The sequence below is a fragment of the Somniosus microcephalus genome, unplaced genomic scaffold, assembly GCF_052327205.1.
Source record: "Somniosus microcephalus isolate GS21.2 unplaced genomic scaffold, FLI_Smic_1.0 scaffold368, whole genome shotgun sequence".
In the NCBI taxonomy this organism is placed as follows: Eukaryota; Metazoa; Chordata; class Chondrichthyes; order Squaliformes; family Somniosidae; genus Somniosus; species Somniosus microcephalus.
In genome coordinates, this window is record NW_028225555.1 from 4,570 (window position 1) to 292,927 (window position 288,358).

General features: G+C 51.6%; 1 protein-coding gene and 1 pseudogene across 4 annotated transcripts; both read right to left on the reverse strand.

Moving 5' to 3' along the window:
• Positions 1-40,176: 40,176 nt before the first annotated feature.
• Positions 40,177-192,117, reverse strand: LOC147081794 (NACHT, LRR and PYD domains-containing protein 3-like). 4 transcript variants are annotated; one of them, XM_085980667.1, is made up of 12 exons: positions 180,662-184,265; positions 171,392-171,550; positions 143,997-144,092; positions 119,338-119,504; positions 83,534-83,705; positions 83,369-83,434; positions 58,853-60,590; positions 51,381-51,467; positions 51,069-51,239; positions 50,757-50,927; positions 50,448-50,615; positions 40,177-50,275 (listed from the first exon to the last, which is right to left on the reverse strand). In XM_085980667.1, the coding sequence occupies exons 1-12, from the start codon at positions 180,708-180,710 to the stop codon at positions 50,188-50,190; spliced, it is 3,132 nt and encodes a 1,043-aa protein (XP_085836793.1). In that variant the 5' UTR covers positions 180,711-184,265; the 3' UTR covers positions 40,177-50,187. The 4 variants fall into 4 exon arrangements, with proteins under 4 accessions (XP_085836793.1, XP_085836792.1, XP_085836790.1 ...); XM_085980666.1 differs by lacking the exons at positions 40,177-50,275; positions 50,448-50,615; positions 50,757-50,927; ... (1 more) ...; positions 51,381-51,467; positions 180,662-184,265 and adding an exon at positions 192,026-192,117 and having other exon boundaries at positions 58,733-60,590; XM_085980664.1 differs by lacking the exons at positions 40,177-50,275; positions 50,448-50,615; positions 50,757-50,927; ... (1 more) ...; positions 51,381-51,467; positions 180,662-184,265 and adding an exon at positions 174,191-174,489 and having other exon boundaries at positions 58,733-60,590.
• A 14,406-nt stretch (positions 192,118-206,523) lies between these two features.
• LOC147081795 (uncharacterized) lies at positions 206,524-234,679 on the reverse strand (annotated as a pseudogene).
• Positions 234,680-288,358: the final 53,679 nt, after the last annotated feature.

Genomic DNA, 288,358 nt, shown 5'->3' on the forward strand with positions numbered 1-288,358 from the left:
CAGTCTCGCCATCAGGACTGGTCGGGTCGGGGGAGGGGCGGGGACAGTCTCGGCCATCAGGACTGGTCGGGACGGGGACAGTCTCGCCATCAGGACTGGATGGGTCGGGTCGGGGGAGGGGCGGAGACAGTCTCGCCATCAGGACTGGTTGGGACGGGGACAGTCTCGCCATCAGGACTGGTTGGGTCGGGTCGGGGGCGGGGCGGGGACAGTCTCGGCCATCAGGTCTGGTCGGGTCGGGGGAGGGGCGGGGACAGTCTCGGCCATCAGGACTGGTCGGGACGGGGACAGTCTCGCCATCAGGACTGGTTGGGTCGGGTCGGGGGAGGGGCGGGGACAGTCTCGCCATCAGGACTGGTTGGGACGGGGACAGTCTCGCCATCAAGACTGGTTGGGTCGGGTCGGGGGAGGGGCGGGGACAGTCTCGCCATCAGGACTGGTTGGGTCGGGGGAGGGGCGGGGACAGTCTCGGCCATCAGGTCTGGTCGGGTCGGGGACAGTCTCGCCATCAGGACTGGTCGGGTCGGGGACAGTCTCGCCATCAGGACTGGTTGGGTCGGGGACAGTCTCGCCATCAGGACTGGTTGGGTCGGGTCGGGGGAGGGGCGGGGACAGTCTCGGCCATCAGGACTGGTCGGGACGGAGACAGTCTCGCCATCAAGACTGGTTGGGTCGGGTCGGGGGAGGGGCGGGGACAGTCTCGGCCATCAGGTCTTATCGGGTCGGGGACAGTCTCGCCATCAGGACTGGTCGGGTCGGGTCGGGGGAGGGGCGGGGACAGTCTCGGCCATCAGGTCTGGTCGGGGACAGTCTCGCCATCAAGACTGGTTGGGTCGGGTCGGGGGAGGGGCGGGGACAGTCTCGGCCATCAGGTCTGGTCGGGTCGGGGGAGGGGCGGGGACAGTCTCGGCCATCAGGTCTGGTCGGGTCGGGGACAGTCTCGCCATCAGGACTGGTTGGGTCGGGGACAGTCTCGCCATCAAGACTGGTTGGGTCGGGTCGGGGGAGGGGCGGGGACAGTCTCGGCCATCAGGTCTGGTTGGGTCGGGGACAGTCTCGCCATCAAGACTGGTTGGGTCGGGTCGGGGAGGGGCGGGGACAGTCTCGGCCATCAGGACTGGTTGGGTCGGGGACAGTCTCGCCATCAAGACTGGTTGGGTCGGGGACAGTCTCGCCATCAAGACTGGTTGGGTCGGGTCGGGTCGGGAGAGGGGCGGGGACAGTCTCGCCATCAGGACTGGTTGGGTCGGGGGAGGGGCGGGGACAGTCTCGCCATCAGGACTGGTTGGGTCGGGGACAGTCTCGCCATCAAGACTGGTTGGGTCGGGTCGGGGGAGGGGCGGGGACAGTCTCGGCCATCAGGTCTGGTTGGGTCGGGGACAGTCTCGCCATCAAGACTGGTTGGGTCGGGTCGGGGAGGGGCGGGGACAGTCTCGGCCATCAGGACTGGTTGGGTCGGGGACAGTCTCGCCATCAAGACTGGTTGGGTCGGGGACAGTCTCGCCATCAAGACTGGTTGGGTCGGGTCGGGAGAGGGGCGGGGACAGTCTCGCCATCAGGACTGGTTGGGTCGGGGGAGGGGCGGGGACAGTCTCGGCCATCAGGTCTGGTCGGGTCGGGGGATGGGCGGGTACAGTCTCGGCCATCAGGACTGGTCGGGTCGGGGGAGGGGCGGGGACAGTCTCGGCCATCAGGTCTGGTCGGGTCGGGGACAGTCTCGCCATCAGGACTGGTTGGGTCGGGTCGGGGGAGGGGCGGGGACAGTCTCGGCCATCAGGACTGGTCGGGACGGGGACAGTCTCGCCATCAGGACTGGTTGGGTCGGGTCGGGGGAGGGGCGGGGACAGTCTCGGCCATCAGGTCTGGTCGGGTCGGGGACAGTCTCGCCATCAGGACTGGTCGGGTCGGGGGAGGGGCGGGGACAGTCTCGGCCATCAGGTCTGGTCGGGTCGGGGACAGTCTCGCCATCAAGACTGGTTGGGTCGGGTCGGGGGAGGGGCGGGGACAGTCTCGGCCATCAGGTCTGGTCGGGTCGGGGACAGTCTCGCCATCAGGACTGGTTGGGTCGGGGGAGGGGCGGGGACAGTCTCGGCCATCAGGACTGGTCGGGACGGGGACAGTCTCGCCATCAGGACTGGTTGGGTCGGGTCGGGGGCGGGGCGGGGACAGTCTCGGCCATCAGGTCTGGTCGGGTCGGGGGAGGGGCGGGGACAGTCTCGGCCATCAGGACTGGTCGGGACGGGGACAGTCTCGCCATCAGGACTGGTTGGGTCGGGTCGGGGGAGGGGCGGGGACAGTCTCGGCCATCAGGTCTGGTCGGGGACAGTCTCGCCATCAAGACTGGTTGGGTCGGGTCGGGGGAGGGGCGGGGACAGTCTCGGCCATCAGGTCTGGTCGGGTCGGGGGAGTGGCAGGGACAGTCTCGGCCATCAGGTCTGGTCGGGTCGGGGACAGTCTCGCCATCAGGACTGGTTGGGTCGGGGACAGTCTCGCCATCAAGACTGGTTGGGTCGGGGACAGTCTCGCCATCAAGACTGGTTGGGTCGGGTCGGGGGAGGGGCGGGGACAGTCTCGGCCATCAGGTCTGGTTGGGTCGGGGACAGTCTCGCCATCAAGACTGGTTGGGTCGGGTCGGGGAGGGGCGGGGACAGTCTCGGCCATCAGGTCTGGTCGGGTCGGGGACAATCTCACCATCAAGACTGGTTGGGTCGGGTCGGGGGAGGGGCGGGGACAGTCTCGGCCATCAGGTCTGGTCGGGTCGGGGACAGTCTCGCCATCAGGACTGGATGGGTCGGGTCGGGGGAGGGGCGGGGACAGTCTCGCCATCAGGACTGGTCGGGTCGGGGGAGGGGCGGGGACAGTCTCGGCCATCAGGACTGGTCGGGACGGGGACAGTCTCGCCATCAGGACTGGATGGGTCGGGTCGGGGGAGGGGCGGAGACAGTCTCGCCATCAGGACTGGTTGGGACGGGGACAGTCTCGCCATCAGGACTGGTTGGGTCGGGTCGGGGGAGGGGCGGGGACAGTCTCGGCCATCAGGACTGGTCGGGACGGGGACAGTCTCGCCATCAGGACTGGTTGGGTCGGGTCGGGGGCGGGGCGGGGACAGTCTCGGCCATCAGGTCTGGTCGGGTCGGGGGAGGGGCGGGGACAGTCTCGGCCATCAGGACTGGTCGGGACGGGGACAGTCTCGCCATCAGGACTGGTTGGGTCGGGTCGGGGGAGGGGCGGGGACAGTCTCGCCATCAGGACTGGTTGGGACGGGGACAGTCTCGCCATCAAGACTGGTTGGGTCGGGTCGGGGGAGGGGCGGGGACAGTCTCGCCATCAGGACTGGTTGGGTCGGGGGAGGGGCGGGGACAGTCTCGGCCATCAGGTCTGGTCGGGTCGGGGACAGTCTCGCCATCAGGACTGGTCGGGTCGGGGACAGTCTCGCCATCAGGACTGGTTGGGTCGGGGACAGTCTCGCCATCAGGACTGGTTGGGTCGGGTCGGGGGAGGGGCGGGGACAGTCTCGGCCATCAGGACTGGTCGGGACGGAGACAGTCTCGCCATCAAGACTGGTTGGGTCGGGTCGGGGGAGGGGCGGGGACAGTCTCGGCCATCAGGTCTTATCGGGTCGGGGACAGTCTCGCCATCAGGACTGGTCGGGTCGGGTCGGGGGAGGGGCGGGGACAGTCTCGGCCATCAGGTCTGGTCGGGGACAGTCTCGCCATCAAGACTGGTTGGGTCGGGTCGGGGGAGGGGCGGGGACAGTCTCGGCCATCAGGTCTGGTCGGGTCGGGGGAGGGGCGGGGACAGTCTCGGCCATCAGGTCTGGTCGGGTCGGGGACAGTCTCGCCATCAGGACTGGTTGGGTCGGGGACAGTCTCGCCATCAAGACTGGTTGGGTCGGGTCGGGGGAGGGGCGGGGACAGTCTCGGCCATCAGGTCTGGTTGGGTCGGGGACAGTCTCGCCATCAAGACTGGTTGGGTCGGGTCGGGGAGGGGCGGGGACAGTCTCGGCCATCAGGACTGGTTGGGTCGGGGACAGTCTCGCCATCAAGACTGGTTGGGTCGGGGACAGTCTCGCCATCAAGACTGGTTGGGTCGGGTCGGGAGAGGGGCGGGGACAATCTCGCCATCAGGACTGGTTGGGTCGGGGGAGGGGCGGGGACAGTCTCGGCCATCAGGTCTGGTCGGGTCGGGGGATGGGCGGGTACAGTCTCGGCCATCAGGACTGGTCGGGTCGGGGGAGGGGCGGGGACAGTCTCGGCCATCAGGTCTGGTCGGGTCGGGGACAGTCTCGCCATCAGGACTGGTTGGGTCGGGTCGGGGGAGGGGCGGGGACAATCTCGGCCATCAGGACTGGTCGGGACGGGGACAGTCTCGCCATCAGGACTGGTTGGGTCGGGTCGGGGGAGGGGCGGGGACAGTCTCGGCCATCAGGTCTGGTCGGGTCGGGGACAGTCTCGCCATCAGGACTGGTCGGGTCGGGGGAGGGGCGGGGACAGTCTCGGCCATCAGGTCTGGTCGGGTCGGGGACAGTCTCGCCATCAAGACTGGTTGGGTCGGGTCGGGGGAGGGGCGGGGACAGTCTCGGCCATCAGGTCTGGTCGGGTCGGGGACAGTCTCGCCATCAGGACTGGTTGGGTCGGGGGAGGGGCGGGGACAGTCTCGGCCATCAGGACTGGTCGGGACGGGGACAGTCTCGCCATCAGGACTGGTTGGGTCGGGTCGGGGAGGGGCGGGGACAGTCTCGCCATCAGGACTGGTCGGGTCGGGGGAGGTTCGGGGACAGTCTCGGCCATCAGGTCTAGTCGGGTCGGGGACAGTCTCGCCATCAGGACTGGTCGGGTCGGGGGAGGGGCGGGGACAGTCTCGGCCATCAGGTCTGGTCGGGTCGGGGACAGTCTCGGCCATCAGGTCTGGTCGGGACGGGGACAGTCTCGCCATCAGGACTGGTCGGGTCGGGGACAGTCTCGGCCATCAGGACTGGTCGGGACGGGGACAGTCTCGCCATCAGGACTGGATGGGTCGGGTCGGGGGAGGGGCGGAGACAGTCTCGCCATCAGGACTGGTTGGGACGGGGACAGTCTCGCCATCAGGACTGGTTGGGTCGGGTCGGGGGAGGGGCGGGGACAGTCTCGGCCATCAGGACTGGTCGGGACGGGGACAGTCTCGGCCATCAGGTCTGGTCGGGTCGGGGACAGTCTCGCCATCAGGACTGGTTGGGTCGGGGACAGTCTCGCCATCAGGACTGGTCGGGTCGGGTCGGGGGAGGGGCGGGGACAGTCTCGGCCATCAGGACTGGTCGGGACGGGGACAGCCTCGGCCATCAGGACTGGTTGGGTCGGGTCGGGGGAGGGCGGGGGGGGACAGTCTCGGCCATCAGGACTGGTCGGGTCGGGGGAGGGGCGGGGCCAGTCTCGGCCATCAGGACTGGTCGGTTCGGGGGAGGGGTGTGGACAGTCTCGGCCATCAGGACTGGTCGGGTCGGGGCGGGGGAGGGGTGGGGACAGTCTCGGCCATCAGGACTGGTCGGGTCGGGGGAGGGGTGGGGACAGTCTCGGCCATCAGGATTGGTCGGGTCGGGGGAGGGGTGGGGACAGTCTCGCCCATCAGGACTGGTCGGGTCGGGGGATGGGCGGGGACAGTCTCGGCCATCAGGACTGGTTGGGTCGGGGGAGTGGCGGGGCCAGTCTCGGACATCAGGACTGGTCTGGTCGGTTCGGGGGAGGGGTGTGGACAGTCTCGGCCATCAGGACTGGTCGGGTCGGGGCGGGGGAGGGGTGGGGACAGTCTCGGCCATCAGGACTGGTCGGGTCGGGGGAGGGGTGGGGACAGTCTCGGCCATCAGGATTGGTCGGGTCGGGGGAGGGGTGGGGACAGTCTCGGCCATCAGGACTGGTCGGGTCGGGGGATGGGCGGGGACAGTCTCGGCCATCAGGACTGGTTGGGTCGGGGGAGGAGCGGGGACAGTCTCGGCCATCAGGACTGGTCGGGGGAGGGGCGGGGAAAGTCTCAGCCATCAGGACTGGTCGGGTCGGGGGAGGGGCGGGGACAGTCTCGGCCATCAGGACTGGTCTGGTCGGGTCGGGGGAGGGGCGTGGACAGTCTCGGCCATCAGGACTGGTTGGGTTGGGTCGGGGGAGGGGCAGGGACAGTCTCGGCCATCAGGACTGGTTGGGTTGGGTCGGGGGAGGGGCAGGGACAGTCTCGGCCACCAGGACTGGTCGGGTCGGGTCGGGGGAGGGTTGGGGACAGTCTCGGCCATCAGGACTGGTTGGGTTGGGTCGGGGGAGGGGCAGGGACAGTCTCGGCCATCAGGACTGGTTGGGTTTGGTCGGGGGAGGGGCAGGGACAGTCTCGGCCATCAGGACTGGTCGGGTCGGTTCGGGGGAGGGGTGGGGACAGTCTCGCCATCAGGACTAGTCGGGTCGGTCGGGGGAGGGGTGGGGACAGTCTCGCCATCAGGACTGGTCGGGTCGGGTCGGGGGGAGGGGCGGGGACAGTCTCCGCCATCAGGACTGGTCGGGTCGGGTCGGGGGAGGGGTGGGGGACAGTCTCGGACATCAGGACTGGTCGGCTCGGGTTGGGGGAGGGGTGGGGACAGTCTCGCCATCAGGACTGGTCGGGTCGGTTCGGGGGAGGGGTGGGGACAGTCTCGCCATCAGGACTGGTCGGGTCGGGTCGGGGGAGGGGCATGGACAGTCTCGGCCATCAGGACTGGTTGGGTCGGGTCGGGGGACGGGTGGGGACAGTCTTGGCCATCAGGACTGGTCGGGTCGGGGGGAGGGGGTGGGGACAGTCTCGGCCATCAGTACTGGTCGGGTCGAGTCGGGGTAGGGGTGGGGACAGTCTCGGACATCAGGACTGATCGGGTCGATTCGGGGGGAGGGGCCGGGACAGTCTCGGCCATCAGGACTGGTTGGGTCGGGTCGGGGGAGGGGCGGGGACAGTCTCGGCCATCAGGACTTGTCGGGTCGGGTCGGGGGAGGGGTGGGGACAGGCTCGGCCATCAGGACTGGTCGGGTCGGGTCGGGGGAGGGGTGGGGTCAGTCTCGGACATCAGGACTGGTTGGGTCGGTTCGGGGGAGGGGCCGGGACAGTCTCGGCCATCAGGACTGGTCGGGTCGGGTCGGGGGAGGGGTGGGGACAGTCTCGGACATCAGGACTGGTCGGGTCGGTTCGGGGGAGGGGCCCGGACAGTCTCGGCCATCAGGACTGGTTGGGTCGGGTCGGGGGAGGGGTGGGGACAGTCTCGGACATCAGGAGTGGTCAGGTCAGGGGAGGGGCGGGGACAGTCTCGGACATCAGGTCTGGTTGGGTCGGGTCGGGGGAGGGGTGGGGACAGTCTCGGACATCAGGCCTGGTTGGGTCGGGTCGGGGGAGGGGTGGGGACAGTCTCGGACATCAGGTCTGGTCGGGTCGGGTCGGGGGAGGGGCGGGGACAGTCTCGGACATCAGGACTGGTCGGGTCGGTTCGGGGGAGGGGTGGGGACAGTCTCGGACATCAGGAGTGGTCTGGTCGGGGGAGGGGCGGGGACAGTCTCGGACATCAGGACTGGTTGGGTCGGGTCGGGGGAGGGGCCGGGACAGTCTCGGCCATCAGGACTGGTCGGGTCGGGTCGGGGGAGGGGTGGGGACAGTCTCGGACATCAGGAGTGGTCGGGTCGGGGGAGGGGCGGGGACAGTCTCGGACATCAGGACTGGTCGGGTCGGTTCGGTGGAGGGGCGGGGACAGTCTCGGACATCAGGACTGGTCGGGTCGGTTCGGGGGAGGGGCGGGGACAGTCTCGGACATCTGGACTGGTCGGGTCGGGTCGGGGGAGGGGCGGGGACAGTCTCGGACATCAGGACTGGTCGGGACGGGGACAGTCTCGCCATCAGGACTGGTCGGGTCGGGGACAGTCTCGGCCATCAGGTCTGGTCGGGTCGGGGACAGTCTCAGCCATCAGGACTGGTCGGGTCGGGGGAGGAGCGGGGACAGTCTCGGCCATCAGGACTGGTCGGGGGAGGGGCGGGGACAGTCTCAGCCATCAGGACTGGTCGGGTCGGGGGAGGGGCGGGGACAGTCTCGGCCATCAGGACTGGTCTGGTCGGGTCGGGGGAGGGGCGTGGACAGTCTCGGCCATCAGGACTGGTTGGGTTGGGTCCGGGGAGGGGCAGGGACAGTCTCGGCCATCAGGACTGGTTGGGTTGGGTCGGGGGAGGGGCAGGGACAGTCTCGGCCATCAGGACTGGTCGGGTCGGGTCGGGGGATGGGTGGGGACAGTCTCGGCCATCAGGACTGGTTGGGTTGGGTCGGGGGAGGGGCAGGGACAGTCTCGGCCATCAGGACTGGTCGGGTTGGGTCGGGGGAGGGGCAGGGACAGTCTCGGCCATCAGGACTGGTCGGGTCGGTTCGGGGGAGGGGTGGGGACAGTCTCGCCATCAGGACTGGTCGGGTCGGTTCGGGGGAGGGGTGGGGACAGTCTCGCCATCAGGACTGGTCGGGTCGGGGGAGGGGTGGGGACAGTCTCCGCCATCAGGACTGGTCGGGTCGGGTCGGGGGAGGGGTGGGGACAGTCTCGGACATCAGGACTGGTCGGCTTGGGTTGGGGGAGGGGGTGGGGACAGTCTCGCCATCAGGACTGGTCGGGTCGGTTCGGGGGAGGGGTGGGGACAGTCTCGCCATCAGGACTGGTCGGGTCGGGTCGGGGGAGGGGCGTGGACAGTCTCGGCCATCAGGACTGGTTGGGTCGGGTCGGGGGACGGGTGGGGACAGTCTTGGCCATCAGGACTGGTCGGGTCGGGTCGGGGGAGGGGTGGGGACAGTCTCGGCCATCAGTACTGGTCGGGTCGAGTCGGGGTAGCGGTGGGGACAGTCTCGGACATCAGGACTGGTCGGGTCGGTTCGGGGGAGGGGCCGGGACAGTCTCGGCCATCAGGACTGGTTGGGTTGGGTCGGGGGAGGGGCGGGGACAGTCTCGGCCATCAGGACTTGTCGGGTCGCGTCGGGGGAGGGGTGGGGACAGTCTCGGTCATCAGGACTGGTCGGGTCGGGTCGGGGGAGGGGTGGGGACAGTCTCGGACATCAGGACTGGTTGGGTCGGTTCGGGGGAGGGGCCGGGACAGTCTCGGCCATCAGGACTGGTCGGGTCGGGTCGGGGGAGGGGTGGGGACAGTCTCGGACATCAGGACTGGTCGGGTCGGTTCGGGGGAGGGGCCCGGACAGTCTCGGCCATCAGGACTGGTTGGGTCGGGTCGGGGGAGGGGTGGGGACAGTCTCGGACATCAGGAGTGGTCAGGTCGGGGGAGGGGCGGGGACAGTCTCGGACATCAGGTCTGGTTGGGTCGGGTCGGGGGAGGGGTGGGGACAGTCTCGGACATCAGGCCTGGTTGGGTCGGGTCGGGGGAGGGGTGGGGACAGTCTCGGACATCAGGTCTGGTCGGGTCGGGTCGGGGGAGGGGCGGGGACAGTCTCGGACATCAGGACTGGTCGGGTCGGTTCGGGGGAGGGGTGGGGACAGACTCGGACATCAGGAGTGGTCTGGTCGGGGGAGGGGCGGGGACAGTCTCGGACATCAGGACTGGTTGGGTCGGGTCGGGGGAGGGGCCGGGACAGTCTCGGCCATCAGGACTGGTCGGGTCGGGTCGGGGGAGGGGTGGGGACAGTCTCGGACATCAGGAGTGGTCGGGTCGGGGGAGGGGCGGGGACAGTCTCGGACATCAGGTCTGGTTGGGTCGGGTCGGGGGAGGGGTGGGGACAGTCTCGGACATCAGGCCTGGTTGGGTCGGGTCGGGGGAGGGGTGGGGACAGTCTCGGACATCAGGTCTGGTCGGGTCGGGTCGGGGGAGGGGCGGGGACAGTCTCGGACATCAGGACTGGTCGGGTCGGTTCGGGGGAGGGTTGGGGACAGTCTCGGACATCAGGAGTGGTCTGGTCGGGGGAGGGGCGGGGACAGTCTCGGACATCAGGACTGGTCGGGTCGGTTCGGGGGAGGGTTGGGGACAGTCTCGGACATCAGGAGTGGTCTGGTCGGGGGAGGGGCGGGGACAGTCTTGGACATCAGGACTGGTTGGGTCGGGTCGGGGGAGGGGCCGGGACAGTCTCGGCCATCAGGACTGGTCGGGTCGGGTCGGGGGAGGGGTGGGGACAGTCTCGGACATCAGGAGTGGTCGGGTCGGGGGAGGGGCGGGGACAGTCTCGGACATCAGGACTGGTCGGGTCGGTTCGGGGGAGGGGCGGGGACAGTCTCGGACATCTGGACTGGTCGGGTCGGTTCGGGGGAGGGGCGGGGACAGTCTCGGACATCAGGACTGGTCGGGTCGGTTCGGGGGAGGGGCGGGGACAGTCTCGGACATCAGGACTGGTCGGGTCGGGTCGGGGGAGGGGTGTGGACAGTCTCGGCCATCAGGAGTGGTCGGGTCGGGTCGGGGGAGGGGTGGGGGACAGTCTCGGCCATCAGGACTGGTCGGTTCGGGGGAGGGTCGGGGACAGTCTCGGCCATCAGGACTGGTCGGGTCGGGGAAGGGGCGGGGACAGTCTCGGCCATCAGGACTGTTCGGGTCGGGGAAGGGGCGGGGACAGTCTCGGCCATCAGGACTGGTCGGGTCGGGGGAGGGGCGTGGACAGTCTCGGCCATCAGGACTGGTCGGGTCGGGGGCGGGGCGTGGACAGTCTCGGCCATCAGGACTGGTCGGGTCGGTTCGTGGGCGGGGCGTGGACAGTCTCGGCCATCAGGACTGGTTGGGTCGGGTCGGGGGAGGGGTGGGGACTGTCTCGGCCATCAGGACTGGTCGGGTCGGGTCGGGGGAGGGGTGGGGACAGTCTCGGCCATCAGGACTGGTCGGGTCGGGTCGGGGGAGAGGCAGGGACAGTCTCGGCCATCAGGACTGGTCGGGTCGGTTCGGGGGCGGGGTGTGGACAGTCTCGGCCATCAGGACTGGTTGGGTCGGGTCGGGGGAGGGGTGGGAACAGTCTCGGCCATCAGGACTGGTCGGGTTGGGTCGGGGGAGGGGTGGGGACAGTCTCGGCCATCAGGACTGGTTGGGTCGGTTCGGGGGAGGGGTGGGGACAGTCTCGCCATCAGGACTGGTCGGGTCGGGGGAGGGGCGGGGACAGTCTCGGCCATCAGGACTGGTTGGGTCGGGTCGGGGGAGGGGCGGGGACAGTCTCGGCCATCAGGACTGGTCGGGTCGGTTCGGGGGAGGGGCGGGGACAGTCTCGGCCATCAGGACTGGTTGGGTCGGGGGAGGGGCGGGGACAGTCTCGGCCATCAGGACTGGTCGGGTCGGTTCGGGGGAGGGGCGGGGACAGTCTCGGCCATCAGGACTGGTCGGGTCGGGGGAGGGTCGGGGACAGTCTCGGCCATCAGGACTGGTTGGGTCGGGGACAGTCTCGGCCATCAGGACTGGTCGGGTCGGGGGAGTGGGTGGGGCGGGACCAGTCTCGGCCATCAGGACTGGTTGGGTCGGGTCGGGGGAGGGGTGGGGACAGTCTCGGCCATCAGGACTGGTCGGGTCGTGGGAGGGGTGGGGACAGTCTCGGCCATCAGGACTGGTCGGGTCGGGGACAGTCTCGCCATCAGGACTGGTTGGGTCGGGGGAGGGGCGGGGACAGTCTCGGCCATCAGGACTGGTCGGGACGGGGACAGTCTCGCCATCAGGACTGGTTGGGTCGGGTCGGGGGAGGGGCGGGGACAGTCTCGGCCATCAGGACTGGTCGGGACGGGGACAGTCTCGCCATCAAGACTGGTTGGGTCGGGTCGGGGGCGGGGCGGGGACAGTCTCGGCCATCAGGTCTGGTCGGGTCGGGGGAGGGGCGGGGACAGTCTCGGCCATCAGGACTGGTCGGGACGGGGACAGTCTCGCCATCAGGACTGGTTGGGTCGGGGACAGTCTCGGCCATCAGGTCTGGTCGGGTCGGGGACAGTCTCGCCATCAGGACTGGTCGGGTCGGGGACAGTCTCGCCATCAGGACTGGTTGGGTCGGGGACAGTCTCGCCATCAGGACTGGTTGGGTCGGGTCGGGGGAGGGGCGGGGACAGTCTCGGCCATCAGGACTGGTCGGGACGGAGACAGTCTCGCCATCAGGACTGGTTGGGTCGGGGACGGTCTCGCCATCAGGACTGGTTGGGTCGGGTCGGGGGAGGGGCGGGGACAGTCTCGCCATCAGGACTGGTTGGGTCGGGGGAGGGGCGGGGACAGTCTCGGCCATCAGGTCTGGTCGGGTCGGGGACAGTCTCGCCATCAGGACTGGTCGGGTCGGGGACAGTCTCGCCATCAGGACTGGTTGGGTCGGGGACGGTCTCGCCATCAGGACTGGTTGGGTCGGGTCGGGGGAGGGGCGGGGACAGTCTCGGCCATCAGGACTGGTCGGGACGGAGACAGTCTCGCCATCAAGACTGGTTGGGTCGGGTCGGGGGAGGGGCGGGGACAGTCTCGGCCATCAGGTCTGGTCGGGTCGGGGACAGTCTCGCCATCAGGACTGGTCGGGTCGGGTCGGGGGAGGGGCGGGGACAGTCTCGGCCATCAGGTCTGGTCGGGGACAGTCTCGCCATCAAGACTGGTTGGGTCGGGTCGGGGGAGGGGCGGGGACATTCTCAGCCATCAGGTCTGGTCGGGTCGGGGGAGGGGCGGGGACAGTCTCGGCCATCAGGTCTGGTCGGGTCGGGGACAGGCTCGCCATCAGGACTGGTTGGGTCGGGTCGGGGGAGGGACGGGGACAGTCTCGGCCATCAGGTCTGGTCGGGTCGGGGACAGTCTCGCCATCAGGACTGGTTGGGTCGGGGACAGTCTCGCCATCAAGACTGGTTGGGTCGGGGACAGTCTCGCCATCAAGACTGGTTGGGTCGGGGACAGTCTCGCCATCAAGACTGGTTGGGTCGGGTCGGGGGAGGGGCGGGGACAGTCTCGGCCATCAGGACTGGTTGGGTCGGGGACAGTCTCGCCATCAAGACTGGTTGGGTCGGGGACAGTCTCGCCATCAAGACTGGTTGGGTCGGGTCGGGGGAGGGGCGGGGACAGTCTCGCCATCAGGACTGGTTGGGTCGGGGGAGGGGCGGGGACAGTCTCGGCCATCAGGTCTGGTCGGGTCGGGGACAATCTCACCATCAAGACTGGTTGGGTCGGGTCGGGGGAGGGGCGGGGACAGTCTCGGCCATCAGGACTGGTCGGGACGGGGACAGTCTCGCCATCAGGACTGGATGGGTCGGGTCGGGGGAGGGGCGGAGACAGTCTCGCCATCAGGACTGGTTGGGACGGGGACAGTCTCGCCATCAGGACTGGTTGGGTCGGGTCGGGGGAGGGGCGGGGACAGTCTCGGCCATCAGGACTGGTCGGGACGGGGACAGTCTCGCCATCAGGACTGGTTGGGTCGGGTCGGGGGCGGGGCGGGGACAGTCTCGGCCATCAGGTCTGGTCGGGTCGGGGGAGGGGCGGGGACAGTCTCGGCCATCAGGACTGGTCGGGACGGGGACAGTCTCGCCATCAAGACTGGTTGGGTCGGGTCGGGGGAGGGGCGGGGACAGTCTCGCCATCAGGACTGGTTGGGTCGGGGGAGGGGCGGGGACAGTCTCGGCCATCAGGTCTGGTCGGGTCGGGGACAGTCTCGCCATCAGGACTGGTCGGGTCGGGGACAGTCTCGCCATCAGGACTGGTTGGGTCGGGGACAGTCTCGCCATCAGGACTGGTTGGGTCGGGTCGGGGGAGGGGCGGGGACAGTCTCGGCCATCAGGACTGGTCGGGACGGAGACAGTCTCGCCATCAAGACTGGTTGGGTCGGGTCGGGGGAGGGGCGGGGACAGTCTCGGCCATCAGGTCTTATCGGGTCGGGGACAGTCTCGGCCATCAGGACTGGTCGGGTCGGGTCGGGGGAGAGGCAGGGACAGTCTCGGCCATCAGGACTGGTCGGGTCGGTTCGGGGGCGGGGTGTGGACAGTCTCGGCCATCAGGACTGGTTGGGTCGGGTCGGGGGAGGGGTGGGAACAGTCTCGGCCATCAGGACTGGTCGGGTTGGGTCGGGGGAGGGGTGGGGACAGTCTCGGCCATCAGGACTGGTTGGGTCGGTTCGGGGGAGGGGTGGGGACAGTCTCGCCATCAGGACTGGTCGGGTCGGGGGAGGGGCGGGGACAGTCTCGGCCATCAGGACTGGTTGGGTCGGGTCGGGGGAGGGGCGGGGACAGTCTCGGCCATCAGGACTGGTTGGGTCGGGTCGGGGGAGGGGCGGGGACAGTCTCGGCCATCAGGACTGGTCGGGTCGGTTCGGGGGAGGGGCGGGGACAGTCTCGGCCATCAGGACTGGTCGGGTCGGGGGAGGGGCGGGGACAGTCTCGGCCATCAGGACTGGTCGGGTCGGTTCGGGGGAGGGGCGGGGACAGTCTCGGCCATCAGGACTGGTCGGGTCGGGGGAGGGGCGGGGACAGTCTCGGCCATCAGGACTGGTTGGGTCGGGGACAGTCTCGGCCATCAGGACTGGTCGGGTCGGGGGAGTGGGTGGGGCGGGACCAGTCTCGGCCATCAGGACTGGTTGGGTCGGGTCGGGGGAGGGGTGGGGACAGTCTCGGCCATCAGGACTGGTCGGGTCGTGGGAGGGGTGGGGACAGTCTCGGCCATCAGGACTGGTCGGGTCGGGGACAGTCTCGCCATCAGGACTGGTTGGGTCGGGGGAGGGGCGGGGACAGTCTCGGCCATCAGGACTGGTCGGGACGGGGACAGTCTCGCCATCAGGACTGGTTGGGTCGGGTCGGGGGAGGGGCGGGGACAGTCTCGGCCATCAGGACTGGTCGGGACGGGGACAGTCTCGCCATCAGGACTGGTTGGGTCGGGTCGGGGGCGGGGCGGGGACAGTCTCGGCCATCAGGTCTGGTCGGGTCGGGGGAGGGGCGGGGACAGTCTCGGCCATCAGGACTGGTCGGGACGGGGACAGTCTCGCCATCAGGACTGGTTGGGTCGGGTCGGGGGAGGGGCGGGGACAGTCTCGCCATCAGGACTGGTTGGGACGGGGACAGTCTCGCCATCAAGACTGGTTGGGTCGGGTCGGGGGAGGGGCGGGGACAGTCTCGCCATCAGGACTGGTTGGGTCGGGGGAGGGGCGGGGACAGTCTCGGCCATCAGGACTGGTCGGGTCGGGGACAGTCTCGCCATCAGGACTGGTTGGGTCGGGGACAGTCTCGCCATCAGGACTGGTTGGGTCGGGTCGGGGGAGGGGCGGGGACAGTCTCGGCCATCAGGACTGGTCGGGACGGAGACAGTCTCGCCATCAAGACTGGTTGGGTCGGGGACGGTCTCGCCATCAGGACTGGTTGGGTCGGGTCGGGGGAGGGGCGGGGACAGTCTCGCCATCAGGACTGGTTGGGTCGGGGGAGGGGCGGGGACAGTCTCGGCCATCAGGTCTGGTCGGGTCGGGGACAGTCTCGCCATCAGGACTGGTCGGGTCGGGGACAGTCTCGCCATCAGGACTGGTTGGGTCGGGGACGGTCTCGCCATCAGGACTGGTTGGGTCGGGTCGGGGGAGGGGCGGGGACAGTCTCGGCCATCAGGACTGGTCGGGACGGAGACAGTCTCGCCATCAAGACTGGTTGGGTCGGGTCGGGGGAGGGGCGGGGACAGTCTCGGCCATCAGGTCTGGTCGGGTCGGGGACAGTCTCGCCATCAGGACTGGTCGGGTCGGGTCGGGGGAGGGGCGGGGACAGTCTCGGCCATCAGGTCTGGTCGGGGACAGTCTCGCCATCAAGACTGGTTGGGTCGGGTCGGGGGAGGGGCGGGGACATTCTCAGCCATCAGGTCTGGTCGGGTCGGGGGAGGGGCGGGGACAGTCTCGGCCATCAGGTCTGGTCGGGTCGGGGACAGGCTCGCCATCAGGACTGGTTGGGTCGGGTCGGGGGAGGGACGGGGACAGTCTCGGCCATCAGGTCTGGTCGGGTCGGGGACAGTCTCGCCATCAGGACTGGTTGGGTCGGGGACAGTCTCGCCATCAAGACTGGTTGGGTCGGGGACAGTCTCGCCATCAAGACTGGTTGGGTCGGGGACAGTCTCGCCATCAAGACTGGTTGGGTCGGGTCGGGGGAGGGGCGGGGACAGTCTCGGCCATCAGGACTGGTTGGGTCGGGGACAGTCTCGCCATCAAGACTGGTTGGGTCGGGGACAGTCTCGCCATCAGGACTGGTTGGGTCGGGGGAGGGGCGGGGACAGTCTCGGCCATCAGGTCTGGTCGGGTCGGGGACAATCTCACCATCAAGACTGGTTGGGTCGGGTCGGGGGAGGGGCGGGGACAGTCTCGCCATCAGGACTGGATGGGTCGGGTCGGGGGAGGGGCGGAGACAGTCTCGCCATCAGGACTGGTTGGGACGGGGACAGTCTCGCCATCAGGACTGGTTGGGTCGGGTCGGGGGAGGGGCGGGGACAGTCTCGGCCATCAGGACTGGTCGGGACGGGGACAGTCTCGCCATCAGGACTGGTTGGGTCGGGTCGGGGGCGGGGCGGGGACAGTCTCGGCCATCAGGTCTGGTCGGGTCGGGGGAGGGGCGGGGACAGTCTCGGCCATCAGGACTGGTCGGGACGGGGACAGTCTCGCCATCAGGACTGGTTGGGTCGGGTCGGGGGAGGGGCGGGGACAGTCTCGCCATCAGGACTGGTTGGGACGGGGACAGTCTCGCCATCAAGACTGGTTGGGTCGGGTCGGGGGAGGGGCGGGGACAGTCTCGCCATCAGGACTGGTTGGGTCGGGGGAGGGGCGGGGACAGTCTCGGCCATCAGGTCTGGTCGGGTCGGGGACAGTCTCGCCATCAGGACTGGTCGGGTCGGGGACAGTCTCGCCATCAGGACTGGTTGGGTCGGGGACAGTCTCGCCATCAGGACTGGTTGGGTCGGGTCGGGGGAGGGGCGGGGACAGTCTCGGCCATCAGGACTGGTCGGGACGGAGACAGTCTCGCCATCAAGACTGGTTGGGTCGGGTCGGGGGAGGGGCGGGGACAGTCTCGGCCATCAGGTCTTATCGGGTCGGGGACAGTCTCGCCATCAGGACTGGTCGGGTCGGGTCGGGGGAGGGGCGGGGACAGTCTCGGCCATCAGGTCTGGTCGGGGACAGTCTCGCCATCAAGACTGGTTGGGTCAGGTCGGGGGAGGGGCGGGGACAGTCTCGGCCATCAGGTCTGGTCGGGTCGGGGGAGGGGCGGGGACAGTCTCGGCCATCAGGTCTGGTCGGGTCGGGGACAGTCTCGCCATCAGGACTGGTTGGGTCGGGTCGGGGGAGGGGCGGGGACAGTCTCGGCCATCAGGTCTGGTCGGGTCGGGGGAGGGGCGGGGACAGTCTCGGCCATCAGGTCTGGTCGGGTCGGGGACAGTCTCGCCATCAGGACTGGTTGGGTCGGGGACAGTCTCGCCATCAAGACTGGTTGGGTCGGGGACAGTCTCGCCATCAAGACTGGTTGGGTCGGGTCGGGGGAGGGGCGGGGACAGTCTCGGCCATCAGGTCTGGTTGGGTCGGGGACAGTCTCGCCATCAAGACTGGTTGGGTCGGGTCGGGGAGGGGCGGGGACAGTCTCGGCCATCAGGTCTGGTCGGGTCGGGGACAATCTCACCATCAAGACTGGTTGGGTCGGGTCGGGGGAGGGTCGGGGACAGTCTCGGCCATCAGGTCTGGTCGGGTCGGGGACAGTCTCGCCATCAGGACTGGATGGGTCGGGTCGGGGGAGGGGCGGGGACAGTCTCGCCATCAGGACTGGTCGGGTCGGGGGAGGGGCGGGGACAGTCTCGGCCATCAGGACTGGTCGGGACGGGGACAGTCTCGCCATCAGGACTGGATGGGTCGGGTCGGGGGAGGGGCGGAGACAGTCTCGCCATCAGGACTGGTTGGGACGGGGACAGTCTCGCCATCAGGACTGGTTGGGTCGGGTCGGGGGCGGGGCGGGGACAGTCTCGGCCATCAGGACTGGTCGGGACGGGGACAGTCTCGCCATCAGGACTGGTTGGGTCGGGTCGGGGGCGGGGCGGGGACAGTCTCGGCCATCAGGTCTGGTCGGGTCGGGGGAGGGGCGGGGACAGTCTCGGCCATCAGGACTGGTCGGGACGGGGACAGTCTCGCCATCAGGACTGGTTGGGTCGGGTCGGGGGAGGGGCGGGGACAGTCTCGCCATCAGGACTGGTTGGGACGGGGACAGTCTCGCCATCAAGACTGGTTGGGTCGGGTCGGGGGAGGGGCGGGGACAGTCTCGCCATCAGGACTGGTTGGGTCGGGGGAGGGGCGGGGACAGTCTCGGCCATCAGGTCTGGTCGGGTCGGGGACAGTCTCGCCATCAGGACTGGTCGGGTCGGGGACAGTCTCGCCATCAGGACTGGTTGGGTCGGGGACAGTCTCGCCATCAGGACTGGTTGGGTCGGGTCGGGGGAGGGGCGGGGACAGTCTCGGCCATCAGGACTGGTCGGGACGGAGACAGTCTCGCCATCAAGACTGGTTGGGTCGGGTCGGGGGAGGGGCGGGGACAGTCTCGGCCATCAGGTCTTATCGGGTCGGGGACAGTCTCGCCATCAGGACTGGTCGGGTCGGGTCGGGGGAGGGGCGGGGACAGTCTCGGCCATCAGGTCTGGTCGGGGACAGTCTCGCCATCAAGACTGGTTGGGTCAGGTCGGGGGAGGGGCGGGGACAGTCTCGGCCATCAGGTCTGGTCGGGTCGGGGGAGGGGCGGGGACAGTCTCGGCCATCAGGTCTGGTCGGGTCGGGGACAGTCTCGCCATCAGGACTGGTCGGGTCGGGTCGGGGGAGGGGCGGGGACAGTCTCGGCCATCAGGTCTGGTCGGGGACAGTCTCGCCATCAAGACTGGTTGGGTCGGGTCGGGGGAGGGGCGGGGACAGTCTCGGCCATCAGGTCTGGTCGGGTCGGGGGAGGGGCGGGGACAGTCTCGGCCATCAGGTCTGGTCGGGTCGGGGACAGTCTCGCCATCAGGACTGGTTGGGTCGGGGACAGTCTCGCCATCAAGACTGGTTGGGTCGGGGACAGTCTCGCCATCAAGACTGGTTGGGTCGGGTCGGGGGAGGGGCGGGGACAGTCTCGGCCATCAGGTCTGGTTGGGTCGGGGACAGTCTCGCCATCAAGACTGGTTGGGTCGGGTCGGGGAGGGGCGGGGACAGTCTCGGCCATCAGGTCTGGTCGGGTCGGGGACAATCTCACCATCAAGACTGGTTGGGTCGGGTCGGGGGAGGGGCGGGGACAGTCTCGGCCATCAGGTCTGGTCGGGTCGGGGACAGTCTCGCCATCAGGACTGGATGGGTCGGGTCGGGGGAGGGGCGGGGACAGTCTCGCCATCAGGACTGGTCGGGTCGGGGGAGGGGCGGGGACAGTCTCGGCCATCAGGACTGGTCGGGACGGGGACAGTCTCGCCATCAGGACTGGATGGGTCGGGTCGGGGGAGGGGCGGAGACAGTCTCGCCATCAGGACTGGTTGGGACGGGGACAGTCTCGCCATCAGGACTGGTTGGGTCGGGTCGGGGGAGGGGCGGGGACAGTCTCGGCCATCAGGACTGGTCGGGACGGGGACAGTCTCGCCATCAGGACTGGTTGGGTCGGGTCGGGGGCGGGGCGGGGACAGTCTCGGCCATCAGGTCTGGTCGGGTCGGGGGAGGGGCGGGGACAGTCTCGGCCATCAGGACTGGTCGGGACGGGGACAGTCTCGCCATCAGGACTGGTTGGGTCGGGTCGGGGGAGGGGCGGGGACAGTCTCGCCATCAGGACTGGTTGGGACGGGGACAGTCTCGCCATCAAGACTGGTTGGGTCGGGTCGGGGGAGGGGCGGGGACAGTCTCGCCATCAGGACTGGTTGGGTCGGGGGAGGGGCGGGGACAGTCTCGGCCATCAGGTCTGGTCGGGTCGGGGACAGTCTCGCCATCAGGACTGGTCGGGTCGGGGACAGTCTCGCCATCAGGACTGGTTGGGTCGGGTCGGGGGAGGGGCGGAGACAGTCTCGCCATCAGGACTGGTTGGGACGGGGACAGTCTCGCCATCAGGACTGGTTGGGTCGGGTCGGGGGAGGGGCGGGGACAGTCTCGGCCATCAGGACTGGTCGGGACGGGGACAGTCTCGCCATCAGGACTGGTTGGGTCGGGTCGGGGGCGGGGCGGGGACAGTCTCGGCCATCAGGTCTGGTCGGGTCGGGGGAGGGGCGGGGACAGTCTCGGCCATCAGGACTGGTCGGGACGGGGACAGTCTCGCCATCAGGACTGGTTGGGTCGGGTCGGGGGAGGGGCGGGGACAGTCTCGCCATCAGGACTGGTTGGGACGGGGACAGTCTCGCCATCAAGACTGGTTGGGTCGGGTCGGGGGAGGGGCGGGGACAGTCTCGCCATCAGGACTGGTTGGGTCGGGGGAGGGGCGGGGACAGTCTCGGCCATCAGGTCTGGTCGGGTCGGGGACAGTCTCGCCATCAGGACTGGTCGGGTCGGGGACAGTCTCGCCATCAGGACTGGTTGGGTCGGGGACAGTCTCGCCATCAGGACTGGTTGGGTCGGGTCGGGGGAGGGGCGGGGACAGTCTCGGCCATCAGGACTGGTCGGGACGGAGACAGTCTCGCCATCAAGACTGGTTGGGTCGGGTCGGGGGAGGGGCGGGGACAGTCTCGGCCATCAGGTCTTATCGGGTCGGGGACAGTCTCGCCATCAGGACTGGTCGGGTCGGGTCGGGGGAGGGGCGGGGACAGTCTCGGCCATCAGGTCTGGTCGGGGACAGTCTCGCCATCAAGACTGGTTGGGTCGGGTCGGGGGAGGGGCGGGGACAGTCTCGGCCATCAGGTCTGGTCGGGTCGGGGGAGGGGCGGGGACAGTCTCGGCCATCAGGTCTGGTCGGGTCGGGGACAGTCTCGCCATCAGGACTGGTTGGGTCGGGGACAGTCTCGCCATCAAGACTGGTTGGGTCGGGTCGGGGGAGGGGCGGGGACAGTCTCGGCCATCAGGTCTGGTTGGGTCGGGGACAGTCTCGCCATCAAGACTGGTTGGGTCGGGTCGGGGAGGGGCGGGGACAGTCTCGGCCATCAGGACTGGTTGGGTCGGGGACAGTCTCGCCATCAAGACTGGTTGGGTCGGGGACAGTCTCGCCATCAAGACTGGTTGGGTCGGGTCGGGAGAGGGGCGGGGACAGTCTCGCCATCAGGACTGGTTGGGTCGGGGGAGGGGCGGGGACAGTCTCGGCCATCAGGTCTGGTCGGGTCGGGGGATGGGCGGGTACAGTCTCGGCCATCAGGACTGGTCGGGTCGGGGGAGGGGCGGGGACAGTCTCGGCCATCAGGTCTGGTCGGGTCGGGGACAGTCTCGCCATCAGGACTGGTTGGGTCGGGTCGGGGGAGGGGCGGGGACAGTCTCGGCCATCAGGACTGGTCGGGACGGGGACAGTCTCGCCATCAGGACTGGTTGGGTCGGGTCGGGGGAGGGGCGGGGACAGTCTCGGCCATCAGGTCTGGTCGGGTCGGGGACAGTCTCGCCATCAGGACTGGTCGGGTCGGGGGAGGGGCGGGGACAGTCTCGGCCATCAGGTCTGGTCGGGTCGGGGACAGTCTCGCCATCAAGACTGGTTGGGTCGGGTCGGGGGAGGGGCGGGGACAGTCTCGGCCATCAGGTCTGGTCGGGTCGGGGACAGTCTCGCCATCAGGACTGGTTGGGTCGGGGGAGGGGCGGGGACAGTCTCGGCCATCAGGACTGGTCGGGACGGGGACAGTCTCGCCATCAGGACTGGTTGGGTCGGGTCGGGGGAGGGGCGGGGACAGTCTCGCCATCAGGACTGGTCGGGTCGGGGGAGGTTCGGGGACAGTCTCGGCCATCAGGTCTGGTCGGGTCGGGGACAGTCTCGCCATCAGGACTGGTCGGGTCGGGGGAGGGGCGGGGACAGTCTCGGCCATCAGGTCTGGTCGGGTCGGGGACAGTCTCGGCCATCAGGTCTGGTCGGGACGGGGACAGTCTCGCCATCAGGACTGGTCGGGTCGGGGACAGTCTCGGCCATCAGGACTGGTCGGGACGGGGACAGTCTCGCCATCAGGACTGGATGGGTCGGGTCGGGGGAGGGGCGGAGACAGTCTCGCCATCAGGACTGGTTGGGACGGGGACAGTCTCGCCATCAGGACTGGTTGGGTCGGGTCGGGGGAGGGGCGGGGACAGTCTCGGCCATCAGGACTGGTCGGGACGGGGACAGTCTCGGCCATCAGGTCTGGTCGGGTCGGGGACAGTCTCGCCATCAGGACTGGTTGGGTCGGGGACAGTCTCGCCATCAGGACTGGTCGGGTCGGGTCGGGGGAGGGGCGGGGACAGTCTCGGCCATCAGGACTGGTCGGGACGGGGACAGCCTCGGCCATCAGGACTGGTTGGGTCGGGTCGGGGGAGGGCGGGGGGGACAGTCTCGGCCATCAGGACTGGTCGGGTCGGGGGAGGGGCGGGGCCAGTCTCGGCCATCAGGACTGGTCGGTTCGGGGGAGGGGTGTGGACAGTCTCGGCCATCAGGACTGGTCGGGTCGGGGCGGGGGAGGGGTGGGGACAGTCTCGGCCATCAGGACTGGTCGGGTCGGGGGAGGGGTGGGGACAGTCTCGGCCATCAGGATTGGTCGGGTCGGGGGAGGGGTGGGGACAGTCTCGCCCATCAGGACTGGTCGGGTCGGGGGATGGGCGGGGACAGTCTCGGCCATCAGGACTGGTTGGGTCGGGGGAGTGGCGGGGCCAGTCTCGGACATCAGGACTGGTCTGGTCGGTTCGGGGGAGGGGTGTGGACAGTCTCGGCCATCAGGACTGGTCGGGTCGGGGCGGGGGAGGGGACAGTCTCGGCCATCAGGACTGGTCGGGTCGGGGGATGGGCGGGGACAGTCTCGGCCATCAGGACTGGTTGGGTCGGGGGAGGAGCGGGGACAGTCTCAGCCATCAGGACTGGTCGGGGGAGGGGCGGGGACAGTCTCAGCCATCAGGACTGGTCGGGTCGGGGGAGGGGCGGGGACAGTCTCGGCCATCAGGACTGGTCTGGTCGGGTCGGGGGAGGGGCGTGGACAGTCTCGGCCATCAGGACTGGTTGGGTTGGGTCGGGGGAGGGGCAGGGACAGTCTCGGCCATCAGGACTGGTTGGGTTGGGTCGGGGGAGGGGCAGGGACAGTCTCGGCCACCAGGACTGGTCGGGTCGGGTCGGGGGAGGGTTGGGGACAGTCTCGGCCATCAGGACTGGTTGGGTTGGGTCGGGGGAGGGGCAGGGACAGTCTCGGCCATCAGGACTGGTTGGGTTTGGTCGGGGGAGGGGCAGGGACAGTCTCGGCCATCAGGACTGGTCGGGTCGGTTCGGGGGAGGGGTGGGGACAGTCTCGCCATCAGGACTAGTCGGGTCGGTTCGGGGGAGGGGTGGGGACAGTCTCGCCATCAGGACTGGTCGGGTCGGGTCGGGGGAGGGGCGGGGACAGTCTCCGCCATCAGGACTGGTCGGGTCGGGTCGGGGGAGGGGTGGGGACAGTCTCGGACATCAGGACTGGTCGGCTCGGGTTGGGGGAGGGGTGGGGACAGTCTCGCCATCAGGACTGGTCGGGTCGGTTCGGGGGAGGGGTGGGGACAGTCTCGCCATCAGGACTGGTCGGGTCGGGTCGGGGGAGGGGCGTGGACAGTCTCGGCCATCAGGACTGGTTGGGTCGGGTCGGGGGACGGGTGGGGACAGTCTTGGCCATCAGGACTGGTCGGGTCGGGGGAGGGGTGGGGACAGTCTCGGCCATCAGTACTGGTCGGGTCGAGTCGGGGTAGGGGTGGGGACAGTCTCGGACATCAGGACTGGTCGGGTCGATTCGGGGGAGGGGCCGGGACAGTCTCGGCCATCAGGACTGGTTGGGTCGGGTCGGGGGAGGGGCGGGGACAGTCTCGGCCATCAGGACTTGTCGGGTCGGGTCGGGGGAGGGGTGGGGACAGTCTCGGCCATCAGGACTGGTCGGGTCGGGTCGGGGGAGGGGTGGGGAAAGTCTCGGACATCAGGACTGGTTGGGTCGGTTCGGGGGAGGGGCCGGGACAGTCTCGGCCATCAGGACTGGTCGGGTCGGGTCGGGGGAGGGGTGGGGACAGTCTCGGACATCAGGACTGGTCGGGTCGGTTCGGGGGAGGGGCCCGGACAGTCTCGGCCATCAGGACTGGTTGGGTCGGGTCGGGGGAGGGGTGGGGACAGTCTCGGACATCAGGAGTGGTCAGGTCGGGGGAGGGGCGGGGACAGTCTCGGACATCAGGTCTGGTTGGGTCGGGTCGGGGGAGGGGTGGGGACAGTCTCGGACATCAGGCCTGGTTGGGTCGGGTCGGGGGAGGGGTGGGGACAGTCTCGGACATCAGGTCTGGTCGGGTCGGGTCGGGGGAGGGGCGGGGACAGTCTCGGACATCAGGACTGGTCGGGTCGGTTCGGGGGAGGGGTGGGGACAGTCTCGGACATCAGGAGTGGTCTGGTCGGGGGAGGGGCGGGGACAGTCTCGGCCATCAGGACTGGTCGGGTCGGGTCGGGGGAGGGGTGGGGACAGTCTCGGACATCAGGAGTGGTCGGGTCGGGGGAGGGGCGGGGACAGTCTCGGACATCAGGACTGGTCGGGTCGGTTCGGGGGAGGGGCGGGGACAGTCTCGGACATCAGGACTGGTCGGGTCGGTTCGGGGGAGGGGCGGGGACAGTCTCGGACATCTGGACTGGTCGGGTCGGGTCGGGGGAGGGGCGGGGACAGTCTCGGACATCAGGACTGGTCGGGACGGGGACAGTCTCGCCATCAGGACTGGTTGGGTCGGGTCGGGGGAGGGGCGGGGACAGTCTCGCCATCAGGACTGGTCGGGTCGGGGGAGGGGCGGGGACAGTCTCGGCCATCAGGTCTGGTCGGGTCGGGGACAGTCTCAGCCATCAGGACTGGTCGGGTCGGGGGAGGAGCGGGGACAGTCTCGGCCATCAGGACTGGTCGGGGGAGGGGCGGGGACAGTCTCAGCCATCAGGACTGGTCGGGTCGGGGGAGGGGCGGGGACAGTCTCGGCCATCAGGACTGGTCTGGTCGGGTCGGGGGAGGGGCAGGGACAGTCTCGGCCATCAGGACTGGTTGGGTTGGGTCGGGGGAGGGGCAGGGACAGTCTCGGCCATCAGGACTGGTCGGGTCGGGTCGGGGGATGGGTGGGGACAGTCTCGGCCATCAGGACTGGTTGGGTTGGGTCGGGGGAGGGGCAGGGACAGTCTCGGCCATCAGGACTGGTCGGGTTGGGTCGGGGGAGGGGCAGGGACAGTCTCGGCCATCAGGACTGGTCGGGTCGGTTCGGGGGAGGGGTGGGGACAGTCTCGCCATCAGGACTGGTCGGGTCGGTTCGGGGGAGGGGTGGGGACAGTCTCGCCATCAGGACTGGTCGGGTCGGGGGAGGGGTGGGGACAGTCTCCGCCATCAGGACTGGTCGGGTCGGGGGAGGGGTGGGGACAGTCTCGGACATCAGGACTGGTCGGCTCGGGTTGGGGGAGGGGTGGGGACAGTCTCGCCATCAGGACTGGTCGGGTCGGTTCGGGGGAGGGGTGGGGACAGTCTCGCCATCAGGACTGGTCGGGTCGGGTCGGGGGAGGGGCGTGGACAGTCTCGGCCATCAGGACTGGTTGGGTCGGGTCGGGGGACGGGTGGGGACAGTCTTGGCCATCAGGACTGGTCGGGTCGGGTCGGGGGAGGGGTGGGGACAGTCTCGGCCATCAGTACTGGTCGGGTCGAGTCGGGGTAGGGGTGGGGACAGTCTCGGACATCAGGACTGGTCGGGTCGGTTCGGGGGAGGGGCCGGGACAGTCTCGGCCATCAGGACTGGTTGGGTTGGGTCGGGGGAGGGGCGGGGACAGTCTCGGCCATCAGGACTTGTCGGGTCGCGTCGGGGGAGGGGTGGGGACAGTCTCGGCCATCAGGACTGGTCGGGTCGGGTCGGGGGAGGGGTGGGGACAGTCTCGGACATCAGGACTGGTTGGGTCGGTTCGGGGGAGGGGCCGGGACAGTCTCGGCCATCAGGACTGGTCGGGTCGGGTCGGGGGAGGGGTGGGGACAGTCTCGGACATCAGGACTGGTCGGGTCGGTTCGGGGGAGGGGCCCGGACAGTCTCGGCCATCAGGACTGGTTGGGTCGGGTCGGGGGAGGGGTGGGGACAGTCTCGGACATCAGGAGTGGTCAGGTCGGGGGAGGGGCGGGGACAGTCTCGGACATCAGGTCTGGTTGGGTCGGGTCGGGGGAGGGGTGGGGACAGTCTCGGACATCAGGCCTGGTTGGGTCGGGTCGGTGGAGGGGTGGGGACAGTCTCGGACATCAGGCCTGGTCGGGTCGGGTCGGGGGAGGGGCGGGGACAGTCTCGGACATCAGGACTGGTCGGGTCGGTTCGGGGGAGGGGTGGGGACAGACTCGGACATCAGGAGTGGTCTGGTCGGGGGAGGGGCGGGGACAGTCTCGGACATCAGGACTGGTTGGGTCGGGTCGGGGGAGGGGCCGGGAGAGTCTCGGCCATCAGGACTGGTCGGGTCGGGTCGGGGGAGGGGTGGGGACAGTCTCGGACATCAGGAGTGGTCGGGTCGGCGGAGGGGCGGGGACAGTCTCGGACATCAGGTCTGGTTGGGTCGGGTCGGGGGAGGGGTGGGGACAGTCTCGGACATCAGGCCTGGTTGGGTCGGGTCGGGGGAGGGGTGGGGACAGTCTCGGACATCAGGTCTGGTCGGGTCGGGTCGGGGGAGGGGCGGGGACAGTCTCGGACATCAGGACTGGTCGGGTCGGTTCGGGGGAGGGTTGGGGACAGTCTCGGACATCAGGAGTGGTCTGGTCGGGGGAGGGGCGGGGACAGTCTCGGACATCAGGACTGGTCGGGTCGGTTCGGGGGAGGGTTGGGGACAGTCTCGGACATCAGGAGTGGTCTGGTCGGGGGAGGGGCGGGGACAGTCTCGGACATCAGGACTGGTTGGGTCGGGTCGGGGGAGGGGCCGGGACAGTCTCGGCCATCAGGACTGGTCGGGTCGGGTCGGGGGAGGGGTGGGGACAGTCTCGGACATCAGGAGTGGTCGGGTCGGGGGAGGGGCGGGGACAGTCTCGGACATCAGGACTGGTCGGGTCGGTTCGGGGGAGGGGCGGGGACAGTCTCGGACATCTGGACTGGTCGGGTCGGTTCGGGGGAGGGGCGGGGACAGTCTCGGACATCAGGACTGGTCGGGTCGGTTCGGGGGAGGGGCGGGGACAGTCTCGGACATCAGGACTGGTCGGGTCGGGTCGGGGGAGGGGTGTGGACAGTCTCGGCCATCAGGAGTGGTCGGGTCGGGTCGGGGGAGGGGTGGGGGACAGTCTCGGCCATCAGGACTGGTCGGTTCGGGGGAGGGTCGGGGACAGTCTCGGCCATCAGGACTGGTCGGGTCGGGGAAGGGGCGGGGACAGTCTCGGCCATCAGGACTGTTCGGGTCGGGGAAGGGGCGGGGACAGTCTCGGCCATCAGGACTGGTCGGGTCGGGGGAGGGGCGTGGACAGTCTCGGCCATCAGGACTGGTCGGGTCGGGGGCGGGGCGTGGACAGTCTCGGCCATCAGGACTGGTCGGGTCGGTTCGTGGGCGGGGCGTGGACAGTCTCGGCCATCAGGACTGGTTGGGTCGGGTCGGGGGAGGGGTGGGGACAGTCTCGGCCATCAGGACTGGTCGGGTCGGGTCGGGGGAGGGGTGGGGACAGTCTCGGCCATCAGGACTGGTCGGGTCGGGTCGGGGGAGAGGCAGGGACAGTCTCGGCCATCAGGACTGGTCGGGTCGGTTCGGGGGCGGGGTGTGGACAGTCTCGGCCATCAGGACTGGTTGGGTCGGGTCGGGGGAGGGGTGGGAACAGTCTCGGCCATCAGGACTGGTCGGGTTGGGTCGGGGGAGGGGTGGGGACAGTCTCGGCCATCAGGACTGGTTGGGTCGGTTCGGGGGAGGGGTGGGGACAGTCTCGCCATCAGGACTGGTCGGGTCGGGGGAGGGGCGGGGACAGTCTCGGCCATCAGGACTGGTTGGGTCGGGTCGGGGGAGGGGCGGGGACAGTCTCGGCCATCAGGACTGGTCGGGTCGGTTCGGGGGAGGGGCGGGGACAGTCTCGGCCATCAGGACTGGTTGGGTCGGGGGAGGGGCGGGGACAGTCTCGGCCATCAGGACTGGTCGGGTCGGTTCGGGGGAGGGGCGGGGACAGTCTCGGCCATCAGGACTGGTCGGGTCGGGGGAGGGGCGGGGACAGTCTCGGCCATCAGGACTGGTTGGGTCGGGGACAGTCTCGGCCATCAGGACTGGTCGGGTCGGGGGAGTGGGTGGGGCGGGACCAGTCTCGGCCATCAGGACTGGTTGGGTCGGGTCGGGGGAGGGGTGGGGACAGTCTCGGCCATCAGGACTGGTCGGGTCGTGGGAGGGGTGGGGACAGTCTCGGCCAGCAGGACTGGTCGGTTCGGGGGAGGGGCGGGGACAGTCTCGGCCATCAGGACTGGTCGGTTCGGGGGAGGGGTGGGGACAGTCTCGGCCAGCAGGACTGGTCGGTTCGGGGGAGGGGCGGGGACAGTCTCGGCCATCAGGACTGGTCGGTTCGGGGGAGGGGTGGGGACAGTCTCGGCCATCAGGACTGGTCGGTTCGGGGGAGGGGTGGGGACAGTCTCGGCCATCAGGACTGGTCGGTTCGGGGGAGGGGCGGGGACAGTCTCGGCCATCAGGACTGGTCGGTTCGGGGGAGGGGTGGGGACAGTCTCGCCATCAGGACTGGTCGGGTCGGTTCGGGGGAGGGGCGTGGACAGTCTCGGCCATCAGGACTGGTTGGGTCAGGTCTGGTCGGGTCGGGTCGGGTCGGGTCGGGGGAGGGGCCGGGACAGTCTCGGCCATCAGGACTGGTCGGGACGGGTCGGGTTGGGCCGGGACGGCCGCGAGCAGGGCCGGAGCTGGAGGAGCGGAGTGGGGACAGTCTCTAATAATAATTTTGAATACCATGCTCTCAAATTCTCCCAACAGTTTGGGGATAGTTTAGTCAGTGTCTGGTGAAATGAGATTAACCTCGCCACGGGACTAATAGGTACTTTGACGCCATTGGTTCAATGACAGTCACCTTATGCTGATTTCTGATTGGTTGTGGCCGGGCAGTTATTTTCATTCCGCTTAAGCAAATGAGGCTCCTGTTGCATCACATTACTGTTGGGAGATTTTAATTTTATCATGGGGAGATTTTTGCAGTGAGTTTGTTCCCAGTGTTGTTGCATTCAATCGAAATTAAATTCATTTTTAATAGATTAAGTAAATATACTTGCTTCCCAAGAATGATTCGTTTTTCTCCCATGTAATTGAAGGTTACTTGAAATAACTTATAATTCAACAGAAATGATTTTTTTGTTTTAATTAATTCATAAATTAATTGCAGAAACAACATATAAGCACAAAGGAACATGTTTCCCTTTTTCCTCCCCAGTTTTGCCTTGTAGGAATGTTCGGATTCCTAACTAAAGGACTGAGGTCGAGTCAGTCTATCAAAGAAACGATGTTTAATACTATTCAACAGAGTTTAATATGCAAGTGCAGGAGAACTTAGGTTACAGGTCTGTACAGTTCGATGGCTCCACGAGGACTGACTGGGGCGGCTTCCCAGGTCACGTTTTCCCGCCGGAGGATCACGTGATCAACGTGATGACGTCATCGCATTTGGTCTCGCTCTTAAAGGGACCGCGCTATGTACATGCAACAATATAAACAAAGATACAGATTCAGCCTGTAGCTAACAAATTGTTAAAGGGAATTATGTACAGTTGATCAAAGTCCCTTAGTGGCTCTGCCACATGCACCCCCCCAGAATTATCTTTAACAGAAAAAGTCAATCGACTAGGAGGTCTGACAAGCCTGTCGGAGCGACTTCTATATTCCTGGAGTGGAAGCTGTTGGACGGTGGGCGGGCTGGCGGGTGGAAGCATTTGGTTTGGCACGGCTGCAGCAGGCGGTCGACCACGTCGTGGCGGCTGTGCGGTCTCGACAGGACGGCCGAGGTCCGGGTGTGCCGGCTTGAGACGGTCAATGGAAACGTGGTCGGGTTTACCACCGATGTCAACGGAGAAACTTCTGTCACCTGCCTCCAGTACAAATGAAAAGGGCCTGTGTAAGGGGCCTTGAGCGGATCCCGATGGGTGTCATGTCGGATGAACACAAATTCGGCATTCTTTAGCTCTGCTGGGACGTGCGAGGTTGGGAGGCCATGATGCGACGTTGGGATTGGCGCAAAAGACTTGGTTGTTTCGCAGTGGCTGCTGAGTTGGTCGGATGCAGACCATGGCGCTGTTGGAATCGGAAGGAAGTCTCCTGGTACGCGGAATGGCTGACCGTACATGAGCTCAGCAGAAGACGATTGAAGATCTTCTTTGGGTGCCGTGCGAAGACCCAACATGACCCACGGAAGCTTATCTACCCATCCGGCGCCTTGGCGGCTGGCCCTCAGCGATGCTTTTAGCGACCTGTGAAAACGCTCGCACAAGCCGTTTGCCTGTGGATGGTAGGCCATGGTGCGGTGTAGCTTGGTGCCGAGACCCTGGGCCACAGCGTTCCAAAGCTCAGAAGAAAACTGTGGACCGCAGTCTGAAGAAATGTCTGCCGGAATGCCCAAACGGGCGACATTAGCGGAAGTGGTAGATGACAAAGGAACCGCCTCTGGCCATCTAGCAGTGCGGTCTACTATGGTGAGGAGGTGTGTGAACCTGTGATGGTGGAAGCGGCCCAACGAGATCCACGTTTACATGGTCAAACCGACGCTCTGGTACTGTAAAAGTGGCCAATGGAGCCTTGACATGAGGCTGTACCGTAGATTTTTGGCAGACAATGCAGGTGTTAGCCCAGTCGCGGATATCCTTATGCATACATTTCCAGACAAATTTAGACATTAATTTTTGGGAGGCCTTCATTCCAGGATGCGAAAGCCCGTGTATGGCATCAAAAACTTTGCCGTGCCAGGCAACCGGAACGATTGGGCGAGGGTCTCCCATGGAGACGTCACAGAGTAGTGTGGTGCCTGCTGCATGGAATTCAACATCAGCCGGTTGGAGGCTGGAGATGTCGGTGCGGTATGCCTGTGTTTCAGGATTGGATACTTGGTCGGCAGCCATGAGGGCATAGTCGATGCCCAGCTGGAGTGCTTGGACAGTCGCACGAGAGAGGCAATCTGCTACCAAGTTGTCCTTGCCAGCTACGTGTTGGATATTTGTCGTGAATTCTGATATGAACGTTAACTGACGTTGTTGTCGAGCTGACCACAGTTCGGCGGTCTTGGCCATGGCGAAGGTTAGTGGTTTGTGGTCCACAAACGCAGTAAAGGGACGTCCCTCTAACAAGAAGTGGAAATGGCGGATAGCCAGAATGAGTGCCAGCAACTCCCGGTCGAAAGTGCTGTATTTTCGTTCGTTGCGCCGTAGTTGATGGCTGAAAAACGCCAGTGGTTGCCACGTCCCATTGACCCACTGTTCCTGTACGGCGCCGATGGCGTAGTCGGAAGCGTCAGTGGTAAGTGCGATGGTGGCACCTGGCAGTGGGTGCGCCAGCATGGTCGCGTTGGCCAAAGCGGTTTTTGTGTTGTCGAAGGCGTTGTGCATTTCGACTGTCCAGGTTACCGAATCCTTGCCAGACTTGCCTTTGAGGGCCTTGTAGAGGAGCTGCATTAGCCGTGCTGCCTTAGGTACAAAGCGGTGGTAAAAATTTACCATGCTGAGGAATTCCTGCAGGGCCTTGATGGTCTGCGGCCGTGGGAACGCCGTGACTGCCTCTACCTTCGTCTGCAACAGAATTGCACCTTCCGAAGTAATGCGGTGGCCCAAGAAATCAATCTGCTGCAGGCCGAACTGACACTTGGCTGGGTTGATGATCAGGCCGTGTTGGCTGAGGCGTCGAAAGAGGGTGCGTAAATGGCAGATGTGCTCCTCTTTGTTAGGGCTGGCGATAAGGATATCGTCGAGGTAGACGAATATAAATTTAAGGTCCCGCAGTACCGAGTCCATCAGGTGCTGGAAAGCCTGTGCAGCATTCTTCAGCCCAAATGGCATCCGTAGGAACTTGAACAGGCCAAAGGGGGTAATGACTGCAGTTTTCTGGACGTCTTACGGGTGTACGGGGACCTGGTGGTAGCCATGGACGAGGTCGACCTTGGAGAATATAGAATTTCCCGCCAAGTGGGCAGAGAAATCTTGAATATGAGGGATCGGGTACCGATCGGGAGTAGTGGCGTCATTAAGGCATCGGTAGTCGCCGCATGGCCGCCATCCGCCGCTGGGTTTTGGGACAATGTGGAGAGGTGAAGACCAGGGACTATTCGACTGGCGAATAATCCCTAGCCGCTCCATCGTGGTGAACTCCGCCTTCACAGCCGCGAGCTTGCCAGGTTCCAGACGCCAAGCCCGTGCGTAGACCGGGAAGCCAGTCATAGTGATGTGATGTTCGACACCATGTTTAGTGGCCGAGGAGAAGGTGGGCCTGGTCAAGTACGGGAATTCGCCTAGCAGGCGAGTGAAATCGTCCGGAGAGGGCAATGTGCAGGAGACAGTGCGCGACATGGCGGTACTGCGGAAGCAAGGGATGGAGTGGAAAGTGGCCGCATTAATTAACCGTCAGTTCCTTACATCAACCAAGAGGCTGTTGGCACATAAGAAATCCGCACCGAGGATGGCTTGCGAGACCTTGGCTGTGATGAATTCCCAATGAAACCGTTGCCCGCCGAAGCACACCTGGACCCGCCATTTGCCAAAGGTACGAATAGCCCCGCCATTAGCTGCTTCGAGGGAGAGGCCATGCCTCCCAGCCTGTATATCCAGTGCTGATGCGGGAAGGATGCTACACTGCGCCCCGGTGTCGCATAAAAACCGCCGACCAGAGAAGTAATCTGTGACATAGAGGAGCTTCCCTGAAATTCCCAATCGCCATCGCGGCCGCAGGACATCCCTCAGATTCGGTCCTCCTTTGCCAGGGGTGAAGGAGCCCCACCGCTACCGGCCCCGGGCGGGGTGAAGAAGCCCCACCGCTACCGGCCCCGGGCGGGGTGAAGAAGCCCCACCGCTACCGGCCCCGGGCGGGGTGAAGAAGACCCACCGCTACCGGCCCCGGGCGGGGTGAAGGAGCCCCACCGCTACCGGCCCCGGGCGGGGTGAAGAAGCCCCACCGCTACCGGCCCCGGGCGGGGTGAAGAAGCCCCACCGCTACCGGCCCCGGGCGGGGTGAAGAAGCCCCACCGCTACCGGCCCCGGGCGGGGTGAAGAAGTCCCACCGCTACCGGCCCCGGGCGGGGTGAAGAAGCCCCACCGCTACCGGCCCCGGGCGGGGTGAAGAAGCCCCACCGCTACCGGCCCCGGGCGGGGTGAAGGAGCCCCACCGCTACCGGCCCCGGGTGGGGTGAAGAAGTCCCACCGCTACCGGCCCCGGGTGGGGTGAAGGAGCCGCACCGCTACCGGTCCCAGGCGGGGTGAAGAAGCCCCACCGCTACCGGCCCCGGGCGGGGTGAAGAAGTCCCACCGCTACCGGCCCCGGGCGGGGTGAAGAAGTCCCACCGCTACCGGCCCCGGGCGGGGTGAAGAAGCCCCACCGCTACCGGCCCCGGGCGGGGTGAAGAAGCCCCACCGCTACCGGCTCCGGGCGGGGTGAAGAAGCCCCACCGCTACCGGCCCCGGGCGGGGTGAAGAAGCCCCACCGCTACCGGCTCCGGGCGGGGTGAAGAAGCCCCACCGCTACCGGCCCCGGGCGGGGTGAAGAAGCCCCACCGCTACCGGCCCTGGGCGGGGTGACGAAGCCCCACCGCTACCGGCTCGGGGCGGGGTGAAGAAGCCCCACCGCTACCGGCCCCGGGCGGGGTGAAGAAGTCCCACCGCTACCGGCCCCGGGCGGGGTGAAGGAGCCCCACCGCTACCGGCCCCGGGCGGGGTGAAGAAGCCCCACCGCTACCGGCCCCGGGCGGGGTGAAGAAGCCCCACCGCTACCGGCCCCGGGCGGGGTGAAGAAGTCCCACCGCTACCGGCCCCGGGCGGGGTGAAGAAGTCCCACCGCTACCGGCCCCGGGCGGGGTGAAGAAGTCCCACCGCTACCGGCCCCGGGCAGGGTGAAGAAGCCCCACTGCTACCGGCCCCGGGCGGGATGAAGAAGTCCCACCGCTACCGGCCCCGGGCAGGGTGAAGAATTCCTACCGCTACCGGCCCCGGGCGGGGTGAAGAAGCCCCACCGCTACCGGCCCCGGGCGGGGTGAAGAAGCCGCACCGCTACCGGCCCCGGGCAGGGTGCAGTCCCACCACTACCGGCCCCGGGCGGGGTGAAGAAGCCCCACCGCTACCGGCCCCGGGCGGGGTGAAGAAGCCCCACCGCTACCGGCCCCGGGTGGGGTGAAGTCCCACCGCTACCGGCCCCGGGCGGGGTGAAGAAGCCCCACCGCTACCGGCCCCGGGCGGGGTGAAGAAGTCCCACTGCTACCGGCCCCGGGCAGGGTGAAGAAGCCCCACTGCTACCGGCCCCGGGCGGGGTGAAGAAGCCCCACCGCTACCGGCCCCGGGCGGGGTGAAGAAGCCCCACCGCTACCGGCCCCGGGTGGGGTGAAGTCCCACCGCTACCGGCCCTGGGCGGGGTGAAGAAGTCCCATGGCTACCGGCTCTGGGCGGCGTGAAGAAGTCCCACCGCTAGCGGCTCCGGGCGGGGTGAAGAAGCCCCACCGCTACCGGCCCCGGGCGGGGTGAAGAAGCCCCACCGCTACCGGCCCCGGGCGGGGTGAAGAAACCCCACCGCTACCGGCCCCGGGCGGGGTGAAGAAGCCCCACCGCTACCGGCCCCGGGCGGGGTGAAGACGTCCCACCGCTACCGGCCCCGGGCGGGGTGAAGACGTCCCACCGCTACCGGCCCCGGGTGGGGTGAAGTTCCACCGCTACCGGCCCCGGGCGGGGTGAAGAAGTCCCATGGCTATTAGCCCCTGGCGGGGTGAAGAAGGGTTTGCTGCCCACGTCATCGTCAGGAGCCTGCACATCAGCTGTGATAAAAGTGCAATCTGACGGAGGGCGCAAGTTTAAAGCAGAGCTTGAATTCCTCACGGAGAAGGAACAGGGGTCAGATTCCCAGAGAGCACGCTCACCAATAACAATAAAAAAATCACCAACATACTGTGGTAAACCACTGTTACCGTTCCCAACCGTTCACTATTGTTACACTGTTGTTATCACTGTTTACACTGTTGTTATCACTACACAAGGTTACCTCTTGCCACGCACGCTGTTATACCTAGGCATACCTCAGCTGACTCCGCCCATGGCTCCACCTGCTTGCCCAGGTATAAAGGTGACCGCTTGGCTAGTATTCTTCCTTGTTGGAACCGATCACCCACGAGTGTGGGCTCTGTTATTTAGCCAATAAAAACCTATAGTTACTACCTTAACTCGTCGCTTTTCATGGACTGAATTGATAGGTATATCAATTTTATTGGCTAAATTTTGAAATGTATGGACCGGAGCAGCCAACCAACCAGCCAAATGGTCAGCTACAACAGCCCCAGCCAAGCGGCCAGCTACAACAGCCCCAGCAGCCGACCTGGCTGCGAGCCCTCCGACCGCCGTACCTGGATCTAAACCCACAGGCAGCGAATTCAGCCCTCGACTTCGAACACTGGCTTAGCTGTTTCGAATCCTACCTGGGAGCCTCCGGCGTGCCTCCGGAATCCAAACTAAGAGTTCTGACCGCCCAGGTGAGCCCTAAAGTATTTGCACTCATCCGGGACCTTGCTACATACGAGGACGCCCTCAACCTGCTAAAAGAGCAGTACCGGAGCCCAGTAAATTCAATGTATGCCAGACATCTCCTAAGATCCCGCTCGCAACAGCCAGGAGAGTCTGTAGATGAATTTTTACGGGCGCTACAAACACTCGGCAGGGACTGTGACTTTAAAGCTGTAACGGCTGCAGAACATACTGAAGGAAATATCCGCGATGCCTTCGTGAAAGGCCTTCGGTCCAACTACTCACGGCAAAGACTGCTCGAATCAAAGGACCTCGACTTGAAAACAGCTGCAGCCCTCGCTCGCTCCCTGGAAGTGGCCCATCGGGACCTCGAGGCGTACTCCAGGTACAGTGCTGCGCGACCCTGGGACTCGGGCCCGACTCCGGCCGCTATACCCCTCGCACCGCCGCCCCTGGGACCTACTACGGCGTCGGTGTCCCGGAATCGATCGGGACCGCCACCCCCGGGACCTGTTGCGGCAGCGGACCTCCGCGATCGGGCCGCCAGCTGCTTCTTCTGTGGCCAGGCGAGACGTCAAAGGGCGCGCTGCCCTGCAAGGAACGTGACCTGCTCTGGCTGCAAAAAGAAAGGCCACTTCATAAACGCCTGCAGGGGGAAAGCCACAGACGCCAGCAGTGCCTCGTGAGTTGTGGGGGCGGCCATCTTTGATCAAGGCCACATGTGTCGTGGGGCGGCCATCTTTGATCAAGGCCACAGACGCCAGCAGTGCCTCATGTGAGTTGTGGGGGCGGCCATCTTCTCCGCCATTTTGTCCAACTTCGTGGGGATCCGCGTCATGGGCGCCGCCATTTTGTTCGCCGCACTCGGCCGCCGTTTTGTCTCCAGACCCGACCACCGCCTCACCTGCAGACTACAGCAGCTCACTCAGCCATACACTGGCCTCCGTCACGCTTGACCAAGCTCTCCCGCATCATCTGTCCAAGTCCATGATGGACATCGAAGTAAACGGCCACGCCACGACCTGCCTGTTCGACAGCGGAAGCACGGAGAGTTTTATTCACCCAGACACGGTGAGCTGCTACTCCCTCACTGTCCGGCCAACGCGCCATCGGATCTCGATGGCGGCGAAGTCCCATTCAACAGACATCAGCGGCTACTGTGTGGTGACCCTGTCGGTTGGGGGCACGGAATATAAAAACTTTAAACTTCTCGTCCTGCCCCAGCTCTGCGCTGCCGTCCTACTAGGGCTGGATTTCCAATGCCACCTTCAAAGTGTCACTTTGGCTTACGGTGGACCCCTCCCCCCACTCACAGTCTGCAACCAGCAAAATTTAAACCGCCCGCCGCGTACCACCTGCGGCCTCTCCACCCTCAAAGTCCCGCCCCCCTCCTTGTTCGCTAACCTCACCCGTGACTGTAAACCCGTTGCTACCAAGAGCAGGCGGTACAGCGCCGGGGACAGAGCTTTTATTAGCTCTGAGGTGCAGCGACTCCTGAAGGAGGGCATCATCGAGGGGAGCACCAGCCCCTGGCGTGCTCAGGTCGTAGTCGTTAAGACTGGCGATAAACACCGCCTGGTCATCGACTACAGCCAAACCATAAACCGGTACACCCAGCTGGATGCATACCCCCTCCCCCGCATATCTGATATGGTCAACCAGATTGCACAGTACCGGGTATTCTCCACCATCGACCTCAAGTCGGCCTATCACCAACTCCCTATCCGCCCTGAGGACCGCCAGTATACCGCCTTCGAGGCGAATGGCCGCCTCTACCACTTCCTTAGGGTTCCCTTCGGCGTCACCAACGGGGTTTCGGTCTTCCAAAGGGAGATGGACCGGATGGTCGACCAGAACACGCTGCAGGCCACGTTCCCTTATCTAGATAACGTCACCATCTGCGGCCACGGCCAGCAGGACCATGATGTTAATCTGGAGAAATTCCTCCGTACGGCCCAACGGCTGAACCTCACTTACAATAAGGAGAAATGTGTGTTTAACACCTCGCGCCTTGCCATCCTCGGCTGCGTAGTAGAGAACGGAGTCATCGGCCCCGACCCCGAAAGAATGCGCCCCCTCATGGAGCTTCCCCTCCCCCACTGTCCAAAGGCGCTGAAGAGAACCCTGGGGCTCTTCGCTTACTATGCCCAATGGGTGCCCAATTATGCGGACAAAGCCAGACCCCTCATGAAGTCCACCTCCTTCCCCCTGACAGCAGAAGCAGGCGCAGCCTTCTCCCTCATAAAAGGAGACATTGCGAAGGCCACAATGCACGCAGTGGATGAGTCCATCCCTTTCCAAGTGGAAAGCGATGCATCCGACTTCGCCCAAGCTGCAACCCTTAACCAGGCGGGGAGACCTGTGGCCTTCTTCTCAAGGACCCGCCAGGGCCCTGAGATCCAACACTCTTCTGTCGAGAAGGAGGCCCAGGCGATTGTGGAGGCGGTACGACGCTGGAGGCATTACCTGGCAGGCAAACGATTTACCCTCCTCACCGACCAGCGTTCGGTTGCTTTTATGTTTAATAACAAGCTGAAGGGCAAAATCAAGAACGACAAGATCTTGAGGTGGAGAATTGAGCTCTCCACCTACGATTACGATATCTTGTACCGGCCTGGTAAACTCAACGACCCCCCAGATGCTCTATCGCGAAGTACATGCGCCAACACGCAAGTTGATAGACTGCGGACCCTCCACAACGACCTCTGCCACCCCAGGGTCACCAGACTTTACCACTTCATTAAGGCCCGCAACCTGCCCTACTCCATCGAGGAGGTCAGGACCATGACCAGGAACTGCCAAACCTGTGCCGAATGCAAACTGCATTTCTATAGGCCGGACAGAGCAAGCCTGATCAAGGCCACCCGCCCCTTCGAGCGCTTGAGCATCGATTTTAAGGGGCCCCTCCCGTCCTCTGACCGTAATGTGTACTTCCTCAACATTGTTGACGAGTACTCCCGTTTCCCCTTTGCCATCCACTGCCCAGACATGACCAGTACCACGGTCATCAAATGCCTGAACGACCTCTTCGCCTTGTTCGGGTTCCCGAAGTATATACATAGCGACCGGGGCGCATCCTTCATGAGCGAGGAACTTCGCCAGTTCCTGCTCGCGAGAGGTATTGCTACGAGCAGGACCACCAGCTACAACCCCCGGGGGAACGGCCAGGTGGAAAGAGAAAATGCGACAGTTGGAAGGCCGTCCTCTTAGCCCTAAAGTCTAAGGGCCTCCCAACCTCTCGCTGGCAGGAAGTCCTCCCGGCAGCGCTCCACTCCATCCGGTCACTGCTTTGCACTGCCATTAACGCCACCCCCCATGAACAAATGTTTGTTTTCCCCAGGAAGTCAACTACGGGAACCTCGCTACCAACATGGCTGACTTCTCTGGGGCCCGTCCTGCTGCGGAAGCACGTGAGGACCCATAAAGCGGACCCCCTGGTCGAGAGGGTGGACCTCCTGCACGCCAACCCCCAGTACGCCTATGTGGCATACCCAGACGGGCGGGAGGACACTGTCTCCTTGCGAGACCTCGCACCCTCGGGCACCCCTGAGATACCACCGTTACCCCCCACCACTCCCCCAAATCCAGCTCCTGTAGACGGCATGCCGGAACCCCAGGAACCTTCGTCGACCACGCAGACACCAGCATTAACATCGGATACTGCACCACCGCTGCTGCGCCGATCAGAAAGGCTTACGAGGCCTCCTGAGAGATTGACATACACGAACTGGTAGTACACTTCACCCTGCCGGACTCAATTTTAAACAAGGGGTGAATGTGGTAAACCACTGTTACCGTTCACAACCGTTCACTATTGTTACACTGTTGTTATCACGACACAAGGTTACCTCTTGCCACGCACGCTGTTATACCTAGGCATACCTCAGCTGACTCCGCCCATGGCTCCGCCTGCTTGCCCAGGTATAAAGGTGACCGCTTGGCTAGTATTCTTCCTTGTTGGAACCGATCACCCACGAGGGTGGGCTCTGTTATTTAGCCAATAAAAACCTATAGTTACTACCTTAACTCGTCGCTTTTCATGGACTGAATTGATAGGTATATCACATACCATTTGCCTTCTTAACCGCCTGCTGCACCTGCATGCTTAACTTCAGCGACTGGTGCACAAGGACACCCAGGTCTCGTTGCACTTCCCCCTTCTCCCAATCTATTGCCGTTCAGATAATAATCTGCCTTCCTGTTTTTGACACCAAAGTGGATAACCTCGTGAAGGAATAAATTACAGTCCTAGCCCTTTTGGGCTATTCCAGATCAGGCGTATTCCCCAGACGTTCACCCTCAACTTAAGTTAGAGATAGCCGAATTCCATAAGATGCTTAAATGGGTCTAAAGATTCAGGCTATCTCTCCCTAAAGGAAAGGAACGACTAAAGATGTTACCGTCCACCAGATAGTATTTTTAATAAGTTGAACTAGACTGTAACCTTCCGGATATTATGAGGGTCCGGAATACCCCCCAGAATTCTGCACCTCATTACAAGAGTATACAGAATTTGTGTGTTCGCAAATCTATACAGAATTACTCTGAGACAATTCTAAAAATATATAGTTTAATTTAAGAGCCGACATTCAGTTAACATCTGTTGAATCAGTCGCAACATTAACAATTCAAAATACAATTAGCTTACATTTCTGAGATCCTTATTCTCAAATCTTTACTTTCGTTACATTTATTTCTCACTTATTTCTAAATCCAGAACATCCACCAAAATCAATCACTTTGATTTACCCGAGACTCAAAGTTAAAAACTTAGAGATGCCTCCGTAGAGTTGAGAAACATTTTGCCCGTTCAGCATGTTCTTATTTTTATACCCTTTTGGCAGTGGTTTCTTCTTTGATGTTCTCTGCTGATGTCAGCTAATTGTCTTTATTGATACCTCTTTTGAATGCTTTCTATTCTTACTATCAATTCAACTATTGCATGAATAATTATTTCTCTACTTTTAGGTGTTAAAAAAACCATCATAAAAACAATGACAGCAATGGTTTCTGTTTAATGCCATTCTTATCAAAGATTCTTCATTCAATTCTTAATATTGGCTTTACTGGTTCTTAGCAGCCATTTTGACTCTCATTCTCCAAGTTCAATACAAACACAATGCAATTGCTTGGTGTCTCTATTGAAGTCATATCTTCAAAGCCTTCTTTTTGGTATTATATTTATAATATGTAAATCAAAACCACTTTAACTGTGTGTTTACTTGTTTTCTAGCTATCTCAATTGGTTGCATATTTAATCTTATGGTTCCTGTTTTCCAAGTTTAACATAAAACTATTTGACCAGATGTTTCTTTTACTTGATGTCACGTTTTCAAAGGCACGTGCCTCTTTCAATGTTTGTGTTTCTGTTTTACGTGTTAGCTCTTCACACTTTAAACTGGGTCTTTTCATTGTGTTCATTGCAAACCGTCGACCTTTTGGAAGCACCAATGGTTTGCTTCAATCTTTCATTGTTTTAGAATATTTAACTAATTCCCATTTCAAAGCTTGTTTACAACTTTGTTATCAACTGATTCTTTCTCAGAAGCCTGTATTTCTGTTTACAGCCTGTGTCTGCTGAGACGTGTGTCTTTTAAACCCAGTATGTTCTGTAATAATATTAGAAATCTGTTCATGGTATCGTGTATTTCTCTGAATCAAGGCTATTCCTTCACACTCGCATTTATCCACATTTTGCTGCATCTGCCCAATCACCCAACCCAGGATAGTGCTTTATGTGGTCCAGCCAGATCTGGCGATGAATGGCTAAACCAGTTGTCCACAATATACATTCAAGTCTGCGTCCCTTGGACTTAAGTTGGTGGAGATGAGGGCCGAACCAGGGGGAATGATGGGGTGAGAGAGAGCAATGGTTTTAATAGGGACTAGGGCATCGAAGGTGGAGGTGAGGGTGTGGTTGAGCAGATCAGTAGCTGCAGAAATGTTCAGGTGAATGGAGGGCCAAAGGCTAGGCAGTTGGAATTTTGAAAGTGAATTGGGAGAGAATATTTTCCAGGGGCGGAAACAGAAGGAAGGAGGTTTGGGAAGGAGTGTTTGGGTGGAGAGTGATACAAGGAAGTGACCAGAGATGGCCTTATCTGTGATTGACACGATGGGAGTAGCAAGGACACGCGAGATGGCGAGGTCAAGGGGGTGGTTGTGAATATGGGTAGGGTAGTTAATATGGAGGGAGAGATTAAGGGAGGATGAAACGTTGAAGCACCGACTATCCTTGAGGAAACATGTGTGATTGGCAATTGTGGCAAGTTGTGTCAAAGAGATTGAAGGAGCCGCACCGCTACCGGCCCCGGGCGGGGTGAAGGAGCGCCACCGCTACCGGCCCCAGGCGGGGTGAAGTCCCACCGCTACCGGCCCCGGGCGGGGTGGAGGAGCCCCACCGCTACCGGCCCCGGGCGGGGTGAAGGAGCGCCACCGCTACCGGCCCCGGGCGGGGTGAAGGAGCGCCACCGCTACCGGCCCCGGGCGGGGTGAAGGAGCGCCACCGCAACCGGCCCCAGGCGGGGTGAAGTCCCACCGCTACCGGCCCCGGGCGGGGTGAAGTCCCACCGCTACCGGCCCCAGGCGGGGTGAAGTCCCACCGCTACCGGCCCCGGGCGGGGTGAAGTCCCACCGCTACCGGCCCCGGGCGGGGTGAAGGAGCGCCACCGCTACCGGCCCCGGGCGGGGTGAAGTCCCACCACTACCGGCCCCGGGCGGGGTGAAGAAGTCCCACCACTACCGGCCCCGGGCGGGGTGAAGGAGCCCCACCGCTAATGGCCCCGGGCGGGGTGAAGAAGTCCCACCGCTACCGGCCCCGGGCGGGGTGAAGGAGCCCCACCGCGACCGGCCCCGGGCGGGATGAAGTCCCACCGCTACCGGCCCCGGGCGAGGTGAAGAAGTCCCACCGCTACCGGCCCCGGGCGGGGTGAAGGAGCCCCACCGCGACCGGCCCCGGGCGGGGTGAAGTCCCACCGCTACCGGCCCCGGGCGGGGTGAAGAAGTCCCACCGCTACCGGCCCCGGGCGGGGTGAAGAAGTCCCACCGCTACCGGCCCCGGGTGGGGTGAAGGAGCCCCACCGCTACCGGCCCCGGGCGAGGTGAAGAAGTCCCACCGCTACCGGCCCCGGGCGGGGTGAAGGAGCCCCACCGCTACCGGCCCTGGGCGGGGTGAAGAAGTCCCACCGCTACCGGCTCAGGGTGGGTGAAGGAGCCCCACCGCTACCGGCCCCGGGCGGGGTGAAGGAGCCCCACCGCTACCGGCCCCGGGCGGGGTGAAGAAGCCCCACTGCTACCGGCCCCGGGCGGGGTGAAGAAGTCCCACCGCTACCGGCCCCGGGCGGGGTGAAGAAGCCCCACCGCTACCGGCCCCGGGCGGGGTGAAGAAGCCCCACCGCTACCGGCCCCGGGCGGGGTGAAGAAGCCCCACCGCTACCGGCCCCGGGCGGGGTGAAGAAGTCCCACCGCTACCGGCCCCGGGCGGGGTGAAGGAGCCCCACCGCTACCGGCCCCAGGCGGGGTGAAGGAGCCCCACCGCTACCGGCCCCGGGCGGGGTGAAGAAGCCCCACTGCTACCGGCCCTGGGCGGGGTGAAGAAGTCCCACCGCTACCGGCCCCGGGCGGGGTGAAGAAGCCCCACCGCTACCGGCCCCGGGCGGGGTGAAGAAGCCCCACCGCTACCGGCCCCGGGCGGGATGAAGAAGCCCCACCGCTACCGGCCCCAGGCGGGGTGAAGGAGCTCCACCGCTACCGGCCCCGGGCGGGGTGAAGGAGCTCCACCGCTACCGGCCCCGGGCGGGGTGAAGAAGCCCCACCGCTACCGGCCCCGGGCGGGGTGAAGAAGTCCCACCACTACCGGCCACGGGTGGGGTGAAGGAGCCCCACCGCTACCGGCCCCGGGCGGGGTGAAGAAGCCCCACCGCTACCGGCCCCGGGCGGGGTGAAGTCCCACCCCGGGTGGGGTGAAGAAGTCCCACCGCTACCGGCCCCAGGTGGGGTGAAGGAGCCCCACCGCTACCGGCCCCAGGCGGGGTGAAGGAGCAGTGATATCATCAATTGGAAATGGTCACACAATGGGAGCAGTGACGTCATCACTTGGAAATGGTCACACAATGGGAGCAGTGACGTCATCACTTGGAATGGTCACACAATGACAGCAGTGACGTCATCACTTGGAATGTTCACACAAGGAGCAGTGAGGTCATCACTTGGAATGGTCACACAATGGGAACAGTGACATCATCACTTGGAAAGGTCACACAATGGGAGCAGTGACATCATCACTTGGAATGGTCACACAATGGGAGCAGTGACATCATCACTTGGAATGGTCACACAATGGGAGCAGTGAGGTCATCACTTGGAATGGTCACACAATGGGAGCAGTGAGGTCATCACTTGGAATGGTCACACAATGGGAGCAGTGAGGTCATCACTTGGAATGGTCACACAATGGGAGCAGTGACATCATCACTTGGAATGGTCACACAATGGGAGCAGTGAGGTCATCACTTGGACTGTTCACACAATGGGAGCAGTGACGTCATCACTTGGAATGGTCACACAATGGGAGCAGTGAGGTCATCACTTGGAATGGTCACATAATGGGAGCAGTGAGGTCATCACTTGGAATGATCACACAATGGGAGCAGTGAGGTCATCACTTGGAATGGTCACACAATGGGAGCAGTGACGTCATCACTTGGAATGGTCACACAATGGGAGCAGTGAGGTCATCACTTGGAATGGTCACACAATGGGAGCAGTGAGGTCATCACTTGGAATGGTCACACAATGGGAGCAGTGACGTCATCACTTGGAATGGTCATCACTTGGAATGGTCACACAATGGGAGCAGTGACATCATCACTTGGACTGTTCACACAATGGGAGCAGTGAGGTCATCACTTGGAATGGTGACACAATGGGAGCAGTGAGGTCATCACTTGGAATGGTCACACAATGGGAGCAGTGAGGTCATCACTTGGAATAGTCACACAATGGGAGCAGTGACATCATCACTTGGAATGGTCACACAATGGGAGCAGTGAGGTCATCACTTGGAATGGTCACACAATGGGAGCAGTGAGGTCATCACTTGGAATGGTCACACAATGGGAGCAGTGACATCATCACTTGGAATGGTCACACAATGGGAGCAGTGAGGTCATCACTTGGAATGGTCACACAATGGGAGCAGTGAGGTCATCACTTGGAATGGTCACACAATGGGAGCAGTGAGGACATCACTTGGAATGGTCACACAATGGGAGCAGTGAGGTCATCACTTGGACTGTTCACACAATGGGAGCAGTGACATCATCACTTGGAATGGTCACACAATGGGAGCAGTGAGGTCATCCTTGGAATGTTCACACAATGGGAGCAGTGAGGTCATCACTTAGACTGGTCACACAATGGGAGCAGTGAGGTCATCACTTGGAATGGTCACACAATGGGAGCAGTGAGGTCATCACTTGGAATGGTCACACAATGGGAGCAGTGAAGTCATCACTTGGAATGGTCACACAATGGGAGCAGTGAGGTCATCACTTGGAATGGTCACACAATGGGAGCAGTGAGGTCATCACTTGGAATGGTCACACAATGGGAGCAGTGAGGTCATCACTTGGAATGGTCACACAATGGGAGCAGTGAGGTCATCACTTGGAATGGTCACACAATGGGAGCAGTGACGTCATCACTTGGAATGGTCACACAATTGGAGCAGTGAGGTCATCACTTGGAATGGTCACACAATGGGAGCAGTGAGGTCATCACTTGGAATGGTCACACAATGGGAGCAGTGAGGTCATCACGTGGAATGGTCACACAATGGGAGCAGCGAGGTCATCACTTGGAATGGTTACACAATGGGAGCAGTGAGGTCATCACTTGGAATGGTCACACAATGGGAGCAGTGACATCATCACTTGGAATGGTCACACAATGGGAGCAGTGAGGTCATCACTTGGAATGGTCACACAATGGGAGCAGTGAGGTCATCACTTGGAATGATCACACAATGGGAGCAGTGAGGTCATCACTTGGAATGGTCACACAATGGGAGCAGTGAGGTCATCACTTGGAATGGTCACACAATGGGAGCAGTGAGGTCATCACTTGGACTGTTCACACAATGGGAGCAGTGAGGTCATCACTTGGAATGGTCACACAATGGGAGCAGTGATGTCATCACTTGGAATGGTCACACAATTGGAGCAGTGAGGTCATCACTTGGAATGGTCACACAATGGGAGCAGTGACGTCATCACTTGGAATGGTCACACAATTGGAGCAGCGAGGTCATCACTTGGAATGGTCACACAATGGGAGCAGTGAGGTCATCACTTGGAATGGTCACACAATGGGAGCAGTGACATCATCACTTGGACTGTTCACACAATGGGAGCAGTGAGGTCATCACTTGGAATGGTGACACAATGGGAGCAGTGAGGTCATCACTTGGAATGGTCACACAATGGGAGCAGTGAGGTCATCACTTGGAATAGTCACACAATGGGAGCAGTGAGGTCATCACTTGGAATGGTCACACAATGGGAGCAGTGAGGTCATCACTTGGACTGTTCACACAATGGGAGCAGTGACATCATCACTTGGAATGGTCACACAATGGGAGCAGTGAGGTCATCACTTGGACTGTTCACACAATGGGAGCAGTGACATCATCTCTTGGAATGGTCACACAATGGGAGCAGTGAGGTCATCCTTGGAATGTTCACACAATGGGAGCAGTGAGGTCATCACTTAGACTGGTCACACAATGGGAGCAGTGAGGTCATCACTTGGAATGGTCACACAATGGGAGCAGTGAGGTCATCACTTGGAATGATCACACAATGGGAGCAGTGAGGTCATCACTTGGAATGGTCACACAATGGGAGCAGTGAGGTCATCACTTGGAATGGTCACACAATGGGAGCAGTGAGGTCATCACTTGGACTGTTCACACAATTGGAGCAGTGAGGTCATCACTTGGAATGGTCACACAATGGGAGCAGTGACGTCATCACTTGGAATGGTCACACAATGGGAGCAGTGAGGTCATCACTTGGAATGGTCACACAATGGGAGCAGTGAGGTCATCACTTGGAATGGTCACACAATGGGAGCAGTGACGTCATCACTTGGAATGGTCATCACTTGGAATGGTCACACAATGGGAGCAGTGACATCATCACTTGGACTGTTCACACAATGGGAGCAGTGAGGTCATCACTTGGAATGGTGACACAATGGGAGCAGTGAGGTCATCACTTGGAATGGTCACACAATGGGAGCAGTGAGGTCATCACTTGGAATAGTCACACAATGGGAGCAGTGACATCATCACTTGGAATGGTCACACAATGGGAGCAGTGAGGTCATCACTTGGAATGGTCACACAATGGGAGCAGTGAGGTCATCACTTGGAATGGTCACACAATGGGAGCAGTGACATCATCACTTGGAATGGTCACACAATGGGAGCAGTGAGGTCATCACTTGGAATGGTCACACAATGGGAGCAGTGAGGTCATCACTTGGAATGGTCACACAATGGGAGCAGTGAGGACATCACTTGGAATGGTCACACAATGGGAGCAGTGAGGTCATCACTTGGACTGTTCACACAATGGGAGCAGTGACATCATCACTTGGAATGGTCACACAATGGGAGCAGTGAGGTCATCCTTGGAATGTTCACACAATGGGAGCAGTGAGGTCATCACTTAGACTGGTCACACAATGGGAGCAGTGAGGTCATCACTTGGAATGGTCACACAATGGGAGCAGTGAGGTCATCACTTGGAATGGTCACACAATGGGAGCAGTGAAGTCATCACTTGGAATGGTCACACAATGGGAGCAGTGAGGTCATCACTTGGAATGGTCACACAATGGGAGCAGTGAGGTCATCACTTGGAATGGTCACACAATGGGAGCAGTGAGGTCATCACGTGGAATGGTCACACAATGGGAGCAGTGAGGTCATCACTTGGAATGGTCACACAATGGGAGCAGTGAGGTCATCACTTGGAATGGTCACACAATGGGAGCAGTGACATCATCACTTGGAATGGTCACACAATGGGAGCAGTGAGGTCATCACTTGGACTGTTCACACAATGGGAGCAGTGACGTCATCACTTGGAATGGTCACACAATGGGAGCAGTGAGGTCATCACTTGGAATGGTCACACAATGGGAGCAGTGAGGTCATCACTTGGAATGATCACACAATGGGAGCAGTGAGGTCATCACTTGGAATGGTCACATAATGGGAGCAGTGAGGTCATCACTTGGAATGGTCACACAATGGGAGCAGTGAGGTCATCACTTGGAATGGTCACACAATGGGAGCAGTGACATCATCACTTGGAATGGTCACACAATGGGAGCAGTGAGGTCATCACTTGGAATGGTCACACAATGGGAGCAGTGAGGTCATCACTTGGAATGGTCACACAATGGGAGCAGTGAGGACATCACTTGGAATGGTCACACAATGGGAGCAGTGAGGTCATCACTTGGACTGTTCACACAATGGGAGCAGTGACATCATCACTTGGAATGGTCACACAATGGGAGCAGTGAGGTCATCCTTGGAATGTTCACACAATGGGAGCAGTGAGGTCATCACTTAGACTGGTCACACAATGGGAGCAGTGAGGTCATCACTTGGAATGGTCACACAATGGGAGCAGTGAGGTCATCACTTGGAATGGTCACACAATGGGAGCAGTGAAGTCATCACTTGGAATGGTCACACAATGGGAGCAGTGAGGTCATCACTTGGAATGGTCACACAATGGGAGCAGTGAGGTCATCACTTGGAATGGTCACACAATGGGAGCAGTGAGGTCATCACGTGGAATGGTCACACAATGGGAGCAGTGAGGTCATCACTTGGAATGGTCACACAATGGGAGCAGTGAGGTCATCACTTGGAATGGTCACACAATGGGAGCAGTGACATCATCACTTGGAATGGTCACACAATGGGAGCAGTGAGGTCATCACTTGGACTGTTCACACAATGGGAGCAGTGACGTCATCACTTGGAATGGTCACACAATGGGAGCAGTGAGGTCATCACTTGGAATGGTCACACAATGGGAGCAGTGAGGTCATCACTTGGAATGATCACACAATGGGAGCAGTGAGGTCATCACTTGGAATGGTCACATAATGGGAGCAGTGAGGTCATCACTTGGAATGGTCACACAATGGGAGCAGTGAGGTCATCACTTGGAATGGTCACACAATGGGAGCAGTGACGTCATCACTTGGAATGGTCACACAATTGGAGCAGTGAGGTCATCACTTGGAATGGTCACACAATGGGAGCAGTGACGTCATCACTTGGAATGGTCACACAATTGGAGCAGTGAGGTCATCACTTGGAATGGTCACACAATGGGAGCAGTGAGGTCATCACTTGGAATGGTCACACAATGGGAGCAGTGAGGTCATCACTTGGAATGGTCATCACTTGGAATGGTCACACAATGGGAGCAGTGACATCATCACTTGGACTGTTCACACAATGGGAGCAGTGAGGTCATCACTTGGAATGGTGACACAATGGGAGCAGTGAGGTCATCACTTGGAATGGTCACACAATGGGAGCAGTGAGGTCATCACTTGGAATAGTCACACAATGGGAGCAGTGACATCATCACTTGGAATGGTCACACAATGGGAGCAGTGAGGTCATCACTTGGACTGTTCACACAATGGGAGCAGTGACATCATCACTTGGAATGGTCACACAATGGGAGCAGTGAGGTCATCCTTGGAATGTTCACACAATGGGAGCAGTGAGGTCATCACTTAGACTGGTCACACAATGGGAGCAGTGAGGTCATCACTTGGAATGGTCACACAATGGGAGCAGTGAGGTCATCACTTGGAATGGTCACACAATGGGAGCAGTGAAGTCATCACTTGGAATGGTCACACAATGGGAGCAGTGAGGTCATCACTTGGAATGGTCACACAATGGGAGCAGTGAAGTCATCACTTGGAATGGTCACACAATGGGAGCAGTGAGGTCATCACTTGCAATGATCACACAATGGGAGCAGTGAGGTCATCACTTGGAATGGTCACACAATGGGCGCAGTGAGGTCATCACTTGGAATGGTCACACAATGGGAGCAGTGAGGTCATCACTTGGACTGTTCACACAATGGGAGCAGTGAGGTCATCACTTGGAATGGTCACACAATGGGAGCAGTGAGGTCATCACTTGGACTGTTCACACAATGGGAGCAGTGAGGTCATCACTTGGAATGGTCACACAATGGGAGCAGTGAGGTCATCACTTGGAATGGTCACACAATGGGAGCAGTGATGTCATCACTTCGAATGGTCACACAATGGGAGCAGTGAGGTCATCACTTGGAATGGTCACACAATGGGAGCAGTGAGGTCATCACTTGGAATGGTCACACAATGGGAGCAGTGACGTCACCACTTGGAATGGTCACACAATGGGAGCAGTGAGGTCATCACTTGGAATGTTCACACAATGGGAGCAGTGAGGTCATCACTTGGACTGTTCACACTTCCACACTCAGTCCGCGTCTTGTTCCCCGCAGTAACTCCAGCTGTTTTTCTCCGGATGAACTGAACCGATTCCACCCCAGCCTGAAACAGATTAAAGATTAAACAGGAAATAAACAGATTGAACAACAGTGTAAATAACCGCGAGACAGGGGTTAATATTTCAATAATAATTACAGACAAATATTACCCAAAACAGTGACTGAATCCCACTGATATTTTATTTATTACATTAAACATTAACACAAACACTCACCTGATGTACTCCAGACTCCTGCAGGTCAGTATGAGGCGGCGGATAGCGGGGACAGATCGGTCTGTGAAGGAGTTTCCTCCCAGGTCCAGATCCCTCAGTGAGCGCATTGTACTGAGAGCGGAGGCGAGATCCTCGACACAAGAATCTGTGAGACCGACAGACCATAGCCTGGGGATGAGAGAGAGAAATAACAGGAATCAGAGTCAATCCCCAGAGTTTATTAATAACACTATTACTGATACTAATAATAATGTTCAGTGTCAGACATCCAGTTATTATAAACACAATCTCACACAGTCTGGTACTTACCCCAGTGTCTGTATTTTACAGTCCGGGTTCCTCAGAGCCACAGACACAAGTTTCACTCCTAAATCTCCCAGTTTATTATTACTCAGGTTCAGATCCGTCAGTGAGCGGTTTGTACTGAGAGCGGAGGCGAGATCCTCGGCACAAGAATCTGTGAGACCGACTCTCCATAGACTGGGGATCAGAGAGAGAAATAACAGGAATCAGAGTCAATCCCCAGAGTTTATTAATAACACTATTACTGATACTAATAATAATGTTCAGTGTCAGACATCCAGTTATTATAAACACTATCTCACACAGTCTGGTACTTACCCCAGTGTCTGTATTTTACAGTCCGGGTTCCTCAGAGCCACAGACAGTAGTTTCACTCCTGAATCTCCCAGTTTATTATTACCCAGGTTCAGATCCGTCAGTGAGCGGTTTGTACTGAGAGCGGAGGCGAGATCCTCGACACAAGAATCTGTGAGACTGTTAGCATCCAGCCTGGGGATCAGAGAGAGAAATAACAGGAATCAGAGTCAATCCCCAGAGTTTATTAATAACACTATTACTGATACTAATAATAATGTTCAGTGTCAGACATCCAGTTATTATAAACACAATCTCACACAGTCTGGTACTTACCCCAGTTTCTGTAATTTACAGTCCGGGTTCCTCAGAGCCACAGACACTAGTTTCATTCCTGAATCTCCCAATTGAATGCCATTCAGCCTAAAAACAGAGAGAGAGAAACAAACTGAATCAAAGTCCGGATCTGATATACTTTTCTCTCTGGGATATTACAACAATCACTGAAAGTACTTCAGGAAATTAATCACCCGGTTTTCCCCATCGGCGACGGTCGGGCGGGGTCCGGTGGAGGGCCGGGAGAGGGTCGGTGGAGGGTCGGGCGGGGGTCGGGGTCGGTGGAGAGTTGGTGGCGGGTCGGGTGGGGTCGGTGTTGGGTGCGGCCGGGGTCGGGGAGGGTCAGGCGGGGCCGGGGTCGGCAGAGGGTCGGGCGGGGCCGGGGCCGGGAGAGGGTCGGTGCGAGGGTCGGGCGGGGCTGGGAGAGGGTCGGGCGGGGCCGGGAGAGGGTCGGGGCGAGGCCGGGGGCGGCGGTTGGGCGGGGGCAGCTGGAGGGTTGGGCGGGGCCGGGCCGGGTTTGGCGGAGGGTTGGGCGGGGCCGGTGGAGGGTCGGTGCGAGGGTCGGGCGGGGCCGGGCCGGGTTTGGCGGAGGGTCGGGCGGGGCCGGTGGAGGGTCGGTGCGAGGGTCGGGCGGGGCCGGGTTCGGGAGAGGGTCGGGGCGAGGCCGGGGGCGGCGGTTGGGCGGGGGCAGCCGGAGGGTTGGGCGGGGCCGGGGGCGGCGGAGGGCGGGGCCGGGCCGGGTTTGGCGGAGGGTTGGGCGGGGCCGGTGGAGGGTCAGGCGGGGCCGGGGTTGGCGGAGGGTCGGGCGGGGCCGGGGACGGCGGAGGGTCGGGCCGGGGTCGGGTCGGGTGTGTCCGGGGTCGGGGACGGCGGGGGGGTCGGGTGTGTCCGGGGTCGGGGGTCGCGGCCTCACTCTGGGGAATTGGGGGAAGCGGGTTTGATGACACACATTGACTTTGCCCATTGTGCTCTGTGTTCGACAGTATTGAGGTTCTACAAACACTGACATCAGCACAGGGGAGCTCGGCTGCACCCAGGCTCTCCCAGAACTCCCTCTAGATGATTATGGAGGGAGCCACAGCCCGCAGGGAGGTTCTCGTCTCTTCCAAGGGGCGGAAGAGACCAACACAGCCTGGGTGCACATTGCACCGTGGGGCTCAAGCAGGGATGTCATCGGGAGGACCAGCCTGCAGTGACACAAACCTTTCAATGATCTCAGTAGATCACAAAACGTTACTGCAAAGCCTCACTTAACCTCATCAGGCTGTGCCTCTCATCACATCCCCATCACTCTGCCTTCCCCACCCTACTCCTGAACATCCTTACTCTCACCAACTTACCCTGCACCTCCACCCATCTCTCTCTATATTATCACATCCCCATCACTCTGCCTTCCCCACCCTACTCCTGAACATCCTTACTCTCACCAACTTACCCTGCACCTCCACCCATCTCTCTCTATATTATCACATCCCCATCACTCTGCCTTCCCCACCCTACTCCTGAACATCCTTACTCTCACCAACTTACCCTGCACCTCCACCCATCTCTCTCTATATTATCACATCCCCATCACTCTGCCTTCCCCACCCTACTCCTGAACATCCTTACTCTCACCAACTTACCCTGCACCTCCACCCATCTCTCTCTATATTATCACATCCCCATCACTCTGCCTTCCCCACCCTACTCCTGAACATCCTTACTCTCACCAACTTACCCTGCACCTCCCCCCATCTCTCTCTATATTATCACATCCCCATCACTCTGCCTTCCCCACCCTACTCCTGAACATGCTTACTCTCACCAACTTACCCTGCACCTCCCCCATCTCTCTCTATATTATCACATCCCCATCACTCTGCCTTCCCCACCCTACTCCTGAACATCCTTACTCTCACCAACTTACCCTGCACCTCCCCCCATCTCTCTCTATATTATCACATCCCCATCACTCTGCCTTCCCCACCCTACTCCTGAACATGCTTACTCTCACCAACTTACCCTGCACCTCCCCCATCTCTCTCTATATTATCACATCCCCATCACTCTGCCTTCCCCACCCTACTCCTGAACATCCTTACTCTCACCAACTTACCCTGCACCTCCACCCATCTCTCTCTATATTATCACATCCCCATCACTCTGCCTTCCCCACCCTACTCCTGAACATCCTTACTCTCACCAACTTATCTTGCACCTCCACCCATCTCTCTCTATATTGTCACATCCCCATCACTCTGCCTTCCCCACCCTACTCCTGAACATCCTTACTCTCACCAACTTACCCTGCACCTCCACCCATCTCTCTCTATATTATCACATCCCCATCACTCTGCCTTCCCCACCCTACTCCTGAACATCCTTACTCTCACCAACTTACCCTGCACCTCCACCCATTCCTCTCTATCTATATTATCACATCCCCATCTCACGAGCCACCCCTCACACTCACCCTCATCCTAGTCCAATCATACCAACTAACAACACACAAGGATAGGCAATTGTGTGTTTTAGCCAATGTTCATGTGAAGTTTCTGTTAATGTGGTGTCAAACATTGAAATCTTTATTTTCAACACTTTCCGTTCTTCGAAAGATTTGTGTACATGTTTGGAAGTGGCTTAGTGAGTTGCAGTGAATGGTGAGACATAACGGTAGCCCCCGCAATGCTGATGAGTGTGACAGGAATGGTTTGGGCATTGTCGGGATGCTTTGTGTTGTTGGTGTGGGCTGGTGTTAACCTGGCACATCATGTGTCATCCAGGGCATGCAGTGCCAAGTGAAGAAATTCTGGCCATGGTGAGGCCATCTCTGGTGACCCGGTCAGCAATGTGGCCGGGTGTTGATGCCCTCTGTGCGGTGCAGCATCAGGAGTTGTGAAGAAGGTTGGTGTTGCTGTTGGTGCTGCTGGTGTCCCTGGTGCTGCTGGTGTTGGGGCTGATCGTGGTGAGACTCTGAGGCCCAAGGTGAGACAGTATAAACCAGACCCATGCTGGTGTAATAGATGGCAGGTGAACTTGAGATGTCAGAAGCAATCTGTTAATGGTGAGAGAGGTTGTTCCAATGAGGTGACACTGGATAGAGAGTTTGCTCCAAACACTTGCAACCTGCATAAAGCTCAATCTGTCTTCCAAATGCAGTAAGCAACAGCTTCTGAGCTTGGAAAGTGAACAGCTGTGAGATGGGAGCTTTTATAGCACATTTCCAGCTGTCAAGTAATGAAATGATTCCATGGCCTTTCAACTCCCGCCCTGGTTACCTGACGTGATCCCCGAGCAGCGTGGACCACAGGAACATAGGGTCTGATGAAAGGGAGGAACTGAAAGAAATCAGTATTTGTAGGGAAATGGATGGGATTGAAGGCCGATAAATCCCCAGGGCCTGATAATCTACATCCTAGGGTACTTAAGGAAGTGGCCCCAGAAATAGTAGATGCATTGCTGATCATCTGCCAACATTTGATGGAATCTGGAACAGTACCCATGGATTGGAGGGTAGCTAATGTTACCCCACTGTTCAAAAAAGGTGGTAGAGAGAAAACAGGGAATTACATCGGTAAGCCTGACATCGGTAGTGAGGAAAATGCTAGAGTCCATCATAAAAGATGTAATAGCAGAGCACTTGGAAAATAGTGACAGGATCGGACAAAGTCAACATGGATTTACAAAAGGTAAATCGTGCTTGAATAATCTACTGGAATTTTTTGAGGAAGTAACTAGTAAAATAGATAAGGGAGAACCAGTGGATGTGGTGTATTTGGACTTTCAGAAGGCTTTCGATAAGGTCCCACATAAGAGATTAGTGTGTAAAGTTAAGGCACATGGGATTGGGGGGCAAGGTATTGACTTGGATAGAGAACTGGTTGGTAGATAGAAAGCAAAGAGTTGGAATAAACGGGTCTTTTTCTGAGAGGCAGGCAGTGACTAGTGGGGTACCGCAGGGATCGGTCCTTGGACCCCAGCTATTCACAATATATATTAATGATCTAGACAAGGGAACTAGATGTAATATCTCCAAATTTGCAGGTGAAACAAAGCATGGGTGGGCGTGTGTGTTGTGAGGAGGATGCCGAGAAACTACAGGATGATTTGGACAGGTTGGGTGATTGGGCAGAAGCATGGCAGATGCAATACAACGTGGATAAATGTGAGGTTATCCACTTTGGTGTCAAAAACAGGAAGGCAGATTATTATCTGAATGGCAATAGATTGGGAGAAGGGGAAGTGCAATGAGACCTGGGTGTCCTTGTGCACCAGTCGCTGAAGGTAAGCATGCAGGTACAGCAGGCGGTTAAGGCGGCAAATGGTATGTTGGCCTTCGTAGCGAGAGGGTTTGAGTACAGGAACAAGGAGGTCTTGCTGCAGTTGTACAGGGCCTTGGTGAGGCCGCACCTTGAGTATTGTGTGCAGTTTTGGTCGCCTTATCTGAGGAAGGATTTTCTTGCCATGGAAGGAGTGCAGCGAAGATTCACCAGGCTGATACCTGGGATGGCAGGAATGACGTATGAAGAGAGATTGGGTCGATTGGGCTTGTACTCGCTGGAGTTTAGAAGAATGAGAGGGGATCTCATTGAAACTTATAAAATTCTAATAGGACTGGACAGACTGGATGCAGGGAGGATGTTCCCGATGGCGGGGGAGTCCAGAACCAGGGGTCACAGTCTAAAGGATAAGGGGTAGACCTTTTAGGACAGAAATGAGGAGGAATTTCTTCACCCAGAGAGTGGTGAACCTGTGGAATTCTCCACCACAGAGGGCAGCAGAGGCCAATAAACGGTGGCATAGTGGTTAGCACTGTTGCCTCACAGCGCCAGGGACCCGGGTTCGAATCCGGCCTCGGGCGACTGTCTGTGTGGAGTTTGCACATTCTCCCCGTGTTTGCGTGGGTTTCCTCCGGGTGCTCCGGTTTCCTCCCACAGTCCAAAGATGCGCGAGTTAGGTTGATTGGCTATGATAAATTGACCCTTAGTGTTAGGGGGATTAAATACGTGGGGTTACAGGGATAGGGTGGGATATGTGTTGGTGTAGGGATTACGGGGATCGGGTGGGATATGTGTCGGTGCAGGCTCGATGGGCCGAAATGGCCTCTATCTGCACTGTGGGGTTTCTGTGATTTCTGTGATATTCAAGGAGGAGTTGGATATATTTCTTAAGGCTAAAGGGATCAAGGGGTATGGGGAGAAAGCAGGGACCGGGTACTGAATTTGGATGATCAGCCATGATCGCATTGAATGGCGGAGCAGGCTCGAGGGGCCGATTGGCCTACTCCTGCTCCTATCTTCCATGTTTCTATGTAAACTCTGAAGGCGAGCTGAAAATAGTTGTTACTGTAATCCTCTGTTAACAAGGTTATAATGACCTGAATTGCCTCCCCCGCCGCTACGTGTCGGGTCTGCTCTGCTCTGACAGACCCGACATTTGGGAAAGGCACGTGGTGGCGGGTTGACAGCGAGGTCCCGACCCACTGGGGAAAAATCCATTTTCCCACCCGACCCGCCACTGATCGCGCCCGCTGACCCCTGCGAAATTCCCCCCTCACTGGGAATGTATCTCACTCTGTCCAACTGCCCATATATTCAGGGACTGTCCGTTAATGTATTTATTAAATAAAGTGCTGTCTGTGTGGAGCCTTTAAATGTCCCTCAGTCCGGTCTCATTCCCTGATGATGAGAATTACCCTCCTGGAGCTCAGTGACCGGCCTTGTCATGTTTGGAGAAACTTGTCTCAGTTCTGCTGCTCCTTAAATCCCGGATTTTATGGGAATCGGTCGAATTTCCCAGAATTAAATGATAAAGCGGTGATTCCCTGTGCTTTCTACTCTGTGCATTATATTAATCTGTATAATATCTCGGGGTGAGTTATATTGTGAAACGCTCACTGCTGCTGTAAAATCCGTCCCCCAGGATTTTATATAACAAGGAGAATTTATTCTGAAATAAAAACAGGAAATGCTGGAAATACCCAGCAGGTCAGGCAGCATCTAGAGAGAGAGAAACAGAGTTAATGTTTCAGGACAAGGACCCCTCGTCAGAACTGGAACAAGTTACAGATGTAACAGATGTTTAAGCAAGTGTCGGGGCCGGGAAAGGTGGGGGGAGCGGAGGACAGAACAAAAGGGAAGGTCTGTGATAGGGTGGAAGACAGGAGAGATTAAATGTGGAGGCTGGTGGGGTGAAAGGTGAAGACAAGGGGAACCTATCGTGGTTCTGGGAGGGAGGGGAAGGGGTGAGAGCAGAAGTGTGGGAAACAGAACAGACACGGTCAAGAGCCGCGTCAACCACGGTAGAGGGGAATCCTCGGTTGAGGGAAAAGGAAGACATGTCGGAAGCACTGGATGGAACGTGGCATCATCAGAAAAACTGGGAGAATGGGCCAGCGTCCTTACAGGAAGCGAGGTGGGAGGAAGTGTATTCCAGGTAGCTGTGGGAGTCAGAGGGCTTATAGTGAATGTTTGTCAATAGCAGCAAGAGAGTTTATTCTGTCCCGTTACAAGTTTTAAATGTCCCTGTGCTCCTAGTTTATAGGGGAGGGGAGTCTCTCACTTTATTCCCATTATTAAACTGGCTCTACATTTATTTCGGGGTAACTGGCCCGGCAGTTTTTGGGGAATTTTTGAAGTTCCCTCCCCGAGCGGGGCCTCACACACAGGGGGTGGATTATGGGGAATTCCCGGGTTCACTGCCCCCGGTTTACCCAGGAGCCGCCCGCTGTGTGCGAGGCCCCACCGCTGGCCGGTGTGTGTCTGTACTCCGGTTAGATTGGAACCTTTTCACCGGCAGGTTTAAGATCCTGAATATCAATCTTTACTCAATGTTCAGGACTGTGAATAATTGTAAACATTTACAGCTGAAAGAATTCCCGATTCCCCAATATTCCCAATCCAGGAAACTACCCCCTCGACAGGACACACCCTGCACGGTATTGGAGTAAATATCGAACTGTTAGTGATTTAAACTCGGGTTTCTCTCCTGTTTCTAGTTGAAATGGTGGATGTGGAAAACATTTTAAATTAATTTTATCTTTACTGCCGGATTATATTTTATATGTTTACCTGTCCAGCCTTATTAAACGTGATTTATTGTAATTAAATTATCAGACTCTCAGTGACCTGTATCTGCTGATCCGATAAAGACTGTAAAATCCCTACTTGGTCACAAGGATCCATTTTAGATTCTCCAGTCCTGAGGGAATTACTGACCGATCATATTATTATTGGTCATATTTGTGTTGAATCCGCTTCTCCCTGGTTTAACTGAACTGTTTGTTTCCCTACATTACGGAGCAACAACACAATCCGTGACTGTTCTACAATTCGCCCAACAGTTAGAGACAAATAAACAGTTACCTCAACACCCGGCATTTGTGCAGTACGGGTCCCAGCCGCTGGAGTCCTTCACACTGAATGGAGCAACAACACAATCCGTGACTGTTCTACAATTCACCCAACAGTTAGAGACAAATAAACAGTTACCTCAACACCCGGCATTTGTGCAGTACGGGTCCCAGCCGCTGGAGTCCTTCACACTGAATGGAGCAGCCTCCTAGATCGAGGTCTTTTATTGAATCACAGAGTCCAATGACGTGAGACAGGACCGCACAGTCAATCGGGGTCAATGTCAATTCACGAAATGTAAGTGTTTCCACAGATCCCACTGTGGTCTGAGCCAGTCCTTTATTCTGAGACTCAAACAGGTAGTGGAATGTGTTCAGGAGGTCCCTTTTACCAGTTTCACTCCCTGTGTTTCCAATCTGTCCTTCAATCTTCTCCTTCACCCAGTCAATCACTCGGCAGGTGGTTTGATGAAGAAATGGACCCAGAAACTCCTCCAGGGGCCGAGCTGCCCGTGGGGAGGAGAGACCAGCAACAAAACGGAGAAATATCTCAAATCGCCCATCTTCCTTGCTGTGGGATTCTCCGAGGAGTTTCAGGATGTCCCCAGAATCTGGAGTCAGGAATTGTGCGAGTGCGGCTACAAACTCTTGGATGGTGAGGTGCGGGAATGTGTACACCACGCTCTGGACAGAATCATCTCTCTCCAAAAGTTCCATCATGAACCCAGACAGGAACTGGGAAGGTTGTAGATTGTACTTGATCAAATCTCCATTTCCAAACACAATCTTCTTCTCGGAGACTCCTGTGAAGGCCATCTCACCAAGCTTCAGTAACACGTCACGGGGGCTTGCAATCTCTCGGCCATGGTTTTTCAGAATGTTGTAAATATAGTAGGAATATAGTTGGGTGATGGTCTTGGGAACTCGCAGCTGATTCCTGTCTCTTTGTGTAAAGAAGGGGCCCAGTGACAGACCGAGGATCCAGCAGTAGGAAGGGTTGTAGCACATTGTGTACAGGATCTCGTTCTCCTCCACGTGTTTGAAAACAGCTGCTGCCACCGTCTGATCTTCAAAAAACTTGTTGAAATATTCCTTCCGTTCTTCACCAACAAATCCCAGGATTTCAGCCCAGACACTGATCTCAGCCTTTTCCAATAAATGTAATGCAGTGGGGCGGCTGGTCACTAGCACTGAACATCCTGGGAGCAGCTTGTGCTGTATTAAACTGTACACAATGTCAGACACTTCACACCAGTCTTCAGGATCTGTGCACCTGTGCTGAGGTTCTGTATTTCTCCGATTGTCAGCAAAATCGATCCTGTCCTTGAATTCATCCAAACCATCGAATATAAACAACAATCTCTCTGGGTTCTTCCAGAGCTCCCTAAGAATATTCCCAAAGTAAGGATACTGATCCAGTATCAGATTCCTCAGGTTTATTCTACAATTAATAGTGTTCAAATCCCGGAATTTAAAGCTGAAAACAAATTGAAAGTTTGGGTATATTTTCCCAGTGGCCCAGTCATGAACAATCTTTTGTATCATTGTTGTTTTTCCAATCCCCGGGACTCCGCTCACTGCTCCTGAACTCCCAGATTTGGATTCTCTCTGGGAAAAACTGCTGTGGAACAATTGATCAGTTCGTATTTTTTCCAGCACTCCCCGGAGATGTTGTTTTCTCCACTCTTCATGGTCTCGGCCTCTTGCCAGCAGTTCATGTTCTACAAGTGTCCGATCTCGAACAGTCGAAATGATCGTTAGCTCAGCGTATCGATCAACCAGCTGGAAAATCTTAACCTTCTCCTTTATTAGGATCGTGTTCAGTCTCAGTGTTTCAGTTTGTACCCGGAGTGTTTCCTTGTGTTTCTGCTGAACATCTTCAATTAGAACAGACAGAAAGTGGTTTCAATGTTAGTTGTATTGACAAAAACAACTTCTCAATAACATTGAATGTTCAGTAAAATATTGCACGGTTTAATTCACAGCTTCAATAGACGTGCGTGTAGAAATTAAATCTCAGTTAATGGAAACCTCGCTTGAAAGCGAACAATGGTCGAGAAAAGTTTCAAATCCTCACTTGATTCTAATATTCACTGAACATGGAGATTTCAATGAAGGTGATATTTTCCCTCTGATGGTTAATACTCTCCGGCCTGCACTGTGCTTTAGAAATCACATTACAAATCCACACATGATCCTGTTTATATGACAGTAGAAGTTCTAGTGGATCAAACTCTGAAACCGTCAGTGGTGATTCCCTTCTGAAGCAATGGAAAACGGGATTGATCGCACACCGAGAGGGACAATGTGCAGAAGATCCTCCGTTAGTGTATCAGACCGTGGGCAGGTTATCTGGGTTAGTGTGTACACTGGGAGAGGGACAGACTGTGAATGGACAGAACTTGCACTGTTACTGTATCAGACCGTGGGCAGGTTATCTGGGTTAGTGTGTACACTGGGAGAGGGACAGACTGTGAATGGACAGAACTTGCACTGTTACTGTATCAGACCGTGGGCAGGTTATCTGGGTTAGTGTGTACACTGGGAGAGGGACAGACTGTGAATGGACAGAACTTGCACTGTTACTGTATCAGACCGTGGGCAGGTTATCTGGGTTAGTGTGTACACTGGGAGAGGGACAGACTGTGAATGGACAGAACTTGCACTGTTACTGTATCAGACCGTGGGCAGGTTATCTGGGTTAGTGTGTACACTGGGAGAGGGACAGACTGTGAATGGACAGAACTTGCACTGTTACTGTATCACACCATGGGCAGGTTATCTGGGTTAGTGTACACACTGGGAGAGGGACAGACTGTGAATGGACAGATCTTGCACTGTTACTGTATCAGACCGTGGGCAGGTTATCTGGGTTAGTGTGTACAGTGGGAGAGGGACAGACTGTGAATGGACAGAACTTGCACTGTTACTGTATCAGACCGTGGGCAGGTTATCTGGGTTAGTGTACACACTGGGAGAGGGACAGACTGTGAATGGACAGAACTTGCACTGTTACTGTATCAGACCGTGGGCAGGTTATCTGGGTTAGTGTGTACACTGGGAGAGGGGCAGACTGTGAATGGACAGAACTTGCACTGTTACTGTATCAGACCGTGGGCAGGTTATCTGGGTTAGTGTGTACACTGGGAGAGGGACAGACTGTGAATGGACAGAACTTGCACTGTTTCTGTATCACACCGTGGGCAGGTTATCTGGGTTAGTGTGTACACTGGGAGAGGGACAGACTGTGAATGGACAGAACTTGCACTGTTACTGTATCAGACCGTGGGCAGGTTATCTGGGTTAGTGTGTACACTGGGAGAGGGACAGACTGTGAATGGACAGAACTTGCACTGTTTCTGTATCACACCATGGGCAGGTTATCTGGGTTAGTGTGTACACTGGGAGAGGGACAGACTGTGAATGGACAGAACTTGCACTGTTACTGTATCAGACCATGGGCTGGTTATCTGGGTTAGTGTGTACACTGGGAGAGGGACAGACTGTGAATGGACAGAACTTGCACTGTTACTGTATCAGACCATGGGCTGGTTATCTGGGTTAGTGTGTACACTGGGAGAGGGACAGACTGTGAATGGACAGAACTTGCACTGTTACTGTATCAGACCGTGGGCAGGTTATCTGGGTTAGTGTGTGCACTGGGAGAGGGACAGACTGTGAATGGACAGAACTTGCACGGTTACTGTATCAGACCGTGGGCAGGTTATCTGTGTTAGTGTACACACTGGGAGAGGGACAGACTGTGAATGGACAGAACTTGCACTGTTACTGTATCAGACCGTGGGCAGGTTATCTGGGTTACTGTGTACACTGGGAGAGGGACAGACTGTGAATGGACAGAACTTGCACTGTTACTGTATCAGACCGTGGGCAGGTTATCTGGGTTACTGTGTACACTGGGAGAGGGACAGACTGTGAATGGACAGAACTTGCACTGTTACTGTATCAGACCGTGGGCAGATTATCTGGGTTAGTGTGTACACTGGGAGAGGGACAGACTGTGAATGGACAGAACTTGCACTGTTTCTGTATCACACCGTGGGCAGGTTATCTGGGTTAGTGTGTACACTGGGAGAGGGACAGACTGTGAATGGACAGAACTTGCACTGTTTCTGTATCACACCATGGGCAGGTTATCTGGGTTAGTGTGTACACTGGGAGAGGGACAGACTGTGAATGGACAGAACTTGCACTGTTACTGTATCAGACCATGGGCTGGTTATCTGGGTTAGTGTGTACACTGGGAGAGGGACAGACTGTGAATGGACAGAACTTGCACTGTTACTGTATCAGACCATGGGCTGGTTATCTGGGTTAGTGTGTACACTGGGAGAGGGACAGACTGTGAATGGACAGAACTTGCACTGTTACTGTATCAGACCGTGGGCAGGTTATCTGGGTTAGTGTGTGCACTGGGAGAGGGACAGACTGTGAATGGACAGAACTTGCACGGTTACTGTATCAGACCGTGGGCAGGTTATCTGTGTTAGTGTACACACTGGGAGAGGGACAGACTGTGAATGGACAGAACTTGCACTGTTACTGTATCAGACCGTGGGCAGGTTATCTGGGTTACTGTGTACACTGGGAGAGGGACAGACTGTGAATGGACAGAACTTGCACTGTTACTGTATCAGACCGTGGGCAGGTTATCTGGGTTACTGTGTACACTGGGAGAGGGACAGACTGTGAATGGACAGAACTTGCACTGTTACTGTATCAGACCGTGGGCAGATTATCTGGGTTAGTGTGTACACTGGGAGAGGGACAGACTGTGAATGGACAGAACTTGCACTGTTACTGTATCAGACCGTGGGCAGGTTATCTGGGTTAGTGTGTACACTGGGAGAGGGACAGACTGTGAATGGACAGAACTTGCACTGTTACTGTATCAGACCGTGGGCAGGTTATCTGGGTTAGTGTGTACACTGGCAGAGGGATAGACTCTGAATGGACAGAACTTGCACTGTTACTGTATTCGACCGTCGCAGGTTATCTGGGTTAGTGTGTACACTGGGAGAGGGACAGACAGTGAATGGACAGAACTTGCACTGTTACTGTATCAGACCATGGGCAGGTTATCTGTGTTAGTGTGTACACTGGGAGAGGGACAGACTGTGAATGGACAGAACTTGCACTGTTACTGTATCAGACCATGGGCAGGTTACCTGGGTTAGTGTGTACACTGGGAGAGGGACAGACTGTGAATGGACAGAACTTGCACTGTTACTGTATCAGACCGTGGGCAGGTTATCTGTGTTAGTGTGTACACTGGGAGAGGGACAGACTGTGAATGGACAGAACTTGCACTGTTACTGTATCAGACCGTGGGCAGGTTATCTGTGTTAGTGTGTACACTGGGAGAGGGACAGACTGTGAATGGACAGAACTTGCACTGTTACTGTATCAGACTGTGGGCAGGTTATCTGGGTTAGTGTGTACACTGGGAGAGGGACAGACTGTGAATGGACAGAACTTGCACTGTTACTGTATCAGACCGTGGGCAGGTTATCTGTGTTAGTGTGTACACTGGGAGAGGGACAGACTGTGAATGGACAGAACTTGCACTGTTACTGTATCAGACCGTGGGCAGGTTATGTGTGTTAGTGTGTACACTGGGAGAGGGACAGACTGTGAATGGACAGAACTTGCACTGTCACTGTATCAGACCGTGGGCAGGTTATCTGGGTTAGTGTGTACACTGGGAGAGGGACAGACTGTGAATGGACAGAACTTGCACTGTTACTGTATCAGACCGTGGGCAGGTTATCTGGGGTAGTGTGTACACTGGGAGAGGGACAGACTGTGAATGGACAGAACTTGCAGTGTTACTGTATCAGACCGTGGGCAGGTTATCTGTGTTAGTGTGTACACTGGGAGAGGGACAGACTGTGAATGGACAGAACTTGCACTGTTACTGTATCAGACCAGTGGCAGGTTATCTGGGTTAGTGTGTACACTGGGAGAGGGACAGATTGTGAATGGACAGAACTTGCACTGTTACTGTATCAGACCGTGGGCAGGTTATCTGGGGTAGTGTGTACACTGGGAGAGGGACAGACTGTGAATGGACAGAAGTTGCACTGTTACTGTATCAGACCAGGGGCAGGTTATCTGGGTTAGAGTGTACACTGGGAGAGGGACAGACTGTGAATGGACAGAACTTGCACTGTTACTGTATCAGACCATGGGCAGGTTATCTGGGTTAGTGTGTACACTGGGAGAGGGACAGACTGTGAATGGACAGAACTTGCACTGTTACTGTATCAGACCGTGGGCAGGTTATCTGGGTTAGTGTGTACACTGGGAGAGGGACAGACTGTGAATGGACAGAACTTGCACTGTTAGTGTATCAGACCGTGGGCAGGTTATCTGGGTTAGTGTGTACACTGGGAGAGGGACAGACTGTGAATGGACAGAACTTGCACTGTTACTGTATCAGACCATGGCCAGGTTATCTGGGTTAGTGTGTACACTGGGAGAGGGACAGACTGTGAATGGACAGAACTTGCACTGTTACTGTATCAGACCGTGGGCAGGTTATCTGGGTTAGTGCGTACACTGGGAGAGGGACAGACTGTGAATGGACAGAACTTGCACTGTTACTGTATCAGACCGTGGGCAGGTTATCTGGGTTAGTGCGTACACTGGGAGAGGGACAGACTGTGAATGGACAGAATTTGCACTGTTACTGTATCAGACCGTGGGCAGGTTATCTGGGTTAGTGTGTACACTGGGAGAGGGACAGACTGTGAATGGACAGAACATGCACTGTTACTGTATCAGACCATGGGCAGGTTATCTGGGTTAGTGTGTATACTGGGAGAGGGACAGACTGTGAATGGACAGTACTTGCACTGTTACTGTGTCAGACCAGGGGCACGTTATCTGGGTTAGTGTGTACACTGGGAGAGGGACAGACTGTGAATGGACAGAACTTGCACTGTTACTGTATCAGACCCTGGGCAGGTTATCTGGGTCAGTGTGTACACTGGGAGAGGGACAGACTGTGAATGGAGAGAACTTGCACTGTTACTGTATCAGACCGTGGGCAGGTTATCTGGGTTAGTGTGTACACTGGGAGAGGGACAGACTGTGAATGGACAGAAGTTGCACTGTTACTGTATCAGACGGTGGGCAGGTTATCTGGGTTAGTGTGTACACTGGGAGAGGGACAGACTGTGAATGGACAGAACTTGCACTGTTACTGTATCAGACCGTGGGCAGGTTATCTGGGGTAGTGTGTACACTGGGAGAGGGACAGACTGTGAATGGACAGAAGTTGCACTGTTACTGTATCAGACCGTGGGCAGGTTATCTGGGTTAGTGTGTACACTGGGAGAGGGACAGACTGTGAATGGACAGGCGTTGCACTGTTACTGTATCAGACCGTGGGCAGGTTATCTGGGTTGGTGTGTACACTGGGAGAGGGACAGACTGTGAATGGACAGAACTTGCACTGTTACTGTATCAGACCGTGGGCAGGTTATCTGGGTTAGTGTGTACACTGGGAGAGGGACAGACTGTGAATGGACAGAACTTGCACTGTTACTGTATCAGACCGTGGGCAGGTTATCGGGGTTAGTGTGTACACTGGGAGAGGGACAGACTGTGAATGGACAGATCTTGCACTGTTACTGTATCAGACCGTGGGCAGGTTATCTGGGTTATTGTGTACACTGGGAGAGGGACAGACTGTGAATGGACGGAACTTGCACTGTTACTGTATCAGACCGTGGGCAGGTTATCTGGGTTAGTGTGTACACTGGGAGAGGGACAGACTGTGAATGGACAGAACTTGCACTGTTACTGTATCAGACCGTGGGCAGGTTATCTGGGTTAGTGTGTACACTGGGAGAGGGACAGACTGTCAATGGACAGAACTTGCACTGTTACTGTATCAGACCGTGGGCAGGTTATCTGGGTTAGTGTGCACACTGGGAGAGGGACAGACTGTGAATGGACAGAACTTGCACTGTTACTGTATCAGACCGTGGGCAGGTTATCTGGGTTAGTGTGTACACTGGGAGAGGGACAGACTGTGAATGGACAGAACTTGCACTGTTACTGTATCAGACCGTGGGCAGGTTATCTGGGTTAGTGTGTACACTGGGAGAAGGACAGACTGTGAATGGACAGAACTTGCACTGTTACTGTATCAGACCGTGGGCAGGTTATCTGGGTTAGTGTGTACACTGGGAGAGGGACAGACTGTGAATGGACAGAACTTGCACTGTTACTGTATCAGACCGTGGGCTGGTTATCTGGGTTAGTGTGTACACTGGGAGAGGGACAGACTGTGAATGGACAGAACTTGCACTGTTACTGTATCAGACCGCGGGCAGGTTATCTGGGTTAGTGTGTACACTGGGAGAGGGACAGACTGTGAATGGACAGAACTTGCACTGTTACTGTATCAGACCGTGGGCTGGTTATCTGGGTTAGTGTGTACACTGGGAGAGGGACAGACTGTGAATGGACAGAACTTGCACTGTTACTGTATCAGACCGTGGGCTGGTTATCTGGGTTAGTGTGTACACTGGGAGAGGGACAGACTGTGAATGGACAGAACTTGCACTGTTACTGTATCAGACCGTGGGCAGGTTATCTGGGTTAGTGTGTACACTGGGAGAGGGACAGACTGTGAATGGACAGAACTTGCACTGTTACTGTATCAGACCGTGGGCAGGTTATCTGGGTTATTGTGTACACTGGGAGAGGGACAGACTGTGAATGGACGGAACTTGCACTGTTACTGTATCAGACCGTGGGCAGGTTATCTGGGTTAGTGTGTACACTGGGAGAGGGACAGACTGTGAATGGACAGAACTTGCACTGTTACTGTATCAGACCGTGGGCAGGTTATCTGGGTTAGTGTGTACACTGGGAGAGGGACAGACTGTCAATGGACAGAACTTGCACTGTTACTGTATCAGACCGTGGGCAGGTTATCTGGGTTAGTGTGCACACTGGGAGAGGGACAGACTGTGAATGGACAGAACTTGCACTGTTACTGTATCAGACCGTGGGCAGGTTATCTGGGTTAGTGTGTACACTGGGAGAGGGACAGACTGTGAATGGACAGAACTTGCACTGTTACTGTATCAGACCGTGGGCAGGTTATCTGGGTTAGTGTGTACACTGGGAGAAGGACAGACTGTGAATGGACAGAACTTGCACTGTTACTGTATCAGACCGTGGGCTGGTTATCTGGGTTAGTGTGTACACTGGGAGAGGGACAGACTGTGAATGGACAGAACTTGCACTGTTACTGTATCAGACCGTGGGCTGGTTATCTGGGTTAGTGTGTACACTGGGAGAGGGACAGACTGTGAATGGACAGAACTTGCACTGTTACTGTATCAGACCGCGGGCAGGTTATCTGGGTTAGTGTGTACACTGGGAGAGGGACAGACTGTGAATGGACAGAACTTGCACTGTTACTGTATCAGACCGTGGGCTGGTTATCTGCGTTAGTGTGTACACTGGGAGAGGGACAGACTGTGAATGGACAGAACTTGCACTCTTACTGTATCAGACCGTGGGCTGGTTATCTGGGTTAGTGTGTACACTGGGAGAGGGACAGACTGTGAATGGACAGAACTTGCACTGTTACTGTATCAGACCGTGGGCAGGTTATCTGGGTTAGTGTGTACACTGGGAGAGGGACAGACTGTGAATGGACAGAACTTGCACTGTTACTGTATCAGACCGTGGGCAGGTTATCTGGGTTAGTGTGTACACTGGGAGAGGGACAGACTGTGAATGGACAGAACTTGCACTGTTACTGTATCAGACCGTGGGCAGGTTATCTGGGTTAGTGTGTACACTGGCAGAGGGATAGACTCTGAATGGACAGAACTTGCACTGTTACTGTATTCGACCGTCGCAGGTTATCTGGGTTAGTGTGTACACTGGGAGAGGGACAGACAGTGAATGGACAGAACTTGCACTGTTACTGTATCAGACCATGGGCAGGTTATCTGTGTTAGTGTGTACACTGGGAGAGGGACAGACTGTGAATGGACAGAACTTGCACTGTTACTGTATCAGACCATGGGCAGGTTACCTGGGTTAGTGTGTACACTGGGAGAGGGACAGACTGTGAATGGACAGAACTTGCACTGTTACTGTATCAGACCGTGGGCAGGTTATCTGTGTTAGTGTGTACACTGGGAGAGGGACAGACTGTGAATGGACAGAACTTGCACTGTTACTGTATCAGACCGTGGGCAGGTTATCTGTGTTAGTGTGTACACTGGGAGAGGGACAGACTGTGAATGGACAGAACTTGCACTGTTACTGTATCAGACTGTGGGCAGGTTATCTGGGTTAGTGTGTACACTGGGAGAGGGACAGACTGTGAATGGACAGAACTTGCACTGTTACTGTATCAGACCGTGGGCAGGTTATCTGTGTTAGTGTGTACACTGGGAGAGGGACAGACTGTGAATGGACAGAACTTGCACTGTTACTGTATCAGACCGTGGGCAGGTTATGTGTGTTAGTGTGTACACTGGGAGAGGGACAGACTGTGAATGGACAGAACTTGCACTGTCACTGTATCAGACCGTGGGCAGGTTATCTGGGTTAGTGTGTACACTGGGAGAGGGACAGACTGTGAATGGACAGAACTTGCACTGTTACTGTATCAGACCGTGGGCAGGTTATCTGGGGTAGTGTGTACACTGGGAGAGGGACAGACTGTGAATGGACAGAACTTGCAGTGTTACTGTATCAGACCGTGGGCAGGTTATCTGTGTTAGTGTGTACACTGGGAGAGGGACAGACTGTGAATGGACAGAACTTGCACTGTTACTGTATCAGACCAGTGGCAGGTTATCTGGGTTAGTGTGTACACTGGGAGAGGGACAGATTGTGAATGGACAGAACTTGCACTGTTACTGTATCAGACCGTGGGCAGGTTATCTGGGGTAGTGTGTACACTGGGAGAGGGACAGACTGTGAATGGACAGAAGTTGCACTGTTACTGTATCAGACCAGGGGCAGGTTATCTGGGTTAGAGTGTACACTGGGAGAGGGACAGACTGTGAATGGACAGAACTTGCACTGTTACTGTATCAGACCATGGGCAGGTTATCTGGGTTAGTGTGTACACTGGGAGAGGGACAGACTGTGAATGGACAGAACTTGCACTGTTACTGTATCAGACCGTGGGCAGGTTATCTGGGTTAGTGTGTACACTGGGAGAGGGACAGACTGTGAATGGACAGAACTTGCACTGTTAGTGTATCAGACCGTGGGCAGGTTATCTGGGTTAGTGTGTACACTGGGAGAGGGACAGACTGTGAATGGACAGAACTTGCACTGTTACTGTATCAGACCATGGGCAGGTTATCTGGGTTAGTGTGTACACTGGGAGAGGGACAGACTGTGAATGGACAGAACTTGCACTGTTACTGTATCAGACCGTGGGCAGGTTATCTGGGTTAGTGCGTACACTGGGAGAGGGACAGACTGTGAATGGACAGAACTTGCACTGTTACTGTATCAGACCGTGGGCAGGTTATCTGGGTTAGTGTGTATACTGGGAGAGGGACAGACTGTGAATGGACAGTACTTGCACTGTTACTGTGTCAGACCAGGGGCACGTTATCTGGGTTAGTGTGTACACTGGGAGAGGGACAGACTGTGAATGGACAGAACTTGCACTGTTACTGTATCAGACCCTGGGCAGGTTATCTGGGTCAGTGTGTACACTGGGAGAGGGACAGACTGTGAATGGAGAGAACTTGCACTGTTACTGTATCAGACCGTGGGCAGGTTATCTGGGTTAGTGTGTACACTGTGAGAGGGACAGACTGTGAATGGACAGAAGTTGCACTGTTACTGTATCAGACGGTGGGCAGGTTATCTGGGTTAGTGTGTACACTGGGAGAGGGACAGACTGTGAATGGACAGAACTTGCACTGTTACTGTATCAGACCGTGGGCAGGTTATCTGGGGTAGTGTGTACACTGGGAGAGGGACAGACTGTGAATGGACAGAAGTTGCACTGTTACTGTATCAGACCGTGGGCAGGTTATCTGGGTTAGTGTGTACACTGGGAGAGGGACAGACTGTGAATGGACAGGCGTTGCACTGTTACTGTATCAGACCGTGGGCAGGTTATCTGGGTTGGTGTGTACACTGGGAGAGGGACAGACTGTGAATGGACAGAACTTGCACTGTTACTGTATCAGACCGTGGGCAGGTTATCTGGGTTAGTGTGTACACTGGGAGAGGGACAGACTGTGAATGGACAGAACTTGCACTGTTACTGTATCAGACCGTGGGCAGGTTATCGGGGTTAGTGTGTACACTGGGAGAGGGACAGACTGTGAATGGACAGATCTTGCACTGTTACTGTATCAGACCGTGGGCAGGTTATCTGGGTTATTGTGTACACTGGGAGAGGGACAGACTGTGAATGGACGGAACTTGCACTGTTACTGTATCAGACCGTGGGCAGGTTATCTGGGTTAGTGTGTACACTGGGAGAGGGACAGACTGTGAATGGACAGAACTTGCACTGTTACTGTATCAGACCGTGGGCAGGTTATCTGGGTTAGTGTGTACACTGGGAGAGGGACAGACTGTCAATGGACAGAACTTGCACTGTTACTGTATCAGACCGTGGGCAGGTTATCTGGGTTAGTGTGCACACTGGGAGAGGGACAGACTGTGAATGGACAGAACTTGCACTGTTACTGTATCAGACCGTGGGCAGGTTATCTGGGTTAGTGTGTACACTGGGAGAGGGACAGACTGTGAATGGACAGAACTTGCACTGTTACTGTATCAGACCGTGGGCAGGTTATCTGGGTTAGTGTGTACACTGGGAGAAGGACAGACTGTGAATGGACAGAACTTGCACTGTTACTGTATCAGACCGTGGGCAGGTTATCTGGGTTAGTGTGTACACTGGGAGAGGGACAGACTGTGAATGGACAGAACTTGCACTGTTACTGTATCAGACCGTGGGCTGGTTATCTGGGTTAGTGTGTACACTGGGAGAGGGACAGACTGTGAATGGACAGAACTTGCACTGTTACTGTATCAGACCGCAGGCAGGTTATCTGGGTTAGTGTGTACACTGGGAGAGGGACAGACTGTGAATGGACAGAACTTGCACTGTTACTGTATCAGACCGTGGGCTGGTTATCTGGGTTAGTGTGTACACTGGGAGAGGGACAGACTGTGAATGGACAGAACTTGCACTGTTACTGTATCAGACCGTGGGCTGGTTATCTGGGTTAGTGTGTACACTGGGAGAGGGACAGACTGTGAATGGACAGAACTTGCACTGTTACTGTATCAGACCGTGGGCAGGTTATCTGGGTTAGTGTGTACACTGGGAGAGGGACAGACTGTGAATGGACAGAACTTGCACTGTTACTGTATCAGACCGTGGGCAGGTTATCTGGGTTAGTGTGTACACTGGGAGAGGGACAGACTGTGAATGGACAGAACTTGCACTGTTACTGTATCAGACCATGGGCAGGTTATCTGGGTTAGTGTGTACACTGGGAGAGGAACAGACTGTGAATGGACAGAACGTGCACTGTTACTGTATCAGACCGTGGGCAGGTTATCTGGGTTAGTGTGTACACTGGGAGAGGGACAGACTGTGAATGGACAGAACTTGCACTGTTACTGTATCAGACCGTGGGCAGGTTATCTGGGGTAGTGTGTACACTGGGAGAGGGACAGACTGTGAATGGACAGAACTTGCACTGTTACTGTATCAGACCGTGGGCAGGTTATCTGTGTTAGTGTGTACACTGGGAGAGGGACAGACTGTGAATGGACAGAACTTGCACTGTTACTGTATCAGACCGTGGGCAGGTTATCTGGGTTAGTGTGTACACTGGGAGAGGGACAGACTGTGAATGGACAGAACTTGCACTGTTACTGTATCAGACCGTGGGCAGGTTATCTGGGTTAGTGTGTACACTAGGAGAGGGACAGACTGTGAATGGACAGAACTTGCACTGTTACTGTATCATACCGTGGGCAGGTTATCTGGGTTGGTGTGTACACTGGGAGAGGGACAGACTGTGAATGGACAGAACTTGCACTGTTACTGTATCAGACCGTGGGCAGGTTATCTGGGTTAGTGTGTACACTGGGAGAGGGACAGACTGTGAATGGACAGAACTTGCACTGTTACTGTATCAGACCGTGGGCAGGTTATCTGGGTTATTGTGTACACTGGGAGAGGGACAGACTGTGAATGGACAGAACTTGCACTGTTACTGTATCAGACCGTGGGCAGGTTATCTGGGTTAGTGTGTACACTGGGAGAGGGACAGACTGTGAATGGACAGAACTTGCACTGTTACTGTATCAGACCGTGGGCAGGTTATCTGGGTTAGTGTGTACACTGGGAGAGGGACAGACTGTGAATGGACAGAACTTGCACTGTTACTGTATCAGACCGTGGGCAGGTTATCTGGGTTAGTGTGTACACTGGGAGAGGGACAGACTGTGAATGGACAGAACTTGCACTGTTACTGTATCAGACCGTGGGCAGGTTATCTGGGTTAGTGTGTGCACTGGGAGAGGGACAGACTGTGAATGGACAGAACTTGCACTGTTACTGTATCAGACCGTGGGCAGGTTATCTGGATTAGTGTGTACACTGGGGGAGGGGCAGACTGTGAATGGACAGAACTTGCACTGTTACTGTATCAGACCGTGGGCAGGTTATCTGGGTTAGTGTGTACACTGGGAGAGGGACAGACTTTGAATGGACAGAACTTGCAGTGTTACTGTATCAGACCGTGGGCAGGTTATCTGGGTTAGTGTGTACACTGGGAGAGGGACAGACTGTGAATGGACAGAACTTGCACTGTTACTGTATCAGACCGTGGGCAGGTTATCTGGGTTAGTGTGCACACTGGGAGAGGGACAGACTGTGAATGGACAGAACTTGCACTGTTACTGTATCAGACCGTGGGCAGGTTATCTGGGTTAGTGTGTACACTGGGGGAGGGGCAGACTGTGAATGGACAGAACTTGCACTGTCACTGTATCAGACCGTCGGCAGGTTATCCGGGTTAGTGTGTACACTGGGAGAGGGACAGACTGTGAATGGACAGAACTTGCACTGTTACTGTATCAGACCGTGGGCAGGTTATCCGGGTTAGTGTGTACACTGGGAGAGGGACAGACTGTGAATGGACTGAACTTGCACTGTTACTGTATCAGACCGTGGGCAGGTTATCTGGGTTAGTGTGTACACTGGGAGAGGGACAGACTGTGAATGGACAGAACTTGCACTGTTACTGTATCAGACCGTGGGCAGGTTATCTGGGTTAGTGTGTACACTGGGAGAGGGACAGACTGTGAATGGACAGAACTTGCACTGTTACTGTATCAGACCATGGGCAGGTTATCTGGGTTAGTGTGTACACTGGGAGAGGGACAGACTGTGAATGGACAGAACTTGCACTGTTACTGTATCAGACCATGGGCAGGTTATCTGGGTTGGTGTGTACACTGGGAGAGGGACAGACTGTGAATGGAGAGAAGTTCCACCGTTTGTCTATCAGACCCTGGGCAGGTATTGTGTGCCCTTCTAATCAATGGAATATTATTATTGAAATGGTGAAAGTGCAAAGGGAAATAAGATGACTGTGTGTCAGGAATTGATCAGAATTTCTAATCAAAGTCACAAACTTAATGCCGGAATGAGATTCATAAAGAACACAATTAATTAAGGGAAAACTGAGTAACTCGCCAGGAGTAAGAAGGGAAATCAGGGTAATATTTTTCACTGAAGGGTAGTAGAGTGGGAGACCAGTTACCAGGGAGGACACTAAGGGGCAGTGTGATTGGGGACAAGAGACAATTGGTTGTGTTTCTGTGTGAAATCAGGGTAATATTTTTCACTGAAGGGTAGTAGAGTGGGAGACCAGTTACCAGGGAGGACACTAAGGGGCAGTGTGATTGGGGACAAGAGACAATTGGTTGTGTTTCTGTGTGAAATCAGGGTAATATTTTTCACTGAAGGGTAGTAGAGTGGGAGACCAGTTACCAGGGAGGACACTAAGGGGCAGTGTGATTGGGGACAAGAGACAATTGGTTGTATTTCTGTGTGAAATCAGGGTAATATTTTTCACTGAAGGGTAGTAGAGTGGGAGACCAGTTACCAGGGAGGACACTAAGAGGCAGTGTGATTGGGGACAAGAGACAATTGGTTGTGTTTCTGTGTGAAATCAGGGTAATATTTTTCACTGAAGGGTAGTAGAGTGGGAGACCAGTTACCAGGGAGGACACTAAGGGGCAGTGTGATTGGGGACAAGAGACAATTGGTTGTGTTTGTGTGTGAAATCAGGGTAATATTTTTCACTGAAGGGTAGTAGAGTGGGAGACCAGTTACCAGGGAGGACACTAAGGGGCAGTGTGATTGGGGACATAGATACATAGATACATAGAAGATAGGAGCAGGAGTAGGCCATTCGGCCCTTCGTGCCTGCTCCGCCATTCGATGAGATCATGGCTGATCCTTTAATTCAGTATCCCGTCCCCGCCTTCTCTCCGTAACCCTTAACCCCTTTTGCCCGTAGAAATATATCTAATTCCCTCTTAAATATATTTAATGAGCTGGCGTACACTGCCCTCTGTGGCAATGAGTTCCACAGGTTCACCACTCTCTGAGTGAAGAAATTCCCCCTCATCTCTGTCCTAAATGGTTTAGCCCTTATCCTTAAATTATGTCCTCTAGTTCTGTTCTCACCCGCCAAGGGAAACATTCCTTCTGCATCCAGTCTGTCTAGACCTGTCAGAATTTTATACACTTCTATGAGGTCCCCTCTCAATCTTCTAAACTCCAGTGTGTACATCCCTAAACTACATAGTCTCTCCTCATAGGTCATTCCCGCCATTCCTGGTATCAGCCTGGTGAATCGCCGCTGCACCCCCTCCATGGCAAGAACATCCTTCCTCAGATGAGGCGACCAAAACTGTACACAGTACTCGAGGTGTGGTCTCACCAGTGCCCTGTACAGCTGCAGCAAGGTATCCCTGTTCCTGTATTCTAACCCTTTTGCTATGAAGGCCAGCATACCGTTTGCCTTCTTGACCGCCTGTTGCACCTGCATGCTCGCCTTCAGTGACTGGTGTACAAGAACACCCAGGTCTCTCTGTACTTCCCCCTCTCCCAATCTATTGCCATTTAAATAATAATTTGCCCTCCCGTTCCTGCACCCAAGGTGGATAACTTCGCACTTGTCCACATTATAGTGCATCTGCCATTTATCCGCCCAATCGCCCAGTCTGTCCAAATCGCTCTGGAGCTTCCTGGTCTCTTCCTCTGAGCCCACCCCCCCTCCTAGTTTAGTGTCGTCTGCAAATTTGGAAATGCTGCATCCGACTCCCTGATCCAGGTCATTAATGTAAATTGTGAACAGCTGGGGGCCCAGGACAGATCCCTGTGGTACCCCACTTGTTACTGCCTGCCATTCAGAAAATGAGCCGTTTATTCCAACTCTCTGTTTTCTATCTGACAGCCAGTTCCCTATCCACGCCAAAACTTTCCCCTTTATCCCATGAGCCTCAATTTTCCATGCTAATCTTTTATGTGGGACCTTATCGAAGGCCTTTTGGAAGTCCAGGTACACCACATCTACTGGCTCTCCCCCATCTATTCTACCAGTTACTCCCTCAAAAAATTCCAATAGATTAGTCAAGCACGATTTACCCTTTGTAAATCCATGTTGACTCTGTCCTATCCTGTCCCCATTTGCTAAGTGCTCCGCTATTTCATCCTTAATGATGGACTCCAGCATTTTGCCCACAACTGATGTAAGGCTTACAGGTCTGTAATTACCTGCTTTTTCCCTACCCCCCTTTTTGAATAGTGGGGTAACGTTAGCTACCCTCCAATCCATCGGCACTGTTCCCGAGTCTAATGAATTCTGAAAAATCATCCTTAGTGCATCCGCTATCTCTAGGGCCACCTCCTTCAGTACCCTAGGATGCATGTTATCAGGCCCTGGGGATTTGTCCACCTTCAATCCCTTTAGCTTCCTTAACACCATATCCTTAGAGATATTGATTTGCGTCAGTTCCTCCTTTGCCAATGTCCCTATTTTTCCCGATATCCCAGGGAGGTTTTTTGTGTCTTCCTTCGTAAAGACTGACCCAAAGTATGCATTTAGTTGATCTGCCATTTCCTTATTTCCCATTATATATTCCCCCGTATCTGACTGCAATGGACCAACTTTGGTTTTCACCAGTCTTTTCCTTTTGATATACTTATAAAAGCTTTTGGAGTTAGTTTTTATATTTTCCGCCAGCTTGTTTTCGTAAGCTATTTTGCCCCTCTTGATTATGCCCTTTGCCCTCCTTTGCTCTATCTTAAACTGTTCCCAATCTTCCGCTCTGGCGCTTTTTTTGGCTATTTTATACGCCCTATCTTTGGATTTTATGCTGTCTCTAATTTCCCCTGTTATCCACGGTTGAGTCACCTTTTTAGATTTCCTTTTATGCCAGATTGGTATAAACAATTTTTGCAATTTTGTCATTCTATCTTTAAATGTTTGCCATTGTTTATCTACCTCCAGTCCTCCCAGGAACGTTGTCCAATCAGACCTACTCAGTTCCCGTCTCATGGCATCATAATTCCCCTTGTTTAAATTCAGGACCTTAGTCTCTGAGTCAATTTCTTCGCTCTCCATTTCGAGTGAGAAATCGATCATGTTATGATCGCTCTGACCCAAGGGTCCCCGTACAACAAGATTACTGATTAGTCCCTTCTCATTGCACAGTACCCAGTCCAATATAGCCTGTTCCCGAGTTGGTTCCTCGACATATTGATCCAGATAACCATCCCTCAAACACTCAAGGAATTCCTCCTCCTCATTATTTTTACTGATTAGGCTAGTCCAATCTATATGTAAGTTAAAGTCACCTATGATGACAGCTGTGCTCTTATTGCACGCTTCTCTAATTTCCCTCGTGATGCCCTCCCTAACCTCTATTTTACTATTTGGAGGCCTATATACCACTCCTATTAATGTTTTTCGCCCCTCGCTATTTCTTAGCTCCACCCATATAGATTCTGTATTAACTGAGTTAATATCCTTCCTTTCAATTGCATTTATCCCCTCTTTTACTAGCAATGCTACCCCTCCTCCCTTTCTTTTTTGTCGATCCTTCCTAAATACTGAATACCCCTGTATGTTAAGCTCCCAGCCCTGCTCACCCTGCAACCATGTTTCCGTAATCCCAATTAGGTCATAATTATTAACCTCTATTTCCACAGCTAATTCATCTACCTTGTTCCTGATGCTTCTCGCATCAGGGTTTCTAAATCAGGGTAATATTTTTCACTGAAGGGTAGTAGAGTGGGAGACCAGTTACCAGGGAGGACACTAAGGGGCAGTGTGATTGGGGACAAGAGACAATTGGTTGTGTTTCTGTGTGAAATCAGGGTAATATTTTTCACTGAAGGGTAGTAGAGTGGGAGACCAGTTACCACGGAGGACACTAAGGGGCAGTGTGATTGGGGACAAGAGACAATTGGTTGTGTTTGTGTGTGAAATCAGGGTAATATTTTTCACTGAAGGGTAGTAGAGTGGGAGACCAGTTACCAGGGAGGACACTAAGGGGCAGTGTGATTGGGGACAAGAGACAATTGGTTGTGTTTCTGTGTGAAATCAGGGTAATATTTCTCACTGAAGGATAGTAGAGTGGGAGACCAGTTACCAGGGAGGACACTAAGGGGCAGTGTGATTGGGGACAAGAGACAATTGGTTGTGTTTCTGTGTGAAATCAGGGTAATATTTTTCACTGAAGGGTAGTAGAGTGGGAGACCAGTTACCAGGGAGGACACTAAGGGGCAGTGTGATTGGGGACAAGAGACAATTGGTTGTGTTTCTGTGTGAAATCAGGGTAATATTTCTCACTGAAGGGTAGTAGAGTGGGAGACCAGTTACCAGGGAGGACACTAAGGGGCAGTGTGATTGGGGACAAGAGACAATTGGTTGTGTTTGTGTGTGAAATCAGGGTAATATTTTTCACTGAAGGGTAGTAGAGTGGGAGACCAGTTACCAGGGAGGACACTAAGGGGCAGTGTGATTGGGGACAAGAGACAATTGGTTGTATTTCTGTGTGAAATCAGGGTAATATTTCTCACTGAAGGGTAGTAGAGTGGGAGACCAGTTACCAGGGAGGACACTAAGGGGCAGTGTGATTGGGGACAAGAGACAATTGGTTGTGTTTCTGTGTGAAATCAGGGTAATATTTCTCACTGAAGGGTAGTAGAGTGGGAGACCAGTTACCAGGGAGGACACTAAGGGGCAGTGTGATTGGGGACAAGAGACAATTGGTTGTGTTTCTGTGTGAAATCAGGGTAATATTTTTCACTGAAGGGTAGTAGAGTGGGAGACCAGTTACCAGGGAGGACACTAAGGGGCAGTGTGATTGGGGACAAGAGACAATTGGTTGTGTTTCTGTGTGAAATCAGGGTAATATTTTTCACTGAAGGGTAGTAGAGTGGGAGACCAGTTACCAGGGAGGACACTAAGGGGCAGTGTGATTGGGGACAAGAGACAATTGGTTGTGTTTCTGTGTGAAATCAGGGTAATATTTCTCACTGAAGGGTAGTAGAGTGGGAGACCAGTTACCAGGGAGGACACTAAGGGGCAGTGTGATTGGGGACAAGAGACAATTGGTTGTATTTCTGTGTGAAATCAGGGTAATATTTCTCACTGAAGGGTAGTAGAGTGGGAGACCAGTTACCAGGGAGGACACTAAGAGGCAGTGTGATTGGGGACAAGAGACAATTGGTTGTGTTTCTGTGTGAAATCAGGGTAATATTTCTCACTGAAGGGTAGTAGAGTGGGAGACCAGTTACCAGGGAGGACACTAAGGGGCAGTGTGATTGGGGACAAGAGACAATTGGTTGTATTTCTGTGTGAAATCAGGGTAATATTTCTCACTGAAGGGTAGTAGAGTGGGAGACCAGTTACCAGGGAGGACACTAAGGGGCAGTGTGATTGGGGACAAGAGACAATTGGTTGTGTTTCTGTGTGAAATCAGGGTAATATTTCTCACTGAAGGGTAGTAGAGTGGGAGACCAGTTACCAGGGAGGACACTAAGGGGCAGTGTGATTGGGGACAAGAGACAATTGGTTGTGTTTCTGTGTGAAATCAGGGTAATATTTCTCACTGAAGGGTAGTAGAGTGGGAGACCAGTTACCAGGGAGGACACTAAGGGGCAGTGTGATTGGGGACAAGAGACAATTGGTTGTGTTTGTGTGTGAAATCAGGGTAATATTTTTCACTGAAGGGTAGTAGAGCGGGAGACCAGTTACCAGGGAGGACACTAAGGGGCAGTGTGATTGGGGACAAGAGACAATTGGTTGTGTTTCTGTGTGAAATCAGGGTAATATTTTTCACTGAAGGGTAGTAGAGTGGGAGACCAGTTACCAGGGAGGACACTAAGGGGCAGTGTGATTGGGGACAAGAGACAATTGGTTGTGTTTCTGTGGATAAACTGAAGAGAGGAAGGTGAGTTCACCTCGAACAGGGACAGACTGGTTTGGACCAAAGTAGCCTTGTGTTCCCCTAAACATCCTCCTGTTGTGTTTCAGAAAATGCGATCAGCTTTCAGTAATTTTACATTTATATTATTTTTAGATAACAGTCTCATCAGATAACCGATCAGAATCAGAACTAGAACTACGGCCCACTTCACTCCGTATTACGTTAGGGAAGAGAGACTTCATTTCAACAGTTACTATTATTAAACTCCATCGTTTCATTTGGATACGAGTTGCCGATAATGTAGTTTTGAAAATTATAAATATGTTTGTGATAATAATTAAATTGGGATTCAAAATCCCCCTGAATGAAATGACGGTTCTTTCAGTACAACAAGATTCTCTGTGCCTAGTTTGTCTGTTTTACTGCCAGAGGTAATCGGCACAGTCAATTTCAAATCACCCAGAACATGGCCTATTGCTGATGTTCCTCCTCAGTTAATGTTTGATTGTGAAACTCTGAACATCTTCTCAGATTAGAGCGAACACTATCGGATGTTCATGAGGTGATGTACAATGGTAATGCTTCACCTTTTCCCAATTCTCCACCACTGACCACAGTTTGTGCTGAATAGCTGCCCAGGGGCAGAGATAACATCCACATCAGGCACTCGTTTCACACGGTATAATGGTCTGGCCTGGTGTGTGTGGGGTTTCACAGTGTATCAGGATCCTGCCAGGTGTGTATGGGGTTTCACAGTGTATCAGGATCCTGCCAGGTGTGTATGGGGTTTCACAGTGTATCAGGATCCTGCCAGGTGTGTATGGGGTTTCACAGTGTATCAGGATCCTGCCAGGTGTGTATGGGGTTTCACAGTGTATCAGGATCCTGCCAGGTGTGTATGGGGTTTCACAGTGTATCAGGATCCTGCCAGGTGTGTATGGGGTTTCACAGTGTATCGGGATCCTGCCAGGTGTGTATGGGGTTTCAGAGTGTATCAGGATCCTGCCAGGTGTGTATGGGGTTTCACAGTGTATCGGGATCCTGCCAGGTGTGTATGGGGTTTCAGTGTATCGGGATCCTGCCAGGTGTGTATGGGGTTTCACCGTGTATCAGGATCCTGCCAGGTGTGTGTGGGGTTTCACAGTGTATCAGGATCCTGCCAGGTGTGTATGGGGTTTCACAGTGTATCAGGATCCTGCCAGGTGTGTGTGGGGTTTCACAGTGTATCAGGATCCTGCCAGGTGTGTATGGGGTTTCACAGTGTATCAGGATCCTGCCAGGTGTGTATGGGGTTTCGCAGTGTATCAGGATCCTGCCAGGTGTGTATGGGGTTTCACAGTGTATCAGGATCCTGCCAGGTGTGTATGGGGTTTCACAGTGTATCAGGATCCTGCCAGGTGTGTATGGGGTTTCACAGTGTATCAGGATCCTGCCTGGTGTGTATGGGGTTTCACAGTGTATCAGGATCCTGCCTGGTGTGTATGGGGTTTCGCAGTGTATCAGGATCCTGCCAGGTGTGTATGGGGTTTCGCAGTGTATCAGGATCCTGCCAGGTGTGTATGGGGATTCGCAGTGTATCAGGATCCTGCCAGGTGTGTATGGGGTTTCACAGTGTATCGGGATCCTGCCAGGTGTGTATGGGGTTTCGCAGTGTATCGGGATCCTGCCAGGTGTGTATGGGGTTTCGCAGTGTATCAGGATCCTGCCAGGTGTGTATGGGGTTTCACAGTGTATCAGGATCCTGCCAGGTGTGTATGGGGTTTCACAGTGTATCAGGATCCTGCCAGGTGTGTATGGGGTTTCACAGTGTATCAGGATCCTGCCAGGTGTGTATGGGGTTTCACAGTGTATCAGGATCCTGCCAGGTGTGTATGGGGTTTCACAGTGTATCAGGATCCTGCCAGGTGTGTATGGGGTTTCACAGTGTATCAGGATCCTGCCAGGTGTGTATGGGGTTTCACAGTGTATCGGGATCCTGCCAGGTGTGTATGGGGTTTCACCGTGTATCAGGATCCTGCCAGGTGTGTATGGGGTTTCACAGTGTATCAGGATCCTGCCAGGTGTGTATGGGGTTTCACACGGTATAATGATCTGGCCAGGTGTGTATGGGGTTTCACAGTGTATCAGGATCCTGCCAAGTGTGCATGGGGTTTCAGTGTATCAGGATCCTGCCAGGTGTGTATGGGGTTACACAGTGTATCAGGATCCTGCCTGGTGTGCATGGGGTTTCAGTGTATCAGGCTCCTGCCAGGTGTGTATGTGGTTTCAGTGTATCAGGATCCTGCCAGGTGTGTATGGGGTTTCACAGTGTATCAGGATCCTTCCAGGTGTGTATGGGGTTTCACAGTGTATCAGGATCCTGCCCGGTGTGTATGGGGTTTCACAGTGTATCAGGATCCTGCCAGGTGTGTATGGGGTTTCACAGTGCATCAGGATCCTGCCAGGTGTGTATGGGGTTTCACAGTGTATCAGGATCCTGCCAAGTGTGTATGGGGATTCACAGTGTATCAGGATCCTGCCAGGTGTGCATGGGGTTTCACAGTGTATCAGGGTCCTGCCAGGTGTGTATGGGGTTTCACACTGTATCAGGATCCTGCCAGGTGTGTATGGGGTTTCAGTGTATCAGGATCCTGCCAGGTGTGTCTGGGGTTTCACAGTGTATCAGGATCCTGCCAGGTGTGTATGGGGTTTCACAGTGTATCAGGATCCTGCCAGGTGTGTATGGGGTTTCACAGTGTATCAGGATCCTGCCAGGTGTGTATGGGGTTTCACAGTGTATCGGGATCCTGCCAGGTGTTTATGGGGTTTCACAGTGTATCAGGATCCTGCCAGGTGTGTATGGGGTTTCACAGTGAATCAGGATCCTGCCAGGTGTAGGCAATGTGCAGTTGGATTAACTGGAGCATACAAGACCAGCAAATTTACCAATAATTCAAAAATCGGCTTTATTTGTAAATTGAATCTATGCAGAACTTTTGTGGATTAATCACGAATCCAAATAATGTTCAATCCTATTCCCTGAGCCTTGGACCTTCTCATTCACAGATTCTGACAACATTTAAACAAATCAGCCCCAGTCAAATATTTGGATTCTATCGTGAGATAAACGGTTTGAAATCTCCATTTCATCACTTACCTCTCAGGTGACTGGGTACTTCGGATAAACCTCGTGCGATGTTCATGTAATCAAATGGTTCAGAACCTGTTTAAATCAATTAGTGTTCATGAAATCAGATCTGTGTAATATTATAGTGAAATCCTGTTTGAATGTGAAATTGAATTCAGCGTGATTTTACCGTACCAAGTTCCTGTATTTCTTTCAGTATTTTGTCCAGCTTTGGTACCCCATGGCGCATTTTCACAAAGGATTCCCACATCACCCTTCGGGCCCGAGAGCCTTTCTCCATCACCAGAGTTAGGAGAAGTTTGGAACTGTCCGCCCGGTTTCCCTTCTCTGCGAGCTCAGTGACTTTCTGTAAAGAATAATAATGAATGAATTGAGGAGCTGAGTGAAATATAAACACCGAGAATGGGAAGGAAAGGATCTGCTCAGTGATGGGATCTCCCAGTTGTTGAGCACAGGAAGCAGTCACTGTGTCGGGTTCTGATCCATTCTGAACATTGGCTGAATATTCTGTAAACATCTTGATTCAGTCGTTAATGGCAAAGAAATTTAATGAATTATAGTTCTCGGAGAGTGAGGAATCACTGAGAATCTGCAGCAGTTTTAACGTGATTATTTGTCTCTGTCCCTCAGTGTCCAACATGACATCAGATTACTGACTGATAGAATTTCTCTCAGTTTTTCCTGCTGCTGCACTTTGCGATTTCCCGAGAAATAAAAAAGCGAGTCAGAACTGTAGTGGCAGGGAAGGAACGAATCTGAAGTGAGAAACAGCTAGAAAACTGCCTGAGAAATTACACTGACTAATCGAAACAATCACTGTTGGTGTAGGGCTGGAGAATCGACCAATAAAAGTAATGAAAAATCTAATCGCTTTCCCCCCCGGGTAATTGAAATGTCCGACACCCGTTATTTTACACATCCGCTGCCGGTATGAAACCTCGGTAACCGGGAACAGATATCCAGCAATGGGGTTGGTGTAGTCAGGACTTTCATCATCAAAGATTACATTTATATAACACCTTTAATGCAGAAAAGAAAGCGTCGAAAGGCACTTCAGAGGTGCAATCAGACAATGGACAGAGAGATGGCGAGGTGTGGAGAACGATAGCCTGTTGGTTATGTTACTGGACAAGTAATCCTGAGATAACGGTCCAAATATCATCGTGGACGTTTCATGAATTTGAATTCAAATTTGAAACATTTCAAAACAAAAAGCTGATTAGTAAAGATTGTTGTAAAACCCAATGCCCTTTATACCTGGTCTATACGTGACTCCAGTCCTTCACCAATGTGATGGCCTCTGAAATGGCCTAGAAAGCCTCTCGAAAGAAGGATACAGAAGAATAAAACTGGGCGGACCGCTCAGCTTCGGCATTGGATTCGGACACCACAAAGGAACACCCAGCCCAGTCAACCCTGCAAAGCCCTCCTCATTAACTCCTGGGGACTGGTGCCAAAGTAGGGAGAAGTGGACCACACATTAGTCAAGCAACTGTGTGACGTAGTGATACATTTAAAATCATAGTTATTAGGCAAAGTCCCAGGTACCTCCATCAGCAGTCATCGGACAGGACAGACCCACCAGTGGTGGGGCGCAGTGATGTACCCTCAGATGCAAGTGTCCTTCGTGCCATTAACATTGACTCCAGAGCCAAGGAAATCTCATGCCTTCAGGTCAAACATGGGCAAGGAAACCTCCTGCTGATTACCGCCCTCCCTCAGCCGATGAATCAGTGCTCCTCCATTTTGAGCACAACTTGGAGGAAGCACTAAAGGTGACAAAAGTTCCAGAATGTACAGTAGGTGTGAGATTTAGTGCAGAGTTCCCCCGCATTTCAGTATCAAGAAACAAATGAACGAACTGGGCACAGCAAATGCTAAAGGTCCTGATATACCTATCAATTCATCCAATGAAAAGCGACGAGTTAAGAAAGTAACTATAGGTTTTTATTGGCTAAATAACAGAGCCCACCCTCGTGGGTGATCGGATCCAACAAGGAGGAATACCAGCCAGTCGACCACCTTTATACCTGGGCTGGTAGGTGGAGCCATGGGCGGAGTCAGCAGTGGTCAGCCCAGGTATAACAGTGTGACAAGAGGCGACCTCGTACAATGATAACAATGTGAACAGTGATAACTATAGGGAAACGATCTAACAGTGATAACTATAGTGTAACGATAGTGAACGATAAAAGTGGTTTACCACATTCACCCCTTGTTTAGATTGGAGTCCGGCGGGGTGAAGTGTACTACCAGTTCTGGTATGTCAGTCTGTCCGGAGGCCTCGTAAGCCTTTCTGATCGTCGCAGCGGCGGTGTTGCGGTATCCGGTGTTAATGCTGGCGTCTGCGAGGTAGGCGAAGGCTCTTGGGGTTCCGGCGTACCGTCTACCTGGGCTAGAATTGGGGGGGTGGTGGGGGGGGTAAAGGTGGTGTCTCCGGAGTGCCCGAGGGTGCGAGGTCTCGTAAGGAGACTGTATCCTCCCGCCCGTCTGGGTATGCCACGTAGGCGTACTGGGGGTTGGCGTGCAGGAGGTTCACCCTCTCGACCAAGGGGTCCGTTTTATGGGCCCTCACGTGCTTTCGCAGCAAGACAGGCCCCGGAGAGGTCAGCCAGGTTGGTAGCGTGGTTCCTGTAGTCGACTTCCTGGGGAAAACAAACATTCGTTCATGGGGGGTGGCGTTGATGGCAGTGCAAAGTAGTGACCGGGTGGAATGCAGCGCCGCCGGGAGGACCTCCTGCCAGCGAGAGGTTGGGAGGCCCTTAGACTTTAAGGCTAAGAGGACGGCCTTCCATACCGTCGCGTTCTCTCTTTCCACCTGGCCGTTCCCTCGGGGATTGTAGCTGGTGGTCCTGCTTGCAGCAATACCTCTCGCTAGTAGGAACTGGCGGAGTTCCTCGCTCATGAAGGAGGAGCCCCGGTCACTATGTATATAGTTTGGGAACCCGAACAAGGCGAAGAGGTCGTTCAGGCATTTAATGACCGTGGTACTGGTCATGTCTGGGCAGGGGAAGGCAAAGGGGAAACGGGAGTACTCATCAACAATGTTGAGGAAGTACACATTACGGTCAGAGGACGGGAGGGGCCCCTTAAAATCGATGCTCAAGCGCTCGAAGGGGCGGGTGGCCTTGATCAGGCTTGCTCTGTCCGGCCTAAAGAAGTGCGGTTTGCACTCGGCACAGGTCTGGCAGTTCCTGGTCATGGTCCTGACCTCCTCGATGGAGTAGGGCAGGTTGCGGGCCTTAATGAAGTGGTAAAGTCTGGTGACCCCAGGGTGGCAGAGGTCGTTGTGGAGGGTCTGAAGTCTATCAGTTTGCGCGTTGGCGCATGTAATTCGCGATAGAGCGTCAGGGGGTTCGTTCAGCTTACCAGGCCGGTACAAGATATCATAATCGTAGGTGGATAGCTCGATTCTCCACCTCAAGATCTTGTCGTTCTTGATTTTACCCCTCAGCTTGTTATTAAACATAAAAGCGACCGAACGCTGGTCGGTGAGGAGGGTAAATCGCTTGCCTGCGAGGTAATGCCTCCAGTGGCGTACCGCCTCCACAATCGCCTGGGCCTCCTTCTCGACCGAAGAGTGTCGGATCTCAGGGCCCTGTAGGGTCCTTGAGAAGGCGGCCACCGGTCTCCCCTCCTTGTTGAGGGTAGCGGCTAGGGCGAAGTCGGATGCATCGCTCTCCACTTGGAAGGGGATGGACTCATCCACCGCGTGCGTAGTGGCCTTAGCAATGTCTCCCTTGATGAGGGAGAAGGCCGCGCACGCTTCTTCCGTAAGGGGGAAGGAGGTGGACTTCATGAGGAGTCTGGCTTTGTCCGCATAATTCGGCACCCATTGGGCATAGTAGGCGAAGAGCCCCAGGGTTCTCTTCAGCGCCTTTGGACAGTGGGGGAGGGGTAGCTCCATGAGGGGGCGCATTCTTTCGGGATCAGGGCCGATGACTCCGTTCTCTACTACGCAGCCGAGGATGGCAAGGCGCGAGGTGTTAAAAACACATTTCTCCTTATTGTAGGTGAGGTTCAGCCATTGGGCCGTACGGAGGAATCTTTCCAGATTAACGTCATGGTCTTGCCGGTCGCGGCCGCAGATGGTGACGTTATCTAGATAGGGGAACGTGGCTTGCAGCCTGTTCTGGTCAACCATCCGGTCCATCTCCCTTTGGAAGACCGAAACCCCGTTGGTGACGCCGAAGGGGACCCTAAGGAAGTGGTAGAGGCAGCCATTCGCCTCGAAGGCGGTATACTGGCGGTCCTCGGGGTGGAAAGGGAGTTGGTGGTAGGCCGACTTGAGGTCGATGGTAGAGAATACCCGGTATTGTGCAATCTGATTGACCATATCAGATATGCAGGGAAGGGGGTATGCGTCCAACTGGGTGTACCGGTTTATGGTTTGGCTGTAGTCGATGACCAAGCGGTTTTTATTGCCGGTCTTAACGACTAAGACCTGGGCACGCCAGGGGCTGATGCTCCCCTCGATGATGCCCTCCTTCAGGAGGCGCTGCACCTCAGAGCTAATAAAAGCTCTGTCCCCGGCGCTGTACCGCCTGCTCTTGGTAGCGACGGGTTTGCAGTCAGGGGTGAGGTTAGCGAACAGGGAAGGTGGCGGGACCTTGAGGGTGGATAGGCCGCAGGTGTTACGCGGTGGGCGATTTAAAGGCTGCTGGTTGTCGAATGTTAGCGGGGGGAGGGGTCCACCGTATGCTAGAGTGACGCTTTGGAGGTGGGATTGAAAGTCCAGCCCTAGTAGGACGGCAGCGCATAGCTGGGGCAGGACGAGGAGTTTAAAGTTTTTATACTCCGTGCCCTTAACCGACAGGGTCACAACACAGTAGCCGCTGATGTCTGTGGCGTGGGACCTCGATGCCATCGAGATCCGGTTGCGCGTTGGCTGGACAGTGAGGGAGTAGTGGCTCACCGTGTCTGGATGGATGGATGAAACTCTCCGTGCTTCCGCTGTCGAACAGGCAGGTCGTGGCGTGGCCGTCTACTTTGATGTCCATCATTGATTTGGACAGATGATGCGGGCGAGCTTGGTCTAGTGTGACGGAGGCTAGTGTGTGGCCGAGCGAGTCGCTGTAGTCTGTGGGTGAAGCGGTCGTCAGGTCTGGAGGTAAGGTGGCGGTCGAGTGCGGTGGGTAAAATGGCGGCGAAGATGGCTGCCCCCACAACCCACATGAGGCACTGCTGGTGTCGGTTGCCTGGATCAAAGATGGCCGCCCCCACTGCTCACACGAGAGAATGCTGGCATCTGTGGCCTTGATAAAAGATGGCCGCCCCCACAACTCGCATGAGGCACTGCTGGCCTCTGCTGCTCTCCCTCTGCAGGCCTTAGCGAAATGGCCTTTTTTCTGGCAGCTGGAACACGTCGTGTTTCTGGCTGGGCAGCGCGACCTCGGGTGTTTCGCCTGCCCACAGAAGAAGCAGCCGGCGGCCCGATCGCGGGGGTCTGAAGTCGCAGCCGGTACCGGGGGTGGCGGTCCCGGTCGGGTCCGGGACGCCGACGCTGAGGTAGGTCCCGGGGGCGGCGCTGCGGGGGGTATTGCGGTCGGGGTCGGGCCCGAGTCCCAGAGTCGCGAACAGTACCTGGAATACACCGAGGTCCCGCTGGGTCACTTCTCGGGAGTAGGCCAGGGCTGCAGCTGTGTTCAGGTCGAGGTCCTTTGATTCCAGCAGTCTCTGCCATGAGTAGTCGGACCGAAGGCCTTTCACGAAGGCATCGCGGATGTTATCTTCAGTGTTTTCTGCAGCCGATACTGCTTTAAAGTCACAGTCCCTGCCGAGTGTTCGTAGCGCCCGTAAAAATTCAGCTGCAGACTCTCCTGGCTGTTGCGGGCGGGATCTTAGGAGGTGTCTGGCATACATGGAATTTACCGGGCTCCGGTACTGTTGTTTCTGTAGGTTGATAGCGGCCTCGTATGTAGTAATGTCCTGGATGAGTGCGTATACTTTAGGGCTCGCTTGGGCGGTCAGAACTCTTAGTTTGGATCTCTGAGGGACGCCGGATTCTTCCAGGTAGGATTCGAAGCAGCACAGCCAGTGTTCGAAGTCGAGGGCTGAGTTTGCTGCCTGTGGGTTTAGATCCAGGTACGGTGGTCTGAGGGCTCGCAGCCAAGCCGGCTGCTGTGGCTGTTGTAGCTCAGCGTGTGGCTGCTGTAGCTGGGCGTCTGACTGGTCTGGCACGTTAGACATTTTAAAATTTAGCCAATAAAATTGATATACCTATCAATTCATCCAATGAAAAGCGACGAGTTAAGAAAGTAACTATAGGTTTTTATTGGCTAAATAACAGAGCCCACCCTCGTGGGTGATCGGATCCAACAAGGAGGAATACCAGCCAGTCGACCACCTTTATACCTGGGCAGGTAGGTGGAGCCATGGGCGGAGTCGGCAGTGGTCAGCCCAGGTATAACAGTGTGACAAGAGGCGACCTCGTACAGTGATACACTATAGTTATCACTGTTCACATTGTTGTAACGATAGTGAACGATAAAAGTGGTTTACCACAGGTCCCGTCAATATTCTGGCTGTGGTGCTGAAGATCTGTGCTCTGGAACTAACCGCACATCTAGTGAAGTTGTTCCAGATATCCAGAATTGTCCAGGTATGTCCTGTCCACAAAGAGCAGGACAAATCCAACCCGATCAATTACTGCCCTATCAGCCTGTTTGCAATCATCAAAGTGTTGGAAGGAGTTATAAACACTGCGATCAAGCAGCACTTCGTCACAAATAAGCTGCTCACCGAGGCTCAATTTGAGTTCCACCAGGACCAATCGACTCCAAACAAAGGACCAAAGAACTGAATTCCAGCTGTGAGGTGACAGTGACTGTGCTTGGCATCAAGGCAGTGTTCGACATGTGTGGCACCATGGGGTGTGGTTATTGGAGGAGAATCGTCTCAGCACCAGGACATCACTGCAGGAGATCCTCGGGGCAGTGTTCGACGTGTGTGGCACCATGGAGTGTGGTTATTGGAGAATCGTCTCAGCACCAGGACATCACTGCAGGAGATCCTCGGGACAGTGTTCCACATGTGTGGCACCATGGAGTGTGGTTATTGGAGAAACGTCTCAGCACCAGGACATCACTGCAGGAGATCCTCGGGGCAGTGTTCGACGTGTGTGACACCATGGAGTGTGGTTATTGGAGGCGAATCGTCTCAGCACCAGGACATCACTGCAGGAGATCCTCGGGACAGTGTTCGACGTGTGTGACACCATGGAGTGTGGTTATTGGGGGAGAATCGTCTCAGCACCAGGACATCACTGCAGGAGATCCTCGGGACAGTGTTCGACGTGTGTGACACCATGGAGTGTGGTTATTGGAGGAGAATCGTCTCAGCACCAGGACATCACTGCAGGAGATCCTCGGGACAGTGTTCGACGTGTGTGGCACCATGGAGTGTGGTTATTGGAGAATCATCTCAGCACCAGGACATCACTGCAGGAGATCCTCGGGACAGTGTTCGACATGTGTGGCACCATGGAGTGTGGTTATTGGAGAATCGTCTCAGCACCAGGACATCACTGCAGGAGATCCTCGGGACAGTGTTCGACGTGTGTGGCACCATGGAGTGTGGTTATTGGAGAATCGTCTCAGCACCAGGACATCACTGCAGGAGATCCTCGGGGCAGTGTTCGACGTGTGTGACACCATGGAGTGTGGTTATTGGAGAATCGTCTCAGCACCAGGACATCACTGCAGGAGATCCTCGGGACAGTGTTCTACATGTGTGGCACCATGGAGTGTGGTTATTGGAGAATCATCTCAGCACCAGGACATCACTGCAGGAGATCCTCGGGGCAGTGTTCGTCGTGTGTGACACCATGGAGTGTGGTTATTGGAGGAGAATCGTCTCAGCACCAGGACATCACTGCAGGAGATCCTCGGGACAGTGTTCGACGTGTGTGGCACCATGGAGTGTGGTTATTGGAGGAGAATCGTCTCAGCACCAGGACATCACTGCAGGAGATCCTCGGGACAGTGTTTGACATGTGTGGCACCATGGAGTGTGGTTATTGGAGAATCGTCTCAGCACCAGGACATCACTGCAGGAGATCCTCGGGACAGTGTTCGACGTGTGTGACACCATGGAGTGTGGTTATTGGAGAATCGTCTCAGCACCAGGACATCACTGCAGGAGATCCTCGGGACAGTGTTCGACGTGTGTGGCACCATGGAGTGTGGTTATTGGAGAATCGTCTCAGCACCAGGACATCACTGCAGGAGATCCTCGGGGCAGTGTTCGTCGTGTGTGACACCATGGAGTGTGGTTATTGGAGAATCGTCTCAGCACCAGGACATCACTGCAGGAGTTCCTCGGGACAGTGTTCGACGTGTGTGACACCATGGAGTGTGGTTATTGGAGGAGAATCGTCTCAGCACCAGGACATCACTGCAGGAGTTCCTCGGGACAGTGTTCGACGTGTGTGGCACCATGGAGTGTGGTTATTGGAGAATCGTCTCAGCACCAGGACATCACTGCAGGAGTTCCTCGGGACAGTGTTCGACGTGTATGACACCATGGAGTGTGGTTATTGGAGGAGAATCATCTCAACAGCAGGACATGACTGCAGGAGATCCTCGGGACAGTGTTCGACGTGTGTGACACCATGGAGTGTGGTTATTGGAGAATCGTCTCAGCACCAGGACATCACTGCAGGAGATCCTCGGGACAGTGTTCGACGTGTGTGACACCATGGAGTGTGGTTATTGGAGAATCGTCTCAGCACCAGGACATCACTGCAGGAGATCCTCGGGGCAGTGTTCGTCGTGTGTGGCACCATGGAGTGTGGTTATTGGAGGAGAATCGTCTCAGCACCAGGACATCACTGCAGGAGATCCTCGGGACAGTGTTCGACGTGTGTGACACCATGGAGTGTGGTTATTGGAGAATCGTCTCAGCACCAGGACATCACTGCAGGAGTTCCTCGGGACAGTGTTCGACGTGTGTGACACCATGGAGTGTGGTTATTGGAGGAGAATCGTCTCAGCACCAGGACATCACTGCAGGAGATCCTCGGGACAGTGTTCGACGTGTGTGACACCATGGAGTGTGGTTATTGGAGAATCGTCTCAGCACCAGGACATCACTGCAGGAGATCCTCGGGACAGTGTTCGACGTATGTGACACCATGGAGTGTGGTTATTGGAGAATCGTCTCAGCACCAGGACATCACTGCAGGAGATCCTCGGGACAGTGTTCGACGTGTGTGGCACCATGGGGTGTGGTTATTGGAGGAGAATCGTCTCAGCACCAGGACATCACTGTAGGAGATCCTCGGGACAGTGTTCGACGTGTGTGGCACCATGGAGTGTGGTTATTGGAGAATCGTCTCAGCACCAGGACATCACTGCAGGAGATCCTCGGGACAGTGTTCGACGTGTGTGACACCATGGAGTGTGGTTATTGGAGAATCGTCTCAGCACCAGGACATCACTGCAGGAGATCCTCGGGACAGTGTTCGACGTGTGTGGCACCATGGAGTGTGGTTATTGGAGAATCGTCTCAGCACCAGGACATCACTGCAGGAGATCCTCGGGACAGTGTTCGATGTGTGTGACACCATGGAGTGTGGTTATTGGAGGAGAATCGTCTCAGCACCAGGACATCACTGCAGGAGATCCTCGGGACAGTGTTCGACGTGTGTGGCACCATGGAGTGTGGTTATTGGAGAATCGTCTCAGCACCAGGACATCACTGCAGGAGATCCTCGGGACAGTGTTCGACGTGTGTGACACCATGGAGTGTGGTTATTGGAGAATCGTCTCAGCACCAGGACATCACTGCAGGAGTTCCTCGGGACAGTGTTCGACGTGTGTGGCACCATGGAGTGTGGTTATTGGAGGAGAATCGTCTCAGCACCAGGACATCACTGCAGGAGATCCTCGGGACAGTGTTCGACGTGTGTGACACCATGGAGTGTGGTTATTGGAGAATCGTCTCAGCACCAGGACATCACTGCAGGAGATCCTCGGGACAATGTTCGACGTGTGTGGCACCATGGAGTGTGGTTATTGGAGAATCGTCTCAGCACCAGGACATCACTGCAGGAGATCCTCGGGACAGTGTTCGACGTGTGTGGCACCATGGAGTGTGGTTATTGGAGAATCGTCTCAGCACCAGGACATCACTGCAGGAGATCCTCGGGACAGTGTTCGACGTGTGTGGCACCATGGAGTGTGGTTATTGGAGAATCGTCTCAGCACCAGGACATCACTGCAGGAGATCCTCGGGACAGTGTTCGACGTGTGTGGCACCATGGAGTGTGGTTATTGGAGAATCGTCTCAGCACCAGGACATCACTGCAGGAGATCCTCGGGACAGTGTTCGACGTGTGTGACACCATGGAGTGTGGTTATTGGAGGAGAATCGTCTCAGCACCAGGACATCACTGCAGGAGATCCTCGGGACAGTGTTCGACGTGTGTGACACCATGGAGTGTGGTTATTGGAGAATCGTCTCAGCACCAGGACATCACTGCAGGAGATCCTCGGGACAATGTTCGACGTGTGTGGCACCATGGAGTGTGGTTATTGGAGAATCGTCTCAGCACCAGGACATCACTGCAAGAGATCCTCGGGACAGTGTTCGACGTGTGTGGCACCATGGAGTGTGGTTATTGGAGAATCGTCTCAGCACCAGGACATCACTGCAGGAGATCCTCGGGACAGTGTTCGACGTGTGTGGCACCATGGAGTGTGGTTATTGGAGAATCGTCTCAGCACCAGGACATCACTGCAGGAGATCCTCGGGACAGTGTTCGACGTGTGTGACACCATGGAGTGTGGTTATTGGAGAATCGTCTCAGCACCAGGACATCACTGCAGGAGATCCTCGGGACAGTGTTCGACGTGTGTGGCACCATGGAGTGTGGTTATTGGAGAATCGTCTCAGCACCAGGACATCACTGCAGGAGTTCCTCGGGACAGTGTTCGTCGTGTGTGACACCATGGAGTGTGGTTATTGGAGAATCGTCTCAGCACCAGGACATCACTGCAGGAGATCCCCGGGACAGTGTTCGACGTGTGTGACACCATGGAGTGTGGTTATTGGAGAATCGTCTCAGCACCAGGACATCACTGCAGGAGATCCTCGGGACAGTGTTCGGCGTGTGTGGCACCATGGAGTGTGGTTATTGGAGAATCATCTCAGCACCAGGACAACACTGCAGGAGATTCTCGGGACAGTGTTTGTCGTGTGTGACACCATGGAGTGTGGTTGTTGGAGGAGAACCGTCTCAGCACCAGGACATCACTGCAGGAGTTCCTCGGGACAGTGTTCGACGTGTGTGACACCATGGAGTGTGGTTATTGGAGAATCGTCTCAGCACCAGGACATCACTGCAGGAGTTCCTCGGGACAGTGTTCGACGTGTGTGGCACCATGGAGTGTGGTTATTGGAGAATCGTCTCAGCACCAGGACATCACTGCAGGAGTTCCTCGGGACAGTGTTCGACGTGTGTGGCACCATGGAGTGTGGTTATTGGAGAATCGTCTCAGCACCAGGACATCACTGCAGGAGATCCTCGGGACAGTGTTCGATGTGTGTGGCACCATGGAGTGTGGTTATTGGAGAATCGTCTCAGCACCAGGACATCACTGCAGGAGATCCTCAGGACAGTGTTCGACGTGTGTGACACCATGGAGTGTGGTTATTGGAGAATCGTCTCAGCACCAGGACATCACTGCAGGAGATCCTCGGGACAGTGTTCGACGTGTGTGGCACCATGGAGTGTGGTTATTGGAGGTGGATCATCTCAGCACCAGGACATGACTGCAGGAGATCCTCGGGACAGTGTTCGTCGTGTGTGACACCATGGAGTGTGGTTATTGGAGAATCGTCTCAGCACCAGGACATCACTGCAGGAGATCCTCGGGACAGTGTTCGACGTGTGTGACACCATGGAGTGTGGTTATTGGAGAATCGTCTCAGCACCAGGACATCACTGCAGGAGATCCTCGGGACAGTGTTCATCGTGTGTGACACCATGGAGTGTGGTTATTGGAGAATCGTCTCAGCACCAGGACATCACTGCAGGAGATCCTCGGGACAGTGTTCGACGTGTGTGACACCATGGAGTGTGGTTATTGGAGAATCGTCTCAGCACCAGGACATCACTGCAGGAGATCCTCGGGACAGTGTTCGACGTGTGTGGCACCATGGAGTGTGGTTATTGGAGAATCGTCTCAGCACCAGGACATCACTGCAGGAGATCCTCGGGACAGTGTTCGACGTGTGTGACACCATGGAGTGTGGTTATTGGAGGAGAATCGTCTCAGCACCAGGACATCACTGCAGGAGATCCTCGGGACAGTGTTCGACGTGTGTGACACCATGGAGTGTGGTTATTGGAGAATCGTCTCAGCACCAGGACATCACTGCAGGAGTTCCTCGGGGCAGTGTTCGTCGTGTGTGACACCATGGAGTGTGGTTATTGGAGAATCGTCTCAGCACCAGGACATCACTGCAGGAGATCCTCGGGACAGTGTTCGACGTGTGTGACACCATGGAGTGTGGTTATTGGAGAATCGTCTCAGCACCAGGACATTACTGCAGGAGTTCCTCGGGACAGTGTTCGACGTGTGTGACACCATGGAGTGTGGTTATTGGAGAATCGTCTCAGCACCAGGACATCACTGCAGGAGATCCCCGGGACAGTGTTCGACGTGTGTGACACCATGGAGTGTGGTTATTGGAGAATCGTCTCAGCACCAGGACATCAGTACAGGAGATCCTCGGGACAGTGTTCGACGTGTGTGACACCATGGAGTGTGGTTATTGGAGAATCGTCTCAGCACCAGGACATCACTGCAGGAGATCCTCGGGACAGTGTTCGACGTGTGTGGCACCATGGAGTGTGGTTATTGGAGGAGAATCGTCTCAGCACCAGGACATCACTGCAGGAGATCCTCGGGACAGTGTTCGACGTGTGTGGCACCATGGAGTGTGGTTATTGGAGGAGAATCGTCTCAGCACCAGGACATCACTGCAGGAGATCCTCGGGACAGTGTTCGACGTGTGTGACACCATGGAGTGTGGTTATTGGAGGAGAATCGTCTCAGCACCAGGACATCACTGCAGGAGATCCTCGGGACAGTGTTCGACGTGTGTGGCACCATGGAGTGTGGTTATTGGAGAATCGTCTCAGCACCAGGACATCACTGCAGGAGATCCTCGGGACAGTGTTCGACATGTGTGACACCATGGAGTGTGGTTATTGGAGAATCGTCTCAGCACCAGGACATCACTGCAGGAGATCCTCGGGACAGTGTTCGACGTGTGTGACACCATGGAGTGTGGTTATTGGAGAATCGTCTCAGCACCAGGACATCACTGCAGGAGTTCCTCGGGACAGTGTTCGACGTGTGTGACACCATGGGGTGTGGTTATTGGAGAATCGTCTCAGCACCAGGACATCACTGTAGGAGATCCTCGGGACAGTGTTCGACGTGTGTGGCACCATGGAGTGTGGTTATTGGAGAATCGTCTCAGCACCAGGACATCACTGCAGGAGATCCTCGGGACAGTGTTCGATGTGTGTGGCACCATGGAGTGTGGTTATTGGAGAATCGTCTCAGCACCAGGACATTACTGCAGGAGTTCCTCGGGACAGTGTTCGACGTGTGTGGCACCATGGAGTGTGGTTATTGGAGGAGAATCATCTCAGCACCAGGACATCACTGCAGGAGATCCTCGGGACAGTGTTCGACGTGTGTGGCACCATGGAGTGTGGTTATTGGAGAATCGTCTCAGCACCAGGACATCACTGCAGGAGATCCTCGGGACAGTGTTCGACGTGTGTGGCACCATGGAGTGTGGTTATTGGAGAATCGTCTCAGCACCAGGACATCACTGCAGGAGATCCTCGGGACAGTGTTCGACGTGTGTGGCACCATGGAGTGTGGTTATTGGAGAATCGTCTCAGCACCAGGACATCACTGCAGGAGATCCTCGGGAGTGTTCGACGTGTGTGGCACCATGGGGTGTGGTTATTGGAGAATCGTCTCAGCATCAGGACATCACTGCAGGAGATCCTCGGGACAGTGTTCGACGTGTGTGGCACCATGGAGTGTGGTTATTGGAGAATCGTCTCAGCACCAGAACATCACTGCAGGAGATCCTCGGGACAGTGTTCGACGTGTGTGACACCATGGAGTGTGGTTATTGGAGAATCGTCTCAGCACCAGGACATCACTGCAGGAGATCCTCGGGACAGTGTTCGACGTGTGTGGCACCATGGAGTGTGGTTATTGGAGGAGAATCGTCTCAGCACCAGGACATCACTGCAGGAGATCCTCGGGACAGTGTTCGACGTGTGTGGCACCATGGAGTGTGGTTATTGGAGAATCGTCTCAGCACCAGGACATCACTGCAGGAGATCCTCGGGACAGTGTTCGACGTGTGTGACACCATGGAGTGTGGTTATTGGAGAATCGTCTCAGCACCAGGACATCACTGCAGGAGTTCCTCGGGACAGTGTTCGACGTGTGTGACACCATGGAGTGTGGTTATTGGAGAATCGTCTCAGCACCAGGACATCACTGCAGGAGATCCTCGGGACAGTGTTCGATGTGTGTGACACCATGGAGTGTGGTTATTGGAGAATCGTCTCAGCACCAGGACATCACTGCAGGAGATCCTCGGGACAGTGTTCGACGTGTGTGGCACCATGGAGTGTGGTTATTGGAGAATCGTCTCAGCACCAGGACATCACTGCAGGAGATCCTCGGGACAGTGTTCGACGTGTGTGACACCATGGAGTGTGGTTATTGGAGAATCGTCTCAGCACCAGGACATCACTGCAGGAGTTCCTCGGGGCAGTGTTCGTCGTGTGTGACGCCATGGAGTGTGGTTATTGGAGAATCGTCTCAGCACCAGGACATCACTGCAGGAGATCCTCGGGAGTGTTCGACGTGTGTGGCACCATGGAGTGTGGTTATTGGAGAATCGTCTCAGCACCAGGACATCACTGCAGGAGATCCTCGGGACAGTGTTCGACGTGTGTGACACCATGGAGTGTGGTTATTGGAGAATCGTCTCAGCACCAGGACATTACTGCAGGAGTTCCTCGGGACAGTGTTCGACGTGTGTGACACCATGGAGTGTGGTTATTGGAGAATCGTCTCAGCACCAGGACATCACTGCAGGAGATCCCCGGGACAGTGTTCGACGTGTGTGACACCATGGAGTGTGGTTATTGGAGAATCGTCTCAGCACCAGGACATCAGTACAGGAGATCCTCGGGACAGTGTTCGACGTGTGTGGCACCATGGAGTGTGGTTATTGGAGGAGAATCGTCTCAGCACCAGGACATCACTGCAGGAGATCCTCGGGACAGTGTTCGACGTGTGTGACACCATGGAGTGTGGTTATTGGAGGAGAATCGTCTCAGCACCAGGACATCACTGCAGGAGTTCCTCGGGACAGTGTTCGACGTGTGTGACACCATGGAGTGTGGTTATTGGAGAATCGTCTCAGCACCAGGACATCACTGCAGGAGTTCCTCGGGACAGTGTTCGACGTGTGTGACACCATGGAGTGTGGTTATTGGAGAATCGTCTCAGCACCAGGACATCACTGCAGGAGTTCCTCGGGACAGTGTTCGACGTGTGTGGCACCATGGAGTGTGGTTATTGGAGGAGAATCGTCTCAGCACCAGGACATCACTGCAGGAGATCCTCGGGACAGTGTTCGACATGTGTGACACCATGGAGTGTGGTTATTGGAGAATCGTCTCAGCACCAGGACATCACTGCAGGAGATCCTCGGGACAGTGTTCGACGTGTGTGACACCATGGAGTGTGGTTATTGGAGAATCGTCTCAGCACCAGGACATCACTGCAGGAGATCCTCGGGACAGTGTTCGACGTGTGTGGCACCATGGAGTGTGGTTATTGGAGGAGAATCGTCTCAGCACCAGGACATCACTGCAGGAGATCCTCGGGACAGTGTTCGACGTGTGTGACACCATGGAGTGTGGTTATTGGAGAATCGTCTCAGCACCAGGACATCACTGCAGGAGATCCTCGGGACAGTGTTCGACGTGTGTGGCACCATGGAGTGTGGTTATTGGAGGAGAATCGTCTCAGCACCAGGACATCACTGCAGGAGATCCTCGGGACAGTGTTCGACGTGTGTGGCACCATGGAGTGTGGTTATTGGAGAATCGTCTCAGCACCAGGACATCACTGCAGGAGATCCTCGGGACAGTGTTCGACATGTGTGACACCACGGAGTGTGGTTATTGGAGAATCGTCTCAGCACCAGGACATCACTGCAGGAGTTCCTCGGGGCAGTGTTCGACGTGTGTGGCACCATGGAGTGTGGTTATTGGAGAATCGTCTCAGCACCAGGACATCACTGCAGGAGATCCTCGGGACAGTGTTCGACATGTGTGACACCATGGAGTGTGGTTATTGGAGAATCGTCTCAGCATCAGGACATCACTGCAGGAGTTCCTCGGGGCAGAGTCTTCGGACTAACCACTTCAGCTTCTTTGCCAATGACCTTCCCTCCATCATAAAGCCAGGAGTGGGGATGTTCTCTGATGATTGCAGTGTTCAGCTCCATTTTCAATTAGTCAGATAATGAAGCAGCCCGTGCTCGAATGCAGCAAGTCCTGGACAAAATCTAGACTTGGGCAGACAAGTGGCAAGTAACATTCGCACCCCACAAGTGTCAGGCAATGCCCATCTCTCACAGGAGTGTCCAACCATGTCCGTTTGTCATTCACTGGCATTGCCATCGTCAAATCCCTACCATTGACTAGCCACAAAAAACTCATGGCTGCTAGAGCAGGTAAGAGGCTGTGTATTCTGTGGTGAGTGGCTCAACTCCTGGCCACCTAGGAGCCTCTCCTGCACCTATAGGTACAACTGCGGTGTGATGGAAAACTCTCCACTTGCCTGGATAGGTGCAGCTGCAACAACACTCGAAGCTCCCCGCAATCCAGGACAGAGAAATACACATCATCAGTCCACCCACCCACCACCTTAAACATCCAATCCCTCCACCAACAGTGCACCATCACTGCAGTGTGTGCTATTTACAGAAAGAACTGCAGCAGTTCACCAAGGCTTCTTTGACAGCACCTCTCAAACCCGCGCCCTCTGCCACCTAGAAGGACAAGAGCATCATCCGCATGGAAACACCACCACCTCCAAGTTCCACTTCAAGTAACATACGATCCTGACTTCAACATGTATCGCCGTTCCTTCATCGTCAGTGTAAATTAGAGCCAAAACACCCAGCGCCCTCTACAGATGGAACAGGAGAAGCGACTGTATGTTTCTGTAGTGTCCGTGTGTTGATAGAGACACTGAAGACAGGAGTTGGTTCATAGGTGTTTACTAAGCAAAGTCTGGAGGGGTACTAACGGATATAACACAATATACAGGCTTATATAGCCCGAGTGGCCATTACCGGCATTACAGCACATATGGGGCTCTTAAAGGCACATACACTACAGTTTCCTTAACCAATCAGCTTGAAAAATCCTTATGCAAAGTCTGAACCAGGAAGTCTTAGTTAGAATATAGAATGCAATGTCAAATCACATGCAGGAAGTGAAATGAAGAGAGGGAAAGAAAGATTGGATTCAGAATGGTTCTCACTGAAACATACAGCGTTCTTACAGGGCTTGACAGGGTAGATGCAGGGAGGATGTTTCCCCTGGCTGGGGAGTCTGTAACCAGGGGTCACAGTCTCAGAAAAAGGGGTCGGCCATTTAGGGCTGAGATAAGGAGAAATTTCTTCACTCACAGGGTGGTGAATCTTTGGAATTCTCTGCCCCAGAGGGCTGTGGAGACTCAGTCATTGGGTATATTCAGGACAGAGATCGACAGAGATCAACAATCCTGTTGTGCGAGGCCCCTTGGGGAGGAGCGATCATAATATGATCGAAATCTTCATTAAGATTGAGAGTGAAGTAGTTGACTCAGAGGCTAAGGTCCTGAATTTTAATAAAGGAAACTACGATGGTATGAGGCGTCAGTTGGCTAGGATGGATTGGGGAACGTTACTTAAAGGGTTGATGGTGGATAGGCAATAGCAAACATTTAAAGATCGCATGGATGAACTACAGAATTTGTTCATCCCTTTTTGGCATAAAAATAAAACAAAAAAGGTGACTCAACCGTGGCTAACAAGGGAAATTAGGGATAGCATAAGATCCAAGGAGAGGACATATAAATTGGCCAGAAAGAGCTGCAAACCTGAGGATTGGGAGCAGTTTAGGATTCAGCAAAGGAGGACAAAGGGATTAATTAAGAGGGGGAAGACAGAATATGAAAGTAAGCTTGCAGGGAACATAAAAACTGACTGTAAAAGCTTCTATAGATATGTGAAGAGAAAACGATTGGTGAAGTCAAGTGTAGGTCCCTTGCAGTCAGAATCAGGGGAATTTATAATGGGGAACAAAGACATGGCAGACCAATTAAATACATACTTTGGTTCTGTCTTCACAAAGGAGGACACAAATAAACTCCCAGATATGTCGGGGAACATAGGGTCTAATGAGAGGGAGGAATTGAATTAAATCAGTATTTGTAGGGAAATGGTGTTAGGGAAATTGATGGGATTGAAGGCCGATAAATCTACATCCTAGGGTACTTAAGGAAGTGGCCCTAGAAATAGTAGATGCATTGCTGGTCATCTTCCAAAATTCAATAGACTCTGGAACAGTTCCCATGGATTGGAGGGTAGCTAATGTAACCCCACTATTCAAAAAAGGTGGTAGAGAGAAAATGGGGACTTACAGACCGGTAAGCCTGACATCGGTAGTGGGGAAAATGCTAGAGTCCATTATAAAAGATGTAATAGCAGAGCACTTAGAAAACAGTGACGGGATCGGATAAAGTCAACATGGATTTACAAACGGTAAAATCATGCTTGACTAATCTACTGGAATTTTTTGAGGATGTAACTGGCAGAATAGATAAGGGAGAACCAGTGGACACAGTATATTTGGACTTTCAGAAGGTTTTCGATAAGGTCCTGCATAAGAGATTAGCGTGCAAAGTTAAGGCACTTGGGATTGGGGGTAAGGTACTGACTTGTATAGAGAACTGGTTGGCAGACAGGAACAAAGTGTTAGAATAAACGCGCCTTTTTCCGAGTGGCAGGCAGTGACTAGTGGGGTACCACAGGGATCGGTGCTAGGATCTCAGCTATTCACAATATATGTTAATGATCTGGACGAGGGAACTAGATGTAATATCTCCAAGTTTGCAGATAACACAAAGCTGGGTGGGCGTGTGTGCTGTGAGGAAGATGCAGATTATCTGAACGGCAATAGATTGAGAAAAGGGGAAGTGCAACATGATCTGGGTGTCCTTGTGCACCAGTCGCGGAAAGTAAGCATGCAGGTGAGTCATAGAGTCATAGAGTTTTACAGCACAGAAAGAGGCCCTTCGGCCCATCGTGTCTGCGCCGTCCATCAATCCCTGTCCAGTCTAATCCCATTTTCCAGCATTTGGTCCATAGCCTTGTATGCAATGGCATTTCAAGTGCTCATCCAAATGCTTCTTGAATGTTGTGAGGGTTCCTGCCTCTACCACCCTTTCAGGCAGTGAGTTCCAGATTACAACCACCCTCTGGGTGAAAAAGTTCCTCCTCAAATCCCCTCTAAATCTCCTGCCCCTTACCCTGAATCTATGCCCCCTTGTTATTGACCCCCCTACTAAGGGGAAAAGTTCCTCTTTATCTACCCTATCTATGCCCCTCATCATTTTGTACACCTCAATCAGGTCCCCCCTCAGCCTTCTTTGCTCCAAGGAAAACAACCCCAGCCTGTTTAGTCTTTCTTCATAGCTGAGGCGCTCCATCCCAGGTAACATCCTGGTGAATCTTCTCTGCACCCTCTCCAAAGCAATCACATCCTTCCTATAGTGAGGCGACCAGAACTGCACACAGTACTCCAGCTGTGGCCTTACCAGCGTTTTGTACAGCTCCATCATAACCTCCCTGCTCTTATATTCTATGCCTCGGCTAATGAAGGCAAGTATCCCATATGCCTTTTTAACCACCTTGTCTACCTGTTCCGCTGCCTTCAGGGATCTATGTACATGTACACCAAGGTCCCTCTGAACTTCCTAGGGTCCTACCACTCATTTTGTATTCTCTTGCCTTATTTGTCCGTCCAAAATGCATCACCTCGCACTTTTCAGGGTTAAATTCCATTTGCCACTTTTCCGCCCATCTGACCAACCCGTTTATATCGTCCTGTAGCCTGAGGCTTTCTTCCTCGCAATTTACCACCCCACCAATTTTCGTGTCATCTGCGAACTTACTGATCATACCTTTTACATTCTCATCCAAATCATTTATGTAGATCACAAACAGCAAGGGACCCAGCACCGATCCCGGAGGTACCCCACTGGACACAGGTTTCCAGTCACAAAAGCAACCTTCGACCATCACCCTCTGCCTCCTGCCACTCAGCCAGTTTAGGCTCCAACGCGCCAAGGCACCCTGGATCCCATGGGCTCTTACCTTCTTGACCAGTCTCCTATGCGGGACTTTGTCAAAAGCTTTACTGAAGTCCATGTAAACCACATCCACAGCATTTCCCTCATCCACACACCTAGTCACCCCCTCGAAAAATTCAATCAGATTTGTCAGACATGGTTTACCCTTGACAAAGCTATGCTGACTATCCCCGATTAATTCTTGCCTCTCCAATTGGAGACTAATTTTGCCCTCAGAATTTTTTCCAATAATTTCCCTACCACAGATGTTAGGCTCACTGGCCTGTAATTCCCTGGTTTATCCCTGCTACCCTTCTTGTATAATGGTACGACGTTAGCTGTTCTCCAGTCCTCTGGTACATCCCCTGTGGCCAGAGGGGCTCTGAAAATTTGTGTCAGAGCCCCTGCAATCTCCTCCTTTGCCTCCCACAACAGCCTGGGATACATCTCGTCCGGGCCTGGGGATTTATCCACTTTTTGGCCTGCTAAAACCGCTAGTACCTCCTCCCTCTCGATGCTAATATGTTCAAGTATGTCACAGTCCCGTTGCCCGATTTCTATGTCTACATCGTCCTTCTCCATAGTGAACACAGATGCAAAAAATTCATTTAAAACCCCGCCTACATCATCTGGCTCTACACACAGATTGCCACTTTCGTCCCTACCCTTTCCCTGGTTATCCTCTTGCCCTTAATATACTTATAAAACATCTTAGGATTTTCCTTTATTTTGCTCGCCAGTGTTTAAGAAGGCAAGTGGTATGTTGGCCTTCGTAGGGAGAGGATTAGAGTACAGGAGTAAGAATGTCTTGCAGCATTTGTACAGGGCCTTGGTGAGACCACACCTTCAGTATTGTGTGCAGTGTGCAGTTTTGGTCACCTTATCTGAGGAAGGGTGCTCTTGTCATGGAGGGAGTGCAGCGAAGATTCACCAGACTGATACTTGGGATGGCAGGAATGATGTATGAAGAGAGATTGGTTCAATTAGACTTATACTCGCTGGAGTTTAGAAGAATGAGAGGGGATCTCATTGAAACTTATAAAATTCTGACAGGACCGGACAGACTAGATGCAGGAAGGATGTTCCCGATGGCCGGGGAGTCCAGAACCAGGGTTCACAGTCTAAGGATAAGGGGTAAGCCATTTAGGACAGAGATGAGGAGGAATTTCTTCACCCAGAGAGTGGTGAACCTGTGGAATTCTCTGCCACAGAAGGCAGTTGAGGCCAATTCATTAAATATATTCAAGAAGGAGTTGGATATATTTCTTAAGGCTAAAGGGATCAAGGGATATGGGGAGAAGGCAGGGACAGGGTACTGAATTTGGATGATCAGCCATGATCTCATCAAATGGCGGAGCAGGCTCGAAGGGATAAATGGGCTCCTGCTATTATTTCTTATCTTATGTTCAGAGGGAACGAAAAAAGTGACAAAGAAAAGGTACCAACATTATTGAATTTTTGTTTGTACAGCTCCAATGATTAAAATCTGAAGGAATGAGACTCCACAGGTGTAAAGGTTAATTTTCAGTGCAAGAGAGGTTGTCTGGCATCAGTTAAGACTGATCACGCTGTTAAACAAATAATTACACTGGAATAGGCAAGCCCTGACGTTTCCTGGCGAGTTTCCTGTGTATCTATCAGGTAAGTACAGTAATTTTACGCCGTTCCATTTCAATGGCGAGTCTCTCGGCGAGACACCATTCTCGCGCAGCTGTGTGAGCAGCAGGGCAACTCGGACAGGACATTCCCGATTTTCCTGTTTAACTCCACATGTGCGGTCACTGGAAGTTACTGTCCAATTTACACTTTAATAACAGTGAGCGCTGCTAGCCCCACCGTTAATTCTACCGCAAAATCTGGCCTATTACGAAAATATGAAACCGTGGGGGACTACGGTCTCCCGCGTAAAGAAATAGGCAACACAGCGAGCTACAAGAAATAGGTCTTTACTCCAACTCTCACAATACAGTACTGAATTCGTGAAGCCTGCGAGCCTGTGATGACTCACGGATTGGTCACCTGCTGGAACCTGATTGGTTTTCCTTCTCAGCAGCAGGCAAGTCTGAACATGCCTTATTCCTCTCAGCTTGCAACTGTCTTGCGGGGGGGTGGGGGGGCGGAGGGGAATACAGCAGTTAAAAAGGGGATTATACAGGGTTATCTACATACACAGTGTTTCCCCAATGTGGCAACGCCCCCCCCAGAATCCTCGTTAACTGTAAAAGTCAGTCTCTGCGGAGGTTTGACCAAGCGGCCGTAGCGGCTGTAGTAGCCATCTGGCGTGTGAGGAGGGCTGTCTGGGAGGTCGGCCGGTTGGTTCGTCGGCTGGTCTGCCGGTGGGCGGGCTGCCGGCGAAGGTGGAGCGGCGGCCGGGAAGTAAGGTTCTGGCGTGTCTTGGTCCTCTTGTGGGGCCGCCGCCAACGCGGGAGGTCTGCCCCGCCGTGGGGGGAAGAGCCGGCCGAAACGGGAAGCTGAGGTCCAGGTGCGCCGGTTTGAGGCGGTCTACTGAAATAAGGTCCGGCTTCCCGCCGACGTCGATAAGAAAAGCTTTGTCCCCCATCTCCAATACTGGGAAGGGGCCAGTGTATGGTGCCTGCAGCAGGCCTCTGTGCGCGTCCCGGTGCACGAAGACAAACTCCGCATGTCGTAAGTCTTGAGGCACGTAGGACTGCTGCGGGCCGTGTTGCAAAGTGGGCACTGGACGGAATTGCTGGGCCGCGTCCTGGTGCAGGGCAAACTGTCTGGCGGCTGACCACGGCTCCGTTGTCAGGGGGAGGAAGTCGCCTGGTACTCTGAGCGGTTGGCCATGGACCATCTCGGCCGCGGAGGCGCGGAGGTCCTCTTTGGGCGTGGTGCGCAATCCCAGGAGGACCCAGGGTCGTTTGTCGATCCAGCTGGTGTCAGCCAGGCTGGCACGGAGAGAGGCTTTCAAAGAACGATGAAAGCGCTCGCAGAGCCCGTTGGCCTGCGGGTGGTAGGCTGTTGTCCTGTGCAACTTGGTGCCGAGGCCGGCGGTGATGGCATTCCACAAGTGGGAGGTGAACTGGGGGCCTCTGTCCGAGGATATGTCGGTCGGCATGCTGAACCGGGCCACCCATGTCGAGGCGAATGCTCTCGCGACGTCGGTCGTGGGGGTGGAGGCGAGGGGAACCACCTCGGGCCATCTGGTGGTGCGGTCGACGATCATGAGGTGTGTAAAACCGTGCGACGGCGGCAAGGGGCCTACCAGATCGACGTGGACGTGGTCGAAACGCCTCTCTGGCACCGGGAAACACTCCAATGGCGCCTTGGTGTGCTGCTGGACCTTAGCGCGCTGACACGCCACGCATGTGTTGGTCCAGTCTCACATCCTTGTGGAGTCCAGGCCAGACGAACTTGGCGGACATAAGTTTCTGAGACGCACGCATCCCTGGATATGAGAGGCCGTGGATGATGTCGAAAACTCGCTTGCGCCAGGCGGATGGGACGACCGGCCTAGACAAGGGGACTGAGACGTCGCACAGGAGGGTTGTGCCGACTGTGTGGAAGTGGATGTCGGCCAGGGTGAGGCTGGTAGTTGACGTCCTGAGGGCCTGGATCTCCGCGTCAGCGGCCTGGTCTCTCGCCATGCTGGCATAGTCGACGCCCAGGTGCACTGCGTGGAACGAGGGTCTTGATAGGCAGTCGGCCACCAAATTGTCCTTGCCGGCGACATGGCGGATGTCCATGGTGAACTCCGAGATGAAGTTGAGTTGGCGCGCGGACCAGTGTTCGGTTACTTTGGCCATGGCGAAAGTGAGCGGCTTGTGGTCCACGAATGCGGTGAACGGCCGGCCTTCCAGAAGGAAATGGAAGTGCTGGATTGCCAGGAACAGGGGCTCTCTGTCGAACGTGTAGGCCTGCTCGTTCTTCCGCAGCTGTCGGCTGAAAAATGCCAGTGGCTGCCACGCGCCTTCGACCCACTGTTGCTGGACGGCGCAAACCGAGGCGTCCGTGGTGAGGGCGGTCTTGGCACCTGGGATGGGGTGGGCCAGTAGTGTGGCGTTGGCCAAGGCGCTTTTGGTCTGGTGGAAGGCTGTCGCCATCTCGCTGGACCAGGTGAGTTGCTCTTTGCCCGTTTTGCCCCTGGTGGCTTTGTAGAGGGGGCGCATGAGTGCGGCAGCCTTGGGCACGAACCGGTGATAGAAATTGACCATCCCCAAAAATTTCTGCAGCGCCTTGACCGAGGTGGGCTAGGGAAAGTCCGCCACCGCCTGCACCTTGGAAGGTAGGGGAATGGCTCCCCTTGGCGAGATTCTGTGGCCGAGAGTGTCAATTTGGGCTGCTCCGAACTGGCATTTGGTCGGGTTGACGATTAGCCCGTGTTGGCTGAGGCGCTGGAAAAGGGAGCGCAAATGCGCGATGTGCTCGGCCTTGCTGGTGCTGGCCACGAGGATATCGTCCAGATAGACGAACAGGAAGCTCAGGTCCTGTAGGACGGAATCCATGAGCCGTTGGAAGGCCTGTGTGGCGTTCTTGAGCCCGAAGGGCATGCGCAGGAACTCAAACAGTCTGAAGGGGGTGATGACCGCCGTCTTCTGGACGTCTGCGTGGCGGACGGGGACCTGATGGTAGCCGCGAATCAAGTCGGCCTTGGAAAAGACGGACTTTCCTGCTAGGTGTGCCGAGAAGTCTTGGATGTGTGGAATGGGGTATCTATCGGGTGTGGTGGCGTCGTTGAGCCGTCTGTAGTCGCCGCAGGGGCGCCAGCCACCGCCCGGCTTGGGCACAATGTGGAGGGGGGACGACCAAGGGCTGTTCGAGCGGCGGATGATGCCCAGTTTTTCCATCGTGGCGAATTCTTCCTTGGCCGCCATCTTGGCTGGGTCCAGGCGTCTGGCTCGAGCGAACACTGGTGGTCCCGTAGTGGCGATGTGGTGCTCGACCCCATGCTTGGCTGCCGCGGCTGAGAAGGTAGGTTGTGTGAGCCTCGGGAAATCTGCGAGTAGGCGGGCGTAGTCGTCATGCGCCGGGGCGGAGCAGGACCCGATGAGGGCCGGGCTGTTGCTCTGCTGGCAGGCCAGTGAAGCGAAAGTTGCTGCGTTGATCAGGCACTTGTCGCGGACGTCGATCAGGAGTCCGTGGGCGCAAAGAAAATCGGCGCCCAGCAAGGGATGTGCCACCGAGGCCGTCACAAAATCCCATGTAAAATCGCTGGCCGTTGAAACAAACCTCGGCCAGTCGCTTTCCGAAAGTAGCGATGGCTGCGCCATTTGCCGCCACGAGGGGTGGGCCGCTGCGGCCTGCCTGGATGTCGAGCTGGGAGGCAGGAATTACGCTGCATTGGGCTCCGGTGTCGTAAAGGAATCTGCGCCCTGAAAGAGAGTCGGTTATGTACAGCAGTTTACCTGCGGTGCCGATGGCCATCGCGGCGGCGGGGGTGCGGTCGAGCGGGCCTAGGCGGTGGCGTGGGGCTGGTGCGTTGGGCCGGGTGGCCATCTTGGTTTGATCGAAAGAGCAGGGTGCTCTGCAGCGTTGGGCCTTGTGGCCGAAACGCGCGTGGTAATAGCATAGTTCTGCGGCCTGGCGTGGCGGCACGCGCTCGGTGGTGTCGGGGAGCCTCGCGGCTGCACAGCCGAGTTGGGCGACGGCGAAGACATTGTCCGCGGCGGCTGCCAGTTGTACGCAGTCCGTGATCGGGGACCCCGCGAGGGCAGTCTGTACCTGCTGAGGAAGCAGGCTGAGGAAAAGGGCCCGAAACAAGCAGTGCGGTTCAGAGCCCAGGAGCGCAAGCATCCGGCTCATCAACTGGGTCGGGGTAGAATCGCCAAGGCCTGGTAGTGAGAGAAGCTTGTGGGCCCTCTCCTCCCTGGACAGGCCGTAAGCCTGCAGCAAGCAGCCCTTAATGGTTGAGTACTTGCCGGTCTGTGGTGGGTTCCCCAGCAGGTCGAGAACTTCGGCGGCGGTAGAGCTTGCTAGTGCTGAGACTACGTGGAGGTACCTTTCTTCATCGTCTTGAACCCTGCGAAGGGTGAATTGGGCCTCCGAGTGCGCGAACCAAGCTGATGCTTGGTGTTCCCAGAAGGTGGGGAGCTTCAAGGACGCGGCGCCGGCCGACATCAGGCTGCTGCTGGTTGCCATCGGGTCATTGCTGGCCTCTGTAGGGCTGCGTGAGTCGGGGGCTTCGGCCGCCGACATTCGGGGTCACCAATGTGGGGGACTACGGTCTCCCGCGTAAAGAAATAGGCAACACAGCGAGCTACAAGAAATAGGTCTTTACTCCAACTCTCACAATACAGTACTGAATTCGTGAAGCCTGCGAGCCTGTGATGACTCACGGATTGGTCACCTGCTGGAACCTGATTGCTGCTGAGAGAAGGAAAACCAGGCAAGTCTGAACGTGCCTTATTCCTCTCAGCTTGCAACTGTCTTGCGGGGGGAGGGGAATACAGCAGTTAAAAGGGGATTATTCAGGTTTATCGACATACACACAGTGTTTCCCCAATGTGGCAACGCCACAAAACTATCACTAATTTATCCCCCAGTCACTCAGTCCGTGAACAAAATGGTGCAGAAACCAAACCATTAAAGTGAGCGGATGGAAAATCCCGACTGAGAAATCTCAATTTCCTCATGTTCCCCCTGGGGAGTGACGTCCCACACCAAGAGCACAGGGGCCGGTAATTACAGACTGAGAAATCTGAATTTCCTCATGTTCCCCCTGGGGAGTGACGTCCCACACCAAGAGCACAGGGGCAGGTAATTACAGACTGAGAAATCTCAATTTCCTCATGTTCCCCCCTGGGGAGTGACGTCCCACACCAAGAGCACAGGGGCAGGTAATTACAGACTGAGAAATCTCAATTTCCCCATGTTCCCCTTGGGGAGTGATGTCCCATACCAAGAGCACAGGGGCAGGTAATTACAGACTGAGTAATCTCAATTTCCTCATGTTCCCCCTAGGGAGTGACGTCCCACACCAAGAGCACAGGGGCAGGTAATCACAGACTGAGTAATCTCAATTTCCCCATGTTCCCCCTGGGAGTGACGTCCCACACCAGGAGCACAGGAGCAGGTAATTACAGACTGAGAAATCTCAATTTCCTCATGTTACCCCTGGGGAGTGACGTCCCACACCGAGAGCACAGGGGCTGGTAATTACAGACTGAGTAATCTCAATTTCCTCATGTTCCCCCCTGGGGAGTGACGTCCCACACCAGGAGCACAGGGGCAGGTAATTACAGACTGAGTAATCTCAATTTCCTCATGTTCCCCCCTGGGGAGTGACGTCCCACACCGAGAGCACAGGGGCAGGTAATTACAGACTGAGAAATCTCAATTTCCTCATGTTCCCCCTGGGGAGTGACGTCCCACACCAAGAGCACAGGGGCAGGTAATTACAGACTGAGAAATCTCAATTTCCCCATGTTCCCCCTGGGGAGTGACGTCCCACACCAAGAGCACAGGGGCAGGTAATTACAGACTGAGAAATCTCAATTTCCTCATGTTCCCCCTGGGGAGTGACGTCCCACACCAAGAGCACAGGGGCAGGTAATTACAGACAGAATAATCTCAATTTCCTCATGTTCCCCCTGGGGAGTGACGTCCCACACCAAGAGCACAGGGGCAGGTAATTACAGACTGAGTAATCTCAATTTCCTCATGTTCCCCCCTGGGGAGTGACGTCCCACACCGAGAGCACAGGGGCAGGTAATTACAGACTGAGAAATCTCAATTTCCTCATGTTCCCCCTGGGGAGTGACGTTCCACACCAAGAGCACAGGGGCAGATAATTACAGACTGAGAAATCTCAATTTCCTCATGTACCCCCCTGGGGAGTGACGTCCCACACCAAGAGCACAGGGGCAGGTAATTACAGACTGAGTAATCTCAATTTCCTCATGTTCCCCCTGGGGAGTGACGTCCCACACCGAGAGCACAGGGGCCGGTAATTACAGACTGAGTAATCTCAATTTCCTCATGTTCCCCCTGGGGAGTGACGTCCCACACCAGGAGCACAGGGGCAGGTAATTACAGACTGAGAAATCTCAATTTCCTCATGTTCCCCCTGGGGAGTGACATCCCACACCAAGAGCACAGGGGCAGGTAATTACAGACTAAGAAATATCAATTTCCTCATGTTCCCCCCTGGGGAGTGACGTCCCACACCAAGAGCACAGGGGCAGGTAATTACAGACTGAGAAATCTCAATTTCCTCATGTTCCCCCTGGGGAGTGACGTTCCACACCAAGAGCACAGGGGCAGATAATTACAGACTGAGAAATCTCAATTTCCTCATGTACCCCCCTGGGGAGTGACGTCCCACACCAAGAGCACAGGGGCAGGTAATTACAGACTGAGTAATCTCAATTTCCTCATGTTCCCCCTGGGGAGTGACGTCCCACACCGAGAGCACAGGGGCCGGTAATTACAGACTGAGAAATCTCAATTTCCTCATGTTCCCCCTGGGGAGTGACATCCCACACCAAGAGCACAGGGGCAGGTAATTACAGACTAAGAAATATCAATTTCCTCATGTTCCCCCCTGGGGAGTGACGTCCCACACCAAGAGCACAGGGGCCGGTAATTACAGACTGAGAAATCTCAATTTCCCCATGTTCCCCCCTGGGGAGTGACGTCCCACACCAAGAGCACAGGGGCCGGTAATTACAGACTGAGAAATCTCAATTTCCTCATGTTCCCCCCTGGGGAGTGACGTCCCACACCAAGAGCACAGGGGCAGGTAATTACAGACTGAGTAATCTCAATTTCCTCATGTTCCCCCTGGGGAGTGACGTCCCACACCAAGAGCACAGGGGCAGGTAATTACAGACAGAATAATCTCAATTTCCTCATGTTCCCCCTGGGGAGTGACGTCCCACACCAAGAGCACAGGGGCAGGTAATTACAGACTGAGAAATCTCAATTTCCCCATGTTCCCCCTGGGGAGTGACGTCCCACACCAAGAGCACAGGGGCAGGTAATTACAGACTGAGAAATCTCAATTTCCTCATGTTCCCCCCTGGGGAGTGACATCCCACACCAAGAGCACAGGGGCAGGTAATTACAGACTGAGAAATCTCAATTTCCTCATCTTCCCCCTGGGGAGTGACGTCCCACACCAAGCACACAGGGGCAGGTAATTACAGACTGAGAAATCTCAATTTCCTCATGTTCCCCCTGGGGAGTGACGTCCCACACCAGGAGCACAGGGGCCGGTAATTACAGACTGAGAAATCACAATTTCCCCATGTTCCCCCCTGGGGAGTGACGTCCCACACCAAGAGCACAGGGGCAGGTAATTACAGACTGAGAAATCTCGATTTCCTCATGTTCCCCCCTGGGGAGTGACGTCCCACACCAAGAGTACAGGGGCAGGTAATTACAGACTGAGAAATCTCGATTTCCTCATGTTCCCCCCTGGGGAGTGACGTCCCACACGAAGAGCACAGGGGCAGGTAATTACAGACTGAGTAATCTCAATTTCCTCATGTTCCCCCCTGGGGAGTGACGTCCCACACCGAGAGCACAGGGGCCGGTAATTACAGACTGAGAAATCTCAATTTCCTCATGTTCCCCCTGGGGAGTGACGTCCCACACCAGGAGCACAACAGACTGAGAAATCTCAATTTCCTCATGTTCCCCCTGGGGAGTGACGTCCCACACCAAGAGCACAGGGGCAGGTAATTACAGACTGAGAAATCTCAATTTCCCCATGTTCCCCCTGGGGAGTGACGTCCCACACCAAGAGCACAGGGGCAGGTAATTACAGACTGAGAAATCTCAATTTCCTCATGTTCCCCCTGGGGAGTGACGTCCCACACCAAGAACACGGGGCAGGTAATTGCAGACTGAGTAATATGAATTTCCTCATGTTCCCCCCTGGGGAGTGACGTCCCACACCAGGAGCACAGGGGCAGGTAATTACAGACTGAGAAATCTCAATTTCCTCATGTTCCCCCTGGGGAGTGACGTCCCACACCAGGAGCACAACAGACTGAGAAATCCCAATTTCCTCATGTTCCCCCCTGGGGAGTGACGTCCTACACCAAGAGCACAGGGGCAGGTAATTACAGACTGAGTAATCTCAATTTCCTCATGTTCCCCCTGGGGAGTGACGTCCCACACCAAGAGCACAGGGGCCGGTAATTACAGACTGAGAAATCTCAATTTCCTCATGTTCCCCCCTGGGGAGCGACGTCCCACACCAGGAGCACAGGGGCAGGTAATGACAGACTGAGAAATCTCAATTTCCTCATGTTCCCCCCTGGGGAGTGACGTCCCACACCAAGAGCACAGGGGCAGGTAATTACAGACTGAGTAATCTCAATTTCCCCATGTTCCCCCCTGGGGAGTGACGTCCCACACCAAGAGCACAGGGGCTGGTAATTACAGGCTGAGTAATCTCAATTTCCTCATGTTCCCCCTGGGGAGTGACGTCCCACACCGAGAGCACAGGGGCAGGTAATTACAGACTGAGAAATCTCAATTTCCTCATGTTCCCCCCTGGGGAGTGACGTCCCACACCGAGAGCACAGGGGCAGGTAATTACAGACTGAGAAATCTCAATTTCCTCATGTTCCCCCCTGGGGAGTGATGTCCCACACCGAGAGCACAGGGGCTGGTAATTACAGACTGAGAAATCTCAATTTCGTCATGTTCCCCCTGGGGAGTGACGTCCCACACCGAGAGCACAGGGGCAGGTAATTACAGACTGAGAAATCTCAATTTCCTCATGTTCCCCCCTGGGGAGTGACGTCCCACACCAAGAGCACAGGGGCAGGTAATTACAGACTGAGAAATCTCAATTTCCCCATGTTCCCCCCGGGGAGTGACGTCCCACACCAAGAGCACAGGGGCAGCTAATTACAGACTCAGAAATCTCAATTTCCTCATGTTCCCCCCGGGGAGTGACGTCCCACACCAAGAGCACAGGGGCAGCTAATTACAGACTCAGAAATCTCAATTTCCTCATGTTCCCCCTGGGGAGTGACGTCCCACACCAAGAGCACAGGGGCTGGTAATTTACCCAGTTGTGTACAGGTTTGGACACTCCATTTATAGGATGTAAAAGCAGTGGAAAAAACTGGCGTGCAATTGCACGAGGATGTTACCAGGGATGTGGAGTTACCGTTAGAGAGTGCGATTTGAGAACGTTGGGCTCATTCCACGAGAGGTGAGCAGGTTAAGTGAGGAGTTCTGATCAAATAAATATTTACTGATATTTCCACTGATTGCCCAGAGGGCACATATTTAGGCTAATTCAAAGAATTGGGGTGAAGGTTGATAAATGTAATTACACATGCGGTGGTTAGAAAGCAGAATTCAATCCCACTAGCTATGGTGGAAGCAAGTGGACATTTATTTGCTAAAATCTATTTCTATTGCTGCGTGGATAGAAAGGAATGTTGGAGTGTGGGGAGTGAACAGAAGATTGCACCTGGACTGACTGGGATACTAACCTTAATGTGGTCAACAGGTGGTGGGATTAGACTACGTGGGATATTAACAGTAATGGGCAGTGAGCAGGAGGTTGGGATTAGACTACGTGGGATATTAACAGTAGTGGGCAGTGAGCAGGAGGTTGGGATTAGACTACGTGGGATATTAACAGTAATGGGCAGTGAGCAGGAGGTTGGGATTAGACTACGTGGGATATTAACAGTAGTGGGCAGTGAGCAGGAGGTTGGGATTAGACTACGTGGGATATTAACAGTAATGGGCAGTGAGCAGGAGGTTGGGATTAGACTAGGTGGGATATTAACGGTAATGGGCAGTGAGCAGGAGGTTGGGATTAGACTAGGTGGGATATTAACAGTAATGGGCAGTGAGCAGGAGGTTGGGATTAGACTAGGTGGGATATTAACAGTAATGGGCAGTGAGCAGGAGGTTGCGATTAGACTAGGTGAGATATTAACAGTAATGGGTAGTGAGCAGGAGGTTGGGATTAGACTAGGTGGGATATTAACAGTAATGGGCAGTGAGCAGGAGGTGGGATTAGACTAGGTGGGATATTAACGGAAATGGGTAGTGAGCAGGAGGTTGGGATTAGACTAGGTGAGATATTAACAGTAATGGGCAGTGAGCAGGAGGTTGGGATTAGACTAGGTGGGATATTAACGGAAATGGGTAGTGAGCAGGAGGTTGGGATTAGACTAGGTGAGATATTAACAGTAATGGGCAGTGAGCAGGAGGTTGGGATTAGACTAGGTGGGATATTAACAGTAATGGGCAGTGAGCAGGAGGTTGGGATTAGACTACGTGGGATATTAACAGTAGTGGGCAGTGAGCAGGAGGTTGGGATTAGACTACGTGGGATATTAACAGTAATGGGCAGTGAGCAGGAGGTTGGGATTAGACTAGGTGGGATATTAACGGTAATGGGCAGTGAGCAGGAGGTTGGGATTAGACTAGGTGGGATATTAACAGTAATGGGCAGTGAGCAGGAGGTTGGGATTAGACTAGGTGGGATATTAACAGTAATGGGCAGTGAGCAGGAGGTTGCGATTAGACTAGGTGAGATATTAACAGTAATGGGTAGTGAGCAGGAGGTTGGGATTAGACTAGGTGGGATATTAACAGTAATGGGCAGTGAGCAGGAGGTGGGATTAGACTAGGTGGGATATTAACGGAAATGGGTAGTGAGCAGGAGGTTGGGATTAGACTAGGTGAGATATTAACAGTAATGGGCAGTGAGCAGGAGGTTGGGATTAGACTAGGTGGGATATTAACGGAAATGGGTAGTGAGCAGGAGGTTGGGATTAGACTAGGTGAGATATTAACAGTAATGGGCAGTGAGCAGGAGGTTGGGATTAGACTAGGTGGGATATTAACGGAAATGGGTAGTGAGCAGGAGGTTGGGATTAGACTAGGTGGGATATTAACAGTAATGGGCAGTGAGCAGGAGGTTGGGATTAGACTAGGTGGGATATTAACGGAAATGGGTAGTGAGCAGGAGGTTGGGATTAGACTAGGTGGGATATTAACAGTAATGGGCAGTGAGCAGGAGGTTGGGATTAGACTAGGTGGGATATTAACAGTAATGGGCAGTGAGCAGGAGGTTGGGATTAGACTAGGTGGGATATTAACAGTAATGGGCAGTGAGCAGGAGGTTGGGATTAGACTAGGTGGGATATTAACGGAAATGGGTAGTGAGCAGGAGGTTGGGATTAGACTAGGTGGGATATTAACAGTAATGGGTAGTGAGCAGGAGGTTGGGATTAGACTAGGTGGGATATTAACAGTAATGGGCAGTGAGCAGGAGGTTGGGATTAGACTAGGTGGGATATTAACGGTAATGGGCAGTGAGCAGGAGGTTGGGATTAGACTAGGTGGGATATTAACAGTAATGGGCAGTGAGCAGGAGGTTGGGATTAGACTAGGTGGGATATTAACAGTAATGTGTAGTGAGCAGGAGGTTGGGATTAGACTAGGTGGGATATTAACAGTAATGTGTAGTGAGCAGGAGGTTGGGATTAGACTAGGTGGGATATTAACAGTAATGGGTAGTGAGCAGGAGGTTGGGATTAGACTAGGTGGGATATTAACAGTAATGGGCAGTGAGCAGGAGGTTGGGATTAGACTAGGTGGGATATTAACAGTAATGGGCAGTGAGCAGGAGGTTGGGATTAGACTAGGTGGGATATTAACAGTAATGGGTAGTGAGCAGGAGGTTGGGATTAGACTAGGTGGGATATTAACAGTAATGGGCAGTGAGCAGGAGGTTGGGATTAGACTAGGTGGGATATTAACAGTAATGGGCAGTGAGCAGGAGGTTGGGATTAGACTAGGTGGGATATTAACGGTAATGGGCAGTGAGCAGGAGGTTGGGATTAGACTAGGTGGGATATTAACAGTAATGGGCAGTGAGCAGGAGGTTGGGATTAGACTAGGTGGGATATTAACAGTAATGGGCAGTGAGCAGGAGGTTGGGATTAGACTAGGTGGGATAGTAACAGTAATGGGCAGTGAGCAGGAGGTTGGGATTAGACTAGGTGGGATATTAACAGTAATGGGCAGTGAGCAGGAGGTTGGGATTAGACTAGAGGGGATATTAACAGTAATGGGCAGTGAGCAGGAGGTTGGGATTAGACTAGGTGGGATATTAACAGTAATGGGCAGTGAGCAGGAGGTTGGGATTAGACTAGAGGGGATATTAACAGTAATGGGCAGTGAGCAGGAGGTTGGGATTAGACTAGGTGGGATATTAACAGTAATGGGCAGTGAGCAGGAGGTTGGGATTAGACTAGAGGGGATATTAACAGTAATGGGCAGTGAGCAGGAGGTTGGGATTAGACTACGTGGGATATTAACAGTAATGGGCAGTGAGCAGGAGGTTGGGATTAGACTACGTGGGATATTAACAGTAGTGGGCAGTGAGCAGGAGGTTGGGATTAGACTAGGTGGGATATTAACAGTAATGGGCAGTGAGCAGGAGGTTGGGATTAGACTAGGGGGGATATTAAGGGTAATGGGCAGTGAGCAGGGGGTTGGGATTAGACTAGGTGGGATATTAACGGTAATGGGTAGTGAGCAGGAGGTTGGGATTAGACTAGGTGGGATATTAACAGTAATGGGCAGTGAGCAGGAGGTTGGGATTAGACTAGGTGGGATATTAACAGTAATGGGCAGTGAGCAGGAGGTTGGGATTAGACTAGGTGGGATATTAACAGTAATGGGCAGTGAGCAGGAGGTTGGGATTAGACTAGGTGGGATATTAACGGTAATGGGCAGTGAGCAGGAGGTTGGGATTAAACTAGGTGGGATATTAACAGTAATGGGCAGTGAGCAGGAGGTTGGGATGAGAGTAAATTTCCTAGATTATCGACTGGGAAAGTTGGTAGCAGGTCGACCGTCCATTATACACCCTGCCCGATTATCATTTCCATTTAGCTCTGTTCCATTACAGGTAACTGACAGAACAGTGCAGGCTGCTTGCTGTAATTTCCTGAAGTGCTGTCCCGGGGAGTGACGCTCCAGGACAGGTTCTACCGCCAGTATTGAGTCTCTGTCAAAGTTCGAATTGACTCCCGGTGATGCAGGGGGAGGAAAAACCTGCACAGCGTCGGGTTTTCAATCCTCATTCTTTGGGGGGTTAGTTTTCCTGTTTGTGTCTCAGACATTTTAACCATTGTGTTTCTGTTCTTGAAAAGCCTCTCATTTACTCCACAGATGATTTTTGTCATGTCTCATTTCCTTCATTTACTTTCATTAGTTTCCAGGTCAGTAAACTCACGACGTTCCCTGTAATTCCTCTCTGTTGCCTCTGGCCTCTCCTTTTCCCAGTCCCACTAAAACTGTTCCCTTTGTTTTCAGTCCACAATGAGTTATACCCGAACCGTTCCCCGGTCCTTTGTACAGATACTGACGGATCCGCTGGGTATTTTCACCTCTTCATATCATTGTTTCAGATTCACAATATTTTCCGTTTTATCTATTTAGTTCCTATTTGACGAGTTTCTCTTCGGTAACATTCTGTGATTCTAAGATCTGATATCCTGTCAGTTCTGATGTTTGGATAATCCAGACTCATTCTGTGTCCCTCCCACTTACCCGATGTTCTTGTTCACTGAAATGCCTCTCGTTTGTTAACAACGAGCTCAGTCCATCCACCCCTCCTTCAATCGCCTGTTCCAGTCTGTCCCGGTAGAATTTCGTGAACCGGAACAGCTGGTAATCGTCACACTTTGTCAAGAACTCAGTGATTGTAGAGTTCGGATCTGTGAACACAAATGGAGAAAACTAAACACATTATCCACTTTCTACCCAGGCAGCTACATGTCATCGTATACCAAACGGCTACAGCTTCCTGTGAGCCACATTATCAAACACCTTCCGGTGAGCCATATTATCAAACACCTTCTGATAACCCACATACACCGCATGTACAACATTCCATCAACCTGTATAGTCACGGCTCCACAAAACTACATCTTAATGTGTTGGGAGATTGGGCACATGACTGGCAAATGGTGTTTAGCTTGGATAAGTGCCGTGTTATGCCTGTGGGCAGTGCGAGTGCTCAACATTCATACACCCTTCATGGCATTAAATAAGGGGGAGAAAGGAAGATCCGGGTATTCTGGTGGATACATCTCTAAAGGTACAGGAGCAATGTCGTGAAGTGATAGCTAGAACAAAGGGGATATTGGGGTGTATTCATAGGACAGTAGGGTATAAGACGACCTATTCTGTCCTAGTACAAGACTTTGGTAAAGGCTTCACTTGGAATACTGTGTCCAGTTACGGTCCCCACATAAGGTGGGTGATATTGAGGCTTTGAAACTGATGCAGAGGGACATTACACTAATTCCCAGTATAAAGCAGCTTAGTTATCAAGATAGGCTAAGAATTTGGACTCTACACTTTAGAGAAGCAAAAACTAAGCGGTGATCTGATTGAGGTTTATAAGATGATGGAGGGAATCGATTGTGTTCCATTTGACACTTTGTTCCAATGACATAGCTTACGGAGGGCCAGGGGTCACCATTTTAAGTTGTGAAAGGCCAGATTTACGTTAGATGTCAGGAGGTGGTTCTTTTCCCAGAGAATAGTCGACCTCTGGAACAGGATCCCTTCTCTGGCGGTGGACACTGACTCGGTGAATTCCTTCAGGCGAGAACGGGACCGGTTCCTGTTTGGTGCGGACATCACCTCTTACAACAGGAAGACACTTCCGGGAATTCAGTGCAAGATTGATCTGCTGGACTAGTTTCAATCGCCTAGATGGGTCGGAGAGGAATTTCCCCTATTTTAATCCTCCAAATTGGCCTGTGTTTTTCACCTCGCCCATGGTTTGGTTTGGGATAGCTGGAACAAATTATGACAAAGCATCGCAATTGCCTCGGAAAGTCTGGATGGACCAAAAGGTCAAATTGTCAAAGACAACTTTTCTACAGCTAATCCGTTCCAGCCACCCCGCATCATCATCTTCATCGCTAAATGCTCGCTAATTCGACCTGGATTAACAGATTTGAGGAGTTTCTACACAATGGTCTCTGGTTACCAGGTTAATCCTCTCTCCACATTAGAACAGAATCACTTGGGCTCCTTCAGCCCACCTGTATATTTTTGATATTAAACCTGGGTTGAAATGCTGTGCTCAGTCCCTCCTATCACCTCTCTGACTCCCTCTAACAGTCTGATATTAAACCTGGGTTGAAATGCTGTGCTCAGTCCCTCCTATCACCTCTCTGACTTCCTCTAACAGTCTGATATTAAACCTGGGTTGAAATGCTGTGCTCAGTCCCTCCTATCTCCTCTCTGACTTCCTCTAACAGTCTGATATTAAACCTGGGTTGAAATGCTGTGCTCAGTCCCTCCTATCTCCTCTCTGACTTCCTCTAACAGTCTGATATTAAACCTGGGTTGAAATGCTGTGCTCAGTCCCTCCTATCTCCTCTCTGACTTCCTCTAACAGTCTGATATTAAACCTGGGTTGAAATGCTGTGCTCAGTCCCTCCTATCTCCTCTCTGACTTCCTCTAACAGTCTGATATTAAACCTGGGTTGAAATGCTGTGGTCAGTCCCTCCTATCACCTCTCTGACTCCCTCTAACAGTCTGATATTAAACCTGGGTTGAAATGCTGTGCTCAGTCCCTCCTATCACCTCTCTGACTTCCTCTAACAGTCTGATATTAAACCTGGGTTGAAATGCTGTGCTCAGTCCCTCCTATCTCCTCTCTGACTTCCTCTAACAGTCTGATATTAAACCTGGGTTGAAATGCTGTGCTCAGTCCCTCCTATCTCCTCTCTGACTTCCTCTAACAGTCTGATATTAAACCTGGGTTGAAATGCTGTGCTCAGTCCCTCCTATCTCCTCTCTGACTTCCTCTAACAGTCTGATATTAAACCTGGGTTGAAATGCTGTGCTCAGTCCCTCCTATCTCCTCTCTGACTTCCTCTAACAGTCTGATATTAAACCTGGGTTGAAATGCTGTGGTCAGTCCCTCCTATCACCTCTCTGACTTCCTCTAACAGTCTGATATTAAACCTGGGTTGAAATGCTGTGGTCAGTCCCTCCTATCTCCTCTCTGACTTCCTCTAACAGTCTGATATTAAACCTGGGTTGAAATGCTGTGCTCAGTCCCTCCTATCTCCGCTCTGACTCCCTCTAACAGTCTGATATTAAACCCGGGTTGAAATGCTGTGCTCAGTCCCTCCTATCTCCTCTCTGACTTCCTCTAACAGTCTGATATTAAACCTGGGTTGAAATGCTGTGCTCAGTCCCTCCTATCACCTCTCTGACTTCCTCTAACAGTCTGATATTAAACCTGGGTAGAAATGCTGTGCTCAGTCCCTCCTATCTCCTCTCTGACTTCCTCTAACAGTCTGATATTAAACCTGGGTTGAAATGCTGTGCTCAGTCCCTCCTATCTCCTCTCTGACTTCCTCTAACAGTCTGATATTAAACCTGGGTTGAAATGCTGTGCTCAGTCCCTCCTATCTCCTCTCTGACTTCCTCTAACAGTCTGATATTAAACCTGGGTTGAAATGCTGTGCTCAGTCCCTCCTATCTCCTCTCTGACTCCCTCTAACAGTCTGATATTAAACCTGGGTTGAAATGCTGTGCTCAGTCCCTCCTATCACCTCTCTGACTCCCTCTAACAGTCTGATATTAAACCTGGGTTGAAATGCTGTGCTCAGTCCCTCCTATCTCCTCTCTGACTTCCTCTAACAGTCTGATATTAAACCTGGGTTGAAATGCTGTGCTCAGTCCCTCCTATCACCTCTCTGACTTCCTCTAACAGTCTGATATTAAACCTGGGTTGAAATGCTGTGGTCAGTCCCTCCTATCTCCGCTCTGACTTCCTCTAACAGTCTGATATTAAACCTGGGTTGAAATGCTGTGCTCAGTCCCTCCTATCTCCTCTCTGACTTCCTCTAACAGTCTGATATTAAACCTGGGTTGAAATGCTGTGCTCAGTCCCTCCTATCACCTCTCTGACTTCCTCTAACAGTCTGATATTAAACCTGGGTTGAAATGCTGTGGTCAGTCCCTCCTATCTCCGCTCTGACTTCCTCTAACAGTCTGGTGTGCATTATCTCTGAGCCCAGTGACTTCTCCACCTCGGCTATTTTACTCAGATCCTAATACTTCTCTACAGTGATCTCTAACTGTGCCCCACATCCTCCTCTAGTACATCAAAACTTCACTTCCACCATCATTTTTAGAAAGTTTAGGAAATATTTTGTATCTCCCCAAAATTGCATCCGTCAGAACTGGTTTCCCCAGTCCCACCTCTATCTCACCTCCACAGCTCGCTGACCTGTAAAATCCACTGAGAATTGGGCTATCTCCCTTCCTATTGCTGAACTGTGTACATACGGATTCCATCTTAGCATTGCTCCCTGGAACACATTACCTTCTAAACCTCTCCGCCTCTCTCTCTCGCTCTCCTCCTTTCAGATGTTCCTTAAACTTTACCTGTCCTAATATCACCTTGTGACTCGGTTTCAAATTCTGATTGGTAACCCTCCTGTGAAGCACCTAGAGAGGTTTTTCAACATTAAAGGCGTTATATAAACGCCAGTTTGTTCTTGTTGTTCTTGCATTGCCATAGAATTCTTTATTGATACTGGCGTCCACAAATTTGTTGCTCTTCCCTCAAAATGTTACCACCAGAAACATCTCCCTCGGAGTCCTGTGAAAAACAAGGCCCCGTCTTATAGATACTAGATCACATCTCTCATGTTTCTGAATGTTTGGAATGATTTGTTCACTCATACACACAACACTCAACACTAGCTCCAACACTTGAAATGTTGACTTGTCACCGTTTCTTCTTTTTATAAACACAACTTTAACTCCACCTACTTCAAATTCTCTTTCCTCTAGTCTCAGATCCCGATATTTCCCAATCTCCAGTCACATCCCCCGATACCCCCCAACTGCTCCATTCACCTTTTCTGTAGAACCATTATTGTTGGTCGGTAAAGGTCACAGCCGTCCCGGCCCTTCCAACTGAACACACTCTAGTGCCCCAAGAACGTGAACACTTCCCTCCTGCTCCAGCCCTCAGCCGCAAATTGACCAGCCTCATATTTCCCGCCTTAAGAAGCCCAGTGGTAAACAATCCGGAGATCAACAGCTTGAGGCCTGGTTTCTTTAGTTTTGTGCCTCAGTCTTAATAGTCCCTCTATAGAGGTATTTCTATCCGTGTTACTGGCTCCAACCATGGCAATTGTCTGCTTTCCTTTCCTTCCCAGAGGTGGTCACACGGGTCAAGGATGTTCTTCCCACTGACAACAGGGAGGTAACTATCCATTCAGGTCCTGCTCAGGTGGATAGTTCCAGTACTCAGGGGCTTCCTCCACATGAGACTGTGATCCTCTGAGTCACTGTCTCTCTCCACCTTACAGTCCCCAATACCAGGTATCTATTGGACAGTTCCAGTACTCAGGGGCTCCCTCCACCTGTGACTGTGAGCCTCTGAGTCACTGTCTCTCTCCACCTTACAGTCTCCAATACCAGGTATCTATTGGACAATTCCAGTACTCAGGGGCTTCCTCCACCTGTGACTGTGATCCTCTGAGTCACTGTCTCTCTCCACCTTACAGCCCCCAATACCAGGTATCTATTGGACAGTTCCAGTACTCAGGGGCTCCCTCCACCTGTGACTGTGATCCTCAGTCACTGTCTCTCTCCACCTTACAGCCCCCAATACCAGGTATCTATTGGACAGTTCCAGTACTCAGGGGCTCCCTCCACCTGTGACTGTGATCCTGAGTCACTGTCTCTCTCCACCTTACAGACCCCAATACCAGGTATCTATTGGACAGTTCCAGTACTCAGGGGCTCCCTCCACCTGTGACTGTGATCCTCAGTCACTGTCTCTCTCCACCTTACAGTCTCCAATACCAGGTATCTATTGGACAGTTCCAGTACTCAGGGGCTCCCTCCACCTGTGACTGTGATCCTGAGTCACTGTCTCTCTCCACCTTACAGACCCCAATACCAGGTATCTATTGGACAGTTCCAGTACTCAGGGGCTTCCTCCACCTGTGACTGTGATCCTCTGAGTCACTGTCTCTCTCCACCTTACAGTCCCCAATACCAGGTATCTATTGGACAGTTCCAGTACTCAGGGGCTCCCTCCACCTGTGACTGTGATCCTCAGTCACTGTCTCTCTCCACCTTACAGTCCCCAATACCAGGTATCTATTGGACAGTTCCAGTACTCAGGGGCTCCCTCCACCTGTGACTGTGATCCTGAGTCACTGTCTCTCTCCACCTTACAGACCCCAATACCAGGTATCTATTGGACAGTTCCAGTACTCAGGGGCTTCCTCCACCTGTGACTGTGATCCTCTGAGTCACTGTCTCTCTCCACCTTACAGTCCCCAATACCAGGTATCTATTGGACAGTTCCAGTACTCAGGGGCTCCCTCCACCTGTGACTGTGATCCTCAGTCACTGTCTCTCTCCACCTTACAGTCTCCAATACCAGGTATCTATTGGACAGTTCCAGTACTCAGGGGCTCCCTCCACCTGTGACTGTGATCCTCTGAGTCACTGTCTCTCTCCACCTTACAGTCCCCAATACCAGGTATCTATTGGACAGTTCCAGTACTCAGGGGCTCCCTCCACCTGTGACTGTGATCCTCTGAGTCACTGTCTCTCTCCACCTTACAGTCCCCAATACCAGGTATCTATTGGACAGTTCCAGTACTCAGGGGCTCCCTCCACCTGTGACTGTGATCCTCAGTCACTGTCTCTCTCCACCTTACAGTCCCCAATACCAGGTATCTATTGGACAGTTCCAGTACTCAGGGGCTCCCTCCACCTGTGACTGTGATCCTCTGAGTCACTGTCTCTCTCCACCTTACAGTCCCCAATACCAGGTATCTATTGGACAGTTCCAGTACTCAGGGGCTCCCTCCACCTGTGACTGTGATCCTCAGTCACTGTCTCTCTCCACCTTACAGTCCCCAATACCAGGTATCTATTGGACAGTTCCAGTACTCAGGGCCTCCCTCCACCTGTGACTGTGATCCTGAGTCACTGTCTCTCTCCACCTTACAGTCCCCAATACCAGGTATCTATTGGACAGTTCCAGTACTCAGGGGCTCCCTCCACCTGTGACTGTGATCCTCTGAGTCACTGTCTCTCTTCACCTTACAGTCCCCAATACCAGGTATCTATTGGACAGTTCCAGTACTCAGGGGCTCCCTCCACCTGTGACTGTGATCCTCAGTCACTGTCTCTCTCCACCTTACAGTCCCCAATACCAGGTATCTATTGGACAGTTCCAGTACTCAGGGGCTCCCTCCACCTGTGACTGTGATCCTGAGTCACTGTCTCTTTCCACCTTACAGTCCCCAATACCAGGTATCTATTGGACAGTTCCAGTACTCAGGGCCTCCCTCCACCTGTGACTGTGATCCTGAGTCACTGTCTCTCTCCACCTTACAGTCTCCAATACCAGGTATCTATTGGACAGTTCCAGTACTCAGGGGCTTCCTCCACCTGTGACTGTGATCCTCTGAGTCACTGTCTCTCTCCACCTTACAGTCTCCAATACCAGGTATCTATTGGACAGTTCCAGTACTCAGGGGCTCCCTCCACCTGTGACTGTGATCCTCTGAGTCACTGTCTCTCTCCACCTTACAGTCTCCAATACCAGGTATCTATTGGACAGTTCCAGTACTCAGGGGCTCCCTCCACCTGTGACTGTGATCCTCAGTCACTGTCTCTCTCCACCTTACAGACCCCAATACCAGGTATCTATTGGACAGTTCCAGTACTCAGGGGCTTCCTCCACCTGTGACTGTGATCCTCTGAGTCACTGTCTCTCTCCACCTTACAGTCCCCAATACCAGGTATCTATTGGACAGTTCCAGTACTCAGGGGCTCCCTCCACCTGTGACTGCGATCCTCAGTCACTGTCTCTCTCCACCTTACAGACCCCAATACCAGGTATCTATTGGACAGTTCCAGGACTCAGGGGCTCCCTCCCCCTGTGACTGTGATCCTCAGTCACTGTCTCTCTCCACCTTACAGTCCCCAATACCAGGTATCTATTGGACAGTTCCAGTACTCAGGGGCCCCCTCCACCTGTGACTGTGATCCTCTGAGTCACTGTCTCTCTCCACCTTACAGTCCCCAATACCAGGTATCTATTGGACAGTTCCAGTACTCAGGGGCTCCCTCCACCTGTGACTGTGATCCTCAGTCACTGTCTCTCTCCACCTTACAGTCCCCAATACCAGGTATCTATTGGACAGTTCCAGTACTCAGGGGCTCCCTCCACCTGTGACTGTGATCCTCAGTCACTGTCTCTCTCCACCTTACAGACCCCAATACCAGGTATCTATTGGACAGTTCCAGTACTCAGGGGCTCCCTCCACCTGTGACTGTGATCCTCAGTCACTGTCTCTCTCCACCTTACAATCCCCAATACCAGGTATCTATTGGATAGTTCCAGTACTCAGGGGCTCCCTCCACCTGTGACTGTAATCCTCAGTCACTGTCTCTCTCCACCTTACAATCCCCAATACCAGGTATCTATTGGACAGTTCCAGTACTCAGGGGCTCCCTCCACCTGTGACTGTGATCCTCAGTCCCTGTCTCTCTGCACCTTACAGACCCCAATACCAGGTATCTATTGGACAGTTCCAGTACTCAGGGGCTCCCTCCACCTGTGAATGTGATCCTCTGAGTCACTGTCTCTCTCCACCTTACAGTCCCCAATACCAGGTATCTATTGGACAGTTCCAGTACTCAGGGGCTCCCTCCACCTGTGACTGTGATCCTCAGTCACTGTCTCTCTCCACCTTACAGTCTCCAATACCAGGTATCTATTGGACAGTTCCAGTACTCAGGGGCTCCCTCCACCTGTGACTGTGATCCTCTGAGTCACTGTCTCTCTCCACCTTACAGTCCCCAATACCAGGTATCTATTGGACAGTTCCAGTACTCAGGGGCTCCCTCCACCTGTGACTGTGATCCTCAGTCACTGTCTCTCTCCACCTTACAGACCCCAATACCAGGTATCTATTGGACAGTTCCAGTACTCAGGGGCTCCCTCCACCTGTGACTGTGATCCTCAGTCACTGTCTCTCTCCACCTTACAGCCCCCAATACCAGGTATCTATTGGACAGTTCCAGTACTCAGGGGCTCCCTCCACCTGTGACTGTGATCCTCAGTCACTGTCTCTCTCCACCTTACAGACCCCAATACCAGGTATCTATTGGACAGTTCCAGTACTCAGGGGCTCCCTCCACCTGTGACTGTGATCCTCAGTCACTGTCTCTCTCCACCTTACAGTCCCCAATACCAGGTATCTATTGGACAGTTCCAGTACTCAGGGGCTCCCTCCACCTGTGACTGCGATCCTCAGTCACTGTCTCTCTCCACCTTACAGTCCCCAATACCAGGTATCTATTGGACAGTTCCAGTACTCAGGGGCTCCCTCCACCTGTGACTGTGATCCTGAGTCACTGTCTCTCTCCACCTTACAGTCCCCAATACCAGGTATCTATTGGACAGTTCCAGTACTCAGGGGCTCCCTCCACCTGTGACTGTGATCCTCAGTCACTGTCTCTCTCCACCTTACAGTCCCCAATACCAGGTATCTATTGGACAGTTCCAGTACTCAGGGGCCCCTCCACCTGTAATTGTGATCCTCTGAGTCACTGTCTCTCTCCACCTTACAGTCCCCAATACCAGGTATCTATTGGACAGTTCCAGTACTCAGGGGCTCCCTCCACCTGTGACTGTGATCCTCAGTCACTGTCTCTCTCCACCTTACAGCCCCCAATACCAGGTATCTATTGGACAGTTCCAGTACTCAGGGGCTCCCTCCACCTGTGACTGTGATCCTCTGAGTCACTGTCTCTCTCCACCTTACAGACCCCAATACCAGGTATCTATTGGACAGTTCCAGTACACAGGGGCCCCTCCACCTGTGACTGTGATCCTCTGAGTCACTGTCTCTCTCCACCTTACAGTCTCCAATACCAGGTATCTATTGGACAGTTCCAGTACTCAGGGGCTTCCTCCACCTGTGACTGTGATCCTCTGAGTCACTGTCTCTATCCACCTTACAGTCCCCAATACCAGGTATCTATTGGACAGTTCCAGTACTCAGGGGCTCCCTCCACCTGTGACTGTGATCCTCAGTCACTGTCTCTCTCCACCTTACAGACCCCAATACCAGGTATCTATTGGACAGTTCCAGTACTCAGGGGCTCCCTCCACCTGTGACTGTGATCCTCTGAGTCACTGTCTCTCTCCACCTTACAGTCCCCAATACCAGGTATCTATTGGACAGTTCCAGTACTCAGGGGCTCCTCCACCTGTGACTGTGATCCTCTGAGTCACTGTCTCTCTCCACCTTACAGTCTCCAATACCAGGTATCTATTGGACAGTTCCAGTACTCAGGGGCTCCCTCCACCTGTGACTGTGATCCTCAGTCACTGTCTCTCTCCACCTTACAGTCTCCAATACCAGGTATCTATTGGACAGTTCCAGTACTCAGGGGCTCCCTCCACCTGTGACTGCGATCCTCAGTCACTGTCTCTCTCCACCTTACAGTCCCCAATACCAGGTATCTATTGGACAGTTCCAGTACTCAGGGGCCCCCTCCACCTGTGGCTGTGATCCTCAGTCACTGTCTCTCTCCACCTTACAGTCTCCAATACCAGGTATCTATTGGACAGTTCCAGTACTCAGGGGCTCCCTCCACCTGTGACTGTGATCCTCAGTCACTGTCTCTCTCCACCTTACAGTCCCCAATACCAGGTATCTATTGGACAGTTCCAGTACTCAGGGGCTTCCTCCACCTGTGACTGTGATCCTCTGAGTCACTGTCTCCATCCACCTTACAGTCCCCAATACCAGGTATCTATTGGACAGTTCCAGTACTCAGGGGCTCCCTCCACCTGTGACTGTGATCCTCTGAGTCACTGTCTCTCTCCACCTTACAGTCCCCAATACCAGGTATCTATTGGACAGTTCCAGTACTCAGGGGCTCCCTCCACCTGTGACTGTGATCCTCAGTCACTGTCTCTCTCCACCTTACAGTCCCCAATACCAGGTATCTATTGGACAGTTCCAGTACTCAGGGGCTTCCTCCACCTGTGACTGTGATCCTCAGTCACTGTCTCTCTCCACCTTACAGACCCCAATACCAGGTATCTATTGGACAGTTCCAGTACTCAGGGGCTCCCTCCACCTGTGACTGTGATCCTCAGTCACTGTCTCTCTCCACCTTACAATCCCCAATACCAGGTATCTATTGGATAGTTCCAGTACTCAGGGGCTCCCTCCACCTGTGACTGTAATCCTCAGTCACTGTCTCTCTCCACCTTACAATCCCCAATACCAGGTATCTATTGGACAGTTCCAGTACTCAGGGGCTCCCTCCACCTGTGACTGTGATCCTCAGTCCCTGTCTCTCTGCACCTTACAGACCCCAATACCAGGTATCTATTGGACAGTTCCAGTACTCAGGGGCTCCCTCCACCTGTGAATGTGATCCTCTGAGTCACTGTCTCTCTCCACCTTACAGTCCCCAATACCAGGTATCTATTGGACAGTTCCAGTACTCAGGGGCTCCCTCCACCTGTGACTGTGATCCTCAGTCACTGTCTCTCTCCACCTTACAGTCTCCAATACCAGGTATCTATTGGACAGTTCCAGTACTCAGGGGCTCCCTCCACCTGTGACTGTGATCCTCTGAGTCACTGTCTCTCTCCACCTTACAGTCCCCAATACCAGGTATCTATTGGACAGTTCCAGTACTCAGGGGCTCCCTCCACCTGTGACTGTGATCCTCAGTCACTGTCTCTCTCCACCTTACAGACCCCAATACCAGGTATCTATTGGACAGTTCCAGTACTCAGGGGCTCCCTCCACCTGTGACTGTGATCCTCAGTCACTGTCTCTCTCCACCTTACAGCCCCCAATACCAGGTATCTATTGGACAGTTCCAGTACTCAGGGGCTCCCTCCACCTGTGACTGTGATCCTCAGTCACTGTCTCTCTCCACCTTACAGACCCCAATACCAGGTATCTATTGGACAGTTCCAGTACTCAGGGGCTCCCTCCACCTGTGACTGTGATCCTCAGTCACTGTCTCTCTCCACCTTACAGTCCCCAATACCAGGTATCTATTGGACAGTTCCAGTACTCAGGGGCTCCCTCCACCTGTGACTGCGATCCTCAGTCACTGTCTCTCTCCACCTTACAGTCCCCAATACCAGGTATCTATTGGACAGTTCCAGTACTCAGGGGCTCCCTCCACCTGTGACTGTGATCCTGAGTCACTGTCTCTCTCCACCTTACAGTCCCCAATACCAGGTATCTATTGGACAGTTCCAGTACTCAGGGGCTCCCTCCACCTGTGACTGTGATCCTCAGTCACTGTCTCTCTCCACCTTACAGTCCCCAATACCAGGTATCTATTGGACAGTTCCAGTACTCAGGGGCCCCTCCACCTGTAATTGTGATCCTCTGAGTCACTGTCTCTCTCCACCTTACAGTCCCCAATACCAGGTATCTATTGGACAGTTCCAGTACTCAGGGGCTCCCTCCACCTGTGACTGTGATCCTCAGTCACTGTCTCTCTCCACCTTACAGCCCCCAATACCAGGTATCTATTGGACAGTTCCAGTACTCAGGGGCTCCCTCCACCTGTGACTGTGATCCTCTGAGTCACTGTCTCTCTCCACCTTACAGACCCCAATACCAGGTATCTATTGGACAGTTCCAGTACACAGGGGCCCCTCCACCTGTGACTGTGATCCTCTGAGTCACTGTCTCTCTCCACCTTACAGTCTCCAATACCAGGTATCTATTGGACAGTTCCAGTACTCAGGGGCTTCCTCCACCTGTGACTGTGATCCTCTGAGTCACTGTCTCTATCCACCTTACAGTCCCCAATACCAGGTATCTATTGGACAGTTCCAGTACTCAGGGGCTCCCTCCACCTGTGACTGTGATCCTCAGTCACTGTCTCTCTCCACCTTACAGACCCCAATACCAGGTATCTATTGGACAGTTCCAGTACTCAGGGGCTCCCTCCACCTGTGACTGTGATCCTCTGAGTCACTGTCTCTCTCCACCTTACAGTCCCCAATACCAGGTATCTATTGGACAGTTCCAGTACTCAGGGGCTCCTCCACCTGTGACTGTGATCCTCTGAGTCACTGTCTCTCTCCACCTTACAGTCTCCAATACCAGGTATCTATTGGACAGTTCCAGTACTCAGGGGCTCCCTCCACCTGTGACTGTGATCCTCAGTCACTGTCTCTCTCCACCTTACAGTCTCCAATACCAGGTATCTATTGGACAGTTCCAGTACTCAGGGGCTCCCTCCACCTGTGACTGCGATCCTCAGTCACTGTCTCTCTCCACCTTACAGTCCCCAATACCAGGTATCTATTGGACAGTTCCAGTACTCAGGGGCCCCCTCCACCTGTGGCTGTGATCCTCAGTCACTGTCTCTCTCCACCTTACAGTCTCCAATACCAGGTATCTATTGGACAGTTCCAGTACTCAGGGGCTCCCTCCACCTGTGACTGTGATCCTCAGTCACTGTCTCTCTCCACCTTACAGTCCCCAATACCAGGTATCTATTGGACAGTTCCAGTACTCAGGGGCTTCCTCCACCTGTGACTGTGATCCTCTGAGTCACTGTCTCCATCCACCTTACAGTCCCCAATACCAGGTATCTATTGGACAGTTCCAGTACTCAGGGGCTCCCTCCACCTGTGACTGTGATCCTCTGAGTCACTGTCTCTCTCCACCTTACAGTCCCCAATACCAGGTATCTATTGGACAGTTCCAGTACTCAGGGGCTCCCTCCACCTGTGACTGTGATCCTCAGTCACTGTCTCTCTCCACCTTACAGTCCCCAATACCAGGTATCTATTGGACAGTTCCAGTACTCAGGGGCTTCCTCCACCTGTGACTGTGATCCTCAGTCACTGTCTCTCTCCACCTTACAGACCCCAATACCAGGTATCTATTGGACAGTTCCAGTACTCAGGGGCTTCCTCCACCTGTGACTGTGATCCTCAATCACTGTCTCTCTCCACCTTACAGCCCCCAATACCAGGTATCTATTGGACAGTTCCAGTACTCAGGGGCTTCCTCCACCTGTGACTGTGATCCTCTGAGTCACTGTCTCTCTCCACCTTACAGTCCCCAATACCAGGTATCTATTGGACAATTCCAGTACTCAGGGGCTTCCTCCACATGAGACTGTGATCCTCTGAGTCACTGTCTCTCTCCACCTTACAGCCCCCAATACCAGGTATCTATTGGACAGTTCCAGTACTCAGGGGCTCCCTCCACCTGTGACTGTGATCCTCAGTCACTGTCTCTCTCCACCTTACAGTCCCCAATACCAGGTATCTATTGGACAGTTCCAGTACAGGGGCTCCCTCCACCTGTGACTGTGATCCTCTGAGTCACTGTCTCTCTCCACCTTACAGTCCCCAATACCAGGTATCTATTGGACAGTTCCAGTACTCAGGGGCTTCCTCCACCTGTGACTGTGATCCTCAGTCACTGTCTCTCTCCACCTTACAGTCCCCAATACCAGGTATCTATTGGACAGTTCCAGTACTCAGGGGCTCCCTCCACCTGTGACTGTGATCCTGAGTCACTGTCTCTCTCCACCTTACAGACCCCAATACCAGGTATCTATTGGACAGTTCCAGTACTCAGGGGCTCCCTCCACCTGTGACTGTGATCCTCAGTCACTGTCTCTCTCCACCTTACAGTCCCCAATACCAGGTATCTATTGGACAGTTCCAGTACTCAGGGGCCCCTCCACCTGTGACTGTGATCCTCTGAGTCACTGTCTCTCTCCACCTTACAGTCCCCAATACCAGGTATCTATTGGACAATTCCAGTACTCAGGGGCTTCCTCCACATGAGACTGTGATCCTCTGAGTCACTGTCTCTCTCCACCTTACAGCCCCCAATACCAGGTATCTATTGGACAGTTCCAGTACTCAGGGGCTCCCTCCACCTGTGACTGTGATCCTCAGTCACTGTCTCTCTCCACCTTACAGTCCCCAATACCAGGTATCTATTGGACAGTTCCAGTACAGGGGCTCCCTCCACCTGTGACTGTGATCCTCTGAGTCACTGTCTCTCTCCACCTTACAGTCCCCAATACCAGGTATCTATTGGACAGTTCCAGTACTCAGGGGCTCCCTCCACCTGTGACTGTGATCCTCTGAGTCACTGTCTCTCTCCACCTTACAGTCTCCAATACCAGGTATCTATTGGACAGTTCCAGTACTCAGGGGCTCCCTCCACCTGTGACTGTGAGCCTCTGAGTCACTGTCTCTCTCCACCTTACAGTCTCCAATACCAGGTATCTATTGGACAATTCCAGTACTCAGGGGCTTCCTCCACCTGTGACTGTGATCCTCTGAGTCACTGTCTCTCTCCACCTTACAGCCCCCAATACCAGGTATCTATTGGACAGTTCCAGTACTCAGGGGCTCCCTCCACCTGTGACTGTGATCCTCTGAGTCACTGTCTCTCTCCACCTTACAGCCCCCAATACCAGGTATCTATTGGACAGTTCCAGTACTCAGGGGCTTCCTCCACCTGTGACTGTGATCCTCTGAGTCACTGTCTCTCTCCACCTTACAGCCCCCAATACCAGGTATCTATTGGACAATTCCAGTACTCAGGGGCTTCCTCCACCTGTGACTGTGATCCTCTGAGTCACTGTCTCTCTCCACCTTACAGTCCCCAATACCAGGTATCTATTGGACAATTCCAGTACTCAGGGGCTTCCTCCACCTGTGACTGTGATCCTCTGAGTCACTGTCTCTCTCCACCTTACAGCCCCCAATACCAGGTATCTATTGGACAGTTCCAGTACTCAGGGGCTCCCTCCACCTGTGACTGTGATCCTCAGTCACTGTCTCTCTCCACCTTACAGCCCCCAATACCAGGTATCTATTGGACAGTTCCAGTACTCAGGGGCTCCCTCCACCTGTGACTGTGATCCTGAGTCACTGTCTCTCTCCACCTTACAGTCCCCAATACCAGGTATCTATTGGACAGTTCCAGTACTCAGGGGCTCCCTCCACCTGTGACTGTGATCCTCTGAGTCACTGTCTCTCTCCACCTTACAGACCCCAATACCAGGTATCTATTGGACAGTTCCAGTACTCAGGGGCTTCCTCCACCTGTGACTGTGATCCTCTGAGTCACTGTCTCTCTCCACCTTACAGTCCCCAATACCAGGTATCTATTGGACAGTTCCAGTACTCAGGGGCTCCCTCCACCTGTGACTGTGATCCTCAGTCACTGTCTCTCTCCACCTTACAGTCCCCAATACCAGGTATCTATTGGACAGTTCCAGTACTCAGGGGCTCCCTCCACCTGTGACTGTGATCCTCAGTCACTGTCTCTCTCCACCTTACAGCCCCCAATACCAGGTATCTATTGGACAGTTCCAGTACTCAGGGGCTCCCTCCACCTGTGACTGTGATCCTGAGTCACTGTCTCTCTCCACCTTACAGACCCCAATACCAGGTATCTATTGGACAGTTCCAGTACTCAGGGGCTTCCTCCACCTGTGACTGTGATCCTCTGAGTCACTGTCTCTCTCCACCTTACAGTCCCCAATACCAGGTATCTATTGGACAGTTCCAGTACTCAGGGGCTCCCTCCACCTGTGACTGTGATCCTCAGTCACTGTCTCTCTCCACCTTACAGTCTCCAATACCAGGTATCTATTGGACAGTTCCAGTACTCAGGGGCTCCCTCCACCTGTGACTGTGATCCTCTGAGTCACTGTCTCTCTCCACCTTACAGTCCCCAATACCAGGTATCTATTGGACAGTTCCAGTACTCAGGGGCTCCCTCCACCTGTGACTGTGATCCTCTGAGTCACTGTCTCTCTCCACCTTACAGTCCCCAATACCAGGTATCTATTGGACAGTTCCAGTACTCAGGGGCTCCCTCCACCTGTGACTGTGATCCTCAGTCACTGTCTCTCTCCACCTTACAGTCCCCAATACCAGGTATCTATTGGACAGTTCCAGTACTCAGGGGCTCCCTCCACCTGTGACTGTGATCCTCTGAGTCACTGTCTCTCTCCACCTTACAGTCCCCAATACCAGGTATCTATTGGACAGTTCCAGTACTCAGGGGCTCCCTCCACCTGTGACTGTGATCCTCAGTCACTGTCTCTCTCCACCTTACAGTCCCCAATACCAGGTATCTATTGGACAGTTCCAGTACTCAGGGGCTCCCTCCACCTGTGACTGTGATCCTGAGTCACTGTCTCTTTCCACCTTACAGTCCCCAATACCAGGTATCTATTGGACAGTTCCAGTACTCAGGGCCTCCCTCCACCTGTGACTGTGATCCTGAGTCACTGTCTCTCTCCACCTTACAGTCTCCAATACCAGGTATCTATTGGACAGTTCCAGTACTCAGGGGCTTCCTCCACCTGTGACTGTGATCCTCTGAGTCACTGTCTCTCTCCACCTTACAGTCTCCAATACCAGGTATCTATTGGACAGTTCCAGTACTCAGGGGCTCCCTCCACCTGTGACTGTGATCCTCTGAGTCACTGTCTCTCTCCACCTTACAGTCTCCAATACCAGGTATCTATTGGACAGTTCCAGTACTCAGGGGCTCCCTCCACCTGTGACTGTGATCCTCAGTCACTGTCTCTCTCCACCTTACAGACCCCAATACCAGGTATCTATTGGACAGTTCCAGTACTCAGGGGCTTCCTCCACCTGTGACTGTGATCCTCTGAGTCACTGTCTCTCTCCACCTTACAGTCCCCAATACCAGGTATCTATTGGACAGTTCCAGTACTCAGGGGCTCCCTCCACCTGTGACTGTGATCCTCAGTCACTGTCTCTCTCCACCTTACAGACCCCAATACCAGGTATCTATTGGACAGTTCCAGTACTCAGGGGCTCCCTCCACCTGTGACTGTGATCCTCAGTCACTGTCTCTCTCCACCTTACAATCCCCAATACCAGGTATCTATTGGATAGTTCCAGTACTCAGGGGCTCCCTCCACCTGTGACTGTAATCCTCAGTCACTGTCTCTCTCCACCTTACAATCCCCAATACCAGGTATCTATTGGACAGTTCCAGTACTCAGGGGCTCCCTCCACCTGTGACTGTGATCCTCAGTCCCTGTCTCTCTGCACCTTACAGACCCCAATACCAGGTATCTATTGGACAGTTCCAGTACTCAGGGGCTCCCTCCACCTGTGAATGTGATCCTCTGAGTCACTGTCTCTCTCCACCTTACAGTCCCCAATACCAGGTATCTATTGGACAGTTCCAGTACTCAGGGGCTCCCTCCACCTGTGACTGTGATCCTCAGTCACTGTCTCTCTCCACCTTACAGTCTCCAATACCAGGTATCTATTGGACAGTTCCAGTACTCAGGGGCTCCCTCCACCTGTGACTGTGATCCTCTGAGTCACTGTCTCTCTCCACCTTACAGTCCCCAATACCAGGTATCTATTGGACAGTTCCAGTACTCAGGGGCTCCCTCCACCTGTGACTGTGATCCTCAGTCACTGTCTCTCTCCACCTTACAGACCCCAATACCAGGTATCTATTGGACAGTTCCAGTACTCAGGGGCTCCCTCCACCTGTGACTGTGATCCTCAGTCACTGTCTCTCTCCACCTTACAGCCCCCAATACCAGGTATCTATTGGACAGTTCCAGTACTCAGGGGCTCCCTCCACCTGTGACTGTGATCCTCAGTCACTGTCTCTCTCCACCTTACAGACCCCAATACCAGGTATCTATTGGACAGTTCCAGTACTCAGGGGCTCCCTCCACCTGTGACTGTGATCCTCAGTCACTGTCTCTCTCCACCTTACAGTCCCCAATACCAGGTATCTATTGGACAGTTCCAGTACTCAGGGGCTCCCTCCACCTGTGACTGCGATCCTCAGTCACTGTCTCTCTCCACCTTACAGTCCCCAATACCAGGTATCTATTGGACAGTTCCAGTACTCAGGGGCTCCCTCCACCTGTGACTGTGATCCTGAGTCACTGTCTCTCTCCACCTTACAGTCCCCAATACCAGGTATCTATTGGACAGTTCCAGTACTCAGGGGCTCCCTCCACCTGTGACTGTGATCCTCAGTCACTGTCTCTCTCCACCTTACAGTCCCCAATACCAGGTATCTATTGGACAGTTCCAGTACTCAGGGGCCCCTCCACCTGTAATTGTGATCCTCTGAGTCACTGTCTCTCTCCACCTTACAGCCCCCAATACCAGGTATCTATTGGACAGTTCCAGTACTCAGGGGCTCCCTCCACCTGTGACTGTGATCCTCTGAGTCACTGTCTCTCTCCACCTTACAGACCCCAATACCAGGTATCTATTGGACAGTTCCAGTACACAGGGGCCCCTCCACCTGTGACTGTGATCCTCTGAGTCACTGTCTCTATCCACCTTACAGTCCCCAATACCAGGTATCTATTGGACAGTTCCAGTACTCAGGGGCTCCCTCCACCTGTGACTGTGATCCTCAGTCACTGTCTCTCTCCACCTTACAGACCCCAATACCAGGTATCTATTGGACAGTTCCAGTACTCAGGGGCTCCCTCCACCTGTGACTGTGATCCTCTGAGTCACTGTCTCTCTCCACCTTACAGTCCCCAATACCAGGTATCTATTGGACAGTTCCAGTACTCAGGGGCTCCTCCACCTGTGACTGTGATCCTCTGAGTCACTGTCTCTCTCCACCTTACAGTCTCCAATACCAGGTATCTATTGGACAGTTCCAGTACTCAGGGGCTCCCTCCACCTGTGACTGTGATCCTCAGTCACTGTCTCTCTCCACCTTACAGTCTCCAATACCAGGTATCTATTGGACAGTTCCAGTACTCAGGGGCTCCCTCCACCTGTGACTGCGATCCTCAGTCACTGTCTCTCTCCACCTTACAGTCCCCAATACCAGGTATCTATTGGACAGTTCCAGTACTCAGGGGCCCCCTCCACCTGTGGCTGTGATCCTCAGTCACTGTCTCTCTCCACCTTACAGTCTCCAATACCAGGTATCTATTGGACAGTTCCAGTACTCAGGGGCTCCCTCCACCTGTGACTGTGATCCTCAGTCACTGTCTCTCTCCACCTTACAGTCCCCAATACCAGGTATCTATTGGACAGTTCCAGTACTCAGGGGCTTCCTCCACCTGTGACTGTGATCCTCTGAGTCACTGTCTCCATCCACCTTACAGTCCCCAATACCAGGTATCTATTGGACAGTTCCAGTACTCAGGGGCTCCCTCCACCTGTGACTGTGATCCTCTGAGTCACTGTCTCTCTCCACCTTACAGTCTCCAATACCAGGTATCTATTGGACAGTTCCAGTACTCAGGGGCTCCCTCCACCTGTGACTGTGATCCTCTGAGTCACTGTCTCTCTCCACCTTACAGTCCCCAATACCAGGTATCTATTGGACAGTTCCAGTACTCAGGGGCTCCCTCCACCTGTGACTGTGATCCTCAGTCACTGTCTCTCTCCACCTTACAGTCCCCAATACCAGGTATCTATTGGACAGTTCCAGTACTCAGGGGCTTCCTCCACCTGTGACTGTGATCCTCAGTCACTGTCTCTCTCCACCTTACAGACCCCAATACCAGGTATCTATTGGACAGTTCCAGTACTCAGGGGCTTCCTCCACCTGTGACTGTGATCCTCAATCACTGTCTCTCTCCACCTTACAGCCCCCAATACCAGGTATCTATTGGACAGTTCCAGTACTCAGGGGCTTCCTCCACCTGTGACTGTGATCCTCTGAGTCACTGTCTCTCTCCACCTTACAGTCCCCAATACCAGGTATCTATTGGACAATTCCAGTACTCAGGGGCTTCCTCCACATGAGACTGTGATCCTCTGAGTCACTGTCTCTCTCCACCTTACAGCCCCCAATACCAGGTATCTATTGGACAGTTCCAGTACTCAGGGGCTCCCTCCACCTGTGACTGTGATCCTCAGTCACTGTCTCTCTCCACCTTACAGTCCCCAATACCAGGTATCTATTGGACAGTTCCAGTACAGGGGCTCCCTCCACCTGTGACTGTGATCCTCTGAGTCACTGTCTCTCTCCACCTTACAGTCCCCAATACCAGGTATCTATTGGACAGTTCCAGTACTCAGGGGCTTCCTCCACCTGTGACTGTGATCCTCAGTCACTGTCTCTCTCCACCTTACAGTCCCCAATACCAGGTATCTATTGGACAGTTCCAGTACTCAGGGGCTCCCTCCACCTGTGACTGTGATCCTCTGAGTCACTGTCTCTCTCCACCTTACAGTCTCCAATACCAGGTATCTATTGGACAGTTCCAGTACTCAGGGGCTCCCTCCACCTGTGACTGTGATCCTCAGTCACTGTCTCTCTCCACCTTACAGTCCCCAATACCAGGTATCTATTGGACAGTTCCAGTACTCAGGGGCTCCCTCCACCTGTGACTGCGATCATCTGAGTCACTGTCTCTCTCCACCTTACAGCCCCCAATACCAGGTATCTATTGGACAGTTCCAGTACTCAGGGGCTCCCTCCTCCTGTGACTGTGATCCTGAGTCACTGTCTCTCTCCACCTTACAGTCCCCAATACCAGGTATCTATTGGACAGTTCCAGTACTCAGGGGCTTCCTCCACCTGTGACTGTGATCCTCAGTCACTGTCTCTCTCCACCTTACAGTCTCCAATACCAGGTATCTATTGGACAGTTCCAGTACTCAGGGCCTCCCTCCACCTGTGACTGTGATCCTGAGTCACTGTCTCTCTCCACCTTACAGTCCCCAATACCAGGTATCTATTGGACAGTTCCAGTACTCAGGGCCTCCCTCCACCTGTGACTGTGATCCTGAGTCACTGTCTCTCTCCACCTTACAGTCCCCAATACCAGGTATCTATTGGACAGTTCCAGTACTCAGGGCCTCCCTCCACCTGTGACTGTGATCCTCAGTCACTGTCTCTCTCCACCTTACAGTCCCCAATACCAGGTATCTATTGGACAGTTCCAGTACTCAGGGCCTCCCTCCACCTGTGACTGTGATCCTGAGTCACTGTCTCTCTCCACCTTACAGTCCCCAATACCAGGTATCTATTGGACAGTTCCAGTACTCAGGGGCTCCCTCCACCTGTGACTGTGATCCTCTGAGTCACTGTCTCTCTCCACCTTACAGTCCCCAATACCAGGTATCTATTGGACAGTTCCAGTACTCAGGGGCTCCCTCCACCTGTGACTGTGATCCTCAGTCACTGTCTCTCTTCACCTTACAGTCCCCAATACCAGGTATCTATTGGACAGTTCCAGTACTCAGGGGCTCCCTCCACCTGTGACTGTGATCCTCAGTCACTGTCTCTCTCCACCTTACAGTCCCCAATACCAGGTATCTATTGGACAGTTCCAGTACTCAGGGGCTCCCTCCACCTGTGACTGTGATCCTGAGTCACTGTCTCTCTCCACCTTACAGTCCCCAATACCAGGTATCTATTGGACAGTTCCAGTACTCAGGGGCTCCCTCCACCTGTGACTGTGATCCTCAGTCACTGTCTCTCTCCACCTTACAGTCCCCAATACCAGGTATCTATTGGACAGTTCCAGTACTCAGGGGCTCCCTCCACCTGTGACTGTGATCCTCTGAGTCACTGTCTCTCTCCACCTTACAGTCCCCAATACCAGGTATCTATTGGACAGTTCCAGTACTCAGGGGCTCCCTCCACCTGTGACTGCGATCCTCAGTCACTGTCTCTCTCCACCTTACAGTCCCCAATACCAGGTATCTATTGGACAGTTCCAGTACTCAGGGGCTCCCTCCACCTGTGACTGTGATCCTCTGAGTCACTGTCTCTCTGCACCTTACAGACCCCAATACCAGGTATCTATTGGACAGTTCCAGGACTCAGGGGCTCCCTCCCCCTGTGACTGTAATCCTCAGTCACTGTCTCTCTCCACCTTACAGTCCCCAATACCAGGTATCTATTGGACAGTTCCAGTACTCAGGGGCTCCCTCCACCTGTGACTGTGATCCTCAGTCACTGTCTCTCTCCACCTTACAATCCCCAATACCAGGTATCTATTGGATAGTTCCAGTACTCAGGGGCTCCCTCCACCTGTGACTGTGATCCTCAGTCACTGTCTCTCTCCACCTTACAATCCCCAATACCAGGTATCTATTGGACAGTTCCAGTACTCAGGGGCTCCCTCCACCTGTGACTGTGATCCTCAGTCCCTGTCTCTCTGCACCTTACAGACCCCAATACCAGGTATCTATTGGACAGTTCCAGTACTCAGGGGCTCCCTCCACCTGTGAATGTGATCCTCTGAGTCACTGTCTCTCTCCACCTTACAGTCCCCAATACCAGGTATCTATTGGACAGTTCCAGTACTCAGGGGCTCCCTCCACCTGTGACTGTGATCCTCAGTCACTGTCTCTCTCCACCTTACAGTCTCCAATACCAGGTATCTATTGGACAGTTCCAGTACTCAGGGGCTCCCTCCACCTGTGACTGTGATCCTCTGAGTCACTGTCTCTCTCCACCTTACAGTCCCCAATACCAGGTATCTATTGGACAGTTCCAGTACTCAGGGGCTCCCTCCACCTGTGACTGTGATCCTCAGTCACTGTCTCTCTCCACCTTACAGCCCCCAATACCAGGTATCTATTGGACAGTTCCAGTACTCAGGGGCTCCCTCCACCTGTGACTGTGATCCTCAGTCACTGTCTCTCTCCACCTTACAGACCCCAATACCAGGTATCTATTGGACAGTTCCAGTACTCAGGGGCTCCCTCCACCTGTGACTGTGATCCTCAGTCACTGTCTCTCTCCACCTTACAGTCCCCAATACCAGGTATCTATTGGACAGTTCCAGTACTCAGGGGCTCCCTCCACCTGTGACTGCGATCCTCAGTCACTGTCTCTCTCCACCTTACAGTCCCCAATACCAGGTATCTATTGGACAGTTCCAGTACTCAGGGGCTCCCTCCACCTGTGACTGTGATCCTCAGTCACTGTCTCTCTCCACCTTACAGTCCCCAATACCAGGTATCTATTGGACAGTTCCAGTACTCAGGGGCCCCTCCACCTGTAATTGTGATCCTCTGAGTCACTGTCTCTCTCCACCTTACAGTCCCCAATACCAGGTATCTATTGGACAGTTCCAGTACTCAGGGGCTCCCTCCACCTGTGACTGTGATCCTCAGTCACTGTCTCTCTCCACCTTACAGCCCCCAATACCAGGTATCTATTGGACAGTTCCAGTACTCAGGGGCTCCCTCCACCTGTGACTGCGATCCTCTGAGTCACTGTCTCTCTCCACCTTACAGTCTCCAATACCAGGTATCTATTGGGCAGTTCCAGTACTCAGGGGCTCCCTCCACCTGTGACTGTGATCCTCAGTCACTGTCTCTCTCCACCTTACAGTCCCCAATACCAGGTATCTATTGGACAGTTCCAGTACTCAGGGGCTCCCTCCACCTGTGACTGTGATCCTCTGAGTCACTGTCTCTCTCCACCTTACAGACCCCAATACCAGGTATCTATTGGACAGTTCCAGTACTCAGGGGCCCCTCCACCTGTGACTGTGATCCTCTGAGTCACTGTCTCTCTCCACCTTACAGTCTCCAATACCAGGTATCTATTGGACAGTTCCAGTACTCAGGGGCTTCCTCCACCTGTGACTGTGATCCTCTGAGTCACTGTCTCTATCCACCTTACAGTCCCCAATACCAGGTATCTATTGGACAGTTCCAGTACTCAGGGGCTCCCTCCACCTGTGACTGTGATCCTCAGTCACTGTCTCTCTCCACCTTACAGACCCCAATACCAGGTATCTATTGGACAGTTCCAGTACTCAGGGGCTCCCTCCACCTGTGACTGTGATCCTCTGAGTCACTGTCTCTCTCCACCTTACAGTCCCCAATACCAGGTATCTATTGGACAGTTCCAGTACTCAGGGGCTCCCTCCACCTGTGACTGTGATCCTGAGTCACTGTCTCTCTCCACCTTACAGTCCCCAATACCAGGTATCTATTGGACAGTTCCAGTACTCAGGGCCTCCCTCCACCTGTGACTGCGGTGTCCCTCTAGATGGTCACTCACTTCCCTCTTTGCACTCAGCCCCTGTCCTGTTCCCTCGACCTGTGCGAGCTGCAGGTTCAGGCAATAGGTCTGGACCTTTTGTCGGGGCAGAAATTGTATTTTAAAGAGCTTTGTGAGCCTACCTGTGTCCATTCTCATTCTTGTTGAAGATGTTGGATCTTCTCCCCTGTCTGGACCTTCAGCCATGGTGGTGACAGGCGTTCCCAGGCTCTGATGCTCTGTAACAAATATAATAATAGGTGGGTTTGAGGGAAATATTAAAATGAGAAGGAGAACGTTGCCTTGTTGCCATGATATCAAGTCCCTCCTCCCCCATCAGTACAGCAGCTGGCAGCTCTGGGATCTCAGAAAACACCACGAATATACAACTGGTGGATGTGACTGCTGTTTTACAATCATAATTCTCCATTTGTGTGTGAGCCCGCGCACGTGCGGCCATTGAAACTATCAATCAGCAGCCTTTCCTTTCCCCACTGTGGAAATGTAAAAGCGATTCAGTTAATTCAGTACCAGTTTGAGACTTAGTGAAACAGCAAAGTACTGAATTTTACAAATGCTGCCACTATTCCAATAAACACACAAAAGCAACAGAGGGGCAGGGAGAATGTGTGAGAAATGATTGGTGGTAACATAATAGGGAACACTAACACCTTTGATAAATATAAATAGTGAAAGAATAGTCCAAGGAAAGGTGGGGCCGATTACTGACCAAAAAGGCAATCTTGTGGAAGCAGAGGACATGGCTGAGGTACTAAATTAACACTTTGTGTCCGTATTCACTAAAGGAGAGGATGCTGCCAATCGTACAGTAAAGGAGGAGGTGTTAGAGAAATTGGACAGGATATAAATTGATTAGGACGATGTACTAAATTGGTTGGCAGGGCTCAAAGTAGAAATGTCACCCACTCTGCCACAATCTTCCAATCCTTAGATATGGGAAAGGTGCCAGAGGACGGGAGGGCTGCAAACGTTACTTCACTGTTCAAAAAAGGAGAGCGCGATGAACCAAATAACTACAGGCGACTCAGCTTAACATCGGTGTTATTTCCGAAACACAATTAACCGTCACTTGGAAGAACATGGGTTTATTAGCGACAGACAAAATGGATTTTATTTAAAGGCAAATCTAACCTGGCTGACTTGAATGAGCCAATGGATGAAATAGGAGAGGGTTGATGAAGGTAGTGCAGTTGATGTTCTGTTTCTGGACTTTCAGAAGGCCTTTGATAAAGTACCTCATAATAGACTGGTGAACAAAATTGGAGCCAATGATATTAAAGGAGCAGTGGCAGCGTGGATACTAAATTGGGGAAGGGACAGAAAACAGACAGTCGTTGTGAACCGATATTGTTCACACTGGAGGGAAGTTTACAGTGTCCCCAGGGGGCGGGATTAGGACCACTGCTCTTTGATTTATTTCAGTGACATGGACTTAGGTATACAGGGCATAGTTTAAAAGTTTGTCGATGACACGAATCTCGGAAAAGTCGTAAACCGTGAGGAGGACAGCAGAAGACTTCAGGAGGAAATAGAGACACTGGTGAAATGGGCAGACACATGGCCGGTGAAATTTAATGCAGAGAAGTGTGAAATGCTGCATTTTGGAAGGAAGAATGAGGCGATGCAATTTAAACCAACTGGTACAATTTAAAGGGGTTGCAGGAACAGTAAAACTTGGGGGTATAGACACAGAAATCTTTGACAGTGGCAGGACAGGACGATAAGGCTTTTAGAAACGTATATGGGAGCATTGGCTTTATAAATAGAGGCACAGGAACATCGGAACAGGAGTAGGCCGCTCATTCACTCCAGCTTGTTCCTCCATTCAATTCGATCATGACTGAGCTGTATCTTAACTCCATCTCCCCGCCTTGGTTCCATAACCCTAAATACCATTGCCTAACACAAATCTATCAATGGCAGTTTTGTCATTTTCAATTGACCGAACCTCAACAGCTTCTTGAGGGCGAGTGTTCCAGATTTCCACTACACGGTGTCTGAAGAAATGCTTTGTAACATCACCCCTGAACGGCCTCGCTCTGCGGTTAAGGTTACGTGGACCCCTCGTTCTCTCTGCCCATCCACAGTTCCTAACTTCTAACATCACCCCTGAACGGCCTCGCTCTGCGGTTAAGGTTACGTGGACCCCTCGTTCTCTCTGCCCATCCACAGTTCCTAACTTCTAACATCACCCCTGAGCGGCCTCGCTCTGCGGTTAAGGTTACGTGGACCCCTAGTTCTCTCTGCCCATCCACAGTTCCTAACTTCCAACATCACCCCTGAACGGCCTCGCTCTGCGGTTAAGGTTACGTGGACCCCTCGTTCTCTCTGCCCAGCCACAGTTCCTAACTTCTAACATCACCCCTGAACGGCCTCGCTCTGCGGTTAAGGTTACGTGGACCCCTCGTTCTCTCTGCCCATCCACAGTTCCTAACTTCTAACATCACCCCTGAACGGCCTCGCTCTGCGGTTAAGGTTACGTGGACCCCTCGTTCTCTCTGCCCATCCACAGTTCCTAACTTCTAACATCACCCCTGAACGGCCTCGCTCTGCGGTTAAGGTTACGTGGACCCCTAGTTCTCTCTGTCCATCCACAGTTCCTAACTTCTAACATCACCCCTGAACGGCCTCGCTCTGCGGTTAAGGTTACGTGGACCCCTCGTTCTCTCTGCCCATCCACAGTTCCTAACTTCTAACATCACCCCTGAGCGGCCTCGCTCTGCGGTTAAGGTTACGTGGACCCCTAGTTCTCTCTGCCCATCCACAGTTCCTAACTTCTAACATCACCCCTGAACGGCCTCGCTCTGCGGTTAAGGTTACGTGGACCCCTCGTTCTCTCTGCCCATCCACAGTTCCTAACTTCTAACATCACCCCTGAACGGCCTCGCTCTGCGGTTAAGGTTACGTGGACCCCTCGTTCTCTCTGCCCATCCACAGTTCCTAACTTCTAACATCACCCCTGAACGGCCTCGCTCTGCGGTTAAGGTTATGCCCCTTTTTCTGGACTAGTCCACCGAAGGACATAGTTTAACTCACTGCCCTAACAATTCCGTTGATCATCTTAAACACCTCAATTAGTTCACCCAGTAACTTTGTATAATCAAGGGAATAAAAGCTTCGTCTGTGTAATCTATCCTCATACAGGAAACTTTCGTTTAACCGGAAGTCCGGAAAGCTCTATCTACTGGCAAAATTCAGGAGCCGTTTCCAATAAGTTTTTTTACTTCTCATTGCTTTTTTTTTTCCCCCCAGTCAGGCTCTGCAAGGTCTGTAGCTAAGCAACAGCTTCAGCTAGAGACGCTTTTAAGCTGCAGCCGACTGTTTTGAAGCTGTTGCTAAACAACAGGGTTTGTTGATTCACACGGAGCTGAAAAGCTCGATGTTTTAACATTAGCGCTGGTTTGTCCGGCAGTTTTGAGGGGACGGCACCAACTCGGTCCAGTCAGTGCCGGATACCAGACAGTTTCCAGTAATTTAAAGCTTTTAGCCCCGGGATCATTCTGGTGAATCTGAGCTGCACCACCTCCAAAGCCAAGATATTGTTGCCGAGGTGCGGTTCTCTAAATGGGTCTAACCCGAGCTCTGTACAGCTGGAGCAGAACTTCTACCCCTTTGTAATCCAGCCCGCCAGATAAAGCCCAACATTCCATTAGACTTTTGCTTATTTTTGGTCCCTATCCACTAGCTTCTAGTGATTTCTGTACCCGGACCCAGAGTTCTCTCTGCCCATCCAGTTCCTAACTTCTAACATCACCCCTGAACGGCCTCGCTCTGCGGTTAAGGTTACGTGGACCCCTCGTTCTCTCTGCCCATCCACAGTTCCTAACTTCTAACATCACCCCTGAACGGCCTCGCTCTGCGGTTAAGGTTATGTGGACCCCTCGTTCTCTCTGCCCATCCACAGTTCCTAACTTCTAACATCACCCCTGAACGGCCTCGCTCTGCGGTTAAGGTTACGTGGACCCCTCGTTCTCTCTGCTCATCCACAGTTCCTAACTTCTAACATCACCCCTGAACGGCCTCGCTCTGCGGTTAAGGTTACGTGGACCCCTCGTTCTCTCTGCCCATCCAGTTCCTAACTTCTAACATCACCCCTGAACGGCCTCGCTCTGCGGTTAAGGTTACGTGGACCCCTCGTTCTCTCTGCCCATCCACAGTTCCTAACTTCTAACATCACCCCTGAACGGCCTCGCTCTGCGGTTAAGGTTACGTGGACCCCTCGTTCTCTCTGCTCATCCACAGTTCCTAACTTCTAACATCACCCCTGAACGGCCTCGCTCTGCGGTTAAGGTTACGTGGACCCCTCGTTCTCTCTGCCCATCCACAGTTCCTAACTTCTAACATCACCCCTGAACGGCCTCGCTCTGTGGTTAAGGTTACGTGGGCCCCTAGTTCTCTCTGCTCATCCACAGTTCCTAACTTCTAACCATTTAGAACATTCTCTGATCGATCCTTTTTAGGTCCAACGTGAATGAGCTCATTTCTTTCTGAAGTGAGGGGAGTGCGACAAACTTGCTCAATCCACTCCAGGAGGGTGGGTTCTCCAGCGTTCTGAATGTTATTTAATATTGGTGTCACGAGTCTAACACCCTGGAACGTCTATGTGGACACAGTGTCAAGATGTAATGAGAGTGGGAGGAGGCTCCCGTGGAGTATAAACACAGCATAGACCACTTGAGCCGAATGGACTGTTTCTCTGCTGCAGTTTCGATGTAAATCTAATCTGCCCCGAACTGTCACAAACTCCAATCTCTGTGACGGTGACCATGGTGTGTAACCCTTCCTTGTCCATCATTCACCTTCCCACAGCATTCGATATAGTCTCATCTGGCATCCTTTTCCATGTCATGGCCTCCATTGTCCATCCCATAAAACTGATCCTTGTGTGCTTCCTGTCCTAGCTCCCTGATCACAGATCGCAAATCTCCAGCAATGGGTTAACTTTTGTCTTTCTATCCACACCTATATTGTTGGCCAATATTGAACCGATGCTGCTTCTGGTGCATAGTAACCGATTACTGTAGCGCCGGAGGCAGATTGGATTGTTTCAATATCTGCTTCTTGGGATTTGCCGGGGCATTGAAATCTCGGTGCAGAGATCGCCTCATCAGGCACCTCCATTGACTAGGCGAGGCTGCATCATAGACCCATAAAATGATACAGCACTGAAGGTCATTCAGCCCATCAGGCACCTCCATTGACTGGGCGAGGCTGCATCATAGACCCATAATATGATACAGCACATGTCGTGTATGTATCCGTCTACCTTTAAGAAAACCATTGTATGTAACCGTTCACCTTTAAGAGAACTATTTTAGGTGTGGCACTACTTTGTTGGCTTCTGTATACTGTAATACCGACGGTGACCACACCAGTATATAAGTGCTGTGTCAGGATTTATTTGGCAGATTCGCCCTGACCTTCGAATAGTAAAGTCCTGTTTTAAGTTACTCTGGTAGTCTGTGTATTAATTAACTAAACAACTCACAGACTTTACAGTGGCGACGAGTCCGATCGTACCCTGCGGCAACAATACTTCCGAAGCAGTTAACGAGCGTCGAGAAGAGGCAACCGCCCTCGTCGTTCTGCTGGGAGAAAACTCGAGGCTGCAGAACTAGAAAGGAAGAAGAAGTTAGAGACAAAGACTTCCATCAGCAACAGGCACTGACTGTCCCTTCTGCCACGGTGAGGAGTGAGCCGATCAGCACGAGAAGCAAGGCGGCCACGGTGACTGTGAGTAAGGGAAAGTAAAAAGAATAACCGGAGGATAAGGGCGGTGCACTCGACCACGGTCGAGGGGGAAAGGAGCCGGACAGAAGTCGGGCCCAGAGGCGCTGAGACTGGGGCAGCGTGGAGCAAGGAAGCCGCGGTACAGACAGGCTGGGGACGCAACGGCGTCGTGAGACAGCTAGACCGCGACCGGCGAAAAAGGCCGGGCAGCGACCGAAGCCACGAAGCGCTGCGACCGGGAGCGTAGGCGCGGGAAGAGATAAACTCAGCCGCAGCCGGGGAGGGAAGCACCGGACTGCGAGAGGGCTGGGAGGCGCGATTGGGAGCCGAGTGAGCGGGAGAGGCAGAGCCGACCAAGGGGGAACTGAGCGAGAGCCAGTCCAGCGGCTGAAACTGTTCTCCGTCAACGGGGTGTACCCAGCGCCGGTAGAGCCGAGCGAGCGGGAGAGAGACAGAGCCCGAGCAAGGGGAACCGAGCGAGAGCCAGCCCAGCGGCTGAAACTGTTCGCCGTCAACGGGGTGTACCCAGCGCCGGTTGCCCTGCCGAGAAAAGGGAAAGCACTGAAGCAGACGCGCAGGCTGTGAACCTGAAAGCCAGCGGCCGTCGCCCGTGGGGAAAGTGTACCCCTCCCGCTAGGGAAGAAACGCGGGAAGCCGCCATTAGGCGGGGAAGAAGACAGAAGCGGGAAACCGCCATTGAAGTGGGCGGGGAGAGAAGATAAGCGCGGGAAACCGCCATTTTCGCGGGAACCGCCATCTTGGAAAAAAAAAAGAAAAGAAAATTTAAAGAAATAATTCGTGGTGTTATCAGGAAGAGAGGAAGATGCCTAAGCGTGGTAACATCAACGATTTTAATTCCGAGGTAGAAGACTGGGCCACGTATGTGGAACGCATTGAGATCTATTGTGAGGCCAATAAAATAGAAGATGACAAAGCTATAACCTTGCTAAACTCGATGGGCGCGAAGACATACGGGCTCTTGAAGCATCTACGAGCACCAGCTAAACCGGCGGATCAGACTTTCGATGATATTGTGACTGTTCTGAAGGATCACTTGAACCCCACACCGTTGATGTTGGCGGAACGATTCAAATTCTATGCGAGAACGCAAAGGAAAGACGAAAGCAACGCAGAATACTTGGTCGAACTGCGTAGACTAGCGAAACACTGCCAGTTTGGAGGGAATCTGACAGAGGCATTGTGAGACATGTTCGTGTGCGGGTTGTCAAAGGAAGGAACGCAAAAGCGACTACTCGAAGAGAACGACCTTACACTTGACAGGGCTGTCCTTATTGCAGCATCGCACGAAGCCGCAGCGAAGGGAACTGCGGAAATGCAGCTAAAGGCAACGGCACTCAGTGTGGATCAAATTACCTCGAGTACAACAAAATGCTATCGTTGTGGGAAGACAACACACGACCAGAACCAATGCTGGTTTAAGAACCAGGAATGTAGGAAATGTGGCAAACTGGGTCACATAGCTAAGGTATGCCGGTCAGGGAAGAAGACCAACAACCAAAGGAAGCCATCACAGGAAAAGTACAACAAGGTACACAAGGTGGCCGAGAAGAGTTCAGACGAACAGAATTCGGACTCAGACCCAAACGGCCAGGAGCTGGGCAGTTTGAGAATTCACAATGTGAGTAAGGAAGCTGACCTACAAACTATCTGGGTCATGCTAAAAATAGCTGGAGTCCAAGTGAAAATGGAGTTGGACACTGGATCAGCTCTATCAGTCATAAATCGAAGGGATTACCACCGGCTATTCTCACATATACCCTTAAGAGATACCAAGTTCGTATTGCAGACATACACGGGGCATAAAGTATACCCCATGGGGAAGATAAGAGTCAAGGTGAGAGATGGGGGTAAAGAACACCCAAGAATGAACTTATACGTACTACCTGAGGGAGGACCACCACTTCTGGGACGGGAGTGGATCAAGAAAATAGACATGGAATGGCACTACCTAAAAGCCATAACGAGTGAGGACTCAGTGCAGACAATCAGCTCAGATTCTGAAACGGATGACGATAAGACCAACCCAAATATGAAAGACAAGGCTAAAATGGACTTGCCGACTAAGGTTGGAAGAACGAAGGCATGCATAAAGGCTTATGCTCCAGAGAAGAACAAAGTTTCAGAACAGAACTCCACCGAACAACGACAACATAGTTTGACAGAGAATTCTGAGTCTGTTCAGTTTACGGACATATCCATGACTGACGAACACCGAGCTCGGACTCAACTTTATTTCAAATTACGACAGCAAGTAGAACAAGTGAGTTACCGTCTCGAACAAGAGATGAAAACAATGAAAAAGTTCTATGACACCGAATGGGAGAATCTGGAAAGACAACAGAAGCAGCTAGCTCAAGCAGAGAGCGACCATAGAGCCATCGTGACCAATTACCGATCACATCTCCCTTATGCTGTTCAGGAGTTAGAATATTTGCAGGAAGGAGCAAATGAAGAGGAATCTTCAGGAAGCCAGGATTTTATTCCCGTTCTTCTCTACGACTCCTTACAAGCAGAGTTTGAGAAGTTGAAGGAACAGTATGAACAGGCCCAGGCTACAATCCTGGAGGGGATTAACTCGGCAACCTCCGAAAAGCTAGTTTCAGTAGAAGCATATGAGCAACTAAAGGTTGAACATGAGCAAGAAGTCCAAAGGCTGCAGGAAATTCTTGATGAGCTCAAGGCCAAGACAGACTCATCGATAGAAGCTCCATCCATAGATGAGAAATTAGAGGTGAAAGACATGGCAGAACATGAAAGACAAGATGTCCAAGAACTCAAAAATATTGAAGGAAACCCAAGACAAATATGAGGCGGCAATGACCGAGGTTCAACAACTTGAAGAACAGATTCAACTGGGAATCCTCTCAGTGGAAGAAAAGGAAACTGTAAGAAACACAGAGACTGTAAGAATGGCCCCTGAACATGAGCTAGAGAGCATCAAGGCGCAACTTCTCCGAGCGCTGAAAGCCAAAGTACAAGAGGAAAAGAAGGTGAAAGCATTGGAGGAAAAGGTGGATGAAATGGAGAAGACTCTGATCCACAGTGTTCCCGTGGAAGAGTTAACGGTCAGCCAACTCCTTCATATGCTGAGGGACAAGACTCTGCAATGGGAACAATCTGAACACGAGCTTCAATCTTCAAAGGGAAGGAGTTCGGAGCTCTCAAAAGTTATGGAAATAGCTGAGGTTGCAACACAGATTTTACTGGGATGCCAAAAGTACACTGAATCACGTCTATGTGAACAACAGAATGTTGAAACAGCTGCTCCAGTAGAAGGATTGAATAGCCCGATCAATCAATCCCCGATGGAAGGGGAAGTGTTGAAATCACAAATGAGGTCATTAGTGAAGGATTTGCAGGAAACCCAGGAAGAGCGGGATGAATATGAACGCATGAAGAAGTCTCTTCAGGAAAGATGTCTAGGGAGGGAACAACAGTCGGCTAACGTCCAGTTGGGTAAGGAAGAAGTAGCAGGGGCCCTCTCGCTAGACTAGTTCAGGACGACACCGAATATTACCATGACCTGTTGAGTGACACGGAATATTACGAGGACTTGGTCTGCCCAGCTTGTGATGAAAACTCCCAAAGTGCAGAAATCAGGATGAAGCACTTAAAGTCTAAGGAACATAGGGAGATGGTGGCGCTACAGCTGGCAGCTGATAAGGGAGCCCCGAGAGTCTCCAAGAAGCAGAAAAGAAAAAGACGAAGCAGAAGGTGATAACCATCTAAATCATTATCACTTCTACCAGATCATGTACGTGGGCCCTACGAAGGGAGCCAAATCAGTTGGCAAGTAGGAAAAATTACCAAGGCAGTCCAGCTGTTTGTAAAAGTCAGCACTGCTGGTTCAGCAGGACGGAAGTTCAAGCTGTTAAGTCAAGGGAAAGACTATTGGATGAGTCACGCTAGCAATGTGAACCGGCTACACCACAGAGATGTTGTTCGGACCGAGTCAAGACCAGAGACTGAATCTGTGAACTGTTCCCGCAGAGACTGAATCTATAAACTGTTTCCCGCATAGATTATACCTGTGAATTGTTTTACATGAAGTTGAATATATGTTATGTTTAATGGGGGACTAAGTATGTTGTAAGCTAAAAAGGGAGGATTGTAGTGTATGTATCCGTCTACCTTTAAGAAAACCATTGTATGTAACCGTTCACCTTTAAGAGAACTATTTTAGGTGTGGCACTACTTTGTTGGCTTCTGTATACTGTAATACCGACGGTGACCACACCGGTATATAAGTGCTGTGTCAGGATTTATTTGGCAGATTCGCCCTGACCTTCGAATAGTAAAGTCCTGTTTTAAGTTACTCTGGTAGTCTGTGTATTAATTAACTAAACAACTCACAGACTTTACAGCACAGGAGGTCATTCAGCCCATCAGGCACCTCCATTGACTGGGCGAGGCTGCATCATAGACCCATAATATGATACAGCACAGAAGGAGGTCATTCAGCCCATCACACCGGTGCTGACTCTTTGGAAGAGCGATCCCATTATTACCACTGTCCCTCTCTTTCCCCATAGCCCTGTAAATGTTTTCCCTTCAAGTATTTATCCAATTCCCTTTTCAATGTTACAACAGAATCTGCTTCCTCCACCCTTTCGGGCAATGCATTCCAGATCTCACTAACTCGCTGTGTAACACAATGTTACCTCACCACCCTTTCGGACAATGCATTCCAGATCACACTAACTCACTGTGTAACACAATGTTACCTCACCACCCTTTCGGGCAATGCATTCCAGATCTCACTAACTCGCTGTGTAACACAATGTTACCTCACCACCCTTTCGGACAATGCATTCCAGATCACACTTGTAAGAGCCATAAAAGCTTAAGAAAATACTTTAAAATAGTGGCTAAATGGCATAATACAGTTAATTTACCTGAACGACTTATTGTATTAAGAAACCCCCTATTTTCTTGCTCCAGTAGTATAGTCCGACACCCCCTTCATTCTTGCCACAATGGAACAGTCCCTAAGCCACACATGGGTGCAGCCATTTTACAGTTTTAAACTGCACGTGGTGAAAGAGGCAGAAGCTGTGAGGTTTGGAGCAGTACAGTTTTTGACCGTGTTCGTTTATACGTGTTTGCTTTGTAATTCTGTTTGTTAAGTGTTATAGTAAACCATTTAAAAGACAAAGCTATGTTTGGGAACGTTTTATTTCGACACGCGCCTACTCGATGTTAAAAGCCCCACAGCTCAGTGGCCTGCCTGTTTGGAAAGTAAGAAGCGCCACTACATTAGTCAAAAACTTGCTCCCTAAGAAGGAAGGGGCGGAATCGTCGGCGAACGTATACATGAATGGTCACGGAGCCAGACGACAATTTAAGAAAGCGAAGGTACAGTGACTGTTACTTGCTTTGTTCATTCTGTTGAGAAGCTAAATAAGAGCTGCGGGTAAAATGGCCGAGGCCTTACGGAGCCAGGAGCTTCCCCCAGCCAGAAGGATTGCTGGCCAAGAGGGAAATAAAGCTCACCCCAAAGGCAAGGGAAGAGAAGTTACATAGAAACATAGGTGCAAGGAAGGCTAAATTAGTTCAGATAACTGGAAAAATGAAGATAATTGATCGTCTCATGGAAGATAATGCTAATATTAAGAAAGCTGAAGACATGATGTATTACGATTTCTCCAAGCTGCATGAAGAATTTAATATACTCAATGAAGATGTATTAGCACTTCTGTCTGAAGAAGAGGGAAACACTGATCAGCACGACTGGTTTGATCTTAAATCAACCAGCATTAAGGACTATATCAAGGCCACGGAGCAGTGGATGTTAAAAATTCGTCAAGATGCTGATACAACAGAGAAAGATAAGGTTGACGATGAAGTCGGACCAGACGATAGCATTTCAGAGACTTCCGCCAGACCGAGCAAAAATCGAAAAGAAGGTAGCTCTGTTTCTGGACGCAGGTCAGTCGCTTCTACCACAAGCTCGGCGCGACGCATGAGAGCGGAGGCTGAACAGGCGGCGTTGATGGCGCGCGCAGCATCTTTAGATGAGAAGCAAGCTCTTGAACAGGAAGAGGCCCAACTGCAGGTCCAAGAGGCCCAACTGCAGGCCCAACAGGCCCAACTGCAGGCCCAAGTGCAGGCCCAGGTGCAGGCAAAGAAAGAACGGCTGGAGATGAAAACAGCTATCGAGGTCTCAGATGCCAGGTTGAGTGCGTACGAAGATTATGAAGGCTCACGGGACGGCGGGAGCCACTGCCAGTCAACGTTGCCACATAGAGTTGGATCCAGGGCACCTTCAAGAGTTACAACAGAGCCCGAAAGCAATTCCCCGGCATTACAGCGTGGAAGAGTGGCCTCTCCACTAACAGGAGCACGTGATGCTACCCCAGACGTCAGACGGTCTAGACTAGACCCTGCTGATGACCACCAGAGGCCTGAAGACACAGGGAGAAGCCTATACCGAGTGATGCAACGTCAGAACAAAATTACAGAGATGCTTGTAAAACAGAATCTGTTTTGACTCCCTCAAAGAGACATACCAGTGTTCCAAGGCGACCCACTCAAGTATAAGCCCTTCATCAGATCCTTTGAACAAGCCATTGACTCCAAGACAGAGAGCAGCAGTGATAAGTTGTACTACCTGGGACAGTACACCAGTGGTAAACCACAAGACCTGGTCAGAAGCTGTGAACACATGAGACCGGACTGGGGATACATAGAAGCCAGGAAGTTGCTGCAGGAGCACTATGGTAACGAGCTGAAGATAGCCACTGCATATATCGAAAAGGCTACCAAGTGGCCACAGATCAGATCGGAAGACGGAGAGGCATTGAACGCATATGTTCTCTTCCTCATAGGATGTCGCAACACCATGGAGGATGTTGAATTCATGGAAGAGATGGACAATCCTACGACTATGAGAATCGTCATCTCTAAGCTTCCTTACAGGATGAGAGAACAATGGAGAAGAACAGCCTTTGAGATAATGGAGAGACGGAAAAGTAGAGCCAGGTTTGCAGACTTAGTGAATTTCATAGACAAACAGGCTAAAATTGCTAGGGACCCATTGTTTGGAAACATCCAGGATGTCAGCCCGACCACCGATGGAAGAGTGAAAGCCAAGCCTGCTGAATCAAAGACTCTCAGGAAAGGTGGTTCCAGGGGAAGCAGCTTTGCAACTATCGTCACTCAGGCCGAGGAAGAAAGGCCCCAGAACTCATCTCCCAAAAAGAGCAGCACAGTGACGCCTGCTAATGCCTTTCAGAAGCCATGCTTATTCTGCCAGAAGAATCATACATTGGATTTCTGCAGCGACATCAAAGCACAGCCACATAAGGACAGAATCGAATTCCTGAAGTACAACGGCCTATGTTTTGGATGTCTCTCTCAGGGGTACCTGAGTAGAAACTGTAAGCAAAGAACAACATGCAGAGAGTGCACTCGGAAACATCCCAGTCTGCTGCATATCCATAAAGAAGAACAAGTCTCTAAGAAGAGTGAAGAAAACAATACCGACGAGAAGGTTGTTTCAAGTGCTCTGGTGTCGCTAGAACCAGAGACTTGTGGACTCACTGGGGCCGGTGATAGTGACTGTATTCTTGCCATCGTACCAGTAAGGATCAAGTCTAAGAGGAGTGAGAAGGTTGTGGAGACTTACGCCTTCATGGATCCAGGTAGTTCAGCAACGTTCTGCACAGAATCACTCATGCGACAGCTGAACGTTAGAGGCAGAAGAACAGAAATCCTATTACGCACCATGGGTCATGAGAAGTCAATGCAAAGCTATATCCTGTCAGACCTAGAAGTGTGTGGACTTGAAGAGAAGGACTTCATAGACCTGCCTAATGTTTTCACACAGAGGGAGATTCCTGTTAGAATAGGGAACCTAGCCCTGCAGAAGGATGTGGATAGATGGCCCTACCTAGAAAAGGTGCGTCTCCCATACATTGAAGCAGAAATTGGCCTATTAATTGGAACCAATGCCTACAAAACTATGGAGCCATGGCAGGTGATAAACAGCAAGGATGACGGACCCTACGCCGTCAGGACAGCCCTTGGATGGGTAATCAATGGACCGGTAAGGAGAGATGATGGCCACAAGTCGAACAAGGAGGAACGACAAAACGTCACAGTTAATCGCATCTCTATCGCAAGCATTGAAGAGCTGTTGATACAGCAGTTCAACGCAGACTTCTCAGAACGCAGCTGTGAGGAAAAGACAGAGATGTCACAAGAAGACCATCAGTTCATGGGTTTGATGACAAGGTCTACACAGTTCATTGATGGCCACTATCACATTGGTTTGCCACGGAGAAGACACACCGCGAAGATGCCGAACAATCGCTGCATAGCAGAGCAACGCGCCATCAGTCTAAAGAGAAAGCTGAACAAGAACCCCGACTTTCACGAAGACTACAAAGACTTCATGAGAAACATCATAGCGAAAGGCTATGCTGTAAAAGTGCCCGAAGAACAGTTGAACAGAGACGATGGAAGGGTCCGGTACATTCCTCATCACGGGGTGTATCACCCAAAGAAGAAAAAGATCCGTGTAGTGTTTGACTGCGCCGCCTCATTCAGAGGAACTTCATTGAATGACCAGCTGCTTCAAGGTCCTGATCTTACTAATACCCTCATTGGCGTCTTGACTAGGTTTAGACAAGAGCTCGTTGCCACGATGGCAGACATAGAATCAATGTTCTACCAAGTCAGAATCCCTGACGAAGATGCTGATCTTCTGCGTTTCCTTTGGTGGCCAGATGGTGACGTTAGTCAAGCTATGGTGGAATGTAGAATGGCCGTACACCTGCTTGGAGCCACATCATCTCCCAGCTGTGCAAGCTACGCTCTCAGAAAAACTGCAGAAGATGGCAAGGGCAAAGCACCATCCGAGGCTGTGGAGACAATCTTCAGAAACTTTTATGTCGATGACTGTCTGAAGTCCGTGTCAACAGAAGACGATGCCATCGCACTGTCAAGAGACCTTAGAACTCTGTGTTCGAATGGAGGATTCCATCTGACTAAGTGGATAAGCAACAGCAGAGCAGTTCTAGCTTCTATCCCAGAAAAGGAAAGAGCCACTGAAGTCAAAGATCTGGACCTGAGCCACGATGTCCTTCCTATCGAGAGAGCTCTTGGTGTACAATGGTGCATCGAGTCAGACACGTTCAACTTCAGGATAATGGTGAACGAAAGACCATCCACAAGACGAGGGATTCTCTCCGTGGTCAGTTCCATCTACGACCCTCTCGGATTCCTGGCACCACTCATTCTGCCGGTGAAGCTGATGCTACGAGAGCTGTGTAGAGACAAGAGAGGATGGGATGAAGATATCCCAGAAGGTCAAGCTCAGAGATGGCACAGATGGCTGACAGATTTGCAACAACTTTCTAGCTTCAACGTCAGTAGATGCATCAAGCCCGCGAGTTTTGGAGTTACAAAGACGGCTCAACTACATCATTTCTCGGACGCCAGTGAGGACGGCTATGGCACGGCTACCTACCTCTTGCTGACAAATCAACAGGGCCAGAAACATTGTGCCTTCCTCATGGGAAAATCCAGGGTGGCTCCGCTGAAGCAGGTCACCATCCCGAGACTGGAATTGACGGCAGCAGTTGTTGCAGTTAAAGTTGACCAGGTGATGCGTAAAGAGTTACAGCTCCCATTAGAAGAATCTGTCTTCTGGACGGATAGCACGACGGTGCTGAAGTATATAGAGAATGAGAAGATACGCTTCAAGACCTTCGTAGCAAACAGAATCTCATCCATTCGAGAAGCTACACAACCATCTCAATGGAGGTATGTAAACACCTCATTAAACCCAGCAGATCAAGCCTCACGGGGATTGAAGGCTGAAAACTTCATGAGGAGTGAAACTTGGATACAAGGCCCAAGTTATCTGCTGGAAACAGAGAGATCATGGCCAGAAAGACCAGATATGCCAAGTCAGATTACTGAAGACGACGTCGAAGTCAAGAGATCAGTCACAGTAAATTTCATAACTACGAAAGAGAACTTTGACACAGTGAACAAGCTTGTTAACCATTTCTCAGGATGGCACCAGTTGAGGAAAGCAGTTGCATGGTTTCTAAGGTTGAAAGAGTTGCTGCTACACCTGAGCGGTAAGAGAAAAGAGTACCGAGCCACTATCAGTCAGTCTGAAAGTAACCCTGATAAGCAGAGAATGCTTCTACAGCAGTATATGCATCAGCACAAGACCACATTGAGCAAGAATTCATTGACCGTGGAGGATTTGGCCAAGGCTGAGAAGGAGATAGTTTGCTTCAGTCAAAGACAAAGATACCCAGAAGAAACCGAAGCTCTACAGCGAAATACTCCAATCAAGAAAGGTAGTCATATCTACAAGCTGGACCCTACACTGCAAGATGGAGTACTGAGGGTGGGAGGGAGACTAAACAAATCTGCTATGCCAGAGGAGGCCAAGCATCCTGCTATCCTTTCTAAGGACCTCCGGGTTGCTACTCTCATTCTTCAGCATATACACCAGAGTATTGGACACAGTGGGAGGAATCACGTGCTTGCGAAGCTAAGACAAAGATACTGGATTCCAGGAGCTAATTCCGTAATAAGAAAAATACTCTCTGAATGTATTGTTTGCAGACGGTTACACGCTAGAGCTGGGGAGCAGAAAATAGCAGACCTGCCTGAAGACCGTTTGTTACCAGACAAGCCCCCATTTACAAACGTAGGGGTGGACTATTTTGGGCCTTTCGAGGTAAAGCGAGGACGGAGCCTTGTCAAGAGATATGGTGTGCTTTTCACTTGTTTGACCATCAGAGCAGTTCATATTGAGGTGGCACACACGCTTGACACTGATTCCTGTATTAACGCCTTGCGGCGCTTTGTCTGTAGAAGAGGACAGGTGTCCATTATGCGTTCTGATAATGGCACTAATTTCGTCGGAGCGGAGAGAGAACTACGGGAAGCTATTGAAGGTTGGAATCAGCTTAAAATACAGGAAGCCATGATGCAAACAGGAATTAAGTGGATCTTCAATGCTCCGGCTGCATCCCACCACGGAGGTGTCTGGGAAAGACAGATACGCACCGTAAGAAAACTACTCAGTTCTGTACTGAAGCAGCAAGCGCTGGACGACGAGGGACTCCAAACCGTTCTGTGCGAGGTCGAAGCCATCATTAATGACCGACCGATAACTAAGACATCAGATGATCCCAATGACCTCGAAGCCCTGACTCCGAACCACCTGTTGTTGTTGAAAACACAGCCAGCCATGCCCCCGGGAGTCTTCAAAAAGGAAGATCTGTATGCCCGTCGGAAGTGGAGGCAAGTTCAGTATATGTCAGACCTCTTCTGGACCAGATGGACAAGAGAATACTTACCTCTGCTACAGGAGCATCAAAAATGGTCCAAAATAAAGAGGAACTTCATCGTCGGAGACATTGTCTTAATTGTGGATGATTCAGCCCCTAGAAATTCTTGGTTGATGGGAAAAATAATTAAGACCATGCCAGACTCCAGAGGCGTCGTTCGTCGCGTCTGTTTGCAAACCAAGACCAGTACCCTGGAGAGACCGATCACAAAGCTCTGCCTGCTACAAGAAGCAGCGTGAAAAGCTCCTGAACGAAAGAAAAAAGTGGACACTTGTATTGTAAATATGTTGAACTCATTAGTTTATGACTCTTAATGTTTGAGTAATTGATATGCTTCATGTGCCTAGTCAATTAGGGGCCGGAATGTAAGAGCCATAAAAGCTTAAGAAAATACTTTAAAACAGTGGCTAAATGGCATAATAGTTAATTTACCTGAACGACTTATTGTATTAAGAAACCCCCTATTTTCTTGCTCCAGTAGTATAGTCCGACACCCCCTTCATTCTTGCCACAATGGAACAGTCCCTAAGCCACACATGGGTGCAGCCATCTTACAGTTTTAAACTGCACGTGGTGAAAGAGGCAGAAGCTGTGAGGTTTGGAGCAGTACAGTTTTTGACCATGTTCGTTTATACGTGTTTGCTTTGTAATTCTGTTTGTTAAGTGTTATAGTAAACCATTTAAAAGACAAAGCTACGTTTGGGAACGTTTTATTTCGACACGCGTCTACTCGATGTTAAAAGCCCCACAGCCCAGTGGCCTGCCTGTTTGGAAACTAAGAAGCGCCACTACAACACTAACTCGCTGTGTAACACAATGTTACCTCACCACCCTTTCGGGCAATGCATTCCAGATCTCACTAACTCGCTGTGTAACACAATGTTACCTCACCACCCTTTCGGACAATGCATTCCAGATCACACTAACTCGCTGTGTAACACAATGTTACCTCACCACCCTTTCGGACAATGCATTCCAGATCTCACTAACTCGCTGTGTAACAGAATGTTACCTCACCTCGCCTGTGGCTCTTTTTCCACTCACTTTAAATCTGCGTCGTCTGGTTACTGACCCCTTCTGCCAATGGAAACAGTTCCTCCTTATTTACTCATCAAAACCATTCATGAGTTTCAACAGCTCTATAAAATCTTCGTTTAACCAACTCTGCTCTAAAGAGAACAAACCAGCCTCTCCCCAGAACTGAAGTCCCTGATCCTTAGTACAATTCTCTCAAATCTCTTCTGCACCATCTCCAAGGCCTTGATATCCTTCCTAAAGTGTGGTGCCCAGAATTGCAAACCATACTCCAGCTGAGGCCTAACCAGTCTTTTATAACAATTTAACATAACTTTCTTGGCTTTATTACAAGAGGAATAGCAAATAAAAGCCGAGGACATGGCTCATGGTGTCAGCACTTGACTAACGAGCACTGTAGGAGGGGAGGACATTCACCACTGCTCCACTAATATTAACAGTGGTGTAACTTTAAGCAGATTGGTGACGTACTATCTTTAGGGGTCTTACAGTATCTGGAAATGACAAATACATAACTGGTTTGATCTGACTGCTGTTTTACAATTATAATTCTCCACGTGTGCACGTGTCCCGCTGTGTGTCTAACAAACTCTCAGTCAGCGTCCTTCCCTTTCCCCACTGGGGAAATGTGAAAGCGATTCAGTCCCGGATCAGTAATTTCTCCAAACTTAAGTTGATGTTATTTGCCGGCATTAAGTTATAACCCAATTTGAGACCTTGTAAGATGGAGTTTTCTGCTGTTTGACACACGCAGACTCTGGTATAATAAACACACGACAACAGCAGCAACACCGTAGGGAATCAAGCTGAATACAGAAAGTACAGAGGAGAAATCAAAAACAAACTAAGAGGGGCACGGAAAAACTGAGGAAAGATTAGTGGGAATAGAATAGGGAACATTAAAATCTTTCTTAAACATGTAAAGCCTTAAAGGAGAGTCAATGGAAAGGTGCGATGATTAAGGAGCAAAAGGACAATCTTCTGGTGGATGCAGTGGGCATGGCTGAGGTACTGAATGAGTACTTTGCATCTGCCTTCACTAAAGAAGAGGATGCTGCCAATGTTACAGTGAAGGAGAGGGTGGTAGTGAAATTGGACAGGATATAAATAGACCAAGAGGATGTAGTGAAACAGTTGACAGCGCTCAAAGTGGAAGTGTCATGGTCTGGATGGGATACATCCTGGGTTACTGAGAGAAGGAAGGCTCTGGCCACAATCTTTGAATCCTCCTTGGATAGGGGAGTGGTGCCACAGGACTGGGGATTTGCAAATGTTACCCCCTTGTTTAAAAACGGGGCGTGTGGTAAACCAATGAACGACAGGCGAATCAGTCTAGCGCCGGTGTTCAGGAACCTTCTGGAGATAAATCAATGAGAACCTGCTAAGATATCATCTCTCCTTACAGCAGTAATTGACTCCTTGATTAATATTGCGACACCCACTCCTCTTTTACACCCCTGTCTTGCCTGAAGATTCTATACCCTGGAATACTGAGCTGCCAGTCCTGCCCCTCCCTCAACCATGTCTCTGTGATAACAATATCATACTCCCATGTGTTCATCAGCACCTTGAATTCATCTGCCTTACTCGCAAGACTCCTTGCATTAAAATAAATGCCATCCAGCCTTGCCATACTCCCTTGTGCCGTTACATATTTGCTCTGCCTTGCAGGCTGACCTGTTTTTTCCTCTATATTTGGCTGTGCATCACCCTCTACTGTAGCTCCACTCTGTATCCCATCCCCCTGCCAAGTTAGTTTAAACTCCCAACAGTACCAGCAAACCTCCCTGCAAGGATGTTGGTCCCGTTCCGATTCAGGTGCAACCCGTCCGACTTGTACAGGTCCCACCTTCCCCAGAAGCAGAGCCAGTGATCCAGGAAACTAAAGCCCTCCCTCCTGCACCAACTCTTCAGCCACGCATTCATCTGCTCTATCCACCTATTCCTATAATAATCACTACCACGTGGCACCGGGAGCAATCCAGAGATTACAACCTTTGAGGTCCTGCTTTTTAATCTGCTACCTAGCTCCCTAAATTCTTGTTGCAGGACCTCATCCCGCTTTCTACCCATGACCTTGGTACCAATGTGAACCACGACCTCTGACTGTTCGCCCTCCCCCTTCAGAATGCCCTACAGCCGTTCAGTGACATCCTTGACCCTGGCACCAGGGAGGCAACATACCATCCTGGAGTCACGTCTGCGGCCACAGAAACGTCTATCTGTTCCCCTTACGATAGAATCCCCCATCACTATTGCTCTCCCACTCTTTTTGCTCCCCTCCTGTGCAGCTGAGCCACTCGTAGTGCCACGGACTGGGCTCTTGCTGCATTCCCCTCAGAAAGCATCTCCCCAGCAGTATCCAAAACGGAAAATCTGTTGGAGAGAGATGGACCCAGGGGACTCCTGCACTGCCTTCCTAGTTCTTTTACTCTGTCTGGCAGTCACCCATTTCCTGTCTGCCTGTGCACTCTTTACCTGCGGTGTGACAACGTCGTTTGACAAGCTAGCCATGAAGAACTCAGCTTCGCGGATGCTCCACAGTGACTTCAGCCGCAGCTCCAAAATGCAGATTGCAAGTAGCTGCAGCTGGAGACACTTCCTGCACACATGTTCGCCCTGGACACCAAAAGTGTCCCTGACCTCCCACATAGCACAGGAGGAGCACTCCACACTGCTGAGCTGCTCTGCCAAGTCCTACCCTTAATTTACTCCCTTTAAATATTAAATACACTAGGGACCTTACTTCCCTTTAAACACTACTTACGCTAAACTAGAGACCTTACTTTTACTTTAACGACTGGACTGTAGAAATACTCACCAGGTCCTACTTACCAATCAGCTCCTTCCCTGGTTGTGATGTCACTTTAGCGGTTTTACAGTTGTAGTTTGACTGCTCCCGCTCTCAGACTCTTTCCTGCAGTCCTGTGACGTCACTCCTTGATTTTGCTGTTCTTTTGGAATTCGCCGGATAAGTATCGGCCTCCTCACTGCTGCCGACTCCTCGCAGGTCCGCGCTGTCCTCGGCCTCCCGCTGTTCAGCGAATGAGGCCCGACCAGAGCGGACCTGCGAGCGAGCAGCTGAGGAGTTTCAAAAACCGGCGGCAGTTGGGGCGCGGCGGCTGATTCAGCGAACGAGGCCCGACCAATTCAACAGCAGGGGAAGAGAGGTAAAAAGTAATCAAATTGTGGCGTCACCAGGAAGCAGGTAAGTGATTGGTTGGTGAATATTTCTCTCTTTTTTAAACTTTAACTCTGGTTTATAGTTTCTAAGGTCTCTCTAGTGTAGCAGGGACTGCTGGTAAACCAGTTAACTGTAGTGTAATTAGTGGGATTGATTGATTTAATTTAAATTCAATTAATTAAAGGGTAAGTCATGGCAGGACAGCCGGGCCCCATGATCTGCTCCTCCTGCGATATGTGGGAACTCAAGGACACTTCCTGTGTCCCCGACAACTACATGTGCAGGGAGTGCATCCAGCTGCAGCTACTGACAGACCGCATTGCGGCACTGGAGCTGCGATTGGATGCATACTGGAGCGTTCATGATGCTCAGGACATCGTGAATAGCACATTTACGGAGTTGGACACACCGCAGGTAGAGGTTGGACAGGAAGAAAGGGAACGGGTGACCAACAGGCAGAGTACTAGGCGCAGGCAGGTAGTGCAGGGGTCCCCTGTGGCCATCCCCCTCTCCAACAGATACACCACTTTGAATACTGTTGGGGGGGATGGCTTAGCAGAGGAAGGCAGCAGCAGCCAACTTCCTGGCACCAGGGGTGCCTCTGCTGCACAGAATGGGAGGAAAAAGAGGGGTAGAGCTATAGTAATAGGGGATTCAATTGTAAGGAGAATAGATAGGCGTTACTGCGGCCGGAAACGTGACTCCAGGATGGTGTGTTGCCTCCCTGGTGAAAGGGTCAAGGATGTCTCCAAGCGGCTGCAGAACATCTTGGAAGGGGAGGGTGAACAGCCAGTTGCCGTGGTGCACATAGGCACCAACGATATAGGTAAAAAGTGGGATGAGGTCCTAAAAAGCGGAATATAGGGAGTTAGGAGATAAATTAAAAAACAGGACTTCAAAGGTAGTAATCTCAGGATTGCTACCAGTGCCATGTGCTAGTCAGAGTAGAAATAGAAGGATACTTCAGATGAATACGTGGCTAGAGGAATGGTGCCAGGGGGAGGGATTCAAGTTCCTGGGACATTGGAACCGGTTCTGGGGGAGGTGGGACCAGTTCAAACCGGACGGTCTGCACCTGGGCAGGGCTGGAACCAATGTCCTAGGGGGGAGTGTTTGCTGGTGCTGTGGGGGAGGGTTTAAACTAAAATGGCAGGGGGTTGGGAACCTGAGCAGGAAGACAGAGGAAAGGGAAACAAGGATAAAAGCAAAAGATAGGAAGGAGAAAAACAAAAGTGGCAGACAGAGAAATCAACAGTTTAAATCAAACATGGCCACAGTAAATAATAATTCTAATAGGTCTAAGAGCATTAAAAAAACAAGCCTGAAGGCTTTGTGTCTTAATGCGAGGAGCATTTGTAATAAGGTGGATGAATTGGCTGCGCAAATAGAAGTAAACAAACATGATTTGGTTGGGATTACAGAAACGTGGCTCAAGGAAGGCCAGGACTGGGAACTCACCAGGGGTATTCGATATTCAGGAAAGATATGCAAAAAGGAAAGGGAGGTGGGGTAGCATTACTGGTTAAAGAAGGGATTAACACAATTGTAATGAAGGATATTAGCTCTGATGAGGTGGAATCTGTATGGGTAGAATTGAGAAATACTAAGGGGAAAAAACGTTAGTGGGAGTGGTTTATAGACCTCCAAACAGTAAGGCGGAGGTTGGGGATGGCATTAAAAGGGAAATTAAAGAAGCGTGCAATAAGGGCACATCAGTCATCATGGGTGACTTTAATCTACATATAGATTGGGCCAACCAAATTAGTAACAATACTGTGGAGGAGGAATTCCTGGAGTGTTTACAGGATGGTTTCCTGGACCAATATGTCGAGGAACCAACCAGAGATCAGGCCATCTTAGACTGGGTATTATGTAACGAGAAAGGATTAATTAGCAATCTTGTTGTACGAGGCCCCTTGGGTCGGAGCGATCATAATATGATCAAATTCTTCATTAAGATGGAGAATGAAGTAGTTGACTCGGAGACAAGGGTCCTCAATTTAAATAAAGGAAACTACGATGGTCTGAGGAGCGAGTTGGGTAGGATTGATTGGGGACTCAAAGGGTTGACAGTGGATAGGCAATGGCAAACATTCAAAGACCGAATGGATGAACTACAGAAGTTGTTCATCCCAGTTTGGCATAAAAATAAAACAAAAAAGGTGACCCAACCGTGGCTAACAAGGGACATTCGGGATAGCATAAGGCCCAAGGAAAGGGCATATAAATTGGCCAGAAAAAACAATAATCCTGAGGATTGGGAGCAGTTTAGGATTCAACAAAGGAGGACAAAGGGATTAATTAAGAAAGGGAAAATAGAATATGAGTGTAAGCTTGCAGGGAACATAAAAACTGACTGTAAAAGCTTTTATAGATATGTGAAGAGAAAAAGATTGGTGAAGTCAAGCGTAGGTCCCTTGCAGTCAGAATCGGGGGAATTTATAATGGGGAACAAAGAAATGGCAGACCAACTAAATACATATTTTGGTTCTGTCTTCACAAAGGAGGACACAAATAACCTCCCAGAGATGCCGGGGAACATAGGGTCTGATGAAAGGGTGGAACTGAAAGAAATCGGTATTTGTAGGGAAATGGTGTTAGGGAAATTGATGGGTCTGAAGGCCGATATATCCCCAGGGCCTGATAAGCTACATCCTAGGGTACTTAAGGAAGTGGCCCTAGAAATAGTAGATGCATTGCTGGTCATCTTCCAAAATTCAATAGACTCTGGAATAGTTCCCATGGATTAGAGGGTAGCTAATGTTACCCCACTATTCAAAAAAGGTGGCAGAGAGAAAACAGGGAATTATAGACCGGTAAGCCTGATATCGGTAGTGGGGAAAATGCTAGAGTCCATTATAAAGGATGTAATAGCAGAGCACTTGGAAAACAGTGATATGATCGGACAAAGTCAACATGGATTTACAAAAGGTAAATCGTGCTTGACTAATCTACTGGAATTTTTTGAGGATGTAACTGGTAGAATAGATAAGGGAGAACCAGTGGATGTGGTGTATTTGGACTTCCAGAAGGCTTTCGATAAGGTCCCACATAAGAGATTAGCATGTAAAGTTAAGGCACATGGGATTGGGGGCAAGGTACTGACTTGGATAAAGAACTGGTTGGCAGACAGGAAGCAAGAGAGTTGGAATAAACGGCTCTTTTTCCGAGTGGCAGGCAGTGACTAGTGGGGTACCGCAGGGATCGGTCCTAGGACCCCAGCTATTCACAATATATATAAATGATCTAGACGAGGGAACTAGATGTAATATCTCCAAGTTTGCAGACGACACAAAGCTGGGTGGGCGTGTGTGCCGTGAGGAGGATGTCAAGAAATTCCAGTATGATTTGGACAGGTTGGGTGATTGGGCAGAAGCATGGCAGATGCAGTATAATGTGGATAAATGCGAGGTTATCCACTTTGGTGGCAAAAACAGGAAAGCAGATGATCTGAATGGCAATAGATTGGGAGAAGGGGAAGTGCAACGAGACCTGGGTGTCCTTGTGCACCAGTCGCTGAAGGTAAGCATGCAGGTGCAGAAGGCAAATGGTATGTTGGCCTTTGTAGCAAGAGGGTTTGAGTACAGAACAAGGATGTCCTGCTGCAGTTGTACAGGGCCTTGGTGAGACCACATCTGGAGTATTGTGTGCAGTTCTGGTCACCTTATCCGAGGAAGGATGTTCTTGCCATGGAGGGAGTGCAGCGAAGATTCACCAGACTGATACCTGGGATGGCAGGAATGACGTATGAGGAGAGATTGGGTCGATTGAGCTTATACTCGCTGGAGTTTAGAAGAATGAGAGGGGATCTCATTGAAACTTATAGAATTCTAACAGGACTGGACAGACTTGTTGCAGGAAGGATGTTCCTGATGGCCGGGGAGTCCAGAACCAAGGGTCACAGTCTAAGAATAAGGGGTAAGCCATTTAGGATAGAGATGAGGAGGAATTTCTTCACCCAGAGAGTGGTGAACCTGTGGAATTCTCTACCACAGAAGGCAGTGGAGGCCAATTCATTAACTATATTCGAGAAGGAGTTGGATATATTTCTTAAGGCTAAAGGGATCAAGGGGTATGGGGAGAAAGCAGGGACAGGGTACTGAATTTGGATGATCAGCCATCATCGCATTGAATGGCAGAGCAGGCTCGAGGGGCCGAATGGCCGACTCCTGCTCCTATCTTCTATGTTTCTAAAAGGCATTTGATAAGGTGCCACATAAAAGGCTGCTATGCAAGATAAGGACTCATGGGGGTGAGGGCAATATATTAGCTACAAGGACAGGTTGGAGAAGCTGGATTTGTTTTCATTAGAACAAAGGAGGTTGAGGGGTGATTTGATCGAGGTGTACAAGATTATGATGGGTTTGGATAGGCTAGACAGGGAAAGGCTGTCCCCACTAATGGATGGTACGAGGACTAGGGGACACAGATTTAAGGTTTTGGGCAAGAGGTACAGGGGGCGAATGTGAGTAAAAACCTTTTTACGCAGCGAGTGGTGAGGACCTGGAACTCGCTGCCGACGGAAGTGGTGGAAGCGGAGCCACTCGATGTTTTCAAGGGGAGACTGGATAGGCACTTGAGGGAAATAAACTTGCAGGGCTACGGGGATAGAGCGGGGGAATGGGACTGACTGGATTGCTCTACAGAGAGCCGGCATGGACTGGATGGGCCGAATGGCCTCCTTCTGTGCCGTTATGACTATTAGCATTGATAGAGGATTGGTTAACTGACAGAAAACAGAGTAGGGATAAACAGGACATTTTCAGCTTGGCAGGCTAGTGGGGTGCCACAAGGATCAGTGCTGGGGCCTCTGCTATTTACAATCTATATTACTGACTTAGATGAAGGGACCGAGTGCAATGGATCCAAGTTTGCTGCTGATACAAAGCTAGGTGGGACAGTAAGCTATGGGGACACAGAGCCTGCAAAGGGATATGGGCAGTCTAAGTGTGCGGGCAGTAAGGTGACAGATGGAATATAATGTGGGGAAATGTGTGCGTATTCACTTTAGTAGGAAGAGTAGAAAAACAGAACCTTTTTTTAAATGGTGAAAAATTATTAAATGTTGGTGTTCAGAGAGATTTAGGTGTTCTCGTACAGGAAACAAAGTTAGCATGCAGGTACAGCGAGCAATTGGGCAGGCGGATGGCATGTTGGCCTTTATTACAAGGGGTTGGAATACAACAGTGAGGAAGTCTTGCTACAATTGTACAGGGCTTTGGTGAGACAACACCGGAGTACCGGGCACAGTTCTGGTCTCACATCGATAAAGGATGGGATAAAGACAGGAGGGAGAAATTATCTTAGCTCCAAAAATAAAGCAAATAAATCAGTTTGGGTGGAGCCAAGAAACAGCAAGGGTCAGAAAACATTGGTTGGAGGTGATTATAGGCCCCCAAACTGTAGTTGTAATGTAGGGCGGCGTATAATTCAGGGAACTGGAGGTGCATGTAGCAAGGGTAATATAGTAATCATGGGGGATTTTAAGCTATGTAAAGATTGGGGAAACCAAATCTGCAGTAATAGTGTGGGGACATCATCTGAGTCAATGGGACTCTCTCTGACCTTTCTCCCCAGTCCATCTCCAGGACCAGTGTGTATCTGAGTCAATGGGACTCTCTGACCTTTCTCCCCAGTCCATCTCCAGGACCAGTGTGTATCTGAGTCAATGGGACTCCCTCTGACCTTTCCCCCCAGTCCATCTCCAGGACCAGTGTGTATCTGAGTCAATGGGACTCTCTCTGACCTTTCTCCCCAGTCCATCTCCAGGACCAGTGTGTATCTGAGTCAATGGGACTCTCTCTGACCTTTCTCCCCAGTCCATCTCCAGGACCAGTGTATATCTGAGTCAATGGGACTCTCTGACCTTTCTCCCCAGTCCATATCCAGGACCAGTGTGTATCTGAGTCAATGGGGCTCTCTCTGACCTTTCTCCCCAGTCCATCTCCAGGACCAGTGTGTATCTGAGTCAATGGGACTTTCTCTGACCTTTCTCCCCAGTCTATCTCCAGGACCAGTGTGTATCGGAGTCAATGGGACTCTCTGACCTTTCTCCCCAGTCCATCTCCAGGACCAGTGTGTATCTGAGTCAATGGGACTCTCTCTGACCTTTCTCCCCAGTCCATCTCCAGGACCAGTGTGTATCTGAGTCAATGGGACTCTCTCTGACCTTTCTCCCCAGTCCATCTCCAGGACCAGTGTGTATCTGAGTCAATGGGACTCTTACCTTTCTCCCCAGTTGATCTCTGGAAGCTCTTTGAATCGGAAGTGTTCTCTCCGATGGGTGTTCTGACAATCCTGTGCTGGTTCACCGGCTGTTGTTCCTCAGTCTGCAGTCTCTGTTTACTTCCAGCTTCCTCAATCACTCCATCAGTCACCGGGAGATCTAATTATGGCAGGTCAGAAAATTAGAATTTTGATTGAAAGCGTGAAATGATGTAATTTAGATGTCTTATCTGCTTACTAAAAATTCAATTTTAAGGCCGAGTATTTGTTTGATTTTGTCCCTTTCCTCAGATCCCCAGTTGCGGGGCTGTGTGTTTAGTTTGGAGATTTTCCTCAGATCCCCAGTTGCGGGGCTGTGTGTTTAGTTTGGAGATTTTCCTCAGATCCCCAGTTGCGGGGCTGTGTGTTTAGTTTGGAGATTTTCCTCAGATCCCCAGTTGCGGGGCTGTGTGTTTAGTTTGGAGATTTTCCTCAGATCCCCAGTTCCGGGGCTGTGTGTTCAGTTTGGAGATTTTGCTCACAGTAAATTTCAGCCCTCCCGAGACTCCCCCATTCTCACTGCTCTGGGCGGAAATGCACCATTTTCTGTCCCAACTGCCAATGAACCCACCGCCCCCTCCACCCCCGGACCAGCCCCTGTATTGTGAGTCAGTTCAGCTCATTCCCCGGGACCTGATGAACCCACCGCGCCCTCCACCCCCGGACCAGCCCCTGTATTGTGAGTCAGTTCAGCTCATTCCCCGGGACCTGATGAACCCACCGCGCCCTCCACCCCCGGACCAGCCCCTGTATTGTGAGTCGGTTCAGCTCATTCCCCAGGACGTGATGAACCCACCGCGCCCTCCACCCCCGGACCAGCCCCTGTATTGTGAGTCGGTTCAGCTCATTCCCCGGGACCTGATGAACCCACCGTGCCCTCCACCCCCGGACCAGCCCCTGTATTGTGAGTCGGTTCAGCTCATTCCCCAGGACCTGATGAACCCACCGCGCCCTCCACCCCCGGACCAGCCCCTGTATTGTGAGTCGGTTCAGCTCATTCCCCAGGACCTGATGAACCCACCGTGCACTCCACCCCCAGACCAGCCCCTGTATTGTGGGTCGGTTCAGCTCATTCCCCGGGACCTGATGAACCCACTGTGCCCTCCACCCCCAGACCAGCCCCTGTATTGTGAGTCGGTTCAGCTCATTCCCCGGGACCTGATGAACCCACCGCGCCCTCCACCCCCGGACCAGCCCCTGTATTGAGAGTCGGTTCAGCTCATTCCCCGGGACCTGATGAACCCACCGCCCCCTCCACCCCCGGACCAGCCCCTGTATTGTGAGTCGGTTCAGCTCATTCCCCGGGACCTGATGAACCCACCGCCCCCTCCACCCCCGGACCAGCCCCTGTATTGTGAGTCGGTTCAGCTCATTCCCCGGGACCTGATGAACCCACCGCCCCCTCCACCCTCGGACCAGCCCCTGTATTGTGAGTCGGTTCAGCTCATTCCCCGGGACCTGATGAACCCACCGCCCCCTCCACCCCCGGACCAGCCCCTGTATTGTGAGTCGGTTCAGCTCATTCCCCGGGACCTGATGAACCCACCGCGCCCTCCACCCCCGGACCAGCCCCTGTATTGTGAGTCGGTTCAGCTCATTCCCCGGGACCTGATGAACCCACCGCGCCCTCCACCCCCGGACCAGCCCCTGTATTGTGAGTCGGTTCAGCTCATTCCCCGGGACCTGATGAACCCACCGCCCCCTCCACCCCCGGACCAGCCCCTGTATTGTGACCGGTTCAGCTCATTCCCAGGGACCTGATGAACCCACCGTGCCCTCCACCCCCAGACCAGCCCCTGTATTGTGAGTCGGTTCAGCTCATTCCCCGGGACCTGATGAACCCAACGCCCCCTCCACCCCCGGACCAGCCCCTGTATTGTGAGTCGGTTCAGCTCATTCCCCGGGACCTGATGAACCCACCGTGCCCTCCACCCCCGGACCAGCCCCTGTATTGTGAGTCGGTTCAGCTCATTCCCCGGGACCTGATGAACCCACCGCCCCCTCCACCCCCGGACCAGCCCCTGTATTGTGAGTCGGTTCAGCTCATTCCCCGGGACCTGATGAACCCACCGCCCCCTCCACCCCCGGACCAGCCCCTGTATTGAGTCGGTTCAGCTCATTCCCCGGGACCTGATGCTGACAGGAATCTGCCATCCATTGCAGACCGATTCTGTTGCACATTAACACCCCTCCCTGTGATATAAATCATTAGAACTGAGACTTCCTCTTTCTCACTCCTGTAGACGGAAATGCGCCATTTTCTCTGCAGAGTTACTAACCAGCGCTGTGACCCTCCCTCCCTCGCTGTGATCTAAACTCGGGGCTGGGCATCTGCTGTCGGGCTGTGTGCTGAATGGAGCCGAGTTCCCTCAGTCACAGAGCGCCAGCCTAGCTCCAAGTTGAAGTTTAAGCCTCATTGTTCAGGACTCCCCCACCAGAGGAACAATAGTTTTTCTCTATCTATCCTGTCAACTCCTTTAATCATCTTAAACACCTCAATTAGATCATCCCCTGATCTTCTATATTCAAGGGAATAGAAGGCTAGTCTTTGCAACCTGTCCTGATAATTTAACCATTTTAGCTCAGGTATCATCCGATGAATCGACGCTACATCCCCTCCAAGGCCAACATCTCTCTCCTGAGGGGTGGTGCCCAGAACTGAACAACATGTGCAACAATATTCACTACTCAAGAATATAATGAGACAGTTTATCAAATTTAAAAAAGAAAGTTACTAAACCATGCTAACAGGAAGTCTTACCAATGATATGTATCTGCATACCCTACTGCTCAGAACCAACAGGTTCCTACTCCTGGACTGCCGAGTACATGGACAGTTTACACTGAATGTTTCACAGTCTTTCAGATATAAATTGGAGCCAAGACCTCTTGTACTGAGATCTGACAGATTGTTACCCTGACAATAGAGGAAATCACTCACCGACAATAACTGAAAACGGAAATAACAAAACCAGCATCACATGTTCGGAGTTTAGTGAAGAACATTAACCCTGAACATTCAGCCAGTGTTTCTAACCATGAAGCTGCAATTCCAATAACGGATTTTTTACACCACCAGACCTGACACTGTGGGTTTACTGAATCCACCGCCAGTTCCAGCTGTACAGAACATTAAGCAGCGCCACATCTACAGAAATACATCAATAAAATAGGTCACATTGTTGGAGATTCACCCTGTGACCGCTGAAAAATCAGATTGTCTTAAACTATCAAATCTGTTACTGTTATGGAATTGTATGTATCCATACACCTGGATCATGGGACCAACAAGAAACTTTTTTCTGACAACACAAAATAATTTTACTAATCATTAAAATATAAGATTTACGTATCATTTTATCAGTTTTTACTAAAACGATAATCATTTAATTCAACTGCCATCGTGAAATTCAGAAATAGATTTACTGATAGAAAATAACTCAGTAAATCCAGCGTCCAGTTCAGAATTGTAATTCACAACATGGTGCAGTTTGTCACGGAGTGCAGCTTGGAATAGAAACATAGAAGATAGGAGCAGGAGTAGGCCATTCGGCCCCTCGAGCCTGCTCCACCATTCAATGAGATCATGGCTGATCATCCAAATTCAGTACCCTGTCCCTGCCTTCTCCCCATATCCCTTGATCCCTTTAGCCTTAAGAAATATATCCAACTCCTTCTTGAATATATTTAATGAATTGGCCTCTACTGCCTTCTGTGGTAGAGAATTCCACAGGTTCACCACTCTCTGGGTGAAGAAATGCCTCATCTCTGTCCGAAATGGCTTACCCCTTATCCTTAGACTGTGACCCCTGGTTCTGGACTCCCCGGCCATCAGGAACATCCTTCCTGCATCTAGTCTGTCTAGTCCTGTTAGAATTTTACAAGTTTCAATGAGATCCCCTCTCATTCTTCTAAACTCCAGCGAGTATTAGCCCAATCGACCCAATCTCTCCTCATATGTCATTCCTGCCATCATAAGAACATAAGTAGGATCAGGAGTAGGAGCAGGAGTAGGCCATACGGCCCCTCGGGCCTGCTCCGCCATTCAATAGGATCATGGCTGATCCGAATCTAGACTCACCTCCACTTCCCTGCCCTCTCCCCGTAACCCCTAATTCCCTTATCTGCTAGGAAACTGTCTATCTCCATTTTAAATTTATATAAAGTCGCAGCTTCCACAGCTCTCTGGGTAGCAAATTCCATAGATTTACTACCCTGAGTGAAGAAGTTTCTCCTCATCTCAGTTTTGAAAGGGCAGCCCCTTGTTCTTAGATTATGCCCCCTAGTTCTAGTCTCACCCATCAGTGGAAACATCCTCACCACATCCACCCGATCAAGCCCCTTCACAATCTTATATGTTTCGATAAGATCACCTCTCATTCTTCTGAACTCCAATGAGTAGAGTCCCAACCAACTCAACCTTTCCTCATACGTCAACCCCCTCATCTCCGGAATCAGCCGAGTGAACCTTCTCTGAACCACCTCGAGAGCAAGTATATCTTTTCTTAAATATGGAAACCAAAACTGCACGCAGTATTCCAGGTGTGGCCTCACCAATACCCTGATCCCAGGCATCAGTCTGGTGAATCTTCGCTGCACTCCCTCCATGGCAATAACATCCTTCCTCAGATAAGGTGACGAAAACTGCACACAATACTCCAGATGTGGTCTCACCAAGGCCCTGTACAACTGCAGCAAGACATCCTTGTTCCTGTACTCGAACCCTCTCGCTACGAAGGCCAACATATCATTTGCCTTCTTCACCGCCTGCTGCACCTGCATGCTTACCTTCAGCGACTGGTGCACAAGGACACCCAGGTCTCGTTGCACTTCCCCTTCTCCCAATCTATTACCGTTCAGATAATAATCTGCCTTCCTGTTTTTGCCACCGAAGTGGATAACCTCGCATTTATCCACATTATACTGCATCTGCCATGCTTCTGCCCAATCACCCAACCTGTCCAAATCATACTGGACTTTCTCAGCATCCTCGTCACAGCACACACGCCCACCCAGCTTTGTGTCGTCTGCAAACTTGGAGATATTACATCTAGTTCCCTCGTCTAGATCATTTATATATATTGTGAATAGCTGGGGTCCGAGGACCGATCCCTGCGGTACCCAACTAGTCACTGCCTGCCACTCAGAAAAAGACCCATTTATTCCAACTCTTTGCTTTGTCTGCCAACCAGTTCTCTATCCAAGTCAGTACCTTGCCCCTAAGCCCATGTGCCTTAACTTTACATGCTCATCTCTTATGCGGGACCTTATCGAAAGCCTTCTGAAAGTCCAAATACACCACATCCACTGGTTCTCCGTTACCTATTTTACCAGTTACATCCTCAAAAAATTCCAGTAGATTAGTCAAGCACGATTTACCTTTTGTAAATCCATGTTTTCCAAGTGCTCTGCTATTACATCTTTTATAATGGACTCTAGCATTTTCCCCACTACCGATGTCAGGCTTATCGGTCTGTAATTCCCCGTTTTCTATCTACCACCTTTGGTGAATAGTGGGGTAACATTAGCTACCCTCCAATCCATGGGAACTGTTCGAGTCTATCGAATTTTGGAAGATGACCAGCAATGCATCTACTATTTCTCGGGCCACTTCCTTAAGTACCCTAGGATGTAAAGGATCAGGCATTGGGGATATATCAGCCTTCAATCCCGTCAATTTCCCTACAAATACTGATTTCTTTCAGTTCCTCCCTCTCATTAGACCCTATGTTCCCCGACATCTCTGGGAGGTTATTTGTGTCCTGCTTTGTGAAGACGGAACCAAAGTATGTATTTAATTGGTCAGCCATTTCTTTGTTCCCCATTATAGATTTTCCTGATTCTGACTGCAAGGGACCTACACTTGACTTCACCAAACTTTTTCTCTTCACATATCTATAGAAGATTTTACAGTCAGTTTATATGTTCCCTGCAAGCAAACTCTCATACTCTATTTTCCCCCTCTTAATTAATCCCTTTGTCCTCCTTTGCTGAATCCTAAACTGCTCCCAAACCTCAGGTTTGCTGCTTTTTCAGGCCAATTTATATGTCCTCTCCTTGGATCTTATGCTATCCCTAATTTCCCTTGTTAGCCATGGTTGAGTCAACTTTTTTGTTTTATTTTTATGTCAAACAGAGATGAACAAATTATGTAGTTCATCCATGCGATCTTTGAATGTTTGCCATTGCCTATCCACCATCAACCCTTTGAGTAACATTCCCCAATCAATCCTACCCAACTCGCGCCTCATACCATCATAGTTTCCTTTACTTAAATTCAGGACCCTAGTCTGAGTCAACTACTTCACTCTCCATCTTAATGAAGAATTCTGTCATATTATGATCGCTTCGACCCAAGGGGCCTCGCACAACAAGATTGCTAATTAATCCTCTCATTACATAATACCCAGTCTAAGATGGCCTGATCTCTGGTTGGTTCATCGACATATTGGTCCAGGAAACCATCCCGTAAACACTCCAGGAATTCCTCCTCCACAGTATTGTTACTAATTTGGTTAGCCCAATCTATATGTAGATTAAAGTCACCCATGATGACTGCTGTGCCCTTATTGCACGCTTCTTTAATTTCCCTTTTAATGCCATCCCCAACCTCCGCATTACTGTTTGGAGGTCTATATACCACTCCCACGAACGTTTTCTGCCCCTTGGTATTTCTCAGCTCTACCCATACAGATTCCACATCATCAGAGCTAATATCCTTCCTTACCATTGTGTTAATTCCTCTTTAACCAGCAATGCTACCCCACCTCCTTTTCCTTTTTGCTTATCTTTCCTGAATATTGAATACCCCTGGATGTTGAGTTCCCAGCCTTGGTCACTCTGGAGCCATGTTTCTGTATTGCGAGATGGTTCAGCTCATTCCCCGGGACCTGATGAACCCACCGCGCCCTCCACCCCCGGACCAGCCCCTATATTGTGAGCCGGTTCAGCTCATTCCCCGGGACCTGATGAACCCACCGTGCCCTCCACCCCTGGACCAGCCCTTGTATTGTGAGCCGGTTCAGCTCATTCCCCGGGACCTGATGAACCCACCGCGCCCTCCACCCCCGGACCAGCCCCGATATTGTGAGCCGGTTCAGCTCATTCCCCGGGACCTGATGAACCCACCGTGCCCTCCACCCCTGGACCAGCCCTTGTATTGTGAGCCGGTTCAGCTCATTCCCCGGGACCTGATGAACCCACCGCCCCCTCCACCCCCGGACCAGCCCCTGTATTGTGAGTCGGTTCAGCTCATTCCCCGGGACCTGATGAACCCACGGCGCCCTCCACCCCCGGACCAGACCCTGTATTGTGAGTCGGTTCAGCTCATTCCCCGGGACCTGATGAACCCACGGCACCCTCCACCCCCGGACCAGACCCTGTATTGTGAGTCGGTTCAGCTCATTCCCCGGGAGCTGATGAACCCACCGCACCCTCCACCCCCGGACCAGCCCCTATATTGTGAGCCAGTTCAGCTCATTCCCCGGGACATGATGAACCCACCGTGCCCTCCACCCCCAGACCAGCACCTGTATTGTGAGCCAGTTCAGCTCATTCCCCGGGACCTGATGCTGACAGGAATCTCCCCTCCATTACAAACCGGTTCTGTTCCACATTACCATCCCTCCCTGTGATATAAATCATTAGAACTGAGACTTCCGCTTTCTCACTCCTGTAGACGGAAATGCGCCATTTTCTCTTCTGAATTACGAACCAGCGCTGTGGCCCTCCCTCCCTCGCTGTGATCTAAACTCGGGGCTGAGCAGCCGCTGTCGGGCTGTGTGCTGAATGGAGCCGAGTTCCCTCAGTCACAGAGCGCCAGCCTAGCTCCAAGTTGAAGTTTAAGCCTCATTGTTCAGGACTGCCCCCCCCCCCCACCCCCAGAGGAACAATAGTTTCTCTATCTATCCTGCCAACTTCTTTAATCATCTTAAACACCTCAATTAGATCGTCCCCTGATCTTCTATATTGAAGGGTATACAAGCCTAGTCTTTGCAACCGGTCCTCATAATTGAGCCATTTTAGCTCAGGTATCATCCGATGAACCCCCTCTACATCCCCTCCAAAACCAACAACTCTCTCCTGAGGGGTGGTGCCCAGAACTGAACAACATGTGGAACAATATTCACTACTCAAAAATATAATGAGACAGAGTTTATCAAATTTAAAAAGAACCATTACTAAACCATGGCAACAGGAAGTCTTACCAATTATATGTATCTACATACCCTACTGCTCAGAACCAACAGGTTCCTACTCCTGGACTGCCGAGTACATGGACAGTTTACACTGAATGTTTCACGGTCTTTCAGATATAAAAGGAACCAAGGCCTCTTGTACTGAGATCTGACAGATTGTTACCCTGACAACAGAGGAAATCACTCACCGACAATAACTGAAAACGGAAATAACAAAACCAGCATCACATGTTCGGAGTTTAGTGAAGAACATTAACCCTGAACATTCAGCCAGTGTTTCTAACCATGAAGCTGCGATTCCAATAACAGATTTTTTACACCACCAGACCTGACACTGCGGGTTTACTGAATCCACCGCCAGTTCCAGCTGTACAGGACATTAAGCAGTGCCACATCTACAGAAATACATCAATAAAATAGTCACATTGTTGGAGATACACCCTGTGACCGCTGGAAATCAGATTGTCTTAAACTATCTAAATCTGTTACTGTTATGGAATGGTATGTATTCATACACCTGGATCATGGGACCAACAAGAAACTTTTTCTGACAACACAAAATAATTTTACTAATCATTAAAATATAAGGTTTACATATCATTTTATCAGTTTTTACTAAAACGATAATCATTTAATTCAACTGCCATCGTGAAATTCAGAAATAGATTTACTGATAGAAAATAACTCAGTAAATCCAGCGTCAGTTCAGAATTGTAATTCACAACATGGTGCAGTTTGTCACGGAGTGCAGCTTGGAACAGAAACATAGAAGATAGGAGCAGGAGTAGGCCATTCGGCCCCTCGAGCCTGCTCTGACATTCAATGAGATCATGGCTGATCTGATCCTAACCTGAAATCTTCTATCACTCTCCATCCACCCGAGCCCATGTGGTCTCCCAGGAGAGGCGAAAAACCAGATAAATGACCCAATGGCCAATTTGGGAGAAAAAAATCTGGGAAATTCCTCTCCGACCCATCTAGGCGATCGAAACTCGTCGAGATCACTCTGTCCCTATATTTTCTACAGTACTTACCTTCTGTAAAGGCGATCTCCACCCTAGCCAGGAACAGGAATAAAACCATCTCCTGAAATCTAACACAGAATTAGAACACAGTAGGATCAGAACCAGGCTACACAGCCCCTGGGCCCACTCCACTACCCACAGGGCCATGACCATTCCGAACCTAGACTCATGTCCAATTTCCTGCCCGCTCCCTGTAACCCTTAATTCCCTTTACTTCTAGGAAACTATCTATTTCTGTTTTAAATTTACTTAATGATGTAGCTTCCACAGCTTTCTGGGGCAGCAAATTCCACAAACCTACCACCCTGAGTGAAGAAGTTTCTCCTCATCAGTTTTGAAAGAGCAGCCCCTTATTCTAAGATTATGCCCCCTCGTTCTAGTTTCACCCATCATTGGGAACATCCTCACCGCATCCACCCGATCAAGCCCCTTCACAATCTTATATGTTTCAATAAGGTCGCCTCTCTTACTTCTGAACTCCAATGTGTAGAGTCCCAATCTACTCAACCTCTCCTCATATGTCCACCCCCTCATCCCCGGGATTAACTGAGTGAACCTTCTTTGTACTGACTCGAGAGCAAGTATGTCTTAAGTATGGACACCAAAACTGTATGCAGTATTCCAGGTGCGGTCTCACCAATACCTTGTACAACTGCAGCAATACCTCCCTGTTTTTATATTCTATCCCCCTAGCAATAAAAGCCAACATTCCATTGGCCTTCTTGATCACTTGCTGCACCTGCATACTAACTTTTTGAGTTTCGTGCACCAGGACCCCCAGATCCCTTTGTACTACGGTACTTTCCAGTTTCTTGCCATTAAGATAATAACTTGCTCTATGATTTTTCCTGCCAAAGTGCATAACCTCACACTTTCCAGTATTGTATTCCACCTGCCAAATCTCTGCCCACTTACTTAGCCTGTCTATGTCCCTTTGCAGGTTTTTTATGTCCTCCTCACTCACTACTTTCCATCCCATCTTTGTATCATCTGCAAACTTTGATATGTTACACTCGGTCCCCTCCTCCAAATCGTTAATATAGATTGTGAAGAGTTGGGGACCCAGCACTGACCCCTGCGGAACACCACTAGTTACTGGTTGCCAGTCTGAGAACGAACCTTTTATCCCAACTCTCTGCTTTCTGTTAGAGAGCCAATCCTCCACCCACGCCAGAATATTACCCCCAATCCCGTGATTTTTTATCTTGAGCAATAATCTTGTGTGGCACCTTGTCGAATGCCTTTTGGAAGTCTAAATACACTACGTCCACTGGTTCCCCTTTATCCACCCTGTATGTTACTTCCTCAAAAAACTCAAGCAAATTTGTCAAACATGACTTCCCCTTCATGAAACCTCGAGCCTGCTCCGCCATTCAATGGGATCATGGCTGATCATCCAAATTCAGTACCCGGTCCCTGCTTTCTCCCCATATCCCTTGATCCCTTTAGCCTTAAGAAATATATCTAACTCCTTCTTGAATATATTTAATGAATTGGCCTCTATTGCCTTCTGTGGTAGAGAATTCCACAGGTTCACTACTCTCTGGGTGAAGAAATTCCTCCTCATCTCTGTCCTAAATGGCTTACCCCTTATCCTTAGACTGTGACCCCTGGTTCTGGACTCCCCCGCCATCGGGAACATCCTTCCTGCATCTAGTCTGTCTAGTCCTGTTAGAATTTTATAAATTTCAATGAGATCCCCTCTCATTCTTCTAAACTCCAGCGAGTATAAGCCCAATTGACCCAATCTCTCCTCATACATCATTCCTGCCATCCCAGGTATCAGAAACATTGAAACATAGAAGATAGGAGTAGGCCATTCGGCCCCTTCAGCCTGGTGAATCTTCGCTGCACTCCTTCCATGGCAAGTACATCCTTCCTCAGATAAGGCGACCAAAACTGCACACAATACTCATGGTGTGGTCTCACCAAGGCCCTGTACAACTGCAGCAAGACATCCTTGTTCCTGTACTCAAACCCTCTTGCTACGAAGGCCAACATACTATTTGCCTTCTTAACCGCCTGCTGCACCTGCATGCTTACCTTCAGCGATTGGTGCACAAGGACGCCCAGGTCTCGTTGCACTTCTCCTTCTCCCAATCTATTGCCAATCAGATAATAATCAGCCACCTTGTTTTTGACACCGAAGTGGATAACCTCGCATTTATCCACGTGAAATTGCATCTGCCATGCCTCTGCCCAATCACCCAACCTGTCCAAATCATACTGGAGTTTCTCTGCATCCTCCTCACAGCACACACGTCCACCCAGGTTTGTGTCATCTGCAAACTTGGAGATATTACATCTCGTTCCCTTGTCCAGATCATTAATATATATTGTGAATAGCTGGGGTCCGAGAACTGATCCCTGGGGTACCCCACTAGTCACTGCCTGCCACTCGGAAAAAGAGCCATTTATTCCAACACTTTGCTTTCTGTCTGCCAACCAGTTATCTATCCAAGTCAATACCTTGCCCCCAATCCCATGTGCCTTAACTTTACACGCTAATCTCTTATGCGGGACCTTATCGAAAGCCTTCTGAAAGTCCAAACACACCACATCCACTGGTTCTCCCTTACCTATTTAACCAGTTACATCCTCAAAAAATTCCAGTAGATTAGTCAAGCGCGATTTACCTTTTTAGATCCATGTTGACTTTGTCCGATCCGGTCACTGTTTTCCAAGTGCTCTGCTATTACATCTTTTATAATGGACTCTAGCATTTTCCCCACTACCGATGTCAGGCTTATCGGTCTGTAATTCCCCGTTTTCTCTCTACCATCTTTTTTGAATAGTGGGGTAACATTAGCTACCCTCCAATCCATGGGAACTATTCCAGAGTCTATCGAATTTTGGAAGATGACCAGCAATGCATCTACTGTTTCTCGGGCCACTTCCTTAAGTACCCTAGGATGTAAATTATCAGGCCCTGGGGATTTATCGGCCTTCAATCCCGTCAATATCCCTACAAATACTGATTTCTTTCAGTTCCTCCCTCTCATTAGACCCTATGTTCCCCGACATCTCTGGGAGGTTATTTGTGTCCTGCTTTGTGAAGACGGAACCAAAGTATGTATTTAATTGGTCTGCCATTTCTTTGTTCCTCATTATAAATTCCCCTGATTCTGACTGCAAGGGACCTACACTCGACTTCACCAATCTTTTTCCTCTTCACATATCTATAAAAGCTTTTACAGTCAGTTTATATGTTCCCTGCAAGCTTACTCTCATACTCTATTTTCCCCTCTTAATTAATCCCTTTGTCCTCCTTTGCTGAATCCTAAACTGCTCCCAACCCTCAGGTTTACTGCTTTTTCTGGTCAATTTATATGTCCTCTCCTTGGATCTTATGCTATCCCTAATTTCCCTTGTTAGCCACGGTTGAGTCAACTTTTTTTTTATTATTATGCCAAACAGAGATGAACAAATTCTGTAGTTCATCCATGCGATTTGAATGTTTGCCATTGCCTATCCACCGTCAACCCTTTGAGTAACATTCCCCAATCAATCCTACCCAACTCGCGCCTCATACAGGTAGACTATCCTTTATCCGAAAACCTCGGGACCAGCCGTGTTTCGGTTTTCGGAGAATTTCGGATTTCGGAAGGTGGGCCGGCAGGGGTCCGCGGGGGGGGTCGTGCGCACGACCCCCCGCCGACCCCGACCCCCCCGCCGACTTACGGTCAGGGTCGGCGGGGGGGGGGGGGGGGGTCGGCGGGGGGTCGTGCGCACGACTTACGCTGACGCTCAGCGTAAGTCGGCGGGGGTCCGCGGGGGGGGGGGTTGGCGGGGGTCGGGGGTGTCTGCGGGGGGTCGTGCGCACGACTTACGCTGGACTTACGCTGACTGAAAAAACCTTCGGTTTTTAGAGGGTTTCGGAAGTCCGGATAAAGGGTAGTCTACCTCTACCATCGTAGTTTCCTTTATTTAAATTCAGGACCCTAGTCTCCAAGTCAACTACTTCACTCTCCATCTTAATGAAGAATTCTATCATATTATGATCGCTCCGACCCAAGGGGCCTCGCACAACAAGATTGCTAATTAATCCTCTCATTACATAATACCCAGTCTAAGATGGCCTGATCTCTACTTGGTCCCTCAACATATTGGTCCAGGAAACCATCTTGTATACACTCCAGGAATTCCTCCTCCACAGTATTGTTACTAATTTGGTTAGCCCAATCTATATGTAGATTAAAGTCACCTGTGTTAACTGCTGTGCCCTTATTGCACGCTTCTTTAATTTACCTTTTAATGCCATCTCCAACCTCAGCATTAATGTTTGGGGGTCTATATGACACTCCCACTAACGTTTTCTGCCCCTTGGTATTTCTCAGCTCTACCCATACAGATTCCACATCATCAGAGCTAATATCCTTCCTTACCATTGTGTTAATCCCTCTTTAACCAGCAATGCTACCCCACCTCCTTTTCCTTTTTGTCCATCTTTGCTGAATATTGAATACCCCTGGATGTTGAGTTCCCAGCCTTGGTCACCCTGGAGCCATGTTTCCGGAATCCCAATCATACATCCGTTTACCTCTATTTGCACAGCTAATTCATCCACCTTATTACGAATGCTCCTCGCATTAAGACACAAAGCCTTCAGGCTTGTTTTTTTAACCCTCTTAGACCTTTTTAGAATTATTATTTACTGTGGCCATGTTTGATTTAAACCCTTGATTTCTCTGTCTGCCACTTTTGTTTTTCTCCTTCCTGTCTTTTGCTTTTATCCTTGTTTCCCTTTCCTCTGTCTCCCTGCTCATGTTCCCAACCCCCTGCCATTTTAGTTTAAACCCTCCCCCACAGCACTAGCAAACACTCCCCCTAGGACATCGGTCCCGGCCCTGCCTAGGTGCAAACCGTCCATTTTGTACTGGTCCCACCTCCCCAGAACCGGTTCCAATGTCCCAGGAATTTGAATCCCTCCCCCTGGCACCATTCCTCTAGCCACGTATTCATCTGAAATATTCTTCTATTTCTACTCTGACTAGCACGTGGCACTGGTAGCAATCCTGAGATTACTACCTTTGACGTCCTGTTTTTTTAATTTACCTCCTAACTCCCTATATTCAGCTTTTAGGACCTCATCCCGTTTTTTACCTATATCGTTGGTACCTATATGCACCACGACAACTGGCTGTTCACCCTCCCCTTCCAAAATATTCTGCAGCCACTCAGACATCCTTGACCCTTGCACCAGGGAGGCAACATACCATCCTGGAGTCACGTTTGCGGCCACAGAAACACCTATCTGTTCCCTGTACAATAGAATCCCCTATTACTATAGCTCACTCTTTTTCGTCCCGTCCTGTGCAGCAGAACCACCCACGGTGCCAGGAAGTTGGCTGCTGCTGCCTTCCCCTGATAAGCCATCCTCCCCAACAATATCCAAAGCGGTATATCTGTTTGAGAGGGGTATGACCACACGGGACCCCTGCACTACCTGCCTGCGCCTACTACTCTGCCTGGCCATCACCCATTCTCTTCCTGCCTGTGCAGCCTTTACCTGCAGTGTGACCAACTCCCTAAATGTACTATCCACGACGTCCTCAGCATCGTAAATGCTCCAGTATGTATCCACTCGCAGCTCCAGCGCCGCATGTGGTCTGCCAGTAGCTGCAGCTGGATACACTTCCCGCACACATGGTTGTCAGGGACACAGGAAGTGTCCCTGATTTCCCACATAGTGCAGGAAGAGCATACCATGGCAGAGCTCTCCTGCCATGACTTACCTGTTAATTAAATCAAATTAAATTAAAAGTGAGGCAGGTATGGGGACCCAGGAGGTGGAGGAGCCTCAGCCTTTGCAATTGTCCAACAGGTTCGAGGTTCTTGCGGCCTGTATGGGTGAAAGCGGTGGCTGCAGGGTGGATGAGCAAACTGACCGTGGCACCGAGGTACAGGAAGCGATTCAAGCGGGGGGAGTTAATAGGAAGATAGTGGTCATTGGACAGCATAGTCAGGGGGATAGATACAGTTCTCTGCAGCCAAGAGCGGGAGTCCAGACAGCTGTGTTGCCTGCCGGATGCCAGGATTCAGGACATCTGCTCTGGGCTGGAGAGGAACTTGCAGTGGGAGGGGGAGGAGCCAGTCGTCGTGGTCCATATAGGTACCAATGACACAGTTAGAACTAGGAAAGAGGTTCTGCTGAGACTGTGCAGCTAGGGGCTAATTCAAAAAGCAGAACCTCAAGGGTAATAATGTCTGCATTATTACCTGAGCCACGAGCAAATTGGCATAGGGTAAATAAAATTAGAGAGATGAATGCGTGGCTCACAGACTGGTGTGGGAGAAATGGGTTTTGATTCCTGGGGCACTGGCACCATACTGGGGAAAGTGGGATCTGTATCGTTGTGATGGTCTTCACCCGAACCATGCTGGGACCAGTGTTCTGGCGAGTCATATAACTAGGGCGGTAGAGAGGGTTTTAAACTAAATAGTGGGATCAAACTTGTTGAGATGTGGTAAATCAAAGAGTGGAGACAAGGCAAGAGAGAAAGGTATTAATATGGGAAATGATAAACAGACCGTGACAGGAAGGGATAGAGAGGACAAATCTAAGAGTAAATCAACAGATAAGGCTAGAGGTTACAAAAATAATAAAAGGACAAAACTAAAGGCTCTGCATCTGAATACACGTAGCATTCGAAACAAAACAGATGAACTGATAGCGCAAATAGAAATAAATAAGTCTGATCTGATCGTCATTACAGAAACATGGCTGCAGGATGACGTCGATTGGGACCTGAATATTGAAGAGTACGTGACATTTAGGGAGGACAGAAAGCTAGGAAAAGGTGGAGGGGTGGCTCTGTTAATTAATGGTATTAGCACAATAGAGAGGGATGACCTAAGTTCAGGAAACCAGGATGTAGGAGCGGTTTGGGTAGAGATGAGAAATGATAAAGGCAAGAAGTCACTTGTGGGAGTGGTGTACAGGCCCCCTAACAGTAACCACACGGTAGGATGGAGTATAAAGGAAGAAATAATGGGAGCTTGTCAGAAAGGTACGGCAATAATCATGGGGGATTTAATCTACACAGAGACTGGAAAAATCATACCGGCAAAGGTAGCATAAATGAGGAGTTCATAGAATGTTTTCGGGATAGTTTCTTACAACAGCACGTTCTGGAGCCAACCAGAGAGCAGGCTATACTAGACCTGGTATTGTGCAACGAGATAGGATTAATTAATGACCTCATAGTGAAGGAGCCCCTAGGTAGCAGCGATCATAATATGATTGAATTTTACCTTCAGTTTGAGGGAGAGAAGAGTGGGTCCTAGACTAGTATTTTAAGCTTAAATAAGGGCAATTCTGAGGGCATGAAAGCAGAGCTAGCTAAAGTGAACTGGCAAATTAGGTTAAGGGAGAGGTCAATAAAGATGCAGTGGCAGACATTTACGGGGATATTTCAGAATACACAGAATAGATACATTCCAAAGAGAAAGAAAATTTCCAAGGGGAGGACCCACCATCCGTGGTTAACTAAAGAAGTTAAAGAAAGTATCAAACTTAAAGAAAAAGCAGATAATTGCGCAAAGGCGGCTGGCAGCTCAGAAGATTGGACAGAATATAAAAAACAGCAGAGCATGACGAAAAGATTAATTAAGGAGAGAAAAATTAGAGTATGAGAGAAAGCAAGCTAGAAATATAAAAACAGATAGTAAGAGTTTCTATAGATATTTTAAAAAGAAAAAAGTGTTAACAAAGTGAGCATTGGTCCTATAGAAAGTGAGTTTGGGGAATTAATAATGGAAAATAAGGAGATGGGAGCTGAATTGAACAGGTATTTTGCATCGGTCTTCACTATAGAGGATTCAAGTAACATCCCAGAAATAGCTGTAAATCAGGAAATGGAAGGGAGGGAGGAACCAGTGTGTATCGGAGTCAGTCAATCAGACTCTCTCTGACCTTTCTCCCCAGTCCATCTCCAGGACCAGTGTGTATCTGAGTCAATGGGACTCTCTGACCTTTCTCCCCAGTCCATCTCCAGGACCAGTGTGTATCTGAGTCAATGGGACTCTCTCTGACCTTTCTCCCCAGTCCATCTCCAGGACCAGTGTGTATCTGAGTCAATGGGACTCTCTCTGACCTTTCTCCCCAGTCCATCTCCAGGACCAGTGTGTATCTGAGTCAATGGGACTCTCTCTGACCATTCTCCCCAGTCCATCTCCAGGACCAGTGTGTATCTGAGTCAATGGGACTCTCTCTGACCTTCCTCCCCAGTCCATCTCCAGGACCAGTGTGTATCTGAGTCAATGGGACTCTCTCTGACCTTTCTCCCCAGTCCATCTCCAGGACCAGTGTGTATCTGAGTCAATGGGACTTCCTCTTACCTTTTTCCCCAGTCGATCTCCAGGACCAGTGTGTATCTGAGTCAATGGGACTCTCTCTGACCTTTCTCCCCAGTCCATCTCCAGGACCAGTGTGTATCTGAGTCAATGGGACTCTCTCTGACCTTCCTCCCCAGTCCATCTCCAGGACCAGTGTGTATCTGAGTCAATGGGACTCTCTCTGACCTTCCTCCCCAGTCCATCTCCAGGACCAGTGTGTATCTGAGTCAATGGGACTCTCTCTGACCTTTCTCCCCGGTCTATCTCCAGGACCAGTGTGTATCTGAGTCAATGAGACTCTCTCTGACCTTTCTCCCCAGTCTATCTCCAGGACCAGTGTGTATCGGAGTCAATGGGATTCTCTCTGACCTTTCTCCCCAGTCCATCTCCAGGACCAGTGTGTATCTGAGTCAATGGGACTCTCTGACCTTTCTCCCCAGTCCATCTCCAGGGCCAGTGTGTATCTGAGTCAATGGGACTCTCTCTGACCTTTCTCCCCAGTCCATCTCCAGGGCCAGTGTGTATCTGAGTCAATGGGACTCTCTCTGACCTTTCTCCCCAGTCCATCTCCAGGACCAGTGTGTATCTGAGTCAATGGGACTCTCTCTGACCTTTCTCCCCAGTCCATCTCCAGGACCAGTGTGTATCTGAGTCAATGGGACTCTCTCTGACCTTTCTCCCCAGTCCATCTCCAGGACCAGTGTGTATCTGAGTCAATGGGACTGTCTCTGACCTTTCTCCCCAGTCCATCTCCAGGACCAGTGTGTATCTGAGTCAATGGGACTCTCTGACCTTTCTCCCCAGTCCATCTCCAGGACCAGTGTGTATCTGAGTCAATGGGACTGTCTCTGACCTTTCTCCCCAGTCTATCTCCAGGACCAGTGTGTATCTGAGTCAATGGGACTGTCTCTGACCTTTCTCCCCAGTCCATCTCCAGGACCAGTGTGTATCTGAGTCTATGGGACTCTCTCTGACCTTTCTCCCCGGTCTATCTCCAGGACCAGTGTGTATCTGAGTCAATGAGACTCTCTCTGACCTTTCTCCCCAGTCCATCTCCAGGACCAGTGTGTATCTGAGTCAATGGGACTCTCTCTGACCTTTCTCCCCAGTCCATCTCCAGGACCAGTGTGTATCTGAGTCAATGGGACTCTCTGACCTTTCTCCCCAGTCCATCTCCAGGACCAGTGTGTATCTGAGTCAATGGGACTCTCTCTGACCTTTCTCCCCAGTCCATCTCCAGGACCAGTGTGTATCGGAGTCAATGGGACTCTCTCTGACCTTTCTCCCCAGTCCATCTCCAGGACCAGTGTGTATCTGAGTCAATGGGACTCTCTCTGACCTTTCTCCCCAGTCTATCTCCAGGACCAGTGTGTATCTGAGTCAATGGACTCTCTGACCTTTCTCCCCAGTCCATCTCCAGGTCCAGTGTGTATCTGAGTCAATGGGTCTCTCTCTGACCTTTCTCCCCAGTCCATCTCCAGGACCAGTGTGTATCTGAGTCAATGGGACTCTCTCTGACCTTTCTCCCCGGTCTATCTCCAGGGCCAGTGTGTATCTGAGTCAATGGGACTCTCTCTGACCTTTCTCCCCAGTCCATCTCCAGGACCAGTGTGTATCTGAGTCAATGGGACTCTCTCTGACCTTTCTCCCCGGTCTATCTCCAGGGCCAGTGTGTATCTGAGTCAATGGGACTCTCTCTGACCTTTCTCCCCAGTCCATCTCCGGGACCAGTGTGTATCTGAGTCAATGGGACTCTCTCTGACCTTTCTCCCCAGTCTATCTCCAGGACCAGTGTGTATCTGAGTCAATGGGACTCTCTCTGACCTTTCTCCCCAGTCTATCTCCAGGACCAGTGTGTATCTGAGTCAATGGGACTCTCTGACCTTTCTCCCCAGTCTATCTCCAGGACCAGTGTGTATCTGAGTCAATGGGACTCTCTCTGACCTTTCTCCCCAGTCCATCTCCAGGACCAGTGTGTATCTGAGTCAATGGGACTCTCTGACCTTTCTCCCCAGTCCATCTCCAGGACCAGTGTGTATCTGAGTCAATGGGACTCTCTCTGACCTTTCTCCCCAGTCCATCTCCAGGACCAGTGTGTATCTGAGTCAATGGGACTCTCTCTGACCTTTCTCCCCAGTCCATCTCCAGGGCCAGTGTGTATCTGAGTCAATGGGACTCTCTCTGACCTTTCTCCCCAGTCCATCTCCAGGACCAGTGTGTATCTGAGTCAATGGGGCTCTCTGACCTTTCTCCCCAGTCTATCTCCAGGGCCAGTGTGTATCTGAGTCAATGGGACTGTCTCTGACCTTTCTCCCCAGTCTATCTCCAGGGCCAGTGTGTATCTGAGTCAATGGGACTGTCTCTGACCTTTCTCCCCAGTCTATCTCCAGGGCCAGTGTGTATCTGAGTCAATGGGACTCTCTCTGACCTTTCTCCCCAGTCTATCTCCAGGGCCAGTGTGTATCTGAGTCAATGGGACTCTCTGACCTTTCTCCCCAGTCCATCTCCAGGACCAGTGTGTATCTGAGTCAATGGGACTCTCTCTGACCTTTCTCCCCAGTCTATCTCCAGGACCAGTGTGTATCTGAGTCAATGGGACTCTCTCTGACCTTTCTCCCCAGTCCATCTCCAGGACCAGTGTGTATCTGAGTCAATGGGACTCTCTCTGACCTTTCTCCCCAGTCCATCTCCAGGACCAGTGTGTATCTGAGTCAATGGGACTCTCTCTGATCTTTCTCCCCAGTCCATCTCCAGGACCAGTATGTATCTGAGTCAATGGGACTCTCTCTGGCCTTTCTCCCCAGTCCATCTCCAGGACCAGTGTGTATCTGAGTCAATGGGACTGTCTCTGGCCTTTCTCCCCAGTCCATCTCCAGGACCAGTGTGTATCTGAGTCAATGGGACTCTCTCTGGCCTTTCTCCCCAGTCCATCTCCAGGACCAGTGTGTATCTGAGTCAATGGGTCTCTCTCTGACCTTTCTCCCCAGTCTATCTCCAGGACCAGTGTGTATCTGAGTCAATGGGACTTCTTCTTACCTTTCTCCCCGGTCGATCTCTGGAAGCTCTTTGAATCAGAAGGGTTCTCTCTGGTTGGTGCTCTCACAATCCTGTGCTGGTTCACCTGCTGTCGTTCCTCAGTCTACAATCCCTGTTTACTCTGAGCTGTGAACCTTTCTCAATCACTCAGTCAATCACCGGGAGATCTAATTATGGCAAAACAGAAAACAACATGAAAAGTGTGAAGTAATGTAATGTAGACCTTTCTTCAGCTTAATAAAAATAAAAGTTTGGGTCCGAGTGCTTCTGTCTGATTTTTGTCCCTTCTCTCAGATCCCCGCCATGGCTTCCAGCAAATCACACTGTCTGATCTCACTGGGCCCATCCTCCCCGGGTTACACACTGTCTGATCTCACTGGGCCCATCCTCCCCGGGTTACACACTGTCTGATCTCACTGGGCCCATCCTCCCCGGGTTACACACTGTCTGATCTCACTGGGCCCATCCTCCCCGGGTTACACACTGTCTGATCTCACTGGGCCCATCCTCCCCGGGTTACACACTGTCTGATCTCACTGGGCCCATCCTCCCCGGGTTACACACTGTCTGATCTCACTGGGCCCATCCTCCCCGGGTTACACACTGTCTGATCTCACTGGGCCCATCCTCCCCGGGTTACACACTGTCTGATCTCACTGGGCCCATCCTCCCCGGGTTACACACTGTCTGATCTCACTGGGCCCATCCTCCCCGGGTTACACACTGTCTGATCTCACTGGGCCCATCCTCCCCGGGTTACACACTGTCTGATCTCACCGGGCCCATCCTCCCCGGGTTACACACTGTTTGATCTCACTGGGCCCATCCTCCCCGGGTTACACACTGTCTGATCTCACTGGGCCCATCCCCGGGTTACACACTGTCTGATCTCACTGGGCCCATCCTCCCCGGGTTACACACTGTCTGATCTCACTGGGCCCATCCTCCCCGGGTTACACACTGTCTGATCTCACTGGGCCCATCCTCCCCGGGTTACACACTGTCTGATCTCACTGGGCCCATCCTCCTCGGGTTACACACTGTCTGATCTCACTGGGCCCATCCTCCCCGGGTTACACACTGTCTGATCTCACTGGGCCCATCCTCCCCGGGTTACACACTGTCTGATCACACTGGGCCCATCCTCCCCAGGTTACACACTGTCTGATCTCACTGGGCCCATCCTCCCCGGGTTACACACTGTCTGATCTCACTGGGCCCATCCTCCCCGGGTTACACACTGTCTGATCTCACCGGGCCCATCCTCCCCGGGTTACACACTGTCTGATCTCACTGGGCCCATCCCCGGGTTACACACTGTCCGATCTCACTGGGCCCATCCTCCCCGGGTTACACACTGTCTGATCTCACTGGGCCCATCCTCCCCGGGTTACACACTGTCTGATCTCACTGGGCCCATTCTCCCCGGGTTACACACTGTCTGATCTCACTGGGCCCATCCTCCCCGGGTTACACACTGTCTGATCTCACTGGGCCCATCCTCCCCGGGTTACACACTGTCTGATCTCACTGGGCCCATCCTCCCCGGGTTACACACTGTCTGATCTCACTGGGCCCATCCTCCCCGGGTTACACACTGTCTGATCTCACTGGGCCCATCCTCCCCGGGTTACACACTGTCTGATCACACTGGGCCCATCCTCCCCAGGTTACACACTGTCTGATCTCACTGGGCCCATCCTCCCCGGGTTACACACTGTCTGATCTCACTGGGCCCATCCTCCCCGGGTTACACACTGTCTGATCTCACTGGGCCCATCCTCCCCGGGTTACACACTGTCTGCTCTCACTGGGCCCATCCTCCCCGGGTTACACACTGTCTGATCTCACTGGGCCCATCCTCCCCGGGTTACACACTGTCTGCTCTCACTGGGCCCATCCTCCCCGGGTTACACACTGTCTGATCTCACTGGGCCCATCCTCCCCGGGTTACACACTGTCTGACCTCACTGGGCCCATCCTCCCCGGGTTACACACTGTCTGATCTCACTGGGCCCATCCTCCCTGGGTTACACACTGTCTGATCTCACTGGGCCCATCCTCCCCGGGTTACACACTGTCTGATCTCACTGGGCCCATCCTCCCCGGGTTACACACTGTCTGATCTCACTGGGCCCATCCTCCCCGGGTTACACACTGTCTGATCTCACTGGGCCCATCCTCCCCGGGTTACACACTGTCTGCTCTCACTGGGCCCATCCTCCCCGGGTTACACACTGTCTGACCTCACTGGGCCCATCCTCCCCGGGTTACACACTGTCTGATCTCACTGGGCCCATCCTCCCTGGGTTACACACTGTCTGATCTCACTGGGCCCATCCTCCCCAGGTTACACAGTGTCTGATCTCACTGGGCCCATCCTCCCCGGGTTACACACTGTCTGATCTCACTGGGCCCATCCTCCCCGGGTTACACACTGTCTGATCTCACTGGGCCCATCCTCCCCGGGTTACACACTGTCTGATCTCACTGGGCCCATCCTCCCTGGGTTACACACTGTCTGATCTCACTGGGCCCATCCTCCCCGGGTTACACACTGTCTGATCTCACTAGGCCCATCCTCCCCGGGTTACACACTGTCTGATCTCACTGGGCCCATCCTCCCCGGGTTACACACTGTCTGATCACACTGGGCCCATCCTCCCCAGGTTACACACTGTCTGATCTCACTGGGCCCATCCTCCCCAGGTTACACACTGTCTGATCTCACTGGGCCCATCCTCCCCAGGTTACACACTGTCTGATCTCACTGGGCCCATCCTCCCCGGGTTACACACTGTCTGATCTCACTGGGCCCATCCTCCCCGGGTTACACACTGTCTGATCTCACTGGGCCCATCCCCCCCGGGTTACACACTGTCTGATCTCACTGGGCCCATCCTCCCTGGGTTACACACTGTCTGATCTCACTGGGCCCATCCTCCCCGGGTTACACACTGTCTGATCACACTGGGCCCATCCTCTCCGCGTTACACACTGTCTGATCTCACTGGGCCCATCCTCCCCAGGTTACACACTGTCTGATCTCACTGGGCCCATCCTCCCCGGGTTACACACAATCTGATCTCACTGGGCCCATCCTCCCCGGGTTACACACTGTCTGATCTCACTGGGCCCATCCTCCCCGGGTTACACACTGTCTGATCTCACTGGGCCCATCCTCCCCGGGTTACACACTGTCTGATCTCACTGGGCCCATCCTCCCCGGGTTACACACTGTCTGATCTCACTGGGCCCATCCTCCCCGGGTTACATCCTGTCTGATCTCACTGGGCCCATCCTCCCCAGGTTACACACTGTCTGATCTCACTGGGCCCATCCTCCCCGGGTTACACACTGTCTGATCACACTGGGCCCATCCCCGGGTTACACACTGTCTGATCTCACTGGGCCCATCCTCTCCGCGTTACACACTGTCTGATCTCACTGGGCCCATCCTCCCCAGGTTACACACTGTCTGATCTCACTGGGCCCATCCCCGGGTTACACACTGTCTGATCTCACTGGGCCCATCCTCCCCGGGTTACACACTGTCTGATCACACTGGGCCCATCCTCTCCGCGTTACACACTGTCTGATCTCACTGGGCCCATCCTCCCCGGGTTACACACTGTCTGATCTCACTGGGCCCATCCTCCCCGGGTTACACACTGTCTGATCTCACCGGGCCCATCCTCCCCGGGTTACACACTGTCTGATCTCACCGGGCCCATCCTCCCCGGGTTACACACTGTCTGATCTCACCGGGCCCATCCTCCCCGGGTTACACACTGTCTGATCTCACTGGGCCCATCCTCCCCGGGTTACACACTGTCTGATCTCACTGGGCCCATCCTCCCCGGGTTACACACTGTCTGATCTCAATGGGCCCATCCTCCCCGGGTTACACACTGTCTGATCACACTGGGCCCATCCTCCCCGGGTTACACACTGTCTGATCTCACTGGGCCCATCCTCCCCGGGTTACACACTGTCTGATCTCACTGGGCCCATCCTCCCCGGGTTACACACTGTCTGATCTCACTGGGCCCATCCTCCCCGGGTTACACACTGTCTGATCTCACTGGGCCCATCCTCCCCGGGTTACACACTGTCTGATCTCACTGGGCCCATCCTCCCCGGGTTACACACTGTCTGATCTCACTGGGCCCATCCTCCCTGGGTTACACACTGTCTGATCTCACTGGGCCCATCCTCCCCGGGTTACACACTGTCTGATCTCACTGGGCCCATCCTCCCCGGGTTTCAGACTGTCTGATCTCACTGGGCCCATCCTCCCCGGGTTTCAGACTGTCTGATCTCACTGGGCCCATCCTCCCCGGGTTTCAGACTGTCTGATCTCACTGGGCCCATCCTCCCCGGGTTACACACTGTCTGATCTCACTGGGCCCATCCTCCCCGGGTTACACACTGTCTGATCTCACTGGGCCCATCCTCCCCGGGTTACACACTGTCTGATCTCACTGGGCCCATCCTCCCCGGGTTACACACTGTCTGATCTCACTGGGCCCATCCTCCCCGGGTTACACACTGTCTGATCTCACTGGGCCCATCCTCCCCGGGTTACACACTGTCTGATCTCACGGGGCCCATCCTCCCCGGGTTACACACTGTCTGATCTCACTGGGCCCATCCTCCCCGGGTTACACACTGTCTGATCTCACTAGGCCCATCCTCCCCGGGTTACACACTGTCTGATCTCACTGGGCCCATCCTCCCCGGGTTACACACTGTCTGATCTCACTGGGCCCATCCTCCCCAGGTTACACACTATCTGATCTCACTGGGCCCATCCTCCCCGGGTTACACACTGTCTGATCTCACTGGGCCCATCCTCCCCGGGTTACACACTGTCTGATCTCACTGGGCCCATCCTCCCCGGGTTACACACTGTCTGATCTCACTGGGCCCATCCTCCCCAGGTTACACACTGTCTGATCTCACTGGGCCCATCCTCCCCGGGTTACATCCTGTCTGATCTCACTGGGCCCATCCTCCCCAGGTTACACACTGTCTGATCTCACTGGGCCCATCCTCCCCGGGTTACACACTGTCTGATCACACTGGGCCCATCCCCGGGTTACACACTGTCTGATCTCACTGGGCCCATCCTCTCCGCGTTACACACTGTCTGATCTCACTGGGCCCATCCTCCCCAGGTTACACACTGTCTGATCTCACTGGGCCCATCCCCGGGTTACACACTGTCTGATCACACTGGGCCCATCCTCTCCGCGTTACACACTGTCTGATCTCACTGGGCCCATCCTCCCCGGGTTACACACTGTCTGATCTCACTGGGCCCATCCTCCCCGGGTTACACACTGTCTGATCTCACCGGGCCCATCCTCCCCGGGTTACACACTGTCTGATCTCACCGGGCCCATCCTCCCCGGGTTACACACTGTCTGATCTCACTGGGCCCATCCTCCCCGGGTTACACACTGTCTGATCTCACTGGGCCCATCCTCCCCGGGTTACACACTGTCTGATCTCAATGGGCCCATCCTCCCCGGGTTACACACTGTCTGATCACACTGGGCCCATCCTCCCCGGGTTACACACTGTCTGATCTCACTGGGCCCATCCTCCCCGGGTTTCAGACTGTCTGATCTCACTGGGCCCATCCTCCCCGGGTTACACACTGTCTGATCTCACTGGGCCCATCCTCCCCGGGTTACACACTGTCTGATCTCACTGGGCCCATCCTCCCCGGGTTACACACTGTCTGATCTCACTGGGCCCATCCTCCCCGGGTTACACACTGTCTGATCTCACTGGGCCCATCCTCCCCGGGTTACACACTGTCTGATCTCACTGGGCCCATCCTCCCCGGGTTACACACTGTCTGATCTCACTGGGCCCATCCTCCCCGGGTTACACACTGTCTGATCTCACTGGGCCCATCCTCCCCGGGTTACACACTGTCTGCTCTCACTGGGCCCATCCTCCCCGGGTTACACACTGTCTGACCTCACTGGGCCCATCCTCCCCGGGTTACACACTGTCTGATCTCACTGGGCCCATCCTCCCTGGGTTACACACTGTCTGATCTCACTGGGCCCATCCTCCCCGGGTTACACACTGTCTGATCTCACTAGGCCCATCCTCCCCGGGTTACACACTGTCTGATCTCACTGGGCCCATCCTCCCCGGGTTACACACTGTCTGATCTCACTGGGCCCATCCTCCCCAGGTTACACACTGTCTGATCTCACTGGGCCCATCCTCCCCGGGTTACACACTGTCTGATCTCACTGGGCCCATCCTCCCCGGGTTACACACTGTCTGATCTCACTGGGCCCATCCCCCCCGGGTTACACACTGTCTGATCTCACTGGGCCCATCCTCCCTGGGTTACACACTGTCTGATCTCACTGGGCCCATCCTCCCCGGGTTACACACTGTCTGATCACACTGGGCCCATCCTCCCCAGGTTACACACTGTCTGATCTCACTGGGCCCATCCTCCCCGGGTTACACACAATCTGATCTCACTGGGCCCATCCTCCCCGGGTTACACACTGTCTGATCTCACTGGGCCCATCCTCCCCGGGTTACACACCGTCTGATCTCACTGGGCCCATCCTCCCCAGGTTACACACTGTCTGATCTCACTGGGCCCATCCTCCCCGGGTTACATCCTGTCTGATCTCACTGGGCCCATCCTCCCCAGGTTACACACTGTCTGATCTCACTGGGCCCATCCTCCCCGGGTTACACACTGTCTGATCACACTGGGCCCATCCCCGGTTACACACTGTCTGATCTCACTGGGCCCATCCTCTCCGCGTTACACACTGTCTGATCTCACTGGGCCCATCCTCCCCAGGTTACACACTGTCTGATCTCACTGGGCCCATCCCCGGGTTACACACTGTCTGATCACACTGGGCCCATCCTCTCCGCGTTACACACTGTCTGATCTCACTGGGCCCATCCTCCCCGGGTTACACACTGTCTGATCTCACTGGGCCCATCCTCCCCGGGTTACACACTGTCTGATCTCACCGGGCCCATCCTCCCCGGGTTACACACTGTCTGATCTCACCAGGCCCATCCTCCCCGGGTTACACACTGTCTGATCTCACCGGGCCCATCCTCCCCGGGTTACACACTGTCTGATCTCACTGGGCCCATCCTCCCCGGGTTACACACTGTCTGATCTCACTGGGCCCATCCTCCCCGGGTTACACACTGTCTGATCTCAATGGGCCCATCCTCCCCGGGTTACACACTGTCTGATCACACTGGGCCCATCCTCCCCGGGTTACACACTGTCTGATCTCACTGGGCCCATCCTCCCCGGGTTACACACTGTCTGATCTCACTGGGCCCATCCTCCCCGGGTTACACACTGTCTGATCTCACTGGGCCCATCCTCCCCGGGTTACACACTGTCTGATCTCACTGGGCCCATCCTCCCCGGGTTACACACTGTCTGATCTCACTGGGCCCATCCTCCCCGGGTTACACACTGTCTGATCTCACTGGGCCCATCCTCCCCGGGTTACACACTGTCTGATCTCACTGGGCCCATCCCCCCCGGGTTACACACTGTCTGATCTCACTGGGCCCATCCTCCCCGGGTTACACACTGTCTGATCTCACTGGGCCCATCCTCCCCGGGTTACACACTGTCTGATCTCACTGGGCCCATCCTCCCCGGGTTACACACTGTCTGATCTCACGGGGCCCATCCTCCCCGGGTTACACACTGTCTGATCTCACTGGGCCCATCCTCCCCGAGTTACACACTGTCTGATCTCACTGGGCCCATCCTCCCCGGGTTACACACTGTCTGATCTCACTGGGCCCATCCTCCCCGGGTTACACACTGTCTGATCTCACTGGGCCCATCCTCCCCGGGTTTCAGACTGTCTGATCTCACTGGGCCCATCCTCCCCGGGTTTCAGACTGTCTGATCTCACTGGGCCCATCCTCCCCGGGTTTCAGACTGTCTGATCTCACTGGGCCCATCCTCCCCGGGTTACACACTGTCTGATCTCACTGGGCCCATCCTCCCCGGGTTACACACTGTCTGATCTCACTGGGCCCATCCTCCCCGGGTTACACACTGTCTGATCTCACTGGGCCCATCCTCCCCGGGTTACACACTGTCTGATCTCACTGGGCCCATCCTCCCCGGGTTACACACTGTCTGATCTCACTGGGCCCATCCTCCCCGGGTTACACACTGTCTGATCTCACTGGGCCCATCCTCCCCGGGTTACACACTGATCTCACTGGGCCCATCCTCCCCGGGTTACACACTGTCTGATCTCACTGGGCCCATCCTCCCCGGGTTACACACTGTCTGATCTCACTGGGCCCATCCTCCCCGGGTTACACACTGTCTGATCTCACTGGGCCCATCCTCCCCGGGTTACACACTGTCTGATCTCACTGGGCCCATCCTCCCCAGGTTACACACTGTCTGATCTCACTGGGCCCACCCTCCCCAGGTTACACACTGTCTGATCTCACTGGGCCCATCCTCCCCGGGTTACACACTGTCTGATCTCACTGGGCCCATCCTCCCCGGGTTACACACTGCCTGATCTCACTGGGCCCATCCTCCCCGGGTTACACACTGTCTGATCTCACTGGGCCCATCCTCCCCGGGTTACACACTGTCTGATCTCACTGGGCCCATCCTCCCCAGGTTACACACTGTCTGATCTCACTGGGCCCACCCTCCCCAGGTTACACACTGTCTGATCTCACTGGGCCCATCCTCCCCGGGTTACACACTGTCTGATCTCACTGGGCCCATCCTCCCCGGGTTACACACTGCCTGATCTCACTGGGCCCATCCTCCCCGGGTTACACACTGTCTGATCTCACTGGGCCCATCCTCCCCGGGTTACACACTGTCTGATCTCACTGGGCCCATCCTCCCCGGGTTACACACTGTCTGATCTCACTGGGCCCATCCTCCCCGGGTTACACACTGTCTGATCTCACTGGGCCCATCCTCCCCGGGTTACACACTGTCTGATCTCACTGGGCCCATCCTCCCCAGGTTAAACACTGTCTGATCTCACTGGGCCCACCCTCCCCAGGTTACACACTGTCTGATCTCACTGGGCCCATCCTCCCCGGGTTACACACTGTCTGATCTCACTGGGCCCATCCTCCCCGGGTTACACACTGTCTGATCTCACTGGGCCCATCCTCCCCGGGTTACACACTGTCTGATCTCACTGGGCCCATCCTCCCCGGGTTACACACTGTCTGATCTCACTGGGCCCATCCTCCCCGGGTTACACACTGTCTGATCTCACTGGGCCCACCCTCCCCAGGTTACACACTGTCTGATCTCACTGGGCCCATCCTCCCCGGGTTACACACTGTCTGATCTCACTGGGCCCATCCTCCCCGGGTTACACACTGTCTGATCTCACTGGGCCCATCCTCCCCGGGTTACACACTGTCTGATCTCACTGGGCCCATCCCCGGGTTACACAGTGTCTGATCTCACTGGGCCCATCCTCCCCGGGTTACACACTGTCTGATCTCACTGGGCCCATCCTCCCCAGGTTACACACTGTCTGATCTCACTGGGCCCATCCTCCCCGGGTTACACACTGTCTGATCTCACTGGGCCCATCCTCCCCGGGTTACACACTGTCTGATCTCACTGGGCCCACCCTCCCCAGGTTACACACTGTCTGATCTCACTGGGCCCATCCTCCCCGGGTTACACACTGTCTGATCTCACTGGGCCCATCCTCCCCGGGTTACACACTGTCTGATCTCACTGGGCCCATCCTCCCCGGGTTACACACTGTCTGATCTCACTGGGCCCATCCTCCCCGGGTTACACACTGTCTGATCTCACTGGGCCCATCCTCCCCGGGTTACACACTGTCTGATCTCACTGGGCCCATCCTCCCCGGGTTACACACTGTCTGATCTCACTGGGCCCATCCTCCCCAGGTTACACACTGTCTGATCTCACTGGGCCCATCCTCCCCGGGTTACACACTGTCTGATCTCACTGGGCCCATCCTCCCCAGGTTACACACTGTCTGATCTCACTGGGCCCATCCTCCCCGGGTTACACACTGTCTGATCTCACTGGGCCCATCCTCCCCGGGTTACACACTGTCTGATCTCACTGGGCCCATCCTCCCCGGGTTACACACTGTCTGATCTCACTGGGCCCATCCTCCCCAGGTTACACACTGTCTGATCTCACTGGGCCCACCCTCCCCAGGTTACACACTGTCTGATCTCACTGGGCCCATCCTCCCCGGGTTACACACTGTCTGATCTCACTGGGCCCATCCTCCCCGGGTTACACACTGTCTGATCTCACTGGGCCCATCCTCCCCAGGTTACACACTGTCTGATCTCACTGGGCCCATCCTCCCCGGGTTACACACTGTCTGATCTCACTGGGCCCATCCTCCCCAGGTTACACACTGTCTGATCTCACTGGGCCCATCCTCCCCGGGTTACACACTGTCTGATCTCACTGGGCCCATCCTCCCCGGGTTACACACTGTCTGATCTCACTGGGCCCATCCTCCCCGGGTTACACACTGTCTGATCTCACTGGGCCCATCCTCCCCGGGTTACACACTGTCTGATCTCACTGGGCCCATCCTCCCCGGGTTACACACTGTCTGATCTCACTGGGCCCATCCTCCCCGGGTTACACACTGTCTGATCTCACTGGGCCCATCCTCCCCAGGTTACACACTGTCTGATCTCACTGGGCCCATCCTCCCCGGGTTACACACTGTCTGATCTCACTGGGCCCATCCTCCCCAGGTTACACACTGTCTGATCTCACTGGGCCCATCCTCCCCGGGTTACACACTGTCTGATCTCACTGGGCCCATCCTCCCCGGGTTACACACTGTCTGATCTCACTGGGCCCATCCTCCCCGGGTTACACACTGTCTGATCTCACTGGGCCCATCCTCCCCAGGTTACACACTGTCTGATCTCACTGGGCCCACCCTCCCCAGGTTACACACTGTCTGATCTCACTGGGCCCATCCTCCCCGGGTTACACACTGTCTGATCTCACTGGGCCCATCCTCCCCGGGTTACACACTGTCTGATCTCACTGGGCCCATCCTCCCCAGGTTACACACTGTCTGATCTCACTGGGCCCATCCTCCCCGGGTTACACACTGTCTGATCTCACTGGGCCCATCCTCCCCAGGTTACACACTGTCTGATCTCACTGGGCCCATCCTCCCCGGGTTACACACTGTCTGATCTCACTGGGCCCATCCTCCCCGGGTTACACACTGTCTGATCTCACTGGGCCCATCCTCCCCGGGTTACACACTGTCTGATCTCACCGGGCCCATCCTCCCCAGGTTACACACTGTCTGATCTCACTGGGCCCACCCTCCCCGGGTTACACACTGTCTGATCTCACTAGGCCCATCCTCCCCGGGTTACACACTGTCTGATCTCACTGGGCCCATCCTCCCCGGGTTACACACTGTCTGATCTCACTGGGCCCATCCTCCCCGGGTTACACACTGTCTGATCTCACTGGGCCCATCCTCCCCGGGTTACACACTGTCTGATCTCACTGGACCCATCCTCCCCGGGTTACACACTGTCTGATCTCACTGGGCCCATCCTCCCCGGGTTACACACTGTCTGATCTCACTGGGCCCATCCTCCCCGGGTTACACACTGTCTGATCTCACTGGGCCCATCCTCCCCGGGTTACACACTGTCTGATCTCACTGGGCCCATCCTCCCCGGGTTACACACGGTCTGATCTCACTGGGCCCATCCTCCCCGGGTTACATCCTGTCTGATCTCACTGGGCCCATCCTCCCCGGGTTACACACTGTCTGATCTCACTGGGCCCATCCTCCCCAGGTTACACACTGTCTGATCTCACTGGGCCCATCCTCCCTGGGTTACACACTGTCTGATCTCACTGGGCCCATCCTCCCCGGGTTACACACTGTCTGATCTCACTGGGCCCATCCTCCCCGGGTTACACACTGTCTGATCTCACTGGGCCCATCCTCCCCGGGTTACACACTGTCTGATCTCACTGGGCCCATCCTCCCCGGGTTACACACTGTCTGATCTCACTGGGCCCATCCTCCCCGGGTTACACACTGTCTGATCTCACTGGGCCCATCCTCCCCGGGTTACACACTGTCTGATCTCACTGGGCCCATCCCCCCCGGGTTACACACTGTCTGATCTCACTGGGCCCATCCTCCCCGGGTTACACACTGTCTGATCTCACTGGGCCCATCCTCCCCGGGTTACACACTGTCTGATCTCACTGGGCCCATCCTCCCCGGGTTACACACTGTCTGATCTCACTGGGCCCATCCTCCCCGGGTTACACACTGTCTGATCTCACTGGGCCCATCCTCCCCGGGTTACACACTGTCTGATCTCACTGGGCCCATCCTCCCCGGGTTACACACTGTCTGATCTCACTGGGCCCATCCTCCCCGGGTTACACACTGTCTGATCTCACTGGGCCCATCCTCCCCGGGTTACACACTGTCTGATCTCACTGGGCCCCACACTCCGACCCTAGATTGCCTGAGAGAGGCCGGCGCTGCTGTAAATGCCGGAGATTCTCTGATCCACACTCACCGCACCATCCGCCGCTCCTCAGTCCCGCCGCCACTTTCTCTCCTTCCTCAAACCGGAGCCTCATCCGGGGACTGCGAGCAGCACCGAGCATGCGCACTGCGGCCACACAGCGCGCGCTTAAAGTCCCTCACGGAGTCCGTCTCTTCTATTGGCTGCGACTGGTAGATTGACAGCTTGCACCACCAATCGCAGCCCGCAACGCCTCGGTGTCCCGCCCACTATGTTGAAAGGCCGCCGCCTGCGCCGGGGTCACGTGGCTTCTGATCGGCCGTTCAACCACCGCAGCGCGCGGGTGACGTCATAGACCAGGTCCGTCCTCCCTCCCCCGGGTGGGCTGCGGATGTCCTTCCCCCGCTGGGCGGACTCCGCTCTAACTCTGTTCCTCCGGGCTGCGGCTGCAGCAGCCGCCGGCCCAGCCGAACCTTCTGATTGGCTGAAAACCCGCAAATCTCTGCCTCTGATTGGCGCGTTTTTCAATCCGCTCCAACCTCGGACACCAACGAAAAAGGCGGCTTATAGAATAAGAGCTCGTCTGTGAATCAGACTGGTTATTGTTAAAGTGATGGCCCTCTGTGGGACTGAATATTAACCAGTTATTAAAATCATTGCATCTGTGGGACTGAATATTAACCAGTTATTAAAATCATTGCATCTGTGGGACTGAATATTAACCAGTTATTGAAATCATTGCATCTGTGGGACTGAATATTAACCAGTTATTAAAATCATTGCATCTGTGGGACTGAATATTAACCAGTTATTGAAATCATTGCATCTGTGGGACTGAATATTAACCAGTTATTAAAATCATTGCATCTGTGGGACTGAATATTAACCAGTTATTACAATCATTGCATCTGTGGGACTGAATATTAACCAGTTATTAAAATCATTGCATCTGTGGGACTGAATATTAACCAGTTATTGAAATCATTGCAACTGTGGGATTGAATAATCATTTTGATTAAAATTATAGCGTCTGTGGGACTGAATAATCATTAAAATGGCATCTGTGAGACTGAATAATTAATTATTAAATTTGAATTATGGCAAATTGATCCTTTAAAATTACTGGTTCCTGAATTGACAGATTTAATTTCATTTTAGCTTTTCAGCAACCCGCTTATAAATGAGTGCTTTGTACAAAACAGGGCAGTGACAATGCATCATTTTGTTATATATTTGTTCAATTTCAATCTATTTTAAATTAACGATATACTGTATTACAAAAACACACCAGCAAAATCTGAACATACGACAAAAAAATGAAAGTGAGGTTCAAATAAAGAAAGGATGATAAAACATTTTAAAAAAGAGTTTCATTCTGTCCATATTTCAAATGTCATTAGTCAAATGAAAATAAATAGTCCCTTCTGGATCTCGTGAGTGGCTCTGAAAAGAGCCTTTGGGTTGAGTTTTTAAGGTGGGAGGAACGAGAGGCTTTATTTGCAGCTGCTGTATTTGGTGACTGCTTTCGTCCCCTCCGAGACGGCGTGCTTGGCCAGTTCCCCCGGGCAGCAGGAGGCGGACGGCGGTCTGGATCTCCCGGCCGGGAGGAGATGGTCTGGTGTTTGGTGTAATGGATCAGGCGGGAGGCCTCGCAGGACTCTGAGTGATTGATAGGGAATAAGGCGGACGTCAACCCTTTATATCAGAGGGGAGAAGAAGCTCTCCCGGTTTACCCTTACTGAAGTGCCAAACAACGGTCTGAATCCAAGAGGTTGAGGCTTATAACTCAAGGCTTTTATTAAGTAAGAACATAACATAATATAATATTAACACATAGCAACCATCATTCATCACCAACCCAGCCCTTATGAGTAAAACCCAGCTCTTATAAGTAAGACTCACGCTAATCCAGAGGGGCCGGGCTAGGGCAGAGCATTAGTGATTACACCTGTAAAACATTCCAGACATTAACAAGTACAACACAACAGCCAATACAAATGCCAGAACACAAATGCCAGAACACAGAGTTATTTCATCACATTCACCCCCTGCTATAGATTCAGTCTGTCAGGAGGTCTAATAGTCCTCTGGGAATGACGTAACTCTTGCTGAGGCTCCTCCCAGGGTACTAACTCCGGTTCATTCAAAGTCCCAGAATGATCAGTGTTTTCCACACTGAGAGTTTGTGTCTCTAAAGGTCCAATACCATGATTAAAAACTCTACTCTCAGAGTCAAACTCTTTTTGAGCTCCAGCAGGTGCAAGATCTTTAATAGAGACCGTATCCTCTCGCCCATCCGGATATTGAATATACGCATACTGGGGATTAGCATGGAGGAGTTGTACTTCCTCCACCAGTGGATCAGTCTTGTGGCCTCTCACATGTCTGCGCAACAGCACAGGGCCTGTGGTCGTCAACCATGTGGGTAACGATACTCCATTAGTAGCTTTTCTTGGAAAGCTAAACATCCTTTCATGAGGGGTGGCATTCGTCGCTGTACACAAAAGAGACCTTATGGAATGCAGCATGTCTGGAAGGACATCCTGCCAGCGAGAGGTCGGCAGGCCTCGCGACTTCAGAGACAATACGATAGCCTTCCACACTGTCGCATTTTCTTTCTCGACCTGACCATTACCATGATGGTTATAGCTGGTAGTTCTACTCGTTGCAATCCCTTTCGATAGCAAAAACTGTCGCAATTCTTCACTCATAAAGGAAGAACCCCTATCACTATGTATATAGTTAGGCATGCCAAACAAAGAAAACAGTTGGCAGAGGCATTTAATTACAACAGCACTGGTCACATCCGGACAGGGGATAACAAAAGGGAACCGAGAGTACTCGTCTATAATATTAAGAAAATAGACATTACGGTCACTCGATGGAAGGGGACCTTTAAAATCGAGACTCAAACGCTCAAATGGTCGAGTTGCTTTAATAAGATGAGCTGGCTCGGACGGCTTATAGAAGTGGGGTTTGCATTCAGCACATACACGACAGGTTCTGGTCATTGTCCGGACCTCCTCAATAGAGTAGTGTAGATTGTGGGACTTAATGAAGTGGTTCATTCTGGTAACCCCAGGGTGGCAGAGTGCGTCGTGGAGACTTTGAAGCTTATCTATACCTAGACTAGCACATACTCCTCGTGACAAAGCATCCGATGGCTCATTGAATACTCCAGGCCTGTACTGAATATCATAGTCATATGTTGACAGTTCTATTCGCCATCTTAAAATCTTATCATTTTTGATCTTGCCTCTCTGCTTAGTATTGAACATAAAGGCCACAGGTCGCTGGTCAGTAATGAGTGTAAAACGTCGGCCAGCGAGATAATGTCTCCAATACCTGACTGCTTCAATAATTGCCTGTGCCTCCTTTTCCACTGAAGAATGTCGAACTTCTGGTCCTTGCAATGTACGAGAGAAGAAAGCTACTGGTCTACCAGCTTGGTTAAGAGTTGCTGCCAACGCAAAATCAGATGCATCACTTTCCACTTGAAAAGGGAGCTTCTCATCCACGGCACATACCACTGCCTTCTCAATGTCCCGTTTGATATTAAAGAAAGCCTCCTGAGCTTCCGCCGATAGCGGAAAAGACATTGACTTAATGAGGTCGGACTTTATCTGAGTAGTTAGCCACCCACTGGGCATAGTACGAGAAGAATCCCAGACACCTTCTTAAAGCTTTTACAGTGTGAGGTAAAGGTAATTCCTTAAGTGGGCGTTGTGGCGTACCGATCACAGAAAGGACACAATCTGCTTTTCGGTCCGTAGACTATAAATCAGGCGTCATGCCTTTAAGAAGGATCACACCTTTAAGAAACTCGATCTGCAACATAGTTAAGCCCAGAGCAGGGGAGGAGCAGTCGAAGCTGTGGACTGATGAAAGGCAGTCGGACTTGGTGTAGTCTCTGACGCCATTTTTGTGTTCAACATGCAGTCTCAACAATTAAACCTTTTCTGTTGAACCTCTCCGAGTTCAGTATTTTTTGCTAGGAGTACGTAGACTCCTACAGCGTAATCTTTCAGGATCCGGCCCAATTACCCCATTCTCCACAACGCAACCAAGAATACACAAACATGTAGTATTGAAGGTACACTTGTTTTCGTTGTAGGTCAGGTTTAACCTCTTTGCAGTCTCTCGGAACTTCGCGAGATTTTGATCATACTCCCATTGGTCGCGCCCACGGATAGTAACATTGTCCAGGTACGGGAATGTTGCTTCCAATGCGTATTCATCCACCATACAATCCATCTCCCGTTGGAAGATGGATACCCCATTCATCACTACAAAGGGCACCCTAAGAAATTGGTACAGGTGCCCATTAGCTTCGAAGGCCGTATAAGGTCGGTCTTCTATTTTAATGGGGAGTTGATGGTAGGCAGACTTTAAATCAATGGTGGAGAACACGCGGTACTGAGCTATCTGGTTCACCATCTCAGAAATACGAGGCAAAGGATAGGCGTCTAATTGGGTATACAAGTTTATAGTCTGGCTATAATCGACCACAAGTCTTTTCTTTTCATTAGTTTTAACCACCACCACCTGGGCACACCACGGGCTATTACTGTGTTCGATGATTCCCTCCCGTTGAAGCCTTTCCACTTCCTCTTTTATAAATTTTTTATCTTCTGAACTATACCGTCGACTCTTAGTCGCTATAGGCCTACAATTAGGAGCAAGGTTCACGAACAAAGAAGGCGGACTTATTTTTAAAGTAGAAAGGCCGCAGACTGTGAGTGGAGGCTGGGATCCACCATACTTAAGGGTGACGCTCTCATGCTGACACTGGAAGTCCAAGCCTAAAATTAAGTTCACACACAACTGAGGTAATATGAGGAGTTTAAAGTCCTTATACTCCGTATCCTTAACGGTCAATGTGACTTTACAATATCCAGTTACCTCCGAAGTAAGGGACTTAGACGCCATCACGATTTCACTTCGAGTAGGATACACCTTCAATGAACAGGAGTTAACAAGGTTGGGGTGTATAAAACTTTCAGTACTGCCACAGTCTATCAAACACCCAGTAGGACGACCATTAATCTTGATGTCCATCATAGATTTCGACAAGGAACTCGGTATGGGCTGGTCAACCGTAACCGAGGCAACAGCAGAGAAAACATCGGGTACAGGATTACCCTTACACACTTTACTAAAATGTCCCCGTTTCTTACATTTAAAACAGGTAGCCTCTCTGGCTGGGCATCTTTGCCTGGGATGTTTAGATTGGCCACAAAAATAACACTTAGACCCATGGGGTACAGCCGCAACAATAGGATTAAGTGGAGGCTCCTTTGGTGTTATGGATGCCTCCATACTTGGAGCACACGAGGCTGAAAGAGACGCATGGGCAGATGCATACACTTCTAATGATCGAGCAGTAGCGACGACCATTTTTAAAACTAACGAGTCATTCTCGAGAAGTCTCTGTCTAATATAATTAGATCAGAGACCAGATATGAAAGAATCACGGATGGCTTCTTCCTGATACACTATGGCAGAGACAGCCTTGTAGTTGCAATCCTTAGCCAAAGCCTTAAGGTCCTGCAGGAAATCGTCCAGAGATTCCTCAGGTAATTGCCTGCGAGTAGACAAAAGATACCTGGCGTATACTTCGTTGACCGACTTAAGGTACTGGGCTTTAAGGGCTGCCAGGGCCTCTTCATAAGTAGTAATATCTTCAATTATGAAGTAAGTTTGATGACTTACCAAGTTGGTTAAAAGACCCAACTTGTTAACCGTCGGATCAGTGAATGATGCGATGAAGTGTTCAAAACATCGAAGCCAATGCGTAAATTTCTTCGACGCATCTGCCGAATGGGGATCGATATCCAAACGCTCTGGTTTCAATAATCGATCCATCTTCCAAAAGTTGTTACTTAATAAAATTGAAGTGCCGAACAATGGTCTGAATCCAAGAGGTTAAGGCTTAAAACTCAAGGCAAGTAAGAACAGAACATAATATTAACACAGGGCAACCATCATTCATCACCGACCCAGCCCTTATGAGTAAAACCCAGCTCTTATAAGTAAGACTCCCACCAATCCAAAGGATCCAGAGGGGCACTCTTTTGGTTGAACCAAACATAAACAAATAGACTGTAACTAATAAAACTTTAAATATACCTTAACAAATCAAATTAAAATTTGGTTGTCCAAATCAATTATGCACTCCAGTCCCCGCGGCGCCCACCGGTCGCGGAAATACTCGAGCGTGCCGGCGGACACTGCGTGCTCCATCTCCAGGGCCACCCGGGCGCGAACATGGCCGCGGAAGAGAGGCAGGCAATCCGGCTGGACGACCCCCTCAACCGCCCGCTGCCTGGACCAATTGATGGCTTTTTTAGCCAGGCCCAGGAGCAGACCCACGAGGAGGTCCTCCAACCTGCCCACTCCCCTCCGCACCGGGTGAGCGTAGATCAAGAGCGTGGGACTGAAGTGCAACCAAAAATCGAGGAACAGCCCCTTCAAATAATGGAAGAGGGGCTGCAACCTCTCACACTCCGTATATATATGAAAAACGGACTCCTCCAGGCCGCAGAAAAAACAGGCGGCCTGGGAGTCCGTGAACCTATTAAAAAATATATTGCACGGGACTGCTCCGTGCAACACCCTCCAGGCCAAGTCCCCAATAGAACAAGGGAGGACTCCCGCATAGAGAGCCCTCCATTGGGGACCTCCGCCTCCGCCAGAAGGCAAGACGGCACGCCAAGGCGTGTCCGGACGGCAGGCGAAGATGGCAAAGTGGAGAGTGTGCAGGAGCAGCCTGTACAGGAAACACCTCCGTATGGAATGAAAAGGCATGGAGGGTATTTCCTCGAGATGGCTCAAGTTGTGAGGTGCCGGTTCCCGAGGGGAGTTTCGGGGCCGGGCGCCGATGAGGAATTCCGTCCGAACGGGGGAAAGCTCGGATGGGATCGCCCAACGTGCTTGAGCCGCCTCGATACACCTTGTGGCGCCGGGGCGCAGTGTCGCTTTCATCGACTCGATGGCTTTGACCGCGAGCTGGACGTTGGCCCAAGACATGCGCCGCGCCAACTCCTCCGGCGCCATCCAGCTCGCTCCTCCACCATCGAGCAGGTCCCCGACTCTGGTCACCTTGCCAGGCACAGCCCTGCCCTCCGCCAGCCGCCTGAACCCGCGGTCGTGGAGGTGCGGATTCCTGAGCAGCGGCTCCCGAAGGACAGCCGCCATTCCTGACGGGGGAGAGCTCCGCCTGGAAGCGATGTAGTTCCAAACCCATAGCAGTTCCTGGTAAAAGACAGGCAGCTCCTGCAGGCTGGCACGCGTGCCGCCCACTTTCACAAACAGGAGCTGCATGTCGTAATTGAGGCCGTGCAGCTGGCGGAAAAAATACGTCGCCAGTGCACACCATCTCGGAGGATTCTCGACATACAGGTATCTCTGCAGCGTCTGAAGATGGAAAGTCGCAGCCTGGGCGCGAAGGCACACCAGCGCCTGACTGCCCTCCCTAAGCGGGAGACTCAGAACCGCAGCAGACCCAGTGCTTCCTTTTGTCCCAGAAGAAGTCGATGAGCTTCTTCTGCATCTTGGCGACAAACGCAGGGGGAGGGATCAAAGTGACCAACCGGTACCACAACATGGCGGCCACCAGCTGGTTTATGACCAGCGCTCGACCCCTGTAGGACAACACTCGGAGCAGTCCTGTCCAGCGTCCTAAGCGAGTGGTGACTTTGGCCTCCAACTCTTGCCAGTTCGCCGGCCAGGCATCCTCGGCAGGGCTAAGGTTCGGATCAGCCACAATCCTATTGAATGGCGGAGCAGGCCCGAGGGGCCGTATGGTCTACTTCTGCTCCTACTTCTGATGTTCTTATGTTCTTTTTCTCTTCACATATCTATAAAAGCTTTTACAGTCAGTTTATATGTTCCCTGCAAGCTTACTCTCATATTCTATTTTCCCCTTCTTAATTAATCCCTTTGTACTCCTTTGTTGAATCCTAAACTTCTCCCAATCCTCAGGTTTACTGCTTTTTCTGGCCAATTTATATGTGCTCTCCTTGGATCTTATGCTATCCCTAATTTCCCTTGTTAGCCATGGTTGAGTCACCTTTTTTGTTTTATTTTTATGCCAAACTGGGATGAACAAATTCTGTAGTTCATCCATGCGGTCTTTGAATGTTTGCCATTGCCTATCCACCGTCAACCCTTTGAGTGACATTCCCCAATCAATGCTACCCAACTCGTTCCTCAGACCATCGTAGTTTCCTTTATTTAAATTTAGGACCCTAGTCTCTGAGTCAACAATTTCATTCTCCATCTTAATTAAGAATTCGATCATATTATGATCACTCCGACCCAAGGGGCCTCGTACAACAAGATTGCTAATTAATCCTTTCTCGTTACATAATACCCAGTCTAAGATGGCCTGATCTCTGGTTGGTTCCTCGACATATTGGTCCAGGAAACCATCCCGTAAACATAAGAACATAAGAAATAGGAGCAGGAGTAGGCCATACGGCTCCTCGGGCCTGCTCCGCCATTCAATAGGATCATGGCGGATCTGAATCTAGACTCACGTCCACTTCCCTGCCCTCTCCCCATAATCCCTAATTCCCTTATCTGCTAGGAAAATGTCTATCTCCATTTTAAATTTATTTAATGTTGCAGCTTCCACAGCTCTCTGGGGTAGCAAATTCCATAGATTTACTACCCTCTGAGTGAAGAAGTTTCTCCTCATCTCAGTTTTGAAAGGGCAGCCCCTTATTCTAAGATTATGCCCCCTAGTTCTATTCTCACCCATCAGTGGAAACATCCTCACCGTATCCACCCAATCAAGCCCCCTCACAATCTTATATGTTTTGATAAGATCGCCTCTCATTCTTCTGAACTCCAATGAGTAGAGTCCCAACCTACTCAACCTTTCCTCATACGTCAACCCCCTCATCTCCGGAATCAGCCGAGTGAACCTTCTCTGAACCGCCTCGAGAGCAAGTATATCTTTTCTTAAATATGGAAACCAAAACTGCATGCAGTATTCCAGGTGTGGCCTCGCCAATACCCTGTATAACTGCAGCAAGACTTCCCTGCTTTTATACTCCATCCCCCTTGCAATAAAAGCCAAGATTCCATTGGCCTTCCTGATCACCAGCTGTACCTGCATACTAACCTTCTGTGTTTCATGCACCAGGACCCCCAGATCCCTTTGAACTGTAGCACTTTGCAGTTTCTCTCCATTTAGATAATAACTTGCTCTTTGATTTTTCCTGCCAAAGTGCATAACCTCACACTTTCCAACATTATATTCCATCTGCCAAATCTCTGCCCATTCACTTAGCCTGTCTATGTCCTTTTGCAGGTTTTTTATGTCCTCCTCACTCACTGCTTTCCCTCCCATCTTTGTATCATCGGCAAACTTGGATATGTTGCACTCAGTCCCTTCCTCCAAATCGTTAATATAGATTGTAAAGAGTTGGGGTCCCAGCACTGACCCCTGCGGAACACCATTAGTTACTGATTGCCAGCCCGAGAACGAACCATTTATCCCAACTCTCTGTTTTCTGTTAGATAGCCAATCTTCCACCCATGCCAGCATATTACCCCAAAATCCTGTAATTTTTTATCTTGATCAGTAATCTTTTGTGTGGCAACTTGTCAAATGCCTTTTGGAAGTCCAAATGCACTACATCCACTGGTTCCCCTTTATCCACCCTGTATGTTACATCCTCAAAGAATTCGAGCAAATTTGTCAAACATGACTTCCCCTTCATAAAACCATGCTGACTCTGTCCTATTAAATTATGTTTATCCAAATGCTCTGTTACTGTTTCCTTAATAATGGACTCCAACATTTTGCCAACCACAGATGTTAGGCTAACTGGTCTATAGTTTCCAGCTTTTTGTCTACTTCCCTTCTTAAATAAGGGAGTTACATTAGCAGTTTTCCAAACTGCCGGGACCTTTCCTGAGTCCAGGGAGTTCTGGAAAATGATCACCAATGCATCCACAATCCCTACCGCCACTTATCTCAAGACCCTAGGATGTAGGCCATCAGGTCCGGGGGATTTATCCACCTTAAGTCCCATTATTTTACTGAGTACCATCTCTTTAGTGATTTTAATCGTGTTTAGCTCCTCCGCCCCCCCCCCCCGCCCCCATTGCCCCCTGTTTGTCCAGTGTTGGGATATTTTTAGTGTCCTCTACTGTAAAGACTGATACAAAATATTTGTTCAGCATCTTTGCCATCTCCATGTTCCCCACCACTAGTTTCCCGGTCCCATCCTCTAAGGGACCAACGTTCACTTTAGCCACCCTTTTTCTTTTTATATAGCTGTAGAAACTCTTGCTATCTGTTTTTATATTTTTTGCTAGTTTACTTTCATAATCTATCTTCCCTTTCTTAATTAATCTTTTAGTTATTGTTTGCTGGCTTTTAAATGTTTCCCAATCTTCTATCCTCCCACTAGATTTGGCTAATTTATATGCCCTTGTTTTCAGTTGGATACTATCCTTTATTACTTTACTAAGCCACGGATGGCTGTCTTTTCTTTTACTCCCCTTTTTTCTCAGTGGAATATATTTATCTTGAAAGATGTGAAATAGCTCCTTGAATGTAGACCACTGCTCTTGTACCGTCTTACACTGTAATCTGTTTTCCCAGTCCACTTTAGTCAATTCTACTCTCATACCTTCATAGTCTCCTTTATTTAAGCTTAGTACGCTGGTTTGAGATCCAACTCTCTCACCCTCAAACTGAATTTGGAATTCAACCATATTATGGTCACTCATTCCAAGGGGATCCTTTACTAGGACATTTTTTATTACTCCTGTCTCATTACACAGGACCACATCTAAGATTGCCTGCCCCCTGGTTGGTTCAGTTACATACTGCTCAGGGAACCCGTCCCTAATACACTCTATGAACTCTTCCTCAATGCTGCCATGCCCAATTTGATTAGTCCAGTCAATATGAAAGTTAAAATCCCCCATGATTATAGCTGTTCCCTTATTACAAGCCCCAACTATTTCCTGATTTATCCTCCGAACAACAGAGTTGCAACTGTTAGGAGGCCTATAGACTACACCCACTAGTGACTTTTTCCCCTTATTATTCCTTATCTCCACCCAAACTGTTTCACTATCCTGATCCTTTGACCAATATCATTTCTGACTATTGCAGTGATTCCATCCTTGATTAACATAGCAACCCCAGCTCCCTTTCCTTCCTGTCTGTCCTTCCTAATTGTCAAATACCATTGTATGTTTAGTTCCCATTCATGATTATCTTGCAGCCATGTTTCCGTAATGGCCACCAGATCATACCCATGTGTAGTTATTTGCACCGTCAACTCGTCAATTTTGTTACGAATGCTGCATGCATTCAGATAAAGAACTTTCAAATATGTTTTCTGACAATTTATTCCTGCTTTTACCCCTTTTACTACTTTACCTTTATCATTATTCATTCTGTCCCTTCCTGACACGCTCTGGTTTTTAATTCCCCCACTGCTGCCTTGCTCTATTGCCTTCTCCGCTGTCATTTTTATTTTTCGCTCTCTTAAAACCTCCCCCCACTAATTAGTTTAAAGCCCTCTCTACAGCCCTAGTTATTCGATTCGCCAGGATTCTAGTCCCAGCACTGGCCAAGTGAAGTCCGTCCCAACGGAACAGCTCTCTCCTGTCCCAGTACTGATGCCAGTGTCCCAGGAAGCAAAACCCATTTCTCCCACACCAGTCTTTGAGCCACGCATTTAACTCTCTAATTTTATTTACCCTAGCCAAATTTGCACGTGGCTCAGGTAGTAATCCAGAGATTATTACCCTTGTGGTTCTGCTTTTTAATTTGGCCCCAAGCTGCTAAAACTCCCTCAGCAGAACCTCCTTCCTTGTCCTATCTATGTCGTTGGTACCAACATGGACCACGACAACTGGATTCTCCCCCTCCCACTCCAAGTTTCTCTCCAGCCCAGAGGAGGTGTCCTTAACCCTGGCACTGGGCAGGCAACACAGCCTTCGGGACTCTCGCTCTCGGCTGCAAAGAACTCTATCTATCCCCCTAGCGATACTATCCCCTACCACTACTACATTTCTTTTAACTCCCCCCACTTGAATGGCCCCCTGCTCCATGGTGCTGTGGCCAGGTTGCTCATCCTCCCCGCAGTCCCTGTTCCCATCCCCACAGGGAGTAAGAGCCTCAAACCTGTTGGACAAGAGCAAGGGCTGCGGCTCCTCCAACACTACCTCCTGGATCCCCGTACCTGCCTCACTTCTAGTCACACCATCCTGACCCTGGCCACGGACTACATCTGAATTAATTAATCTAATTGGTGTGACTACCTGCTGATACACAGAGTCCAGGTAACTCTCCCCCTCCCTGATGTGTCTCAGTGTTTGAAGCTCGGACTCCAGCTCTTCAACACGGAGCCGGAATTCCTCGAGCAGCCAACACTTACTGCAAATGTGATCACCGTGAGCATCAATGGTGTCCACCAGCTCCCACATATTGCAGCAGCAACACATCACCTGATCTCCCATTCTATGTAATTAATTAAATTTATTAATATTATTTTTAAATACCCTCTGCCCCGATTCTAGATGATGAATATCGCACCTTAGAAACTACAAACCACAGAGTTTAAGCTTAAAAAAGAGAGAAATACTTACCAACCAATCACTTACCCGCTTTCTGCTGACGTCACACTTGGATTACTTTTTACCTCTCTCCTTCTCTCCGAGTTCCGAGTTCGGAGACTGGTTGGCCTTACCTGGTCTCTGGGTCCTTTTATAGCCCCGCTCTGCCGCTCGAGTTTCCTGCCGACGGTGTGAGGCCTTACCTGGGTCTCTGGGTCCTTTTATAGCCCCGCTCTGCCGCTCGAGATTCCCGCCGACACTGTGAGGCCTTACCTGGGTCTCTGGGGCCTTTTATAGCCCTGCTCTGCCGCTCGAGATTCCCGCCAACGCTGTGAGGCCTTACCTGGTCTCTGGGGCCTTTTATAGTCCCGCTCTGCCGCTCGAGATTCCCGCCGATGCTGGTAGGCCTTACCTGGGTCCCTGGGTCCTTTTATAGCCCCGCGCTGCCGCTCGAGATTCCCGCCGACGCTGTGAGGCCTTACCTGGGTCTCTGGGGCCTTTTATAGCCCCGCTCTGCCGCTCGAGATTCCTGCCGATGCTGTGAGGCCTTACCTGGTCTCTGGGGCCTTTTATAGCCCCGCTCTACCGCTCGAGATTCCTGCTGACGCTGTGAGGCCTTACCTGGGTCTCTGGGGCCTTTTATAGCCCCGCTCTGCCGCTCGAGATTCCCGCCGATGCTGGTAGGCCTTACCTGGGTCTCTGGAGCCTTTTATAGCCCCGCTCTGCCGCTCGAGATTCCCGCCGGTGCTGTGAGGCGTTACCTGGTCTCTGGGGCCTTTTATAGCCCTGCTTTGCCGCTCGAGATTCCCGCCAACACTGTGAGGCCTTACCTGGTCTCTGGGGCCTTTTATAGCCCCGCTCTGCCGCTCGAGTTTCCCACCGACGCTCTGAGGCCTTACCTGGTCTCTGGAGCCTTTTATAGCCTTGCTCTGCCGCTCGAGTTTCCCGCCGACGCCTTGAGGCCTTACCTGGTCTCTGGGGCCTTTTATAGCCCCGCTGCCGCTCGAGATTCCCGCCGACGCTCTGATGCCTTACCTGGTCTCTGGGATCTTTTATAGCCCCGCTGCCGCTCGAGATTCCCACCGACGCTGTGAGGCCTTACCTGGTCTCTGGGGCCTTTTATAGCCCCGCTCTACCGCTCGAGATTCCCGCCGACGCTGGTAGACCTTACCTGGTCTCTGGGACTTTTATAGCCCGGCTGCTGCCGCTGAAATTCCCGCCGAAGCTGTGAGGCCTTACCTGGTCTCTGGGGCCTTTTATAGCCCCGCTCTGCCGCTCCAGGAATTCCTCCTCCACAGTAGAGGACATGAGAGGGGCGGAGGGAGTCCCTTTAAATGTGGAGGGGTGGGTGTCCCTTTAAATGTGGAGGGGGTGGGTGTCCCTTTAAATGTGGAGGGGGTGGTGTTCCTTTAAATGTGCAGGGTGTGGGTGTCCCTTTAAATGTGGATGGGTGACCCTTTAAATATGGAGGGGGTGGGGGTCCCTTTAAATGTGGAGGGAGTGGGTGTTCCTTTAAATGTGGAGGGGGTGGGTGTCCCTTTAAATGTGGAGAGGGGAGGGTGTCCCTTTATATGTGTAGAGGTGGGTGTCCCTTTAAATGTGGAGGGTGTGGGTGTCCCTTTTAACAATCCATTAAGAGACAATAAGCAGATGTGCAGCAGCATCTACTTCCGCCTTATGGATCAAGGACTAATTAATAGAAAGAACTGTAACCAAATTGTATTAACTTTTATAGACAACTGAGGTGATCTTTTTTTTCCCCACACTTAGACACGACAAACACGTACCACTCTTTAACCTATCATAGTAAAAGATCAAACTTAACATGAAATCCTTATATATTTCGACCTGGAATATCCAAGGTCTACGCTCTTCACTGCTAGAAGTGAAGAGTAGGACCACAGAGTTCATAGAAGAAACTAAAGATCTAGATATTATCATTTTACAGGAAACTTGGTATAAAGGAAAAGGACACACTGGCTGTCCCCAAGGGTACACTGAGCTGGTGGTCCCCTCCAATAAATTACCAAGTGTAACCCAAGGCAGAGACTCCGGAGGCATACTGATCTGGTTTAAAACAGAACTTAAGAACTACATCAAATTTATAAAAAAGGGCGAAAACCATATGTGGCTCAAACTTGAGAGGAAGATTATCTCAAACACCCAAGATGTTTACATTTGCGCACTTTATATCCCTCCAATCGATTCCCCGTACTTTAAAGAGGACACCTTCTCCAACATGGAGGGGGAAATTACCCAATACCAGGCCCAGGGGAACGTGTTGATCTGTGGGGACCTCAATTCAAGAATGGGCGAAGAACCAGACTTCACCAATAATCAGGGAAACAATTACGTATTCGGGAATAACCACTTTGACATCCCTTCCCTTCCATACAGGCATAACTGCGACAAGCAGTCAAATACCAACGGAAAACAGCTACTACAGCTCTGTCGAAACCTGGGTCTGTACATTGTCAATGGTAGGTTCATAGGAGACCTCCTAGGAAGATCGACCTATTGCTCACCTCTTGGCTGCAGCACAGTAGACTATATGATTACAGACTTAGACCCATCCTCTTTCAGAGCATTCACAGTCAAACCACAAACAACACTGTCAGATCACAGTCAAATTACTATGTTTCTCAAAAAGACAGGAACAAACAACATAGAAACACAACCCAGTAAACTGTACAACACCAAAAAATCGTACAGGTGGGCCAAAAATGACACGGAAAAATACCAGAAAACAATTAGCAATGCATCAACTCAAGCTCTCTTAGACACCTTTCTGGATAACATATACACTCACAATAAAGAAGGCGTAAACCGGGCAGTTAGTAAACTAAACAATATTTTTGATAATTTGGCAACAAATGCAAACTTGAAAGCTCGAAAGAACAAACCCAAAACAAAAAACTATGAAAAATGGTTTGACCATGATTGCCATAACATGAGGAAAAAACTTAGAAAAATATCAAACCAAAAACACAGACATCCAGAAAACGAGGAATTACGCCTTACTTATTGTCAGACACTAACACAATACAGAAACACACTCAGAACCAAAAAAGAGCAATTTATTAAGAATACACTCAGCTCCATGGAGGAATCAATTGATTCCAATTGTTTCTGGGACAACTTGAAAACACTACACAAAAAACAACATGACGATTTGTCCATTCAAAATGGGGACACATGGGTAAACCACTTTGAAAAATTATACCAGAAAAACACACTAAGACCAGAGCAACACCAAATACGCAAAAAACTGGAAAAGCTTGAATTGGCCATAAAAGATAACCAAAACCCGCTAGACGCCATAATAACAGAAAAAGAACTTCTTGAAATACTCAAGGACCTGCGACCAGGAAAAGCTTGCGGGACAGACGGCATACTAAACGAGATGATTAAACACGCAGACGACAAAATGAAACTAGCTATCCTAAAACTCTTCAACTCGGTTCTGAGTGTCGGTTATTTCCCTGACATCTGGAACAAAGGACTCATAACACCCATATACAAAAGTGGGGACAAAATCGACACAAACAACTATCGAGGCATCTGCGTAAACAGTAACCTGGGGAAGGTATTCTGTAGCATCATAAACAAAAGACTTATAAACTTCCTTGAGGAGCACAATGTCTTGAGTAAAAGCCAAATTGGATTCCTGCCAAACTATAGAACATCCGATCATATCTTCACCCTACAGACCCTAATTGACAAACACGTTCACCATAACAAAAGCAAAATCTACGCATGCTTTGTAGATTTCCAGAAGGCTTTCGACTCCATCTGGCATGACGGTTTATTCCTGAAACTTATCGAAAGCGGGGTAGGAGGGAAAACATATGATGTAATTAAATCAATGTATACAAACAATAAATGTGCAGTTAAAATTGGAGACAAACAAACAAAATACTTCCCACAGGGGCGGGGGGTGACGCAGGGCTCGCCAATCTCACCGACACTCTTTAATATTTACATTAATGGATTGGCAAAACTACTTGAACAATCTACAGCACCTGGCCTCACCCTATATGAATCCAAGGTTAAATTCCTCCTCTATGCAGACGACCTGGTTCTGCTGTCACCAACTAAGGAGGGTCTACAGCAGAACCTGGACCTGCTGGAGTCGTACTGCCAGACTTGGGCCCTGACAATAAATCCCCAAAAAACCAAAGTCCTTGTGTTCCAGCAAAGATCCAAACATCAGGGACCCAAAATAAATTTCACAGTAGGAACAACCAAAATTGAACAAACCACTCACTACACATACTTGGGCTTAAAAATCAGTTCTACGGGAAACTTCAAACTGGCTGTGAATGAACTGAAAGAGAAAGCAAGAAGGGCTTTCTATGCCATCAAAAAATCAATCCAAATAGAAATCCCAATTAGCATTTGGCTCAAAATTTTCAAATCAGTAATTGAACCAATTGCACTCTATGGCAGTGAGGTATGGGGACCGCTAACACAACAAGAATTTGCAAAATGGGACAAACACCCAATTGAGATTCTACATGCAGAATTCTGTAAAAGTATCCTCCGGGCTCAAAGGAAAACAGTAAACAATGCATGCAGGGCGGAACTAGGCCAATATCCATTAATAATCACTATCCAAAAAAGAGCCACCAAATTTTGGAATCACCTACAAATGAGCAACCCCCAATGCTATCACTACGACGCCCTGAAATGCCAAGAGCTGACCATAAAGAAGAATACCCTCAGTCAACTAGTCCTGGGACTCAGTGAAGTAACTACTAACAAGAACCAGTCCCAGGACAGTGACAGGGTAACACAAAGAATTCGACCCAACACAATCGTCGCTAAGCAATAGGAAAAATATCTGACATATTGGGCAGAAACAACAAAAACCCAAAGCAAACTCAATTGCTACTTGGCCCTAAACAGACAATACAACATAGCTGATTACCTGACCATGGTAAAGGATAACAAACTGAGAAGAACCTTGACAAGGTACAGACTTAGCGAACATAGCCTAGCGATCGAAAAAGGCAGACACAGGCAAACCAGGCTGCCAAGAGAAGACAGGATATGCTCTCACTGCAGTCTGGGAGTAGTTGAGACAGAGATGCACTTCCTCACAGCCTGTGGAAAATATCAGGGCATCAGGGAGAATTTCTACCAAAAATTCTCCCAAATATGCCCTGAATTCAGAAATCTGAATGACAACCAAAAACTCCCATTCCTACTGGGGGAGGAGAGAAGCTGTGTAACACTGGCGGCACACTATGTTACAGCTTGCCATGAACAGAGGGACAACCAGTAAACTAAGACAAGAATATATATAAACAAGGCGAATGTATATTTATAAACTGTATGAATAGAACCGCGTTTATGTGTTCAACCATAAATGTATTTTGATGCTTTGGCAACATAAGATGTACCTTATCATGCCAATAAAGCGATTTGAATTGTGAATTGTGAATTGGGTGGGTGTCCCTTTAAATCACAGAATCACAGAATCACAGAAACCCCACAGTGCAGATAGAGGCCATTTCGGCCCATCGAGCCTACACCGACACATATACCACCCGATCCCCGTAACCCCACATATTTAATCCCCCTAACACTAAGGGTCAATTTATCATAGCCAATCAACCTAACCTGCACATTTTTGGAGGGGGTGGGTGTCCCTTTAAATGTGGAGGGAGTGGGTGTCCCTTTAAATGTGGAGGGTTCCTCAAAAAGACAGAAACAAACAACATAGAAACACAACCCAGTAAACTGTACAACACCAAAAAATCGTACAGATGGGCCAAAAACGACACGGAAAAATACCAGAAAACAATTAGCAATGCATCAACTCAAGCTCTCTTAGACACCTTTCTGGATAACATATACACTCACAATAAAGAAGGTGTAAACCGGGCAGTTATTAAACTAAACAATATTTTTGATAATTTGGCAACAAATGCAAACTTGAAAGCTCGCAAGAACAAACCCAAAACAAAAAACTATGAAAAATGGTTTGACCGAGATTGCCATAACATGAGGAAAAAACTTAGAAAAATATCAAACCAAAAACACAGACATCCAGAAAACGAGGAATTACGCCTTACTTATTGTCAGACACTAACACAATACAGAAACACACTCAGAACCAAAAAAGAGCAATATATTAAGAATACACTCAGCTCCATGGAGGAATCCATTGATTCCAATTTTTTCATTGAAAACTTGAAAACACTACACAAAAAACAACACGACGATTTGGCCATTCAAAATGGGGACACATGGGTAAACCACTTTGAAAAATTATACCAGAAAAACACACTAAGACCAGAGCAACACCAAATATGCAAAAAACTGGAAAAGCTAGAAATGGCCATAAAAGATAACCAAAACCCGCTAGACGCCATAATAACAGAAAAAGAACTTCTTGAAAAACTCAAGGACCTGCGACCAGGAAAAGCCTGCGGGGCAGACGGCATACTAAACGAGATGATTAAACACACAGACAACAAAATGAAACTGGCTATCCTAAAACTCTTCAACTTGGTTCTGAGTGTCGGTTATTTCCCTGATATCTGGAATAAAGGACTCATAACGCCCATATACAAAAGTGGGGACAAAATCGACCCAAACAACTATCGAGGCATCTGTGTAAACAGTAACCTGGGGAAGGTATTCTGTAGCATCATAAACAAAAGACTTATAAACTTCCTTGAGGAGCACAATGTATTGAGTAAAAGCCAAATTGGATTCCTGCCAAACTATAGAACATCCGATCATATCTTCACCCTACAGACCCTAATTGACAAACACGTTCACCATAACAAAAGCAAAATCTACGCATGCTTTGTAGATTTCCAGAAAGCTTTCGACTCCATCTGGCATGACGGTTTATTCCTGAAACTTATCGAAAGCGGGGTAGGAGGGAAAACATATGATGTAATTAAATCAATGTATACAAACAACAAATGTGCAGTTAAAATTGGAGACAAACAAACAAAATACTTCCCACAGGGGCAGGGGGTGACGCAGGGCTCGCCAATCTCACCGACACTCTTTAATATTTACATAAATGGATTGGCAAAACTACTTGAACAATCTACAGCACCCGGCCTCACCCTATATGAATCCAAGGTTAAATTCCTCCTCTATGCAGACGACCTGGTTCTGCTGTCACCAACTAAAGAGGGTCTACAGCAGAACCTGGACCTGCTGGAGTCGTACTGCCAGACTTGGGCCCTGACAATAAATCCCCAAAAAACCAAAGTCCTTGTGTTCCAGCAAAGATCCAAACATCAGGGACCAAAATAAATTTCACAGTAGGAACAACCAAAATTGAACAAACCAATAACTACACATACTTGGGCTTAAAAATCAGTTCTACGGGAAACTTCAAACTGGCTGTGAATGAACTGAAAGAGAAAGCAAGAAGGGCTTTCTATGCCATCAAAAAATCAATCCAAATAGAAATCCCAATTAGCATTTGGCTCAAAATTTTCAAATCAGTAATTGAACCAACTGCACTCTATGGCAGTGAAGTATGGGGACCGCTAACTCAACAAGAATTCGCAAAATGGGACAAACACCCAATTGAGATCCTACATGCAGAATTCTGTAAAAGTATGCTCCGGACTCAAAGGAAAACAGTAAACAATGCATGCAGGGCGGAACTAGGCCAATATCCATTAATAATCACTATCCAAAAAAGAGCCACCAAATTTTGGAATCACCTACAAATGAGCAACCCCCAATGCTATCACTACGACGCCCTGAAATGCCAAGAGCTGACCATAAAGAAGAATACCCTCAGTCAACTAGTCCTGGGACTCAGTGAAGTAACTATTAACAATACTAACAATAACCAGCCCCAGGACAGTGACAGGGTAACACAAAGAATTCGACCCAACACAATCGTCGCTAAGCAAAAGGAAAAATATCTGACATATTGGGCAGAAACAACAAAAACCCAAAGCAAACTCAATTGCTACTTGGCCCTAAACAGACAATACAACATAGCTGATTACCTGACCATGGTAAAGGATAACAAACTGAGAAGAAACTTGACAAGGTACAGACTTAGCGAACATAGCCTAGCGATCGAAAAAGGCAGACACAGGCAGACCAGGCTGCCAAGAGAAGACAGGATATGCTCTCACTGCAGTCAGGGAGTAGTGGAGACAGAGATGCACTTCCTCACAGCCTGTGGAAAATATCAGGACATCAGGGAGAATTTCTACCAAAAATTCTCACAAATATGCCCTGAATTCAGAAATCTGAATGACAACCAAAAACTCCCATTCCTACTGGGAGAGGAGAGAAGCTGTGTAACACTGGCGGCACACTATGTTACAGCTTGCCATGAACAGAGGGACAACCAGTAAACTAAGAAATGAATATATATAAACAATGCGAATGTATATTTATACACTCAGGGATATGCCTGTTTATACACTGTATGAATAGAACTGCGTTTATGTGCTCAACCATAAATGTATTTTGATGCTTTGGCAACATAAGATGTAACTTATCATGCCAATAAAGCGATTTGAATTGTGAATTGTGAATTGGGTGGGTGTCCCTTTAAATGTGGAGGGGGTGGGTTTCCCTTTAAATGTGGAGGGGGTGGCTGTCCCTTTAAATGTGGTGGGGGTGGGTGTCCCTTTAAATGTGGAGAGGCGGGGCCGCGCATGCTCATTCGGCCCCACCACAACACGAGGCTGCCAGTGCGCCTGCGCGCGGCCTCCGGGGAGCTGACGGAAGGCCGGGCCCGGGGAAGAGGCGGAATCAGCGGCCGGGGTAAAGTAAAGTGTTGGGGAAGCGATTTAAATCGAGGTGAGGGGGGAGCGGAGAGCGAGATTATAAAGTAAAAGACGAGAAAAACCAAACCTGAGGGTCGGGCGGGCGGGACCTCCGCGGACACCGAACGGAGCGGATTGAGCCGCGCGGGAGGGGGCGGAGTGAGCCGGAGCAACGTGATTCTGACTGACGGGAGCGCGGACCAATAGGAAGAGGGCTGGGAGGACTGAACTGGGCGGTCTGGTCCTCCAACCAATGGCGGCGCGGCTAGGGGGCGGGACCTTCCTCCCCGGCGCTGGGGCTGGGGCCCGATTGTGACGTTAGCAGAGGAAGCGGCCCAATCAGGTGGATGGAGGCCCGACCCCGTCTGTGACTGACGGGAGCTCTGACCAATAGGACGAGGGCTGAGGTGGGAGGACAGAACTGGGCGGCCTGGTCCTCCAACCAATGGCGGCGCGGCTAGGGGGCGGGGCCTCCTCTCCAGCTCATGTGCGCTGGGGCCGATTGTGACGCGCTGTCCCGAGGTGAGAGCAGCTCAGGCAGCACAGAGCTGGGGCTGGAATCTGGGAGAGGGGCCGCAGGCAGCACAGAGCTGGGGCTGGAATCTGGGAGAGGGGCCGCAGGCAGCACAGAGCTGGGGCTGGAATCTGGGAGAGGGGCCGCAGGCAGCACAGAGCTGGGGCTGGAATCTGGGAGAGGGGCCGCAGGCAGCACAGAGCTGGGGCTGGAATCTGGGAGAGGGGCCGCAGGCAGCACAGAGCTGGGGCTGGAATCTGGGAGAGGGGCCGCAGGCAGCACAGAGCTGGGGCTGGAATCTGGGAGAGGGGCCGCAGGCAGCACAGAGCTGGGGCTGGAATCTGGGAGAGGGGCCGCAGGCAGCACAGAGCTGGGGCTGGAATCTGGGAGAGGGGCCGCAGGCAGCACAGAGCTGGGGCTGGAATCTGGGAGAGGGGCCGCAGTCAGCACAGAGCTGGGGCTGGAATCTGGGAGAGGGGCCGCAGTCAGCACAGAGCTGGGGCTGGAATCTGGGAGAGGGGCCGCAGGCAGCACAGAGCTGGGGCTGGAATCTGGGAGAGGGGCCGCAGGCAGCACAGAGCTGGGGCTGGAATCTGGGAGAGGGGCCGCAGGCAGCGGGCCTGGCAATGGGGCACAAGCTTCACAATACAAGCTTCTTTCAAATGCAAAATTGTTTCCTACAGACAGCCTTGGTCACTCTGCAAAAAAAACTGTTTAACAATTCATCATAACTCCCCTGCTTTAGGAGAGGCGTAGAGTGCAAAAGCAAGGAAGTTATGATGAAACTGTGTAAAAGACTGGATTCAGCTGTGGCTCAGTGGATAGCAGAGTCAGTAGGTTCTGGGCTCAAGTCCCGCTCCAGGGACTTGAGCATATAAAGCGAGGCAGACACTCCAGTGCGGTGCTGAGGGAGCGCCGCACTGTTAGAGGGGCAGTACTGAGGGAGCACCGCACTGTCGGAGGGGCAGTACTGAGGGAGCGCCGCACTGTCGGAGCGGCAGTACTGAGGGAGCGCTGCACTGTCGGAGGGGCAGTACTGAGGGAGCGCCGCACTGTCAGAGGGGCAGTACTGAGGGAGCGCCGCACTGTCGGAGGGGCAGTACTGAGGGAGCAGTGCACTGTCGGAGGGGCAGTACTGAGGGAGCGCCGCACTGTCGGAGGGGCAGTACTGAGGGAGCGCCGCACTGTCGGAGGGGCAGTACTGAGGGAGCGCTGCACTGTCAGGGAAGCAATGCTGTGGGAGTGCCGCAATGTCGGAGGGGCAGTAATGAAGGAGCGCTGCAGTGTCGGAGGTGCTGTCTTACTGATGAGATGTTAACCTGAGGCCCCCGTCTGCCCCCTCAGGTGGACGTTTAAGATCCCGTGGTACTACTTCGAATAAGTTATTCCCGGTGTTTTGAGCCCGATATTTATCCCACAATCAACATGACGAAAAAGCAGATTATCTGCTCATTATCTCATTGCTGTTTGTGGGAGCTTGCTGTGTGCAAATTGGCTGCCGCATTTCCCACATTACAACAGTGACTACACTTCAAAAAGTACTTCATTGGCTGTAAAGCGCTTTGGGACGTCCAGTGGTCATGAAAGGCGGTTAAGAAGGCAAATGGTATGCTGGCCTTCATTACAAAATGATTCGAGTACAGGAGTAAAGAAGTCTTACTCCAGTTATGTCTTCTTCTTAGGCAGTCCCTCGGAACCGAGGATGACTTGCTTACACATTAAAAATGAGTTCTCAGGTGGCTGATGAGTCCAATGCAGGACCTACAGTCTCTGTCACAGGTGGGGCAGACGGTGGTTGAAGCGGCGGGTGGGTAGGGTGCTTGGGTTGACGTGTGCTCCTTCCGCTGTTTGCGCTTGGCTTCCACTTGCTCCTGGCGAAGGGACTCGAGGTGTTCGGCGCCTTCCCGGAAGCTTCTCCTCCACTTTGTCAGGTCTTGGACCAGGAATTCCCAGCTATCAGTGGGAATGTTGCCCTTTTTCAAGGAGGCTTTGAGGGTGTCCTTGAAGCATTTCCTCTCCACCTGGGGCTCTTTTGCCGTGTCGGAGCTCCGAGTAGTGGGCTTGTTTTGGGTGTCTTGTGTTGGGCATGCGGACAGTGTGACCCATCCACCGGAGCTGATCAAGCGTGGTCAAAGCTTCGATGCTGGGGATGTTGGCCTGAGCGAGAACACTGGCGTTGGTGCGTCTATCCTGCCAATGAATTTGCAGGATCTTGCGGAGGCAGCGTTGGTGGTATCGCTCCAGTGCACCTCAAATCACTGGAGAGGTACCACCAATGCTTCCTCCAATTATATAGGGCCTTGGTGAGACCACACCTGGAGTACTGTGTACAATTTTGGTCTCCTTACCTAAGAAAGGATAAACTTGCCATAGAGGGAGTGCAACAAAGGTTCACGAGATTGATTCCTGGGATGGCGGGACTGTCGTATGAGAAGAGATTGAGTAAACTAGGCCTGTATTCTCTTGAATTCAGAAGAATGAGAGAGGATCTCATTGAAGCATACAAAATTATTACAGGGCTTGATAGGGTGGATGCTGGGAGAATGTTTCCCTTGGCTGGGGAGTCTAGAAACAGGGGTCACAGCCTCAGGATAAAGGGTAGGCCATTCAGGACTGAGATGAGAAGAAATTTCTCCACACAGAGTGTGGTGAATCTTTGGAATTCTCTACCTCAGAGGGCTGTGGAGGCTCAGTCATTGAGTATATTCAAAACAGAGGTCGATAGATTTCTGACTAGTAAGGGCATCAAGGGATAGGGCGATAGGGCCGGTGAATGGAGTTGAGGCAGAAGAGCAGCCATGATCTCACTGAATGGCGGAGCAGGCTCGAAGGGCCAAATGGCCGACTCCTGCTCCTATTTCTTATGTTCTTATAAATGCAAGTCTTTCTTTCTTATTGTGTCCAATTCTGGGCACCGCACTTTAGGAAGGATGTGAAGGCCTTAGAGAGGCCTTAGAGAGGAATGGTTCCAGGAATGAGGGACTTCAGTTATGTGGAGAGACTGGAGAAGCTGGGGTTGTTCTCCTTAGAGCAGAGAAGGTTGAGAGGAGATTTGATGGAGGTGTTCAAAATCGTGAGGGGGTCTGGACAGAGTAGATAGAGGGAAACTGTTCCCATTGGCGGAAGGCTCGAGAACCAGAGGACAGATTTAAGGTGATTGTCAGAAGGTCCAAAGGCTCCTCACAGCTTACTGTCCCACCAAGCTTTGTATCATCAGCAAACTTGGATACATTACACTCGGTCCCTTCATCCAGGTCATTAGTATAGATTGTAAATAGCTGAGGCCCCAACACTGATCCATGCGGCACCCCACTAGATACAGCCTGCCAACCTGAAAAAGATCTGTTTATCCCTGCTCTCTGTTTTCAGTCCGTTAACCAATCCTTGATCCATGCTACTTTATTACCACCAACACCATGAGCCCTAATCTTGTGTAATAACCTTTTATGTGGCACCTTATCGAATGCCTTTTGGAAATCCAAATATACTACATCCACTGGTTCCCCTCCATCTACCCTGCTAGTTACATCCTCAAAAAACTCTAATAAATTTGTCAAACACGATTTCCTTTCCATAAAACCATGTTGACTCTGCCGAATCATGTTATGATTTTCTAAGTGACTTGATACCACTTCCTTAACAATGGATTGCAGCATTTTCCCGATGACTGATGTAGCTTTCAAAGGCTCTTATAATAATGTGTCCGTGACTACACAAACCACCCTGGGTCCAAGTATATTGTGTATCAGTAAAACAGTCCGTGACTACACAAACCACCCTGGGTACAGGTATATTGTGTATCAGTAAAACAGTCCGTGACTACACAAACCGCTCTGGGTCCAGGTATAGTGTGTATCAGTAAAACAGTCCGTGACTACACAAACCACTCTGGGTCCAGGTATATTGTGTATCAGTAAAACAGTCCGTGACTACACAAACCACTCTGGGTCCAGGTATATTGTGTATCAGTAAAACAGTCCGTGACTACACAAACCACTCTGGGTCCAGGTATAGTGTGTATCAGTAAAACAGTCCGTGACTACACAAACCACTCTGGGTACGGGTATATTGTGTATCAGTAAAACAGTCCGTGACTACACAAACCACTCTGGGTCCAGGTATATTGTGTATCAGTAAAACAGTCCGTGACTACACAAACCGCTCTGGGTCCAGGTATATTGTGTATCAGTAAAACAGTCCGTGACTACACAAACCACTCTGGGTCCAGGTATATTGTGTATCAGTAAAACAGTCCGTGACTACACAAACCACTCTGGGTCCAGGTATGTTGTGTATCAGTAAAACAGTCCATGACTACACAAACCACTCTGGGTCCAGGTATATTGTGTATCAGTAAAACAGTCCATGACTACACAAACCACTCTGGGTACAGGTATATTGTGTATCAGTAAAACAGTCCGTGACTACACAAACCACTCTGGGTCCAGGTATATTGTGTATCAGTAAAACAGTCCATGACTACACAAACCACTCTGGGTACAGGTATATTGTGTATCAGTAAAACAGTCCGTGACTACACAAACCACTCTGGGTCCAGGTATATTGTGTATCAGTAAAACAGTCCGTGACTACACAAACCACTCTGGGTCCAGGTATATTGTGCATCAGTAAAACAGTCCGTGACTACACAAACCACTCTGGGTACAGGTATATTGTGTATCAGTAAAACAGTCCGTGACTACACAAACCACTCTGGGTCGAGGTATATTGTGTATCAGTAAAACAGTCCGTGACTACACAAACCACTCTGGGTACAGGTATATTGTGTATCAGTAAAACAGTCCGTGACTACACAAACCACTCTGGGTCCAGGTATGTTGTGTATCAGTAAAACAGTCCGTGACTACACAAACCGCTCTGGGTACAGGTATATTGTGTATCAGTAAAACAGTCCATGACTACACAAACCACTCTGGGTCGAGGTATATTGTGTATCAGTAAAACAGTCTGTGACTACACAAACCACTCTGGGTACAGGTATATTGTGTATCAGTAAAACAGTCCGTGACTACACAAACCACTCTGGGTACAGGTATATTGTGTATCAGTAAAACAGTCCGTGACTACACAAACCACTCTGGGTACAGGTATATTGTGTATCAGTAAAACAGGTTTATTAAGCATTAAAAATCCAGTACAAAGAAGTAATACTTAACAAGAAGATAGTCACAGTCTGTTCGTTCAAACCCCGGCGTTCCTTCCGAGCGAGCGTGGCGCAAGTCTCCTGATGTATCTTGCTGTGTTCCGTTGACCCATGCGCGCTTACTTGGGATCTTGCTGTGTTCTGTTGACCGAAGCTCCTATCAATCTCTGATTACACGGTACGCTGCTTTCGATGTTCAAAAACTGTATCTTTATACCCTTTTCCCTCTTGTTTTGCCTACGTGGCAGTAATTAACCCTCTAATACCTGGTGAAAAGTCTTGCTTCCCTCGTTACCCACCTTATGACCTTGTTTGATCCTTCCGACTTTTTCTCCATGCATAACAAAGTACCCTTATCTCAGATCTTCACTTTTCACAGAACACTCCCCAGAATGTTGACAAAACAGACGGTCCATCCGATAGCTGGACCAATGAAGGACGTCTCCAACTCTTATCTATCTCTCTAGTTTTTATCTCTTTAAGCATAATATTGCTGAATTCCTCGTCTCCATAAACTTAGCACAACATTCCATTACTTCAGTAATTTTAAACAGAGCTTTTTAGTCAGGTTGGTATAATCCCATCCTGCTTTGCCCTCAGTCAGTCTCCATTTTATACAGGCTTTTTGGATCTTAACGTACAATTTCACATATTATAGTTATATTAGAATGGTTATCGAATCTTAATAATGTTTACTAAATCCTACAGGTACACCCTATCCTACATATCCCTACCTTGAGGGCGAGGCATTTGCCGACCCCTCTAAACTAAAATCTTACATATGGATTATTTTTCTTCCGTTTATGTAACTCTAACATGTTCTGGGCTGTGACCATATTTAAATGTGATTGGGCATTGGACTTTAGGTGTTTCAGGTAGCAGGTGTAGTAAGCACATCATTACTACAAGTTGGGCTATGACCAGTACATGGGAAATTATCCTAATCCAATGAGGAATTTCCATGTTTGTCCCTATGTTGTCTTATTAGTCCTAACAATTTTTGACTCCTTACCTTGTGACATTTGTGTTTAACTGGGTAGATCTTAAACAAACTTCTGATCTTACATAGTTCAAAGTTTTACTACATGGGTTACATATCTCAAATACAAAATCATTTCAAGTTGGAGAACAACCAGAGCGTGTGAAATAATACGAGCCTAAGGGCATGCTAATGTATTAAGCCCAATATCCCACCAGTGTGTGTTGTCCCTTATGCTTTCAATTTCAATATCTATTCTCCAGTTGTCTTGCTCCAAAACACAAAAAATGCTTTAGGGAGGAGTTCAGTCGTATCATGAGCTCACTGAAACCCTCAAACAATAGGGGAATGTCGGGTCTGAATTGTGCCACATAACTGTGCAGCTCCTACTTAAAAACGTGTTGGTTGGTGGGACAGGTCCTGTTAGACCCGTAAACCATGGTAGTTGTGGTGGTAGTGACACAGGAGGCACCACCAAAATCACCTCATACTGGATTCGTACTGGTTTTTCTCACGCTCTGTTACTACAAAATAAAATTATTACAGTCACAGTTAAATTCAGTCTTACAATCATTTCAAGTGACATTACAGTTTCACATCTACTTCCTGATCTTCCAAGTCGAGATTCTTTCTCACTTCCGTTTTTCAAAATAGCGGCCACGGGATCTTTTACACCCACCTGAGAGGGCAGACGGGGCAGCGGTTTAACATCGCATCGTAAAGATAGCACCTCTGACAGAGCAGCTCTCCCTCAGTACTGCCCTGGAGTGTCAGTCTCAAGTCTCCAGAGTGGGACTCAAATCCACGACCTTCTGAATCTAGAGTTAAGTGTCACCCACTGAGCCGAGGCTGACCCTCTTAAACGCCAGCCTAGTTACTGGGATTATTATCAGCATCTTCAAACCGCCCCCCAGCCCCCTAATTGCCATTATTAACACAGAATAGTCCTTCATGTGATTAACAGCAGAATGGGACCAGTGCGCTCAGGTGTGAACTCGCTGGTGTCTCAGCAGGTGAGTTGAACTGGTGAATCCCTTTTCACACACTGAGCAGGGGAACGGCATCTTCCCAGTGTGAGTGCGCTGGTGTTTCCAAAGACCGGATGAGTGGGTAAACCTCTTCCCACAGCGAGAGCAGCTGAACGGCCTCTCCCCGGTGTGGATGCGTTGATGCATCTCTAGGCCCTTGGAGCATTTGAAACTCTTGTCGCAGTCGGAACATTTAAACGGCCTCTCATCAGTGTGAACCAGCTGGTGTTCCCGCAGAGAGTCGGAACATGTGAATCCTTTCCCGCACTCGGAGCAGGTGAACGGCCTCTCGTCAGTGTGAACTCACTGGTGTGTCTGCAGGTGGAATGAACGACGGAATCCTTTCCCGCACTCGGAGCAGGAGAACGGCCTCTCATCAGTGTGAACGCGCTGGTGTATCAGCAGAGCGGAGGGACGAGTGAAACCTTTCCCGCACTCGGAGCAGGTGAACGGCCTCTCATCAGTGTGAACGCGCTGGTGTTCCCGCAGGGAGTCGGAACATGTGAATCCTTTCCCGCACTCGGAGCAGGTGAACGGCCTCTCGTCAGTGTGAACTCACTGGTGTGTCTGCAGGTGGAATGAACGACGGAATCCTTTCCCGCACTCGGAGCAGGAGAACGGCCTCTCGTTAGTGTGAACTCGCTGGTGTATCAGCAGAGCGGAGGGACGAGTGAATCCTTTCCCGCACTCGGAGCAGGAGAATGGCCTCTCGTCAGTGTGAACCAGCTGGTGTTCCCGCAGAGAGGAGGGACGAGTGAATCTTTTTCCGCACTCGGAGCAGGAGAACGGCCACTTCCCGGTGTGTCAGCAGGGTGGAGGAGAGAGTGAACCCTTTCCCGCACTCGGAGCAGGTGAACGGCCTCTCCCCAGTGTGAACTCGCTGGTGTGTCTGCAGGGTGGAGGAGAGAGTGAATCCCTTCCCACACACGGAGCAGGTGAACGACCTCTCCCTGGTGTGAACTCGCTGGTGGTGCTGTATCAGTTCGCTGGATCTTCTGAAGCCCTTCTTGCAGTCGAAGCACTGAAAAGGTCTCTCATCGGTGTGAACACGCTCGTGTATCAACAGGTTGCAAGACTGGTTAAACCTCTTCTCACAGTGAGAGCAGGCGAACGGCTTCTCCCCAGTGTGAACTCGCCGGTGTCTCTGCAGGGAGCCTGAATGAGTGAATCCCTTCCCACACACGGAGCAGGTGAACGGCCATTTCACGGAGTGACTGCGTTGATGAGTCTCCAGCTCGGAGAGGCAACTGAATCCCTTCCCACATTCCCGACATTTACATAGACTCTCCTTGCTTTGGTTACACTTGTGCCTCCCCAGGCTGCTCGTTCGGTTGAATCCATGTCCATACACAAGACACGTGTGCAGTTTGCCCGCACTCTGATTGCTGCTTTCCGCTTCCATATGTCGATGATATTCAGGTCCTGATGAATCGAGTGACTCTGTCAGATCTTCGTGTGAAGTTTGCATTAAGCTGCCCGTCTGCAATTCCTCCTCTTGCAAGAGACAGTAAAAGAGGTTTATATAAGTAATTAATGTAAATACAGGAGAGAAAATAAATAAAGACTGGTCTTTATACAGCGCCTTTCACGACCAACGGTTTTACAGCCAATGAATTACTTTATGAAGTGTAGTCGCTGTTGTAATTTTGGAAACACTGCAGCCAATTTCCATGATAAATAATGGCCAGGACACCGGGGATAACTCTCCTGCCCTTCTTCGAAATAATGGGATCTTTTATGTGCACCTGAATGTCTCTTCCGAAAGACGGCCCTCCGACAGTGCAGCACTCCCTCAGTACTGCCCCTCCGACAGTGCAGCGCTCCCTCAGTACTGCCTCTCCGATAGTGCAGTGCTCCCTCAGTACTGCTCCTCCGACAGTGCGGCGCTCCCTCAGTACTGCCTCTTCGATAGTGCAGCGCTCCCTCAGTACTGCTCCTCCGACAGTGCAACGCTCCCTCAGTACTGCCCCTCCGACAGTGCAGGGCTCCCTCAGTACTGCCCTTCCGACAGTGCAGCACTCCCTCAGTACTGCCCCTCCGACAGCGCGGCGCTCCCTCAGTACTGCCCCTCCAACAGTGCGGCGCTCCCTCAATACTGCCCCTCCGACAGCACGGCGGTCCCTCAGTACTGCCCCTCCGACAGCGCGGCACTCCTTCGGCACTGCCCCAGAGCGTCAGCCTAGGTTTATGTGCTCGAGTCCCTGGAGTGGGGACGTTGAACCCACAACTTTCTGACTGAGAGACGAGGGTGCTCCCAACGGAGCCACTGGCTGGCTCTCAATGTCTTTCACATCCTTGCTAAAGTGCAGTGGCTGGGGGAATTGTCACAGTCCCTTTAATCAGAAAAACACACGAGAGGGGGGCGGGTGTCCCTTTAAATGTGGAGGGGGCGGGTGTCCCTTTAAATGTGGAGGGGGCGGGTGTCCCTTTAAATGTGGAGGGGCGGGTGTCCCTTTAAATGTGGAGAGGCGGGGCCACGCATGCTCATTCGGCCCCTCACCCCAACACCAGGCTGCCAGTGCGCCTGCGCGAGGCTTCCCGGGAGCAGACGGAAGGCCGGGCCCAGGGAAGAGGCGGAATCAGCGGCCGGGGTAAAGTCAAGTGTTTGGGGAATCGATTTAAATCGAGGTGAGGGGGGAGCGGAGAGCGAGATTATAAAGTAAAATACGAGGAAAACCAAACCTGAGAGTCTGGCGAGCGGGCGGGACCTCCGCGGACGCCGAACGGAGCGGATTGAGCCGCAGCAATGTGATTCTGACTGACGGGAGCACTGACCAATAGGAAGAGGGTTGAGCTGGGAGGACTGAACTGGGCGGCCTGGTTCTCCAACCAATGGCGGCGCGGCTAGGGGGCGGGGTCTTCTCTCCAGCTCAGGTGCGCTGGGGCCGATTGTGACGCGCTGTCCCCAGGTGAGAGCAGCACAAGGCTGTGGCTGGAATCTGGGAGAGGGGCCACAGGCAGCGGGCCTGGCAAAGGGGCAGAAGCTTCACAATGCAAGCTTCTTTCAAATGCTAGAGTCCATTAGCAAAGATGTAATAGCAGAGCACTTGGAAAACAGTGACAGGATCGGACAAAGTCAACATGGATTTACAAAAGGTAAATCGTGCTTGACTAATCTACTGGAATTTTTAGAGGGTGTAACTGGTAAAATAGATAAGGGAGAACCAGTGGATGTAGTGTATTTGGACTTTCAGAAGGCTTTCGATAAGGTCCCGCATAAGAAATTAGTGTGTAAAGTTAAGGCACATGGGATTGGGGTCAAGGTACTGACTTGGATAGAGAACTGGTTGGCAGACAGGAAGCAAAGAGTTGGAATAAACTGGTCTTTTTCTGAGTGGCAGGCAGTGACTAGTGGGGTACCGCAGGGATCGGTTCTTGGACCCCAGCTATTCACAATATATATTAATGATTTGACGAGGGAACTAGATGTAATATCTCTAAGTTTGCAGACAACACAAAGCTGGGTGGGCGTGTGTGCTGTGAGGAGGATGCCGAGAAACTACAGGATGATTTGGACAGGTTGGGTGATTGGGCAGTAGCGAGAGGGTTCGAGTAGAGGAACAAGGATGTCTTGCTGCAGTTGTACAGGGCCTTGGTGAGACCACACCTTGAGTATTGTGTGCAGTTTTGGTCGCTTTATCTGAGGAAGGATGTTCTTGCCATGGAGGGAGTGCAGCGAAGATTCACCAGACTGATACCTGGGATGGCAGGAATGACGTATGAGGAGAGATTGGGTCTGTAGTGTATGTACCTTTAAGGGGAGAACTACTTTTTACAGCTCCTGTATACTGTAGTACCGGCAGTGACCACACCTGTATATAACCCTGAGTAGGGATCTGTACTGTTTAGTTTTAGAGCAACCCTCATCCATCATGTTGTTTGTTATCTGCAGCCTCTGTCAATTATTTGAAGGAAACACTACCTAAAGATATCCAGATTTAACATTGGCGACGAGTCGTTTCGAACCTACCTGCAACTCTGAAGAAGGCGGCCGATTCCACCAGTGCGGGCGTCAACCATCCAGGGAGAACTTGAGCATCGCAGAGGAGGCTGTAGAGAGTTGGGCTTGGTTCTCCAGCCGCAACGATCCAGCGCAGCGGGCTGGCAGCAGATATGGCGCAGACCCTTCCTGGACAGCGGCGGCGGGAGCCGACTGACGGCACAGAAAAAGGCCGAGCAGCGTCGACGGGTAAGAGAGGGTAAAGCGCACAGGGCGCAGCCGGGGTTGAAGACCGAGCAGCGTCAACGAGAGAGGGTGAAGCGCGCAGGGCGCAGCCGGGGTTGAAGACCAAGCGGCATCAATGAGAGAAGCACGCAGGAAAACGCACAGAGCGCGGCCGGTTTCAAGGGCTGAGCAGCGTCCGCGGGGGAAGAAAAGAAAGCACGGGAGACGCCATTTGGGCCGCAGCGGAGAAGAAAGGGAAGCGCGGGAGACGCCATTTTGAGCCAGCGGAGAAGAAGGGAGAGTACGGGAGACGCCATTTTGAGCCAGCGGAGAAGAAGGGAGAGCGCGGGAGACGCCATTTTTAGCCAGTCTAACCACACCCAGGGATGCAGAAGAGTGGCAGGGTCACAGCGTTCGACAATGAAGTTGAAGATTGGGCGACATATGTGGAACACATCGAAGTGTACTGCAAGGCGAATGAAGTGCCAGATGCCAGGAAAGCACTGGTATTGTTGAATTCCATGGGTGCAAAAACGTACAGCTTACTGCGAAACCTAGTCACCCAAGAGAAGCCAGTGGAAAAGGATTTTGAAAGCATAGTGGCAATCCTACAGGACCACTTAAACCCCAAACCGCTGCTGATAGCAGAAAGATTTAAGTTTCACAAAAGGAACCAGCATAAAGACGAAAGTAATGCTGAGTATTTAACGGAACTGCGCAAGCTATCGAAACACTGCCAGTTTGGAACAGGACTAGCAGATACTTTAAGGGACAAGTTTGTGTGTGGGCTTCAAAGTGAAGGAACCCAGAAACGGCTTCTATCAGAAAAGGATCTTACGCTGGACAAGACTTTCAACATGGCAGTATCACACGAAGCAGCCGCACGGGGCGCTGCAGAGATACAACGGAGACCGCAAGAATATGGCACAAATGAAATGTCATATGGAGCAGTGAAGTGTTATCGCTGCGGCAGAACAACACATGACCATAAGGATTGTTGGTTCAAGGACCAAGTGTGCAGACAGTGTGGAAAAGTAGGACACATAATAAGAGTCTGCAGGTCGGGAAAGAAAACCAGCAGCAAGAAACCTCCACAGGAGAAGTACAAAAAGGTACATAAGGTGACGGAGAGTAGTTCAGATGAACAGAAAAGTGATACAGACTCCGGAAGCAAGGAGCTGGGTTGTCTGAAACTACATAATATAACCAAAATGGAGGATCACCAAACTATCTGGGTCATGCTCAAGATAGATGGAGTCCAAGTGAAAATGGAACTGGACACAGGATCAGCCCTAACAGTCATAAACCGAAGGGACTACAAGCGGCTATTCTCACATATACCCTTGAGAGATACAGAGATTGTCTTGAAGACGTACACGGGGCAAAAAGTCTACCCCAAAGGAAAAATAAGGGTGAACGTGATATACAACGGCAAGGAAACACCAAAAATGGACTTATATATATTGCCAGATGGAGGGCCACCACTACTAAGACGTGAATGGATCCGGAAGATACAATTAGATTGGCATTCCATACAAGCACTGACGGTAGATTTAAAAAGGATGACGACGTCACACCTGGATGACTATCAAAAATGCTAACTGACGCACAAGAAGTGTTCCAGGAGGGACTCGGAACACTAAAAGGCATAACAGCGATGATCAAAATAGAGGAAAATGCAAGCCCAAAGTTTTTTAAGGCCAGACCGGTGCCTTATGCGATTCGCCCAGCCGTTGAAGCAGAGCTGGAAGGTTTGGAATGTTCTGGAGTACTGTCCAAAGTGGACTGGAGCGAGTGGGCTACACCCATCGTTCCTGTAATGAAGAGGTCGTTGAGTAATACGCCTGGGGAATCAAAGAAGATTCGCATCTGTGGGGACTTTAAGGTGACAGTGAACCCAGTCCTTCACACGGTACAATATCTGCTTCCGCGGATTGAAGATATTTTCACTTCGCTATCTGGAGGAAAACGCTTCACTAAGATTGATCTGGCCCAGGAGTACCTGCAAATGGAGGTAGAAGAAGCCTCAAAACAGTACCTCACGATCAACACTCATAAAGGGCTCTACCAATACAACCGGCTGGTGTTCGGGGTAGCATCAGCTCCGGCTATTTGGCAAAGGGCAAAGGGCAATGGATCAAGTCCTGCAAGCGATTCCAGGGACCCAGTGTTATTTGGACGACATCCTGGTCACGGGCGAAAATGACAGTGATCACCTCGCCAACCTGGAGCAGGTACTCACTAGATTGAAGGAATATGGGCTCTGAGCTAATCGCCACAAATGCGAGATTTTCCAGAAGCAGATCTCGTATTGTGGCCACGTTATTGATGAAGAGGGGTTACATAAGTCCCCTGCAAAGATTGAGGCAGTAGTCAAGGCTCCAGCACTGGAAAATGTGTCACAACTGAGGTCGTTCCTCGGGCTGGTGAACTACTACCATAAGTTCTTGCCGAATTTGTCTACAGTACTACACCCACTGAACACCCTACTGCAAACGGGGGTACCATGGAAGTGGAATGACGAATGTAAACGAGCTTTCCAGAAGTGCAAAGAATTGATCACATCAAAAGAGGTGTTGGCTCTGTGGAAACGTGAATAAAATGGACAATGAATTGGCTTACAAAAATGGTTTGGATTTGGAAATGGGAATAAAATGGGCAATGAATTGGCTCACAAAATGGCTTCACACAAGACAAGTCTAGATTAAATTAAAAAGCAGCCCCAGCTTTGCAGAGTGCAAAAGCTAGCAGAACAGAGAAATACCTGCCCCAGCCTGAGGCCAAGTATTAATGAAGTGCTAATGACCAGATCAGGGTCACTGAAAGGGCCTAACTGCTGACTAGAGAATGATTGACTAGCCATTGTTCGGTGCCCACAGCAGTGAGACAAGTCAGGACTTGTCTGCCAGACTGGAGAACAGATCATGGTCAAACTGAAAGGGCTTTAGTGATTCCCATTGGAGAACGCTTGTTGCCAGGGAAGTGATGTAACAAAACACTTGTTGCCAGGAAAGTGATGTAGTGACCCTTGTCCCAAGGTATAATAGGGGCTTCCCCACAGGTATTCTCTCTCTTAGCCAGAAGGTGTGTGGAACATCAAGAGGGTCAGACATCTCCCGGGGACGTAAATGCTGGCACCACGTGTCTAACCCGGTGTGACCCTCGGGACACGAATGTACTGTCAATATGCTGTATGACCACTCCGAACAGTAATGAATAAAATGATGTTGTTTTAACTCTCCGAACCCTCGAGCCTGGAATTCTTCGTACTACGGAACTCAAGACGAGGACCAGAAAAACCCGGTTCTTACAACTTGGCGTAGTCGGCAGGATCGCAAGGCATCAAGAAAGGGGAAAAAGATAAGCACTAGAATTTATTGTGCCCTTTTTGCACCCTGTCTCTGCGATCTTTATTGAACGAACCAACCGGGTAGCATACCCTCTGGCTGGCGGTTAACGGAGCACAGGTCCCATTGCTAGCTAGCACGCGGCAGAGTCCGGGATGACTCTAGTCTATTTTAAACTTATTCGTTAAGTCTACGACCTGTGGCAACATGACGGAACCAAGTAGAAAACCAACAATGGAAAAAGGAGGCAGAGCCCCTCCTGAGACCACGTTAGAAGAAATAGTAATCCAACTCAAGCAGTATATAGAAAGTACATTCGATGTCCCACAACATGAATATAAGATCGAACAAAAATTTGGTGCCTCAAAAGGACAATGGTCCCTTGATGATATAAAAAGAGCATGGGGCAAGACCACCCGTATGAAAGGAGGGAAAAGAAAAATGGGCTGGGTATTGGCCACCTTGAAACAGTGTAGGCAGAGAGGGGAAATAACTCGGAAGGCGGCAGAGGCCAAAGAGAAAGAACAAAAAACAGCTCTCCACGAACAGATAACAAAATACAAAACCGAGTTAGAGACACACCAAAAATGCCTTGAAAAAGCAAACGAAAGAGCAGAAAAGTGGAAGGCAAAACCCAAGAAAGAAAGGGAAAATAGGGAAAATCCCGGAGTGGTGATGACTACTCCAACACCCTTGTATCCTACCTATCCTGCAGCGCCCCCTACAGCCCCTCCAGCATATGAACAGCCCACGCTCCAACCCCGGTCAAACGAAGCCCATATTGCTAAAATAAATACCCCTCTTACGGACCCATTGGACGAAGGAGATATAACCAAAAAACCACCCCCACGCCTTGCCCCCATCAGGTTACAAAAACATGAAGTAGGCGGCCGAAATCTCCGAATTTATACCTATTACCCGGCCAACCCAAAAGATATAGATCAATGGGCAACTGATATGCCGCATCCAAAGAAAAGCAGAGTAAAAGCCTGGCAGTTCTTGGAACGAAAAAGGACAATCTATAACCTGCACCCATTTGATGGATGCCAGGTTATAGCAGTAGTAGTTAGCGCAAGAGAGTCGGCCGCCCTGACGGCAATAGTAAATATGGCCGTCACCAGACGAGCAAACGCCCTACTTAACGCAGCCAGACAAGCACACCAAGTGGCCTTAGCGGCGCATCAAGCAGCCAACCCACCTCCAGCTGCCGGAGCCCAACCCCCCGCCGTACCACCTCCAGCACCACCAGTCCTAATAGTCCCCCCTGACCTAGCTCTGATAGAATCAGAAGCCGATAGGACAGAAGGGTGGACGGCCATTAGAAATTGGCTACAGGAAAGGGGCCCGACCAATCCAGACTGGTCCAAAATAGCCTCCTGTGTCCAAAAAGAAAAAGAAGACCCCAATGACTTCGCCGGTCGTTTCGCCAACCAGTGGTTAGAGTACTCTGGCATGGGACAGAATACCGAAGCAGAGGTGGATGCCTGCACCCATGAACCATTGAAAAACGCATTTATGAATGGTTTGAGACCTGACCTGGCAAAATTGGTAAAATTAACAATGGCAAACTGGAAGACAAACGCAGTTTCTTTTGTGAACCTGACCCAACAAGCCGTAACCCAGGATAGAGAACACTGTGCCCAGCTCCGAGCCATGAAACTAAACCCCCCGGAGCGAGTAAACTCTGCACCCCCCTGGGAAAACCCAGATAAGAAACCAGGCAATTGCCACAAATGTGGGAAAGAGGGACACTGGGCTAGAACATGCCGAGTGGGCAACAGGGGTAGAGGAAGAGGTGGGGGAGGACAATGGCAAGGACAGGCAGTCCCAGATAATCAACCCGGCACAAATCCGTGCAGACGCTGGGCGCCGCCGGCCTGTATGACACCCAGGCAATTACCCCCTCCCCACTGACCCTTAGCCCTGGAGAGATGGCGATGGTAGAAATGTACCGGAACTCAAACTCCACCGGAAGGGAAACTTTCGACAGCATGGCCCGACAGCATTCAAAAAACCAATAGACCCCACCAACGAACCCCCGAAGGTAGAGGTACCTTGGCAACTGAGAGCTTTAATCACCCAAGCCAGGGACGGCCTCTATATGACTTTGTTGGTGGGAAAAACAGATAACTCACCCCCACTGGAAGTAGACTGCCTATTGGATACAGGAGCAGAATTAACGGTCTTCCCCACACAATATGCCCAAGACTGCCCATTAGATGGAAAGACTAAGAAAGCCTCAGGGGCCAGCGGAGAAGACATCATCTTACATAGAACCCACCAAATGACCTTGTGTTTCGGCCCCTATGAAACAAGGGAAGATATATGGATTGGGCCCATCATCGCCCCCATCATAGGCTTGGACATATTGACAAAGCTAGACTTTAGCCTACACTTCACTGGGAATGGAGACATAGGCTGGATGATCCAAAGCAGCCCCCGCAGGATAAGAGCTGTGAAAGAGAATAGTAAGGACGAGTGGGGCCTGAAGGACCATCCTATCTGGGCGCGAGATAAATATGAGTGCGGAACCCTACGAATGGACCCCGTAACGTTCACAGGGAAGCCGCCACCTTCCACAGATAATTTGACCATTACTAAATCCGGGCCGGGCAATCCAGCAAGCATGATGCCCCTGACAAACCCCGGAGAACTAGAAAGTGATCACGACTGTGTAAACCTGTTTGACACCATGCAGCAAAGGGCTGAGACACAGGAAATACCCTTATACAATCCCGAAATGGTCCTTTACACGGATGGGTCATCCTTTGTGGAAAAAGGAACCCGATTGGCAGGGTGGGCGGTTACAACAGAATTCGCAGTAGTACGAGCAGGAAGTATGGGAGGAGGGGCCTCAGCACAACAGGCAGAACTAGTCGCCCTCACCCAAGCCTGCCTCTATGCTCGAGACAAGACGGCCAATATATATACCGATTCTAGATATGCCTTTGGCATCGCTCATGACTTTGGACAATTATGGAAACAAAGAGGCTTTCTGACAGCTACAGGTACACCCATAAAAAATGGAAGAGAGGTAACAGCATTAATGGATGCCATCCAGTTACCCGAAGAAGTGGCCATACTAAAATGTAAGGGCCATAGCAAAGAGGATACCCCTGAAGCTAGGGGCAACGCTAGGGCAGACGAAGCAGCAAAACGCGCCGCCCATACCATTACCCCCCCAACACCTCAGGTGCGATACATCACGACAAACAACGACCAAGGGGACATCCTACTAATGCAAAGAGAGACCCCAAGGGAGGAGCAATGGACATGGTTAGAAAATGGGTTGCAACCCAATAAAGATGGCATATGGCAACATCTCAAAACGGGAGCAGTCGGATGCCCAAAGAAACTGATGCCGTTTTTGGCCCAACAAATACACTCGTGTGGACACATAGCCGCACAGCAAATGACAGCCAGATTCCAGAGAAATTGGTGGGCAAAAGGGTTTCGAACTCAAGCCCAAAGAATAGTGGAGCAATGTGTGACATGCCAGAAAGTAAATCCCGGACAAAAAATTGAAGTACCAATGTTAAAAGCACCTGCTCTGGCAGGGCCCTTCCAACATTTACAGGTCGATTATATTTCCTTGCCAAAATGTCAGGGATATACAGATGTATTGGTGATAGTCGATCACTTTTCACGATGGATTGAAGCCACCCCAGTTCGAAGCACCACCGCTGCTGCAACCGCGAAAGTCTTGTGTAAAGATTACATTCCTAGATGGGGCGTGCCCTTATGTATTGACTCAGACCAAGGCACACATTTTACGGGGGAAATAATTAAAGAACTTTGTAGACTACTACAAATATAATGGTCATTGCATTGCCCATACCACCCCCAATCATCGGGACAAGTGGAAAGAGCAAACAGGACAATTAAACAACGGCTCACTAAGTACCACTCTGAAGGAGTGCCATGGCCTCAGGCCCTACCCCTCGTCCTATGTAGTATTCGAGCCACCCCGAATAGGACCACTGGATTCAGCCCCTATGAGGTCGTTACCGGTAGACCAATGTTGCTACCCGGAACAATAGATCTACGTAGGGCTGACATTCATCTTCTAAGTGACACAGTACTAAAGTATTGCAAAGATCTAACAGATGCTGTCAGTTTTGCTTCCCAACAGGTCAGCGCAGCGTGGCAAGAACCCCCACCGGGAGGACACAGTTTAGTCCCCGGGCTACAAGTTTGGGTAAAGAAAATAAAGCCAGCCCCCCTGGAAGACAAGTGGGAAGGTCCGTATGTCATCCTGTTGACCACAGGAGCAGTCGTGAAAGTACAAGGAAAGAAAGCTTGGATACACGTGTCACACGTGAAAAGAGATACGACAGGAGCCCCAACAGAAGGATAAATTGGACTTATTGTGTACCATGATTCCCATACATGGCTGAAAACATTGGGACAGAAATTACTGTATGGTTTGATTGTTATAAGTGGTGTAATTTTGGGAATTATTATTTTTGTAAATATTATCAAATGTTGTATAAGTCGTGCAGGAGCTACTATACCCCCTCGCCTCTCCCGAATTAGGGTAGAAGTAGACACAGCAAAGCAGGGGGAACCCCCAGAGGAAGCCTGTTCGGTCCTACACAGTTATCTGTAAATTCGAAATTAAAACCCTTTTGGTTGTGTTCATGGCCAGAACACAAACAAAACGGAGCCACGGGGTATGTTCTTGATAAAGTGCACTATCAAGAGGATACCTTGTATATAATGATTCTTGTAGATTGTATGAAGAATCAAAGGGAGGGATGTGGAAACGTGAATAAAATGGACAATGAATTGGCTTACAAAAATGGTTTGGATTTGGAAATGGGAATAAAATGGGCAATGAATTGGCTCACAACATGACTTCACACAAGACAAGTCTAGATTAAATTAAAAAGCAGCCCCAGCTTTGCAGAGTGCAAAAGCTAGCAGAACAGAGAAATACCTGCCCCAGCCTGAGGCCAAGTATTAATGAAGTGCTAACGACCAGATCAGGGTCACTGAAAGGGCCTAACTGCTGACTAGAGAATGATTGACTAGCCATTGTTCAGTGCCCACAGCAGTGAGACAAGTTAGGACCTGCTTGCCAGACTGGAGAACAGATCATGGTCAAACTGAAAGGGCTTTAGTGATTCCCATTGGAGAACGCTTGTTGCCAGGGAAGTGATGTAACAAAACACTTGTTGCCAGGAAAGTGATGTAGTGACCCTTGTCCCAAGGTATAATAGGGGCTTCCCCACAGGTATTCTCTCTCTTAGCCAGAAGGCGTGTGGAACATCAAGAGGGTCAGACATCTCCCGGGGACGTAAATGCTGGCACCACGTGTCTAACCCGGTGTGACCCTCGGGACACGAATGTACTGTCAATATGCTGTATGACCACTCCGAACAGTAATGAATAAAATGATGTTGTTTTAACTCTCCGAACCCTCGAGCCTGGAATTCTTCGTACTACGGAACTCAAGACGAGGACCAGAAAAACCCGGTTCTTACAACTCATTACAACCCAGCACTACCAATTCGGTTGGCGTGTGATGCATCACCCTATGGTATTGGAGCGGTGCTGTCGCACAAATTCCTGGACGGCTTGGAGAGGCCAATAGCCTTTGCGTCTCGGTCACTAACCTCAGCCGAGCGTAACTACGCCCAGATTGACACGGAGGCCCTCAGCCTAGTGTGGGGAGTGAAAAAGTTCAACCACTATCTGCACGGGCAGAAGTTCACCTTGCTGACTGACCACCAACCACTTGTCTCCATCTTTAATCCAAAGAAGGGCGTTCCGGTGATGACTGCACAACAGCTACAAAGATGGTCCCTTTTTCTAGGGGCGAACCAATATGAAACAGAGTATAAGGGCACGAAACAGCATGGAAACGCTGATGGGCTATCATGCCTGCCACTGCCTACTGCGGAGGAAGCACCAGCAGTGGACCCTGTCGAAATATTTTATTCGTCTATAATTGAACGCTTGCCAGTAACTAAAGCGGATATAGAGAAGGAGGCCCGAAATGACCCGACACTGTCTCGGGTATATGATTTGACGGTGAAGGGAATGGCCAACACATGGCGACTCACTGTTGCCAGCATTCTCATCCAGAAGAGAACAGCTGTCAGTATGCCAGGGGACCTTGATGTGTGGATCCCGAGTGGTAATTCCACCCAAGTTAAGGGAGAGAGTGCTCAATGAGCTTCACGAAGGCCATCTGGGAGGGGTGAAAATGAAAAGCCTTGCATGGGCTTATGTGTGGTGGCCGGGGATCGATCAGCAAATCGAGGACCTGACAAAGAGCTGCTCAGGATGCCAGAAGGTCCAAAATGCACCACCACATGCCCCTCTACACCCATGGGAGTGGCCCTCCTCTCCATGGCAATGGGTGCATATTGATTTTGCTGGTCCATTCATGGACTCAATGTTTTTAATAGCCATGGATGCGCACTCGAAATGGCCTGAGGTGATCAAAATGTCCTCCACCACCACGGAGAAAACGATTGCAGTCCTACGGACCATATTTGCCAGGAACGGCTTGCCAGAGCAGATTTGCTCTGATAACGGACCACAGTTTGTGTCCGAAGAGTTTCGGAAATTTATGAAAAGGAATGGGGTAAGGCATTACACATCCGCCCCGTATCATCCAGCCACAAATGGATTGGCTGAGAGGTTCTTACAAACCTTTAAAAAGGCAGTAAGGGCCATGTGCGATGACGACATTCCATTGCAGCATAAGGTGGACAATTTCCTGTTAGCCTACAGAAATGCGACACATGCAGTTACCAACCAGACCCGGCCATGATGTTCTTTAACCGAAGGTTGAGATCTCGTCTGGATTTGCTCAGACCAAATGTACGAAGAGATGTTGAGAATAAGCAATTCCAGCACATCAATGAGAAGCCGACAAGGAGCTTCAATGTAGGGGAACCAGTCTTGGCCCGCGACTACCGAACAGAGAAATGGCAACCCGGAACGATATGCACACGGCAGGGGCCACTAATGTACACAGTGGATGTTGGGGAGAACATTGTGAGATGCCATGTCGACCAGATCCTAGCGTCACAGGAACGAGTCAACCCCATGTCTCGCGTACCAGGTAATGAACCCAACATACAGGTAGCATCTGCCCCAGAAACAGTAGTATCGGAAGCTGATGAACCAACCGACGACAGGGGGCCAGAATCGCCTCCGCACCAAGAGCAAGACACTCAGGAAAGGCGCTATCCAGAAAGGATTAGGAAGCCGCCCCAAGACTGAATTTATAAATGGACTATTTTCAGTTAATGTTGCATGTTAATAGTGTTAATTGTTAAATGAATGTTATGGTACTGTTAATCTAAAAGGGGAGGAATTGTAGTGTATGTACCTTCAAGGGGAGAACTACTTTTTACAGCTCCTGTATACTGTAGTACCGGCAGTGACCTGTATATAACCCTGAGTAGGGATCTGTACTGTTTAGTTTTAGAGCAGCCCTCATCCAGTAAACACCTGTTGATTGTTATCTGCAGCCTCTGTCGATTATTTGAAGGACACACTACCTGAAGATATCCAGATTTAACAGGGTCGACTGGGCTTATACTCGCTGGAGTTTAGAAGAATGAGAGGGGATCTCATTGAAACTTATAAAATTCTAACAGGACTGGACAGACTAGATGCAGGAAGGATGTTCCCGATGGCCGGGGAGTCCAGAACCAGGGGTCACAGTCTAAGGATAAGGGGTAAGCCATTTAGGACTGAGATGAGGAGGAATTTCTTCACCCAGAGAGTGGTGAACCTGTGGAATTCTCTACCACAGAAGGCAGTGGAGACCAATTCATTAAATATATTCAAGAAGGAGATAGATGTATTTCTTAAAGCTAAAGGGATCAAGGGATATGGGGAGAAAGCAGGGGAGTATAGCCAGAGCCAAGTTAACAGCACTACGGGTGGCTCAGCTGTACCAGAGTGGGGGGAAAACAGGAAAAGCAATAGCGATAGGGGATTCGATAGTTAGGGGAACAGACAGGTGTTTCTGCAGCCGCAGATGTGACTCTAGGATGGTATGATGCCTCCCTGGTGCCAGGGTCAAGGATGTCACTGAACGGCTGCCGGACAGGTGAACAGTCAGAGGTCGTGGCCCATATCTGTACCGACGATATAGGCAGAAAGAGGAATGAAGTCCTGCAGGCAGAGTTTAGGGAGCTAGGAGAGAGATTAAAAAGCAGGACCTCAAAAAGGTAGTAATATCCGGATTACTCCCGGTGCCAAGCGCGAGCGAGGATAGAAACAGGAGGATAGAGCAGATGAATGCATGGCTGGAGAGATGGTGTAGGAGGGAGGGATTTAGATTCCTGGGACATTGGGACCGGTTCTGAGGGAGGTGGGACCTGTACAGGTCAGACGGATTACACTGCAACAGAGCCGGGACCAATATCCTCGCTGGGGGGTTTGCTGGTGCTGTTGGGGAGGGTTTAAACCAATTTAGCAGGGGGATGGGCACCAGGATGTAGCATTAGCCAGGACAAACATGGTGCTCAAAAGAGTGGGAGATACAAAGAGCACTAGAGTAAGAAATAGTACGGTATTAGGTGGGGTCAGCACATCCCGATGATGTGTTCGGCGAGTCGGGCAGAGGAGCGCAGCGCAACGAGCAGCAGCAGCAGACTCATGACACGCTGCAGCACGTCGGCCGGCAGCTCCATTTCAGGTAACTCGCAGTCCGGATGGGAGGAGGGGAGCTGGGCATGGTGGCCAGAGCGGGAGAAGCAGGCCACCACACGTGGAGCTGGCAACAGTGAGGAGGAGGCCGCGGTGAAGAGGAGGACGGAGCGGCTGAGGGACATCGTGCTCCCACTGCCACGGGAAGCCATTGTATTGACTCTGAACGCGGCGCTGTTTGTATAGCTGACGTGTCCCCACGGGGAACAAGCATTCCATTGTACTTGTTACATATGGCAAATAAATCTAATCTGAATCTGATCTGATCTGAATCTGAGAATACAAGAATTTTACAGTGCATGTAATTAAACGCACAAAGTGTGGTAAGTAAGGTTGGTGTGCTGCAGGCACTAATAGCCACGTGGGAATGTGATGTGGCGATAACGGAGACCTGGCTCAAAAAAGGGCAGGATTGGGTCCTAAATATTCCTGGATATCAGGTGTTCAGGAAAGACAGGGAAGGAAAGAAAGGTGGTGGTGGTGTGGCAGTATTGATTAAAGGAGTATATTACAGTGCTCCTTGAAAAAGCCTCCTTGAAAAGGTGCAGCATCCCCACCGACACCTGGGAATCCCTGGCCCAAGACCGCACAAAGTGGAGGAGAAGCATCTGGGAAGGCGCCGAACACCGAGTCTCTTCGCCGGGAGCAAGCGGAAGCCAAGCGCAGGCAGCGCACGTCAACCCAAGCACCCCACCCACCCGCCCCTTCAACCACCGTCTGCCCCACCTGTGACAGAGACTGTCGGTCCCGCATTGGACTCATCAGTCACCTGAGAACTCATTTTTAATGTGGAAGCAAGTCATCCTCGGTTCCGAGGGACTGCCTAAGAAGAAGGAAGAAAGAGAATATTACAGTGCTGGAGAGAGAGGATGTGCTGGAGAGATCAAGGACAGAATCTATTTGGTTTGAGTTAAGAAACAATAGAGGTGCCATTACACTACTAGGTGTATTCTATAGGCTACCGACTAGTGGGGACAATATGGAGGAGCACATTGGCAGGGAAATTACAGAGAGATGCAAGAACAATAGAATAGTGATAATGGGGGACTTCAATTATCCTAATATAGACTGGGATAGTAATAGTGTAAAGGGCAGACAGTGGGAAGAATTTCTGAAGTGTGTTCAGGAGAACTTTCTTGATCAGTACGTTTCCGGCCCAACGAGGAAGGAGGCATTGTTGGATCTGGTTCTGGGGAATGAGGTGCGTCAGGTGAATCAAGTTTCAGTAGGGGAACATTTAGGGAAGAGTGATCATAAAATCATAAAGTTTAGGTTTGCTCTGGAAAAGGACAGGGAGCAACCTAGAGTCAAAATACTTAACTGCAGGGGGGGCCAATTTCAGTGGGATGAGAACAGAGCTGGCCCGGGTAAATTGGAATCAAAGATTGGCAGGCAAAACTGTCATCGAACAATGGGCTGCCTTTAAAGATGAGATGATTCGGGTAGTTGAGGTACATTCCCACGAGGGGGAAAGGTAGGGCAACTAAAGTCAGGGCTCCCTGGATGACAAAAGACAGAGAGTAAGAAAGCAGAAAAAGGGGGCGTATGACAGATGTCAGGTTGAGAATACAAGTGAGAACCAGGCTGAATACAGAAAGTTCAGAGGGGAAGTGAAAAAGGAAATAAGGACAAAGAGAGAGTATGAGAATAGACTGGCAGCTAACATAAAAAGAAATCTGAAAGTCTTCTATAAGCATATAAATAGTAAATGGGTAGTAAGAGGAGGGGTGGGGCTGAAAAGGAGACCTACGCATGGAGGCAGAGGGCATGGCTGAGGTACTAAATGAATACTTTGCATCTGTCTTCACCAAGGAAGAGGATGCCAAAGTCATAGCGAAAGAGGAGGTAGAGGAGATACTGGATGGGCTAAATTTTGATAAAGAGGAGGTACTAGAAAGGCTGGCTGTACTTAAAGTAGATAAGTGACCAGGACTGGATGGGACGCATCCTAGGACACTGAGGGAAGTAAATGGTGGAAATTGCAGAGGTACCGACCATAATCTTCCAATCCTCCTTGGATATGGGGGTGGTGCCAGAGGACTGGAGAATTGCAAATGTTACACCCTTGTTCAAGAAAGGGTGTAAGGATAAACCCAGCCGCTACAGGCCAGTCAGCTTAACCTCGGTGGTGAGGAAGCGTTTAGAAACGATAATCCGGTACAAAATTAACAGTCACTTGGACAACTGTGGATTAATTAAGGGAAGCCAGCATGGATTTGTTAAAGGCAAATCGTGTTTAACCAACTTGATTGAGTTTTTTAATGATGTAACTGAGAGGGTTGATGAGGGCAATGTGGTTGATGTAAGTCTGACATCGGTAGTGGGGAAAATGCTAAAGTCAATTATAAAAGATGTAATAGCAGAGCACTTGGAAAACAGTGACAGAATCGGACAAAGTCAACATAGATTTACAAAAGGTAAATCATGCTTGACTAATTTGCAGACGACACACAGCTGGGTGGGAGGGTATGCTGTGAGGAGGATGCCGAGAAACTCCAGGATGATTTGGACAGGTTGGGTGATTGGGCAAAAGCATGGCAGATGCAATATAACGTGGATAAATGCGAGGTTATCCACTTTGGTGGCAAAAACAGGAAGGCAGATTATTATCTGAATGGCAATAGATTGGGAGAAGGGGAAGTGCAACGAGACCTGGGTGTCCTTGTGCACCAGTCGCTGAAGGTAAGCATGCAGGTGCAGCAGGCGGTTAAGAAGGCAAATGGCATGTTGGCCTTTGTAGCGAGAGGGTTTGAGTAAAGGAACAAGGATGTCTTGCTGCAGTTGTACAGGGCCTTGGTGAGACCACATCTTGAGTATTGTGCGCAGTTTTGGTCACCTTATCTGAGGAAGGATGTTCTTGCCATGGAAGGAGTTCAGCGAAGATTCACCAGGCTGATACCTGGGATGGCAGGAATGACATATGAGGAGAGATTGAGTCGATTGGGCTTGTACTCGCTGGAGTTTAGAAGATGAGAGGGGATCTCATTGAAACTTATAAAATTCTGACAGGACTGGACAGACTAGATGCAGGAAGGATGTTCCCGATGGTTGGGTAGTCCAGAACCAGGGGTCACAGTCTAAGGATAAGGGATAAGCCATTTAGGACAGAGATGAGGAGGAATTTCTTCACCCAGAGAGTGGTGAACCTGTGGAATTCTCTACCACACAAAGCAGTTGAGGCCAGTTCATTAAATATATTCAAGAAGGAGTTGGATATATTTCTTAAGGCTAAAGGGATCAAGGGATACAGGGAGAAGGCAGGGACAGGGTACTGAATTTGGATGATCAGCCATGATCTCGTTGAATGGCGGAGCAGGCTCGAGGGGCCGAATGGCCTACTCCTGCTCCTATCTTCTATGTTTCTATGTGTCCCCAGGTATTTAAAGGGGCAGTGCCTCTCTCTTTCTGTATCATGTAAGAGCAGGGAGGTTCTGCTTGAACTTTACAAAAACACCAGTTAGATCATCGCGTGCAGTTCTGGTCGTCCCCATTGCAGGAAAGATGTGACTGCTCGAGATGGGAGATTTACGAGGTTGTTGCCAGGACTAGAGAATTTCAGCTGCAAGGAAAGATTGAATACATAGAAACATAGAAGATAGGAGCAGGAGTAGGCCATTCGGCCCCTCGAGCCTGCTCCACCATTCAACGTGATCATGGCTGATCATCCAAATTCAGTACCCTGTCCCTGCCTTCTCCCCATATCCCTTGATCCCTTTAGCCTTAAGAAATATATCTAACTCCTTCTTGAATATATTTAATGAATTGGCCTCCACTGCCTTCTGTGGTAGAGAATTCCACAGGTTCACCACTCTCTGGGTGAAGAAATTCCTCCTCATCTCAGTCCTAAATGGCTTACCCCTTATCCTTAGACTGTGACCCCTGGTTCTGGACTCCCCAGCCATCGGGAACATCCTTCCTGCATCTAGTCTGTCTAGTCCTGTTAGAATTTTATAAGTTTCTATGAGATCCCCTCTGGAGTCCATCATTAAGGATGAAATAGCGGAGCACTTAGCAAATGGGGACAGGATAGGACAGAGTCAACATGGATTTACAAAGGGTAAATCGTGCTTGACTAATCTATTGGAATTTTTTGAGGGAGTAACTGGTAGAATAGATGGGGGAGAGCCAGTAGATGTGGTGTACCTGGACTTCCAAAAGGCCTTCGATAAGGTCCCACATAAAAGATTAGCATGGAAAATTGAGGCTCATGGGATAAAGGGGAAAGTTTTGGCGTGGATAGGGAACTGGCTGTCAGATAGAAAACAGAGAGTTGGAATAAACGGCTCATTTTCTGAATGGCAGGCAGTAACAAGTGGGGTACCACAGGGATCTGTCCTGGGCCCCCAGCTGTTCACAATTTACATTAATGACCTGGATCAGGGAGTCGGATGCAGCATTTCCAAATTTGCAGACGACACTAAACTAGGAGGTGGGGTGGGCTCAGAGGAAGAGACCAGGAAGCTCCAGAGCGATTTGGACAGACTGGGCGATTGGGCGGATAAATGGCAGATGCACTATAATGTGGACAAGTGCGAAGTTATCCACCTTGGGTGCAGGAACGGGAGGGCAAATTATTATTTAAATGGCAATAGATTGGGAGAGGGGGAAGTACAGAGAGACCTGGGTGTTCTTGTACACCAGTCACTGAAGGCGAGCATGCAGGTGCAACAGGCGGTCAAGAAGGCAAACGGTATGCTGGCCTTCATAGCAAAAGGGTTAGAATACAGGAACAGGGATACCTTGCTGCAGCTGTACAGGGCACTGGTGAGACCACACCTCGAGTACTGTGTACAGTTTTGGTCGCCTCATCTGAGGAAGGATGTTCTTGCCATGGAGGGGGTGCAGCGGCGATTCACCAGGCTGATACCAGGAATGGCGGGAATGACCTATGAGGAGAGACTATGTAGTTTAGGGATGTACACACTGGAGTTTAGAAGATTGAGAGGGGACCTCATAGAAGTGTATAAAATTCTGACAGGTCTAGACAGACTGGATGCAGAAGGAATGTTTCCCTTGGCGGGTGAGAACAGAACTAGAGGACATAATTTAAGGATAAGGGCTAAACCATTTAGGACAGAGATGAGGGGGAATTTCTTCACTCAGAGAGTGGTGAACCTGTGGAACTCATTGCCACAGAGGGCAGTGTACGCCAGCTCATTAAATATATTTAAGAGGGAATTAGATATATTTCTACGGGCAAAAGGGGTTAAGGGTTACGGAGAGAAGGCGGGGACGGGATACTGAATTAAAGGATCAGCCATGATCTCATTAAATGGTGGAGCAGGCACGAAGGGCCGAATGGCCTACTCCTGCTCCTATCTTCTATGTATCTATGTATCTATGTATTCTTCTAAACTCCAGCGAGTATAAGCCCAATCGACCCAATCTCTCCTCATAAATCATTCCTGCCATCCCAGGTATCAGCCTGGTGAATCTTCGCTGCACTCCTTCCATGGCAAGAAAATCCTTCCTCAGATAAGGCGACCAAAACTGCACACGATACTAAAGGTGTGGACTCACCAAGGCCCTGTACAACTGCAGCAAGACATGCTTGTTCCTGTACTCAAACCCTCTCTCTACGAAGGCCAACATACCATTTGCCTTCTTAACTGCCTGCTGCACCTGCATGCTTACCTTCAGCGACTGGTGCACAAGAACACCTAGGTCTCGTTGCACTTCCCCTTCTCCCAATCTATTGCCATTCAGATAATAATCTGCCTTCCTCTTTTTGACACCAAAGTGGATAACCTCGCATTTATCCACATTATATTGCATCTGCCATGCTTCTGCCCAATCACCCTACCTGTCCAAATCATACTGGAGTTTCTCGGCATCCTCCTCACAGCACACACGCCCACCCAGCTTTGTGTCATCTGCAAACTTGGAGATATTACATCTAGTTCCCTCGTCCAGATCACTAATATATATATATATTGTGGATAGCTGGGGTCCGAGCACCGATCCCTGCGGTACCCCACTAGTCACTGCCTGCCACTCGGAAAAAGACCCGTTTATTCCAACTCTTTGCTTTCTGTCCGCCAATCAGTTCTCTATCCAAGTCAATACCTTGCCCCCAACCCCATGGGCTGAAAATTCGGTATCGCTGCGCCAGGTCTTTAGTGCCCGAAATTTTGCGCTAGCCCGGATTCCCGCAGCGCCCGCCTGAAATTCAGTTGCGCCGCCCCAAGACGGAGGCGGGCGCTATTGCAGGGTTTGGCCGCCTCGTTTGGGGCGATGCATGTCAGTTTCAGGCGTCCAGCTGCCGCTGCGGCACCCGATGCGGTGCGGCAGGCTGGGGTACTGCAGGCTTCCTCCTTCTCTTAATGAGGAGCTGCCTGCAGCCGTGAGATCGCCGCTGGATTCCACTGGCAAATGAGCCCAGCACCATGCAGAAGTGCCGGGCTCGCGGGACTGACACACCAATGCCGCGGGGGGGTGGTGCAGGAGTCCAGGGAGGGAGGTGCGGCCAGGCGGCCGCCGGGAAAGCAGCCGGCCGCCCCTCCACCTTTATGTGCCGGCCTCTCGGAGCTGTAAGGCGCCGTTTTGCAAACGCTGTTTGCGGCCGCGACGGGCGAGGCGGCCGCAACTGAATTTGGCCATCGGGACGGATTACCATTGGAACCGGGGCGCTGCGCACACCGATGACATCATCGGTGCCGGCGCAGCGCTAACGGCTAATGCCGATGTTAGGGAGCAACTGAATTTTGGGCGCTAAAAAACTTCCGGCGCAAACCACTTTATAGCCAATAAGTGGGCGCGAACGTGACTGAATTTCTAGGCCCATGTGCCTTAACTTTACACGCTGTCGAACGCCTTTTCAAAATCCATGTACACCTCGTTAACCGCATTGCCCTCATCAACCCTCTCTGTTACCTCATCAAAAAACTCAATCAGAATCAGAGCGGCCGGGCCCGGCGGATGTGCGGCCAGGGCCCCGGCACCAGGAAACCCAGGGTGCAGCGCCTCCCCCATCTGAGCCGCCGCTTCCCGGTTTCTTCAACCGGTTCCACCATGTCTGACTCAGGACAAAGGACAGGAGCCAGGCTCCCAGAATGGCCCACGGCCCCGGGGAGCATGCGCACTCAGTGGGGAAATCAGCACGTTGCATAGAGTGGTCTCTGGGGCGCGGGGAATTGTGGGTGCTGCTGCCGCCATTAGTCAGCGGCTGTCGGGAAAAGTTTTATTGCAGGCTGACAGAAGTCGGTCCCTGGCCGCCTGTGTAGGTCTTTTTGTTGCAGCAGTTTGAGCTGGAGTGGAGATGGAGGAGAAGCTGCTGGGTTTTCGATGGAATCTGGAACAGTACCCATGGATTGGAGGGTAGCTAATGTTACCCCACTATTCAAAAATGCTGGTAGAGAGAAAATGGGGAATTACAGACCTGTAAGCCTGACATCGGTAGTGGGGAAAATGCTAGAGTCCATTATAAAAGATGGAATAGCAGAGCACTTGGAAAACAGTGACAGGATCGGACAAAGTCAACATGGATTTACAAAAGGTAAATCGTGCTTGACTAATCTACTGGAATTTTTTGAGGATGTAACTAGTAAAATAGATAAGGGCGAACCAGTGGATGTGGTGTATTTGGACTTTCAGAAGGTTTTTGATAAGGTCCCGCATAAGAGATTAGCGTGTAAAGTTAAGGCACATGGGATTGGGGGCAAGGTATTGACTTGGATAGAGAACTGGTTGGCAGATAGAAAGCAAAGAGTTGGAATAAACGGGTCCTTTTCCGAGTGGCAGGCAGTGACTAGTGGGGTACCGCAGGGGTCGGTCCTTGGACCCCAGCTATTCACAATATATATTAATGATCTAGACAAGGGAACTAGATGTAATATCTCCAAATTTGCAGAAGACACAAAGCTGGGTGGGCGTGTGTGCTGTGAGGAGGATGCTGAGAAACTACAGGATGATTTGGACAGGTTGGGTGATTGGGCAGAAGCATGGCAGATGCAATATAATGTGGATAAATGTGAGGTTATCCACTTTGGTGTCAAAAACAGGAAGGCACATTATCCTCTGAACGGCAATAGATTGGGAGAAGGGGAAGTGCAATGAGACCTGGGTGTCCTTGTGCACCAGTCGCTGAAGGTAAGCATGCAGGTGCAGCAGGCGGTTAAGGCGGCAAATGGTATGTTGGCCTTCATAGCGAGAGGGTTTGAGTACAGGAACAAGGATGTCTTGCTGCAGTTGTGCAGGGCCTTGGTGAGACCACACCTTGAGTATTGTGTGCAGTTTTGGTCGCCTTATCTGATGAAGGATATTCTTGCCAAGGATATTCTTGCCAGAATGTATAATGATAAAGGTAAAGTAGTAAAAGCAGGAATAAATTGTCAGAAAACATATTTGAAAGTTCTTTATCTGAATGCACGCAGCATTCGTAACAAAATTGACGAGTTGACGGTGCAAATAACTACACATGGGTATGATCTGGTGGCCATTATGGAAACATGGCTGCAAGATAATCATGAATGGGAACTAAACATACAAGGGTACTTGACAATTAGGAAGGACAGGAAGGAATGGGAGGTGGGGTTGCTGTGTTAATCAAGCATGGAATCACTGCAATAGTCAGAAATGATATTGGGTCAAAGGATCAGGATAGTAAAATAGTTTGGGTGGAGATAAGGAATAATAAGGGGAAAAAGACACTAGTGGGCACAGTCTATAGGCCTCCTAACAGTTGCAACTCTGTTGGTCGGAGTATAAATCAGGAAATATTTGGGTCTTGTAATAAGGGAACAGCTATAATCATGGGGGATTTTAACTTTCATATTGACTGGACTAATCAAATTGGGCACAGCAGCCTTGAGGAAGAGTTCATAGAGTGTATTAGGGACGGGTTCCTTGAGCAGTATGTAACTGAACCAACCAGGGGGCAGGCAATCTTAGATCTGGTCCTGTGTAATGAGACAGGATTAATAAAAAATGTCCTAGTAAAGGATCCCCTTGGAATGAGTGACCATAATATGGTTGAATTCCAAATTCAGTTTGAGGATGAGAGAGTTGGATCTCAAACCAGCGTACTGAGCTTAAATAAAGGAGACTATGAAGGTATGAGAGCAGAATTGACTAAAGTGGACTGGGAAAACAGATTGAAGTGTAAGATGGTACAAGAGCAGTGGTCTACATTCAAGGAGCTATTTCACATCTTTCAAGATAAATATATTCCACTGAGGAAAAAGGGGAATAAAAGAAAAGACAGCCATCCGTGGCTTAGTAAAGTAATAAAGGATAGTATCTGACTGAAAACAAGGGCATATAAAGTAGCCAAATCTCGTGGGAGGATAGAAGATTGGGAAGCATTTAAAAGCCAGCAAACAATAACTAAAAGATTAATTAAGAAAGGGAAGATAGATTATGAAAGCAAACTAGCAAAAAATATAAAAACAGATAGCAAGAGTTTCTACAGCTATATAAAAAGAAAAAGGGTGGCTAAAGTGAACGTTGGTCCCTTAGAGGATGGAACCGGGAAACTAGTGGTGGGGAACATGGAGATAGCAAAGATGCTGAACAAATATTTTGTATCAGTCTTTGCAGTAGAGGACGCTAAAAATATCCCAACACTGGACAAACAGGGGTCAACCGGGGGGGGGGGGGCGCGGAGGAGCTAAACACGATTAAAATCACTGAGGGGATGGTACTCAGTAAAATAATGGGACTGAAGGCGGATAAATCCCCCAGGCCTGATGGCCTACATCCTAGGGTCTTGAGAGAAGTGACGGTAGGGATTGTGGATGCATTGGTGATTATTTTTCAGAACTCCCTGGACTCAGGAAAGGTCCCGGCAGATTGGAAAACTGCTAATGTAACATCCTTATTTAAGAAGGGAAGTAGACAAAAAGCTGGAAACTATAGACCAGTTAGCCTAACATCTGTGGTTGGCAAAATGTTGCAGTCCATTGTTGGAGAGAATTTCGGTACCAAAGGACTTTGCAAAGCTCGTTGGGATACTTGACATTCGTTAAGCTGGCTAAAGCTGGACCTTGAGCTGTGCACGTACCCTGGGATGAGTAGTACCAGCTGCATCCTCTTTTGTACTTCGGTTATCTTGCAAGGACAGACAGTCTGTTAATTGTTTTACTTCTGCTTATCCTATCTCGCGGTAAAAAGTCCAAAGAAGTCCTAGTTCTGCTGAACATTGTTTAAAATATCTTACTGCTACAATGTCATGAGGCATTTCTGTGATTAATCTGCTTAACCTTTCATTTGTGTATAAAGGTAAACACATTTAGAGTGTAAAACGAGAAGCTTGGCGGTTGCACAAGGGTGCATAGCACTTCTCCCAGAGCGCTCTGCAATAAAGTGTACTCTCACATTTCAATTAAACCACAGTCATCTGAGTCTTATTACTCTATCAAGCTGAGGTTGGGTATACGTCGACCTTGTATATCACTTGGTCCGTTCAGGCTCCAACTCAGCGGTAACAAATTGGCGCTGTGAGCAGGGTCACCGAGTGCTCAAGCACCCTGATGAAGTGCTAACGTGCTCGAGTGATCCAAAGAACAAAGCAAGTGGGCCATCGGAATGTGAGAAAACACTATGTGGTTCTAGACATTCGAACGTCTGCATTTATTAAGTTTTTGGTCTCAGGTTAACTTAAGAAGGAGCTTAGGTTGAGCCTGGGAATTTCGGTAAAGTAGTCCGGAGACTTTGCCACGAGCACGTGACGACACCCGCCGCTGAAGGTAAACGGGGGTTTCGGAGACCGTGATTTGGGACGAGCAACTGATGTCAGGTAAGGACCTTAAGAGGGGGCCTCCGGGCTCCCTCATTAACAGTTACATGACAGATAGATGTTCGTTAATTGAGAAAATGCAGAGGGACGGATGGGATGTATCACAGACATTGGAAGCATGAAGAAAGTGGCTAGATAAGCAGAAGAAAGAAAGGACCAAGAAGGTAAGGGTACTCTTGGTCCATCAACTGACTGGATTAATAGAACAGGTTGAGAAAGTGCAAGAATTAATTAAAGCTAAAAATAAGGAAAATGCAGAACTAAGAAAGAAGGTAGAAATTTTGGAAAGCATTAATAGAGAACAAGAAAGGACATTAGCGTACCAAGGGGGATGGTCCAGACAATGGAATAATGAACCTCTTCCCCCGTATGCCCCCCTAGGACCAAGTGCCCCCGGGGTGGAGGAGAGGGACCTGGCCCCAGTTAGGATACGCGAGGCCGCTGGGAATAATCCAGGTAGAGCAGATTACCATCCATTTACCTCGGGAGAGAGACAACAGATCCTGAAGGACTTGGGAAAGTTACAGACCCGTAGTGCCCGGACCAGAACACAAACCACACCACCAATACCCTATTAAACCAGAGGCAAGAAGGGCGGTGGTGAATATAGTAAAGGGACTTGTGGAACGGGGCATCTTAAAAGAAACTACGAGTACCACGAACTCCCCGACATGGCCAGTCGGGAAGCCCGATGGAAGTTTTAGACTCACGATAGATTACACAGCCCTGAATAAAGTAACCCCCAAGTTACATCCTATAGTTGCCAGCCCCTCCACTATATTAAATGGGCTGGCCCCAGAACATAAAATCTTTACGGTATTGGACATAGCCAATGGATTTTGGGCCCTACCGCTAGATCCGGGCTCCCAGGAGAAGTTTGCCTTTACGGTCAGTGATAAGCAATATACATGGACCCAGCTCCCCCAGGGGTTCCACAACAGCCCAGCCATTTTTCACCGAGCCATGAGTAATATTCTAAAAGGGGTGGGACTCCCAATGGGCAGCACGACCCCTCAGTACGTTGATGACATCTTGATAGCGTTGGATACCGAGAAAGGGCACCGGGAGGCCTTATATGCGGTCCTGAAGGCGTTACAGGTAGCTGGGCTGAAGGTCAGTCCTAAGAAAGCACAGATAGGGAAATCACAGGTCTTGTACCTGGGACATCTTATTTCACAGGGACTTAAGGAAATGCCAGGAGACAGGAAAAAGGCTGTCCAAAGCATGCCGAGACCAGTGACAGTGAGGGGAGTCAGAAAAGTTTTCGGACTTTTTAATTATAGCCGAAACTTTATCCCGGAATTCGCTAAAATAGCAGAGCCCATACAACGACTAGTGAAGGGAGGCAAACCAGCACTGGAACCCATAGAGTGGGGTCCAGAGCAGGAACAAGCCTCTGCCCAACTGAAGAAAGAATTAATATCCGCCCCAGGTCTGGGACTACCGGATATGGACAAACCCTTCCACGTACATTGCGATAATGAAGGCGGATTTTATGCCGCGGTAGTAACCCAAGATCACGAGGATTAAACGTAGACCAGTAGCATACTATTGAACCGCGGAAGGACCGGTAGTGTCGGGACTCTCGTGATGTATAGCTGCCTTACACTGTGCGGCTTGGGCTGTAAAGGTTAGCGAGCCCATTGTAATGACAGGGAACATCATTCTCCACACCAAACATACCCTGGTAGAAATGCTAAACACAGGGAAGGTAAGGTCTGTCTCAAATTTAAGACGGGCAAAGTGGGAGGCAGTTCTTCTCCCTCCAAACGATTCAATAACCATTATTAGAGATATGGGAGAAAACCCGGCAGAAGGAATACTGGGGACAGGGGCACCTCATAAATGTGGAGACGTAGATACAGACCTAGAAGGAGGTAGGATAAAAGACACCCCTCTGGTGGAAGCTGAGGAAACATTTTACGTAGACAGGTCCCAAAAATATGTAGAGGGGCAACCCCGCACCGGATGGGCAGTGGTTAATAGTAAAATGGAGACTGTAAGGTCAAGGAGACTTGGGGGGGGTGGTTTCGTCAGCACAAGTAGCCAAATTAGTGGCGTTAACAAAGGCATTGGAAGAATCAGAAATTAAGATCATAAACATATATACAGATAGTAGGTATGCCTTTGGGGTAATCCACGATTACATGACTGCTTGGGGCAGGAGAGGGTTCATCACGATAGGAGGTAATCCTATTAAACATCAAGAAAGGATCGAAGCCCTTCTTGAGGCAAGTAGTAAGCCCCGGCAAGCGGCGGTAATAAAAATTAAAGCCCACCAGAGGGAGCCTGACATAAGCAGTCCAGATTGGGCCAATCATCAGGGAAACCACGCAGCCCTGGAACAGGAAGAAGTTAGTGACGCGTCATTAACTAGCGTGGATAGTCCAGGAAACGAGATAAGTATCGCTGAATTACATGAGGACACAACAGACGCTGAGAAACGTACCTGGGAAGGGCAGGGGGCCGCCCAAGAGCCCGACAAGGTATGGCGCCGGAATAATAAAGTAATGGCCCGAGTGTATTCAGAATATCCTCCTAGAAATCCACCACGGCGTGTCTTATTCAGGACGAGAAGCGATGGCACAGACTATAGGCAAGGAGTGGTGGTGGCAGGGTATGGGGAGGGATATTGTGAAATATTGTCAATGATGTGTTACGTGCGCACAGCACAACACGGGCAGACATATTCAAATTAAAATGGGACACCAACCCCGACCTTGGGGCCCATGGGAACATCTCCAAATTGATTTCACGGGGCCTCTACCCCCATCTCGTGGTAAAACGTACTGTCTGGTAATTATTGACCAATTTACTCGGTGGGTAGAGGCCTTTCCGACGCGAAATTGTACTGCACTGACAGTCGCTAGGATTCTGGCTGAGGAAGTGATCCGCGGTGGGGAGTGCCTCTGCAGATAGATTCTGATCAGGGGACACATTTCACGGGAAGCGTGGTAAAAAATATATGCCAACTGATGGGGATTAAACAGAAGTTCCACATCCCGTATCATCCCCAGAGTTCGGGAATGGTGGAACGAATGAACCGGACCCTTAAGAATGCATTAGCCAAGGCAATGCAGGAATCGGGAAAAACTTGGGCCGAAGTATTACCCATTATCCTGATGAAACTCCGAGCCACCAGAAACCGGACAACCGGTTTGACCCCTTATGAACTAATGACAGGACGAGCGATGCAATTACCCGAAGGCATCATAACAGGTGGGACCGACGTAGGCCCATTAAAAGATAAATTAAGACGATACGTTTTGGAATTAGGCACTCAGTTAAAAGAGATGCGCAAAGAAGTCCGAGACCACCAAAGCGAGCGAGATGAGGAGCTACGGCTCAATATGCTCCCCGAGGTACCCCCAGCGGGAACAAAGGTCATGGTAAAGATGTTGCCTGCAAAACCAGGTTTCGCTCCAAAATGGAGCGGGCCGTATGAAGTTATAATTAGTGGAGACACCTGTGCCTGTCTGGACATAAGAGGGAAGGGGGTTTGGAAACATTGGACTCAACTGAAGGTTTACGAGAAAAGGGCGGGTTCAGTCGAGCCCAAACCATCAATACAGGAAGAAAATCCCAGGGATGGTAATACCAGTAGAGAACCTCAGCAGAGGGAAGATGAGTCTAGTGGGGTACAATGAACAAAAGGAGGGTGTGTGTGTGTAGCAAATCACTAATGACACATCCTTTGTACTTGTCTTACAGATCAATAACGGCTGATTAATGTATGATTCTTTGATCTGTGTGCCTGTGTGGGCGTTTGTTTTGTGGCTTATTGCATCATTTGTGCTTATGTGCTTTTACTTAAATGTGTTAATACAAGAGTGTTATCGGGAGGGCCAAAGAAAGATTAAAATAACACCAGAACAACAGTATTTAATAAAAGATGAGGAGGGAGACCGTAATAGGTTTAGTTGCGATAATATGTATTGTTACGGTAGCCGGGGGAAGACCGCTATGTAAGCGGGAATTACATGTAAATACTTATATATATATGTCATATGAGTATGCTAAGGAAAAGGGACAGTCCAGCTGTTGGGTCTGTAGTCACATAGTAAAGGAGGAATTCCGTTGAGAGCCATCCTGTTCAATGCCTCAGAGATGGCGGAATGGGTCATGCGCCAGAACGTCAGCGGCAATTATAAAGATTCATACAACCAGGAGGGTGACAGAGACAAATGGAAGTCGGCAGGTTATGACCTAACCACTTTCCAGGGGTGGTACCAGCCTAATTATAATCGGAATAGGCAGCCTCCATCCTTAGTCCTTACTAATACTTTAAGGGTTGGTGGGCCGGAGGGGCCAATATGTTTAACGAAGAATGTATCCGGAGGCATGGAAGTAGGACGCAGTAATTGTTTCCAAGATGTTAATATAACAAAATGCAACCTCACTGAAGGCTGCGGCCAAGGTTTCTTCCAATTAAATCATATCGGAACCCCCAATAAGGCAACTGGGGGACCATGGGAAGGAGAGGAAATCAGATGGAGGTGGAGGATTCGTAAGTCACTGGGCAACAATCTAACCGCGTATAATAGGACCTATTTTATATGTGGTCACAGAGCCTACCCATGGCTCCCCCGGTCTTGGACTGGATCTTGTTATTTGGGATATGTGCTAGGTAGCTAATGACACCGAGGAGGCACTGGCAGATGAGATGACGGCGATATGGACAGTTGCCTTACAGAACCGGATGGCATTAGACTACCTGTTAGTGGAGCGGGGGGGGGTTACATGTGCCTTGATAGGGCAGGAATGTTGTACCTATATCCCAGATAGCTCCGAGAACTTAGTAACCCACATGAGGGATGAAGTGAAGAAACTCCATACCAATCCCAGGCAGGGATGGTTGGACTGGCTAGGACTAACGGGATGGGGCCCCTGGATAATGCATACGCTGGTCATTATTGTCGCGATATGTGTTGCAATATGCTGTCTGTTAACCATCTTAAAAACTTGTTGCAAAATGGCAATGACACAGTTAATGCCAGTCAGTATGATAGACGAGCTATTGCCTGAAGAACAGCAAACGGAGGACAAAGCTAATCCGGCCGACTCCCCCTTAAGTCAGTGGTTGTAAGATCGACACTGTGAAGAAAGAAGATTGGTGGTCGCCTGGAGCAAGAGGATCGTGCTCCAGGACCAAAAGGAGGGTTTGTTGGAGGAAATTTCGGTACTAAAGGACTTTGCAAAGCTCGTCGGGATACTTGACATTCGTTACAGGCTAAAACTGGACCTTGGGCTACCCTGGGATGAGTAGTGCCAGCTGCATCCTGTTTTTTACTTCGGTTATCTTGCAAGGACAGACAGTCTGCTATTGTTTTATTTTCTGCTTATCATATCTCACGGTGTAAGGTCCGAAGACGTCTTAGTTCTGCTGAGCATTGTTTTTCTGCTGAACATTGTTTACAATATCTTACTGCTACAATGTCATGAGGCATTCCTGTGATTAATCCGCTTAACCTTTCATTTGTGTATAAAGGTAAATGCATTTAGAGTGATAAACGAGAAGCTTGGCGGTTGCACAGGGGTGCATAGCACTTCTCCCAGAGCGCTCTGCAAATAAAGTGTATTCTCACATTTCAATTATACCACAGTCGTCTGAGTCTTATTACTCTATTAAGCTGAGGTTGAGTATACGTCGACCTTGTATCTCACTTGGTCCGTTCAGGCTCCAACTCAGCGGTAACAGTCATGTTGGGGTGAGTGTAGCTCTTCACCCCGTGTTTTTTAGTGAGTAGCCGGAAAGGTGACGGGGCAGCAGAAGCAGTGGGAGCAGCCTTGGCCATGGCTGCCACACTTGCGTATGACCTTGCTGGCCCCGTCACCGGTGATGATGTGGCCGCCATCGTGGGGCGCTTATTATAAAGGGCTACACCCACCCAAGTCACAGGCCCGGTGATGTTAATGGCCTCAGTGGTTGTTTTCCCTGAGCAGAGGGAGCTTTAAAAGTGAAGGCACGCCTCTCCCCTTGTTGATTAAATTGGGAGAGGGGCCTTCTCCCCTATGCTCAATGGGCAATTAATGGATATGAGGTGCCTCTTTAGAGAGAGGCAAAGAGAGAGAGAAAGGGGGGTGGGAAGGAGGGAGGCCGCAGGGGCTGGATCTCCACTCAAGATGGTGGGTGGGTGCTCACAGGGGTGCACTCTCTGAAAAATAAGTCTCTATTGATGGTCTTCTTGTGGGGGGAGAAGATGTCTTCACCTGGGAAAATAAAGGTGGAGATGCCCAGGCTCAGTCCACCACCAGGTCTTAACGATGTGATAATTAAATGATGACTTCGCCTGGGCAGCTCCAGCTGTCCCAGGTCAAGCAATAGGGAGGGGTGTTTGCTAGTGGTGTGTGTGGCCTAGTTTTTACAAGAGCCACACACGCTCACACACACCCCTAGATGTTTTCTTCTCCTTCTTCTTTCCTCCCCCCCACTTAAATACAAAGTCTTTATGAGAGTGCACCATGAAAGACCCACCTGTAGAAGTTTTCCAACGGCTCTCCCTCCTTCTGAACAGATGTAGGATGTTCGTTTTTCTCACCTCTCTCCCTCTCCTGTAATGGAGACCAGTTGGGGAAACAGTGATGGAATGGCTTCCCTTTGTTGTTAGCTCTGGTCTGGTCTCCTGGTCTCTCCTCTCCTCTCCTCTGGCACCCCAATAGTAGCTGCAGCAGCAACAGATGTGGTCTCTCCTCCTGGACAGAGAGAGCGAGACCTCACCTGTCCTATCCTCCCCTCTCCTCTCTTCTGGCACAGCAGCAGCACAAGATTCCTGGCTGGCTATCAGGGATCCCGGGGTTCATTAACCCGCTCCCTGAGCGTTCCAGATCCCAACAACTCTCTGAGTGAAAACATTTCTCCTCATCTTTGTCATCCGTTTGAGATTGGGCCATTTTTCACCACCTGTAGGGTTGACTCTGAGTTGCCCCAGTGACACCAGACGGGAGCAAAACCCCTGAAGGCAAGTGCCCCAGTGCCCCCCAGATAATAAACAACCAATAACCGGTTACTTGGGTTTAGAAACAGAGGAATAGAATATAAAAGCAAAGAGATGATGCTGGAACTTCATAAATCACAGGCTAGGCCTCAGCTGGAGTGTTGTGGACAAGTCTGGGCCCCACACTTGAGGAAAGGTGTAAAGGCCTGTAAGGGGTTTTCTCTCCGAGGTCGCAGAGGTTTCTCTCTCTAGAGGCCTCTCTCTCCCTCTTGCACAGTAAAACCTTGAGTGGTTCGACCCACTCGCCCCTTAGGTTCTAGACACTGGACTTAGGTGCAGGAACTACAATGCAGAGAATACTCTTATAGAGCAAGTTTAATGAAACGAAATGAAATTTTATTGCATAAGGAAAAACAAATCAAATGCAAGCAAATAAGAGGGTACATGGGAGGGAAAAACAAATCAAAATACAGTACTAACTAAAATAGATACAGGCATATTATACTTTATGAAGATCATCATGAAATGGGGAAAACACACGGAACATCGAGGGACAACAACTCATGTTAATTATACCCAAAAATGTCCACCCCCTTAAACCTATCTAGATCCGATTATGAAGGGCCAGAAACATGCTCACCAATCCAGCTAGAAATTGCAAGGTTTTGAAACAGGTCTGCGTTTTGATCCTTTCAGGCGTCCTGTTTCCTCGTGGTCAGCGCTGCGGGCTGCGAGCTGTGACACACCTTCTCTCCCTCGAGGTGAAGGTCACGGACAGGCTGGACCTCAGCAGGCCTGGACATCGATGTGGGGGAAGGCCAACTGTTTGACCATTTTCAAATAGGTCTCTTCATGCAGTCTAGTTAGTTACCATTTTCAGCTAGGTTTCTTCTGTAGGGCTGCTGCCCTTTTGTCTCGTCAATGGCCCGGGGTTTGTCGATGGTCTCCCGATGGTTACCCCGGGGCGGGAGGCAGACTCGAACCCCCTTCTTGGTCTCTGGATCGAAGTTTCATCCTGATCGCTCCTTCAGATGGCTACTTTAGATCACTACTGAGATTCGTCCTGAGATTTCTCTCTAAATCGCTACTGATGGTTACCCGGGGACTCCAAATACACTTCTCAAGAGAAACCTTATCTCCTGCCCAGATCATGGTTAGTCTTTGTTTAACTTTTGGCGGGCTTGTATCACAACGGGGAGTTATTATATTTTAAAGTACTTTCGGGATGGCCGGTAAAGGGCCATCTCTGGTCTGGAATGACCTGTATTGTTTTTAATGTCTTCTCGATGTCTTTAACGTGTCTTTGATGCTCTCCTCATGAATGTGTAACTGTTTCCCTTTGTCTGGGTAAATGTTTCGATGGCCTTTATCTACAGGCCGATCTGACTGGATCTGAATCCAATCTATATGTATGTGTTTGTGTCTGGTTTCGTTTTCTCAGAAATGGCTTCCAGAACTTACTGTGGGCTGAATCCACAAAGGCTGTCTGGGGGCTGCAGGAACCATTTTAAAGTGTCCCAATAAGTCGGTCACGGGGTCTGGTGGCCATTTTGGATGCCCCTTTTTCCTGGGCTTCTTTTAAAACAGTCTTTAAAAACAAGGCCTCCTCTGCCATTAGACCCTTATGATACAATATTCAATTTTGCGAATCCTACAGGCCTTAGAAAGGGCCCAGAGGAGGTTTACCAGGATGAGGGACTTCAGTTATGAGGAGAGGTTGGAAAAGTTCGGACTGTCCTCCTTGGAACAGAGAAGGTTCAGAGGTGATTTAATAGAGGTTTTCAAGATGGTGAGAGATTTTGACAGGATAAATAGGGAAAGAAACATTCCCTCTGGTGAGTGGGTCAATAACTAGAGAAGATTCAAAAATATTGGCAAAAGATGTAGAGGAGAGATGAGGAGAAATGTTTGTACTCAGAGTTGTGGGGATCTGGAACACTCGACCTGAAAAGATGGTGGAAGCTGATTCCGTTAATAATTATAAAGCAGAGTTGGACGGGAACTTGAGCAACTGACAGGGTTACAGACAAAAATGAGGATGTGGGACTAAACACGACGACTCTTTCAAAGAGCTGGCACAGGCACGATGGGCCGAATCACCTCCTTCTGTGCTGCAAGTCGCTATGAATCTATTCTATGAATAACTGTGTACAATACAGCAACACTCACAAATAATAATTCAATCATAATGTGACTGTGAGGATCGATTATCGCCTCTTAGAATCATAGAAAGTTACAGCACGGAAGGAGGCCATTTCAGCCCATCGTGTCCGCGCCAGCCAACAAAGAGCGATCCAGCCTAATCCCACTTCCCAGCTCTTGGTCCATAGCCCTGCAGGGTAAAGCATCCCAAGTGCACATCCAAGTACTTTTTAAATGTGGTTAGGGTTCCTGCCTCTACCACCCTTTCAGGCAGTGAGTTCCAGACCCCCACAACCCTCTGGGTGAAGAAATTTCCCCTCTAAACCTTCCCCCAATTACTTTAAATCTGTGCCCCCTGGTTTTTGACCCCTCTGCTGAGGGAAATAGGTCCTTTCTATCCACTTTATCTAGGCCCCTCATAATTTTATACAGCTCAATAAGGTCTCCCCTCAGCCTCCTCTGTTCCAAGGAAAACAGACCCAGCCTATCCCGTCTTTCCTCATAGGAACATAAGAACATAAGAAATAGGAGCAGGAGTAGGCCAATCGGCCCCTCGAGCCTGCTCCGCCATTCAATAAGATCATGGCTGATCTGATCCTAACTGCCAATCCACTCTCACAGAACCATCTCCTGAACCTAACAGAATTAGACACACGAAATAGGAGCAGGATCAGGCTACACAGCCCTTGGGCCCGCTCCGCTACCCACAGGGCCATGACCGACCCGAACCTAGACTCATGTCCAAATTCCTGCCCGCTCCCCGTAACCCTTAATTCCCTTTACTTCTAGGAAACTGTCTATTTCTGTTTTAAATTTATGTAACGATGTAGCTTCTACAGCTTTTTGGGGCAGCATATTCCATGGACCTACCAGCCTCTGAGTGAAGTAGTTCCTCCTCATCTCAGTTTTGAAAGAGCAGCCCCTTAGTCTAAGACTATGCCCCCTAGTTCTAGTTTCACCCATCATCGGGAACAGCTTCCCAGCATCCACCCGATCCAACCCCTTCACAATCTTATATGTTTCAATAAGATCGCCTCTCATTCTTCTGAACTCCAATGAGTAGAGTCCCAATCTACTCAACCTCTCCTCATATGTCCATCCCCTCATCCCCGGGATTAACCGAGTGAACCTTCTTTGTACTGACTCGAGAGCAAGTATGTCCTTTCTTAAGTATGCACACCAAAACTGTACGCAGTATTCCAGGTGCGGTCTCACCAATACCTTGTACAACTGCAGCAATACCTCCCTGTTTTTATATTCTATCCCCCTAGCAATGAAAGCCAACATTCCATTGGCCTTCTTAATCACTTGCTGCACCTGCATACTAACCTTTTGAGTTTCGTGCACCAGGACCCCCAGATCCCTTTGTACTTCAGTACTTTCCAGTTTCTTGCCATTAAGATAATAACTTGCTCTACGATTTTTCCTGCCAAAGTGCATAACCTCACACTTTCCAGTATTGTATTCCATCTGCCAAATCTCTGCCCACTTACATAGCCTGTCGATGTCCCCTTGCAGGTTTTTTATGTCCTCCTCACTCACTACTTTCCCTCCCATCTTAGTATCATCTGCAAACTTTGATATGTTACACTCGGTCCCCTCCTCCAAATCGTTAATATAGATTGTAAAGAGTTGGGGACCCAGCACTGACCCCTGCGGAACACCACTAGTTACTGATTGCCAGTCTGAGAATGAACCATTTATCCCAACTCTCTGCCTTCTGTTAGATAGCAAATCCTCTATCCATGCCAGAATATTACCCCCAATCCCGTGATTTTTTATCTTAAGCAATAATCTTTTGTGTGGCACCTTGTCAAATGCCTTTTGGAAGTCTAAATACACTACGTCCACTGGTTCCCCTTTATCCACCCTATACGTTACTACCTCAAAGAACACCAGCAAATTTGTCAAACATGACTTCCCCTTCATAAAACCATGCTGACTTTGTCCTATTAAATTATGATTATCCAAATGTCCTGTTACTGTCTCCTTAATAATGGACTCCAAAATTTTACCTACCACGGATGTTAGGCTAACCAGTCTATAGTTTCCAGCCTTCTGTCTACTGCCCTTTTTAAATAAGGGTGTTACATTAGCAGTTTTCCAGTCTGCCGGGACCTTTGCCGAGTCCAGGGAGTTTTGGAAAATTATTACCAATGCATCCACAATCCCTACCACCACTTCCCTCAAGACCCTAGGATGTAAGCCATCAGGTCCAGGTGATTTATCCGCCTTGAGTCCCATTATTTTACCAAGTACCACTTCCTTAGTGATTTTGATCATGTTTAGCTCCTCCCCCCCTTCAGCCCCCTGTTTGTCCAGTGTTGGGATATTCTTAGTGTCTTCTACTGTAAAGACTGATGTAAAATATTCATTCAGTGTTTTTGCCATCTCCATATTTCCCACCATTAATTTCCCGGTCTCATCCTCTAAGGGACCAACATTTACTTTAGCCACCCTTTTTCTTTTTATATAACTATAAAAACTCTTACTATCTGTTTTTATATTTTTTGCTAATTTACTTTCATAATCTATCTTCCCTTTCTTAATCAATCTTTTTGTTATTTTTTGCTGTCTTTTAAAGTTTTCCCAATCCTCTATCCTCCCACTAGATTTGGCTACCTTATATGCCCTTGTTTTTAGTCGAATACTATCCTTAATTTCTTTACTTAGCCATGGATGGCTGTGTTTTCTTTTACACCCTTTTCTTCTCAGTGGAATATATATTTTTTGGAAGTTGTAAAATAACTCCTTAAATGTACACCACTGAACATGTATCGTCTTACCCTTTAATCTATTTTCCCAATCCACTCCACTCAATTCCGCTCTCATACCTTCATAGTCTCCTTTATTCAAGCTTAGCACGCTTGTTTGAGATCCAACCTTCTCACCCTCTAATTGAATATGGAATTCAACCATGTTATGGTCACTCATTCCAAGGGGATCCTTTACTAGGACATTTTTAATTAATCTTGTCTCGTTACACAGGACCAGATCTAAGGTTGCTTGCCCCCTGGTCGGTTCAGTTACATACTGCTCAAGAAACCCATCCCTAATACACTCAATGAACTCATCCTCAAGGCAGCCTGGCCCAATTTGATTTGTCCAATTAATATGATAGTTAAAATCCCCCATAATTATAGATGTTCCCTTATTACAAGCCTCAGCTATTTCCTGATTGATACTCCGTCCAACAGAGTTGCCACTGTTCGGAGGCCGATAGACTATGTCCACTAGTGTTTTTTTCCCCTTATTATTCCTTACCTCCACTCAAACTGTTTCATTATCCTGATCTTTTGACCCAATATCATTTCTCTGTATTACAGTGATTCCTTCCTTTATTAACATAGCCACCCCACCTCCCCTTCCTTCCTGCCTGTCCTTCCTGATCGTTAAATAACCTGGTATGTTTAATTCCCAGGCATTGTCACCCTGCAGCCATGTTTCTGTGATGGCCACAAGATCATACACATATGTAATTATTTGTGCCATTAACTCGTCTATTTTGTTACGAATGCTACGTGCATTCAGATAGAGGACTTTCAAAGATGTTTTGTGACACTTAGTTCCTGCTTTTGCCCTTTTTATTACTTTACCTTTTACTCCATACCTTCTGCCCCTTCCTGACACACTCTGATTTTTAATTTCCCCACTGCTACCTAAGTCTATGACCTTCTCTGTTGTCATTTTTATTATTTGCTCTCCAGGAACCTCCCCCCACTAATTAGTTTAAAGCCCTCTCTACAGCCCTAGTTATATGATCTGCCAGGACTCTAGTCCCAGCACTGGCCAAGTGAAGCCCGTCCCAACGGAACAGCTCCCTCCTGCCCCAGTACTGGTGCGAGTGTCCCAGGAAGCAAAACCCATTTCTCCCACACCAGTCTTTGAGCCACGCATTTAACTCTCTAATTTTATTTACCCTAGCCAAATTCGCTCGTGGCTCAGGTAGTAATCCAGAGATTATTACCCTTGTGGTTCTGCTTTTTAATTTGGCCCCTAGCTACTCAAACTCCCTCAGCAGAACCTCCTTCCTTGTCCTATCTATGTCGTTGGTACCAACTTGGACCACGACAACTGGATCCTCCCCCTCCCACTCCAAGTTTCTCTCCAGCCCAGAGGAGATTTCCTTAGCCCTGGCACCGGGCAGGCAACACAGCCTTCGGGACTCTCGCTCTCGGCTGCAAAGAACTCTATCTATCCCCCTAACGATACTATCCACTACCACTACAACATTTCTTTTAACTCCCCCCACTTGAATGGCCCCCTGCTCCACGGTGCTGTGGCCAGGTTGCTCATCCTCCCCGCAGTCCCTGTTCCCATCCTCACAGGGAGTAAGAGCCTCGAACCTGTTGGACAAGTGCAAGGGCTGCGGCTCCTCCAACATTACCTCCTGGATCCCCGTACCTGCCTCACTTCTAGTCACACCGTCCTGACCCTGGCCACGGACTACATCTGAATTAATTAATCTAATTGGCGTGACTAAGTCGTGATACACAGTGTCCAGGTAACTCTCCCCCTCCCTGATGTGTCTCAGTGTTTGAAGCTCGGACTCCAGCCCTTCAACACAGAGCCGGAATTCCTCGAGCAGCCAACACTTACTGCAAATGTGATCACCGTGAGCATCAATGGTGTCCACCAGCTCCCACATATTGCAGCAGCAACACATCACCTGATCTCCCATTCTATGTAATTAATTAAATTTATTAATATTATTCTTAAATACCCCCTGCCCCGATTCTAGATGGTGAATATCACACCTTAGAAACTATAAACCAAAGAGATTTAAGCTTAAAAGGGAGAAATACTTACCAACCAATCACTTACCCGCTTTCTGGTGACGTCACACTTGGATTACTTTTTACCTCTCTCCTTCCAGACTGGAGACTGGTACACCTTACCTGGTCTCTGGGACTTTTATAGCCCCGCTCTGCCGCTCAGGATTCCCGCCGACACTGTGAGGCCTTACCTGGTCTCTGGGACTTTTATAGCCCCGCTCTGCCGCTCAGGATTCCCGCCGACACTGTGACGCCTTACCTGGTCTCTGGGACTTTTATAGCCCCGCTCTGCCGCTCAGGATTCCCGCCGACACTGTGAGGCCTTACCTGGTCACTGGGACTTTTATAGCCCCGCTCTGCCACTCAGGATTCCCGCCGACGCTGTGAGCCCTTACCTGGTCTCTGGGACTTTTATAGCCCCGCTCTGCCGCTCAGGATTCCCGCCGACGCACTGAGGCCTTACCTGGTCTCTGGGACTTTTATGGCCCCGCTCTGCCGCTCAGGATTCCCGCCGATGCACTGAGGCCTTACCTGGTCTCTGGGGACTTTTATAGCCCCGCTCTGCCACTCAGGATTCCCGCCGACGCTGTGAGGCCTTACCTGGTCTCTGGGACTTTTATAGCCCCGCTCTGCCGCTCAGGATTCCCGCCAACGCACTGAGGCCTTACCTGGTCTCTGGGGAATTTTATAGCCCCGCTCTGCCGCTCAGGATTCCCGCCGATGCACTGAGGCCTTACCTGGTCTCTGGGACTTTTATAGCCCCGCTCTGCCGCTCAGGATTCCCACCGACTCACTAGATTCTTTACTCCCGGCAACATCCTTGTAAATCACCTCTGTACCCTCTCTAGTGCAATCATATCTTTCCTGTAATGTGGTGACCAGAACTGCATGCAGTACTCTAGCTGAGGCCTAACTAGTGTTTTATACAGTTGAAGCATAACCCCCCTGCTCTTGTATTCTACACCATGCCTAATAAAGGCAAGCAGTCCGTATGCCTTCTTAACCACCTTATCTACCTGGCCTGCTACCTTCAGGGATCTGTGGACATGAACTCCAAGGTCCCTTTGTTCCTCTACACTACTCAGTGGCCTACCATTTAATGTGTATTCCATTTCCTTGTTAGCCCTCCCCAAATGCATTTCCTCACACTTCCCTGGATTGAATTCCATTTGCCACTGTTCTGCCCACCTGACCAATTTATTGATATCTTCCTGCAGTCTACAGCTTCCTTCTTCAGTATCAACCACACAGCCGATTTTAGTATCATCTGCAAACTTCTTAATCAAATCCTCTTTAACCTGAGGTGCCCACTGGTCACCGAAGGCATCAGGCATACCGGTCAAGACACCGCCTGCTACCTCTCCAGGGCCACCTGGGCAGGGACAAGACCACGGGAGAGAGGCAGGCAGCCAGAGCGATCCCCCCATGGGCCCCGCCCATCCTGGGCCTACAAATTGCTGTTTTCGCCAGGCCCAAGAACAAGTCCAGGAGAAGATCCTCTGACTTACCCACCCCACCTCCGCACCGGGCGGCCAAAGATTAGGAGCGTGGGGCTAAAGTGTAACCAAGAGTTGAGGAGCAGCCCCTTCAGGTAACTATACAGGGGCTGCAACCTCTCACACTGAATATATACACAGCCCGTGGATTCCTCTAGGCCACAAACATCACATCACATCTGGACTTGCAATGGTGCAGGAAAGGACCCCGCATAGAGAGCCCTCCACTGGGGAACCTCGCCTCCGCCAGACAGCAAGATGACCCGCCAGTCTGATTGAGATTGGCCAATAAACAAAATTAATCATTAAATTATTCAGAAACCCGAGTCCCCGGGTCCTCAGCCCTGGTGTAAAGTATGCTGGCCGCCACTTTTCCATTACTAATTGACACCTCAGGCCCCGCCCAGTCTAGTTTAATTACTAAATGTTTTCTAACTCAAGTTCAGGCCTGTTATTCTGACAGAAACTTAACAGACCTCATTTTTTTGTGTAACCTACCTGAGAGGCTTTAATGAACTGGCAATAAAAGAGGAAAGAGGAAAGAGGTGAAAAACACCACTAGCGATGCATCAAAACTCACAGAGAAATCCACTTCATCAGTGCCCCTGCCACAGGACTTAATATCCACCCCCTCCACCACTGGAGAACTGTGCCTGCAGTATGTACGGTCTACAAGATGACCACGGTCAGGCCGTGTGGAGTCAAGGGCCAGGCAGCAGAATGGATGAAAAGTTCGCAACAATCTTCCCTTAACTCCAACCCTCTGATTTCTGTTTTGTAGCCAGCTTTCCATCCATTCTGCTTCCTGGCCCTTCACTCCACATGGCCTGATCTTGGTCATCTTGTCGATCTTACACACTGTTTCTGGATAGCAAACTGGTTACAAAACAGGAAACAGAGAGTAGGGGTTGGGAGCAGCTACTCAGACTGGCAAAAGGTGGGATGTGGTGTTCCACAGGGATCGGTGCTGGATTCACTGTTGTTCATAAACGATTTGGACTCGGGAATCAGAAGAACAATTTTAAACTTTGTCGATGACACCAAATTGGGAGGTAGGGTTAATACTGAGGAACACAAAATGCAAGAAGACATTAATAAATTTCAGAATGGGCGTGTAATTGGCAAATGAATTTCACTATAGATCAGTGTGAGGTGGTGTGTTAATGAATTTCACTATAGATCAGTGTGAGGTGGTGTGTTAATGAATTTCACTATCGATCAGTGTGAGGTGGTGTGTTAATGAATTTCACTATAGATCAGTGTGAGGTGGTGTGTTAATGAATTTCACTATAGATCAGTGTGAGGTGGTGTGTTAATGAATTTCACTGTAGATCAGTGTGAGGTGGTGTGTTAATGAATTTCACTATAGATCAGTGTGAGGTGGTGTGTTAATGAATTTCACTGTAGATTAGTGTGAGGCGGTGTGTTAACGAATTTCACTGTAGATCAGTGTGAGGTGGTGTGATAATGAATTTCACTATAGATCAGTGTGAGGTGGTGTGTTAATGAATTTCACTATAGATCAGTGTGAGGTGGTGTGTTAACGAATTTCACTGTAGATTAGTGTGAGGCAGTGTGTTAACGAATTTCACTGTAGATCAGTGTGAGGTGGTGTGTTAATGAATTTCACTATAGATCAGTGTGAGGTGGTGTGTTAATGAATTTCACTATAAATCAGTGTGAGGTGGTGTGTTAATGAATTTCACTATAGATCAGTGTGAGGTGGTGTGTTAATGAATTTCACTATAGATCAGTGTGAGGTGGTGTGTTAATAAATTTCACTGTAGATCAGTGTGAGGGGTGTGTTAATGAATTTCATAGTAGATCAGTGTGAGGTGGTGTGTTAATGAATTTCACTATAGATCGGTGTGAGGTGGTGTGTTAATGAATTTCACTATAGATCAGTGTGAAGTGGTGTGTTAATGAATTTCACTATAGATTAGTGTGAGGCGGTGTGTTAATGAATTTCACTATCGATCTGTGTGAGGTGGTGTGTTAATGAATTTCACTATAGATCAGTGTGAGGTGGTTTGTTAATGAATTTCACTATAGATCAGTGTGAGGTGGTGTGTTAATGAATTTCACTGTAGATCAGTGTGAGGTGGTGTGCTAATGAATTTCACTATAGATCAGTGTGAGGTGGTGTTAATGAATTTCACTATAAATCAGTGTGAGGTGGTGTGTTAATGAATTTCACTATAGATCAGTGTGAGGTGGTGTGTTAATGAATTTCGCTGTAGATCAGTGTGAGGTGGTGTGTTAATAAATTTCACTGTAGATCAGTGTGAGGGATGTGTTAATGAATTTCACTATAGATCAGTGTGAGGTGGTGTGTTAATGAATTTCACTGTAGATTTGTGTGAGGCGGTGTGTTAATGAATTTCACTATCGATCAGTGTGAGGTGGTGTGTTAATGAATTTCACTATAGATCAGTGTGAGGTGGTGTGTTAATGAATTTCACTATAGATCAGTGTGAGGTGGTGTGTTAATGAATTTCACTGTAGATTGGTGTGAGGTGGTGTGTTAACGAATTTCACTGTAGATCAGTGTGAGGTGGTGTGTTAATGAATTTCACTATAGATCAGTGTGAGGTGGTGTGTTAATGAATTTCACTATAAATCAGTGTGAGGTGGTGTGTTAATGAATTTCACTATAGATCAGTGTGAGGTGGTGTGTTAATGAATTTCACTATAGATCAGTGTGAGGTGGTGTGTTAATAAATTTCACTGTAGATCAGTGTGAGGGGTGTGTTAATGAATTTCACTATAGATCAGTGTGAGGTGGTGTTAATGAATTTCACTATAGATCAGTGTGAGGTGGTGTTAATGAATTTCACTATAGATCAGTGTGAGGTGGTGTGTTAATGAATTTCACTGTAGATTAGTGTGAGGCGGTGTGTTAATGAATTTCACTATCGATCTGTGTAAGGTGGTATGTTAATGAATTTCACGATAGATCAGTGTGAGGTGGTGTGTTAATGAATTTCACTATAGATCAGTGTGAGGTGGTGTGTTAATAAATTTCACTATAGGTCAGTGTGAGGAGGTGTGTTAATGAATTTCACTATAGATCAGTTTGAGGTGGTGTGTTAATGAATTTCACTATAGATTAGTGTGAGGCGGTGTGTTAATCAATTTCACTATCGATCAGTGTGAGGTGGTGTGTTAATGAATTTCACTATAGATCAGTGTGAGGTGGTGTGTTAATGAATTTCACTATAGATCAGTGTGAGGTGGTGTGTTAATGAATTTCACTGTAGATTAGTGTGAGGCAGTGTGTTAACGAATTTCACTGTAGATCAGTGTGAGGTGGTGTGTTAATGAATTTCACTATAGATCAGTGTGAGGTGGTGTGTTAATGAATTTCACTATAAATCAGTGTGAGGTGGTGTGTTAATGAATTTCACTATAGATCAGTGTGAGGTGGTGTGTTAATGAATTTCACTATAGATCAGTGTGAGTTGGTGTGTTAATAAATTTCACTGTAGATCAGTGTGAGGGGTGTGTTAATGAATTTCATAGTAGATCAGTGTGAGGTGGTGTGTTCATGAATTTCACTATAGATCAGTGTGAGGTGGTGTGTTAATGAATTTCACTATAGATCAGTGTGAGGTGGTGTGTTAATGAATTTCACTATAGATTAGTGTGAGGCGGTGTGTTAATGAATTTCACTATAGATCAGTGTGAGGTGGTTTGTTAATGAATTTCACTATAGATCAGTGTGAGGTGGTGTGCTAATGAATTTCACTGTAGATCAGTGTGAGGTGGTGTGTTAATGAATTTCACTGTAGTTCAGTGTGAGGTGGTGTTAATGAATTTCACTATAAATCTGTGTGAGGTGGTGTGTTAATGAATTTCACTACAGATCAGTGTGAGGTGGTGTGTTAATGAATTTCGCTGTAGATCAGTGTGAGGTGGTGTGTTAATAAATTTCACTGTAGATCAGTGTGAGGGGTGTGTTAATGAATTTCACTATAGATCAGTGTGAGGTGGTGTGTTAATGAATTTCACTGTAGATTAGTGTGAGGCGGTGTGTTAACGAATTTCACTGTAGATCAGTGTGAGGTGGTGTGTTAATGAATTTCACAAAAATCAGTGAGGTGGTGTGTTAATGAATTTCACTGTAGATCAGTGTGAGGTGGTGTGTTAATGAATTTCACTGTAGATCAGTGTGAGGCGGTGAGTTAATGAATTTCACTGTAGATCAGTGTGAGGTGGTGTGTTAATGAATTTCACTGTAAATCAGTGTGAGGTGGTGTGTTAATGAATTTCACTGTAGATCAGTGTGAGGGGGTGAGTTAATGAATTTCACTGTAGATCAGTGTGAGGCGGTGTGTTAATGAATTTCACTATAGATCAGTGTGAGGTGGTGTGTTAATGAATTTCACTGTAGATTAGTGTAAGGTGGTGTGTTAATGAATGTCTGTGTAGGTCAGCGTGAGGTGGTGTGTTAATGATTTTCACTAGATCAGTGTGGGGTGTTGTGTTAATGAATTTCACTATAGATTAGTGTAAGGTGGTGTGTTAATGAATGTCTGTGTAGGTCAGTGTGAGTTGATGTGTTAATGTATTTCACTATAGATCAGTGTGAGGTGTTGTGTTAATGAATTTCACTATAGATCAGTGTGAGGTGGTGTGTTAATGAATTTCACTGTAGATCAGTGTGAGGTGGTGTGTTAATGAATTTCACTACAGGTCAGTGTGAGGTGGTGTGTTTTGGTGGTAAGAATAAGGAGGCCGCTCACTACTTGGACAAGGGGGTGAAATTGGGTTGCTTTGTGCCTCCCGCGATATTCAGTGGGAGGTTAGCGGCGGCGGTAGCCGGTAGCGCCCTGCGGCACTGCACTGTCGGAAATGATGTCCTCGCCATCAAATTGTTGGGTCCTGCTGGGCTCAGGATTACTGGGGGTTAAACACAGCAGCTTCTCCTCCATCGCCACTCCAGCTCAAACTGAAGCAACAAAAAGACCTACGCAGGCGGCCAGGGACCGACTTCCGCATCCAGCACCCGCCCTCATACAAGCCAGCTCTGGATTGGCGGCTCGGCTGTGTCGATCCAGTTGTGGTTTCTCCTGTCCGGGTTTCCTGGTGCCACGCTCATCAGTCACCTGACAACCCATTGTTTGCGGAAGCGCGTCATCCTCGGGCCCAGGGACCGCCTCAGGAGGAGAGAAGATGGCCGCACATACGCTGTGCTGCAGGGGGAACCGGTCCGTCTTTCCTCCACCAAGATGGCGGCACGTAACCCGGGCCTTTCACCGAGAAAAAGCCTCACCGCTGCCATCCGGCGGAACACAGACCGGGCCGTGGGATCTCATTCGGGCCTCAGGCCATTCTCCAACTTTATAAACCCTGCGGCACTGCCTACCCGCAGTTTATTAATCTACCAACCCCACTCCCACCGACCTGCAGCTCCGCCCGGCGACCGCGCGGGGCTTTCTTTGTAAAGTCGGTGAGGGACACGTGACCTGGGCCCAGGGCCTGATTAACGGGAGCTTCTGACCAACAGGGAGCGAGCGGGGCGGGGCTGGAGGAGCGAGCCGCAGGGCAGCAAGTTTCTCCAGTCCCTTGTTCAGGGCCCGGGGCCAGGGGAGGCTGTGGGCCTTTATTCCCCGCATTGGACACAAGGCTCTTTATCTCACAACACACTGGCTCAGGTTTTAATAGAGACTTTTTAAATTCATCAATAAAAGCAGATAAATCTCGTGCTTCTGTAGAACAAACTTTTTAATATTTGGGAGCAAAAGTACAAGTTTTTTTCCCTCTGGGGAATTTGTTATTAGTTTCAGGAAGCAACAACAACCACTTGTATTTATAAAGCGCCTTTAATGTAGTGAAACATCCCAAGGCTCTTCACAGGAGCGTTATAAAACAAAATTTGACACCGAGCCACATAAAGCGATATTCGTGCAGATGACCAAAAGCTTGGTCAAAGAAGTAGGTTTTAAGGAGCATCTTAAAGGAGAGAGAGAGGTAGAGAGATGGAGAGGTTTCGGGAAGGAATTCCAGAGCTTAGGGCCCAGGCAACTGAAGGCACGGCCGCCAATGGTGGAGCGATTAAAATCGGGGATGCTCAAGAGGCCGGAATTAGAGGAGCGCAAATATCTCGGAAGGTTGTAGGGGCTGGAAGAGATTACAGAGATAGGGAGGGGCGAGGCCACGGAGGGATTTGAAAACAAGGATGAGAATGTTAAGGATGAGACACTTGAGGAAAAGCAGGGAGTGGGGGAGGTTCAAGCCCTTATGGTACAGGGTCGCTTATTCTGTTCTGCGACTGTTACTGGGACAGACTGTATCTCCCCTCTCCTCCACACAGGGATTTGTGGTAGTTAAAGGGACAGCGATTCTTCTTGTTCTGCAAGACTGTAATTAAAGGGACACAACTCTGAGATGGCTGTGAACTTTTAGTGCCACCAGCCTTTCTAAAACATCTTCCTGTCTTTGAGGATCTGTGTGAGCTCGCTGGTGACTCAGCAGGTTGGATGAACTCTGAAACCTCTTTGCACAGTCAGAACATTTAAAGGGTCTCTCATCGGTTCTGAGACAGGAGGGATCTGGTTAATAGTGATCACAATATCAATAGGTTTAAAGTAGTTGTGGAAAGGGACAAAGAAAAATCAATGGTGAAAATACCCAGCTGGAAGAGAGCCAATTTCAGTGATTTGAGAAGGGATCGAGCACAGGTGGACTGGAAACAAAGATTGTCCAGGAAAACAGTGAATGACCAATGGCAGGCCTTCAAGGCTGAGATAGTTCAGGTACAAACCAAGCATATTCCCATAAGGAGGGAAGATGGGGCATCCAAAGCTAGAGCTCCTGATGACAAAGGATATCGAGGTTAGAGTAAAACAGAAAAAGGAGGTTTACGACAAATGTCAGGTACAGAATACAGTCAAAAACCAGGGGAATACAGAGAGTGTGGGGGAAATTGAAACAGGATATAAGGGCAAAGAGAGAATATGAGAAAAGATTAGCGGGTAACATAAAAGAGAACCCAAAAATCTTCTATAAACATATGAAAAGTAAAAGGATAGTTAAAGGAATGGTGGGGCCGATTCGGGACCAAATAGGAGCTCATCATACAGAGGCAGAGGGCATGGCTGAGGTACTGAATGAGTACTTAGCATCTGTCTCCACAAAAGAAGAGGATGAAGTTAATGTCACAGTAGAGGATGGGGGGGGAGTAGATAAATTGGATAGGATAAAAATAGAAAGGAGGTGCTAAATAGATTGTCATCACTCAAAGTTAATAGTCACCCGGTCCAGATGGGATGCATCCTAGATTGCTGAGGGAAGCTAGGGTGGAGTTAGTAGTAGCTCCGACCACAATCTTTCAATCTCCCTCAGATATATGGGAGTGGTGACAGAGGACTGGAGGATTGCAAATGTTACACCCCTGTTTAAAAAAGGGAGAGGGATAAACCTGGCAACTACAGGCCAATCAGTCTAATGTCAGTGTGGGTGAATGACTAGAGACCATTGTCAAGGACAAAATTAATTCTCACTGGGAGAAGCATGGGTTAATAAGGGGCAGCCAGTATGGATTTGTTAAAGGTAAATCGTGTCTAACTAACCTGATTGAGTTCTTTGGTGAAGTAACAAAGGGTTGATGAAGGTAGTGCAGCAGATGTTGTATATATGGACTTTTAAAATGCATTTGATAAAGTACCACGAGAGACCTACGCGGAAAATAGAAGCAGAGGGAATTAAAGGGCTGATGGTAATTTTGGTATATAATTGGCTAAGGGAGAGGAGACAGTGAGCAGTGCTGAGGGATGTTTTTCTGACTGGAGGGAGGTATGCAGTGGGCTCCCCCAGGGGTCGGGATTAGGACCATTGCTTTTCTTGTTATATATAACTGACCTGGACTTGTGTATAGGTGTACAATTTCAAAGTTTACGGATGATACAAAACTTGGCAATGTAGTAAATAGTGAGCATAGTAGTAGCAGACTTCAGAAGGACAGAGACAGACTGTGAAATGAGCAGACACAAGGCAGATGAAATTAAATGATGGTGTGCAGATGCCAGAGTTGGACTGGGGTGGACAAATGTAAGAAGTCACACAACACCAGGTTATAGTCCAACAGTTTTATTTGAAATCACAAGCACTGATGAAGGAGCAGTGCTCCGAAAGCTTGTGATTTCAAATAAAACTGTTGGGCTATAACCTGGTGTTGTGTGACTTCTGAAATTAAGTGACGATAAGTGTGAAGTGATGCAGTTTGGGAGAAACAACAGGGAGAGGCCGTATAATCTAAATGGGACTATTTTGAGGGGGTGCAAGAGCAGAGGGACCTGGGGGTCCATATTCACAAGTCTTTGAAAGTGCCACGGCAAGTTGGTGAGGCGGTTCAGAAAGCATATGGGATACTTGGCTTTGTAAATAGTGCCATTGAATACAAAAACAAGGAAGTTACACTAAACCTTTACAAATCACTAGTTAGGAACATAGGACAGGAGGAGGCCATTCAGCCCCTCGAGCCTGTTCCGCCATTCAATGAGATCATGGCTGATCTGTGACCTAACCTTTGGCCCATATCCCTTAATACCTTTGGTTAACAAAAACCTATCAATCTCAGATTGAAAATTAACAATTGATCGAGCATCAATTGCTGTTTGCGGAAGAGAGTTCCAAACTTCTACCACCCTTTGTGTGTAGAAGTGTTTCCTAATTTCACTCCTGAAAGGTCTGGCTCTAATTTTTAGACTATGCCCCCAGTCCTAGAATCCCCAACCAGCGGAAATAGTTTCTCTCTATCTACCCCATCTGTTCCCCTTAATATCCTGAAAACTTCGAACAGATGACCCCTTAATCTTCTAAATTCCAGGGAATACAACCCTAATTTATGTAATCTCTCCCCGTAACTTAACCCTTGAAGTCTAGGTATCATTCTGGTAAACCTACGCTGCACTCCCTCCAAGGCCAATATATCCTTCCTAAGGTGTGGTGCCCAGAACTGCTCACAGTGCTCCAGGTGTGGGCTAACCAGGGTTTTGTACAGCTGCAGGGTTTTGGCCTCAGCTGGAGTCTTGTGTACAGTTCTGGGCACCACACTTTAGGAAAGATGTAAAGGCCTTGGAGAGGGTGCAGAGGAGGTTGACCAGGATGGTACCAGGGATGAGGGACTTCAGTTATGTGGAGAAATTGGAGAAGCTGGGATTGTTCCCCTTAGAGCAGAAAAGGTTAAGAGGAGACCTAATAGAGGTGTTCAAAATGATGGGGGTGAAGTGGATTTTTAGTGAAGGGTAACATAGGTGCCCTTCAGGACTTAAGGGGTTAACAGTGCAGCTTGCACACAGGGTGACAGCGGAGACAGAGGCACCAGCCACGAACTAGGGAAGTAAAACCACGTGGGGAACAACAGATAAGATCGTAAAGATCATGTGACAATCAGCAATTGTGCATGCGGGCTTCAAGCCAATTAAAACAATGTAACAAATTGTGCATGTGGGCTTTAAGCCAATTAGAACAATGTCATGAGCTGTGCACGAGGTATCCACGGCTTTTGTACACTTAAATAATAGAAATTGAAGTCAATCGAGGAGACAGCCAGGAACGAGCTAAAGGAGCTCTAGCTGTACTCCCTGATCAGCCTTCAGTTACCTCCGCGGACTGTTTGTATTGTACTGTTGAATAGTTTTGTGTTTTAAATAAACTGCTTGGCTCTTTACCATTTACAGACTAGTGTGCGGACTTAATTATTTAATTTTGCCACAACATTTGGCGTAGTCGGCAGGATATGTTGGAATGTAGACGGACAACGGCCACAAGGGGGTCAGTAGATTTGAGACACCACCCGGAAAAATTACGTGATCCAGGTGGTCACCCATCTGTCTGCAGAATGAGTATCCGAATCATGACGAGTCTGTAAAGCGGTAAAAGGACGGACGCGTTTGGACGTGTAGTGAGTATAATCTTGATATATTATGCGTAAACATTAGACAAAGTATTGGAAGAGACATTGTCATTGCGATAAAAGCCAGTCAGACTGAAAGGTAAATGCAAGAGTGTTGACATCGAGTCTTTTACTACGTATATTATTGTGTAAATACATTTTGTGATAGGATTTAAGTCGCGTGGAGAGGCCGAATGGACATAAACTCAAGTAGAAGTTGTATGTAAAGCCGGGGAAGGTCAGACCACAAAATGGTGTCGGGGAAAGAATTAGACGGGGGTGTGGAAGGAACCCATACTAGATTCTATGCAGAGGACCGGAAGGGCTTAATCGACAAAATGTTAAGAGACAGATGGGATCCAAGTCAGGACCCCGTCATTCAAAAGACTTGGTGGCAAAAAGAGAAAACTAAACGTACCCAAAAGGCCGGTGTAATAATAGTACGACAGCTTTTACAATGTACCCCCTTAAACAAACCAAAAATAGAGGAATTAAAAGCAGCCAGAGCAGAAACAAAAAACAACTGAGAGAAATTCAGGAGAGTCAGAGTGAAAGGGGACTCTTTGGTCCCCGATCATGTACACCTACCGCTCCACCACCTCCTCCGTATAATAAAACAGAGGAAGGAGATGATGCTGATAGTGAGGAGGGAGAAGGCTTCGCCGTTGCACCTTTGACGGTGACACAAGGAGCACAGGTAGCAAATAAACAGGCAGTTTTGATCACCGGGGTTGGGGGATCTGCCACAAGAATGCATTTAAGTGAAGTAATATTATTGGAGGTGGCAGGGATTCTAACCCCTGCACAATTTTATGCTTGTCCCAATAAGGAGGGTACAATATTAGGAATCAACATTCTCGAACAATTGGGAGCGTTAATCGATCCACAGGGCTTGGTGGAGGGGACAAACCAAAGATAAAGAGGGAAAAGGGGGAATGGTAATCTTAGCTTGTTACCAGAAACAATGTAAGGAATTGAAACAGAAGGGAGAGATAAAGAAGGAAAAAGATCGAATTTGCAGGCGAACCAATTTGAAAACTCAGCAAAGGAGGGAAAAAGGGATTTGGAAAGCCAGGAAAAGCTGCTGAGTCACCGATTTAAAAAGAAAAAAAGAGAAACTTAAAGCTTTACCAACATGGAAGTTATCATCTGTGCCGAGACAAATAAAACACAAGATTTGCTGAGTGAAAGGAACCTTAAAAATATGCTGGAATTTCAGTTTGTATGAGAATATGTGTGTTAAAGTGTGAAACTTTTCCTATGAATGTTTAAGAAGTTACAGTATTTCTTTTGTCTGAAAGTCTGTCTTTAAAAGAAAGATTCTATCATGTTTGTTTTAGCTCCACTCACTTCTCTGTGTTAAAAAAGCATTTCACCCTTTTGTCGTCTTGGATTTTGGAAGTTTTAAGAATGTGCGAATAAGATTGTGCCCCCAGAATTGATTAAAAAAACTTTGAACTAATTTAAATTAAGCTGGTGTGTAAAAACTGAGAAGACCAACAGAAATACTGCATACAGTTTTGGTGTCCATACTTAAGAAAAGACATACTTGCTTTCGAGGCAGTACAAAGAAGGTTCACTCGGTTAATCCCGGGGATGAGGGGATGGACATATGAGGAGAGGTTGAGTAGATTGGGACTCTACTCATTGGAGTTCAGAAGAATGAGAGGCGATCTTATTGAAACATATAAGATTGTGAAGGGCTTGATCGGGTGGATGCGGTGAGGATGTTCCCAATGATGGGTGAAACTAGAACTAGGGGGCATAATCTTAGAATAAGGGGCTGCTCTTTCAAAACTGAGATGAGGAGAAACTTCTTCACTCAGAGGGTGGTAGGTCTGTGGAATTTGCTGCCCCAGAGAGCTGTGGAAGCTACATCATTAAATAAATTTAAAACAGAAATAGACAGTTTCCTAGAAGTAAAGGGAATTAGGGGTTACGGGGAGTGGGCAGGAAATCGGACATGAGTCTAGGTTCGGAACGGTCATGGCCCTGTGGGTGGCAGTGCGGGCCCAGGGGCCATGTAGCCTGGTCCTGCTCCTACTTCTTGTGTTCTAATTCTGTGTTAGATTTCAGGAGATGGTTCTATTCACGGATTAGTGGAGACCTCGGGAACAGGCTGCCAGCTAGGAGTCCTTCAAGAGTAAATTGGGCCTGTTCCTGGCTGGGGTGGAGATCACCTTTTACAGAAGGTAAGTACTGCAGGAAATACAGGGACAGAGTGATCCCCTGGACGAGTTTCGATCGCCTAGATGGGTCGGAGAGGAATTTCCCAGATTTTTTCTCCCAAATTGGCCATTGGGTTTTTTATCTGGTTTTTCGCCTCTCCCGGGAGATCACATGGGTTCGGGTGGGATGGAGAGTGGAAGTCGATTTGAGGTTAGGATCAGATCAGCCATGATCTTATTGAATGGCGGAGCAGGCTCGAGGGGCCGATTGGCCTACTCCTGCTCCTATTTCTTATGTTCTTAAAGTTTGTTTAACAAAAGATTAAGTTTCAGTCTAAGATTTAACCTTGGAGTCGCGGTTGCTATGGTG

Bases quoted from the DNA above. Each gene is read 5' to 3' on its own strand.
- LOC147081794 (XM_085980667.1), bottom strand. From the start codon at position 180,710: ATGGTTTTATTCCTGTTCCTGGCTAGGGTGGAGATCGCCTTTACAGAA. The intron at 144,093-171,391 runs GTAAGAGTCCCA...TATTTGTTACAG, and splicing joins GAGATCAACTGGGGAGAAAG to AGCATCAGAGCCTGGGAACG. The intron at 83,706-119,337 runs GTAAGTGGGAGG...TATTCTTTACAG, and splicing joins TCAGTGAACAAGAACATCGG to AAAGTCACTGAGCTCGCAGA.